A 243,793-nucleotide genomic window follows, 5' to 3' on the forward strand; every position below is an offset into this window, starting at 1 on the left:
ACTGAAATGATAGAACAGCTCAAATGTTTGTCATGATGGGTGATCAGAGGGCCTGTGTTAAAAAGGTTTTCTATGGGGACGTATTAGGCAACCTTAGCTTGATAAAAATCATATTAATCAGACCTCTGATAGACCAGTATCAGCTAAATCCTTTGAGAGGGGCAACCAATCAAATGAGAGTTGGGGTTTAGTTAAAATTGATCCATAAAGCATTTTTTAAACTATGAAACCAATCATAGTCACCCCTAGTCAACATTGCCTTTTTAGAAAGAAAGACTTTTATCTTATATTACTATTATTTAATTAAAGACTCATGAGGTATACATGCTACTCATGTGTACTACGTATCACACTCTCTGTGACTTGTAACATAACACTGTTGCTGCCTCTTTAAACACACTTGTATTATTGTCCCTGTATCACTGTTTATTGTCAAAATTCAAGATGAATTCAAATGCAGTAAACAATCATTTGTAATCACATGTACTTAAGCTACACAATAATGGATAAAGTTAGCTCTTTGGTGTGTATCAATTGACTGGGGATCTCTGGGAGATGTGGCCAAAAGCTTCTGAGAACCAAGTAAGTGGAGATTTTAAAGATTTTTAATCCAGTCTGTGTCCTTTAGTTTGGCATCAAATGATTCTTGAAGGGCTCCCTTAAAGATTTAGCGTGTCACCAATTTGCGTTAATATAAGAAAGAAAACACAAATGATTGAAAATACCCCGAAAGGCACACTTACGATTGTGTGACTGTCGTATATTAGGAGCAAATTTGTCTTCACAAAAGACTCTTTGAGACAGTTTTATCAGCCATTGTTTGCAGGTGCAGCTGTTTGCAGCGATTATGGTCTAATAACAGATTGTACTCCACCTCCCATTTCTAACAGCAGACAGACAAACCCCTGCAACAAGAGAAACTGCAGACAAAACACACAAAAATAAGAAAAGAGGCTGTCTGTTGTCAATTAGCTGAACGTGGCATCCTCCAGTAAACACTGATTGAGGTGGACTCTGACTGACTGAACTTTCTCCTCTCTGTAATATTGCAGGAGGACCTCCGTGGGTGAAATACATGACTGATTTCATTTCAAATCCCAGCCACTTTCTCCGCTGACAGAGCTGGTGAACCAAACATTTCATCTGTACAAACCTGCGACTCTCTCCCAGATACAAACCCTCGGGGAGCACCGTATAGCTTTTTCTCTGTGACTTTACCAAGGCCGCCATTCAATCAAGTGACTCTGGCTGTGAGGGCGGCCTTCTCGCTGCCGTTTGTGCGTGCGCGAGTGTAGCAGACGTAACATCACACACGAGGCGGCAGAGCGGTATGGTCCGTTCGGATTTATTATCAATCTGAATATTACTTCTCACACAAAATATATAGTTCTCATTGAGGCTCTCGGTATACATCTTCAATAGCACTATGTAAGTTTTCATAAAGTCATTCGTGGTCTATACATGGAGGGATTAATCGCTCATGTTGCACAAAATGTCACAATATACCATACCAGTGATGGAGGGACAAAGAAATTTAGCAACAATCCCAATATAAGGTCTTCTTAAATATATTATTACTATCCATACAGCATGACAGTATTTCTAAATAGAAGCAATAACTATCTCAGTTAGTATATTTCACATTTACTGTTAACAGAGATGTTTATGCAACAAACAGTTGGTGGCGTCCGATGTAAAAACAATACAATGAGGAATAAGAGAACAGCTGATGTGTTTCACAACAATCATGACGTGTGGGGGGCTCGGAGTCGGATAACCTGCGGTTTAGAACGACAGTGAGATGTCTCGACCCAAAGTACAACAACGCACACGCTTCAACGTCTGTACACACGATGTAGTAGCTGATTCAGATCACAGAGGAGAAACGTGTGAGGAGCTACATCGATTCATTTAGAGGGTATAATCTGTACAATAATACGGGTTTTACAGGCAGGAAGTTCATTTAGTTTACATAGCACTATAGTTTAGAGCTGCAGTGATTAGTTGGGGGAGAAAGCAAAAAAAAGAAGAAGAAGAAAAGAAATGCCAATAAAACCTTTCTCTGATAAAACAATGGTTTATATCTCAAGATTTCAGACTGTTAGTCATATTAAAAAAATACATTTTCTTTTTTTTATCAACATTTCCTAAACTGAACGATTAACTGGGAAAATAACTGTTAGTTGCAGCCTTACCGTAGCATGTTTTAATTGTGCCGGAGATCATTTTCTAAGCTTTTTGCATCAGTTTTTTTCTTTTTTTTTTGCTCATTTTGGAACAAAAATCTTCACTTGACATCACGTAAACATCTCGTCAGTGGCACTAGGATGGTATGTTCAAAAAAACAACGTCACAGTTAAAGAGGACCGGGGTTCATACTGACAAAAAAAATCTCCCAGCGCAGCCGCTGATCGGACAGCACCGACTGACCGCGGATCAGCGGCCGTACGCTGAGGGAAATTTTGTGTATATGGATCCAGCTGAGATATCTGGCACGACATTCATAAGTATACAGTATATATAGAGGTGAAGAGGAGGCAGAGGGAGAAGAGGGAGAAACAGAGCGAGGAGAAGGCAGGCCAGAGAGAGATGTCAGTCTTGAGTGGGCAGAGGAAACCGGTGCTCAGCGAGCGAGAGGAAAGCATATGTGTGTGTGTGTGTGTGTTGGGTGTGAGGTGGTGGGGGGAGTGGGTTGCGATGCCTTCACTGAGGAAGTGCTTTCAGGATGGCGTTCACCTCTTCTGCCACGGCTGTCAGCGCGAACTCAAACTGCTCCTGAGGAGGAGGAGGGGGAAGGAGGATGAGGAGGAGGGGGAGGAGGAAAGGACGCAGGGAAGGAAAAGGAAGGATAAAAGTTTTACTGTGTGACCAAGTGGAATGGCATTTCAGAATGACTGGCAGCTCCCGACCCTGCCCCTGATGTGCTTGGCCACAGTCTAGAGGTGAAGGTGAGCCTCTCTCCGAGCTTTCAACTTAAAGTGTGTGAGCAGCCGGGACCAGCATCGATCCAGCCAGGTGTGTCTTAAAATGGAGCTTTTGAGTCAAGCTGTCTCTCAGCTTTCTCTGCTTGCCTGTGTGTATGTGCGCGCGCGCGTTTGAGTGTGCATTTGTTTGTGAAACCGACTCATAGTTTTCCCCGAGGAGCGCAAAAGAGGCCGATTGATGTTTGCCCCATGGACCTGGTGTTTTTATATTCCTCTCCTCTCTCCAGGCTGAGGGGCCACGGGGTCCTCTCACAGAGAAAAGGTACGTAGGAGTTTGGAGGGAACAGCCTTTAGATGTGTCAACACACAGGCTGCCATAGTCTGGCCTGAGGATAGGCTAAATCAATACAGAGGAGTCACTGGTGACCGTGCCTCTCGCTTTGCAGTGGAGATTATCTGGAGTGCCGATGTTTTCTATTTTTATGTGTCTTCTGAAGTTGTGATGGGGCCAGAAAATATGTAAGTACATCCATGTTTATCTCCATCGCAGTTACAGGTGCCCACATCTATTCCCAAGTTAGGTTTAAAGTTTTGTGCATTGGAAGAGAAAAAAACTAAGATACTTCTAAATATGAGGGTTTGTGCACGCTGTTCACCTTTACGCCACTGGGGGGAGATCAATCTCTGCTCGACAGATCACAAACGGATGTTAGTGAGGAAGGGGAAAAAAACAAAACGGTCACACATGTTGTAATTACTGCGTGTTGATGTCTGTCAAAAATTAGTAACCAGAGTAAGGGGAGAAATTAATGCCCCTTTTGTGAGCTTTGTCCAAAAATAAAACGGCAGCATCACGAAGAGGAGGGAAAAACAAAAAAGAACACGACTGGTTGCTCAATCGTCGAAACCTAACTGTGAATTTCATACCTCATTACAATGTAATTTCTGTGTAGACCCAGTATGAAGCCACAAAGTGGAATCAACAATAGTCTGATATAATTTCACTTAGACTCTTTTGAAGAAAAGAAAAAGCAGAGAGTGCCCGGAAAGCTTTCCTGCGCTGAGCAGAGCAGGGCCGTAAAAGCAGCATTAATGAACCATCGAGGAACACTCGAGTCTGTTAGCATAGCACCGGAGTCCATAAATATTATCACCCGGCTCTGCGTGGAGGTTCGCCTTTATTATTTTTATTATTATTATTCCTTTCCAATTACAAGAGAGAAACAAAAGACCCTTCCTCCCTATTATTTGCATTAGTGGATAAGAGGAAACGCTTTGTTCACACCCTAAACTGCTCCACATAATAGTGAGAGGTGAACGACCCGCTGTGTTAGGAACTGTTTGGACTAGACAGACAGATGCTGTATGAGACGAAGAGAATCTAAGAGAACATTTTTGATTACTTTGTTGCCATTTTTTTTTGCAATATCAGCTGATTCCTCCTAAAAACTGACTCAATATCTTCTCATGTCTATTTAATTTGGTTGTATATTCTCCATGTTCTGGTTTTGGACTTCGTCACACTTTCTGATGGACATTTCTTTTGACATTTGAGATGTTACATGCTCAAGTCATGAATCTTACGATGCTGCAGTTTGAAAAATATTTCCGTGAGACATCTTGGCCATCCTTTTATTTTTGCAGCTCGTGAAATGTGGACTGTTGTTCTAATCCTGACGCGGTTATCAGTTACCCCATCGTTTCCCCAGAAATGATCCCATGTGCACGTGAAGCAGACAATCCTTGGTGTTGAATGGCTGCAAACCCTCCTCCCGCTCTCCTTTCTCTCTGCCCCCCCTCCCCCACACACACACTTCTCTAACTCAAAGCCGGGGACCTTACCTTTGTCTGGACCATGCCAGCTCTCTGGTCTCTCAAGTGCTCCAGGGTAGCGGCAATATCAATCTCTTTAGCACCTGCAACAGACCGAAAATTGGACTGAGTTCAAAGCAGTGGAGTAATCCAGCTCACATCTGTCAATCTCTCTTTATACTGGGCTCCCTTTGGAAGAGCGCAGCAATTGAAAATTATTACATTCATCCCTCGAAAGACTTGGACAAGAGCCACTGACTGTTTCTCGATAAAATATGCAAGAGGATATTTTTGGGCCCTGGTGCAATAATGCATTCAAACACACCACACACTGGCTTCCATGTGAGAGTCGTGTTCAAAAACCGGTTTAGATGATGTCCATGTAGGCAGTCCACTAATATCCAAGAGTGTGCACGTGCACATATCAGCAAATTAATTACAATGATTTATAGCAGATCTGCAGCAGTCATTCTGATGATTAACCCATGCAACAGTTGCCTGCCTTCAGCAGGGATCAGCTGCTGTTGAGCCTGTTTTGGCTTCACGAGTCTGTGAAGTTAATCTGGAAATCTTATTCCACTTTCAGATTTATGGATTGCGAGCAGCATGCCAGAGCTCATTTGAGGAAACTGACATAGAGAGATGTAGAGAGCAAAACCCGAAGAGAGAAAAAGGGAGAGAGCCCCTGAACTCTCAAGATGGTTTTCAAAGTGAGGCAAAGAAAGGAAGCAAAGGAGATGGAGCAAGAGCGTGAATGTATGTATGCGTGTGGGTGAGCGAGAAAGAGACAGAAAAAGCGGGATTTAATGCGGCTGGACTTAGTACTCAAAGTGCTCCAGTGCTTTGACAAGACTTTCATGTCTTAGATGGGCTGAATTCCAAAGTTAGGCTGGAGAGAGGCTCTCAGAGAAAAAAAAAAGCTTTGGAGAGCGAGATTATGTATATTTTATATATCTGGTTCAAGAGCAGAAAAGAAAGGGTTAAAAGAGACCGAGTGGCACCTTTCATCAGCACGGACAACAGCGAATTCATCACCGAACTACATGAACATAGTGCTGTTTTCCAGAGACGTGAGGGGAAGGTCTGCGTCCGCCTAACCTGCTCTAATGGAGCTGGATTGCAGGGGGAGGGCGAGCAGGCGGCGAGGGCAGAGGTCAAAGGATAAAGGGCAGGCTAACCTACGGGGGGGGGGGCTTAAGGTGCACAACAATAGATGTTTATGTCTCAAAAGAACTCAATAGACAAAGCTAACTGAGCATTTTTTTTATTCATGAACACTCTCTGGTCGACTCTTCTTATGCTGGCGTAAAGATTCAACTAAAAACTAAAGTTTTCTTTGTCACAGCGAGATTAAAAAAACAAATCCATCCTCAGACTCTTCCTGTTTTACATGTAATGACACATCCACACCACAAGGGTCATTTTCCTGTTGTTTTTTTTTTGGCCGTTTTTAATATAAAGTACTAAAATTTGTGATTATATTAGAGACAACAAACACAGCCTGAAGTCCAAATGACTGACACTGATGATGTTCACAGTTTGTGGTTCACATCGGTATCAAGCGGGAACAAATGTCAACAATTCTCAGAGTGAAATTAGAGCGAAAGCCGCAGACCGCTAAGAATAAATCAAATCAAATTCAATAAGCACAATGCTGCCATTAAATATTAAATATTGATTCAAACCACTGGAGCAAATTGCAGATTCTGATTTAAAATGTATTTTGCCTTTAAACATTTTATTTCCATGCATGTGCTATCTAAATTCATGTCGCAGCTGCTGAAGCAGGTCAGCGTGGCGTGGAGGTAGCTTAAATAGATAATTACTAATGTGGGTTCCTTTCTCATTTCCCTTTTCTCTGTTTTCTCTTTGTTCTGCTCTCTCCACTCCTCTCCACGGCTTCGGTCTTCGCTGCCTTTCCAGGCCTCAGAAAAAGTCACCCTCTAATGCATCCCCAAGACCCTCTGTGGAAAATGAGAGGCTTTAGTGTTGCCGGGGCAACACTTCAAGCAGAAAGAGTGAAAGGGAAGCCATTGATCGTTACCTTTAGCCATCCTATTGAGGACCATGTCAATCAGAATGTAAGTCCCACTCCTGCCAGCTCCATCACTGCAGAGAGTCACAGAGAGAGAGAGAGAGATCATTAAGGCGGCAGAGTGAGATGCTTTAATCTCAGAGTGTTTTTCTTATAAGGAAACAAATTGCTCATTTACATCTGCATCTGCGCAAAGACTGTCGAGTATGTTTAAGCACAAATTAGCCCGAGCACACAGACGTGCGTTTCTCCGTTCGCGCGTCACGTGGTGGATAAAAATCTAAAAGGCAAAAATCAATAATCACACTTAACATTCCTGCGAAAATACCTGAGCAGATCTGAATATTTGATGATGCAATGAATGTGATTATGTTAAACCTTTGCACACAAGCGTACATGTGGTCTTGAGAGCTGCATGGCAATTGGAGAGAGGGGATTGGGTTTTCTAAGGCACACTGGGGACAAAGGCTTTTAAATGCATGCACCTCAGGAGCAGAGGAGAGGTTGAGAGGCCAGGGGCGGTTCGAGAACAGCTTTTTGGAGAGCCTTGCTTTTCCATTACTCCAGAGATAGCCCCATGAAAAGGCTTCCTTTGTGCCCACCGGCCATTCAGCGGCTCTGCATGTTAATTGCAAACAAGGCGTGGACATCGCTCTAATAAAGGCAAAGCCAATAAAACAGGAGAGCGGCCCGAGCGCCACAGCTTCATTAATCCACTGCTAGACACTCAGTCCATACAGCTCCTTCAGAGGGAGAGCAGGCTTACTGGCCCCACACATGACTTAACAGGATGTGACTATTAAAAGTGACCAGACAGATACCTGGTGTTTAATACGAACCAATCAAGGCCAGTTAACTAACTCAACCAAATGGGAAATGGGAGTGTATTCGGCTGTGCCATGTTATTTACATAAGAACACAGTGAGCGGAATAAACAGCAGCTCCGGTGGAACCAGACAGAGTGAATGGACTGAGCGGGTTTAAGTAAACAGCCTCTCTCCTCCAACACATAGGCCACGACAAACACTCTCTGTCCCAAAGCAGCAGGGTCAGCCGCTGTCACAGGGTTCAAACGGTTATACTTGCCTGCAGTGGACAATTATCGGGCAAGATCGACCTCTGTAGCACTTGTTAACCTTTCTGAAATAAAAAAAAAGAGAGAAAAGTTATTGTCATTGCAAGCTTGGCATTAAGCTGTCTTAAGTGCACAGGCTGCTACATCGATTCAGGAAACAATTCTTTTATTTATTTCTTTTTCTTGAATAATAACAATAATAATCAAAACAAATGTGACTCGTGAGGGACTTGGGGCGCTGTGGCCTGGACGAAATTAATGACGGCAATAATCAAAGGGCCAAACACAACCACGAAAGACGCTCCCTCATGTCAATCAATCCCGTTAATTTGAGCGCAGAGAGAGAGAAATCTGTGTCGCACCCTCGTAAATAAATTGAGCATCATTTCAGGCGGCGTTATTGTGACATGTGGGTGATGGATGTGGTGGTGCGATGTTGTGATTTGCCGACCGCCGACGCATTAACCCGAGCCAATTACGAATGTTATACACCACAGGCACGGCGAAGGCCAACGAGCCTTTTCACACCCCGCCGTTGCCATGGAAACTGACTACACCGAGAGCTTCCGCGTCTTTCCATTTCCTCTCGTTTCCCACCTTTCGGTGACAAAATGAGAAGTATCTCATGGTATCTATAGCTGATCTAAGCTTGCGTGCACTAATATGTTACATATAGTAAGTATAATGTTTTGCATGAATAGAAATATTGATAGCTTGTGCTATATTTTTGTAGTTTTGCCATCTGAATGCTGTATTTGTGACCAAAATTCTTAATAGCACTTAACATGTTTACCAGTATTGAAAAGCACAGGTGTGTTTGACGTAACATCATTGTGAGCTGTGCTGTTTATCTGTGAAGGTTCCAATTATAGAGGACCAAAGCAGCCAAAATTACAGCCCCCCCCCAAAAAAAAAAAAATAAATAAAATTAAAATAAATAAATAAATATTCATTATTTCTGATGCCCTCTTTGCCAAAACAGTGATTTATGGAAATCTGATGAAGATTATCAACGAGTTAATATCTGAGAATAAGTCTAAATTTATCAAAAAACAAAATATTTAATAAAATACATAAAATAACACAAATATGTGAATAAATATGGATATTAATACAAAGGTAAAAAAAAATGCCCAAGAAAAGTAAAAATCTTATAGGTTTATTTTGGTGCATTTAATGGCATATTTTGTTTGTTTTACCATATTTGGTCCTCCATACTTGGTGACTTAAAGTTTATTAAAATACATGTGCTAAAAAACTGGACATGATAGAACTCTTTGCAATATAATTCGATGCTTATTTGGGAGTAGAAGTGTTTTCTTTTTGATGCTTTTTTTCTTTGCACTTTTATGTGAAATCACATTGCATACTAATGCATACATTTTAATAATCTTGTTTGATATCGGAAGCATGACTAAATCAGAACACGCCTTCAGTGTAACAGCATACAGAGACGGTTGGAGTTCCCATGCAAGCCAGAGGAAGGAACAGTGTGAGGCAGAGTAGGAGGAGGAGGAGGAGGTGGAGGAGGGAGACTTAGAGTGGAGTGAGAGAAAGACAGTTTGTGCACAGGCCTGGCTGAGGAGACACAGTTTCCAATGATCACTTTTGTGACTATGCAACTGGGCTCATATTACTAGCTGCAACATCACAAAAATGACACTGGCAACCGCAAAATACAGAGTTGGCCAAAACCACAAAACCGTGAGTGTTGAGTGCATCGTGCGGATCTGAGACCTCTGAATCGCCAGAGAGCTCTAGATTCCCAATAACCTTCAGCAGCATTATCGGAGTTCACGGCAATTTAAGCGTGAGGGAGATCTCAACAGCAGGGCAAACAGTGTATATGTAATCAAAACACAAGAGAAACCATTACAGTAGTGTCTTAAACGTAGCTGACTGCAAGCAGATTAATTTGGAAGAATGGCAGCAACTCTGTCGAGAGAGGATGACACGATAAAACTACAGCTCCTCTTTTTCTTTCATCTGCATAACAAACCAGAGGGACAGGCTTCCATCTACAAATCAGATGCATCTATTCTTGCGTGGAGGGCTTTTCCTATCCCTCCTGGGTATTCCCAGAGGTGCTACTGCCGCTTTTCTGCCAGAACATATTATATGGAAAACATAGTAAGGTTATTCAGTCACTAGCTTTCCCCCTCTCCCATGTTTTTAGTGAGACAGCTCTCGTTTAATTGGGTGTTTGAATTAGGTGGTGTTTTTTTTTTTCTTTCTTTCTTTCTTTCTTTTCTTCCCAAGCCAAGCCAGGCAGTGCGGGGCTGTTAATTTGCTGCATCACATGTGCTGGAGGGAGGTGAGGGAAATAGGCCCAAGATGAAAGGGATAGTACAGAAACACAGTCCTTATTAGAACAGCCATTCTCTAGGACACCAAAAGGCAGTGGGGCAAAAGGGAGAGGGACCAGAGAGGCGCTGACAGAATACAGAATATAAGGGAGGGTGATTAAGAACAAGCTCGGGACAAAGGCTGCTTAGAAAAAAAAAGGTGGAAATCTGTCTGAAAATCTGCTGAGCTGCAGTGTTTGTTTGAGGACCAACCGGCTGGATCTCCACTCTACCTGCGGAAGTCTAAGAGGGTCCTGGCTGAGCTGGGGATCCCACGGTCCATCCAGGACAGGAAGTGGAACTGAGTGACGGTGCGGGTCTCGTTAGTCTGCAGGTTCTTCAGGTAGAAGCTCCGTACCAGGAAGTCCTCACACCAGATGTGCTCAGACACCAAATTCACCTAAACGCAGACAAACAGAAAATCAGGTTAAGGAAGGAAATGAGGAACATGGACACCTTCTTATAGAAATGTCAGGGTTTGTTTTATGCCAAATATTTCAGTTTTCATTCACTTTTTAAAGAAATTAGAGGTGCACCGGTGTAACTCACAGACATAATAATGACCTCAGCCTGTCAGCAAATGGGATGGTTTTGGTGTCAGTGGGCGATTTGTCATCTATTGCATCACATCGCTTCCACCCAGGCTAAATATTCAAAGATGGTGTAACGATTGATGAAGGCGGGGTTGTGACTGTGAAACATCAGTATTGGTGTCATCCCAGAATTTCCCTAATAGAAAATAATACAGGAATCACAGTTTTGTGTGCTTCCTGCTATTAAATTAAAAACATTTTGTGGTGAAATGAGATGTGACTAAGACACCAAAACACGTGGGAATAATTTGGCCATTTTGATTGAACTGGGGCGTTGTTATTGTCGGTATTATTATGATAAAATAAGAGATTATTATGTTTTATAACCCTTTATGATTTTAAGTCTAAGATCCTGGAGGGACAGGCTCTCATACTGCTACCACAGTTTATAAATGCTACCGCTTAGCATGGAGTTTTAAGAATAATATGAATAGATTTGTCTTATTTTTTAATGCTTCTCTTTACTTTTGGAGATTTACCCCCATAGCTTGCTCTTTTTCGCCCTTTTTTGATTGCTACTCTTCACACAAATTTCAGCACGTAAAATCCAAACCTAACTGCGTGGTTAGACACCAGCTGAAGTGGGAAAACATGTCTTTCGTGACCTTTCTGTTTAACCGCTTTCTCAATCACCTCGTATATGTGGTAGACGTCGGATCCCTCGTCGGGCCAGTAGTGGTGGCACTGCTTCACTCCATTCTCCGACAGCGGGGTCAGCATGACGATGACGACGCAGCCGCTCTCCCACACCATCTACACGCCAGAAAAGAGACACCCATCAGTCACACCCTGAGATGACAAACCCTTTCATATGCAACGTTCCAGTGGTCCTAACCCGCAGCGCCGAGAGCAGCGCCGAGAGCAGCGCGTCGAGCGTTACTGATACACGGCAGCGTTGTATTACAGAGAAATTGATTTCTTAATCTTCATCCAGGAAGTATGAATAAATGTCACCTCTCCGTGTGTGACAAATGATAAATGTTGGGCTCGAGCAGCAGGAGGGCGCGTCATGTGTCGCCCTCTCTCTCACGCTCTCAGTCGTCTGAGCGAGATCACAACATCTACTGCTCTGATGCTCCATTTCATCTTATCACAACCTAATGTGTCCTTGGGAAAAAAAAAAAAAAAAAACAGGCCCACGGCAGCCATTAGGAAAATGAGGAGGAAACGTGGGTTTTATGATTGCTATAAAAACACAATGGCCTTGACTATACACTAATCACAAGCTTCTGTGATCCAGCCCAGTGGACACATTACACGCCAACTGTGCCAACTGTGCCAGGATGTGATGAGATTAGGCAAGGTGATAATGTGTGTGTGTGTGTGTGTGTGTGTGTGTGTGTGTGTGTGTGTGTGTGTGGGGGGGGGGGGGTTATTATCCATTTAGTCTTGTACAATTTAGCAAATATTTGATGGTAGTATTCATATTTTCCACCTCCTATCTTCCTTTTTTTGTTTTTGTAATGGGATTAGCAATTTACAGGCTCCAAAAAAGACATACACCAGCTACACTTGATTTGCATAGACAAAAAACAAACTGAAAATGACCTGAGTTGTGCCTCTGTGAACTCATGCATGGCTTCTTTTTTTTTTTTTTGCATTCTGAGAAGGAGGGGAGGAAGGCCCAGCAGAGCTAAGGTAATAGCCAGGGAGGTGGAGATAGATGGAGGGGCAACGGATGAAGGGATGGAGGAATGAGGAGTGGAGGATTAGAGCAGAGCTGCCTTTCAGAGCACTGCCTGGGGCCGGTGTGGATTAGATAGGACACAGCAAAAGATTTGCACTCCTGCACGGTCCATTTGCATGAGAGTTGCCAGTGTTACCCCTGTTTGTTTACTTTTAATGGGGTAAAGAGTGTGTTTTTCCCTCATGCCACAATCCAAGGTTAACCATACTGAATAATGAATGGCTGCTAAGCATTCCCAGACACAGAGCTGATGTTCAGCGTGTCAACGTGTGGCTAATTTTCTATTATTTTTGCTTAATTGGGAAAGATTTAAAGATGAGTTAATGGCTAAGTAGCATTAGATAATGGAAATGGATTTATTCACCTGTACGGGAAAAAAAACAAGCAAACAAACAAACTAGCAGGCATATGAGAAAAAAAACGAAATTATAATTAACGCCTTATTCATTTGAGGCACATTTTATTCCTATTTCAGCTGATGTGGCAATTAATGTACAATTTTCAGATAAAAGCCTTTGAGTTTTTCCTTTTTAATTAGTTTAAACACCACATGAGGGCAAAGCGTGTATGCGTCTACGTTTTGTGGGGAGGTTTAAGAAGTCATTTTACAACAAGTAAATATTCTCTGTTTGGTGTACAGCACCAGACCATGCTAAGCTTGGCTTCTCCACCCACCGCACAAATCGCGAGCAGCCTCCAACGTCTGTGCAAACACAAAGTCAGCACTATCATAATGATTCAAAATGAGTATCCGCTCAGTACAAGATGCAGAGTGCAGAGTGCAGGGCCAGCTGGTCTGTCAGGATTTATGCGCCACACTTTTACATCCTGGTCACGGCTAGCTGGAGTTACTTCACCATATGGAGGTGATGGGCCCACTAATTACAACAGTGCTGTCCTATTAACACATAAGACTGCCATTTGGCAACCATGCATCATTTAAGGCACACTTCCGCACAAGTTGACACGTTTTACAATAGCCTAGATCTGCTGATTGATTACAGGTCCCGCTGACATTTATGGACATGGAAAAGAATGCAAAATAGGCTTGAGGGGGAAAAGCCCCACTAATATGAGCAAATATCAGGATTATTTTAAATAACATTAGGTCTCCTGAGGCGTGTACAACTAGATCCTTATATAAAACTAAAAAGCTTCAGGTCTTGTGTACATATTCAGCTGCTGACACTTTTTGATTGATGAGTAGGAGCAGCAGCAGCACCATTACTTCTCTACCAAGTTTGTGCCTCTCATGAAATAACATTACATTTGAATGTAAGCATGCATTTTTCCTAAAAATATACAATTACCCTTCATCTTACCTCTGTTTGAGGGATGATTATGCTGTGCTGGAGCCACGGCTCCTATCACTCTTTCCAGTGTGTAAAGTTTGTTTCCGCAGACTGAGTGGGGTGAGAAGTGACTATGGGCTACAATTTCAAGAGTTTTCTCACCTTTGCTTGCTTACATTTGGGGCAAAGTGACACCATTAAAAAGACATCAAATTAGGGATCACACTTGGATCACTTGGATACAGATAGAAATCTGGCAAATCCAAGGAAAAACGGGAATACAACGACCTCTTTTGCACCAACGTGGTGCCAATTCTGCACACATTTCTGCAGGTCTGAGACCCGTGGTTTACAGAATCTGCGAGCTGAATATGCCAATTATTGTTGGATTTCTTGTGGCAGACCCTCACGTAGCCAGCTTTTTGGCACCAGCACTGGTCTTTTAATAGTAAAAATGAGTGGGACCAGTTCTAGATTGAGCTCTGGCATTGTGCCAGTGGAAAGAGCAAAGGAGCATCTTTTATGATTTCTAAATAAACTTAAGGATTCTGAATTATTAACAGAAACTGAGTACCTCTGCTGTGGTTCTTCCCTCACAGCTGTAGACACAAACAAATAAAAAGATGAAGGATGGACAGTTAATAGAGTTTTACCTGCCAGAAGTCTGCCACGGTGGAAGCTAGGGGACCCTGCGACGCGATGTAAGTAGGGTTGCGAGGGTCATGGTCCATCTGGGAGAGAGGGAACAGAGTGTGACGTAGTGTGTGGTTGGTGACTGGTGGATGAAAACATATTGTCTGGTTAAGACTTCCATGAAATCGTCCATCTGGATGCAGAAACGAAATGAGATCAGCATCTATTGATGTAAACACTTGGCTTTCATTCCTCCTGCAAACCCTGTTGTATTCAGGATGCGAGTATTTTTACGGGGGTGATTAGAGGAAACTGGGACATGGAAGTAACTGCATGCTGTTCGCTGGAAAAATGTGGATGTTAACACAAGCTGAACACATATTTGAAGGATAGGTTTGTAACTAAAAAATGCTTTTAAAAAAATCACTCTTTTAAATAGATTTGGACCTTGAACTTTCCTCTTTATCTGCTAGGCAACAGGCACCTCTAATGTTGAACACAACCCATATTCAACGATTTTCTATGCGAGCAAATAACTGAACCTCTCTTTTTAAAAGCTATATATGTTATGAAGAAAGATTCTGTAGCTTCTCAAGGGGATTAGTAAAAAAATCTTATTTCCAACTAACCTGAAATTTGCAAAATAACTTCAATTCACTGTCGTTATTTTTCACTCTTACAATATCTTTGTGCCCTCAAAGACTTGATGAACTGCTTTCAGAGCTCTTTCTTTTTCATGCTTAGCTGTGTTTCTACATGAAACACGACACTGCCGTGGACTTTAACGCCTGGAGTCTCCTAACACGAGGGCGCTGAATGCCCAGGTGGGGTGATGGACACAGTTTGAGGGATGTGATTGAGATTTGAATGAAAATAAAATCAGCAATCAGATTTTACTGAATTAAGTTTCTATGGTTAACCTCTCGTGTCAGGCATACTAGTGGGGAACATGGTGACTTATTTTGAAGGGAAAGATTCACAACAATGCATTCTTAATGTATGTTTGACATCATAACGATAGATGACTCAAACAGTGCTGTATTTTTTGCACATGCAGAATAATATCAAATGTTGCAGACTTTCTAAAGAGTGCAGGAGTTTTTCAAAATTGACGCTGGTGCTCAGCACTGCCTCCCTTAAGTAAGAAAGTTTTGGGTTCGAACCTCTTCTTGGTTAGCTGGCTGAAGGTTTAAATGTGAGCATGAATGGCCTATTTCTCTCTGTTAGCCCAGACTGGTGACCAATTTAGGGTGTATCCCATCAAGCTACCCTGCTGGGATCGTCTCCTGCCCCCCTGAATTGGATAGGCGGGCGAATGGATGGTATAATTGAGTCATTGCTTAATTAATCTTCCACTGACTGACATCCACCAATGGAACTGAGTGCTTTTTTTTGCAGCACCGCCCTTAAATCTAACTGGGAGAGAGGGAGACACCTTCAAGCTGAACATCACGGTGACAGCAAGCGACAGGGTCGACTTTAATGGCGTTTTGATTTTTTTATGAAATCCCTTTTTTATGCTGAAGAACAAATTGTCAAGGACACTTGACATGGCCTTAAATGTTAAAGATCTAGTTTTCTCATTTCACATCTTTGCAAATTTCTTAAGCTCATTTGTCTCGCTCATGGACCTTGACACACACCCTTAAAAGGAAAAATAATTATGGAGGATTTCGCCATGGCTCTAATACTACCATGACACTTCTCTCATGCTTAATATCCTGAACGACAGGATTAATTCCTAATGCTTTGAAAAGCTGATAAAAAAAACAAGCACGCAAGTTTAGTTGAATTGTTAAGAAAAATCAACTTCTTTGTTATTAAGAGTTTGGAATCTATTTTTTGTACTTTTTGTACTTAAATTGTTTTGTTTATTTAAATCTACTCCCAGGCAGTGACGTAAATGTAACTCAACCTCAACAGAAGCAGCATTGTCAGACGCCAGCTGTTGAAAATCATTCGTTGTGTAAATGATTATTTTGGAGATTTTGGTTTTTTGGAGTAGTGAAATGCTTAACGCAGCAGATTCTCCCGGGATTCACAGTCGATGTTTATTTATGATTTATAGTTTTTATCTGTATAAGATGTCAGGCAAGGTGTCAGTTTTCATTGTATATGTAAGAAAACAACCACTGGGGAGCAGAAACGAAGCTCGGAGCGGAACATGCTCGCCAACGCACGCACACGGACCGGCTGAAATTGAAAAATGTTGATAAAAAGGACTCATCGGTGAAAGAAAAACTGCATTCATTACCTGCTGTTACACGTCAATTAGCCATGTCCGCTTTCTTTTTGTCTCTTTTTTAAATTCCTCACATGGTTTGGTTGAAACAAAACAAAGTAAAAAACAAATCTCACCCGCAGAAATAAAAGGGTGATGTCAAAAGCTATTTCCTGCACTCCGTTTAGCCAATCTCAAGGACACAGACATGCTGTAGCTGTGTGCTGACATCCCTGCATGAATACTAAAGCGCTAACATGAAAGAAAAGTCCTGCATTTCAGCTGTAGTCTCCCTGCCATTGTGGCAAGAAGATAGACTACAGTAAGAAAAAAAAAGAACCAACGAAAGAAAGCAAAAAATGCAAAGAAGTGCTCTTTGGTTTGAAGTAAAATAGTTTGTTCGAAAATAGCTCGCACAAATATGTGCTCACCGTGAAGCTTCAGCTTTCAACACCTCGCTGTAGTGTCTTGATCCCTTTTTTAAAAAATATAAGATTGAGAGCTCAGAAGCTAACTGCCAGCTCGAGCTCATCTGAGTTTGAAAACAAAAGCGAGAACAGGCGGGAAATCGGGAAAAGCCAGAAAAGGCCAGACGAGACAAAGACGAGCGGCCTTTGACCACTTCTTGCCGCTGCGCATTCCTTCAAACCATTCCTCGCGCTAATGATGATGTACATCTGGGAGCGCTGGCACCGTTTGTGGTCAACCATTAACCATTAGCCGAGCTTTTCACCGAGTTTGCGTGTCACCCGGTGCTTCGCAGGGAGCTCAGATCGCCCCCTTCCCTTTGCCTCTCTGACCCCGGATTCCCAGAAAGAAGCGACAGATTATTTACTCGTAGGCCGCTGCCCCTGAAGCTAATGAGGAGGAAGAAGCCGCATTGACAGACATAATTATCACAGTTTTGCTGGGCTCAGCCAGGGGTCCCTTTTGTGGTGTAATTACTGTCCTTTCATCCACACACCACTGCATCTGCCATTACTGTATTTCACCCATCTTCAACATCCGCCTGCATTTCTGCTTTAAGCCGCACCAAAACAGTCTTGCAGAACTTTTTTTAATCGAAAATCTTTCCCTACCTTCTTCCTCTGATTGATCGACGTTATTGCGACATTATTCTATAAGACGCTGCACTTCAGTGCTGTTTAAATAAGCTAAAAACCTCTATGAATATGCCATTAGTGAATATGGAGAAATAAATAGACCACCTAAAAGTCTCCATTGTTTGTTTCTGAAGAGTAATAGGCTTTTAGCGCAGCTGCGTGCACCCCGCCCCTCCCTCATCTATCTCCTCGGAAATTTTGGCACTGTATTTGAAATGCATAGTTTCCTGTTTCCCTTTGATGGAATCCCTTTTCAGCAGCCTCGGGGGAAATCATGACTGGCAATGTTTTGGGGGAGAGATATTTAAAAAAAACATATAACCATAGCCCTCTCCAGTAGTCAGATCTTTCTGGATTTGTATGGGATACCTTTGCTTAGTCAAAAAAAATGCATAATTCTTTTTAGTGTGAATGAAAAAAAAGAAAAAGAAAGATGGGTATCTCCAGGGAGCAGCCATTTTGAAAGCAGTAAAAGTAGCAAGGCAATTCAGCAAGACACAAGAAACCCACTGAGGTTCTCAGCATGGAGAACAAAGTTAAAAAAAAGATCAATGGGCTTGGATCAATCACTACTTTTCTCTCAGAGTAAAATCCAACCACAACAGGTGCTCTTGATACTAAAAAAGGGGTGGGGGGGCTTCAGAGAAAACATATTAGCCAAACTCTAGAACCATAATGAATAAAGAATACTCACAATTGGACTGGCATTGATGTAATCAGAGTTGCTGTGGTTGTTCTCCGCTTTCAAGGTGATCCTGGAATGATCGTCTGTAATGGAGATGCATAATTCATCGGTAAATATTTCCCCCCGCTTTTACTCCCTGCACAATAACAACAGAGTTTTGAGCAGCAACACAGGAATATGAAGCTGAAATGGCTGCGGGGACTGCAATTTCACCAGACTTTCATCATGCGCACGCACGCTGTTCTAAAGTCCTGGATTGCTTCACCTTAACCGAGGAATGTTCCAAGTGAAATAATAATAAACTGTTTCATCTTAAGAAGTGTGCGAGTTCTGAACTTTCAAATCCTGTTCGTTCTTTTTTCTTTTCTTTTTTTCCTAAACAAGTGAAGCTGTTGCAAGAGTCATATAATGTATATGTAATGGCCCGGAACCCACTTTGATTTGCTTGGAATTAAAGTTCATGATTTAAAATATTTTCATATATTTATGAACAAAAAGGCGAAATCAAGGAAAATAAAACATCTTTATGTGTTATTTAAAAAGAGTTTAACACTTTAGGCTCGTGAGACCTGCCCAGGTGAGGTCAAATTTGACAGTAACCAAGCAACACGCCGCCTGTCATCAGATTGCAGTTCAAATGTAGCTAAATCCTGATTGGCGCATGACACCGTGTGGTACATAGCTACTGTTGCTATGCCCTGAGCCCTCTACAGAGTGGGTTTCCTTCCTATTTATCCCACTGCACTGAAATTGGCAGAAAGTCACCTGGAGGGTGTTTGTGAGAGATTCCCAGATATATATATATATATATATATATTTATTTAAAAAAGGCACTTGGAGAATCTTGAATGGAAATTTATGGGACAGTTGTGCAACAAGTAAGACGGTGTCAGAAATAAAGCTTTCTCACACCCAGAACCTTATTTTGGGTCAAAGTCAGGAAGATTTTTCAGTGTTTAGCATCACATTTGAATGGTGGGTGTGTACATGCAGGTTTTATGTTCTGGTGATTATTAGAATATATATGACTCATAATAGATTAACTTTAACTAACTGGGAAATCCCAGCAAAGCGAGCTGTGACACAACTTTCACTGCTCTGATTTCACTCTTCAAATAAGGAGGCGTCACTGATGCTACTTATTCACATGTTAACCTCCTGTTTTGACTGAGATTCCCAGTGTTCGTAGTAGTTGTCGTTTCTCTGGCTCTCTTTCACAGTGTGTCTGTTTTTTCCCAGTCTCACTCCCCTCACTCCTACCCTACCACCAAATGGCCGAGCCTGGTTCTTCCAAAGGTTTCTTCCTATTAAAAGCGAGTTTTTCCTTACCACCGTCGCCAAGTGCTTGCTCCGGTTTGCTCTGTATTATTGTAGGGTCTTTAACTTAAAATATAAAGTGCCATGAGGTGAATGTTGTTGTGAGTTGGCACTATATAAGTAAAATAGAATTGAATTTCAAAACTGTGCTGTCAAGGACGGACATCGAGCTGTAAATCCTTAACTGCCATAATTGCCATACATCAGCACACTGCTCACAACTTATGGGCCAACTCAGCTCCCACGTAAGATAAACAAACAGACATAAGTATAATGTAATTTCAGTTTGTCTAGAAGGAGGCGTAAACAGTTAATTTTGCTGTTTGGCTCCATTCACCTTTATCTCAGGAGCTTCATTTGGGTGAATTACAGCAAATTTTGGTGCAGGTCTGCTTGTGTTCATTTATTTTGGTGGTCACATTTTAAAGCATGATTTACATTTACTTCAATAAAATTATAGGCTTTTGTACAACTGTTACAAATACTATAAAGGGCCAAAGTTTCAAAAAATGACATCGCTTTACGTGCATGTGACCCCTCTAATCCAGAAGCCCAGACTTCAGACTGCTCTGAGCATTTTTTTTCTAGTCTTGGAGCCTATGTTTTCAAAGAGAGAGGATATCCCTAATATGGTCATCTAAGGCACACACAGCTGTGAACAGAGGTTATTTGTGAGGTGCAGCCAATCAGAAGAAAGCTGGCTTAAAGCGAAAGGAGCTAAAATGACTTGTTGCAGACTGAGATGCTGCATCAAAGCACCGCATAAGATAATACTTAATATTCATTTTGAACTGTGAATCATCCAAAAAATCTAGAGTTTAAAAAGTAAGCAGAGCAGCTCGGCTTTAAAGAAAGACTTATTCACCCTCCAGTGTTACGTTTTTGGGTCCCAGTTCATTCTGAACTAACTGAAAATCACAGTTCAGTGAGTGGAATTTCTCCACTAATGAGAAATTCTCAGCTCTGCCTAACAAACCTTTTGTCGTGTTATTGCGTCTCTCTCTTCTTTAAAATGTGTGAACTAATGCTAAAATGCAGTGGTGGGCTGAAATAAAGCAAAACATTCTCATGAAATAATGTTTTTGTCCTTCATGGTAACGCTAGCTAGTAATAATACTTTAATTACAAGGGATCAATGTTCATTTCAACCTTTGGATGGTTTTGATGCGTCCTTTGGATACACTTGCAAGAATTAGCCAAGAAAGCAGTTATAGTCACATTCAAACTGCTTTAAAATCATAAAAACATCACTTCATCCAAATTTTTTGGAGATGCCCAGTCCCAGTACAACTTTTAACTTTGATATTCGGTGACTCTCAAACAGGTATGCATTTGTCCCCATTGAAAATCCTCTTTGGCTTTAATCGAGAGGATGCGAGAGATGCAGCAGGGAGTCTCCTCTCACTACACTGACAGACACTTATGGGGTTTCTGGAAAAAACAGTTTAAATATCGCTCTTTGGCTAGATTACTAATTACTAATTATTTGTTCATGTTTGAAGCATATTTTCCACAGTGTTGTTTTGGCATGTTTACCCAAATGGTTTTATGTTCCTCTTTGGAGCATCTGTTCACAAATACATCAACAACATTTATGAAGCTACATGACCCTGCCTGGACTGTTCCAGACTTGAGGATCGTACTAACATTCCTGCAGAAAAAAACACTAAAGCAGACAAAAAACAAACAAACCAAACAACCTGAATGGACTCACATGCGACCACGGCGTCAGAGCGGTTCCTCTTGGAGTTCTGCTCGCCTTGGCCCACGCTGCAGGCGCTGGGCTCTGCCTGGTAGGAGCACAGCGCCTCCCACTCACGCTCCAGACGGTTCTTGTTCTTCAAGTGGTCCTCCATGTATGACTAGAGGAAAACAGACACCACCTCAGCCACCACTTCAAACGACAAGCCAGAACCGTGCAAGAGTTCAGCTCGAGATATGGCTGCAACAAAGAAATCTGATTTGTTTTTGCACTGAATTTGGTTTAATTAAGTAAAAATAACAAAAAAAAAAAACCCACTTCACCTTTACCTCACTGGAGGTTTCTGGTTAATGCTCGATGTTAATGCTTCATTGTATTTTCTAACCCATAAATAAACTAGAGCAAAAACACTAAACCTTAAACAACAGCATCCTCCTTCAAGCATTGATCAGCTGTCATGTCGCATTATTATTCTAAGCTGCTGTACAGCACGGCAGCTAAATGAAGAGGAGGCTGCTGAAGATCTAGGTGGGGAAGGTGTGCTAATGCTGGCATCTTTGTGTGTTTGTGTGTTTGACCGAGAAGAAACAAAAAACACACACAATTAAGACTCCCTGAAAGGTTCGTCTGCATTGGAAATACTTCAGGGGTGTTTCAATCACGTCCCTCATTGCTTGCACAGCCGCTGATAAGATTGTCTGCATTTAAGCTGTCGCTTGGAGAAGACAAAATTGAATTCGCTAGAGAGACAAAGATGGAAAAAGAGAAGGGGGAGGGGTATAGGCCTCTGTATGTGCGTGTGTGTGTATGTATTCACCCAAACCAGGGCAAGTCTTAGGGAGCTTAGAGGCTGTAGCTGGCAAGAAGAGTCTTTTTTAGCATAGCACAGTGTTGCACTTTCTCTCCTGTATCATGGCTCCCCTCTCGGCGGGGTTAAATGGTTTAGTCCGCTATTGTGTGAGACAGAAGATTACAGACTCATAAACTGATGTCAGGGATCAGCTGGCTAATACAATGAAAGTGATACCCAGATGTGCCGGGTTTTCATCCCGTATTAAAAGCAGTATAGGTAGGCCGAGCAGAGAGGCGACGCTCCATTGTCACAAATCCGACTTATTCACTTCTGCCTGTCATCGAGAATCCAAGTCTTTGCAGCATAGTATACATTAATATATATATATTCATAGATGATAATCACAAATAAGCTTGTCCAAAAACACAATAGCCAATTATTCTGGTGATGAATTCAGAAGTCCTCTGCATGCCTGAGAAGGATATTAGCGCTTAAAAGAAAATTACAAATCCTGCACACAATGGAAATCAGAGTTTATTGTTGGCCACAGAAGCAAAAGGTGTTACACACGACCAGGCTGAGAACAATAAAAAAAAGCAGCTTTTGTGGTTAATGCAGCTGCATAATGAGAGAAAACGGTGGCACAGTATGCCCTATCTGAACCCATTAATGACAAGAAGTGATCGTCCTAAAATACTGCAGTAAATTTCTACTCTTCTACTTCCCAGTCTGAATCTGCTGTTTTATGCATGCAAAAAAATTCAATTATTAAAAAAAGTCAGTTCTAACACATGTATATTTGCATGTGCTGAGATGTGCATCGCCTAGAACACACACACACACATATACAGCACTGTCTTCCCAGGAAAATGACAGCATGCCATTATGGCCACTTGACAGAGCCTGTCACCACTATGCTCTTGTCACCCTGTACAAGTACTCTCTGCTTGCCAGCCTGACAGCATTCCACCTCCCCTACCAATATTACATCTCCATGTACTTGATATATCCACTCTGAATTGCATCCCATTCTATTCAAACGATGCCCTGAATCGATTGCATTCCAAATTCATATTTTCGCAACTTAATGCAATACAGCCAGCAGGCCCTTATCGAGGCCTCCTGCTTCTAGGAGGAGGCAGTGGACCACGGCGTATTCCAGAGACAGGGTAACGAAGGTTTAGTGAATGGGGGGATTATGTCTGCCAATCAGAGGGCTGGGATGGGAGGCCTGGGTGTCAGGGAAACAATGTCTAATCCTTCCTAAGCAGTCTCCTCAGCAGCAGAGGGTGCTGGGTGAAATCAGGATGAAGGGACAACCAGGGGAGCCAGACACAACAGGTAACACATTACTGTCAGGCTCTGCTGTCAAATTAAAACAAACAATGGTGGGAACAGTTTGTGCAGGGACCTTTATGATATGTCGAACAGCTGCGAGACGTGAAAAAGAGCATTAACGTGTACTGTGATTTGTGTGACTAATATTAGCTACATGAAAAGAACTCATTGTGTTGCTTTAAATGAGGCAGCAAATTGCCCCCCCCCCCCCCCCCAACTAAATATAAAATTGCAAAGAAAAAAACCCCACAAAAACGCTGAGGGCAGAACATGTTGCACAAGTCAGTGGCTATTTTTCCTTTGCCTGAGTCTATTATCCTGTTGAGCAAATAATTTATCATTTAAAAAAAATGAACAATAACAACTCAACACAATAATGAAAAAGGGCCTCCAGCTACTTAATTATTGATTTCTTTCCCCTCTTTTTTCTTTTTTCAGTTTTTTTTTAAGAGAGAGGTGATTAAGCCAAGGGAAAACTACAACAACAGCAACGGCATCAACATTTTGACCCTGTTCCTGCACAGCAGGAGAACCTGCTGAGGGGTGTTTTGCTTTGCAAGGCCGGAAAACAAGTTTGGTGCCTGTGAACCCCTGTCCGTGGTGCTGAAAAGCTGCAGAATCACAGAGTGGCACATGCTTCCTTTTTACACATCTCTTAATTATTTTACATACATAAAATGTAGAGGTTATGGCATCACAGTGTAGCTGAAACAGAAGAAAAAAAACAAGTGTAAGACACCAGAGGTGTGCCAAAGCTCTGGAAAGCACAGCAGATGACTCAGCACACAGAGGCATCCAATTTTGGTTTTGAAGTTGGAAGTCGTTATGCAAGTCTTAAGGTGGGCCACACAGTGGGACACAACATCGTAGTTCATTTATCCTGACGGCACTCTCGCAGAAGTGGTGTGTGTGCGCGTGTGTGTGTTTGTGTGTGTGTGTGTGTGTGTGAGAGGTGTTTGGGGCTCAAGAAGGAAAAAAAAAGAACCCCCAGCATGTGTGCTTTGGAAAGCTGGGTATTCATCATCCTTCTCCACACGGTGTGAGCTCCAAAGAGCGGGAGCGGCGAGATGAGAGGAGAGCAGAGATCGGAAAATATAGGTCTGAGATCAGTGATAACAAGGCAATCTCACACATGGTTTCATGTGAGATGGTGGAGGAATTTTAAAGAAGAGGCCCCTATAGGACATCTCCATGTCAATCACGGCCATGAAAGAGAAGTAAAGGCCCCAGAGTGTTTTACCTTTCCACAGCGAAGAGCTTGCGTTGCTGCTGCGAAGAAACTAGGGCTAATAATAACAGCTCCTAGAAATGATTCACAGTGGCTCTTTTGTTATTTGCAAGGCTAAATGCTTTTCTATTGTCAATGTTTTCAAAAGAGGCTTCACAAACAAGCCTTGACGAGTGCAACAAAACCCATCTATTACCAGCAATACAAGGCATTACTCAGATTCACTCTCATTCATTATAGCCTCCCAATATAAAAGCTAGACATGCAGTGTGATGAATGCTCTCTCCATTAATGGAAACACTGCAAGGCATCTATCCATCTCTTTTATCAAGCTTGTTTCAAATGAATGAAGCAAAAGTTGTGCAAAATCAAACCATGCATTGTGTGTTTGTGGAAGTATTGGCAACCAAGAGCTTTTTCAATCAAACAAAAAAAAAAAAAAAGAACAATATTTCTAAAACATCCAAATGACAATCAGATGGGTAATGATATTTCACTTTTGTGCCGCTCTCATCACGCGAAACATTGTCTACCTTATTTTGCTGCGGCGGTAAGAGAAAACGGAGGCGGTAAGAGATGAAAATGACAGAGAGGAGAGAGAACCAGGACGGAATGATGAAGAGGGAAAATGAGACAGAAGTAGGAAGAAAAAGTTGGAGGAGGAGGAGAAAAAAAAATATAAAGACGCCAGAGCCGAGATAAAAGCAGGAGGGAGAAAACAGCAGGAAGAGTAATGAAAAAAACAAAAAACAAAGATAACAGGGTTCTGAAGGGAATGAGGTGAGAGAGGGATGAAAAACACCATCCAGACAGATAAACAGAGAGAAATAAAGCTGTTGGTATTCATACAGGACGTCTTAAAATCAGACACTAGCATACAAATTCATCAAACAAATAAAAGGAAGTGACAGCAAACATTTTTCTATACTGGATTGGCTCCAGTATGCCAGAATATTCCAAATTAGGTGTAGTACAAAATACATTACACTGGCAATCTTCATTTAACCATGCAGGCACTCTAAGCGGCGTGACGTATAACAGACATTACCTCATGGCTCCTCAAGGTGGAGCTAAAAAGCGAATGAGTGCAAGGGTCTTAACTGGCTTGCAGCAATAAATGCATAGCTGAGAAGCAGCAGGCAGCCAGAGAAAGCAAATCAGGGTGCTAACCGATTGAAGCAACACACAATGCCAACACTTGTATATTAATCCCACAATGCAGTGAGTAAATTCTCTCTTCTGTGCGAATATCGCGATGTATCGTAAATGACTTTATGGCCATTTATCGAGTATCGCAGAATCACATACATATGACATCATAAGGTACTTGAGTCAGTGTTCATTTTTTAACATTAAAATTAGATTTTTAAACCTATTAATTATATAAAAGTAGATATTTCAGTCACTGATCACTCATTTTTGTTGTTCTTTCAAAGAATTTTAAACAATTTCTTTAGTGTCAACGTATTTATTTACTTGAAAATATCATCGGACTTCTTCCCACCACTATTAGCTGTCGATTTGTCTATTTAATGACCCGTAACAGTATTTTCCCAAGCATTCATTAGGTACCACTAACCCTAACCCACTGGCTCTCAAACTGTGGTGAGGGACAGAAACAGGTGGATAGAGTTTGCTGATGCTATTGCACTTTCAGCTTGGATCCTTTTTATTTTTTATGACTGTTAAAAACTGTGGGGTGTGTGTGTGTGCGTGTGAACGTCCTTCTGAAGTGGGGTATGCCAGGAAAAACTTGAGAACTGCAGCCTGAAACCATCACTCTCAGCTAACAATTTTCACCTCTCAAGTTCTCTTGCTAGTTTTCACAACAGTCTGCGTTCTGCATTTGATCACAGTTATTTCATTAGACAGACATTACTAAACGATCACTCAGATCTCATTAAAGACATCCCCCGTGCACTGTTGGAGCAGGTATTTGTGGATGCCATCTTTTTCGTGCTTTATGGATATCCTGATTTGTACTTTTATGATTAATGTAGCAACTCAACACTCACCATCCTCTGGTGAAGTGCAATACCAAAGGCTGGGAATGTCTGATGTAGACTTGTGACTGTCTACTGAAAGCTGACCCTACTTACATAGCTTAGGAGTCTCACACACTCGACTAAACCCACCCTGGCAGGTTAAGTGCATATTTATGAGACATGAAGGGATGTTTGTGCTTGTTCAGTTGAAACAGTCAGACGCTAAGAACCACAAATGCTCTCTGAGGGCTGGACAACAAGCCATGTTACCAGCCAACCTCCATTTAATAACTCATCTCCTTCTTTACCCCCTTTTTCCACCTCATGAATCATTACTTAAATTATTTCTGGAGTCAAGGCAAAGCTTCTTACCAGTATCATGTGACCAGTGGAGATGTCCATGTTGGATGGGACTGGCTCTTCACACCAGGAGGAGGTGCTGCTGCGGGTCGACGGGCTGGCTGCGGGGCCATCGCTGAACTGAGATGACACGCTGTTGAGCCGAGAGTGGCGCAACGTCTCCGGCCGCTCGACGCGCTCCGATGTTCGTATCGCCATCCGCTGACGACACAACTCCTGGGGATTACAGGAGACGACGATGGTGAAGAAGTGGATAATGAAGAGCGCAGTTCTTCCTCTTTGCAAGCTCTTGTGCATTTATCTTCTTTTCATGCACGTAACAATAGCTTTATGTGCTTATCCTTGCTGTGAGGGGCTGGTTTCTGTAAATGCACCTTGTGAAATCCTGCATCTCGGCTGAGTTGATCTGTCCTCACTTAACTGTAGATTAATGGCTTATCCTCGTGGATTATGGAGCTTATACTAATTATGTCAAAAATACATGGTTGAGGAACCCTTACAGAATAAATTCAGTATGTCACACCTTGCTGCCACACAAACAACTCCCTTCAATGCTAAAGAATGGATCTTTCACAGCATAATCACCCCACATCCACACGGTGAACTCAAACTGCACAGCAAAAAGTGCTCTACTTAAAAAAGAAGAATCTTTTTTTAAAGGATTTTTTTTTTTTGCAGAGAAGCAAAGGAGATACAAAATGAAGTTCCACTATTGCAAAATAAATGAATAAACATTTCCTGTCGCTTACGAAGCCACTTCTATTAAGACCACACATCTTTGTAGTCTTAATGAGTCAGTTTTTCTCCCATCATGCCTCAGTGCAGAGACAGAGGATTAACCCTCTGAGATCTAATTTGTCATCCTAGCCCCCAACACTTAGCCTAACTGTACCCTGATGTTATAGTGACAAAATTCAATTAAATGAGTTTTAATGCATGTCAGTTAGAATAATTATTATAATAATAACAATTATTCGTGTTATTTCCCTTATTTTGTTTTCTAAAATGACATATTCTGATGGTTAGGACCATCACTATTGGTTACTTAGACCTCAGGGGGTTAAACAGTTCAAGACTGAGCATTAACTACTAAAATGACCAGCACAGGGTTGTATACCTCGGCCAACAAGTTACATTGGAGTTTATATTCATGCCTGTTTAGACCCATGGAAGACTTTTAAAGGTGGATGCCAAAGATCAATTCTGCATCAGTAAATTCCAGAAATACAGTCACAGTCTCTTCCTCCTTTTCCCGAGTTATGGCTGGAAAACCTGGCTGGTTATAAAATGTTGCTGCATTATGTATTTGTTAGACATTTGTGTGAAATTCTGTCCCTAAAAGTCTCTTGTGATGTAACCTTGATCTTTGACATACGACCGTCAAACTCTCACAACTTCACCCTCTACCGCACGTTTGCGCCACATGTAATGAAACTCCACCCCGTGACGACGCTCTATCTCACTCAAAACACTCCGATGATAGTTTATCAAATTTGAAGAAATTCGCCAAGAGCGTTCCTGAGCTATTGTGTTCACCCAAAAAAAGATGTATGAATAAATGGGCAACGAGAAATGATAACGCCTCTGGCCATGCATGTTGACAGCGCTGAAGCATAATAAAAAAATATATAAATATATATATTAGAAAGAAAATCTGCTGAATTTATGCAAGCTTACATATTACATCTGCTTCCCCACAATAAGGTGTGGCTTCACTGGATATTTCCACGTTAAATTTATAATCTGTAAGCCCCACCGTGTTTAAATTTGGGAGGCAAAGCAGTCAGCTCCACAGAATTCATTTCCATACTCAATTAATAACAGTCAGGGCAGGCGGGCCAGTGAAAATGCCTCGTGAAAGCACATGCTATCTCATGATGAATCATAGCGATATTTCCCTCTGGAGCACAGGCCTCTCTAAGCTCTGGTCTTGGATCAGCTTTTCTGCCATCGGACTTTAATGATTAGAGGCATGAAGCAGTGCCCTGGGCCTTGGCCCCAGGGCACAGTCCAGGTCCACCTCATAATTCATCCTACTTCTCAACATCTCTGCAAAGCCCTGTGCTGTACCAGCGCTGAGAAATGGTCCCATAAGAAGGGAGTGGGATGCAGTTAGTGCCAGAGGAGAGAGACACACGGAGCCCAGGGAGAAGCACAGGTCGTGAGATTACACTCTCCCCGTTACCCCCTTCTTTCAGACAACTAATCAGAATGAAAACAGGGCCAAGGGGAAACAAAATCTACAGTCCGTGCTGCCATTTTACAATAACACCCTCCCACTGCAGACAGCTCTCCCCAAACAACTCTGTATGTCAAGCATAGAGTACACACCCACAAGACAGCAGAGTGGCTAGCAGAGGACGAACAGGTACCGGATTTCACCTTAAATTTGCACCGATTTTCATTAATTTATGATAATCAAAGAGTGGAATTTCAGAAAGAATATTTTTGCATCTATTCTTAATTTGAATATTTTTTTATTTGATATCTTTTTTAATGGTCATCACCATAACACCTCAGCCTTTGGAAATCAGCCTCGTGAAAACCTGATAAAATATTGAAAATGTTAACGTGACATGCAGATAAATGTGTTCTGAGTGCCACGCTGGGCACAGCTGAGCCCCAACTCTGAAAATCAATACAGCCCAGGCTGCCTGTTGCCCTGGAGGAACTGAGGGAATAGGTCACAGTGGCGGTCTGCTCCCTTTCTCCTACGCAGACACACACAATTCACATGAAAGGGTAAGCATATCTATTGGAAAAATGCTACTGGCAAAGAAAAAGGAAAGATTTAAATACACATGACAATATTTTCCTGTTAAACTACTAAAACATTTAATAGCACATAAAATAAAACAAAACAACAAAATCGCTGCATCAAAAAATGGTCCCGAAAAGCAGGTGGAACAAGAGTCACTCAAACATGAGCAGACAAACTCTCACAAACCAATTGGATGATCGGCCGTATTTGAACAGAGGGTGCTTCCCTCCAATAGCAAAGCACAGGATAAGAATCCCGGCCTCTGACTGGCTCATAGCAAGGAGGCTGGTCTTACCTGATAGGTTGCAGTGGCATCAGTACTGGTGTCAGTCCCCAGACTGGCTAGCTTCTCCTTCATGTGTAGGTGCGAGCGCTGGCGCACGCAGAAGAAAGTGGCCGACACTGCCACGGCCACCAGGATGAAGAGCATGCAGAGGACGGAGAGCAGCAGGAACTGGCCCGACTCCACCCTGGTCTCCTTCACCACGGGGATCTGGGTCAGGCTGCCCCTCTGGAGGACACGCACACAAACAGAGAGAGAAAAATGCTGTCAAGAGCGGTAAATGATGCCAGTCTGTCTTTTTCCCAGACTGATGCAGTCGCTTTTGATTTACAGCAACCTCCATATCAAGTCTGCAGTGCATCAATTTTCACCTGAAGGCTTGTGTTGGGGAAAAAATGTGGATGCAGAAGTGATGCAAGTGCCTTGTCACCTTACCTCCACTTCCTCTCCCACTCTTTCCTTCCACCCACTGCCACTGTCTGACTGGCCATTCTCATTAGAGAGCTCTAACTCTGGCTTGATAATATGCATTCAGACTCAGTCAACCCCTATTACAAGCCCCTGTCCAGTCCTGTCTCCTCACTGTGCCCCACTATAGATATTTACAACCCCATTTAGTGCTGGCATGGCACGGGCTGGCACTGTGCAGCTTCAGGAGGCCTGGATACTAAAAGCTGTTGCTTAATTAGCTCCTCTGGTCCTGAGTTTGGCTGGATTAGGCCCTGGCCCAAGCTGCACAGCTAATGGCTACCAGGACTGGGGAGACACAGGCGGCGCAGACTGGACCCTCACACATACACTACTATCACCAGTTCAGTAAAAAACAAGAAAAAAAAAAAGCTTTTCAAAGATTCACACCAACGCTGCATGTTAATTTAGACAGTAGTTTCTACAGCAGACCAGGTTTAATGTGGTGTAACATCATCTAAGAGATTTTTATCAGTGTAGGTTAAAGAATAGGCCCTATGTGTTGATAATTGGTCCACTTGTGGCCATTTACTATAACAATAAATCCCCTGTAGGCCTCGCTGATACATATTTTGAGAGCATAACAGTGATAATTAGGAGCAATAATGCAGACGGATAATTAAAGATACCTAAAATGTAGCTGCTAATAAGACTGCCTGTGCTGATTGCATAGGCATCCTGTCAATTTGTCTTTGCTTTGAGCTCTGCAAAACAGAGGGGTGCAATTTGGCCCAGCACAATTTGCCTCACATAAATCATCCTCACTGTCCTCTGAGATTGACGTAAAAACATGGCGTTTCTGTAAAAGCCAGATCTCTGCAGATTTTGATCAAATTTTACCAGCTGCACACATGCCAATAGCTATGCATCTGCAAAAGGGCAATATCAATAACAGTGCACGAATACATCAGCAGGCTCCTAATTGTCTGCATGCAATATTGAAAGATTGATGGGTGGAATGAATCAAATCCACCCCCCCCAAAAAAAAAAAAGAAATAAAAAAAGCAGCCAGTCGTGCTCTGACATTTAGCCTGAGGGGTCTAATGGGCTGGCTGAAGGATGACTACATCTTGTTATACCATTTTCAAAACAAGACACTTCACCTCACACCAGTAACAATGCGGTTTGACCTTGTGGCTCGTAATTGCCAGTGTTTTAGCTGTTGTGCCGATGCCCGGGTCTTTTCGATTACTGTGTTGGGCCTGACGACAGTTGCTGTTGATTGCAATTGCGGTGACTCGAGCATGTAGTTTCAATCAAGCATTAAGAGGTTGGACAACAACCGAAAGGTTTGAAGAGGCTCATATACGGTTAGAGAGGGGAGAAATGGCCTCCATCCAGTGAATTGTCTCTCGTTTTTAGTGATTGAAATGAATACACGGACAGCAGCAATGTTTTAGAAATGAAAACTATTTTCATTTGCTAGATGCATTCTAACATAAACACGCACACAAAAAATAAAAATATCGAAGCTTAAAAAGCCTCCTTCCACTTTGCATCCAGCATATCTGGCACCATAGGATGCTACACTGATTCAAGCCTCTGAAATCAAAGTGCCTACTGATTCAGATCTGCCTCAACCGATTTCCAGCAGTAGCACAATAATACAACTCTATCTTTTATTTCGAAAAAAAATAAATTAACATTTATTATAAAGTTCATCACGGACGTGGCCCTTCGTAATACGTGGCTTATTCTCGAAAACGATTTACCTGGTCAGCTTGAAATGAATAAAAATGTTTGGGAGCGAACAGACTTGAAATGCAGTGTGATCTTAAAAGAGTGTTTGAAGATGGCAATCGAACTGGAAGGAAACTAGAAGAGAGACAGAAAAGGGGGGGAAAAGGAGGAAAAAAGGGGAGGAGATGTGCCGCGAAGAATTACCTTTTGAGTTTTGTTCCTCAGCTTTTTTTCAGCTTTTTATAAATTACATTTTGTATTAATTTTTCACCCCATGATTGGAGTCTGGTTCAACTAAAAATTGCATCAAGATTTCCCTCATAACTAAATGAATATTTTTAACCGAGATTATTCTTTTAAAAAAAATCACAAGCTATCACATTTAGAATTTTACCCCCTTTTGTTTTATGTGCATTTAATAAAAAATATCACCTGGTTGAAGCATCACAGAATAAATCATCAGCTTAGTTTTTTTTTATATCTTTTTGGAAATGTATTTGTTAAATCTCTTGAACACACACACACACACACACACACAAATGATTTTAACACCATTCCTATCTCTGGTTATAACTCTGCCTCTAACAGGCTCTCTCCCTCTGCTCTCCTCTCTGCTCACATCGCCCCTGTCTGGTGTGGTGAATTAGCCAATCTGAGAGGAGACAAGGGGCAGATGGATTTCGGTGCTCTGGATTATTCACATAATAAGAGGGAAGGTCAGGCAGAGTGGTGCTGTCGGGGCAAATGGCCATCCATTCACTCACGCCACAATACCTTTAAGAAGTACGAGAGGAAAATCCTTCCAAACACCACAACGCCAGACCTTAAATCAAAGTCTTTTCTTTTTGAAGTTGCAGCTACTATTGCAGATTTGAATGGTATGAAATCAGCTCCATGTAAGCTGTATTCATGAGAGAACCTGTGATTAATAAAAGAAAAAAAATCTCCCAAAATAAAAGTGTCTAATGTTGTTTAAATTTGGCAACATTGAAAATAATTTTTAGACTTACTTTTATTCATTCATTTATATATACAATATATGTGATTTTTTTTAAGTCAGCCAGTCCTAAACTAGACTTAAACGATGAAAATAAATCTAGGAATTAAATAGATATTTATGTCACAAAACACATGATTAAAAATGAATATTTGAGCAGTCAAAGTGGGGAATTACCAGTTCTAATTCTCAACATTTAAGAGTTGGAGCTGTCGGCACCAAAGAAGATGAGCCTGCTTCGAAACTTTGTCCGCTGCAGCCAGATGTGCTCCCATCAAAGCAGCAGACTCAACACACCGCTTCCTAGGATTTTTTTAAATCTTTTTTTTTTCTTTCTGTAAGATTAGATTTATTTTTCATACACTGGAAGCCAAATGCTATCGATTCTCGATCACATTTATGCCATCAGCTTTTCGTGATTCGGTCTTCAGCAAACTATCGCGCAGAAGGAGCGAAATTAAATGTGCTCAGACTGAAACCAGAGCTCCTAAATTATTCTGCATCTCGATGAAAAAACATTTTCGCTCACGGGCTTTCACCGTGATTGTTCGCAAGTTTTTTTTTCCTTTTGTTATTTTTTTTCCCAAAGCCAATCCTTCTCTCTCTCTTTAACCGTTAAAACTTGCACACTGATTACAGCACAAAACAGACACACGCGTTTTCAAGCCAGGAGATAATTACCCAAATCCATGTCGCCGGGCAGAGCGCACATTTCGCAGTAAACGGAAGCTGATGCTGCGTCTTGTATTCCAGAGAGCACGGATAACCACTGACGCTCGCCGCAGCTCCAAGAAGCGTTTGCGCGTCCCGGCCGCCCACTCAGTCCGCTTCTCCAAAAGTTCCCCTGCGATGGTCCCATGCGTGCCCCCTCCCCAGCGCCAACAAAAGACGTAGATGAAGAAAAAAAAGAGAAGGGGGCAAAAAAGGGAGAGTCGAAGAGAATAAGAAAAGGGAGAAGAATGTGGGATATGCCCGCCTGATTTTCCGAGCCTCGGAAGAATGTGCAGAAGCCCCACTAGTGAGTCCTTTCAGCGCCTCTGTGCCAATGAAAAGAGATGGGGAGGTGGTGGGGTTGGGTTTTTTTTTTTTTTTTTGCGATCATTTAGTTAAGGCTGAGCCCCTCCTTATATTCAGCCGCTCAGGAGTCCCCGTCCATTGCACATGTCATATCCACTGGTTGCTATAGCGATGCCTCCACATGTTGTCGACAGTGAATGTTCAAGGAGCGATGCCTGGCTAATAGGCTTGCGGGCCGAGGGGCGATATGAATGGACATAGGGCTAGTCACTCATTTGTTGAGCTACTAGGGGTCTCTGTGTTTGGTGTGTGAATTGCTGTTTTCTCAGGCTCTGCTTTTCCTCTGCTCCCTCTCCCAGGGATTCAGTTATGTGAGCAGAATAAGGGAGATGGGGTAGTCTATTCTTCAAAGTAGGCTTTTGCATTTAAAGCTGAAGTGAGCGCTATTATTGGAGGCTACCACACCGTACAGTAGTTGTAAACTATATGAATGCTGCATCGGAGATAGATTGGGTGCATTCTGGAAAAAAAAAACCCAAACCTCAACCTAAAGTAAAATTGCTTATAATTGGCTGAGTCTTTTCTCCGCTTCCTTCCCAGTGCTGCCAAAATGAAGTGAAAAGGAGGAGGAAATTGCAAGTTTAACAAGTTTTAAGGATAAAACTCAATAAAATGCTATCCTAATTAGCAATCAGTCTGAAAAAAAAAAATCCAATGGAGAGTAACAGCTGCACTTAGCAGGGAGAGAGAGAGCGAGAGAGAAAGGGGGATTATGGAGAGCACAAGCAGAGAAAAGGAGAAAGCAAAAGAAAAGGGGCGGTGAAGAGAGGAGAACGGGGGTCCTGTCAAATGCAGATGACGAGTCGTGGGGAGGGGGGCTGTGTGACGGGGCGCTCTCCAGTTTATTTTTTCCATTCAGAGAGCACCCCCTCCTCTCCTCTATTGTCCCTCAGTGTGACAGCTGGAGTTGGCAATGTGAAGGGGAGAACAAAAACGAGCTTGCTGTCCAGCCTGGGTCTGTGGCCACATCGGACGCCACCACATCTCCCCCCCCCCCCCCCAAAAAAAGCAGGGCCAACCAGACGGGCCCCGCGGGGATGAAACCTGAAGCAGAACACACTCCGATTGACTCGACAATTTTACAGCATCCCCCAAAAACTCTTAAATGCGTAATTGTACCAAGCAGGATTAGCTGCAAAACTAAAACTGTGAGTGCATTTGGCTTTCCCCTTTTCTCATGGCCACAATACGCTTGACACTTCTCACGTCGTGCTCTCTGCACACTTGCATCTGCAAATATCAGAAAATTATTCAGAACCCAGACGCTGTTTTCTCTCCTCCCTGCGAGAGGGCATGCAAATGCTCATGGCCCGCGAGGTAAATTTTTCTAACTTGCAGGATTCTGATTCAGTTTTGAGCAGATTAACTCATTCTTTCTGCAGTGGCTTGCTGTTGCAGCAATGCACGACAGATGCAGAAGTAATGCAAGGTGGGAGACTTTTATTACGACTGCCGGTGTGTGGGTTTTATTACTGGTAAGAAATGAATAGTGGCTCCTGAAGTTAATCCCCAGAAAATCAGTCCCTACATTAAGTCGGCAATCATATCTGTCTTGGTCTCTGGTGGATTGGAAGAGAGACCTGTTCATGCTTTTTCATACAAGACACCCTGGTTACACACCTGTCAGCCCTATCTAAACCCATACTCACCCAAACAAGAGTATTCCCCTGACGCTCAGAGGATGAAACCTTTACCTTTTCTTTGAAGGAAAGCCTGACTTTGGCACATGCCGTTTTCCTTTACTTGAACTCTGCGTAAATGGACACATTTTCACACATGCCGTCTGCTACGTGCCGCACAGTGCCATTTGACAACTCGTGTCACATCCCCCCAGTGAGGCCAGCGCTAATGGTTATCTCACCAGGGAGGTCTGACGTGCATCGAGTCATTCTCTCTCTCTGTCACACACACACACAAAACCCTACAAGCAGTCAAATTCAGGATCGTACTGAAGTAAGTCGCTCTCGTGGTCACTGGTGATAATCGTAGATGCTGTCTCGCCTGCGTGTCCCTCCTGTAAGTACTTCCTCGGGGTAACACATGTTCCAACAGCCGCCTTGAGTCCTGCATGGCTTATCTGTCCTCCTCTACTCTCGCTGCTAGGCTGTTTGCCTCTGTGACACATTTCACATTTCTAATAAAGAAAAAAGACGGAAAAGCAATGAGTGTGTTTAAACAGTGGCAGACAGAGGTATGCGGCACTTCACCATGTCACCAGGAGAGAGGTGGGGATGAGAAATGTTAAACAAATGCCAGGATCAAGTGCGCTACCTGCGATGGCAGAGCAGAGACATCCACTGATGCCTCTGTGTGAGTTCAGAAACGGGTTGAGGAGACAATAACTTGCTCAGGTATTATCTTTGCACCTACAGGCTGCAGACATCTGGGCATATTGACATGTCTGTTGGAAATGTGCAGGTATGCTTCAACAGTCCATCTAACGGTGTAGGAAGACCTTCATCTGGACACACAGACGTCTAAGCTTTTAATATTTCTATTTTAGCAAACAGAATAGAAAGCCACCTTGCAGAGGACAGGGAGGCAGCACATTGGTGGTGCACACATATACCAATCACACTATAATGCTATCAGTGAGAGCCTAATGTCATTTACAGTGCTGCACAAGAAACCAACAGCTGCAATGTGTACCTGCAGACTTAACTAATGTGAGAAAGTGCTACACCAGAAATAGTTAGGGGGATGTTCTGCAAGGCTTTTTGAAACAGGGTGCAATAAATTATTCATAATAATATGTGAGAGAAGTGGTTTCTACTGCTCAATTTGGGAAGGTGTTGGAGGATTAGCTTCAAACTGTAGCGCGGAGAGAAATGTATGCAGTACAAAATACATTTGGGTTTTGTCTTCCTTTTTTTCCCACCCCTCTCCCAGATCCACCAGCTGTTATCGTTATTGCCGAAGTGATATTACACGATACGTGCGAGAGGGAAATCTCGAGGCTCATCTGGGTTTTTAACTCTTCTGTTTTTAAGCGTTTGATTTACACATTTACCCTTATGCTGTTTGTCATGAAACAAAGCTCTCATAAAGGCAGGGGCAGAGATGCGAGGACGAAAAGTTTGGTTTGAAAGTCTGTCTGCTTGTATTCACAGTACACCGATGTCATTCTGGGATATTGTTAGTCGCTACACTGCACTTTGATTTTGCCCCCCAGACATAAAATTATACGTACACAGAGGTAGACTATAAAAGGTGACACTTTGCGCTCTTGTCTAAGCCTCTTTTAAAACATCACTTAAGGTGCAAAAAGTTGACAGCGAGGTGAACGTCTTTAAATGCATTGTGTCTGTGTGTGTGTGCGAGAGAGAGAGAGTGCGCGAGAGAGAGACCATGTGTTCCAATGGAAGATGTTCAAAGACCCAAAAAGGTCCCATTTCTGGGTTTTACTTGAAACATTTGAATTGCTGTGTCTCATGCTCATCACTTGCTCAGAGAGGAACCATTCAAAACCCGTGTGTGTGTCAGCCATGTCATTCTGGTATTTTCCCCAGATGAGCTTGTTCAAATAGGCCTCTTTCTTATGTGAATCCCAGCCCAGGCTTTACCAATGCCAAGTAGTTCAAAGCAGTAAACATCAAGGTAAATGCTATGCCTGTCATCCTGACTATATTCAAAGCACAGAGGCAAACCCACACACATGCACGTCAGCGCGCACTTAAAAATGAAATAGTGTTGTGGCGTCACAGCCTGGAGTATGAAATCACAGCACATCTGTGAAATTATAGAAAGTGTTGTAATCTATTATGATATAAGCAGAGTGATACATATTATGTCTTGATTTAAATGGTTTATAAATACTGATCATGTACACATACACTACTGTATGGATTCCAATCGCTACAGGTGAGGGAGAATAAAAAAATCCTGTAACTGTTTTAGTCGAAATAATATAACACAGAACCGTTTCTCGTCAGTCCCCCTGCACTCAGCTTTTTAAGGTACTTGGCAGGTAGGTTATTCTAGACTACTGGACAAGTTGAGACAATATGTGTGGATTTTGGCTGCCTCCCTGTGTCTTTCTAGACATCCCAGACTGACTCCAGGCTCTGAGATCAGGGCTTTGTGTGGGTCGTATGAAGGTTGCAAGACTCCTTGTTCTCCTCACAGATGAAGATGGTCACACCATGGACAGGAGGACACTCTGTAGCTTGTGTTGGCATTGCCATGAGTGGCTACGTATCCTCCTACTGTCTGAAAATTCTTTGGTGGTCTCGCTGCTTTGGCTCCATAAAGTACACTAAAAAAACTTCAAAACAAAACAAAAAAAATCTACCAAAATAAAATAAAAAATAAAATAATGTCACATTATTAAGGTATTAGTAAGGTGTTAGCGAGTTCTTAATTCATCATTTATACAGGATTACTCCTCCTTAGTATGCCACTTATAAATACAGGCATAATATTATGACTATGATAATGATTATTACTAGCAGTGATAACATTCTTCTTGAGTCTCTCTATGCTGTCTGTTATGTCTCATAATGGATGGCTGCCTCTTTCTGAGTTTGTTCTGTTGTGAAGGACTTCCTGTTAACTGGGAGTTCTTCCTTCCCATTGTTGCCAATTGTTGCCAAGTTATTGCTTATAAAGGATAATCTAATTGTTGGGGGTTTCCATTCTGTAGTGTAGGATCTTTACTTCACAAATTAACCTCCTAGGACCTGGCGTCCACATATGTGGACATCACATTTTGGGTTATTTAGACCAAAATATTCAATTTTGCTCTACAAGGGCCTGATATCCACTTACGAGGAGATTATACTGCTACTGTTCTATTGAAATTTTAAACGAATATCCTCATATGTGGCTCTCATTTTTCTTAGAAACAAAAATCAGGTTAAAAAAACCCAAATCTGGTAATTCTTTGCTTTTACGGGTTGCAATCAGCCCAAATATAAAAGAGAAATTAAAAATGCATGCCGTGGAAGAGTTCGGGTCTTAGGAGGTTAAAGAACAATGAGGCTACTTTTTTTTGAATAAATGAAATTAAAATGAACTGCACATAATTGGAAATGGTAACTATTAAGGTAACTAGTGTACTCATTTATTAGTGTATAGAAAAGCATGATTTCAGATGCAGTCTGAAGCTCTGTGTTTTGGCTTGTTCGCTTGCACTGTTTGTTCAATCAGCATTTAAATCTAATATTCATTAAACCTTTTGTATGTCGAGCGAAAGGCAAGTCAACATTGTGGATAATCACGATCTGATGGCACTAACTGTTTATCATACAAGTCAGATGGCAGATTACCTAAAATTGTCAGTAATCTTTGAGAAAATTGTCATTGATTTTAGAAAATGGTAAACAGAAGCAGCTTCTCCTTTCAAGGCTGCAGTCATTGATTTGTCTGCTGCAAGGACATGTGTTAATATCAGAGTTTGATTGCTGTAGTAAGCTAATTCAACTTACTATATTTTAATTATTGTATCACTAACACTGCTCTTTACAGTGTTCATATGAAAATGAAGACTCTGCAAGAGTTGCAAGTAACTGTTTTCTTTATATTTTTGTTCCAAGGAGCCAGACTCTTGTAATTAAAAAAGAGAGTAATAGTTCTTCAGGCTTTCAGGGGTCTGTCAAAGCTTTTCTTTCCTTCCTCTGACCATTTTCAGAGGATTTTGTTGTTGTTGTTTTTTGTTAAACTACTTAACACTGACCTATGGATCATTCAAGCATAAAATAAGCACCTACCCCAAGAGCTGAACCAGTGTTGTATTTACACATCACATACAACATACAACTGGATATACTACTTAAAGAAATTACAAGAAAGCGTGCCTAAGAGAGTTCAGGCTGAGTTGAATACTAAACGTGTTCATACCAAATATTGAGTTACAGAATTGCTAAAACTTGTTTTTGTGTTTATGTACTGCATTTGTACATGTCTCAGTTTAAATCACTGCACATATTTCCCATTTTCCTAGCAAAATATAAACGAATAAAGGGTGGGCCAAGACTACACAGTAATGTGTATTGTATTCTTAAAAATCTGTGCTAAAGCTGCATATCATAGTTAGCATTCTAATTATTTAATGGCACTGAAGTAATAATACAGCTTGGTTCTTGTATGATGTTAGCTTCAAAGCTAGTTAGCCTTAGAGCTACATGCTAATGATTACAGCTTACATTAAAGCACATACCACTATCAAATACTTTTGTTTAACTTTTGACCTTGTTTTTAGGTTTTTAAAAAAGGCTCCTCTCTAAGCTCTAAAGTTACAATATTTTTGTTTGTACACCAGTTTATTTGAATAGCTAGTTACTGCTAAGCTATGACTAGCTAAATCTGTCTGAATGGTCTCTTAAACTGAAGTGCAGCTTTACATTTAAGCTCTGATCTTCTTTTAAAAAGCTGGCTTGTTAATTCCAGACAAGACAAAGCTGTCAAGTGTCTGAGAAAGTTGAGCTGATTTATTTTAACTTTCTATTTTTTTTTTTATTTGGTCAAGGTGCAGCTTTAATTCCCAACTGGTTGTAGCTGACAATAATGATCCTTTCTCCCTGCAGCTGTGATGACAATAGCAATATGTCTGACAAGGATGATTGTGTTTGCTAAAATGCCAGCCAGAATTAATTAAACAAGGTCACCAAATGGTGCTCGTTGCTAAAACTTACAAAAGTCTGCTTGGTATCAGTAAAGATGTTTGCACTGTGGCCCGAGACAAAGTAAATTATGCTCAGATTTGCATTAATCACAACGACAAGAATTATTTTCAAGATGTAATGAGCTTCTGACAGGGGATATTATAATACAGTAGGTGAAAAGTCATTAGACACCAAATAAAATGGCCATGCCCAGAGTGTGATCTGAGTTTGCTAAAACAGAAGCCAATCAGGAAAAGTAATTGAAGGTAATACTTCATTCTCTTGTGGCAAAAGATAAAAGAAGAGCCACCACTAAAAATCATCCGCAGTCAAAAAACAGTGAGGAAAAAACACTGTGGTTTTAATTGTTTTGTTTGAATAGAATCCACACTACTTTTAGACTATTGTGTTCTCAGCAGGCTTTTTTTTTTTATCTTGGAGGGAGATAAAACTGCAATTAATTTTGAAAGGGGCGAAAACAGTGAGACAATACATCAAGTCACACATGAGTGGTGGCAGGCAGGGATATGTGGGCTGCAGCGGAATAACAGAGGTAGTCAAAGGTAGCATTCATAATTGAAACCCCTGTCACAAGAGACTTAGTGGGCTGGGAACCTCTGATACTGAGACTGACAGTAAAGGGACAAAGGGAAGTGTTCAGAGGAGAGCACTGAGTGACTTCATAGGTTCAACAGGATGGGTTTCCTCCACACCTGAGTCCACCTACTATCTTAAAGCCCCTGAAACATTTTACTGCTCTATAGCTGCTGCACCATTGCACAGTGGTGCTCAGTTTCATAGTCCAAAGAGTTAAAATTCACCCACAATCTAAAAATAAGTTGAATTGTACTTTTCAGTAGATCACCCTTGAGCCAAAACCTGCACAACTAAACTTGCTTTTCAGCTGAAATGTGTTTTCTCCCGGTAAGGTAGCATTATCGTGACTTTTGCAGTATGATGCAGTTTAAAAAGAAAGCTTACATTTGAAACACGAGGGAAATGCTGGATTTTCACAAAGTTCACTGGGGGTCAAGTCCTGTGTGGGATAGTTACTTTAAGAATGTTGTTTGGGCCAGAGGTCTTGAACATTTATCTGTTTTCAGGCTTGAGGAGACCTTGACAAAAAAAGAAAAAGAAAAAACAGATGAACAGGTTTTTAAATGATCTATCCTTGGAGTAAGCAATTCTTTGGATTCTTTAGAGGTGCCTGGTGCCTTTATCCTCTTAATTTCGCTGCAGGTGGTTAGCACGGATTTATACCGGTTAGTGCCGAGTAGTATAGATTTAAAATCCCAAAAAGAAGGAACGTTGTGGAGAAAAACGAAGAATTTAACAGTGTGTGAAAATTACTGATATGCCTGTTCCAAAACCAGCCTATTTCTTTTACTCTTTTTAAAGTTATTAGGGTGCTCAATACTTTTAAAAAATTTCTTATCAAAGAGAGCTACTTTCACTTTGATTCATTTGCACAAACACCCTTAGGACTCAAAGTGGTCTTCGAAGCTTTAAAGTTACTGTTTCCTAATAGTGCCCAAGGTACAAAGTAACAATATGCTCAGCTCCAAATCTTTGAAGGCGTACAGGGTGCCTGGTTTTAAAGAAACAAAGAAGGGAGAGAAAGTACCACTACTCTCTGATGAATGTATCTCACTATATTTGTTAAAGGCCAAGCTTAATAGTTTCCTAAAAGACCTAAACATGCTAATAGATATTTTAGATTTTAGATAGATGTGTTTTGCAGCTTTTTTAAGGTCAAATATTACTCATAATTTGGTGTGACACAAGAAGATGACAGGGATAGGGTGAGATGGAGGCAGTCAATCAGAGATCAACATAAGCTACAACTGTTTTTGCAGTCAACAACAAAGTGTTAGCAAGAACCATCGGAAATATGATGGCATAATTTGACATAATAACCATTTTTAGTTCATTTTCCCTAGTTTCTGTATAAATCTAACTTTACTTGAGGCTGACATGCACAAAGTGGTACCATAAACTATCAGAAACTACATTTATATATACATTTATACTGAAGAGTATTTGACTGTGTAAATGACCGCACTATACCCATAGTTAAACAAATGTTCACACTGTGGCCATCAGTGCACTTCAAACGAATCAAATCTGGCATGGTCTCAAACGCTACTGGGCCGCTCTTGAATATGGCGTCCCGAGCAAATGCCAGCACACTCAATGAAACCCTGGGCCTGTTTGTTTAATGGCATCCACGCCTGATAGAGCACAGACAGAGCAAACAAAGCAAGAAATAAACCAGGACAAGCATCCCAAAGTGAATAACCAGCCTTGACACTATTGGTCAGTTGAAGTGCAGGGCGTACTGGCAGGTGGTGAGAACGAGATCGGCCACCCACCCGGCCTGTGCACGTTGTGGCAATCGGCGCTTTTTTATGGTCACATTTCTGCCGTTTTGCCTGTCTGAAAGCAACAAAATAAATATTGTTTATAGTAAGCAGCCTCCCTAATACAATTAGATTTTAAATTGGCCCTTTGAGAATGCCTCTCAAGACTTTAGTAGACAATTATTCCTCTAGTTTAAATCGAATGAAAACAACGCACATTTCTGATCACGTTTGATTACGTTTATTGGACAACCAAAGCCTCGTGTTGCCGCCTGAGCTGGTGCTGGTGGACCCGCAGCATATTGAGGCCGCCTGCCTGAGCATACGCCCCGATGATCAGCTACAACTTGTATAAGTGAAGATATAGATGTAGAACCACAGGAGGCAGCGCGTGATGGGCTAAGGGTCATATCCCTGTAAATGCACAGAGCCACAGCCTCATAAATTCTCATCAGTGTCTTCATTAAACATTTTCCCCTGTTATCACCATGACAACAGCGGGCCAGCGTGTGCCCGCAGGGAGAGGCGTGTGTGTCTGTGTAACCCTGGGGGTGACTTTGGGGGGTAACTTGGCACAGACACCAACAGCCCATACCTCTCCTCTGGACTCGCTCTTAGTATAGGGACCGGGGGGGGGGGGGAGATTGTGGAGTGGCAGACAGCCAGGAAGGCTAGAGCTGTTCCACAGCGATCACACTTGACAGGCACTGGCTGTGTCTGGACTGGAGGCAAGCGCTCTGATTTCTCTCTTTAATTACTGCTAATCGGAGGAGCCACAGCCCATGCTAATGAAGCCACACCAATCAGCTGGGGGAAGAGTCATGGGCCTGGCGCTGCAAAACAATCCTCTGCACGGAGAGAGCTGACACTGCCTGCCCAGCACCGCAGCGTCCCTGTGTGTCTCGCTGTCTGTCTGTCTCGCAGCTCCGGCAGCTTTATACGAGGTGTCTGCCCTCGAGCCAAACCAAGCAGCACCGCTCGGCAAAAGAAACCTCTGTGAATCCCTAATGAGAGCACTGCCACAGCTGTAGTACGGTATCAGCCGCCTGTTTTCAGCTCACGTCTCCCACAGCTTCACACCAAAACTTCTGACAACAATGCGAAGTATGGCTGATAAGAAATTCTGAAGGCAAAATTAATTATGATTTATGCCAAGATTTTGATGGTTCTGTAACGTAATAATACAATTGACGGCTCATTATTATAAATGCATATAATCAATCTAGCCAATTTTCACCCACAAACATAATTACACTCTATGGCTTTTTTAGCGAGCCAGTGAGGACGTCTTTTTTCTCTTTCTTCAAAAGGAATAAAGTAATGAATAGTGACAGACATGTGATTGCATGTCTTTGCGGACCTGACTTGCAGAGATACTTCTGTCTTTTGTTATTTCCAGCATTAAAATGTAATTCCTTCTATTTGTCCTTCATATTGTTTAAGCTGTGAAAAATTACTTTGTCCTATATTGTTTTTTTTTTAAATTTGTTGTCCAAATGTCAGATAAAATACACAGAAATATACAGATATTAGATTAAACTCTAAGTATCTGTTATGAAAATCAAACTAGTATATCGTAATTATTATTAACTGCACATTACTGTTTGACATACTATATATTTTTCAGTTGTGAGCATGTAACTATTTTCATGTGTTACATGAATTATTTTGATATTTGGTATCAAACATACAGCCCGTAGACTAGAACAAGTCCCAAAGGATAGCTCGGAAAAAACAACAATAAAAGAAAATGTACTGCTCTTTCTGGTGTGATGCTGCCAGTACAAAACAGGAATGAAAATGTATAGAAAGTTTAAAGTAGATCTACTACTACTTAAAGTAGTTTCGCTCGAGAGCAGTAAGATAACATTGTTACCTCTATTATTACCTCAGTTTACAGGCTCAGTCTTTGTGCCTTAGCACAGTTAGGTCTTTAGGTTTTTGGACACTGATTTCATGTTTGTACACCATCACAGTGGCTTTTTTTAATCAAACAATCAATTATCTTGTTTTGTAAATAGATGGCTGATTGCACAGGGGCATACTTATAATATATTTTTAGTTATTAACACAAAAACTAGAAAGAAGAATATATATTGTATAGTTGTGGTCAGAAGTTTACATACGCTCATCGAGGGCAGGGATGTCATGGTAATTTAAGGATTTCTTTGAGCTGTTTTTTTTTTTTTTGCAAGGTGGAATGATTGCACAGCACACATTTTAATGGCTTTAGCAAAACAAGAATTGGGTGCAGAAGTTTATTTTGGATTTTCTCTTACAGCTGCACTAAAACCTGGTTAAGTTAAATGTCAACCAGTTGCCTTTGGACATCTGCAAGCTTCTGTAATAACTCTGGCTAGATATTTGATCACTCTACTTGGCATAATTGGCAGAGTTCATTTAAACTGGTTTGTTTCCTGTCACAGAAATGGGATTTTGAGCACACTGCACAAATTTCCGATAGGATCTGAGGTCAGGGTTTGGGAATGACCATTTCAGAAGCTTAAGGGAGCGCTTCTAAACAACTGCAGATTTCACGATCAGTTCAAAGACTTGAACACAGATATTCTGATGTTATTCTGATATGCCACTACTTTGCCAAGGTCTGGAAGAAGACCACAAGTGTTATGCTAAGAGGAAATTGATTAGGATTTTCAGGAACTACCAAGGGTCAAGCTCGCCGTGAACTGGAAACTGTCGGAACACTGGCAAAGTCCACAGTGAAGCAAGTTTTCAGCATGGCCGTGAACTGAGAGGGTGCCGACCAAAAAAGAAGCCCCTGCTCCAAAATCAGCACCTTCAAGCTTGACTGAAATTTTCACCTGCCCACATGGACAAGCCAAATGCCTTCCAAAGAAAATATTTTTGGACAGATGAGACAAAGATTGAGATATTTGGCCACAACAAGATAAGAGGTATGTTTTGGAGTAAAGGTAAGGTTCTCAAACCTAAGAACACTGTACCTGGTGTCGAGCACGGTGGTAGTAGCATCATGCTCTGGAAATGTTTTGGTGCCAGTAGTACTGGTACACTGCAAAGAAGATGAAATAATGAAGGAGGACTAACTGCAAATTCTTTAACTTCAACTCAAATCAACAGTTAGATGGTTGAACCTTGGCCACGATTGGGTATTCAAACAGGAGAATAATCCCAAACACATATCAACATTGTTTTTGTAAAGCAGGCTAACATTAAGCTTCAGCAATGACCTTCCCAAAGTCCCAACCTCAACCCTTTTTGTGGACAATGCTTAAAAGCCAGTGCGTGCCAGGAAACCAACCAGTTAAATCAATTCGACCAATTCTGTCAACAACAGTGGTCAAATATTCAACCAGAAATGTTCCAGAAACTTGTTGATGACTACCAAAAGCAGGTACAACTTGCTAAGGGACATTTAACCGAATATTAGTGGGGGCAAGTCATAGCATAGATTACACAGACACGGAAGGAGACGGAGGTTTTAACAGAAAGCGACCCCTTTATTGAGCCAGTAACTGAAGGCTGACCTAAACACACATGACGTAAATGAAACCATGAAACCAAGAAACACAGAATATTCAAACACTATAAAGTCCAGAAATCTCGAAACACTGGGTCAGTGATCCAGAACAACGACTGGGTGCATGTATGCATTTGAGCCTGTGTCGATTAGAGAAAATCCAAAATAAATTAAAACTTGTTCACGCAATTCTTGCTTTTGCCCAAATTACCTTGATATTCGTGCCCATGATGAATGTTTGTAAACTTCTTACAGCAACTGTTGGCCACTGTGGTCTGGTCGAGTTTAGTTCGACTATAAATGGCCCAGTTTAATTCTTCCGTTGTTGCCCATATGACAAAGGCTTTATAGATGAAATACTTGCTGCAGGTATCTACCACAACCTGCTGTGTATTTTCCTCCAGCACCTGACAGGACAAGCCTGCACGTAAATGTAAACAGGCATCTTGGCAGCCATATACAGACGAACATGGCTGCCAACAAGCCAACTGTGATATGTAAAGCAAAAATCCCATCACAGCAGGACTCTTCTTGAGTTCACAGACGACTCTCAGCATCTGATCTTTGCCGCTGCCTTTTACCTACACGTGTCTGCTGTGCAATGATTGCATCACATATTTGGATGAAAGATAACATATATTACTCCAAACACATTAAAGAAAGGCCTTCAGTTTGTGGCTAAAGGGCCTAATTAGACTCAGATATTGAATGCTATCAGATTAATATTTATTCATGAAAATTAAATAGCTGGCAGAGATCAAGCAAGAAAAAAAAATGCATGCATTCCTCTGCCCAAGAAAACCACGCCTCAGAATTATTTAGAATTTTCATTAAAAACAACAAAAACAATAAAAACAATGTAAGGATTAAGGAGAATATTTATTATCTCAACTTAAAACCTATACACCTCTCTAAACATTGCTTTAAACAAGGCTTTGTATTATTATGATTATTGTACATTACTTTAAATTCAGAATTTCAGACATGTCCAAACATAGAATATTCATAATTTAAACATTTATCATTATGTCTGAACACTGCAAGGTCAATGCAGCATACTCTTTTTGAGCAGTGAGCAGAACTGGTAGATGTTGTGAAGCCACTCTGCACCAGACTGGTCTAGTTTCATTTCATGGTTTATCACCACAGATGGAAGATATTCATACATCCTCCCAAGTCAAGGTCATCATATAAAAGACCATAACAGCTCATCAAGCAATTTAGTTGACCTTGCCATGCAGAAAGCAACTAGCAGTTACAGCAGGATTCACAATTACACTCAATTAAAGTCAATAAAAGATGATATGACAGTTGATTGCATTTAATTTACTGAGAGCAATGCGGTTTTCGTGTTTTGCGCCCACTGAGCAATAATTATTCGACCGCACAGCTATCATAAATTGTGGTGTTTGCTAAAAACATGCCACATTAATGTTTTAAGATGAAACTATATTCATGAAACTATATGCACATATTTATATCTTTAAGATATTATATTTTAATGTTACTTACAGTCCTGTAACTGGAACTTTTATCTTCCTTTTTGGACAACTAGAGACTGTAAGACCAAAAAAACTCCAATACTGTGAAACAAATACTGCAGCCCTAATTTTGCTGTAATGTTAAAGAGATTACCACGGGCCACTGGTTAGCCTGCAGCAAGGGCCTTTCCTGCTGCTGTCAGTGCTAAGGTGCCAGATGCGTTAGGCAAGTAACCACATGATAAATGGCAGAAGGTGAGAGCTCTGTGGCCGGGACCTGGAGCACCCTCTCCCTGCATCCTGCTGCCAGTCCCTTGGCATGCGGCTTGTCAGGCCAAATGGCAGCCACATCCTCCTTTCAATGTTGACATTTAAAACCTCTGCCATGCTATCCAGCTGTGGACACCGCAGGCCTAACCCCCCATGTCTCCTCAGCCTCTCCCAGACACCCAGCCCTCAACCCAACAGTTGCCGCTCCCAGACAGCAGTCAACTAATTTCCATAAACGGTCAAAGCGTTGGTTCAAATAACTGTGGAATTTTTAAAAAATTAAAGGGAAGAATGTTCTCATAGTGAAAGATGCAGATTATTTTCCTTGTGCTTTAAAACGTGCAGAATATTATTTTGGTTCTCAGGTATGCTGCAGGAGTCCTTTTTAATGTCACCTGTGTGTTGTTTGTGAAACATTGTTAAGCTTCTAATTATGCTGTGTAGTACAACTAACTTGGTTTGAGCTTCATAACATAGAGAACGAAACATATAAAACATCTTCAAGATGGAAATATAGTGAAGATGGTATGGCTTTGCCTTGGGCATGCAGGTAGCACGCTAACATTAGCATCTTTAAAACAACCCCATCTGACATATTAAAAAGTCTTCCAGTCACATTTTTAAAACCAAAGTTGGCTGCAAGAGGAATAAAAGTACTCACAGAAGCAGCCTTTAGAAATTAATTCACAAGCACCAGGCCTCTCCTTTAGTAAGATCTAGGAGGGTAGTTGAGCGTAATCACCACCATATTGGGAATAAACTGTAGTGAAGCGGCAGGGCGTACAGTGATTATTGCTTCTTAAAATCTGCATCTGCGTGGATACCAATGTAAGAGTTGTAGGGGCATCTATCAGCTGAGGTCTCGATATAATTTTCAACTTTTTAGGTGGAAACAGTCAAAAGATACCAACAACAGTTTTAGAGTCTTTTGGTGGAGATTATTAATTCTGGTTCTTATTTAAAGGAGAAGAAACACAACTCTGTGGTGGTTAAATTTTATTATTAATAATGTGCCCTATTCCTCCTGTGCTTCTAGTCTGTAGGAAACTGTCCAGGAGTAGGTACTGTCCATGCTCCTAAAGGTACGCTTTAGGAGCATGTATACCTTTGAGGTAACCGAATGCACTCCAGTGATCAGATTCAGATAGATTTGCATTAGGGCATAATAAAAGAAATCAGGTTGTAAAATAAGTAAAAATGAACTCAGATGAAGAATAAAACATACCATAATAAATTTTGATTAAATATATTTAGGAAAAAAATAAGTCAAAAATACAGTACCAGTGTGTGAAAAACTAAGTATAGTGGAACCCCCGACTTATGAAATTAATTCGTTCGCGAGGGTCTTTCGTAAGTCGAAAATTTTCATAAGTCGAAGCACCTATTGCACGTTTTGAATGAGGCAAGGCTGAATGATAGGCTATAGGCCAATTGCTAACTAGAACAACAATACATCGTTCAAGTGAAACAGCGAAGCGCAAGTACGGAAGCCAAGGGGTTGTCACATGATTCAGAAGGCATTGTGGGCATTGTAGGCTCAGTCAAACAGAGCCGGCAGATTTCATTACTTGGGCATTTTGCTGTAACACGGACAGAAATATTGCCGTTCAGCGCCTTCGTAACTTGAATTTTTCATGAAACGGGGTATTCGTAAGTCGGTGTTCCACTGTACACCCCATTATTTGATAGCTTTTACCTTCTGGATGACTATATTAGTCTCTTACATCATTTGGCCTCTTGCTTCTGTTCATTTGTTTATTCAAAGCATCCTTGTGGTCTCATCACATCATTTTTATTAGGTTGAGGTCTGGACTTCAACACACTGAAGTCATTGCAACAGCTTGATTCTTTATTTTTCAGTCGTTCTATTCTAGATTTGCTGCTGTTTGGACCAAGCATTAGCTGTTGGATAGATTTCCACACATTTGACTCAGAGGAGTTTATGTTGGACTCAATGACTCCAAGGTGTCAAGGTCCTGTAGCAGCAAACAAGTCAAAATCATAACCCCTCTACCACCGTGCTTTACAGTTTGTAAAGGTGTTTGTGGTGATATAAACACTAAACATGGGACTGTGCATTATGGCTGAACATCTTCATTTTGTTCTGATCTAGCAGCAAACTAACACAAATTTCAGATTTTATAGGGATGCTCACACTTGCTGATGATAAATTAATCAAGCGAATTTAATTAGCAGCACCAGTAATTCCTGTGAATGCAGTACTTTAAATTATTTTTCACACACTGCTTCTGCATTTGACTTGATTATTGTTAAATAAATAATGGCATGCCATAATATATAATGTGTCATTGTTCATCATCTAGGTAGTTTTTTACTTGTTTTATTACATGGTAAGGACACGACACATAAAACCTTAGAAATGAAAGAGGGCGTACTTTCTTTTTCTCTCAACTGCATGGGTTTTACGAGTATGATTATACGTTTTTCTTATGTTCAGTGTATCCTCATATATGTAAACAGGTTTTTGTGTTTATTCAGGGCTGGCAAAAGTAGCAGACGTCACTGCACGGTGGTGAAAACGATGGCAGTATGATCTGTGAAAACGTAAGAAAATCAGTAAAATTTGTGAAATAAGGTGAATCACTCACACTCAAAGTACAAGTGCTGTAAAATTAATTAGTAGCACTCCATGAAAGAAACTGGAACTGAAACAGTGCCAGGGCTAATGGTTGTGAAGCAGCAGTGTTACTGAGTGAACAATTCCTAACAGTGTAAGGTTTTTCACGAGTGCATTTTTTCCCTTTAATTTTATCTAAACCCTCATAATACCTCCAAGGCCACCCCGACCTTGTTATTTCTCTTCCAAGAAGAGATGAGTACACCAGAAAAAAAATCTCTTATTTAATACCTTACCTAAGGTGAAAGAATTGCCCTTCAACAAGCAGAGTAAAAATACCACTGTCAACTACACACAGTAACCGTGCCTCTCTTTAACAAAGGCAGCAGAACATAAAAGAAGTGAAAGGTAGGAGAGTAAATACTTTACATTCTGATACTCATTAAAAACAGACAAGTCTACCCTTACCCGAGGGAGAGCACACGTCATGATATAGAGAGAGGCAAATACCAAACTGCATGGCTTGGTATCAAAGGCATTTCTGCAGTCCAAAGGTCAGGTGATGGTAAAAGGTTGCCGGGAAACGGGGCTGCTGGACGGGCTTTCATCAGTGGGAGGCAGCTGGAGTCTCCAAAGAGGCAGTGCTACACGGGGCTGCAGGCTCAGTGGGGCTGCTCCGATATGACATTTCACATCCAGATCTGCCACAGTAATGGCATTTTAGCCACTTTTAAAACAGCCAGATTGGCCTTCCTGCACTGTTGAAATTTTTATAGGCAGCAATTTTTGATTGTTTGGGTTTATTACAGTCTCTAAAGAAGATAGGATAGGTTGTCAATGTAGAAAAAGGCAATTGAAGGCCAATGTGGAATTGATTGGCTGATGGAAAGACATACTTACAGGCCACACAATATGCACACTATACAAGACGTGCATAGGCACAGCATGTACTCCAAAGTGCAACTTAGCCACTCTCATTTCCCTGGAGGAGCTACAGTCATGCTTAAATAAGAATAAAAGATCCCAAAATTAACATAAAAATGTATTTTCCCCATCTTGTGATTTTTACAGCTCGAAAAACCAACGTGGGAAAATATGTTTTGAAGTAAAGCATATTCCCATGCCGTTACAAGATCAATTTGTAGAGCTCTTGTCACAGTTATTTATTTATTTCAGCCAGGGTATCTCTTCTCTCTGGTAGGAAATGGTCAGTGTAGTTTTCCTTTGAAGTCTCAGCTGAAATTATTTGTCCCATTCCCTCTGAGAAATTGCAGTCACTGCTGGTTGCACATGGTATTTGTTGTTAAGTGGAATGTGCTACAATATTCAAGCTTTGTTAGATTAAAGGAAAGCAAAATGCACTGATTTTCCTTCATATCAAAAAACATGGGAATAAATATTCATGTGGAAAGAGAGTTCCGCCAAAACAAAATGCAAATTTACAGTGATTATCTCTGAGCTAAGAAGTTATTGGAGCCAGTTGAGTGCATTAAGATGTAGTGTTTGCTGCTCAAGTTTCAGCTGTCTTGTATCTGGATGTAACAGTGATGCATTAAATCAAACGTCATTTATAAGACATGAAGATTAACACAAGACTTAAGTTACCCTGTAAATGTGTAGATGCTAACTGCTGACCTGAACATGCTAACATGCTCATGTTATCCAGGCTACTTCTGTACTTGCAATCAATTTTAAATAAAAAAAATGTCTTATGCATTACCATGTTACCTTTTGATAACCTAAAAAGTTTAAGTATTTACTCTGTATATTTTTCTGTATAACGCAGGGACCATCACCGAACTATTAACTAAGTGGTTAAGTATACATTGTCAGCACATGATGCTAATGCTAGCAAGCTAGCCAAGAGCTGGTAATTTTTTACGCACTAATGTTAAATTTCCTGTTCTGTTGTCTTGCTGCCTTTACTAAAGTTCAGATTATTAGGCTAGTATGAGTGTTCAGAGTATATGTAAGCTAATAAAATAATATTTATTTATAGACTTGTGACTAGATAGTGGTAGGTCTAGTCTTAGACCCAGATAAATCGTAGGAAAGACTTGGAAATCTGTCAAAAACCTTTTTTTTTTTAACAAAAAAAAAGACAAACAATATTGTTATTTTTAGGTAAATAAAAAACTTTTGTTTATACCCAAATTTGGGTATAACACTAGGCTTCTCTGATAAGCAAGAAATTAATCAAGCATAACATTCACTAAAACTAATTTTTCTGTTTAGGTATGCAAGCAAATAACTGTCATTTAATCTTAATTAAAAATTATAATTTTATTATTATTATTATTGTAGCTTTTTTGTGAAATAGCAATTTGGAAAATAAATCATGCAAAATAACAATAATCATATTTTTGGAAGTAAAACTTTAATTATTTAAGATATTTAAAGCTTTTAAAGAGCTTGCATATACTAGTGGTTATGACAGAAACAAAAAATAATAATTTTTGTTAAATAAAATATTTTTGTTAGAACCACTACAGTTAATTTAGGTCAGCTGTGGCACAAACCTTACATTTTGGGGTTGGCAAGCCAGTGCAAAAGTTGCAAAAGTTAGTTTAGTGTCATAAAATGTATTGATAAGAACAAATGACCTTCAAGACTGACAAGGTTGTGAAAGGTTTTGCAGGTTTGTGGTGCGATTTTCTGGTGGTTACACAGAGAAAGCTGCAAACATGCCGCCATGTCTGAATTATGATAAAGATAAGCTAAGTAGCCAATAAAAAAATGCCACTGTAAGCTATTTTGCCATTGTTAAGCTGAATTTCAGCACAAATTATGTTGCGTGATCAGTTGCAGTTCTTTTATTTTCCATTTCCTCAACTCCAAATGGATTGTTGTCTTTTAACACTAAATGTTTGAACACTATAACAATAATTTAAAGTTCCAGTCTATTGCTTAACTTGTATGATTAACTTGTAAGACTGTTTAATAGGGTTGCACGACTAGGTCCATATCTGACTAATGGTACTATTCAACCACACATTCAAAGAGATGTCGAAAATTTAAAAGAAAAAGACTGAAACTGAAACAACAACACAAACATGAATAATTTAAAATATTCAGCCGTGGCACAATAATCTATTTGTTAAGGAAAATTATAAATTAATTTAATAATAAAACTATCAAACCCATTCAAACTGATCAAAGAAGTTACATCGATGCTGCTGACTGGCCAAACTTGAACTCGAAATTACACATTCAGCTGTTAATGGTGACTATCCAAAGTATCATATAGTATTTTTCCTTTTTCTTTTCTTTTTCTTTTTTTTTTTTTTACAGGAAGTCTGTCAGAAAATTCTCATGTAGCATTAATTATGGTTCAGGATATTGGAAGGAAAGCCTTCAAATCCATTGTGAGGGGTCATCATTACACATGACCTTTCTATGCAATGAGTTTTGCCTCTGTGCCTTAGCACTTATTCATTTCATTAGAAATATATCGTGGTCTCTCAGACATCATACGATGATAGCATTCTCCCGCTGGGCGTCTAGACTGACACGAGAGGATATAACCTCTTAATATCTACTTATTAAATAAAAACAAAATGGAAAAACATGTAAAAACACAGGTGCAAATAAAGAGTCAGACATCTGAAGAGTATGCAGAAAAAAAGTGCAGAATTGAGCCCTAAACAGTGGTGAGAGGTTGTGTAAGGCCACTTCATTAATACACCCCTTTACTGTAAAAAACACATAAACAACACACACATCCTCGGCGCAGAGACTCCCTGTCTGCCATATGTGATTTACATTTAGTGGTTGAATAATCAGTTGACACGTAGCTCAGGGAATTCTCTGCTTAATGAGCACCTCTTCACATAAGCAGTTTGCCAGAGTTATTTGGAACATGAGACCGCTGTCAAAATGTCAATGAATCTCAATTTAACTACCAACTTAATCACATGGGGATCATCTAATGCAGGCAGGATGAATGTGGAGCTACGTCCTTGGTGCGTTTTCTTATAAACACTGGCACAAGTAGAACAGAAAACTGGGAAAACATGATTAGAACGTTTCACATGTCATTAGGCATTAATTGCGAATGATTGTTTTGAGAAATTTCTAATTAAGCAGGTATACTGGGGATATTTAACTTTATTTAAGAAAATGTTGATATGGAGCCCTGTGCTGCATTTTTTCTCAGCTCCTCTTTGGATGGGTGTTAATTATGTCAGCTGTCAGAACTGTTATTTCCTCGCAATTTTTAAAAAAATATTATTTTTTTCTTGATGAAAGCTTCTGCATACTCGTATCATATGATGCGAACTCTTTAATTGCGATTTACGTTTTTGATCAGATCCTAATTGACTGAGAAATACTTCTTACAGGGAACCCTTAAAAAATTAACTAATGCCTGACAAGCAGTAAGATTTAGTCATCGTTCGCTCAATTTTTCAAAAGACTGGAAGTTACTATTTTCAAGCCTTAGATTTGTATTTTGACCTTACATCTGGCAAGCAATCGCTTCTAAAAAACATTCTCAGCCTCCCTTTTATTCCCCTGCCTCTCCCTACTGGTACCAGTCATGCTGTGTCTACGGCTGTCAGCAAAAGCAACCCCTTTTCATGGTGTCTGGTCGCTGCCAGCTTTGGGTGTGACTCACCTCCTGCGCAGAGGAAGAAGATACGAGGAGGCGGGTGGTGATGGGGGGATGGATGGTCACACAGCTCTGTGTGCCTTCTAGGAACGATGATGTTAGCGGAGCCAGTACGTGGTACGATCTGTCGGGGTTTATTTTCTACACTTAGAGTAGTAAGAGTCTGAAAATAACGTGGATGTGTTCGCTCTGTATGGTTTCAGCGTGGCATGAATATAGACGGCGGAGTCGGTACGAGCTCGACCACGTCAACCGTGAATTTTTTTCCACTTTGCTTCTTTTCTTCCTTTCAGTTTTTCACACATTTACAGGCTCATAAATTGCTGTGAGGAAACCTCTATTTGCCTGTTGGGTTTTCACGAGCGTGCATCTCCCACTCGGGAAACAGCTGTTAATAAGAAAGATACTCAGAAAAGAATACACTTGCATACACTGTGTAAGAAAACCAAGGTAATCATTTCCTGCCCCCCCCGCCTTCTTTGGTAAGCCAACTTCTATGCGATCTATAATGCAGTAGATATTGCTCGGCCTATTGATTGATGTCTCCTTCCTCCACTTTGACATTTGCTTATCCTCGTCCGCATCTACTGCTATTGACGTTCGCGCTATCTGGACATCTTCCTAAGCTGTTTTGTCATTTGTCACCTCTTAAATAAAAACGGAGGCGGGTGGGAGTTGTCAGTGATAAGACTTAATGATACCAACCGCTGTGATGGGTTTATACAAGCTGAAGGAAAGAATATCGTGGAGACGAGTGGTACCGCTTAATTTTCAGCTCTATACCTCTTATGGTTTCACGGAGCAATTTTACCCAGCCTGTTTCTATTTCTGTCACTAATAAGCAGACTAAAGACGACCCTCTTTGCAACCTCTAGCACACATTCACTCATAACTGTGGTCAATTTAGTGCAAATTTACTGAAAGCGGGCTTTCGGTTTAACACCTTTTCAACTAATGTATTTGAAGGGCCCACTCCACAGGCTCTCCTGTCAAAAGCTACTATTTTCCCCAACTTACCCTCAACTCTCCACTTCCAGGATGCAAACTGGTGAGATCAACACATCCACATTAGAGCATCACTGATAAAAAAAACCCCCCAAAAACACCCTCTGAGTGAGTTTTCAGGATTTATACTTTGCCAAATCACGATTTGTATTAAATGCTGTGCTTCCTTTACCTGAATTTCAAACAGTCTTGCGCTGATTTTCTCCCCATGAGGTGGAAGACAGATCCTTCCTTTCCTCCCTCCCTCTTTCCATCCTTCCCTCCCTCACCCTGGCTCCTGCGGAGAGGCTATTATTGCAGCTAATTATCTACAAATAGGCCCAATATGACAAACACAGCCCTGTACCAGTGCTAGCCGAGTGCAGGAATCAGTCTAAGTGAGAATAAGAATAAAAAGGAGGCGAGGAGAGGCGGACAATGAATAGGTCAAAAGTTACGGAGAAGAAAAAAAAATAGCAAAAATAATAATAAAAAATGAATCAGACATAATTGAGATGAACATGATGAAGACACAATGTGGAATGAGATGAGAGAAATTGTGGTCCTAAAAAAGATATAAGTGGGAGGCAGATGGGCGAAGAAAGGCAGTGACACCAAAAGAGAGACAGCGCAGAGAGAGACTAACGCAGGAAAATGATCTTGTCTATACAGTGTGTTGTTGCCATTGGCAACTGTCCTGCTATGCACAGACCACATCCAGTTAACTCCCAGCATGCCTTATGATCAGGGCAGCTCAGGGGTCTGAGGCTGTCGGTCTCATTTTCATAGAGAAACTCATTTACCAGGCAAACATGGAGGGCTATGACACATCAATAGGTGCTTGATTAGATCCTCACCTTTGATACATATGAATATTTATCACTGTTGAGTAAATACACATTTGCTCTCCTTTCATCTGGATCATCCAGAGAGTCCTCCTGCTCTCCTCTTAATTTCTTCCAATGAATATGTCACAGGAGCTTCAGTGCTCCCTACAAAGTGACAGCACTCAAGATAATCTGGTTATTGTTGCTCAGAGACGTGATCAACACTCACTTTAAGTTTCATAAAATGCACTGGGGCTTTTGTCTTGGTTTTTTTTTTCCATGGTGACAACAGCTCTTAGAGACCTAAAGGAAATGAGTAAGGGGGCAATAATCACTGGAGCGGGCTCAAAAAGATGTGTTTGGAATTCGTTGCTGCAAAAGATTAGTGTTTGGCTGCACGACTGAAGCTGCAGGTGTGATACGGATGCCAAGACAAGTTGAAATCAGAGTTATTCCTGTTTGATGAGCCCCAGCACAGAGAAGGCACACAATCACTTAAGCACACCCACTCTCTCACTCTCTTTTTAAACACACATAGCTGGATAGCAGATATTTTTAGTGAGTTTTACTTACATCACTAACTCCAGCCTCCACTATCTTCAGGCCTGTCTCCTTCTCCAGCTGCTGCTTCTGTTGGACTGCATGGGGAGACAAAAGCAGAGGAGGTGTTGAATATGAGCAGTGGATGACAAAGTAGCAGATTTTTCAGTTCCTGCAGCAGAACAAGTGGACAGTGAAAGTGAGAATGATGCAATGGATATATCAGGCTGAGTCAGATGTCAAACTGGTCATAGAAAATGTACAGCCCACACATAGAGCCAGACAATCTTCATCGAGAGCGAAGGGAAAACAATCTCTGGGGTAAGACAGCAGTAGCCAGCAGTCTATTGTGGTACTTTGGCAGGAATGAATTATTAGTAGGCCTTTAACAGGTAACAACAGGTTAGGGTTAGGTAAAAGGTACATTTCCACACCTGAACTTTGGGATACTTTCCACGGTCTTTGGATTTCACATGTAGCACAGAGCACCATAAAGTGCATTGCAAACTATTGCATTGATGAAATACTTGATGTGGTTTAACATTGAATACAGCATGCAGGATGCACAACACCTAGTTTCTAGTGCTAAATGTACTGGAGTATTGGCTGTATTGTTATACAGTAAATTTACATTTATTTATATAGTGTCAAGTCACAACAAGTCGCCGCAAGACACCTTTTACAGCAAGGTAAAAACACCCTGAGGAAAAAAAAAAACCAGCAATCAAGTGACCCTCTTACAATTGAGCACTTTGCGACAGTGGGAAGGAAAAACTCCCTTTTAACAGGAAGAAACCTCTGGCAGAACTAGGGTCAAGGAGGGACGGCCATCTGCTTGGGGGTGAAGGGAAAAGAAAAAGTAGACCATAAGAAGAAAGGACAAAACACAGAGTTAGGGCCTGGTCATTGCTCTAAATATAGCTTAAAGGTTTTACAGTTTTACTACTGATTCAATCACTGCTGCCATCTTGGATTGCTAACTTGGAGTTGGTGGGTCTGCTGTGTCTCACGGAGTAGGAAATCCGAGTTGAGGGAGCATGAGACTGGACTTGGACACAGTAATTGTATAAGCTAATACTAATAGTTCCAGCATGCTAACAGTGATGTGCAATGATATTTAAGATTAATACAAAATGTGAACAGACATCCTGTTTATAATGATAGCACTCACCATGCAATGCCTCATTTGATTACTTGGTCTGTAGAGCTGTTATCTGCTGTGAGTCTATGATTTTTGGGAGGATATGGCAGCATAATGTAGCTGAAAGGCTTATGCATATTGCATGCACTGCATAAAATGAAGCTGTGGCATGCATAATGTTCAATATCCTATTTTGGTGTGTATGTTAACCATAGATTGCATATAAAAGGCGGCACTTCTGGTTGTGCAAATCTGCATTGTTTTTAATGGCCACCAGGGGGCGACTCTTTAGATCAGAAAATTTGTTTGCATAGAAATCTGTGAGAAACTTTTTACTTGACATGTGATCTGTATAAATATTTTGGTCTTAATTGCTGGTTTCAGGTTTTCTTGCATGTTTACAAGAAAAATGTTGCGTGTGCATGTTTGAGGGCTACACTGTGTGAGAGCGAATGTGTCGTCAGGGTCAAAATACTCAAGACAGGAAAACACAAACTGACAGGTGATGTCACTGAGGCAGTCTGTTATTTACAGTCAGTGATGCTAACATTTGCTAATTGACGCACCTGTCGCACCATTTTTACACCACTGGGAAAACTCAGTGATGATGATGTAACATGGTAGACTAATGTGCCTGTGTTAATTCAGCTCCATATTATTGTGTGAAGTTGCACTGGGTTGGGAGTGGTTTTGTGTGTGTGTGTCACATTTTTGGTGAGCCAATGGCTGGAATGGGGTTGGACTAATTAGAGGCAGGTGTACTTGATTGCACTGATACACTGGTCTACTTATAGCCCACACTACAAACACTGCTGTGTCGTTTTGTCTCTCTGTGCAGGCCAGGGCCTATTATATGCCACAGCCTAAAGGCAGCAGAGTTGCAGAGGCTGGAGTGACCACTGGCTATATGCTTGCAGGGTGGTGGGTCTCCAAGGACAACTTCTAACCCTGTTAAAGGCAACACGTGGAGTGCAACTGGCCGTGTGGCACAGCGGGCTCTGGCCTTGGGACTGTGTGTTTTTATATGATTCATAAATGGGACACTGGACTGTTTTATCTTTTATCTCTTGATATTTTTTTGTCAATAAATTATCTTTTAGAATTTTATTGACTGTCATCTTTTTGCCCACGACTGAGACGGTTGGTCAGACCTAGAATCTTTCTTTGGGTGTGTTACAATGACGCCAGACGTTTTTATGTATGTTACGTTTTTATTAAGTTTTCAATGCATCCATAGTCACACTAGAGCTGAAGTCAACTCTGTAATTTTTGAGAAACCCCAAATATAAAAGTAAAAATATCAAGGCTATCAGTTTTATAATGGGGAAAAGTGATGAACAGCTAGCAAGGCTAAAACGATTGTACCGCTATCCTCAAACATATCATGCCAGACCTACTGAAGATTATCAGACAGCACATGAAGTGCTTGTGGATTCGCAGCACACAATAACTTGAGCTCCTGCCTTTGTTCTTCCAGTAATTAATACACCACCCGAGTTTGATCCTCAGATCTACTGATCTAATCAAATATGGCATGCTATTTCCAAAGCTTTGTTCGCCAAGGATATTCTCATGCAAATCAAACTAAAGTGAGGCAATCTTAAATATCCATCATCCAAGATCACACGTTCTGCCGACTTTTTCCGCCTCCCTGTGCTTAACACCCCTTCCTCACTTTGATAGAAACATTTATATTGGAAAACAAAATCAAAGGGGACCTTAATAGATTATGCCAAATTATAGAGTGAAAGGGAAAATAGAGCATAATATTAATTGAGTTGGTTAGCATGTGAATGTGATTGGTAATGGGAGGGGGAAAGGAAAAAGAGTGCAGTTAAAGGGAGAAAGAGAGCAGGTCCTTTAAATCCCATTTCCCCAGATGAAGGCTATGCAAATGACCCTGAAGAGCTGAACCCCACCTCACACTCCAAATTTGGCAAGGGCCTGTTTAATTAGTATTTTAATCTATCCCAGTGATTCCACTCAGTCCACAATGTATGCAGAATTCTATCTAATTAAGGATGCTACTTTTAGGATAATCATCCATCTCCCTGGCTCTTCCTCTGTCGCCTTTTCACCGTCTGGTTATTAAGGATCCTGCAAACATTGATCATCCTATCATCTCATCAACATGGCAGCGAAGGGGGCATCTTATATTTTAGTTGTCAGCCGGGGTTTTCTGAAAGATGGCTAAAAAGGAGCATAAAGAAGGCTGAGAGAGAGCCGGAAAGGTCAAATATACATTCAAAGTCTCTGAAGAAGAGTGCCACATAAAAGAAGACAAAAAGGAGGGGAAGAAAATCTCCTGCCATTAGTGAGAGGAGAAAAGTCTTCAGCTGGCATGTCTCCAAGATGGAACTCATTTTCATTTCATGCTGCCACCCCTGTATTTAGTCACAGACATATTGGCTCTCCATAGATAGCGACAGTACCTGCTCAGTCCCGGTGCTGTTTAGAAGGGGGGTAATGAGCAAGGTAATTGGGCCCAGCTGGGTGAGGGCGTAGGTGGCGGAGGGAGGTGAAGCTGCTTAAAGGTCATGCAGCGTTTTGGTCCTAATGAGGACCCCTCTGAGGGTCACAACACATCATGAGTCAAACTACGAAAGATTATCCAGGAATCAACACGTGTCACAGAGTCTGCAGCTCAAGGTTTGACTGACAAGCTGACATTAAGCGTCTTCCAATGAAACCAAAGAAGCCTGAAGGTCAGTATACTTGTGAATCAAAGCTAAAACCTCTCCAATCAACCTGAGGGGAAGGACAGTCCAACAACAGCCACTTTAAATATAAATACAATGTACTTGCCAAGCTAATTAGCTGGCACCTGGATGGATTTGGGCTGCAGAGAGAATGCAGCCAAGAGGTAGCTTGTTCTCTCGCCGACTGCACCGATAACAGCCAACCGGATCTCTTTCTGGTCACCCCTTATATTAACCTCCCACTGGAGCTCACTCTCTTTTTCTTTTTCTCAAAGATACACACACACACGCTGATTTTGTAGACTTCAAATTAGCCACCAAATAGTCCTGACAGACTGTGGAAAAGAGATGTCAGGTCTCATTTCAGAGAGCCTCCTCCAGCCATTTTAATAGACATTGTCTGAGTCTATTTAGTCAGATCTCTAATACTGAGATCTGATCCCTGCTGTGCATTTGATCTTTTTGGTTTCCAAGTCATATTAGCCAAATCATCTCATGTTCTGCAGTTTTCATATGTGTTTGAATGTGTTCCATTTTCAAGTGGCTTTGAGAGAAATTATGTACAAGGACAATAATTTCAAGAGAAAATATTAAAAAGACTAGAAATACTGAAAAAAGACTGAAATACTGGCTGCAAACCTTGTTTTCTGCCTTTTTCTTCAAACTCTGGTCACCAAATGGAGTAGCGTAGGATTTTCAGTACTATTCATTAGTATTGCAATATACAACTCAACAAAAAATGAAAAATGAATTGCAAATTAGTGTACCAGTACTTCGTATGCACTCAGTTATCCTAAAAAAAATCCTATCAAAGGGAGCCCAAGTCTTGTCATGCAGTCACTTGATGGTGGGAATTATGAAAGCAAGACACATCAAGATCAAGGCCCTGACTGACAGCAGAGATTAATGAGAAAGAAAATCAATCACCTTTTTGTGAACAAACCACAACCAACCACCAATGCAGAAAACCCACCAGCTAAAGAAAAGAGAAAGACAAGCAAACAAACTTTTGCCTTTTGCTGAAAATGGGGGGGGTTAATAGCCTTCACCATGAAGGCATCCTGTGCTGGGAGAAGCTAGCTAATGCTAACAAGACTGAGCAAGGGAAGGAAACCAACTTGCTGCAAAAAAAATGCTGTATCTGAGTCAGAGGCGTCAAGGCTGTGTGAAAATCTCAAAGAAGACAAAGAAAGAAAGCAAAACTGTATTACACTATAGTATTATAGTAAGTCCAGATGCTGCAAATGACCCGTGTTACAACTTCTGTTGTATTTAATTTAAGATCTGCATAGTGTGGGTAAGGTGGGTATGTGGTTGGTGCAGCCAGTGCACAGCTTACAGCTGATTGGCTTCATCCTGAGGTCTATCCGGTCTTTAAGTGATGACGTGTTGAATCCTGCTCCCGACCCAAATTACTCTGCGCTTAATAAGGTTCTTGTGTTTTTAACATGTTTTAATGCTTTGTATCTTGTTCTATTTAATCTCAACAAGCCCCTAAAAACAGTCTGTGATCACTGTCGGTCTCTCTCCATTTTCATTGCCGCTATTCGTTTTAAAGCTCATTTTTAAAGCCTTAGGATGTAACTATCCGGTTGTTCAGTCTGACGTCACTAGTCGTGTCTGGACCTAAACTCAGCTGCAGGTCCATTTATCAAACGATCACTATGGCATTACTGAGAGTTGAAAAACTGTCTAAAGTCTTTCATCTTTAATAAAATGATCAGCGTTCTGCTCTACCAGGTGTAACAATTGAGTTTAACATCCAGGCATCCATGAAAATGGAATTTATGACATTTAACGGAGTTAGAAGTTAGCAGGAAGTTAGCTCGCTAGCTTCTATCTAAATACAATATAGCATGTCCTGACTGCAGGGTTTTGGAAACAAATTAAAACGTACAGCTCTGTTATCACTTCCAGCATAAATGAAGACAGAAAACTAAACAGCAGTGACGTTTGTAGGGTTACTGAAGTTGGGCTAGCTGGTATATAATGATGTGCTACGTGACCGCTAGCGACACAGCTATGTTAGCATAATATAAACAATCTAACTTTTTCTCCACTCAATAAAAGTTAACGTGAGTGTTCTCCGTGGTCAGGAACAAATGTAATCGCCTGGCAGGATGCTGTAAAAGGACCAAACTTCAGCCAGGAGAACAACTGAGATAATCCATCCACAATATGAGGTTAGTCATTCATATACTGCTGCATGGGCTGGGCTGTAGTTACATCCTAAGGTTTTAAAAACTGAGCTTAAATAAATGATTAGTGGTAATAAAAGCCCAGGGAGGTCAACAGTGATCACTGACTGTTTTAGGAGCTTTTTGAGATTAAATAGAAGAAAATACATAACATTAAACATGTTAACAACACAAAAGCCATATTAAACGCAGACTACTTTAGGCCCGGAAGTAGGATTCGTCACATCATCACTTAACAATCGGATAGCCCAGCCTTGCAGCAGTATATTAATGACTAACCTCGTAGATGGATTATCTCAGTTGTTCTCCCGAATGAAGTTTGGTCCGTTTACAGCATCCCGACATGGGATTGCATTTGTCCCGAACCACTGAGTGGAAAAAAGTTAGCATTCATTCTCCAGCTTCACTGTTTATATTATGCCAATAAAGCTGTGTAGCTAGCGATCATGTAGCACATCATTGTATACCAGCTAGTCCAACTTCAGTAACCCTACAGAAGTCACTGCTGTTTACTTTCCTGTCTTCATTTATGTTGGAAGTGATAGCAGAGCTGTACGTTTTAATTTTTTCCAGAAATCTCTCAGTCAGAACATGGTATGTCATGTTTAGGTGAACCTAGCGAGCTAACTTCCTGCTAACTCTGTTAAATTTAATAAATTCTGTTTTAATGGATGCCTGGATGTTAAACTTAACTGTTACACCTGATAGAGGAGCTGATCATTTTATTACAGATGAAAGAATTTAGACAGTTTTTAACTCTCAGTAATGCTGCAGTGATCGTTTGACTTTGGGACCTGCAGCGGAGTTTGGGCCCAGACACGGCTAATGACGTCAGACTTAACGACCGAATAAGAAGCTAAACCAAAATGACTGCCACCTGCAGCAAAAGAGCATTCACTTCCCCATCTCTCAACCAGCCACACTGATGCTGATTTGTAACCTGCCACTGAAGGATTAAGTAGACCTGAACTGCCCTTCCTTTATTTTTGGAACAGTTTTCTCTTGTTTATGTTCACTTTTGTATTTTGGTTTGTTTCTATTAGTTAAGTTAGCTTAATTCATGTAGTGCTAATTTATATTTGTGCATCTCTAAGACTGCTGATGAATAAATACAGCTTTTATTGTATGTTAATAAGTTGCTTTTGTGGCTGCTTGGGGCTTGGGTAAATGGATGCTTTTCATGTTTTTGTCACGGCCCCCCTTGACAGGATGTAAGAGGCTGTCAAAAGTGCCTTCATCTGACAATACAACCCACAGAAGGACTGACGACATGTCAGATGACACTGTCTTGAAATTTTGTCTTGCCCTTTGATGTCCCTTTTTGCATAAAATGCCTGAAAATCACCGATCTGTGTAGCAGCCTTAGCTACTACTCTACAACTGTAATGTGGGTACGGGAAAGCAAAGGAAATTTTTAATTTTTGCGAGGGAGTAAAAGAAGGAGGATAAAGGAAGCTTTCCCTGTAAGGTAATAATTTTTCAGTGCCCCACTGCTGAGTGGAAAACTCCACACGCCATATGGAACATGAAATCCGATCACAGCTGCAGTTAATAACAACTGCAGGTTAGTTTGGCCGTTCTGTAAACTGAGACACCAGTTTTTTTGACATATTTGCTGTTCAAGAAGTGCTTTAAAAAAATACATGAAGTGTATTTGAAATTGTTTTAGTCTCCACATGAGAAGGAACATTTTCTATTTTCAGCATTGTCCTTGTCCCTGTAAGTATAATAAATAAGAGAGAAGGCCGCAGTTAAAATACACAAAGGTCAAAACTGAAGATGTTTCACTAGAAAACTTGACACAACACAATGGATTTCATATAACGTGTCAAATTTGCTGGATTGTGTGGAAAATCCATTGAAAATTAGAGTTGGTTGTAAAAGTACTCTAGGACACGTGCTTTGATTTAAACCCTCGTGTTAAAAATCGCACAGTTCAGCTAAGTAAATAGAAAGAGTGAAGAAATGCTCAAATTAAAGTTGCCAAGGACTTGTTAAAGAAAAGGAAAAGGCCAACTCAATCAAAAGAATTGGTTCATTTTCTCGAAAAGCACGCCGAAAGAAAGATATATATTAAGAAAAAAAAAGAGGCAAGCAAACATTTACGCTTGATTTTATGTGACCTTTAAATCTTTAAATTGCTCCGTAGCACATGTGCTCGACAAAAATTATCCAGTGGCGAGATTTAATTTGATTAAAACGTTGCTTTTCTACACCATATGCTGAAAACTGGAGCAATTGTGCTTCCTCATCATAGATTCTAATAGCGATTCAGAAATGATTATCATGAAGTCATCAGAGCTTAAAGTCATGAATATACATATATATATTCATTTTCCTGATTTACGACAGGGTTGTTATTGTTAGAAGCAATATAAATTCAGCATCAGGAGACAAATCACCCACTGGAGGCTGTAAGTATTTTGTATTTCAACACAGCACAGCAGCCGGCACTGTCACATGATCGTTATGTTGCCTCTTTGGCCAAATGGGGGTATACAGTTGACAAAATGCATATTTCACTAGCCCCTGATTGATCTGTTAATATTGAATAACATCCACAGCCGTTCCATCTATCTATCCGCCCCTCCTCCCTCCTCTGTTCCTCAGGTCGTCCATATTCACCACTTCCATCACTCCATCCGTCACTCCAACCAAACAAAATGAAAGTGTTTATTGCAGGGGAGGGCTGACGCTCACGCCTCTCCACAGCCGTTAGCCTTATCAGCAGGCAATCGCTCCGATATTAAAGCTGCCATTCCGCCCATCACTTTCCCCCCGCACATATGATGACTGTCTCTACCTATCAGAGGTAGAGACTGAAGAAAGGAGGAGAGGGGTGGGAGGGAGAGGGAGGGGAGATGCACCTGATCCCCCTGACAGATAAGATGCATGGCAACCCATTTTTCAGTCAAAAACCTGGGCGGAGAAACAAAAACAATAATATTCCTTCATAGCTCGGTGTACGACGAGCCGTGGCGCTGATTTCCGTGCGGCAGCATATTCATTACACGTATCATATGTAACATGCATGTGACCCCTTTACATCGGTACGCAGATGCTTATCAAAATGTAAATCAGCTCACGGATATTGCTGTTGCGTTTAGAAAGCTTATTTGTTCATCCTGTCTCTCGCGCTCTCTATTTTTCTTCTTTTTTTTTAACCTTCTGTGAAATTTATCAAAGGGAATATTGCGCAGGAGACACAAACATCCTGTAAATAACTGAATAAATACGAGTATTTGAGCGCAGGCACAATTTCTCTTTAGAGAAACCCACAGAGAAACTCTGCTCTGCCTTTCCTCGTTCGTGAGTGCCGATTGTTATTCTTCTCCTCGGCTTATAAAAAATCAAGACGCCAAATCAAAGCACCTGCACCTCTGAGGAAAGCTACAAATGAAAGAGAGGAACAAGGCAGGAGAAGAAAAGAGTGCGTCGATAAAAACAAGACACTTTAATGCCACCGCTGAGTGACATTACGAGCTAACAGATTAACTCACGAGCGTTACATCAAAACTAAAACACAGAAAATCAAAGCAAGTGTGCTGAAGATCGCACGGTCAAAAAACTGTAACGTAACACAGTAATCCCAGAGTAATTAAGTAAACGAAGTAGTTGACTTTTGCATTACTAAAAGCTGAATTAACATTACCAACTTCTAACTTTGCTCCACTTAAAAGTACGTCCAGAGTACATTTATTTTGTTGTGTGCATCCACTCTAGTCCGCACTTGTTTATTAACACTGTTGTAATTTTAACGTATTTTAATATAATTAAGTATAATTACTGACCTGCATCTGCCTAAAACTTGGGTCAGCAGCCTTCACTAACAAAAGAGCCATTTCTGACCTAAAGAATCTGAATGAAACCATCACTTCACATAGAAACAGAGTCTATTAAACATAAGTTAGCTGATCAACATTACTAATAGATGCAAAGAATAAAGATTTTAGTACATTGTTTGGAGCTTTAACTTTGCAATTTCATTACAATAATATGATTTTTTTGTGGAATTTAGAAAATCGTGGAACATAAATGTCTAAAACATTTTACTTTCCATTGCCTCAAAGCAACAAGCTCAAAGCTCGAACCCACTGGCCCACTTGGGCCCAAGTGTGACGTTAGATTGAATGAGTGGAAGAAAATGAATGAATGGATAGCATACAGTGGTCCCTCGTTTACTGAGGGAGTTACGTTCCAAAAATAACCCGCGATAGGTGAAATCCGCAAAAGTAGCCAGCTGTATTTTTTTTTTTTAATTATTTTAGATGTTTTAAGGCTGTAAAACTCCTCACTCTTCTTTAAACTCTCAAAGTTCAAACCTTCGTAGAAAAATAAGTCCAGTATTGTATAATGAAACCCGCGGTTGCCTTAGACCACAGGTGTCGAACTCCAGGCCTCGAGGGCCGGTGTCCTGCAGGTTTTAGATGTGTCCTTGAGCCAACACAGCTGATTTAAATGGCTAAATGACCTCCTCAAAATGTCTTGAAGTTCTCCAGAGGCCTGGTAATGAACTGATCACTTGATTCAGGTGTGTTGACCCAGGGTGATATCTAAAACCTGCAGGACACTGGCCCTCGAGGCCTGGAGTTCGACACCCCTGCCTTAAACGGTGCAAAACATTTCATTGACACTGTTGTGTTTGTTGGGGAGAAAACTTACAAACATACAGTGCAGCACTTCAGCGTGACGCTGCTACCGATCCAAGATTTATGTCAATTTGACAAGCGGAACGCATTCTGTACTGTACAGGAGACACGGCACGAGATTGATTGATTGACAGTGGTCTACAGGCAATCAGGATGCAGAACACAATGTGCTGAAAAAAAATAAAGAAAAAAAAATGGAAAATTGCACCAAAGAAAATCAGCGAAACAGCGAGGCCGCGAAAGGTGAACTGCGTTATAGCGAGGGACCACTGTACCTTCAAAATTTGTACTGCCAGGAGAAAATATCTAAGAGCAAGTATAGTCTTACTTCGAAGCAGAGTAGCCATGAAGCTACGAAGGACACTTTGAGTCCTGCCTTTGTCTGGCTGAATCAAATTAAAAGGACCCCAATAGAAACATAACCAAAACATATAGCAACTGAGTAATGCCAGAGTTGAACTGATGTCCTTGATTTGCTGTCTGGTTGTGCTCTCTTTCATCCCCAGATGGATACTTTTTAGCAAATGGAGCATGAATCTAAATGTAGATTTACAGTGAATATGAACCGATATATACCATACACATTGTTATAGTTGGAAATAAAACAATGAACATGTAAATATTAAAAAACGAACTATTTTTCATCTTCAGATTTATATTTATTCTTTTTTTTATTTGGTTAAAGCCACGAGCAGCTAACTTTTATCTTTGCCGTAAAATGTTGTAATTCCTTCTTTTGTATAATCAAAAAAATAAACAATCAACTAAGTCTTGTAAAACTGTTTACAATGTGTTAAGAAGCAGCTTGTAATCAGAATATTACAATTGACTTTTAAGTTCATCAACTTTTAGGACTGTTTATCAATTCAGACAACTTTTGGACGTTTACAGTGTACCTTTTTTCCCCCAGTTTTAATCAAAGACTTGATTAATTGTTCAGTTTATTAAAAACATTGAAATCAGACTTTCCAAGAACCAAGATGTCTTCAAACTGCTTGTTTAGTCAGACAATCAGAAAAACATGAAATGATTAATCCCATTATTCTGGCGATCAGCAGGAAAGCAAAAATCTTTGTCGGATGCTTTTCAAATGTGAATATCTGTTGATTTTTTAATTTCATCATTTTATGAACCAAACACATAAGAGAGATTCGGAATCATCGAAAACATGTGAAAGGAGAATTTTTATTTAATGTAAGACATTTATTTATTTATTAAAAGTATTATTAAATTTTCAAACAGACTCACTCTATCCACTCACTCTAACACTATGATCCAAATAATGATCATATAGACTACTAACACTAAATAATATAGCAGATAATCCCTCAGACGTAAATATGGAGTTACACAGAGCTGAAAAGAAAAATCTTCCTTCCAAGCAAACCCAACATGGCGATACCTATGACATCATTAAACTCTAATGTCCAATAAGGAGTGCCAATCATATACCACCATGCCTGTCACATGGTAGGACCATACTGTTACTAGCAGGGGTCCTGGCTCGCTCGCTGTTTATTCACCCCGATCGATCGCTTCCTGCGGATAAGCCAACAGTGCTCCTAAACAAACCAACTGCTGTTATTCAGCCTAAACCAACACACCGGGAACCTTTGATATCTAGCTGAATTCAGCTCATGAACTCTGCCGCAAAATATTGCAAATCACGGAAAACCAAAGCCGAAGTCAAACCCTGTTTTCCGGTTAACACATTGCAGGTGATGTTAATAAAGGAAATGTAGTTTGCTGCCTGTTTTCAGTCGTGCAATCAGCAGGCACTTTGTGTCTGCTACGGGCCCTGCTGCGGCCTTTGCTATCAAATACTCTACAGGCCCTTTCCTTTTTACAAACTGAGCACATGACACCTTTATAATTGCATCCACTCTTATTAGAGACCCTTTTCAAAGATGGTTGAATAATACACCGAGATGAGTGCAGATGTATGAGCGCCCACAGACACGCTTAAACACAAATACACACTATCTGTTTCTTTGCCGGCTGGTTGATTAATAGATTGTGGCTGCTCTGACACTCTGTGTAGAATAGGCATTTTGCCTTTGATAGGTGCTGACATCAATTCTTCACGGACTGCAGGAGACCAGCGAACAGAAGCAGTACTGGCAAATGACTTGGATGGCAGACACCTCCAGATGTGGGAGAAACCCCACGGATGTCACTCCGCATTCTCCTTGGGTACACGTTTAGATCGTTTACGCCGCCTTTCAGAAATGACAATCTGCAGATGTGTGACATATGCGATGCAAATCACATCTGACAATCACTCAAAAACAGCCGATAGGTTTGTGGATCACAGTGAGCGATGTGGTAAACAATGCGCATCTGAAGCAATCATGGTCATCAGAAGTCCAGCCTGCTTCAGAGCCACGCTGCTGAATCTTTGGGTGACCTTTTCCAAAAGCACAAGCTGGCAACCCTTCTGCATAAAAACCATTTACTGCGATCTTTAGGGAAACCTCAACAACTGAATAGTGTTTACACATCTAGCGCCAGACTGCTCCCGATATAGAGCACTGCATATACTCATGCAATATGTGACATACAGCTAAAAGCTGGAGGATTACTAGGAGCTCTTTTCTGGGGTTAAAAATATCCAAATGATTAAATGATGCTTGATGTATTTCCTCGGATGTTTATGTGATACAAGATGAAAACATCTGGAAGGCTGCCACTGTCTGAAGGGAGCCTACTGGGGAAATGCTTATTGGAGGAAAGAATGGTGAAGCTGACACACACGCACGCACAGACTGACGAACTCGCTCCTTCCCCAGCTTCCCCACTGAGGGAACTCTGACAGAGGCAGCCCTACCTGTCACTGTGGCAGCAATTATCCTGCAGGCTCTCTCCACGGACTGTCTCCTGCAGGTCTCCACATTACTAACCACATCACTGAGCACACACACTTATTGAGTATGCACACTGACGCACAGGAGGGCACACTGCACACCCACGAGTACACATGCTGTACATATTCACACACACGCACATATGGCTGTATGTGCGGTTGTGCTTTTCATCCACAATTCGCTCTGCACAGGCTAATGGCTCGAACGAATTGTAATGATGTGTTGGTGCAGACATCCTGCTCAAGCCAGGAGAAACACACAACATTGTGTGGATGTGAGTGCTCATGCAAGCATGTGCACATATCTCTTATGGGTTCTGCTAAAGATAAATATGTTATCAAAGGTGAGACGGGTAAGAAGTCTGCAAATACACACATACATGAGAAAAACTAACAAAATAAGTAAATACGCTCAAGCCATCATAAGGTTTAAAAATGAGAGGTGGAATTAATATCAGACCAGGATATAAGCTCTAGTGAGTCAAGAAATAATTCGTGGATATTGGAAGGGGGGTAAACAGACATGCTCAAGAGAGCAGGGTGTCCATTTTGGCTGCAGGGAGGTCTTCTGGAGGAAGCTTGTTTCACGCCGGTTCACTGGAGCTCAAATGCAGAGCTCAGTCTGAGTTTGAGAAACAGGTTGACTGTACAGAGCTGTGAAGGGTGATTTCAGCGAAAGGGAAGGGAAAAAAAGGAACCTAATGTGACCTCATTACTGTAGATTTGTTCCGACTGTCATTAGGAATCACAAACGCCATCACTCAAGTCAGCAATATGAAGGAGAGGATGATGGAGGGGGTGGAGTGAGCAGGGGTGGGCGGATGGGTTGATAGTAATCAAGTGGATTCAATCTTAAAACAAGATCTATCATCAAACAATCTATAGATGACAGTGAACATCAACACATGTGGTACGATCGCCCAGGCGAACGCATGTGGCCCAAGGAAGCAGATGCGTGAGCAATAAAGGACAATTAACACCACGACCATGACACATTAAACCGCATTATTACGCTTGAGCCACTAGAAGATGATGCCCAGCTGCTCAGGCGCAAGAAACCTGGGTTATTTACAAATGAAGGAAATATTACAGTGATGTGCACTCTATTTAATGTTAAACTGTCCTCATAAAAAGGACAGTAGCTCAATTATCCACTGGCAACAAGAAACAACGTTATTATAGAGGAGCAAAGTCCACTAGGTGAGGGGGCAAGGTGTGTTATAGATTCGTTTGTGCTAATCTATAGATACACAACTGTTTCCTGCACATAACCAAGTGGCTATTGTAACTTGATTAACTGTAACTGAAACCATGAGCTCCAAGCAGCTTCCTTTTTATGCTTTAAGATAAATAAACACGTACTCACTGTTGTTACTCGCGGTGGTTCTAGCTCCTTTGGAGTGACACTGAAGCATACAGGGTTAATGGATAAAGAGCTATATTTTGAGCTAAACCCAGCTCTTTTCCTAAAGCTAACCGATCAGCTCGTGTCAAAGAAAAGGCAAAAAGCATGCGAAGAGGAAACTAATCAGTGAGTGAAAAACACAAATATCCCAACCACAAAACACCAGAATCTCCAGGCTGAGAAAAAAGATTTATCGCCACCCGGCCTGCCCTCCTTATATGGACTTCAGTGCTCTTTAAATCAGGGCCATTAACTCTCAGAGTCCAATGCTGCCCCGGCAACTCCATGAGAACATAGAAAAACAAAAGAGAAGCTACAGGACCACTTAAAATGAGCAACTTTGGATTTCTAAGCTGTGTCCAAAATTACTCTCTTTAATTAATTTACTTCTTTTTAAGGCTAAAGTCACACTAGGAAATTTGCTGGATGATCAAAATGATTACAACAGTGTTCAATCAACTCGTGATCTCTGATCCCTTTGAAATTCATGCTTCTAAGACGAGAACTAGGTGCCATCTTCAAACCAACTTTGATCCATTAAGACAGTTAAATAAACTCTGCTATCAGTTTTTGATTGGATAGAGTGAGGTTTGCAATAACATGCAATCTGTTTGTGATAATAATGCAGTTAATTGTGATAAATGTCAAATATGTTGCTATTTACACCTGAAGTGTAACGCTGTACCAGAGATAGAGCAGACAGCCACCGGTGGACTGTGAAGAATCCACACATCAGGCTCAACCGTCTCTCAGCCACACACTTACAAACTATAAATTTATAAACAACAGAGATAGCTAGACTAGTTGTAATCATCACAGCTATGACTGATTGCAACATATTGGCAGTCTGTCTGCATTTATAGATTAAATTAGATCGCAGTTAATTGCAGACCTCCGTCAGCCTGTCTGAGAGTGACTGCCTGCAGTCTAAGTCAGACCAATAGAGGTTGTGTCCCATCAGGCAAACTGTGAAATCGCCTTGTAACGAAAAGTGGTCGCTCATAGATTGAGCGTGCAGCACTCTCATCATCTGGGCCACCAGTTGACAACTACTTGCAACTAACCAGATAGCAATAAAATGAAATTAAATAAAATCATTTAAAAATTCAGTGCAATCACTCATTAACTACCAGCTTTTCCTGGTTGCATGGAGGTTGCTATCTTATTTTTATTCTAGTGTAATCGAGGTCTACCACACCCCTATTTTGAGGTGAGCATTAAAGTGAGATTTCAGACTGTTTCATGCTGTTATCATCGCTTAGTTACTTCCTATCTGTGCAGATTTTTAACAACCAGCGCTTTCTTGTTTTCTGGTAAGGCTACAGAGAGAAAAATAAAGGCACATGCTGAACTGTTGTGCTTTTTCACTCCACTCCACTCTTAAAATGCCACTAAGAAGTTAGCACGGCTTTGCACTATAGGGTCACCTTAAAATGACACATTGGTCTCTAATGACTGGTTAGGGAAAACTGAACACCCTCCCACGTGGAGGTTGGTCAGAGTACAGAGCAGAGCTACTGTTAGGCTGAAGATGGAACGAGTGTAATGACTTCACAATTATGTCTGATATCAGGCTACGGGCTGAAAATTTTAGACTCAGTTCAGACACAAACACACTAGACACTTTATTAGGTACGCCACGCTCAGACATGGTCCATATTGACACGACAGGATCGGCAACAGCTGCTATAGATTTGTCAGCAACACATTCATGACGTGTGTCTCTCGTTCCACCACGTCCCAAAGATGCTGTTTGAGTACACTGAACGTGTTGTCATGTTCAAGAAACCAGTTTGAGATGATCTGAGGTTAGTGACATTATCCTGTTAGTGAAGCTACACTGTGGTCATCAAAGGATGGACATGGTCAGAAGCAATAATCAGGTAGGCTGTGGCATTTATGATCCTTAATTAGTACTAATTAATATTTGGCACTACTACTGAAGTGTGTCAATATCCTAAATTCATTACACCCCCAGCACCACCTTAACTGTTGATACATTGCAGGATGGATCCATGTTTTCATGTTGTTTATGTCAAATTTGTAGCTTCAGTTTCCTGTTCTTAGCTGACAGGAGGGGCACAAGGTATGGGCTTCTGCTGCTGGAGCTCATCTGCTTCAACGTTCAACATGTTTTTTTTGTGATGCTCTTCTGCATACCTTGGTTGTTAACAGTGGCTATTTGAGTTACTGCGGCCTTCCAATCAGCTTGTAACAGTCTGGCTATTTTCCTCAGACCTCTGGCATCAACAAGGCATTTTTACCCAGAGAACGGCTGCTCACTGGATAGTTTCTCTTTTTCAGACCATTTTCTAGAAACCATCCTACATTCAAAGTCACTTAAATCACCTTTCGTCTTCATGATGCTCGGGTTGAACTTCAGAAGATGAAGCGGGCACGAAGAGCTCATTACACGTGTATTATCATGCTTGTCAATCCTGTGTATACGTATATGCTGAAATCCCATCACTGATGTGTTGATTGATAGCTGATTATGGTTGCAGCTAATGAGTATCTCTATCATTAATTACTCTGATGGTTACATTGTTAGATAATCACTTAATCATTTAATTTATAAGATGCCAAAAATAAGAGGTAAATGTCCATCTCAGTTCTCAGGGTGAACTTTTAAAAAAAGATGAGCTCTATCGTTTCTTAAATTAAAAACAAAATAAAAACTCAAAACGAGTCCAAACAAAGCAAAGAGAAGCAGGGAAATCTCACAATTTATGTGAAAGTAAGAAAAAGACAAAACCAAAAAAACAGCGGCGAAGGAACAAAAGAGCAATAGTTTAAAATGATTTTTTCTGCCTGAAGGTTTTCTTGTAAGGCCCGCACTCTCACTGAATACATGTGCCAGTATGAGACTGTTAAAAGTTGCCACCATCTTCCAAAAAGGATGCTAAATCAGGATGAAATATATGTTGAGCTGCTAATGTTGGTCTTACAGTAAGTCCAGATTCATCAAATGAACAATATAAGAATACAGAGCTTCTGTTTACTCTAGCTCCCCCCATTTCCATCTAATGCACTGTCTGAGCACCTAGATTAGATTTGCGAGGCTTCTTTTATTATTTGAGAGAGTCGAGATGCTTTCAGCTCGGGGAGGTTAATGTCAAAGCGAAAACATTTGCTGCCAGCGGCCTTTAAGCAAATCCCTCCAACCACCGGTACAGATGTTAGCGGACATCTCTCCTCAGAGAGTGGATAAAGCGGCCGAGCGCCGCGTACGTCCGCCCGCCCGCCCGCCTCTCTTCGTCCACGTGATGCACCCTGGCTGCTCGTCAGATCGCCCCGTTAATCTCGCCGCGCTGCCTTCCCGCGTACAGCTGGGAGTGGGGGGTGCAAAATGAAAGTGTAACACAACGGCCTCATGCCAGGTGTCAAAATGAGAAATATGACATTTCCCTTTTGAGATTTTATTAGTTGTGATATCATTTTGCATTCAGCCTGCCTGACGTGTCACCGAGCCCTCGCTCTCTCTTTTTTAAAAAAAATTTTTATTATTATTTTGCTTCGGGATAAAATGTGATAATCATTATTATATGTCTAAAGCAGAGCAGCTGTGGCTGCAAAGAGGAAAAGAAAAACGCAAAATGCATTCAGGATGGGGCACAATTGGAAAATCAAAATACACAGTTTGACTAGTGTGTTTGCTCTCGCATAATTCTCCCCACTCTGAATCAATCATCTTACTGCAGAGTTTCTCAAACAATTGCTTTTAAAAGTGAGGCAGCACAGCATGATGATTAAATCTATACACCACAGCAGCGCCGGCATGCAGTTGTTTTTTGTTTTTTTTTTCAGGATTAATTTCATAAATAACTGCACAAATCTCTCTATATGTTTCAAGCTCTCCTGTGACTGAACTTTCAAGTAGTTGGAGAGGGAAAGACAAGGCTGTGTAAGCACACCTCGCTGCCTTTTTAAGGACACCTGTTGGGCTGCATGGCTCATCTCCTCCTCATTTAGCCGTCTGTCTGGGCTCCGTGGGGCTGATTACCAGGAAGAGCTGATTCCAGTTGCAGTGCTTATCAGTCTAATTAGAGCCCCTGGCAGGTGACTTGAAGGAAGTTGTATGTCTCACGGATGTTCAGGCGGAGCAATTTGTACAGGGATGGGGGCTGGCACATGACAAAAATGCAATATCAAAATCATAAGACGGAAGGGTATGAAATTGTGTTTTGAGAATTGCGGTGACAGATCAGTCTTGGTAAAGGTGATTCAGTGCGGGGGATATATTTTCAGGGCTTTTTCTGGGGAGCAGAGGGGCGCCTGGAGGAAGTTAAATAGAGTCTTTTGCATCACTTTTATCATGCAAAATTTCAAGCGGTGACAACAAGTCAAGAGAAAGAGGTGACATCTTGAGTAACATCTTCTGGTGAAAGTATCAACTGTCAAAAAAAGAAACAACACAGAGAGACAAACTCAGACAGGCTGTGTTTCCACAGAAGAGAAAATGGGAGATGGAAAAAAAAGATTTAGAAAAGAATATAAAACACCAGAGAAAGAAAGACACACGAAAAAGGGCAAACAAAGTGAAAGACAGGGGCGGAAAGACAGTGAGAAAAGTTGAGGACAGCGTGCAGGAGGAGAAGAGTTATCCAGGTAGTGTATCAGTCACCGGTAAAAGGTCAGTAGTCTGCTGTTCGCACATCCAGGTGCTAATGCAACACCTCTCACACCTTCCGCAGCTGCTGGTGTCTGTCTGCCTGCAGGTTGGTGGGTAGAAAGACTGTTTGTGCTAGAATAATATGCTGTAATCCCCCATCTCAGATGTGGCCTTAACACAGGTAATTGGACTTGGAGTGTGAGGAAGCCTGTGGCTAGACACACACACAAACACACACACACACCGCTGTGTAGTCTGATTTGAAATATGAACAGAATTGCTCATTTTCTCAAGAGAGATAAGCCCTCTTTTATTTTGTTTGTTTGTGAAGCAGAGCTGCTTTAGTTGTGATGTTACACTGTCCTGTTGAGCTCTGAATGTGTTTTGAGAATGTTGTATACAGTAAGACTAAGACTAGAAGATCATGGCTTCTTTATTATCCTATTTCTTAAACCAAAAACCAGAAGAGCAAAAACTAAAGGAATGTTTTTAATCTGTTTTTTTGTTTGTTTTTAAGCTTTAATGTAAGCTGCAGATATTAGCATTTCCAGCTAATTTAGAGCTAATACAGTCCGAGTCATAATTTGTCATACTTTGGTAGTTTTGCCTGTTTTATAGCCTGTTTTCTACATAGTCCCTTATTTTCAGAAGCTCAAAATGAAGACATAACATCTGAAGTTGATTCAAAATGTTAAATTTGCATTCTAATCAAGTCAAGGATACTCTGAAGGAGATAAGCGTATCATTGTCAAGGTCTACAATCAAGCGGTGCCTTCATAAAAACAGATACAGGGGGTTTACAGCAAAATGCAAACTGTTTACACTCGAGAACAAGAAGGCCAGATTAGAATTTGAAAGAAAGTGTCTAAAAGACTCTGCACGCTTCTGGAGAAAAACTCTTTGGACAGATGAAAGCAAGATTAACTTGGACCAGAACGATGGGATGAGAAAGGTATGGAGAAGGAGAGAAAGAGCTCGTGATCTGAAGCACACCCCATTATCTATCAAACATGGCGGGGGCGATGTTATGGCATGGGCTTGTGTGTTACAGGGCTATACTCTCTGCTCAGATTCAGCCAAACGCTGCAAAACTGATCAGACAGTGCTTCACAGTGCAGATAATGTTTCTGAAGGCAAAGCAATGTGATGGTCTTAGAGCAGCTTTTCATTTAAGGATTACAAAACTAAGGCTCACATTGCAGGCGAAAGCGCATCAAATCTGACTTTTTTTGACCCTATGCGACCCATATCCGATCATGGTATGACAGTGTGAACGGCACAAATCCGATATTTTCAAATCCGACCTCACTTTCTTATGTGGTACTGAATCCGATACATATCTGATGTTTTAGAAAGCGACTGCTGTTTGAACGGTCATGTCGCATTAAATCCATCTTTTACGTCACTGACACAAGATAGACGCCAATCATCAGCGCCCGAGAAGACATCGCGAACGCTTCCTGGCCATCCAGTGAAGATGTTAGTGAAACTGTTGGGAAGACAACGTTGGAGAAATGTGAACATTTTATTTGTACTGTGTAATCTGTAGATTCTGACAGAAATCTGCAACTATCCTTTGAAGCACCGCTCCTCTCTAAAACAGCAATAAGGATAATTATTAGGCCATATGTAAATAACAAAATAACTTTATAACTTAAAGCAAAATTGGGAAACGTAAAGTCCGAAACAAGTCTTTATATTAAGGGCCATCAGTCAAACAGTACTGTTTGGTCTGGGTCTAAACAGAGCACGTTGCGTGTGACGTCTTCTTTTGCGCATGCAGGTCGCTTTGAGGGTTCACACTAGAGCACGTTTGCTGTTGCATTTTATTTGTAGTGTGAACAAGCAGACAAAAAAAATCAGATTTGATCAAAAAATCGGAATTGAGCATTAAGACCTGCAGTGTGAACGTAGTCTAAACGCTGAGATACCCACAAACAAGCAGCAACTGATGGTGGCTGCAGTAGACCTAGCAGAGCATCTCAAAGAAGAAACAGATCATTCGGTGATGTCATGACTTCTGGCCTTTCTGAATTTACCATTATTAAACTTAAAAAAAAACAAAAAAACATTTCATTAGGCTTGAGTTTGTTAGTTTAGCCTGACCATAGTTGGACTTTGAAGTTATTATATACTGTTAGATTGCTTGATCAGAAGGTGTAATTATAGCAGAGGTGGGACCAAGTCATTGTTTTGCAAGTCTCAAGTAAGTCTCAAGTCTTTATCCTCAAGTCTCAAGTCAAGTCTCAAGTAATGTCAGGCAAGTCAGAGTCGAGTCTCAAGTCACTGGTGTAAAAGTCCGAGTCAAGTCACAAGTCTGAAACTTTGAATTTCAAGTCCTTTCGAGTCTTTAAAAAAAAAAAAACGAAAAAATAATGTTGCAGTTATGCTAAATGTAAATATTAGACCATGTAATTTTTAAATCTGTGTTTTTCTCAACACATGACAAAATAGTGAACTTAGAAAATATACACAAATTGTGAAATTGCACCTCTTTAAAATGCAGCTCAATTAAACCTAGCTCCAAGAATAATTTTCACCGACAGTTCTGAGATAAGCTGCATGTTATTCTTGGATGCGGTTGTAGGACCAGCTTTAAAATCGCATGACAAAAATATCATACACATTAAAAAAACTGTATCACCAACGTAGCCTGGACAACATTTGCTAGTTAGATGAAGTCAGCTATCTCATCTTAGCATATTTATATGCATATTTATAATCATACGGTTCTTGGAGTGAGTGCATACACTCATGAAGTTTAGTAACTTCAGGTCACTGCAACAAGCCCAGGTACAGTTTACCGACGGATGGGTGCAGGACCTTGAAATGCACCGTGTAGAACGAAAGACCATCGTACGTATCATAAGTTTACCAGTCTCACAAATTGTCGTCATAAATACACATTCCTTAACCGTTTATTAATAGGACCTTTGAGCTCAACGGTAATTAATTAGCAGTGGAAATAATTTCTGGTAGCGTTACAGAAATGTAGCAGTGACAACAATATTGTATGCTGTAATCGTATTGGACAATTGGTGATACAAAAAACCTGTTTTATCCTGTGAATAAAAGTATATGTTTTTGTCAATGTACCACAATAACAGAAGCGAAACGCAATATTGTGTCAGGACAATTCACTATTTATGCACAATAAATAAAGGAGCATAGCGCCACAATTTCTGTTCAGCGCCAGACTTGCTTGTAACCTATATCACTAATTATGTTATGAAAATGACGTATTAACTACTAAAAAACACTGACCTTCGTGTAAATGCTTGGAGCAGACTAACCTGTGAGCTGGAGTGTTCTGGGACGTTATATTTGATCTTTGAATGGCTGCAATCCAGGCCATCCGTCGCATCTTTGTTACTTCGGAAACATGGCTTGAACAATTTCTCTTCAACGACGTAATCCGATAACAACCGATCTCTTTACCCGTCGGCTTCCCGTGGCTGTCATGCGACCGGCTATTGCAGTTAATAATACAACGGCTTCTTGACATTTTTGTGTTTCTTTTTATCGCTGTATAACTGATTTTAATTGAAAGCCTGCGTGCGTTAGTACCGCTTGCCACGAGTTCCCAGAATCCTTTGCGGTTCTACCCGTGAATGACGTCACATTTTCAATCTCTATATAATATGCATGTTAAATTTTATATTTGGGGTAAAATATCAAGTCTTTTCAAGTAAACCGGTTCAAGTCCAATTCAAGTACCAAGTCATTGGTGTAAAAGTCCAAGTCAAGTCACAAGTCTTAGAACATTTTTTAAGGTCAGGTCTAAAGTCATAAAATTAATGACTCGAGTCTGACTCGAGTCCAAGTCATGTGACTCGAGTCCACACCTCTGAATTATAGTAGTAATATTAAATGGTTACTAAGACTGATTAGCAAAAAAGGTGTTTTAAAACAAAACATACAAAGCAGAGAATTCCTCTAAATATGCCAAACTTTGCAGAATTAATTCTGGATTAACGAATGACTGAGTCATCCCTATTTAAAAATCTGCTAATATGAGGGTAAAACTGAGGAGCAATACTAGATTTTTGAACCGGTAACCCTCTTTATTTCTGGTGTGAAACAGGACACGTTAACATGGGAATCCATGCAGACTGGCGTAGAGGTCGCTGTTTCAGTGAATGATGTATTAAACACAGATTTTTCAATGGTCAATCAACAACTAACATCTCCGCTGTAAAACTGGTGAAACTTGTCATATCAGAGGTTTTACCTTTAGCAATCATAATTATTGTTGTGATGTCAAACTAGCATTAAGCAAAAACAAACTGCCTAGAAGATACAAAAAAGTAACATCTGTCATGTATGTAAGCTAAGCGGCACAACATTTTTAATACTCATTTTCAAACAAGTCACACATGAGGCTAGCATTAGCTTAACTAGCAGAGTTTTGCGAAATTTGCTAGCAAGCTGTTTTAACTGACAAAAATCAGCAACTGGCTACTAAAACACTACATCTTTATGATATTAAACTTCAAAGAAAGGATTTCAATTGAAATAAACCTTTTATAGAAGCTGGAACATTAAACATTTTACATTATCTTTTTTGGTAAGATGTTATTACAAATTGCAAAGATACCGTATAGCTGCAGGTATTTAGGCATGCTCAATTTCTTCTAGAAGAAATGCTGATCACACATCTATATATTCCTTTCCTTTGTGTCATCCCAAGTCAATCTGAGGAGGATATTGGAGTTCAATTGAAAGCGGGTGTGCCTTAAAGAGAGGTTTGAGATAGGAACGAGTTATCACCTCCAAAGAGAGCTCTGGGAGACACTGTGCTCCTCTGTAGCAGTCCAGCCTGATGCGTACAGGCCACTGACCCATGACAGTGAGCCCGTATCGATTTAAGAGGAGGCAGAGGACACGGAGGAAAAGAGAAAGATGGCTGGGGGAGGAAAAAATGAAAAACAGTGAGGAGGCCAGGGAGCAATATCCCTCTTAAAACTTATCCATAATTCATTGTCTATTCCTTCTTTTTTGCTTTCTTCTATATTGCGTATATATTCTGTCTTTTTCAAATGGGTGCACGCTAGAGGAATGCTTATTTTCACAGGGGATTAGCGACAACCTATTTTGAAATACATTCCCAACCCAGACACACACAGAAACAGCCATGGCTACACAGCCAGACAGCTAGAAGAGATGTACACAGAAGATACAGTAAAGAAGCTAATTTTTAATACTCATAATGTAAAAGAAATATTAATAATTTTATGTATTTGATATATTAACACCAACAACATCTATTTTATTCACAGTGGGTCGTTCCATTTTTCATTTAAATTGTAATGTGAGAGGAGACGGTATCTATCTTCTGAATCCAAACTGGGGTCTGGGTCTGGGGTCACAGGAGAAAGGTCTGAAGCTGCTGAAGCCTCTGCCTCCCATGCTACTGTTAGAACCACAAGCCCGCAGTTTGAGAGCAAAGTCCTTTTAGGAAAATATGGTACTATGAGACCTTTCAGATGTGACGGTTCCTGATTATTCAAGACTTTTTAAGTGAGGAAAAGAATTTCAAATTTAAGTCTGGATTTAACGAGGAGCCAATAAAGAGACTAACATAGGAGAAATATGGTCTCTCTTCCTTGTCCCTGAGAGTAGTCTCGCTGCATCATTTTGGGTTAAATGAAGGGAACTTTCAGAACAACCTGATATTAATGAATTACAAGAGTCAGACGCAGTGTTGGTCAAGTTACTTGAAAATAGTGATTAGTAACTAATTACTGATTACGTCTCCAAGGAAGTAATCTCATTAATTTATTGATTACTTACTTAAAGAAGTAGTTAGTTACTTTATTACTTAGTTACTTTTTAAAAACATGATACACAACCAGAATACGTGATAAAGAAATAGACCTCTCAGCCCAATTCTATTTTTTCTGCATAACCCATCATATAAAGTTGAATCAAATGGAAAAGTCTCTTTTTAAAAATAATAATAATAATAATAATGGATTGGATTTTATATAGCGCTTTTCAAGGCACCCAAAGCGCTTTACAATGCCACTATTCATTCACTCTCACATTCATACACTGGTGGAGGCAGCTACAGTTGTAGCCACAGCTGCCCTGGGGCAGACTGACAGAAGCGAGGCTGCCATATCGCGCCATCGGCCCCTCTGGCCAACACCAGTAGGCAAGTAGGGTAAAGTGTCTTGCCCAGGGACACAACGACCAGGACAGAGAGCCCAGGGATCGAACCGGCGACCTTCCGGTTACAGATGCGATTCCCAACCCCCTGAGCCACGGTAAATAGTTTTAATCTTTTAACTTTATGCACATTGCATCAAGCAAAAACTAAATTATAAGCAATAGTCTTTGACTGGAAGAAATTTGTTTAACATTTAAACCTATTTTCTGCATATTCCAGCATATAAAATAAAATAATACACTTACTCTTTCAAATAGATGCAAGTAAAACACAGTAAGAAGAAACAAGTTCTGTTGCTCTTAAATCTATTTTCACCTGTTTAGCAGGAGTGGGGCCTGTGGAGGTTTGCCCAGTGCCGTAGAGGTCATGTCAGTGGGGGGATCTGGGGGTTCTCTGTGAATTTCACAATCCTGTGGCAGTTGCTAGGTGCTTGCTCAGATTTGAAGTTTAATTTTTTGGTACAGTGGATGATGTTTTTGTCACTTTTTATGGATTCATACTCAAAGTAATGTCAGTATTTCCCAGCTTTAAACACTGCATGGTCGTACTCTCTCCTGCGCTCCATATTATCCATTGTTGATGTACACATGTCTGCACTAGAGATGGCACGATACCACTTTTTTATGTCCGATACCGATACCGATATCATAAATTTGGATATCTGCCGATACCGATATGAATCCGATATAGTGTTTTTTAATCAACAAAACTGTTTTTTAAAATATCTTGCTGCATTTTGCAAGTCTGCAAGTTCATACTCAAGTTTAAAACAACAACTACACTAAAGCTATTCTGTTATACCTGTATACAAAAAAAATATTTCATAGTTCAGCAATACTGATCAATCTAATAAACTTAGACCTACACCATCCTCCCTATTCTGGTATTTTAAAGAGTACTTAGCGTAAATATTAAGCAACCTAACTAATAGGGTTCCAACTCCCAGCAACAACAAAAATAAATAAATAAAAAATAGGGAACCACCCCTCACGCTCCACCTCATGATGCTTAATCGACGTAATCAACCTTAATTTGATGCAGTGTGAAAAAAAAATGCACAGAAATCAATTCTTTTTCAAGAAATATTAAATAGATTCAACATCTTTCTTCAACAAAATTGCAGACTGCACAGATGGTACCTTCCCAAAGTAAAAAGTACTATAGCTTACTAGGGTATATATATTAGACTTAATAGTCACTATATACAGTAATTGACTTCTATTCATTTTACATCAAATTAAAACTTTGGGTGTCAGATAATTATTTATTAAAAGCTCGACATTTTAAATGAGAATAAGAAAGAAAAGTATGTCTTTGTGCCCCCTTTTCCCAGTTAATGCCCTATCGGCCCCCCTGGCTAAACTTTGCTAGATCCGCCCCTGCACAGTTACCAGCCGTCAGCTACGTAGAAAAAGATCCTGGAGTAGAAAGTAATATTAAATAAATTGTAACAACAGCTGATCAAGCTTAAACGTGCTGCTGTTGTTCAGCCGCTGGTTTCCTCTGTCTGGTGCAAAGTGGACCAAAAACAAACAAGAGAGACGGACTCGCGACAGAAAAGCCGATCAGCTGATCATTTAAGCAGTTTCACGATTGAAGTAGCAGCCGGAGAGCGAGAGGCAGTCGCTCGTTAAGCTTAACGTGGGAATGCTTTACAAACATTCAGAGATGGACTTACACACGTGCTTTACTTCTCTCCGGATAACTTTGTCGGAGATGAAATGCCAGGTTGCTAGCGAAGCTCCAAATGCTATCCAGACCACCGACAGGTCCTGTGTGGTATTCTGTAACTAGCAGCAGCTATTACTACCTCCCACCTGTAGGTGGAGCTGTAACGGTCTTATGTTCTGAGCTTATGGAGTAAAAGAGTCGGACCTCTACTACAGCCTCGTCTCAGTTCTCTGTGCTTGGTCTAAAGTTATTAGTGACTACAACCCACGCTACATGAGCAGTTGAAGCAACACTGCATAAAGTTACAACATGGTGTCAGAAGTCGGCAAGACCGTGTGAAAGGGACCGCGACGTGAGTAAGCTAGCCGTAGATTAGCTAACAGTAGCCGTTGCTAACGGCATGGAGCAATTCAAGCCACCATCACCGCTACTGCTCACAGGCAATTTATCTGAGACCTGGCGCAGATGGGAACAAAGATTCGGACTGTATATGACTGCTACGGGTGCGCAGGAGAAAGACGAAAAGGTTAAAATAGCCATTCTTCTCCACACTATCGGCGAAGAAGCGCTTGAAGTGTATAACACACTCACTATAACCCCAGCCGGAGACGCGCTAGCTATGGAGGACATTCTGAGAGCGTTTAAAGAATACTGTACTCCACAAAAGAACGTTGTTTTTGAACGTCATAGATTCTGGTTATACCCGATGTCAGCAGGTGTAACAGTGGACCGATATGTCACAGAACTCCGTCAGAAAAGTAAAAGTTGTGAGTTCGGGGTCAATGAGGATGACATGATCAGGGACAAACTAGTGTTCAGCATAAATGACACGAGACTGAAAGAGAGGCTACTTCGTGATAACGACCTCACACTGCGCAAGGCAATAGAAATATGCAGATCAGCAGAAGTTGCCAAGTCACAAATTCAGGCTATGCAGACAACAACTGCAACCCAAGACACGTCAGTGGACGCATTAAAGAAAGCACCAGGATACATTAAATCCGGACACAGTAAAAACAAACCGAGCAACGATAAGCAAACGGCTTGCTATAAATGCGGCAACAAACATGTGCTCCGACAGTGTCCAGCCTACGGTGCAACATGCCACAGGTGTGGGAAAAATAACCACTTTTCAAAAGTATGCAGAGCGGGCGCAGAGAAAAGTAGAAACGACAAGAAAACAAAAGCTATTAATAACATTGAGACTGATGAGAACTCACTGTACATTGGCATGGTGCACAGTGACAAGCACAAAACTGGAAGTTGGCATGAGAGTGTAACAATCGGAGACGCATCAGTCACCTTCAAGCTAGACACAGGCGCCGACGCAAATGTGCTCCCCAGATCAGTTTACAACGAGTTACCAGGGATGCCTCGGTTACAGCCCACAAAGACTGTACTCATAGCTTTTGGTGGAGCCCGCATACATGCAGATGGTGTGGTGTCTCTTGAGTGTAAAGCACGGAAGCACAAGGCTGTGTTTGACTTTCTTGTATCAGAACATGCAGATAAACCGATCCTAGGTGGACAAGCTTGCGAGGAGCTGCATCTGGTGAGACGAATTGAAACCCTTGCCATACCATCCACTGCAACGAAACTAGCCAAACCACTTTCTACCAAGGAAGAGCTTGTGGAAATGTATGCTGATGTGTTCACAGGCTTAGGTGAGTTTCCTGGAGTCCACCACATACACACTGATCCAAACGCAACTCCTGTGATTCATGCATGCAGGAATGTACCCCTTTCCATAATGGAACCGCTGAAGAAGACGCTACAGGACTTACAAGACAGAGATGTCATAACACCTGTCAATGAGCCTACAGATTGGGTCAACAGTCTTGTCGCCACACAGAAGAAGAACGGAACATTAAGGGTGTGTTTGGACCCTTGTGATCTGAACCAAGCAGTTAAACGCCAGCACTACTCCATTCCCACACATGAGGACGTTCGCAGCAAACTAGCAGGGAAATCCATCTTCACCATACTGGACGAAAAAGATGGATACTGGCAGATCAAGCTGGACGAGCCGTCATCAAAGCTTTGTACCTTCAATACACCTTGGGGCCGATATCGCTTCCTCCGACTACCATTCGGGATCAAATCAGCCAGCGAGGTCTTTCAACAAAAGAACTGTGAGACTTTTGGCAACATTCCCGGTGTCTTTATCATTGCAGATGATATGATAATTGCAGCTACATCAGAGCACGAACACGATGAAATCCTGCAGAAGGTCATGGAGAAGGCAAGAGCAGCTAACGTGAAGTTTAACAAGGACAAAATTCAGTTCAAAGTTGACACAGTGAAATACATGGGCCATATCATCACAGCAGCAGGGCAGAAAGCAGATGTTTCTAAGATCAATGCTATTGTCGACATGCCCACTCCAGAAGACAAACAAAGCCTTCAGCGTTTACTGGGCATGACGAAGTTTCTGGCACAGTACATTCAAAATGAAGCATCACTCACAGCACCTTTAAGACAGCTACTCAAAAAGGACACAGTGTGGCAGTGGCAGCCACACCACACAGCAGCGTTACAGAAGCTCAAAGCGACGCTCACACAAGCACCAGTGTTGAGATTTTATGACCACAAGAAACCACTAACACTGCAGGCCGATTCTTCAAAAGATGGACTGGGCGCATGCCTATTACAAGAAGGGCAACCTGTGTGTTACGCGTCACGAGCACTCACAGACACGGAAAAAAGGTATGCACAAATAGAAAAAGAGTTGCTAGCCATTGTGTTTGCCGCTAAACGATTCCACCAGTATGTCTATGGAAGACCAGTGACAGTGCAATCTGATCATAAACCCCTGGAGGCGATAGTGCGCAAACCGCTATGCAAGGCACCAGCGAGGCTACAAGGAATGCTGCTGCAACTACAGAGATATGATCTCACCGTCACGTACACCCCCGGCAGAGACATGTTCATAGCCGATGCACTCTCACGTGCCACAACTACCAGTGACGACAGAAACGTGAGTGAAAACGCAAATGATGAAAGAGTTGTGTATGCTCTGGAGGCCACAGCAGCATTGAGCGAGAAAACACTGTGTGACCTGAAAAAAGCAGTGGCAGCAGACAGCGTACTACAAGCCGTGCGCGAAAGACACTTCAACGGATGGCCGCCCAGAAGGAAGAGTTTAGACAAAACACTCCACAGCTACTGGCCTATGAGACACGATATCAGTTTCCACGATGACATTATTATGATCGGGGACAAGATCGTAATACCCCAAAGCTTCAGGCGTGTGATCCTGGAGAAGCTGCACCTTGCCCACCAAGGCGTGCAGCGCACAAAAGCCAAAGCAAGAAGAGTGCTGTACTGGCCTGGCATGTCACGCGACATAGAGACCATGCTTGAAAAGTGTGAACAATGCCAGCAAATGCAGCCAAAGAACCAGGCTGAACCGCTTATTCCACACCAGATTCCAGAGCTGCCATGGATGAAAATCGGAGCAGACATCTTCGAACTGAACGATCATCCATATCTTTTGTTAGTGGATTATTTATCAAAATATCCAGAAGTTCTTAACTTACCTGACAAAACGGCACACTCTGTGATTCAGAAGATGAAATCAGTCTTCGCAAGACACGGAATTCCCAAAGAGATAGTGAGCGATCATGTTCCATTCGCCAGCCACGAGATGAGATCGTTTGCAGCATCCTGGGAGATAAAGCTAACTTTCTCCAGTCCCGGCTTTCCTTCTTCGAATGGCATGGCGGAGCGAGCCATAAAGACTGTCAAACATGCACTTAAGAAAGCCGCACGGACTGGAACAGACCCACATCTAGTGCTGTTGTCTTTGAGGAACACTCCAGTCACAGGACTTAGTGTGTCACCTGCACAAATGTTGATGGGACGGGTTCTCCGCAGCACCCTGCCATGCACCAGTGCTGTGTTGAGGCAGTCAGCCCCACAGAACATTCACGACAAAGTGCGCGGATTGCAATCAAAACGGAAACGCCATTATGATCAACACACAAGACCATTGCCTGTTCTAACCCCAGGAGAGACTGTGCACATGCAAACAAGGCGCGGTTGGGAGCCAGCTGTTGTAGCTCATCAGCGAGAGGAACCACGCTCTTACACTGTGCAAACACCAGATGGTAAAGTGCTCAGGAGGAACAGGAGACATCTGAGGAAAATACACCCAAGTCTGTTCAAGGACACACCCATGGACCCAGATGAACTATCCGTTCACACCCAAGAGCCCGGGGAGCCACCAGCAAGTGACACCCCACAAAACTCTAGTCCTGCAAGTATGGACAACACTCCCACATATTACACACGCAGTGGCCGAGCAGTAATACGCCCTGCCAGGTACAGAAACTGAGTGATCACGGAACCTAATGACACTCTTCCCTGTATCTGAATTGTTCTAGATGAGTTAGATAGATTTCGTGCTGGAAAAGAACAAATGTTTCATATGTTCATTTTGACATGTCTTATCTAATCTATCATGTGTTCTTCTGTTTCGAAACACTACACTAATGTTTATTTACATTGCTCAAGTGACAAGCAATTCGAGATGTACTTTATTTAATGTTACAAGAACATAATGTTGCTAATGTTCCTACGATTTAAAAGGTATGTTCATGTTACAGCATAGCTGAGTCAGGAAGTGTTATCTTTATCTCGGAAAAGAGGGATGTGGTATTCTGTAACTAGCAGCAGCTATTACTACCTCCCACCTGTAGGTGGAGCTGTAACGGTCTTATGTTCTGAGCTTATGGAGTAAAAGAGTCGGACCTCTACTACAGCCTCGTCTCAGTTCTCTGTGCTTGGTCTAAAGTTATTAGTGACTACAACCCACGCTACATGAGCAGTTGAAGCAACACTGCATAGAGCCACAACATCCTGCATGCCACAGCCGCTCTATCACGTGACGCATACTGCTCCGACTGCTAACGTTCTGAGGTGAGTTACGGCGTGTTGCAAGTTTTGTGAGGTGCTTTCGTGATATTTAATGGATCGGATTACATTTTTTATTTTTCTCCGATATCCGATCCAGTAATTTAGGTCAGTATCGGACCGATACCGATACGTAATATCGGATCGGTCCATCTCTAGTCTGCACCACCATGTTTCTAAGATTTTTAGGACCAAATATAATAGCTTCAGTTTTTGCCTGATTAAAGCTGGGTATCATCTGCATAAAAATCAAAATTTTGCCAGTGATTTTATAGTAATATTGCCCAAGGGAAGTATGTATAATGTAACTAATGTTGGTCCCAGCACAGAACCCTGTGGAACTCCACGACTAACTTTCATGTGTGAAGAAGAGAAAGACATTTGCATGGATGAATTTGGAGTGCAACACCTTTTATACCAACAGTGTATTTTAATCTCTGTAATAAAATATTGTGATCAACTGTAATGACTGCTGGACTGAGGTCTAACAGGACAAACACAGAGATGAGTCCACAGCCAGGCAATAAGAAGATCATTTGTCACCTTCACTGGTGCTGTTTCTGTGGTATGATGAACTCTGTATACTGACTGAAACTCCTCAAGTAGACCATTCCTCTGCAAATAGACAGTTAGGTGTTTGACAACTAACCTTTCGAGAATTTTTGCAATAAGAGGAAGGCTGGATATTTGTGTGTCTAAACTAAGATAACTCAAGTGAAAACTTTTAAAGCTGTGATTAAATCACAGCCACCTTGAAAGCCTGTGGTAAGTTTCCTGTTGGCAGAGATTCTAGTAAAGCTTATGATAGTATGAAAACATAGGTTGTTAACACTACAACCTCTGCTAATGGTTTCCCTGTCAGTTAGCCTTGACATGTTAACATCTCCTCTGCAACACCTCCTTATTTATTCATAGAAATCCAGTGTAAGTGCTGTTAGAATAATGCAGAAAACCCTCCACAAAAAATCTTCTTAACCTCTTATCCAGTTCAGACTAGCAGGGGGGCACATTGAGAATCTCTAACACAATAATTTTCCACCTGATATTGATAAAATAATTCCTTCTTTGCCTTTTATTTCACCCTACAGACTTCGAGGCCAGTGCGTCCTTCATTAAAGCCCAGCCTGAAGTGCTTCAGCTGCCTCGTCTTAACTACAGCTTACCTATGACATATCATGCGTAAAATATAATCACTGAATGTAATTAGAAGAATGTGCGATACACTCTGAAGTGCTGGCATTACTGAATACTTTTTTTTTTTTACCTTACTAGTTTTGGATTTAACGGCATATGAGCAACTAATTATTAGTTAATAAAGTCTGATGCAGTTCAACATTATGTAAATAATTCTCACATACATCCATGACACTAAAACCAGCTGCCACATATTGGGGTCTGGTGATATTAAATTGGCCGCAGTTGTGAATGGTTGTTTTGTCTTGTTCTGTGTTAGCTCTGGGATAGACTGACAACCCGTCCAGAGCACTAATCTTGCACTAAGGTCTTGTATGCACAATAATCAGGCGCGTTAGCATCAAGTAGCATCAATTGCGCTCAGCTTTTAGAATTGGAACCAAAGTAAATGATTTTCTATCATCACCGTGCATTATGTCATTATCTTAGCCCAAGTCCAGAATCTTTCCAGCCGCAAAATCTTCACTACACAGTACTTGTCATTTTGCAATATAGATATCCACCTGCAGAGTTCAGTCGCTCCCACAACTCTGCTGTCAGTGGGGGGCTCATGTGTTTTGTATGACAAGCTGTACAGAAGCTGCATGTAAATACAGCTGTGCTGTGGGCAGGTCTTGGCATTCATGCTTCTCACGCGTCTCATGATGACTGCAGGACTGAAATATCTGGCTCTTTGCAACCAACATCCCCAGAAAACACTAGAATGCTTCATTATGGTTCATTATTTGCAGATTTCTTTTTTTTTTCCTGGGTAAAGCTTTCTGTATTGTTTCCTATTTAAAATGCTGCACTCAACAGCAACTACAAACACTTCACTCTGACCATATGCAAACCGAAACACGCACATCAACACGAAGCTGCACCCGATGGTTAGTCATGCCCGTGACTAGCTTTAATTACTGCTGCTGCTGAACTGCAGGGACCTCGCAATCTGCATTACAGGTAAAAGGGGGCAAAAGTGGCCCGTGGACACACAAACACATATAAAGAGATGCACAAAGGAAGTGAAAATTGAACATCTGTCTTTTTTTTCCCTTTCAAGCCCCCTGCCAAAGAAAGCTGGTGCTGCACCTGGACATGAATTATAGAGAGGCACTTGGATGAGGTGGGTGGAAGAAAGAGAGAAGAGAAAGAGAGGTGAATGAAAATGAGGGGACAGGGTGGATTTCATGTCTCCCCCATCTGGAGACACTCACCAAGGGAGCTCAATGGGTCAATGATCAATTCACTGCCAATAGCTGCCAATAAGGACTGACACAGTGATATAGTATATGCTGCATAAAAAGTTGCTTTAAATTATGCATAATAGCAAATAATAGTGGCACAGACACATTTAAAAAAAATAATAATACAAAAACAGACAGCTCATTGTGCACCCTCTATTGAAAATGTTATGAAATGGCCCTCAAATACTACTCTATGTTTTCAGACAGCTGTAATCCTTTAGAAAAAAAAAATTATACTCAAAGAGGAACTACAAAAGCAAATAGTGCTTTGAAGATGGAAAGCCCGAAATGTCACCCACCCGCTTTGAAGCTCCCTGGCTCTCTTTGTTTCTCTACACTTGTAGCTCACAAAACCACAGGCAGAGCACACTGCATTCAGGGGCCAATTTAGAGCGGATGTACCATTAAGGGAGAAAACACACACACACACACACACACACACACACACACACACACACACACACACACACACACACACACATACAAACACATGCTCATGAGCTCAGACAGTGATATACTGTATAGGCCGAAAGAGACAAGCGCGCACAAACACAGGTGAACACACACCTGGAAAGGCGACATTGTACAGCATACGTATGGCCATCTCCCTTTGTTTTGTACCGTCTCTTTGTAGTTTCGAGCACTTTAAGTGTCATTTGCCGCCTCTTTGATACACACGTACCTTCTGGTTAGTCCATTAACAGCCACATCCAACAGTGACGATTTATGTTGCTTCAGTATACTCAAATTCAACATTTTTGCAACTCACCCTTGACGCAGTTTTGAATCTTGTAGAGCTTATTTAGGGGACACGGAGTGAGGGTGAAAAGCAAGCACGGTGAAATCAGTCAAAATGAATGACAGTAAAAATGTAAATGATCTTTTTCCCATTATTTTCTAAACAAAGCATTGCTTATTTGGAGATGAGTAGCACAAAATAATCAATACCAATTACCTCTTTAGTAGATTTTGATTTGTGCCTGTTCGTCTCTTTAGTCAGCTTAGTCATGTTTACCTTTTTTAAGGCTCGCCATCTTTAGACAGAGCAGAAGCAGGAAGGAAACAAGTAAAGAAAGGAAGAAGGTAACGTTCTTATTGCGATATACATAGTCTATTGATAGAAATTATTAGTCTATTAGCAGCATGACATGTAAAGCCGCTGAATGAACCAATTTTTGTTATTTTAATTTTTGGATATTACAAATAAGTCTGATGATGATGAGAAGTTTTTTAAAGCACGGGATGGCAGCATACATCAAACACTTCTGGAAATTTCCTGAAGAAGCAGAAACCACTTAACAGTTACAAAGAGTAAAAACATCATTTGTAAAATATTCTTTAGCTTCTTTATTTTGTTGATATAGAAGAAAAGGTTGCTTTTTAAATTTGCTGAACGACCGAGTTTAAATCCAGTTTACTTAAACCAGACTGATTGTTCATATTTTTTACTTGTTTTGCTTAATTTGCAGATTATTTATTTTATGCTGGACCTTATTGCCGGGCCTCAGTTTATTCACTGTCTGAAACAAGCTGTTTGAATTCTTCTCCTTTAATTGTTCAGTCACACTAGGGGACGAATAAGGTGACCTTCTCTCTGTAAGTAGGAAAAATGGGTGGTTGGCCAGCAATTGCATTGAATTTTATTTGTTGTCAGACACCGACTGAAAGCAGGAGCGATGACCAGAGGTTGAGAGTGTTTGAAGGACCACCTTCAAACACAAGGCGATTACATCTGTTCACCTGTTGAGAGGCAACTTACCACCTCACAATTTGCGGTCTGACTCATACTGACTGAAATCACTCTCAGACAGATTGCTTAAGGTTTGCAAATAATTGCCATCTAATTTACAAATGCAGACAGACTGCCAAGACATTGCAATCAACCTGAGTCAGTCTGCACTGATGAGCACAATTTGTCTGTGAAACATCTCTTTGCAATAAGAGACTCAACTTAAATAGTTGCCAACTGGTTGTATTCTGGTTACACGCCTATATAAAAGCAAGGTCGACCCCTGCCTATTTCATGTAGCATTTAAATCTGAATTTGAATTTTAGTTCTAGCGGGATTTTGAAGTAAATATTTAATTGAATTTCTGTGTATGCAGACAACAACAGAGTTGCAGTTTTTGCTGCTTTATCACAGTTAATCGCTGTATTATCTCAAACGGATTGAATGTAATTGCCAACTTGACCCCATTCATCAGAATCAGAATAAGAATACTTTATTAATCCCTAAGGAAAATTTTCAACCACAAACTATGTCTTATTGCTGTTTTATCACCGTCTTGATGCACTAAAGTTGCTATGAAGATGGCAACTGACTGAAAGTGGTTGCAAGCGTCCTCATCTTCAAAGGTCACAAGTTCATCGCACATGGTTGCACCAATTGGGCTGTGTCACAGACTCCAGCCACTGTTTTCCCTGTGTGACTGTAGCATAAGCTAACTTTCCTTTGATTGGCTGCCTCTCACAAACACAAGCTCTGAACTGCAGGTGGTGAGATTTGCCCTTGTGCCTTAAAAGGAATCCCCCCACCCCCACAAATAAATAAAATAAAAACATAATGTAAATGCTACAACTAAACTTTTCTCTCAGTAAAACATTCACAACTGCATGATGGGAGTGATTAAAAAACTAAAATACTTTGATTTAATTATGGTTCATAGCAGGAGCTGGAAAGAAGCTCATTTCCGTAGCTGTTTGTGTCTGCTGCTTCATAAAGTGGCATCCATCGAGTATACCGACTGCTGTGCGTACAACAAACACAATACACGAGTACCCGCTGATCTTGACATTAGGGCCGTCGGCACACGGACTCTCTCGTGGAGTAGCATTTACTGCGGGCAGACATGGAAGATGAAGGGATGAGGGAATATAGAGATGGGGGTGGAGAGGTCGAGATGAACCAAAGGGAGAATAAAAGTGTTGCTGATGGCAGGACTGAAGAGGAGGCTGGATTTTCTGCTCAACATGGTGCTTAAACCCACAGCACCAAACATGTACCCACCATCTATATGGCCAGACTGCCTGTGTATATAGAGTAGTGGGAAAACTCTACATCTCTGCTGGGTTTAGTTGGTATTTTTCTGGCGTTTGTGAACAACACTGATGGAAAAGATACTGCACTGACAATTACGTCCCTTTCACTTTGGCACAATCTGTTTAGACAGAAGACTGCGACGACTAATCGTCTTTACGACTTTGTGGCAAAACAAGCCATTTTGTCAGTTCATAAAACATGAAGCTAGTGAGCCATTCTGTTATTATGCTCACCACCATGTGTGAGAAAATGTGCTGTTGCCAGCCGTCCTGTGTGGCTCAGCTGGAAATTAGATCACGGAAAAGTACTTGGTTAAATAAAAAAATTGCATCATCAACTCTGGCTGAAATCCAAATGAGATCAATTATAAAATTTGGTGTCACTTAATAGCAACAACCTGCAAACTGGAACAAGCTAATACACAAATAAAACGCCATATTCATTAGTCGTGTCTGCACACCTGATGTGACTGCAAATCTCCAGAGAAACAAAGTGGCGGATTATTATCTCCAGAATCATATTTGGCATTAATAATATATTTTGCAACACGGTAAGCTTCCTATTAATCAAGATGAGACGGTTTGATATCGGCAAATCCGTTTAAATGAACATGAAGCTGGAGCAAAACACAGATGTGGCAGAAGTTCTGCAAGGCTGACTATGTTCACTGTCCTTAAAGGGACATTCAGTCTTACTTTGGAAAGTTGCCCCACCCCCAGCTTCGCACACACCGTTAATCATGTTGGATTTTGAGGCTGCTTCCAACCATTCCTGTAACTTTCCCCAAAAAACGACAACCTGACATTTACACCCACGTTATGCTGTGATTGTCCTGAAAGAGCAGTGGGTTTTAACTATTTTTTCATGTGAAGAATCAGGAACGCTTTTCTGACTAATTAAGGTCTGCCTCATATTTCATATTTCCTTATGTTGACCACTGTTCTCTGCAATGATGACAAAAGAAGGTACTAGAAGTGGAAAGATGCAGAGCAATAAAGTCAATGCTATATCCTGCTTAGAAAACTGGCTGAAAATCCTGGTTATATAAAGTTATACACTCGTTACACATCTAGATTACCCTTAAGTCTATGTATTTCATGCCTCTTGTTCAAGTCCAGGTCTCACGGGAAGCAGTGCAAGCTGAGAAGCCCTGATGTCCCTCTTTCCAGGGTCTCCTCCCAGATGGTATTGTATGAACCAGCTCAAGTAGCTCCTTTCGGTTAGTTACTCTCCAGCTCTCCATCCATCTTCCAGTGGCACCTCATCCAATTTGGCGGGTGTGTGTCGATGCTTTGTGCACACCACATCAGATGTTTTGGGAACCAGTGCAACCATGTTCACTTTTTTCACTACCAAAGAGACTAAAGCAACCAATTTCTCTTCTTTCGTCACATATGAAGCAGCTTATATTGCTGCATCAGAGCATTTAAAAGACTAAAAAGCAGGAAGACAAAATCTGTTTTTGTCTGGTTTAAATAGATTTATGTGGACGGATATTTTTTCTCCAAATACAAATTAAAGGGTTTAGATCCATGAGATTGTTATCCATTTATACTATACGTTAAGACAGAAGATACGTCGATTCAGTCTAAAAATGCTAAAAGCTGATGATTTGCAGAGAGGCGGCACCTTAATGCCTCAGCGTCATGCCCTGACACACTTCACATTCAAACGTATCGCTGTACATCCTTCTTGATCCATGTCCGTTTCCCGATTCAAAGCTTTGCTTCCCACCACCGAAACAATGCATATTCAATTTTTGTTTACGAACTCAGGGTCTCTGCGGGTGTCTGAGAAAGGTTGCTCCGTCGTTCCAATTTGCGTTGCGTTTCACCCCCTACTCATTAATCTCCCTCCATTCGCTGATAGCTTCGTTTGGTCCACTAGAAATCGCTTTCAATTATTCATGCCTATTTACCACAAATACCTTGGAGATGGAATTAGCAAACAAACAATGCCAGGCGACACTAATCCTCGTCTACAGCAAAGATCCTTTAATGCACTGGAGATCAGGCCGGCTGTTGACAGGCACCTGTTACTGTCTTCAGCTGCTTCGCAACAGCAATGTTGACACAGTAAATGTGTTTACGGGAGCAGCGCAGCCCTGACCTTACGCTAAAGGTGCAGGGATAATGCAAAGGAGAGAAGAATAAGTAAGAGGAGGAGAGCATGGAGAAAGAACAGGCGAACGACTGGCAAGGATATACAGGATAAAGACAAGTGTAAGACTCAGCCCGATTCGTGGGCTGGAACACTCTCGGCTCTTCAACGCAGTAGCAAATGTTGTACCTGACACCTTTTTTTGTATGAGATGAACACAAAAGTCAGCGATGATGAAAGCTCGCTCTTTGGGCCAGGGACGTGGATAAAAACTAGATGTTTCAAACCGATTTATAGACACCAAAATGCTCTGATAAAGCATTTGTAATAGCTGTCTTTGACAATTTGAGTGCTTTTTTTTTTTTTTTTTTTTTTTACTGGAGGCAGTTGAGGCGGCAGGAAAAGAAAAAAAAAAGAGGAAGAGGCGTCATGACCTTGGAATTAAAAAGACATATAATACCCTCGTAGAGAAAGAAAGTTTCCACTAAAATAAAGCGAAAATATTTAGCAGCTTACAGTGAGTAACACAACTCTGGTTATCTAGTGCCCTGCAGCTAGCAGGCACACAGGCGCGCGCGCGCACACGAGCGCTGTGTGGAGTGAATAAATTTCGGTTTACCTAGTGTAACAGACAGCGGCCGTTTCTGAGATCAACAATGCATAAACGTTAAGACAGAAAAGTGAGATATGTCATATCGAATGAGCATCACTGTGGATTTATGTTTGTACAGGCGCATGTGTGTGTGTGTGTGCCCTCTAGCAGACAGGGAGATGATGCAAGGGAGCCTGGAAAGGTACTACTGAGACTGAAAGCAGATAGTGAGAGTGACGGTTTAGATGACTGAGTGCTGGGCTCGTAGCTGAATGACACACACATTTTCTCACACACGCATGCACAGAGCCAGGGGCAATGCAGGAGAAGAGACTGAGGAAGACTTTGATCACCGAACTGAGCACATTCAAGCACTCAACCAGAGAGGGCAGCCAGTGATGAGGAGGAGAGAAGAGAGCGCCCAGGGAGGGAGGGAAGGAAGGAGGGAGGGAAAGAGGGAAGAAGGGGTAGGGTGGGTGGGGGAAGAGAGGGATCGGGTTGTTTTCTGACCTCTACGCTCATTGATACAGATGTTAAGGCATGAACACACAGACAATCAGGCATCCGACATGGATTCTACCAAGCAAAAAAAAAAAAAAGACAGCTTTTCTTGACGTGTTTCTTGATAGTGGAAACCCATGCTGACAAAACTAATTTCATTCCAGCTGTATGTGCCTGGACATGAGCACACCAAAGTGGAGGAAACGTTCGGAAAATTAAATTCACACTTATTTCTTTAGCCTCTGGCGGCTTGCTGACTTCTGAATGGTAAATATTACAATATCAAGCAGAAACCAGATACACAAACGTGTCGCTCTGGAATCCCTGCGGCTTATGTTACCTTTGCTGGCGGCGTGTGACCGAAAAAAAACACCAAAAAAAACCAGGCGGCTGTAGCACTACGGAGCCGTCCTGCACGCCTGAGATGCAGGTGGATAAACCATTGTGCTGTTTGCGAAGAGAGCAGGTAATTATCGCTGGCATTTTGACAAGTGTTTGCCAGAGTGAAGGTCAACTCTGTCTGCGTGGGAGATCTATGCTAATCTGCTCAGCTGGAAAAGACTACCACTCACCACTCGAACGGTAGCTAGCACTATTATGCAGCCACAGCTACTATGTTTTCACTTCAGAGTTGTCTGCAAGGGTGTGTGTGTGCAGAAGAGTGTGTGTTTGTGTGTGTGTGCCTGCAAGCAGAGCGGAGAGAAGAAAAAAAGGAAAGAGAAAAGACAGACAGAATCAGACAGGAAGACAGACAAGTGGAGTGAGATGGAAAAGGAACCCGGTTAAATTTAGGCTGGCTCTCTTATGGTTTTAGAAAAAACACCAGTCAGTGTGGTTCATTTCATATCGTGTAAAAATCTCTTTCTTTTAAGGTAAATGGCTCAGATTTCCATCCAAATGAAGACAGAAAAGTGAAAAATAAGAATCCAAACTAGTGTACGTCGCTGCTCTTTAGCCTTTTTTTGGTGAAAAATAGAGTTGGGTGCATACAGGATAAACAGCTGGGCGCCTTTTTTCCAATAGGATGTCATTAAAGTCTTGCAGAAGAAGGAAGCGCAGTGAGATGGCATAACTGAAAACACATCAGGCGAATCTCAAACAGTGGAAAACAGTGATGAAATTATGCCACATTCTATTTGTTTCACGTATTAATCTGAATGTTTTCTGCTCCACACAGAAAACATCTGATGCCTTTTTTTTTTTTTACGAATAACCATTTATGAAAATATAGAAGGGGCCGCTCATAAAGTCGCCTACGGGGGAATTATGAGCTGAATCTGCAGCTCTTCCTGGTTTTTTATGGCTCTTCACAGTGAGATTGCACTCTTTCTTTAGCTGTTGGGCTCCTAGAGAATCGTTTTCATCTGCAGAAGGCAGCTGTATTCAGTAAAAAATAGCAACTTAAAACAACTGTATACTATCTGCTCGCCCCTGGCAGTTTTTTGCTTGTGAACAAAGTTGAGAATTAGGCCCCTGAAGAGTTCTGATGTTTTCCTCAGGAGATGGTAGAGACCAAAAACAGAGACCGCTGGCCTTTCATTGGGAAGACTGATCATAATGTTGGCGGTTTAATGGTTTATCATACCAGCATACATGACAATAGTCTGCTTAGAACCTGTCTTCATATTAAAAAAGCAAGTCTACTTACTGTTTTTCAACTTTTCTGCCCCATCAAGGGGCAAGCACTTTATTTTGGGAAGGATTTTTAGGTGCATAGCAATTCAGTTTTCCTCCTGGTAAAATCCTCAGGAGTTTTCTCACCATCATCTTCCCTTTGACTCAGCAATCTCCATTCTGCTGTCACTTACATGTGAGTGAAAGAGTGTGTGTGTCAGATAGACAGAAGCGGAGGCAGAAACACGGGGGCAGACTTTGTCTATGTCCACATCTCTGCGTGTCTGCCTCGGGTGACAGCCGTGTGTCAGGGTCTCTGCTCTCTGCTCCAGATGGCCCAGCAAGTTGCTCCCGGGGTCCCCAGACTCTCAGTGCTCATTGACCAAGGCTGGGGTTCTCACGGCCTGGGGGCCTGTGGACTCATTGCTTCGGCCTGGCCTCTGGGGCCTTTGAGGCCTCCGAGGGGCTCCGGGGTCGCCCAACCGTGACAGCCAAGACAATAGGAGTGTCCTCACCCTGCTCCCCACCCACCACCTACAGCCCCTCTCAACACACAGTCACACACCCCGGTGTTTGGCCTGGACATCCTCGATCCCCGCAGGCAGACAGTTGCCGTGTCATCCAGCATTAGTTTTCCTCCCAGCTAATCAATAAAATACTTTAACATGTAGGTATGATAACTGTGTTGCAAAAATGCATCGTATCTCATCTTTATCAATTTAAAAAAATATATAAAATAAGTCATAATTATAGAAGCTTTATAAAACACCCTTCCTACACATAAATCCACCTCCTCACCGTGAAGAGCGCAAACATGTAAGTGGATCAAATCCATCACCAGCTACAAAACGTCGCTTTTCGGTGAGCAGAAGCAGTTCTGACAGATCTATTTCCCACTGACTGAAGGTGATTTACATGTTTAGAAATCACTGAGAGGAAACAAGAAGGCAAAAAAGAGAAAGAAAGTGGAGTTCTAAACAACACATCTCAACACTGGTTTTAACAGCTTGGCTGCCACTTCATCAAATATTGAATAAATCATTTTCTTGGCACAGTATGAACACAGCTGCAAAAAAAAGAGAGAGAGAGAAAAAAAGAACAAAATCACACACACCAACACGCACACGTCCACACGCACATGCTAACACGGACACACAGAATGCCTTGTAGTTTTGATAAAGCAGCAGCTTTCTCTTTTGTTTTGCAGCCGAGCAGGGATTAGGCAGTGCGGGCCTTTGTCCTGCGGTTTTCCAGTTGAGCAGAACACAAGAGCCTCTACCTCCACTAATACAGTCAGACCTCCCAGCAGGCCTTTCACCACACAGCCGCTAAGAACCTGCTGCCTAAAAGATGCTTTTCAATGAGTTATCAAATCTCCTCTATACTGTCCATGCCTTTCAACCGAGTCTCTTTGTCTATTCTTTTCAATGGAGCATTGAACACATCAAATAGAACTGATGGGCAGATAGATGGACAGCAGAATGTAGCAGAGCCATATTAACCTCTTTCAGACACTGCCGAGTACAGTAAAGGTACTCGGTTTAACGTATAACAAACCTGACTGAGAACTTGCTAAATTGGAGTCGTTTTACCATTTTTATTTAGCCACACAGGACAGTGAACAATTTACTTGTTAATCTAAAATAATAAGGAAAAGATTTATTGACAGTGAAAATGATAACTTGTTGCAGCTCCGACAGTAAGCAAACATTTTTCTGAACAGCATTAAAACAATATTTTAGTCCACAGGAAGATTAATCGCAAGTCATTTTCAAAGCAAACACTCTCAACGCTTATTCAAGCGCCTGAAATATGAGTATTTGCATCTTTTTCAGTTTGTTTCATTACTCTAATTTCTTTATTGCTCTCCACTCTCGGAGCATGTGAGTCACATTTTAACTTCTTCCTTTTGGGACCAAACTCTATACCGAATAATCAATAATGGAAATATAGTAATTGTTAGTGGAAGCCCTCAAAACCAGTCTACAACACAAGTAGTGCTAAAACCGTCAGATGTTAGTCGACGGGAAAATTAGATGGCAACAGCTTCTCTTCATGCAAAATATCAAAAGCAGTGCATGAAAGCCGTCATTTAGTCAACAGTGAAATTGAATAAAAACGATTCTGATTGCCACTGAAGTCATTTACCGAGAGCGATCCTGAACATTTATGTTTATTCGCTCCTCAGTTGTAAAGATTTGCTTCTTTTTCTATCATTTTAAAGTGAAAATCTTCTTGTTACTGGTGCATTTGAAAGAGTCTCCTGCAATCATCGCTTGCAGCAAATTTATTGAGGAAAATTGACTTGTCTTTACGGGCATCTCTGTTTTCTCTCATGTTGGTGGCAAATGACTAATTAGACCTGTTTAATGGTTATTGATCTGCTTCAAAGAAAGATGATTTTGTTACATTCTCACCATCGTTCTTGGGTTTTGTAGTTTCACGACTGCCATCAGGCTGGATGTGGAGGCTCTCAGCGGCAGGTTGGGCACAGAGTACAGCAGGTGTTTCGATGAGTTCATTAGGAGGCCACGTCATTTATGCACAGTCACACATAAGGCAAAGGTCAGCCAGGATTACCCAGGTGGCCACTGCATGTGGGTGTCAGTTTGATTTTTAGACTGCACTTTAACCATGCTGTTGCTCCACAACCTGGTAACCGCTTTGAAATCACCACGCCTTTGCTGCACTGCATTGAATTCGGTGTCACGCATGCTCATTTGGAGCTGGGAAACAGCTACAAAGCGACAGTTTGTGCATGCACTTCAGATTGCTTTTAATATCGGGAGGCGAGTGGGAAGTCCACTCCACTTCACACTGTGGTGGAAACAGAGGGTGGGCAACAAGGTAGGAGGGGGCGCAGGGAATAAAGCTCTGGTAGGATTTAATCTAAGGTCACCGGGGGGACACACGGAGAGAGGATCCAACCAGTCAGCTATCTCTAAGTGCTATTTCTATACTTTTTATACATTTCCGAGCTGAAACTCTTCGGTCTACTGGGATAAAAGAACAATGCATCCAAGGGGAAGTAGCTTGATAAGCTCCGTCTGTTCACTTTTACAAATTGCTATTCAGGTGGGCTGTATTCATAATTCATCAACATGGGTCAGGCTCATGATCATGTTGACTTAACATTTGGTCTGACATTTCAGCCCTGCTCATGCCTGTCATTAGCTCTCGCCACACGCTACCTCATCAAAGTCAGTCACACAAGCGAGGAGGGGAGGGAGGAGATGAAGAAGAAAAACAAAACGTTAACACAGAATAAAAAAAACCCAAAACGATACAGTTTAAAAATAATACCTCGTGCATACAACGCCCGCGATATTTGTTCAGTTGATTGTTTTGTTAAACAAACACTGCAAAAGTGGGATGACGGCGCGGGATAAAGATAGACACACACCGTAATCCGGCAAACACACGCGCGTGCGAAAACGCACCCTTAAACCCGCTGAACCGAAGCTCAGCCCCCAGCTCAGGCTTTCTTGCGGTAAGTCTGTATCATCAGCCATCATCCAGCGCTTCCCTAATGGGAAACGAGTTGGTGCCAAAAAAATGTCGCCGCGCAGAAAAACTGGAGCAGCAACACATTTCTGCCAATAACAACACCACCATGTTGATTCCAGTGGGGTGATATTGGATGATATTGACTGTTGGGAGTATTGCTGTGCTTCTCAAAGTCATTTCCGACCAAAGCAAGGACATCGACACACATCCAACACATAGGCGCACTTGCTGCACGCACTAACACCAACGCCGGGCTAATCGGAGTGCAGACATCGAACAGGAGAGTGGAGGCAGCGCATACTGACAACCTCCTTTCTGTGGGTGACAGCTCTCCATCAGTCTACATCAAACAAGTGCATACATGCAGGCACACTCACACACAAGTGTACACTCCGTCTGATTGGCCGTTGCAAACCTGTTTCAACCTGCCACCAAATAAACTGTGCTGTGTACTATATATGTGTGTGTGTGTGTGTGTGTGTGTTTGCAGAAATAGCAGGTGTGCACGCTGAGCTCATCATCTCTGTAACTGATGGTCATCTGTCATCGCCCGGTGTTGATAATCTTCTTAGGGACGGGGGTTTGTCCGAACAAGATGAACACCAGCCTATCTACTGTATCGGGAGAAACTAATCTGTGCTCTCATTTACTGGAGCCCAGACTGTCACAGAGTGGTCCGGCTGGTAAAAATTAGATGAATCGCAGTGAAGGTTGTCAATGGGACGATTGCGTGAGGGCGACATGTGAGGAAATACGGACCGCTGCTCTTACCTGCAACTTGAACTAGATCTGCAGTGGTGACGTTCTTGGGGTTCGGACCGACTCTGAACGTCAAGGCAGGGCCAAGGACGCTGCAGATAAACAGCAAAGGAGAAACAGAATGAGCAGGTTTTTGGAAAAATGTGAAGACGCTCAACAGCTCAGGTCCATGATCTGTGAAGATCGAACTACGGGTGAGCTTAGCATAAAGACTGGAAGCAAGTAGAATCAGCCATTCGAGCTCGATGTTTACAAAATCTCTAACAACTACTGATTACTGTAATATTACACAAATAAGAAATGTCATATGAAACGCCTGTACAGCTGCTGGCAGGTTAGATTTTTACACTTCTAAATGATATTTTGATAGTTACCTTAATAAGGAAGTAGGAATAGAAAGTAACAACTTCTCAAAAAATATAGAAACATGCAACTGTAAAACCAAACTATAAAATGCACAGAATAAAACGTTGAAATTACTTCCACCCTGTGACATGTAAACCACTCTTCTATGGGGCCACCTGTTCAAGTGAGAGTCACAATATGAAGCCCCCTAGTGGACGGTGAAGTCACACACATTTTCATAAAGTAATCAGATTAAATTTTTCGCTGTAGAAAGAAGTTTTCGTCCCACGCAGAGTGTACAGTGGACGCTAATGTTTATGTCACTTTTGAAACTTAAAGTAATGTAAGTACTTCCACGCATTAAATGCTGTATGGTCATACTTTCCCCCACGCCACGCTCCATATTATCCGTTGTTGATCTACACACGTCTGTTGAGATCTACAATGGATAATATGGAGCGTGGTTGTACGTCATTGTCATGGGACACTCTCACAAACAAAATCACGGTTTAGTAACGCAGTATTGCAGTAACGCAGCGTGCTTACGGGAAAGGAATAGTAATCTAATTACTTTTTGCAACAGTAATCCCTTACTTTACTTGTTACTTGAAAAAAGTATTCCGATTACAGGAACGCATTCTCTGGTCTGATCAAAACATGTGAATCCATCCACATGAGTAATAAAGGAACAGCCAAAATTACCAAGTGTTAAAAGCAATGTTGTATGTAGGAATATGTTTAAAAATATGTATGTTAAACAGAGATGTGATTAAGTGTTTGGGAAAGCAGAACATTTTGGGGGAAATGACTCCTATAAGCAGCACAGCAAAGGATCATAAAGATGCTAAATATTGACTCAGAAGCCCTCAGGCATATGTTTCACCAACAGATCAGAAATATTAAGAAGAGAAACTGTAAATTACCCAAAAAACAAACAAAACCTCCCCCAGAAAATATGTGGAGTGATCATGATTTCTGTTTTCCTTTCAAGCCTGAAATTGGCCAAAGAGCAAAGTACAGTCATGAGCGGTGCGCCTTGTTTTCCCTTCACCTGCGGTAACCTGCCTGTACTCTCTGCACCCATTTTCCTCTGTGTGGTCAGGAGTCAGCAACAGACTTCTCCCCCTGGAGGAGAATAAATGTTGAAGGTCCCCGAGGTTAGCCATAAAATAAAATCTAACAACCCTAGCAGACTCGGCGAGACCGCCCAGCAATGGTCAAGGGAAAAGAAAACCTGTGAAGCAATGTGTAAAGAAAAAAATCCTACTCATGTTTAGTGTAACCTCTTAAGATCCCAAATGAAATGATTTTTTCTAGAAGCAAGGAGACCATTTTTAACAACTAAGAGAGCAAACACACATCGACTGCACAGCAGTGAGTGTGGCTCGCTTTTAAACACGGACCAGCAAAGCAAAAGTGGGAAAAGGTAACCAATGTAGCAATGAGGTCATTTTCCTCAAGACTCAACATTAATATTAAAGCAGTGACGACTGAGACGCCGACAATGAACAAACAAACGATCATCACTTCCCAAATTTAGTAAAAACATGAAAAGGCCAGAATGAGCAATCAGCTTATTATCAAGTACTTTTATTATTTCATTCAGTCACAAATGGCTCTTTTTTTTAAGCAAGTGAAAATTTAACCACCGAGGTGCAAAAATTTGCACCTGTCTCTAATACAAATCTGCTTATTTGAACAATTTGTACAATAAAGACCAATTTTCTTTGCTTCTAGCGTAGTGCTAGGCTTTATTCTGTCTTCTTTAAGATATTATTACCGTCACATAAAATTGTTCTATTTCTTCTTTCTTTATGAGTACATTTTGTCACTTGTTTAAAGGAAACAAGACTTCTGGAATAATGAAGTAATTTAACACTGGTACACAGAGGAACCTGTTACAGATTATTTCTGTGTTAGAAGTTTGTCCATGCAGTGCAGATTTGTCCATGATGTGAATCTCCTTTTCCACCACATGCCAAAGCTGCTGCACTGAGATCTGCTTACTGTGGAGGGCATGTTCAAGAAACCAGTTTGAGATGTTTGAACTTTGTGACACGGCACTGATGGAAGCAGCCAACAGAAGACCTGTACGCTGTGGTGATAATGGGATGGACAACAATTCTCAGGTAGGCTGTGGTGTTTAAACAATGCTCAGTTAGTAATAAGGTGCTGAAAGTGTGCCAAGAAAATATCCCCTACACCATTACACCACCACCAGAAACTTGAATGTTTGGTACAAGGCAGGGTGGAAGCACGCTTTCATGTTGTTTATCCCATATTGTGATCATACCCTATCCGAATGTCATGGCAAAAATTAAGACTCATCAGATTAGGCAACGTTTCTCCAGTCTCCTGTTGTCCAATATTGGTGATCCTCTGTTGACTGTGCCCTCAGTTTCCTGTTTTTAGCTAACAAGAGGGACACCAGGGGTGGTCTTCTGCATACCTTGATTGTAATGAGTTTTAATTTGCGTTGGTGTTGCCTCCTATCAGCTAAAAGCCATTCCTCTCTGAGCTCTGACATCAACAACGTAGTGGTTGGTGTGCCTCATTTTAGGACTATTCTCCGAAACCTCTAGAGATGGTTCTGTTGGGAAATCTCAGCAGTTTCTGAAATACTCAGACCATGACACATTCAACTCACCTAAATCACCCGTCTTCCCCATTCTGATGCTTAGTTCAGACTTCCGTATGTTGTCTTGGCCACGTATACATGTTTACATCCGTTGAGTTGCTGCCATGAGATTGGCTGTTTAGCTATCTGTGCTAAAGAACAGTTGAATGTTGAACTTAATGGAGGTATTAAGTTCTTAATAAAGTGATTGCTGAGTGTATAGTAAAAGTGATAAAACCATAGACTTATTTAGTTGCATTCAGACTGTATGAGCTGTATGTGGCTGTACTTTTCTTCTCCCCAGTTTTTATGCTAAGCGGAGTTAAGCTAACCAGTTGGCAATGCTTATCTTACTCTCTAAGTAAGTGAAGAGAGTGGAGACAGCTTTAAAGAAGTCCAATGAGTCTGAAAGAGCTAAAATTAAGGAGATAAAATGTGTTTAGTGTATATGACTTATATAACAGCACATGTATAGATGTTTTGTCCATAATTTACTGACAGACGACAATAAGTAACACTGAAAAGAGAGCGTGTGGGGGTCCCATTTTTGGCATTTCAGTACATCATCATGTCGGAATTGTTATGTCCAGGAAAGTGCACGTACATTTCTAGTGTACTTCCTGCCAGACTGTACAACAGAGAGCGAGATTCATCAGACTGCCAGAGTGCTGTGACCCAGACCCACTCACCATCAGTCAGCCTGGTACAGAGGCAGCAACGCTCACTCGGCCAGGAGCAATAACACGGGCAAATACCGCCAGACAGACGGACCCAGCCGTGCACTGATGCATTTGTGATCAGGCACACACACACACACACACACACACACACACACACACACACACACACACACACACACACACACACAGAGGTCTGAAGGAAATATGTCCTTCTCTAACGCCTTCACCTGGCCTCTGTTTGCTCTCGTAAATGTCAATGTTTCCACAATCTTTACCCCTGCCTTCGTCCTCCTTGGCCGAGGCTGTTCTGCCTGAGATCTCAATGCATCTCAAATTGAACTGACGTGATTTCTTTTTCCCTTTTTTTTTCAAACCGCACAAACCCTATTTAAATATGCTGGGAGGCGGGGGGAGACTGCCACAGTTGGGAGATGAAGTTAAGATAGATAAGTTATCTAGAGGACTTCGCACTGCCTCCTGTGTTATCGGATGTGTGAGCTTGGACTTCATATTAGCTCTGCTGGTGGGACACGAGGAGTATGTACGTGCAGAGCGCTTGGCGGGATATTGGCAGGATGTGTTTGTGTGTGTGTGTTCTTGCACAGACTGTGTGTGAGGATGGACCAGTGAGTGTGTGTCCCACTCCCCCTAGTGTTTCTAGAGAGTAAAACCCTTACGTCATCTGAAAAAGGAACATTTCATCCCCTGCCCATCATCATCCAGCTATTTCAAGTCTCTTTCAAAAGGGGAATATTTTATGCTGATTATCGTAGGAACAAGCTCAAACATAATTGTGTTCGGCATCTCAAAATCTTAACGGCGCCCAGGCCTCCTCTTCTCATACTCTCTGTCTGAAAGTCTTTTCTGCCTGCCTGTTGTCGTATTTGAGTATCTCTCCTCCTCCTCTCTTACCATCAGAGCTCATCAGAACGAGTGTGAAAGAGAGACCCCCCGAAGCAGGGCGGCGTGCTCCGACCCAGCTCTTGTACTCCAGCCGACTCATATTCAGACAGAGGCTTTCAAACACTCACCTGTCGAGGCCGCACAGCACAAGGCACAATAAGCTTGCATCATGTCCTTCGCCTCGGCTATTTCTACATGAATGCGCTTTCATTACTTTGTAAAAAGGAAAAAAAAGGACGCAGATAAACAAGTCAGACAAAGAGGAAATTTGCTGTATTCTTTCTTCCATATCAGAATGACGTGATGTGTTTCGGAAAGCTTTATTTCAAGCAACTGTGTGATTTTCACACTGGCTAAATGACTATAATGAGCAGGCACCATTGATACTGTACACTCACAGAAATGCTGAACCATATAACATTTAATTCTCTTTTATGAATATTATGAATTAGTTATTAGTTGCAATGAACTCACGTACATGCAGAGAAATACTGCTGGGTAAGTTTTATAGTGTAAAAAACAATGATGATGGTTTTTCAAGCATCTGTGGCAACATTCGTGGGGATATTGATTTTCAAAGGACACTGGGGACAAAGGTATGTGTGGTTTATTCCCACTGATTCTAAAAACACGTGTATTATTTCTCTGTGTTATCATTATGACTCCAAAGAAGAGGACACATCGTCATTTGTACATCTTTGTATGAACCCCCCACCCCCACTTCACTATTGTGACGTAAGAAAAAATTCACTGCTTGTTCAAATACAGTGGGGCAAAAAAGTATTTAGTCAGCCACCGATTGTGCAAGTTCCCCCACCTAAAATGATGACAGAGGTCAGTAATTTGCACCAGAGGTACACTTCAACTGTGAGAGACAGAATGTGAAAAAAAAAATCCATGAATCCACATGGTAGGATTTGTAAAGAATTTATTCGTAAATCAGGGTGGAAAATAAGTATTTGGTCAATAACAAAAATACAACTCAATACTTGGTAACATAACCTTTGTTGGCAATAACAGAGGTCAAACGTTTACTATAGGTCTTTACCAGGTTTGCACACACAGTAGCTGGTATTTTGGCCCATTCCTCCATGCAGATCTTCTCGAGAGCAGTGATGTTTTGGGGCTGTCGCCGAGCAACACGGACTTTCAACTCCCGCCACAGATTTTCTATGGGGTTGAGGTCTGGAGACTGGCTAGGCCACTCCAGGACTTTCAAATGCTTCTTACGGAGCCACTCCTTTGTTGCCCGGGCGGTGTGTTTTGGATCATTGTCATGTTGGAAGACCCAGCCTCGTTTCATCTTCAAAGTTCTCACTGATGGAAGGAGGTTTTGGCTCAAAATCTCACGATACATGGCCCCATTCGTTCTGTCCTTAACACGGATCAGTCGTCCTGTCCCCTTGGCAGAAAAACAGCCCCATAGCATGATGTTTCCACCCCCATGCTTCACAGTAGGTATGGTGTTCTTGGGATGCAACTCAGTATTCTTCTTCCTCCAAACACGACGAGTTGAGTTTATACCAAGAAGTTCTACTTTGGTTTCATCTGACCACATGACATTCTCCCAATCCTCTGCTGTATCATCCATGTGCTCTCTGGCAAACTTCAGACGGGCCTGGACATGCACTGGCTTCAGCAGCGGAACACGTCTGGCACTGCGGGATTTGATTCCCTGCCGTTGTAGTGTGTTACTGATGGTGACCTTTGTTACTTTGGTCCCAGCTCTCTGCAGGTCATTCACCAGGTCCCCCCGTGTGGTTCTGGGATCTTTGCTCACCGTTCTCATGATCATTTTGACCCCACGGGATGAGATCTTGCGTGGAGCCCCAGATCGAGGGAGATTATCAGTGGTCTTGTATGTCTTCCATTTTCTGATGATTGCTCCCACAGTTGATTTTTTCACACCAAGCTGCTTGCCTATTGTAGATTCACTCTTCCCAGTCTGGTGCAGGTCTACAATACTTTTCCTGGTGTCCTTCGAAAGCTCTTTGGTCTTGGCCATGGCGGAGTTTGGAGTCTGACTGTTTGAGGCTGTGGACAGGTGTCTTTTATACAGATGATAGTGAAAACTTGAGTTTTATGAACTCATGTCTATGCCTGTTGTTACGTTACGTTTAAATCAAACCACAGCAACCAATCTGATAGTTTGTCTTCAAATTAATCAAAGAAGGTTTTTATTCCCTTTGTAAGTTGAACTTTTGTAAACATTATATATTGTAAATATTGTATACTTCTTTAAATTCTGTAAACAGATTAAACTCAGTGTAATCCTAATTCATACTACATTTTGTGGTGCTCATATTCAATTCCATATTTCTATTCCTGGACTCTACTAGAGTAGCTGTGCATGAATCACAGTTTATAATCATGTGTATTCATTTTTATACTGAGCCTTAATTGGTGCAGTCAGCTTAGTGAGTGTTTGAAACAAACTGTTTTGGCTCCTCTCACTTCTTCTTATTGGCTGCCCCTCACAAACCAAAGATCTGACCAGCAGGTACGTCTGCGCTCACTGCCAGAGATAACCATATTAAGCATTATTAATCATCTCTGTGACAAGATGAAGGTAGAACTGTGTAAAATTGGGTGTTTAGACCAGCCTGAAAGCATGTGGCTACATGTAATGTGATTACTTCCTATTGTAATGGTATAGATATGACAGGAAATAAAGAAAAGCATAATAATTGCACCTTAAGTAGCACTTTAAATGCAGGTACCTGTGCTGTACTATCCTGTAGTCAACTTTCACTCAGGTCTTTCACCCCTTTCTAAACGAATAATAGCCCACAGCAATAATACCCTCTAATTGGGTTTGAGTGTCAGGAGTTGATTCTGAGTGATATGAAATGACAGGTATAATAACAAAATGAACGAAATCAGCGCCGGCACTATGCTACGTCCTCCTCGTCCTCCTAAACCCAAAGGTTGGATTTAAAGATCGAGATCAGAACGCCTCCTTGGCTACATTTATTTTAAGGCCCCTGTGCGCATTTTCGATGCTTAACAGTAGATACAGAACGCTCTGATAGTTTCACCCTCTCAGGAACTATTATCTGAGCCCGAATACTCTGTATCTACAGTTTCAGTGCAGCCTCACGCTGCACTGCACCGGCTTTGGTGTTCATATGCTGCGAGTGTTACTGAACCACCCAGATTTTACTCCTCCTGCAGGAGTGTCTTGAAAGGCTTGTCAGATCTTCGGCGAACATGTCTCCTCTGCCTCCTACATGGTCTGACACCAAGTGTACAGCAGAACCATGGTACAAGCACAAAACAGCCTGGGTTCAAGGACAGTTCGCCTGCTCATTAATATATTAACCGCCTCCTGCTGACTACTTTCTCGTTTTCCAGCTCTCTATTCACTGCTTGCTTCCCTTTCGTTCGCTTCCTCTCTTTGCTTCTAACGAAAAATCGTTTGATGGCTTGACTGCTCTCTTTTTTTGACAAGGCGCACAGTGACAATAGCGGCTAGGCAGTGTTTTGAATACAATGGAGACATCAGTATGTGTCTGGAGGTAATTAGGCCTGATTTCACTCCCCGCGAGAAGTCAAACACTCCGAAAGGTCAAAAAAACAACAAACGCCTACAGTTTGTGGCAGTGTAGCAGAGCATTTTCACAATGCTCAGAGCAACTGGACAACCTTCATTCGGCTTCCTCATCCTCAAAGGCACAAAACAAAACATTTCAAATGAGGCCAATTATCCTCTGTTCGATGTATGGTTTGTAAACGGCACGGTAAATCATTATTTGCAACAATGTGGGATGTTTTTTGTGTCTGTACATACGAGAGCTGGGTGAGGTCTGCAACATGGAGGCTCAATCTCTGGGTCAGATGCTCCATCAGGTCCGTGCCCTGGTCAGTGGTGAGGGAGCTGGGGGTAAACACACACACACATACACGGAGAGGCGTCAAATTTTTAGGTTCACACCCATACAACATACAACCGTTTAGCCATTAAAATGTAATTTTTTTTAGGGAGATACTGTCACAATTCATACCCACAATTGGGTCATTGCACACAAGCGAATGCTACGGTCGTCTGAATGGATGTGCTGCACGCATTTGCAGACACATACAAACACAAACAAACACACAGAGCACTGTGCCGAGGGAAAAGGGATCAGCTGCCTCTTCAGGCTTGGTAAATCACCTGCTTTTTTCCAGCAATGAGACAAACAATAAGGTGCAAATGGAACCTGCATGAGGTGTAATGGCTGTATCATATGGACGCTCCTTTCTCTCCCTTTCCTTCTCTCATCTTTCTTCTTCTTCTTCGCCTACATTGGCGTTCTCTCACCGACGCGCACGCACACTCAAAAGTAAAACACGATAACACAGAGAACACAAACAGCCGGGCACGCACGCGCCCTCACGGTGAGATGAGAATAATAAGGTGCAAATGGAATGGAGGTGAAGTGTAATGGTGGTCTGATAAAGCCATGCCTCATCTCAGCTCAGTCCACGGCTGCTCTCTCACTGGGAGAGTAAATCGGCAAGGAAATAGACCAAACAAAGGCAATCTGCTGGCCAGCGCGTCGTATGAAGAAATGAGGAGGGCATCCACACAGACCCACTCAGAAAGCCACTTTATTGTTGACAGCTTAACCTGGAATCACCGAGACTGCCGAGTAACTGCAAGGTGACATGCAGGACCAAAAAAAAAAAAGTCATGGATCATAATGAGACATCGTTCAAATTTTGTTACCACCTCATTGCGGAGAAATGTGAAATAAACTGGGAAACAATTTCATGCTGCACTGGATATTGAGTGCAATATCACTTATGTGTTTTTTTGTGTTTTTTTTAAGATACTCGGCATCATCTTGAAGTTTAAAAAAAATGTTTTTTTTTCCTTTGGACATACTCTAGTCAGAATTATGCTGACATATTTTGTTTAGCCTGCATTTGACACCACATTACAGAAGCTTTTCTTCAGCAGAACAGTGTGCCGTGCATGAGCGGCTGATTCACTCCACCTTTGAGAGAGTGGGAGGTTCTTTCTTTTTTTTTTCCCTACACTTTTCGAGGGGTTTTGAAAGTTAAAGATTCAACCAAGCAATTCCAGACACGTCTGCATCCCTCTGTGGTAATTCTAGCAACAGGAGTGACTTGGTTGTTGATGCTAGCACTTTTCCCCTTGGGTTTCTCTCTGTCTCCTTCTCTTCTATCCATACCTTTCCATTTCCCCCTCCACATTCACCATCCCATCCTCTTGCTATTCCCCAAACCCCCCCACTACCACCGCCACAATGTCAGGAGCTGTCAGATAAGCAGGTTTGCGTAGCGTCACTGCAGGGTGCAAAGAAGCCGGGGATAACAACTGTGCAATCATGAGGTCTGCAGCAAAAGCACAGACACCTGTACAGGCCAACTATAGGCATGCACTAGGTGGGCTGAGGATAGACAAGAAGGAGGAGGGGCAGACATTTCACTCAGAAGGTGACCTGTTTCTTTCCCCTGGCACACACTCGCCTACTAAATTGTGTGTTGACGTCTTAATCTGCTACTCCTATTTGTGTGGCAATAAGGTGACAAAGACTGTACCCAGTGGACCTTTATGAGAGTACGTGTGTTGAACAGGTGAAGGACAACCCTCTGACACTGGACTTGATAACGCTATAAAGGGATTTGAGAAAGGGCCAGGGGCGAAGACAGAGTCGATAGGAACTTATCTTTGCTGAGCTTGAGAGGTAAGAGAGAAGGAGAGAGAACTTGGCTGCCTTTGCTGACAAAGTATCATCATTAAAGCTGTAATACAACACAGTAATACCTACACACTGAGGGATCTATCAGCCCTGCTTTTCTAATCAGGTACAACACACAAAAAGGATTTCTAACTACAGTATCCTGTAGCATAGAGAAGTGGTTTTGATAGAGGATGCATGCAGTTTAAGGTAAGCTAACAAAGAAGACATTTGCTGAGTATCAAGCTCTGTTAAACAAGTCTGTCTTGAAAGAAGTGCGTCACTGTATCACCAGTAAATGGAGGCAGCTGTAAAGTTATAATTATAAGAGCCCAATGAGGAATAAGAGAGGGACTCGTGCTGTTGCTGATGTTAAACACAAATGTTATTGATGATGGCTGTACTGACATACAAAGTATTTCTGAAATTTATGGGTCTGCATTGCACTGCATTGTCAGGGACAATCATGTCATCCCTTTACATACTACAGCTCAATGTTTTCAATCCTATACTGCAATTTATTTTTGTGGAGATGCAAACTGCAACATCCAGTGTCTCATCCCATGACATTTGTCTCCAGGTTGGTATAAAAACACCACAAAATACAAAACACATCATGCATTAGAATTTAATTTAAATTCTAATAAAGGCTTCTAGTTTTTTTATGGCTAGTCAGATTATATATATAGTAATGTGGAGTAGCATGAGGCACTGGTGCTTACCCTAACATTAGAAAGAAAAGAATTAAAACTGAACAATTAATAAAGACTGAACAAGTATAGCCTGTTTGGAAGGGATACCAAGAGAAATCATCTAAAAAGAACATGGCAGCATGGCTTAAGTTTGAAAAGTTGCATCTTCTGGAACAATGTCCTCTGGACAGACCCACAGTGGAAATGTTTGACTGTAATACACAGCACCATGTTTGACGAAACCAAACACAGCATATCAGATGTCAACCGGTGGCTGAAGGGTATTGATTTGGGCTTGTTTTGCAGCCACAGCAGCTGGGCACCTCTGAGTGAGTGAGTTGACCATGAACTTTGTATAACAAAATATTCTTGAGTCAAATGTGAGGCCATCTGATCCACAATTAAACCTCAGCCCAAGCACAGCAGCAAATCTACAACAGAATGGCTAAAAAAGAGAAGAATGAAGGTGTTACAATGGTCCAAACTGCAACCCTCAGCCTGATTGAATTGCTGTGCTGGGTTATTAAGAAAGCTCTGTAAAGAAGAGTGGCGAAAATTCCTCCACGGTGAAAGCGAGCACTGCTAAAGGTGGTACTAAAAACTATTGAATTTCATATTACTGTAAAGTAAAAGTTATCCGTGCACTCAAATTTCATCAGTCACATCCAGCCTACAAGTTTTCTAGATAAGAATCCTTCATTTTCTATACAATCTTAATTGTTATTATTTATATCATTATTTATGTTTAGAAGCATCAAATGGACTTTTCCACATGTGTGGGTTTCACAACCATGATCAGTGTGTGTGAATGATGATCATTTATCTAAAACAGGAATCCCACTGGGCTTTGTTCTTGGCCCACTTCTCTTTAGTTTATGCTTAAATGACTTACGCAGAAAAGATTTTCTCAGCATTTGCAGTCCATCACAGCAGGATTTAAAAAGCTCCTGTCTTACACTTAACATCCCATTCAAGAAAACAGCACTAGTTTGGTTCTCTTTGTTTTAGAGATGTCAACTATTCCAACCTAAAATTTAGAAAGATATTAAAATTGTTCCAAAAAGTGGGAGAAACTTTTTGGGATTTCCTTACCTGGATGATTGAGCATGCATCAAGACATTAAAAATGTGCACTTTGTTGCAAAAGCAGATTCAGTTATTAGTCATTAGGGTGATATCTGGCTCCCAAGCAGCATCTCTGTATCAAGCAAGCTTAATTTAGTGATATGTAATTGAGCAACTAATAATATGAATAGGAAGTTGATAAGATAAGGCTGCAGTCATGTTGTTAAGGAAATTACATTTGCTTTAACAATATAAACTCAACTATCTGTCTAAATAATCACATCTAAGGTGTTCAGTGACCTGGTGGCTCTTATCAGGGCATCTGGCTCAGTAAAACATGGAGCCCCTCATCCATAAATCCTAATTTAGACAAACAGGTTTTTCTGGTCAACAGCATTACTGTGATCTTCAGAAGGCTTAGGGTTTAGTTTGGATTTCATTTCACCAAAAAACTTTTGTCAAGTTTAGGAAAATATGAGAGGGAGTAATTTCTTATATATGTATAAACATCATATGTTTGAATCATACTTACTCTGTGCCGGTGATGATGTAGCCAAAGTGTCTGTCCTTCCCTCTGCTGGAAAACTCCTTCACTCCCACGTGGACCAGCTGGGTTTTGACTTTCATGTCCTTCTTCTGTGGCTCCTCCAGCTGCTTCCTTCCTTCTGGGCCTTGAATCCTCTGCATCCACTTGTCAATGTCAGAATCGACCTGAACGTCAGGGTCCTCTGCCCCACCGATCAGCCGCAAAGTGGACCCTTCCTTCGCAGGTGCTGTCATGGTCTTCTCCTCCCAGCGGTGGGGGACGGGAACTTGGTCTTGCGTTGTGCGGCTATGCACGTTCTCCAGTCCTACCATTTTCTGGAGCGGGGCTGGTTGCCCACTGTTGACCTCTGGAGCGTTACCAAAGGGCTCCATGTTGAGGTAGTCCAGCAGCTTGGAGAAGAAGGCGGTATGCTGTTGTGAATCAAGAATGAATTCTCTTTAGAATAGTGGAGACATTTCCCTTTTAGGTCTACCTACACATTACTTTTGTCTCCTTACAAAAGAGAATTAATCAAGAGAAAGTCTGTTATCAGCAACTGAAAAGATATGAATTTGTTCTGCATTCACCAGCGTTTCTCAGTGTAACTGCCAGTCCAAGGTCTAATAACATCTTTTTATTTTACCAATTTTAAAGGCTGCTTAGTAGATTTACTCATTTACCATTGTTAAACAAGAGTTTTGTGACATTGTGCAAAATAATTCTGATTTCAAAACGTTCCATCCAGCGAAAACGCTGGGGTCAGACAACAATCAAGGAATTTTCTACGTTTCTGCAGCTGCAAATTTGCTTTCAAGTTCTAATAATGCCAAAGTAAATGGTAGTCTGCACAACTTTCAAATCATCCCCGTTTTAAAAGTGTTCAAAAGAAAATAAAATGCAAGTTTGGACATGTCTCACTCCCTGAGAAACCAATTTGTTGGTTGGGCAGATTAATTTTACATTCACCTTGTCAACGGGCTCTTTGTCTGCGCCGTCTATTTTCTGGCCTGGAAACAAACACAATATATGTGAGCAGATTGTGTGAAAACTGAAGTACTCTTTTGTATTTAGCAAGGAAAAACAGTTATGACTCAAAATGAAAGACTCAAAAATACCTCTGGCAGCACTTTGAACAGAAATTACATAAACAAAGCCTTACTAAAGCATCTTCAGCTTACAATGTCTTATTCTGTCTTATATTTATATGCTCATCACTACCATGAATGCTGCAAGCTTTTATTCTCTCTTTCACCAGTAGACATACGGACCTTGCTGTTTCATTCTCAGTGTGTTTTTCTGGTTTAGATCCTGCTCTTTATCTGATTTCAGGTCCTGGTCCTGATTCAAATGTATTGCTGCCTGGGGCTCCCTGTTACCCTCCATGTTCCCCCTGGAGTCAGTGGCTCCTGGTCCTGGCTGAGCTTCAAGCGCAGGGCGCTCCACATCCACCTCCCGCAGAGCTCCTGTGATGACTTCAGCCAGCTGGTCCAAATCTTTGCCCATCAAAGCATCCATGTTGATGCTGTGCCTCCCCAGTTGGTTTACCAGATTCTGGATGAATCGCTCTGGACAGGAAAAGAAGGGTTGCTAGAGCATTTATAAATGCATTAAAAAAAGCACCAAAATGCTAAATTTTCCTGAAAATGTAGAGGAGAAAAAAGCAACTATAATTGATCGTACCATCCATGGCCCTAAGAGGCTGTTTTGCGGTGAGTCGGTTCGAGTCAGCCTTGAATAGCAGTTGGTCTAGATTAGGCTTTTGGGCTTTGGAGCCAAAAGCAACCCGAGTCTGTGGCTCTGTGTGGTCGTTTAAAGCTGGTCGCACGTAGCTGAGGTAGTGGAGCTTTCCTTTGGGCCACATCGCCTCGCCACCTGGACTGCCCTGCTGAGTGCCTGGTGCCCCGGAAAGAAGCCGTTCCATATGGCTGGAAAGCAGCGTGCTCTTTCCTGGGTTCTGGTTGGAGTAAGCTTTACTGAGCTTGGGATGCCTGCCCTCTCCACTCTGTGTAACGACTTTGGTGATTGGAGGCTGGCCGGCTCCTTTCTGAAGACTATAGATTGTGGTCTCCTTCCAGCCCTGCTTGGGCTTTGGCTGGCTGGGCTCTGAACGGTCATCGGATTTGATGTCTTCTTTCTACACACAACACAATATACTCAGTATACCACATTTAGACAATTGTCAATATGTCACACATTTTCACCAAGCTAGCCTATAATGGATCGGCCTGTTAGTAAGTTGTAACTATGACAGAGTGAAGAAAACTAACCTCTAAGTAATATCATCCACCAGATCCACCCTGGTCCATCTAAGAGTAGGCTTAGGCTTAGGAGTAGGGTTTGGGTGCTATTAACATTGCACCCAAACCCTACATGCAAGCAACAATGAATGGATATGTACTATTGGGTCTATAATTGGTTAGGCAAAGACACTATTTTTGTAGTTTTGCCTCTGTTCCTCGCTGTGAAACTGCTTCCCAAATGTCGGCTGTAGGGTTATATATTTCTCGAAGTTAAGCTAAAGCTAAGACCATGTAGCTTTTTAAGGTTAAAGATGGATAACAACAAGCTTTAAGCAATATTTCTGTAGGGCTGTATGTAATTAGAAAAGTGTCTTTTTAATGCTAGTTATGTGTTAGCTTAACTAGCATTATCTTCGTACTAGCTAACCTACACACTGGGAGTTAAAATAGTGCTTAGACATAAAGAATTATAAATCTTTTCATCTTGCTAAAAGTATTATTAGCTTTAGCCCTTAATGTATGGAGTATGATGATTTGAAGCCATGTCACTATGCTATCACTGTTAGCATGCTTAAATACAAGCTTGTGAAACTGCTAGCATGGCTGTAGAGTTTGTTGCGACATATCAGTCATATGATAAGTATAACCTAGTATTTTTTTCTTTGTGACAACATTGAAATGGGTTGTACTGGGTCAGCATTGTTGTGACAGGCTTCAGTATAAAAAGAGAAGCAACCTTAGCTCGACGAGACGGAACAGGATATGAATGTGGAATCCAGATCAAAGACAACTGCTCTTGGAAATTGCATTATGGAAATCATAGATGAGATAGTGTCACTCAAAGAGTAATTTCATGCATTTCCACAGCACACAACAAACTTTAAAAAATATAACCCCTCTATCTGAGAGGTAGCAGCAATGCCTTATCTAAAGAGAGAGAGAAAACTGAGTCATCTGATTTAAAAGTTCGTCATATGAGTATATATTTGACACATGATGAATAATGTATTTACATTAAAATGATACAAAGATGTTTAGAGGCATTTTAACCATTTGGTATTGTAGCTGTTATTAATATTGGCACCAAAATGTGTGATTGTGCTCTAAGAGAGGAAGAAAAATAATTCCTCTCGTGTGAATCATAAGAGCCCACACTTCAATTCAGCATACAGTATATCCATTCCACTGAACAGCATCATTATCCATGTTGCTTTTGCACTAATACTAGCTATCTCCCTTGCCATTTTCCGTCCTTCAAATGTATATAGAGAAAATGTCAGTCTTTCCAACCCCGCCGTACTGAGAGGTTATAATGGCATTAGCACAGCAAGATGGGGGCTGCTCTGCCATTCATGCTAACCATGTTTGCCTTTTTCCATCACACCACACAACAAAGGAGCTCATTTCATCAATAAGGAAGGTCCTGAACTCTTCAACTTTGCATTATGGCTGCACTGACACAGCAGCAGGAAGCAGCTCGGCTATGAAGGATGCGGAGCACATTTCACACAAAGCCCGGGTTCCACCCGAAATATAAGGACTGAATAATGTAAAGAGGTGATGGAAGATCTTTGTATAAAAAGGCTCCCAGCTCAGTGGGAGAGGAAGCGAAGACAGAAAGCAAGAAACAAAGGCAAAGTAAAGACAAGAGGGCGACCCCAGCAGAAGGAGAATACTGACACTTTGTCAAAAGAAGTGGGAAGAGGCCCTTCTATAATTTAGCCAAGAATATGTGACGCTTTATGTTTACTTGGACGATATGGATTCCTAAATCCTAACCTTAATGTTGCACCTACTTTTACATGAGCCATTAAAGCATATTTCAGTTTAGTATGTCCCTGCCATAAAGTTGAAGGACTAGATTGAAACACATTAAATGGCAGACAACCTGACCTTTAGTCCTGACACTACTTCCTTCTTCATCATTTTTCAATCATTTAGATCCAGTTGCTTCTTAAATGCCTTTCCCACCATACGTTATCAACCTGTCATGTAAGGTTCTGCAAAATGTTACAATTAACTTTAACATTATCCTACCACAAGCCTTTTTTCAGCCCTTCTGCTTTTTTGGGTCATTTTTATGTGTTTGTTACTGTTCATTTCACTTAGATGCCCAGCGGCTCCTACACATTTACTCAGTGCTGGATTCTCACTTGAATATTGGCCACCTCATGTTGGACTCCAGGTTGTCCATCTATTTCAGCCCGAGGCAGGAAGCCCAGTCCCGTCAGGTACTTATGAAGGTTTCTAGTCAACTCATCTTGTCCAGGCCTCAGTTTCCTGTCTCTGGAGCTGCTGTAGGTGGTCAGGAGGCTTGGAGGGGTGGCTTGATGGTGGAGGGGGATGTTTTTCAATTTGGAGAGCTCTCTGGAGATGACCTGCTGAGTGATGTCATCCTGCCATGTCAAACCTGTAGAAAAAAAAAGAAAAACAAAAAAGAAGTAATATTAAAATATGATAGTTTTATTATATTGTTGCTTACACTGTTCTGCTGTTCAGCACGGAGAACTATTCAACTGTACAAGACTTCAGAGAAAGTGTTATACTGTAGTTCTCTCAGCATTGCAGAGTAAACATTATGGTACAAAACAGCAAGGATAAAGGATGAAAGAACAGAGGAAGTCCAAAATTATGACAAGCTAAACTGAAGACATGACTACACGTGCACACATGTAGGGACACATGTCTGCACATACATGTACGGACACGCACACACACATATGCGCGCACAGCACAGCCCATCAACAAGCACGGGGAGAATGTCACACAGTGGCCTGACGCCGTGCCAACATCCTTGCTAATTGCCAACACATAGTTGGGATGCAGAACTCCTGGGCAGGGGCAAAGCACAGTGGTGCCAAGACCAGATGGAGCTACCCAAGCAAAAAAGATACCCAAAACATGGCCCCATTCCCAATGAGCCAAGAGACACAGGATTCCACTGGCGGAGAGCGATGAAACACCAACCATATTATATTTTAAAAACAAGAACACACAGACGACATGGCGATTGCAGAGTAAGAGTGTTTTACAATGAGAATCAATTAATTGCTGCCACACAGCTAACTTTTTTTTTTTACCAGACTCTAAAGAGGTTTCTACCTAAAGAATCCAATGCTGCTCTTGGGTTTAATAAGGAAACAGACTGTGAAGTAGAAATCTGTGAAGGAATGAGCGTTTCAACACTGCAGAATGTCTTCATTAGCCGGGTTTCTCACCCATACACGCTGGATATTCTCATAGATATTCATAAGCACCAGATGAGGATCTGAGCAATGCAGAGTAGCTACAGATGCCTCTAGTCATTCTTGGCAGCAGTGAATGGAGCACAAAGCAGCGTATGTTGTCACTGTTCTGGAACGCAGCTCAGCCATCCATCCGTACAACAATGACAGTTAACTACCCGTGGCTTACGCAGTGTGGTGTATACTTGCTATATATTACAGTGGTGATCATCATTTATGCCATCATCAGCGGGCAATGGGAGGATCGGGCCTGGCTTCAGCCCTAAAGGATCCATATGGCACCTGCAGTTTACTGTAGCCGGTTAAATAGGTTCAAGTGGTAAATGCACAATGGCGCCGCAACGGGATGAGGCCGGCTTCATCGACTGTGACACCTCTATCCCCTCTGTCTCCTGGGGAATGCGTTCATTTCCATACATACCAATGTTTTGTCTGCGTGCGATGGGCCCCACTTGAGGAAAAAAGTATGCCGGCACAAATTACAGAATCAAAATGAGCCATTTTATAAAAGAAAAAAAGTCAGGGAGAAAAGTGGTGGGGCCTTTACGGTTGGGCTCCTCTCAATCAACCTCTCCGCTGATTATCCTGGCACTGAGGAGCTAAATGTCATGCAAATTCATCTGTAAGTCCAGAGAAAGAGCAGGTTCCATCATCAAGTGCTGCCGCTTTTCGCCTGTTAAGGATAGCATCCCGTCTCAGGCAAATGCCTCAGTTAATTAACGCCTTGCCATTAGTGCAACAGCTTTCAAACAAGCAAGATATTTCTGTTGGCCTCCTGTCTGTTTTCTGTGTGACAGAGGGAGAGGGAGTGTGTGGGGGGCTCCTAAATATTCAAAGCCTATTAGATGGGATCCTGTCTACATGACTTGTTGTTTCATGTGGTGTTTTTTCTTTTTTTGAAATGCAGATTTTTCCCTTTCCTTCACTTCTTTGCACTAACTGATTTAAAGGCATTCATGGAAAAGAGCTTGAATTACTTAGCAGCAAGTTCTGTTTAATTAGTCGAAATGTGAAATGTGTCAATCTGAATTTGACAAGTGCATTAAATCAATGTAGGCTCTGTTATATGAATGCACATGCTGTATGAGTGCCATTTGTAACATACTGCTGCATTTGCTGTGGGGTTCATGTTAGTACTCAGAACTCAGTACTCTCACACCTCAATAAATAAAATTTAATGAAAGCGTAAAAGCTCCAGCCCCACCTAGATTTAGCTATTCTCGTCCCAGTTAAATGCTAATATATGTTTATATGGTGCATAGAACATCTACAGTACAAGAGTGCAAAGACGTGTAGTTAAACTGGAGCAAATAATTTGCTCTGAGTCAAAGCCTGCAGCAGAAAGTAGCCAGAGTCACACTGAATGATTGAGTAGATCCCCCGTGTTTTCCTTATAACAACTCCAGTTTTCATGCAGCACATTAGCCTGTAAGTGTATCTTTTCTCCCCGCTGCTATCTAGCTAGGCTGTGAAGGAACAGACAGAGTGGAACATGGTGAACAACAACAGCAGTTTTAGTTGCTTGTTTGTCAAGGAAAGCAGGTTTGCGCAGGATCCGAAGCAGGACCACGAGTAACCTGTTGTTTCCGTACCGCTGGAGGGACACGATGTCAGTTTATGGTCACTGAGTCTCCCTGACCGATGATTCCTGTCAATAGAACTAATGCAACTGTCACAGTGCATCATCTTATTTGACTTGTCTGTATGAGACTATGTGCTGCTCTACAGAGGGTCACGAAATCAATCAACTTTAGGTTACTGCAGTTTGATATGCTCCATCAACTTTATGTTACCAGTCTTGCATTCTGACATAATTCTTTCTGATGTTTAACTTGTGGCGCTCGAAAGCATAAAAACTGATCTGGACCTAGTATGAACTGTACTCACCTTCTAGGAGCACAACTGCTTGCTAAGTCCCTCCTCCTCCATAGCTACGGTTGCTATGTCTGTAAATGAATGAGGTAAACGTAGAGCTACACTCGCTCTAGCCAGGGCTAGTAGCTCGCTATCGACACTGAGCTTCTAGCATCTTCAGGAATTTCGGTAGACTCAGGCAGAGATTGTTTAAAAGACCCAGGTATGAGTTGCAGTCAAAATTTTTGTAACAGCACCTTTAATAACAAAGCAAAACCTTCTCCGCCCTTCAAGGTCCTGTGCTCCTTGGAGAACTCCTCCTTTGTTCTTTAGCTAGCTCCTTGGTCCAGTTTTGGCCTCACTTGCACATGTGCGCGTATTCATAATACCATGGCCTACAAACTTGTATCAACTTTTATGTTAAACTAACCCATGTTTTATGCCACGGATTATCGTAGGTGATGATAGCTGGGCCTTGGGACAGAAAGCAAACAGAAGTCATGAAGAATGAGCATCAGGTAAGGAGCACAACCAGGAGATTGCTTGTTGTTTTTCCCAGATTAAATGGATTCCCCCACCATTACACTGGCAATGTGGACATCTCAAAACATCTGAGTACAAACGACCTGAACTTCGACGCATTTGTGCGCCCGCTCACAGCATAGTTAAAAGGCATGAGTTTTTCTGGCCACAGCAACACAGTCATCACCCACCATCTGCTCTACTGCCCAGATTTGGCTCTCTACAACGTCTTCCTCCTTTCCAAAATATAACTGAAATTTCAGCATTGGAGGAGATGTGGATTACAAAAGCAGTATATGTGGCGAGGGCAGAAGCACTGCGAGCAGTGTAGCGGTTAATGGGGAAATTATGGTCCAGTGATGGTAGCGCGTGGGCAGATAGATGGGCAGTTTTGGACTGCCTATCTGTCTGCAGTGGTTGAAAACTCCTCTCTGTAGACTCTCCGCAGACAAATACCTTTGTAAACGACAGGACACATCTGCAGTGGCATAAATCAGGCATCAAAAGCAGACGACCACAAAAGAGATAGTGGTCAAGTTTATGGGTTGAGTTCTAGAAGTTGTCCGATGCACCTAATTTTGCTAATTTATTTCTCTTAACTTCTCCTGGGAGAACTCTCTCTGTGACCTTACCTTCAGTTCATCTGCTTTGTTAGCCACTCCCATCACCCGGTGAAACAGAGACCAGAGGAGAGGACAGAATATAACATGACACAAAAAACACAGGAGAACCCACTGCCCTCCACAAAGTAGGGAAAGCACTGCTGTGATTGGAAAATTGCTGTTCCAGTGAGGGCTTTAGAGAACGGTCAATTAAATACTTCATCATTTGAATATATTGAACATCAAATTCAAATCGCTGCAGTAACTGAATTAGCTCCTGTGTGTATAGTCACACAATCCAAGGCTACAGCAGCACACATATTTAGCAGAGCCGTAATGATCCCAAAGCTGTTTGACAGCAGTCTAGCTATATGAAATGTGTAGGAAGACTGCAGCTGTGCACGGTGAATACTAACTAAGCTTTAGATGACGTGTAATATAAAAGTAATTTGCAGCTGGATGACAGCGTCTTGCATTCAAGAGGTATTGTGGTGAAAATTTAATACCAGACAATGTGCTCTGCCAATGGGGGCACATCCAGACAACCCAAGCCCTTTTGTACAAGGGTCAGTTTCTATTGATCTGAATGACATTGGTGTTGTGCATTGAGCAGAGATTGTGTGATTTCTACCTGCAAGATAAAGAGGATTGTAAATCGATTCCATTGATGTTTTTTTTCCTCCCCTTCATCTCTTCAATTTGGGTTACAGTACAATGGTCTCTATAACCCCGTCTAGCCTCAAAAAGGGTCCCCGATGTCTCAAAGATGACACTTCAATAGCTGTTGAGCTGATAAGAATAACGTGCCACCGAGCATTAACAGTGCATTGTGGACTCATCCGAAGATAATGCTTCGTGTCTGTGGATGTAATTCTACGAGACAGAATGGGCGAGCATGTTTCAAAGTGATGATGTCATGTTTGTGGTGTCGGGAGTCTTAAAATACAAGGTCACCGAAGAAGTCTCATAATGAAAACCATCTGAAGAGTTAAACACCTCTTAAAACAGAGCAGAAAAAAAAAAACATTTACACACCGGATCTCTTCTCATCTACCTCGCTCTCATTTGTTTATTTCTAAGCAGTAATTAGAATAAATGTGTGGTCTCGCCTAGCTTAATATTCATCACTCCATTTTCTCCCTCTTTTTTTTCTTTCTTTTTTTTGATTTTCTCTGGCCGGCTGCTTACTCTTAATGATTTTCAACACTGGTTTACGCCTGTTAAAAGATATTAAGCTCAGAGTGGCCTGCAAAGCCAATTACGCTTGGAGGGCTGAGCGGCCGGTCACGGTCTGTGTTAAAGGTGTCTACTGCCCCCTGGTGGGTCATAGCTGCAGTTACAAACATGTATTTTCTTGGTACCTATTCATTTTAACGAGTTTATAATGAACGTTCCCGTCTATGCTGAATTGTAGACATGTTTCCTCTTTTTGCATGTTCATCTGACCTGCTGTGCACACGCTCAGGCATTTAATTGGATGTAATTAATTAGGAACGTACTGCCTGAACATGTTGTGTCTACATTTATACTTATAATGAGTACCAAATTACATATTTGCTTCCAGGAAACATGCTATTAAATTATTAAATCACAGGCCCATGAAATGAAATACTATCGTTTGCTTCATATTTTCCATTGTACACAGAATTTAAGCTATTTTTTCCCCTCTGATTCATGCTTCCTAATTAGCGCTGGCGTTCACACTGTATCAGCAAGAGAGAATATCAATTTTCCCACATTAGATGCACTGATTATACAAAATCCAAAGGAATGGTGGCATGTCTCCATGTTAGGAAACAAGAAACAGATATTTGCAATTCCTACTGATTTCCATCTAAATTAGATGCACATATAGTTAGTTCTTATGTAATATATCTCTGAAGATGTATAGCCATGAAAAAAAAATATATATAAAAAAAATCACTGCCAGCTGCCAGTGAGTGAGCAGTACACACTGTCTGAAGTGATTACACTGCACACCTCACAGCCTTTCATCCACAAAATTAGCTTTAAATGTCTGAGCGGCATACGTGCTGGTCTGATTGGCTGCCAGAGTTAGGCGATGGGGGCACAACAATAGCCTGATATGAGTCAAATGACCTGTTCTAGCTCTCTGGTGGTACGCTGCGCCTAGCCAAAGAGACAGCTTGGCTTATTTGGCTTGCGTTGCACCATGGCAGTTGACAGGCATTTGCTGCGACTGATGCCGAAGAGACAAAAAGAAAGTTGGACAAAGATGGACAGGCTGTTTGTACCTCTGTGAGCCAGTTTCTGGAGGAGGATCCTGAGACGTTGCAGAGCAGACGAAGAAATATCATACGTGTGCAGGTCTGCACCAGCCAGTTCTTGGCACCTTCCAAACACTCCATCTACAGAGGAAAATGGTGAAAACAGGTTCATGAGTGTTTTTTCTTTTTACAGCTTAAAGTGAGAAACAAACGCACACACACAATTTTACAGCCCCTTTTTTGTGGCTTTGATGATGTAAAGGTGAAATGTTATATTTATGTGAGGCACCTGCCGTGCCTCATACCTCTGATTTCCTGTTTTTGGGGAGCTAATAGCTGACATTTTTTCCTCCGACAGCACCACGATAAGCCGGCGTTCATGGCAGGAAGGACTTTATCGGGAACCCCAGTAATCTCCCTATCAGCAGGCCTCCTGCCTCACTCAATACAAGTTGCTAGGCAACCCACGCTACAGAGCCCCTATCAGCCCCATAATTCAATGGATGGTGTAGACCTCTGAAAGATGCCGAGGCTCCGGGGGTCAGGAGGGAGTGTGTAGATGCAAGGCCTAGAATATAAATGACCCGTGTTGTCACCTTCTCTCAGCTTGGAAGATAAATCCATGCGTCTTGTTTGCTAAACTCACTAAATGAAAGTCTAAGAAGATCTCTGGAGATGAATCCTGCAGTTTCAATCTGAGCTACTTCCTCCACGAGCGTGCACTCATATGTGTGCAATCATCTATGCTGCCACGTGAGAGTATGTGTAAGGGATGCCGCTGTGATTAGCTGTGATTTAATGATGTGAATCAGCACTTGGCCATGCACCACAGCTTCCCATTAATTAGCCCCAAGATGTCGGACAATGACAGCAAACATCAATGCTATGAGTGATATTTAATGACACATCGGGAAACAAAGAATACGCAAAAACTGATGTCCACTACATACTGCAACTTTCTGCCTAGGGTTCTGAAAACAGACAAGTGCAAATCAAACGATTTATGATATATTTTTCAATCACAGACGGTAGTCAGAAGTTTCCTTAGCTTTTTCTTTTTCCAGGGTGGAATAATTGTACATTTAATGACTTTAGAAACAAGAACTGGGTGCACAAATTTGAATTTATTTTGGATTTCCTGTAACCTACACTGGGACACATATGGTCAGACGAGACAAAGATTGAGCTACTGTACGCAGGAAACAGAAGAAATCACAAGAAATCATTAAAAGCCGAAATGACCATGATCAGTGGATGTCTCTCTGCATTAAGAGTGAAACATCTCTTTTGGAGATCAAGCTTAATGTTAATTCAGGTAAATAAGTTATGCTCAGGGGCAATCATTTGATACCGTTCTACACGTCCAATTAGCAATCCAGTCTTATATGAGGCTCAATATTTTGAGCTGTATGGGCCTGTCTGAAGTTACTGCATAACTGCAAGCCACTTTACAACCCACCTCCAGTCTATAACCTCCTTTTCACTTCTTTTCATGCCTTCTCTGGCTTAATCAGATGTTTAGTATTCTGTGTCGGTTCTCCCGACTCCGTCTTTCTCCATATACAAGTGGATAGTGATTGGGTGTGTCCTACAGCACAGCCATACCACCAAATATAAATGGCTGCAAATGGAAACAGCAGTTTTCTTTTGGCTACAGTGATTCTGCGTGAAAGATAATAATGTGATGTCTAACGATGCTCTAAATTGAATTCTTAGTTTTAACGAGATGCGGGTGTGTCCCTCTCCAGCTTCCCCCCCCTCTTCCCTGTGAATCATTAAATGACAGCTCTGTACAGGAATAAGCCTGTGGGAGGAGGTGAATTAGCATAGACAGCACGGTGCAACGCTCCGGAGTTATTTCGAGAACTCCAACGGCGCAGAGGAAAACTTCCCACCTACAGACTCAGATCATCACAGACGTGTGTGCATCACAGAACGTCAACTGTCTCCTTCCTCTTTGCCAACATTCCCTCTTCTTTTTTTTTTCCGGGTGTCGCAGTAGATATGATCCCAAAATAAGAGTGTTTTGTGATATATTTTTATAAGTTATTACACTATCAGTGACTATTATGTAAGAAATAAAGGGAGGCTGGTGACATAACAAGTGACGGAAAACTGTTCAATGTTTGATGCTCTGCATCCTTCACTGGTTTCCATAGTGATGGCACATGTTACTTCCTTCTCTGTTGTCAGGGACATTCCCGATGGCAACCAGATATGAAAACACACACACACACACTGTGATTTAGTGCATTAAATATAGAAGTCAGGTGTTTAACAACAAAGAAATCCTTGTTTGGCAAATATAACAGTTGACTGGTCTATCGAGGTGGTGCCGAGCCATTCAGAGCCACATGCACAATGAATCACAAAGCATTATCCTGTCACTTTAGTGAGTATATTTACAATATTGAGGAGATCAAAACAAGCAGGAATGGTTATTGTAGCTGACAGCTTGGAGGAAAACACATTTTTCTTTCCTTCTATTTTTTTGACAGATAAAAACAACATTTTAATTCCAGGCCTGGAGGTTCCCAGCATGTGTTTGGTATGCAGAGGGTTGACACGTGGGAATCAGTCAAACGGCAAAATAATTTTCCTAAAATATGTCACTATGAGTGGAACAGATCTATGAATGTCCGAACCGTCCAGCTGAAGTCTATTTGCAGTGATTTTCTGATCATCTCCTGCGAGGCTTAAGGGAGCATTAAGCTGACGATACATCAGTATGTGCTGTCTTGCAGTGGCAAGACTGCAGCGCAATTAAAGCTCAATCAAGTCCAATCCATAATACATAAAGTAGGTCACAGAATCAATCAACTGATCAGCCCTCAAATGCACCATCCCATAAATCAGTGATGTTCAAGAGAAGCTGTGACTGGATAAGCAGCACGTTGGCAGGAATAAAGAAGATTTTCAGCTGAAAAAGGTAAAGCGCTCTAAATCCAGGCACGTCTCTCCTCTCGCTGTGACAGACAGAGAGACGCCCGGCTGCTGCTAAAGCTATTTAAACTGTGAAAGCTAATGCTCTTGGATAACATGAGGAAACACTAAAGCTGACAGTCAGCAAAGCATTTCCAAAAGACTGTACATTCAGAAGATGAGGCAGATGGACCCAGGAGACAAATTAAGATTTATTGGAACAGGTGTATTAGCGCCGCAACTCATGTTATGAAAATAAATAGACTCAGATCAACGCACCGAGTCCGGCCAGATGTAGTCTGCAAATAAGGAACAATGTATGGGAACAAAAGCTAAAGTGATCAGGATATGATTAATGAAGTGTTTACAGGTTATTCTGGGCTTCCTGTGTGGCAGTTGTGGCTTTGAAATGATAATTATATTTATGCATGCTCTGTAATGCACATGGAAATACAGAAATGAATAAAGATAAATCAGACTTTCAGATCAAAACATACCGCCTGTTGAATATGGCTGTGGGGCATAAATCATCTCTATTATTACATTTTTCCTTCCCCTGAAGAGCTCGCGTCTTTTGTTAAACCTGCTGTAGCATCTTTTGATACTTACAGTTACTTTACTCGGCACTTCATACATGATTATTCCTGGATTTGCCTCCTGAGCTCTGGCGCTCTTTCTCTGTCCTTGCAGATTTTTTTTTGTATTGTTTTGATATGATGGATTTTGTAGTGGTTACTTAAGGTGTTTATGCTGCAGTTGCACTTGTTGCTGATCAATAGAAGCATCACCTAAATAGCTTAAATCTGAAATAAAGTCTGGATGTTTCAGACAATATTGGCCCGAGTGGAGGAAAGATAACCGCCAATCGATACCACACTGTTGGTTAAGTGTTTAATAGTGTGCCCCAAGGGAAACATGTAGCACTTATCCGCTGTACTTTAGCCTAGCTTGTGATAGCAGTAAGCCACAGACTTTGGAGAGCTGCATCAAATTAAAATGCATTTCCCGGGTAATCACATATGCTTTTAGAACAACGTCTAGAAAAGCATTCCCTGAAGACGAGGGTAAAGATTTGAAGCATTGCATTAAAAATGAGACATGACGGCAGGAAGTCAGATGGTATGTGTAAGGATATTAAATGATCTACCTAATCTACAGTTCATGAAGCATCTTTATTCAAAATCAAAATCAAAAAAGACGGGAAGATTAGCTAGTGAGCATGCTGATACCTGTCGCAGTCTTTTATTATATCATATTTTTACAAACAATTAAAAAAAAATTAAAGTCTCATCACATATTAGCTCATTCTCGCTAGCTACAGTTAATAAAATCTGCAAGGAAGCAGTTAATTGTGATTTTAGCTGACAAATTAATGTTAAATTATAAAATATTGTCATGCTAAAGCTCAGTGTGATCAAAGAAAGCGTAGCCGAAACGTTTAGACAATCATTTGCACCAGTGGTTTAGGTTTGGCTTAAAAGGGGGTGAATATGTTGCTATGGATGCGGTAAATTTTGGGTCTTATGTTCGTGATGAATAGAGATTGATTAGTAAAGAGCTGTTTTCATGCTTTTGAGTGCAAAAATAAGAATGTGTTTTCATAAGCACTGAAAACGATAGTCAGTCACATATAAAATGATGCAACCCTTCCCTGCCCTCAGCCACCCTGCATGGCAACAAGCCGGGTGAAGAACGGTTGGCCCAGCCCAGAATAAACCAGGTTACTCCTTCGGGGACCTGAGGAAGAGTTGATGTGGCAGACCTAGTTACTCCCACACATCATGTGTCTGTGCAGTAGATGCTGCTCATCAGGAGTCCAATGGAGAATGACAGAGCAAGACTGAGTGTGCCGATGAGGCAACTAAATAATGTTTCATTACTTGCATATTAGGTACAACATTAATCTAACATTAGTCTTTTTTGCCTGTATATATTTTCCTACAGTGAACAAGCACAGCGCAGTAATTGCATTTCGGTTGGAGACGGATTCTGTGAGCACGGCAAAATAAATAAATAAAAGCTAAAATGAAAATACGACTAGAGGCCAATCTTGCATGGGGATCACACCGGCTACATGCTGACGCTCTAGCCTGTGAGTACCCAGTTTATTACTAAACTGTTACGTGATAAGATGAGTACTCGGTACCCGTGGGCTGAATTTGGTCTTCATTTTGAACTCACACGCCTGGTAAATTTTGCGTATCCGGTCACAAATCTGTCCACTTCCATACAAACAAACACACGAACACCTGCCAAAGTACTCAAAAACATATTTAGATGTTCCTGCCTCGAGGTGCCTCGAGGATCATATTCTGCCATGATGACGCTCTCACACACAGACTCACAAGCTGTGCTGCGGCTGATGCAAACAGACAAATCTCCAAAGAAATGATCATCCACATTACATTCTTCATGAGTCTTCATGTTCTTATGTATCCACACTAAGACACTCTTGTCTACCTCGGGGTATTTTATTGCGAAGGTGTCAGCAGTTTTTTTTTCTATTTTTCTTCCTTTTAGCAAAGCAGGTAATTAAAGTTTTTTTTTTTAATATATTATTTTCTGTACTCTCTGCTTTTTCCCCATTTCCTCTGAAACTGGGTTAATATGGAAATCAAGGAGGAGGTCTCCCAATTTGTGCTAACTTCCAAAGTCTACCCACTCCCTCTCAATAGAAGATGATCCCAATCCTTTAAAAAAAAACCCACACACACACACACACATCTCAGAACAGTGTTTCAGCATTTCTAGAAATAACTTTATCTAGTTTTTTTTTTTTCACTTCAGTGCAGAGTCAACACAATCAGCCAACTAGTATTTCCAACCCTTTAAAGATTTCGGGTATTCATGGCCTCGAAGATTGAAGCAGTAGTAGCCATCAGTTTAACATTGTATTAAATAAAGTCATGTTTTGTTTTGTTTTTTATGGAAGCCATGTTAGCGTAGATGGGACTGATGACGAGAGCAGGAAGTCAAAAACAGGAGCACCCTAGAGAAACTGGTGGTGGATTTTCAAAATAAAAGATCTTTTGCAGATTCTGCTTTTAAGCAGTGCGGAGTTCTGCGAGGGTCATTGCCGGAGGCATGAGATCACAGACACCCACCCAATTATGTGGCATTTTAGGTGTAGTTTTGTGCTAAAGTAAGCTAACTATAGATGCTAGTTGTTGCTTGATATTTATAGTGCAGGCATTAGTGGCATCAATGGTCTCATCTTTGTAAAATGTTGAACAAATCTTTAATGATACGTCTCTGTTCTCCAGGTATGTGGTTACTGCAGCCACAATTATTAATTTTGAACCCTTGTAGTGTTGCCACAGAGTGCAAAAACCAGTTGATTAATTGATTAGTTAGCTGACAGAAAAGTAAAGCAAAAACAATTAGGATGCATTTTATCTGTTACTTGGATAAAACCAGCCACTGGATGACTCACTGGGCTGGAAAATGTCTCAGTAATCAATAATGACAACAGCAATTAGTCGCAGGCCCAATAAAGTGTCCTGACCTGTGTATCAAAGCATTAAAAGTCATTCTTTACTTAAACAAGAGGTGTTATGTCACAGCATGATGTCCATTTTTGAGGGCCAGCTGTGGATATGGAGGTAGGGTGTTCTAGCTCCTCGAGCCAGCATGTCAAAGTATTCTTGGGCCAGACATTGAAACCGGTATTGTCCCTGATGCATAGTCAAAGTTAGATTAAAAGCACTTAATACTAGAAAAAAGAGCTTGCATGAATGTATGTGTGAATTGGTGAATTAGACTTGTAGTAAGAAAGCAGTTTGAGTACTCAAACAGAGTAGAAAAAACTACCAGTCCATTTATTACCGCGATAAAAGACCACATATTGTGACTTTACAGTACTAGTGGTTTATTGTCATTAATCAGATTGTTTACTGTCAATATGCAATAGTTCCCATGTACAGTATCACTCTTATAGGACGTTGTTCACAGGCAAAAAAAATCAGCTTCGTTACAAGTAAACTGTAAATTCAGTTGTTTTCCATGCTAAATTATTTGGTATCATTTTGTTCTTGGTAGCTTCAAGTGTGAAGGAGTTTTGGCATCAGTTTCAAATCAGTGTTCCTTCAACAGTATGCAAAACTATGCAGGAAGGTTTTTTCAAAATGTAATCAGATCATGCACGAGTTATCTATGATGCACGCTGGCTTCGTAATCATGTTTACAAAAATCTGAGGACATACACAAAGTTCAAAATCGAATGTTAACTCGGGTCATTCTCATCCTCTTCCTCTTATTAGCATATTAATAGTCAGTTTGATACTTTGTGTTCTGTTAGCTGTAGTTCATGTTTTGCATATAATTCTGCTGCCTGAGAAAGTGCTCGTCTTTCTCTCGTTGCCTTCATCTTGTTTGTGATACAGATTTCAGGATGAGTCTGCAGAAAGTAATTGAAAGGTGCAGACAAACAAACAGGCTCAAAGCACAGGCATTTAATCATTATGCCTGCAAGGACAAAAACAAACACGTGGACATGAAACCGCTCCATACACGTTTGACCCTTCCCTGACTTCCTGCTGCTGCTGTGTTGAATACATTAACCTTTCCCGACGACTTTCCGCGGAGACGATCCTCAATATCGACACGCTATCAATCCCCTTTAAAATTACAGCCCGCTGCGTGAGCCGCCTGAATGCCTCACAGTGAAAAGCTATGACATTTCCCCTCTGTTCATCCGGTGATGCATTGTCATGGCAACCACTGAGACAGATAGGTCCGTGCTCCATGGCGAGAAGGTTTGCAGATGAGGTCGAGATCATGTGTGGTTTGGAGAAACCTCAGAATCGAAAGGGGGGAAAGCAAGACGCCGGCATCAATCATTAGATGAATGAGATCAGAGAGCTTCTGTGTGTTTATATTGTGTGGTATTATTGTTGCAGCCTGACTCACATTCAATTTTGAAGCTTTTCTTAAGTATGACTCATGCTGTATGTCTAAACTAAGAAGAATGCTGTGAGCGGGACCTTCAGTCTCCATCTATCTATATATAAATCTGTGAGCGATTAAAAATAGCTTAAGGTTCGGAGATGTTGAGACTTTAACTCCACTTTGGTGAACCTCACATTTACAAAATTTAAAACACAAGCACTTACAGCAATGACTCCAAAATTTCACTTGGTGCACAACTCCAGTTTCATGATCAGCACCAACATTAAAACAGCTGACAGGTGGACCCAATAGCATTTTGTTCCCATGCGACGTTTCGCTTGAATATCTTGGATGTGGACATTCACGTCAATGTTATGCTGACAGATACCAGTAACTTAAACATTGCATTGCAAGCAGATAAATTGACATTTTACCACAGTAAAGAGTGTAAGGCATTGACCCGGCATCCCAATGCGATCGCCATACGAGGATTTGCTGGCACAAGTTTGACTCATGGAGGCTCCACTCCATCAGGATTTTCATGACCCAAGGGATTCACGGCCAGTGTCAGTGTGTCCAACACCCCGGGCCACCCCCAAGAGAGCAAGCGTCCATGTCTACAGGCCAATTCTGTTTTGGTTTATGAAGGAAACTACAGTGTTGGATTTTATTGTTGCAGCTAATTGGTGTAGATACAGCACCGTCGTACTGAGAGCTTTATAGTTAGCAGACTGCATTTCCTATAATATTGTGTACCACAGACAACCAGCTAATATTATAAGAAACCAGGGGTCTGAATTCCTTCCTCCTCCTCTGAAACAGAGTCCAATTTGCAACACAGACACGCACAATACTGTACTAGCTTCATATGGAGCATGCTTGCCTAGAGAAAGCTGCTTTTAATAAGGAAAGCCGAAACACATCAGAATACCAGAGTATTATTTTTGTTCGTGATTCAGTTATGATCAAGTGACCAGACCTTTGTTTTCTGGTACTCATTCCCTGTAAAGAAAAAATTAGGCGTAAAGAGAAATCATGGAGGAAAAGCTGTGATATAAAAGTCAAAATAATTTCTCACACACAGTTTAAAACAAAGTTTAGTGAGCTATGACTATTTGTTGACCTTTTGTATATCGAATCTCCCACAACCAACCTAAAGTGACATTACCAAAAACCAATAAAAAGATAAATATCCAGCCGATTATTGAGGTGTCTGTTCTGTCTGCAACCACGCCTCCCTCCCACAATTTGTTTGATTAGATGTGAGAAACCCAAATGAGCATTTTTTTAAAGACCTTTTTTAATGATTGGTTTCAGAGCTTTATGGTCATTTTTAATGATAATTACAGTCTCAGTCATATAGGCCTATAGACTGGTTGGCAACCCTCTGGCAACCTCCAGTCATTAGGGATGAAATGTCTATTTCCTCACTGAATGCCGGGTTAAATTGGTCGCAAAGTGGATGCTGCATCAAAACCCTCTTTGTGATTGCGTTCCACACTTTGCATGGAAGATGCCAACTTGTCTGCAAACATTTGCCAACTGCTCACTAAGAGAGCATTTGCCTTTAAAGTAAAGTTACCCGTATTGCTTTTTTGCTTGAACCAACATGTTTCAAAAGGTGCAACCTTTACTTTGACGGCCTCTGATTCCAGTTTGTATTGCTTTCTTCACAGTTTTACTAACCAGTTTGCAAGCACTCTTGACAAGTGAGCATCTTCCATGCAAACTGCATGTCACCACAGCAAGTCTCCACCAACCACTTCCCAACATGTTGGGTAATACACAACTTTCCTTAGCAGTTGGTAGTCTCCAGCGAGTCTTTATGCCTGTGTGACTGGACTAAGGACTTCATTTTGGATAAACTTGATAAAACTTTTCAAGTGTCCTGTATATGATAAAAAGAGGTATGTGTACATGAAGGTGGACTTACCGTTGACGCAGAACTCATAGGGTGTACAGAGCTCATCTTCAAACAGGCAACCTGGAGGTCAGAGAAGGTGAAACAAAGAGGAGACAAGAAATGAAAGCAGCTCAAGTCGTTAAAGTGTTTGTCTTTGCTGCGGAGAAAATGCAATGCCAAATTAGCTACATTTTCTAAATATGTGGCAGAGCTATAAAAGTGCAGCTTAGGACTACATTAACTCTAGCCCTAGGCTTTGCCGCTAATGGCAGAGCCATCAATCATCAATTAGTGTGACTTCCCCTATCCTGTCTCTGACACTGACACCCCAAATCCATGGGCAGCGCTTCCATTTATGAATGTTGCATGAATATTAATGAGCTTTAATGCTTGGACTAAGAATGGGTGTTCCAGACTAATAAATGAACAGATGGCAGAAGCATTATGAGTAGCTGTTCCCTGTGTTCATATCTCTCTCATGTGGGAGTTGCGGCGAACAGAGGACTGATTGTTCTGCTCGCCGATCTGCACAGGTGATCCTCTACATTTACACATTTCCAGGAAAAGGCTGAGGCGTGAAAAAAAACAAAAAAAAAACAAAATAAAAAAAAGTGTAATTTTCTGTCTTGTACGGAGGAGGTGTTCGCACATTCAGGATCAAAATTAACTACACCGAGCACAAGATTTAGGCTAGTTCATTGAGCTCATGATACACCACTTCATGGCGTTTGCAGTGCTGGTAACACACGGAGAGTCTGCAAACAACTAGGCTGAGCCTCAGTCCTGTTTCTCCAACTCTTTTATCTTTGTTTTTCCCCTCCCTCCGCTCATCATGCAGAGTGACGGAATTGGATGCACCCTCTTGGCCCGGTGGCCTCGATGGACAGCAACGAGCAGCTTGTGACCGTGAATGAAGAACAGGCTGAGTAGGAGGAGAGGTGTCTGTCAGACTTCTTTAATAACGAGAAGAGATAGTTGCGGGATGTCGGATAATCAATTGGCACAGAAAGGGCAGATAATAAGGACAGGTGTGGAAGAGAGAGGAACTTTTCAGGCTTTACTTATCCAAAGTTTGTTCAAGTTTCTTCTCTCCCAGTTGGACGTGCAGGTCATTATTCTGTTGCATTATTAAAGGCTAATCTGCGTGGGAACTGGAACTTACAGGCACAGTGCGCAGCCATTTTGTTTAGGAGTCGAGGGCACATTTTATGAAATTACTCTTTTGCAAGGTAATGGCTTCAATGTGTCAGCAAAATTGCTATTTAACGATGTAGAGTGGGGCATCAACACAGAGCTGTAAGGTCGCTCAGCTCTCTGGAACAAAACTAAAAGGCAGAATGTCCCAAACTGAAGAAAAGGAACTTACTGCTCTAAAACCAAGACCATGAATTGCTTTTCCAACTCATTGTACCTGAATATTATTCTGCATCATAACGAGTATATACCTCATTTTAATGGACACATTATAGGCTAAAGGATGCCTGTATATGCACCAATATATTTTTGGAAGAGTCATTTTCAGTTATATTTGCAATTTACAAATAACTAAAACCACAACTCTAATGCTCATGGTTTAAAACCTGGGTTTCTGTCTTATATCAGAAGGTTTGCGGCAGAAAATAAACAGATGATAAACTTTCTGTGTGCTCCCTGACGGATCTGACGGATAAAAAGCCAAATATTTCCACATTTGGTGGAGTTGGTGGAGACCAAAAACAGAGTGACAAGTAGAGTGAATCATCCAGACTAGAGGCCTGAAACAAAAATCCATATGAATGTTAATGGTAAACTTCATACAGTTTTATCAATTTTAATATGGCAGGGTTGTACTTGTACTTGTACAGAAATGCAAGTGAACACTGGGTCTAATCATATCCAGGCTAATACTTTCCAATCATTGCTTACTATCAACACAGATACATTTAAAGAGGCTAACAAAAATCTAAAAAAGCCCCAAACAGTTACACTTTTGCTCAAGTTACTCTTTATCGTGCAGGCGGTCAATACTCATCGGATTACAAATGTTGTCCTTTGCAAACATATTCTTCACATTCATGCTTTATTATATATGAAACGTTTATGGAGATTTGGTTATCATGTACAAAGAAAAACTCAACAAATGCCCGTCGAGCAGAATTAGGCAGATACTTGCTCAAAATTAACATTCAAAGGAGCTCCATCCCCCCAAGACACCCTCAATCCCTCAAGAGCCACTTATGCCAGCTGGTGTTGAGACTGTGTCCACACAAACACGCCCCAACAAGTCTCACAACAGCACTGCTTACCAAACACAAGTCAGAGTGAACCAAATCATCACACAATTCTGTTGATATCTTTTGATATATTTCAAAACTTTATGTATACTGTGAGTGAATGAATATTGAATGTTGTCATGTTCCTTTTCTTAACGGTGCTATCACTTGGTTTAGCTACATCTGTCGCTATGGCTGTCTTCCCACTGCTATGTCCACTGTGTTAGCCATCAACAGTTTGTCCAGCTCTATCCTCTATGGAAGTGCCACAGCATCTGGGCTCGGTCATTCTCAACCAACCAATGGGGCGTGGCCTATTTTGACCTTGGGATCTCCAGGCCATACCCAGCACGGATGTTCAATTTCCAGTACCATGTATGCCCTCCCTGCTAGCGTGTTGCACCCTGCTAATATGTGCTGGATCGTGTCAGTAGCCTGCACCTGTTGTATCACCATATTAACCTCTAGCTCTCTTCCACAGGGTGTCTTTTATGTTGTTATTCTCCCCTCACCCCCATCCAGTCTGGGCAGATGACTGAGCCAGGCTCTGCTGGTGGTTTCTTCCTTAAAAGCTTAAAATTTAGTTTTTCTTTCCCACTGTCGCCGAGTGCTTGCTGGAGAAGCATGGGCCATTACCACTCTCGACTGAGTCATTTGACTTTCTGATGATGAACATTAATTAGAGTTCAATTAATTTCTTGGTTAATCAATCAACAGAAAAAATCAACTAAAACATTTTGGATAGTTGATTAACGATTACAGTTAAAGCTTCTAAACTGAGAGGATTTTTGCTTTTTCTAATTAGGCATCACTTCCTGTCAGTTTGTTGTTTCCACAAATGAAACAATTTTAAGACGTCACCTTGGGCTTGAGAAAAAATGAAGTTCTGACATTTTATAGACCGTGCAAACAATATTCACCTGCCAGCCCTAATTTTCGCACGACTTTGTTTAACTTACCAAGACTTTCCCATTTAGCTTGAAGGTAAGTGAAAGAAGAATTTACACCAAACTTATAAAGCAGTCACTTAGAGCTGGAAGAGTCAATCCCTCTTGACCATGCACATCTCAGCACTCCGCAATTAGTGTCAGTCCATTCAACTTTACTTCCTCATCACTTCCCTGTTTAATTCATGGGGTTCTCTGGGAAGCCTTGTCAGCTCTCAATATTAATTACAACTTTCCACTAATAACGCGTCCAGTCGAGCATAGTTAGTCAGACAGTATGTGTGTGTGTGTCTGCGTGTGAGATAGGCAGGGACATAGAATTGATAACAGCACAGCCCCTTTCTCCAACACCGTGCGAGATGATTAAAATGGCGCCTTTTAATTAAAATGCAATCACAGTGGATGCTGCTGATTACCCCAGGCAGAAAAAAGGACTTGTCGATGCTGAGGGAGAAAAAAAAAAGGAGTCCTTGCTATATCTTGATGACGCATCCTGACAAAGAACAGCCGCGCTCTTTTATTCAACCCAAGGCCTACAAGATAATTTCACAAACACAATGACCTTTATGAAAAAGTGTTACGTTTGGTATTAAGTACTGAGGCCGTGTCAGCCTCGTCACAGATCAATCATGGCTTATCTGTAGCCGTTCTTCAAGTCAAGTAAGTGCAGTTACAGACGGATTTAAAGGGAAATGATTTGTGCTTTTTAGACGATTTTTAACTTAAGCATGTGACTTTTTTCCTTCGACCCATGTGAGCAATGCAGTAAAAACATGTCATATATGCTCACCTTTCACACTGTTATCACTTATCTTAGTTATGCCGGTTATAACAATGATCTAAAACATACCAGCAATTGTGTTTTCAATCAAAATTAAGGTTTTGGAGCGCCCCAGTCGAAGTCCAGACTCATATCTGATTGAGATGCTTTGGAGCCCGTTCATACCCAAAACCCTCCAATGTGGGGGAATTTTAAACAATCCCCCCAACAGTGATATAAAAGACTCACAGCCACAAACGTTTGATTAGCTTTAGGTTTTACACAGGATCAGGTGCATTTTGTATTACTCAGGTTATCTTTGTTGATGATTTATAAGATTTAGTGTGACAAATATGCAAAAAACCAAGAAATCAGGACTCTTTAGAAACTAATATTAATATTTAAAGATAATGAAAGTAATTGTTAGTAGCTGCACTAGATGAGAGCCGACTACAACTGCTGTAAATATGCAGAAGTTTCTGCTCCCAAAATAGATGCTTTGTGACCTAATTTATAAATGCTGTATGAAGGGAGACTCCAGAAGGTCACAGGAGTTACTTCACAGTTTTTTAACAAGATGCAGCGGTAGTTAGAGGTCTGTATTCTCAAGAGACGGTAAAATAGGAGGTGTATCAGACAGAAGTGCATAACTACATGTGCTACAGTCACTGTTTGTCTCTGTCTGCCTTTCAAAATGACATTAAAACATGCTGTGCAGACTTTGCATAAATAACACCTTCAGAAAAGCATGCAACAGTGGGAACTTGGACGGGATCTATTACCCTTTCTGAGACCTCTACATGCAGCACAGAAACACTTTACGAGGATGTGTCCTGTCTACTTTGTTACAAGTAACTGCTATTTAGGGCAGCAAGTGCACCAACCGTGTAAGTAAACAAGGAGCAGCACAGGCACATGCAAAAAAACTATTCACCTATAACTAAAACCACCTGCGTGTTGGGACACAGCAGCGTGCGTATCTCCCCTTGGGAGTGTGAAATCAGAGAGGAGTGAAAGGCTTGTTTGAGGAAAAGCAATTACATACGTTTCTCATTAGAAAACAATATAACCACATTATCCGACAGTCAATCTCCACCTGAGCATTATAATGCTATTAAGTACACATCCCAGTGCACATTTAGGTCTCTAAACGTTTGGCTGTGATTGGCTGACCTTGCCCGGAACATTAACTATGTCCCTATGAGGCAAAACCCTAAGCTCAACAAGAAGTCAGAGGCCTGATCATCCACTTTCCCTCACAGGTGGTTGGCCGGTGCTCGGGTACCATCTGCGATGTCTGAGGGGCCAAGGAGAACGCTGGGAGCCTGGCAGCGAGAACAGCCAATCCCGAGGCCTGCTGCAGTTAAGGGCATATTTCATTCACTCTCTGGGGCCACCAAAGTATCTTTTATTATAGATATAAGGTGCAACCAAGGACGCCTGGCTCATTTTTTGTAAATCACAGACAACTGTACCGTCAGCCAAAAAAGCCATTTTAGAACAGCGCGGCGGGTGACAACTGCAATAAAAGTGCAAGTGAATTGAAAAGGGAGCGTGGCTGGAGCGGGGACAGCAGAGAAGAACATCACCTGCAAGCAAATTAGCATCAGCTTGACACCATGTCCGCAGATTTAAACAGCTTGTGTCATTAAGGCGCTCTCCTGCTAAAATTAAAGATGGCTCCAAGCTTTTCTCTGCTCCAGAAGGTCTGTTCTTGTCAAAAGCTGCATGCTATGTGTCAGCAACTGAGCTCTGGTTTCCTTATCACGATCCTCGATGTTTTTTATACATCCCCCCCACACGTTTTCATCTGAACATGGCAGGACGCTGCTATAACAGTTGTTTAAATAAGACAGTGACATTTTGTTCACCCATATTTCATCAGGAAACTATTTTCTCTGGGGTGAAGGACAAAATGAATAATTCACTTTAACACCACAAGAAAATACAGTAATTCTACCATTGAGGCTTCACTTCTATCACTGCATTAGAGGAAAAAAAAACCTTTTTATGTTTAAAGGAACAGTTTTCTTCTCAAGGCTAAGGTGAGAGCTTTCTTGTGTGCCCAATGTTTGTGAAGCAGCCAGTTAGCTTAGCGTAGCTTAGCTTAGCATGTTTAGTTAACACAGAGCTAGCTGTTTGCCCTTGTTTACAGATTTTGTGCGAAGCTAATTAGCTTTTAGCCGTAGCTTTTTTAACCTGTAGCGTAATTATCTTTTTTTATTGTGTTTTGGTAAAATATTTCCTTTTAGCAAGATGGCACATATAGATATTGTGGGACTTTTTCTTTAGTTCAAAGCATTTAACAGAAACTAAATCTAAAAGTTTTTAACCTGAATTAGGAGCTTGGGGGTCAAAGTGAGGGGACTCTGGGGTCACTTTGACTGAAGAGAGATCCTGATGTGAAACCACCTGGCATCCAGAGGAGTGTAACCAGACACAATTCCCTCAGAATTCCCAGGCAGGCAGGTCACTCTCAGTCACTCAGCTGCCAGCTCCAGGCGACAGCCCAGACAACGGCTATGAATTAAAGATGGCAGCATCACTGCGGCAACAGAGGACCCAGAAATAGGCCGGGTTGACCTTTTTCCCGACCTGCACTGAGTGATTCAGACATTTGATTTTCTCCCTTCTCTTGAGGTGTGATTGAGTGTTGAAAAGCAGAAGTGGAGCGAGTGAAACAGCTAAGCCTCTTCTTTCTTATGTTCCAAAGAGCTCGAAGTGAACCAGCACAAACTGCCCTGAGGGGAATATCTAATCCTGCAGGTGAGGACAAAGGTTTAACTCTTGAGTGCCAGCTGAACCTCGACTAAAGTGCAGGTCAGTACCACGCCTCGGTGTTTGGACTTTCCTGTCCTGCAGATGTGACATCGATGACATGCAAATAGGAGTGAAATGACATCTTTGTTGGCCTCAAGTCATTTATGTGCCTGAGTGGTAATTTCACAGCTTAAAATGAAACTACTCAGCTGTACCACCTGTGGAATTAAACGCCTTAAGATGCAGATGAGATGAGAGGAAATTGATATGAAACTGTCTCCATGCCGCTCCCTGGTCAGAACACCTCTCATCACTGAGGGATTGGATTTTTATGGCTGCAGTTGGTGCAGACACCCAAAGGCATCACATTTCTGACTCAGTGAAAACACTGTGGCAGTGGGGTGTGGTTTTCTGGCTCAGCTGTGAAGAGAGGAGGGAAAGTGATTCGTTTGAGGAGGGTGGCACACCTGGTGTGCATCTGCTGATTAACCTCTCCTCTTATATATAGTAGGGCGTGAGCACAGCAGGCGCTGAGAGAACCTTTGAAAAGAATGACGACATAAAGCGGAGCGGGCATTGATGTGTATGAGTGCGTAACAAAGGGCAAAATAAACAGGGTGTGTGTATAAATTGGGACTGGCCAGGCCTCTTTACACTGAGGAGAGCCCTTAGTGGCAAGGCTACAAACACACATAATCACACATACAAAAACACATAAAGCCCTTCTCTTAGCTGACTTTAAGTTTGGAAAAACCAAGTAAATATAACGCAACATAAACTGAACAAATAGCATTCCTCCTCTAATATTTTACCTTACGTGCTTCTGCATAATCACCCCCATTGCAAGATGAATATCAATATTAGGCTATTGAGAAGGAAAGGCAGTCTATATTCAGGTGGATTTTAAATGCTGAGGTATTCAGCGGTATCCAAGTCCCATTATTTAAATTTGTGGCCCCCAGGGTGACCGCAAAGGGGGTTAAAACACATTCATTTTAAACTATTTATGCTACCAACTAGTGCCATAAACAGAAATACGGATGTTTATGTCCTGTTAGAAAAAAAGTTTTTCTCTCGATGGATGGTTGTGGTTTAAAGGAGCCAGTTGAGGTGGTTTATGTATCTGACTGGGATGTCTCCTTGATGGGTTTCAGGGAAGGTGACTGGGAGGAGGCTACGGGGCATACTCCAGACTCAGTCGAGAGATTGTATCTTTCAGCAGGTTTGGGAAAGCCTCGGTGTTTCCCCTGATGAGCTGGAGGTAGTAGCCTGGAGAGGGAGGCCTTGACGTCTCTGCTGAGTGTTAACATCGTAACCTGATCCCAGAGAAGTGGCAGAAGATGGAGGGATGCACGTACGAACAGTCGTTTTTTCTCATTAGTCCCCTATTTAAACTGTATTAAGCTTTAAAGTCATGATATACTGAGCTAGCTTATGATAGCTGTTAACTTAGCACTACAGCTTCTTATCAAAACACGACCACTTCTGACACCAACAAAACACCAAGGTGGTGACCAAAATGCCAAATTCTTGGCCCTAAACAGAAAGTAGTCCATCAGCCAGGAGGCAACTTGGCTGATCATTAGCATTCATTAGGATTTGTGTTTCTGGTGACCTGATGAAAGGAAGCACTCTAATCCTGGGCCTTCTTTAAACCTCAGTTTTCTGTTAAATGCTCCACCTGCTTGCTGCTAATTGTACGTGCCATGTTGTTCTTTGTCTTTGCCTCAAAAGACGCTAAAAACCTGCCGATGAAAGAGCTTAGCAGGATGCTACCCAAACTTCCTAAGAGATGGTAGAACTAGCTACTGAATTTAGACCTCATCCACAAAAAGTAGGTGAAGTTGTGCACCTTCTTTGTTGTAGACATCATCTTGGGGGTTTTACAAATAATGCTCAAGGATCCTTTTTCAAGAGCTGAAGGAGATATATCAGAATCAGAATCAGAATACTTTATTGATCCCAGGTGGAAATTATTTTTTGTTACAGTGCTCCATTTTAAACCAACATTAAGACAAGACAGACAATACACTAACTAAGAATAGTACAATATATACATATATATACATACATACATACATAAGTCACTCATAAATAAATAGTTGGAAAAGAAACATGTGTAGTTGTAGCAGTAACCAGTGTGTTAAGTGGATGCGTTGTACAGGGAGATGGCCACAGGCAGGAATGATTTCCTGTGTCGTTCAGTGGTGCTTTTCGGTAATCTCAGTCTCTCACTGAACGAGCTCCTGTGACTGACCAGCATGTCATGGAGTGGGTGGGAGGTGTTATCCAACATTGTCTTTATCTTGGACAGCATCCGCCTCTCCGACACCACCTTGAGGGAGTCCAGCTCCATCCCCACAACATTGCTGGCCTTACGGATTAGTTTATTAAGTCTGTTGGCATCTGCGACCCTCAGCCTGCTCCCCCAGCATGCAACAGCATAGAGGATCGCACTGGCCACAACAGACTCATAGAAAATCCTCAGCATTTTCTGGCAGATGTTGAAGGACCTCAGTCGCCTCAAAAAATAGAGACGACTCTGGCCCTTCCTGTAAAGTGCTGTGGTGTTTTTAGCCCAGTCCAGTTTATTGTCAATGTGTACTCCAAGGTATTTATAGTCCTCCACAATGTCAACACTGACCCCCTGAATTGAAACAGGGGTCAAGTGTTTCCTGGTCTTCCTGAAGTCCACGATCAGTTCCTTGGTCTTTGCCACGTTGAGCTGCAGATGATTCTGCTCACACCACGTGACAAAGGAGTCGACCACAGCCCGGTACTCTGTCTCATCATCCCTGCTGATGCATCCAACCACCGCAGAGTCATCAGAAAACTTCTGAAGATGGCAGGTCTCTGTGCAGTGGCTGAAGTCTGTGGTGTAGAGGGTGAAGAGGAAGGGGGAGAGGACAGTCCCCTGTGGTGCCCCTGTGTTGCTGATCACCTTGTCAGACACACACTGTGGGAGACGTACATATTGTGGTCTTCCTGTCAGGTAATCAACAATCCAGGACACCAGAGAAGCATCCACCTGCATCGCTGCTAACTTATCACCCAGGAGGGTCGGCCTGATGGTGTTGAAAGCACTGGAAAAGTCAAAAAACATGACCCTCACAGTGCTCGCCGGCTGGTCCAGATGGGTGTAGACACGATTGAGCAGGTAGATGATGGCGTCCTCAGTTCCGAGACGAGGCTGATAAGCGAACTGAAGGGGATCCAGGTGTGGTCTTACTATGGGTCGCAGCTGGTCCAGGATGAGCCTTTCCAGGGTCTTCATGATGTGGGAGGTCAATGCCACGGGCCTGTAATCCTGGGGGCCACTGGGACGTGGCGTCTTTGGTACAGGGACGAGGCATGATGTCTTCCACATCACCGGGACCCTCTGCAGACTCAGACTCAGCATAAACAGTTTATGAAAGACTCCACACAGCTGGGGGGCACAGGCCTTGAGGACAAGGGGACTCACTCCGTCTGGTCCAGCAGACTTGCCTGAGTGAAGTCTCCTCATTTGCATCTCAACCTGGTATTGAGTGAAGGTGATGGGTGGGGGAGGGGTGTCAGGAATCTCACAGGAGGCAACATGTGAAGAGAGAGGCTGGCACAGTGGTGTGGCTCTGGATTCCAGGCTGACTGCAGGTGAGGTTGTGGGGGTGGGAGCAGACACTGTGGTGTCGAATCTATTGAAAAACAGATTCAACTCATTGGCTCTATTCTCACCTCCCTCAGTTCCCCTGCTGTTGGTTGGCCTGAATCCAGTGATGGTCTTCATGCCCCTCCACACCTCTCTCATGCTGTTCTGCTGGAGTTTCCACTCCAGCTTCCTCCTGTAATTGTCCTTAGCCTCTCTGATCTTGTCCTTTAGTAACACCTGGATCTTCCTCACCTCCTCTTTGTTGCCCCCTCTGAAAGCCCTCTTCTTGTTGTTGAGGAGGGCTTTGATGTCCTTAGTCACCCACGGCTTGTTATTTGGGTAACAATGAACAGTCTGAGCTGGAACAATGGAGTCGGTGCAGAAAGTTATGTAGTCTGTGATACACTCAGTAAGCCCATTGATGTCCTCGGCGTGAGGCTCACAGAGTGTTTCCCAGTCGGTCACCTCGAAACAGCCCTGTAGTTCTGCTAAGGCCTCCTCTGACCACCTCCTGACAGTCCTGGTGGTCACAGGTTCCCTCCTCACAATTGGCACATAGCGGGGGGGGAGGTGAATCAGGTTATGATCTGACCTACCAAGTGGGGGGAGGGAGGAGGAGCTGTATGCATCCTTGACAGTAAGTCTAAAGTTTTCTCTCCCCTGGTGGGACAGTCCACATATTGTTTGAATGTTGGTAGTGTATTGTCCAGTGATACATGGTTGAAGTCACCCGAGATCACAATAAAGGCACTCGGGTGCTGAGTCTGTAGCCGAGCTATGGCAGAGTGGATAGTGTCACATGCAGCTGTGGGGTTAGCAGAGGGGGGTACATAAACAGCCACCAAGATGACGTGAGAGAATTCCCTGGGTAAATAATACGGCCTGAGTCCAACAGCACACAGTTCAGTGTCCGGGCAACAAATCCTTTCTTTGATTGTTATGTTGGCAGGGTTACACCACCGGTTGTTAACTAAAACAGCAAGCCCACCTCCTTTACGCTTACCGCTAGCGATGCTGTCCCTGTCCGCCCGAACAGTGTGGAAGCCTTCCACGGAAGCATTCTCATCGGGAATGTCCTGGTGCATCCATGATTCGGTGAAACACATCAGGCTACACTCTCGATATTCCCTCTGACTCCGTACCAGTGCTGAGAGCTCGTCGATTTTAATTGCCAACGATCGCACATTACCCATCACGATAGACGGCAGACACGGTTTAAACCTCCTCCTCGCTTCGAGCCTCCGCTGTCTCACCGTCACCTTTTTTCTTCTCTTCATATATGTTACTAATGTACTTCAAATGAGACAGTTGGTCACAAATATAGGAAAACACCCATCTTTCTGTTGCTTTTTTCCCTTCAAACAGTCATTTTCCTTTCCTGCTGCACTGAGAAATGGCCCAGAGTATTAATCAGCATCCCCCAAAGGCGAAACCGGAACGTTACTGCTTTAATCACAGCTGAGATAGTATAGATTAATTCCTGTGCTCAGCTCACAGCTTTCAGAATCCTCATTACTGTGTTATTGTCCTCATTATAAATCTTAGCTCCGCCACACAGAGGTGACCTTCACTCTGACCCCTTTACCAACACCAGTTAATTTGAACCTTGAGAAACGCCGTCCACTCCTCCTTGTAAAAACCGATGACGTTTTTAACACTCGCCGTGTCAGGTGTGTGCAGAGGAGAGAGAGTGCAAAAAAGGAGCACGTTCTTTGCACTGTTGTTGGCACGCAAGCGGGAAAACACCTTCTTTGTTTGTGTTTTTAATCAACGTAAAGGTCCAAATGCGTCATGTTCTTACACCTGACAAGTCTCAGAGGAAGAAAGAGCCTCTACTGAACTATAAACTAATTTTAGCGTCTAAAAGAAAAGCAGACTTCCCCTGGAACATGTCGCCTTCCTCGCTTCTCTGGCGGCACTCCTCCTCCTTGACCCAGAATATCTTCAAGGTTCACCTTGAACTGAAGAGAGCCTAACGAGATGTATCGTCTCGACACGTCTATCTTGACACAATTCTGACTTCATTCCTCTCATAAGCTGCCGACATTTGTCTGGAAAGACACAGGAACAGCCAGCCGCCGTGCTCCCAACACACTCCTCTGAGCATCTGTTGAATCACAAAGAAAATCCACCCTCCGCCTGTTATCACACCAGCCGTGGAAGCAACCCAAGCCATGGATACACAGCCTGCTTTGTTTTACGTTTTTTTCCTTGCACTTTCAAGGGTACAATTGTGAAATCAACTAAAAACTCAAAAATACCAGTTTCCCAGACTATCTGAAAAACAGCGTCGCTCGAATAGCTTATCAGTCTGCGATTCATGTCATCCTGAAAACAAGACTTCCAGCAGCTGTGTGGCTGAGAAGAGGTCCTTTACAACACCGTATGCGCTTTATTAGCGAGAATCAATAGATATATATTATATTCAGGAACAGATGATGGCAGAACTGTTAATGTCAGATCAGTTACACTCGTACTGAATGCTGCAGCTGTTGAGTTTATTAATTTGGAAAAACAGGCTTTGCAAATAGCACACCAAATGCTTATTTAACCATCATGTGCTGCCATGTGCACGAAGAGGGGGATGTACTGCACAATGAAAACTCATCCAATAAATGGTTTGCCATTTATTAGATGAGTCAAAGCCCTTAGTGAATTGTAGAAGGGCTCCTCATACGAAGTGTCAATAAAGGCTGAGCTGAAGGCCGGCGCTTCGGCCTGACCCTCCACCAGACCAGTCAAGATGACTCAGACATCCTGAGAGAAACGAAAAATGCACTGTGACCTTTACTGAGAGTAGGAGAGCCATCAAAGCCGGGTTTTTATTAGTCTGGCAGTCATATTAGTTCTCGTCCTTATATGAGTTTTAACTTAATTAGCAATTTTGGTGGCAGAGGAGTTTTCATTACTAGAAAACTCATATACATACATGCATGAGGTGTTTGACTATACCTTCTTCTGCTTTGGCCCAGAGTAAAATATCTTACAGTGAAAATCTGTTGCAGATATGTTTGTGCAGAAGAAGGTCTTTGATCACTTGTTTGCTCCCTTAATGTGTTATCTAGTAGCTTAACACCTGTAAACATAACTGCCCACACTGGCACTATGAACTTGTTGTGGTTTAATTCAAAGCACCAAAGAGAACCTCCCAACTCCTCTTCTTCATACTTTTTTGTCAGCAGCAGATATTTCTGCATCAAATTTACATTTTCTTCGTCCATGTATTTATGGAAGTATTGCCTACTTGGCATATCCAAAAGGAGTAAAAGGTTGTAACAGAACAATTTTAGGGTCAAGATGAATGAATGAACTTTATCCACATTAATTTTCAAAAATGCGCACGTCAATTTCAGGGGCATTCCCACTTTATCTGACGGGTGGCTGCTGTGTGCGAGCTAATTCGAACTACTGACAAGGACCTCTGGGGTGGGTGTCGGAAGTTGTACTGGTGTTTTTCAAGGAATTATCCAATAAATAATATGACTTTCTGTGTAGTTAATTGTACTGACAGCTAGGGGTGGAGGCTGTAGCCCCAAAATTATATCACAAAATTTCAAGGAAATTTGCAATGATGATAATTATGGTGAATGCAGTTTGCAGGCAGCAGCATTTATTAGTGCAAATAAAATAAAGGGCGTTTTCCATCCTTCATTTCCAATGAGCTGCTGTCAGTGATGACAGACTACCTCATCTGAACTCGCATCTATTGCCACAAGCAGCAGCAGTATTATAGTGCAATAGTAGTGACACACCATTATTTATAGTGATAAAGGATACGTCAAAAGCAGAAATGTAGCCCAGGTAGTGTTTTCTCTGGAAATTTGTAAGTATAAAACAACAGCTTAACACTTTAGTGTAGAGTAATTAAAGTCACTGAACTTTGCAACTCTTATATTGTCACATAATGCTGCTTTTCCATCATTTAACTGCATCAGTAATTCCCATCCATCGTTTGGTCTTTCTGTCATATTGAGTGCAGTGAGTGAGCGCTCCGGTGACACTCTGCTGAGTCATTTGTTTACTTTTGGGTCGCACATCACCGTCTGCTAGCACCTCCTCGTGTGTCTTCATAGCTTAGTGGTACTCCTGGTGTTTTTTGTTTTTTTCAAGTGGTGAAACGAGTTTGTTGTTTCCACCTTTATCAGGAACAGGTTGTTTTTTTTTTAATAGTGTACAAAGTGTAGCCTACTTTGTTGGAGGTTGATGAAGCAGTACCGCTCAAGACTGGCACCCGCTCTCGCTCTCAGATGTTCTCGGGCTTGTGTCATTGTGTGGGCTATGAAACAAACTTGTGGTCTTGATAAACCACTGATATCATAATATTACACTTTTTTTGACCATGTAAAAATGTATTTATACCAGTATGTCTGGGGACAATATGGTACGGCACAGGACGCTCTAGTTTTTAAGTGAAATTTCTGTAAATTCTAAATAAAATTGTCCCCAAAAATTAAATGAAAGCAGCCAAATTATTAAAATTGAGGCTTAAAAACGTCCAAAGCGTTTCTACTGTGTGATGACTGGGTTGATCTTTCATATACAGTCTATGGCAGGGGTGGGGGAACTCCAGGCGTCGAGGGCCGGTGTCCTGCAGGTTTTATATGTGTCCTTGATCCAACACAGCTGATTTAAATGGCTAAATTACCTCCTCAACATGTCTTGAAGTTCTTCAGAGGCCTGGTTATGAACTAATCGTTTGATTCAGATCTGCTGACCCAGGGTGATATCTAAAACCTGCAGGACACCGGCACTTGAGGCCTGGAGTTCCCCACCCCTGGTTTATGGTAACGGCTTCAAATACATTGCACCTGCTTCTATAGAGGTTTTGCATACTGCACTGGTGGACAAGTTAATGTGGCATTAACTTCATGGCAGTCACTGCTGAAGTCCCAGTCACGCAGACCTACAGACTTGTCAGTGATCACCCCCTGGCAACCACCTGTTGCTATGGAATGATGTGTTTTCCCCAACTGGTGGCAAAAACATCCTTGTGTTTGCTTTGGTCGCTAGCACGTTGCTGACGTCATAGTTTGAATGGAAGTGACTTGTCTACTAACCCTGTCCAGCTACTCTCCGAACTATAGCAAAACAGTGAAAAGTGAGAGTGGAAATGGCGAGTCAAAGTTGTGCCGACCTGTTTCAAAATTCATTTGACACTTTTTTGAGTTTTTAGTTAGCAAGTATTTGCAGAGAAACTAAGAGAGAACTACAGACAACCACAGCATTCTGCAACCAAAGCAATGTCAAGAGGTTTTTGCTGATTTGCATTGTTTGCCACCCAGTTCACCCAGTGACACCGAGCAGCCTCCAGAAACCACTGCCAACAGGTTGGGGGAATGCACATTTTGTGCCCTAGTGCCACAAAAAAGAAGACATCCTAAACCACGCAGCATAAAGGATGAAAAAAGACAACTTCCACTGAAGCAAGATGTCCTGCTTGTGGATGCAGACTTCACCATGTTCATAATCTGTGCTGTAGTAAAATATCAATCCTAATACTGCTGCACATTTCGATCGCCTCTGTTGATTTATTACCACTATGAGATGCTTGATTACCACTCAGTCCTGATATCTATTGGATGACAGAGGGCTGTGGCAAAATACATACAGCTCAGCAGCCAGTTAATCAAATCCCACTTGTCTGGGTATGTTAGGCGGTGGCTGCTGAGAGCCAGCTGTAAAGAAAAAAACAACAGACAGACAGTGCAGCCTTAAAGCACATCTCCAATGTACACATTGGAGAAAGGTCACATATCAATCAATATATCCTCTAACACTCCTTAATTTGTGTGTAAAAAGTGTGTTGAAGGGGGGAGTGGAACAGATTTGCTCAGAGGCTGTCACAAGCCCCGCGTGTCCATGTTAAACTCTGCTCAGTCTGATCTCAGTGTTCCTGCTAGATTTGTGTGTGCATTATTAGAATCGCAACAACACCTCGATAGCAGCTAGACTGCTCTGCTTTCCCTTTATTAAATCCTCGGAGCTGCTCATAACCTTTAAAGGATTAATATTTCTTTCTTTTATTATTTACATATAGCAAATGTTGCTGAAAGTACATTTTTTTTCTCATAAACAGCACCTGCAAGCTGGAGAAAAGCTACCTGCGTAGCTAACAAACACTGGGATTTTTTCAGTAGTTGTATTGGGATTCTTGTCACTGCCAAACCTCTGCAAACAAAGCAGAGATGCTGAACAGAATTTTAACAACAATCCTGATGGAAATACTGATCGCAAGGCACTAGAGTGTTTCTGCTAATTTTCTATTGGCTACAATCTGTGCTGGAGTCAATAAATTCATTATTTAAATTATGTTTTTTCTAACTTTGTGTAAACAAGGCATTAACTTTTCAGCATTCTTCAAATAAAGATGAATAGTTGCCAATCCTTTGATAAAAATCTTTCTGCCTCTTTCATCAATTACAAGCACAGCAGGCCTTCGCGTACACTGAGGCAAAATTAAAGTGTAAGAGTGCTGTTAAGCTTTTTAAATGCCGCTGCCTTTTGGTTAATTTACAAGTGCTGTGCTTTTGAATTACATCTCACTTTCAAGGCGGCAGACTCAAGGCTGGTTAGTGAGTCACCTTGGTGGGAACAAGTTGGAAACGCGTTAACCAGTCCATGACCTCTCCCAGTCTTTGGAAGACCAGAGCGTCCTCCCAGAAGAAGCCGCTCAGACGTCAGCAGCTGGGTCAAGGCAACAAAATGGCACGCCATGTGAGCGAATCTAAACCAATCGAAAATTTTAGTGCACCACAGAGACGACGAACAGCAAATACAGGAGGAATAAAGGGTTTAAAGTTTCAATAGTGATGGGTAATGGTGGCATGTTTTAGGCTATTTTAGGCATTGTAGCTGCCAGGAGAAAACAACATTTAACTTTGGGGAAGTTTACTTTTATCTTCTTTAGGATTCAAGTTTTGCAGCCAAAATAGTTCAGGTTAGAAAACAGAATTGCTGTAATTTAGTTTAGCGTTCTGCCTTTAAGCTGATTAATTTAGTAAATTACTACAACACGAACCCACAAAACATCAGTTAAAATGCTTCCTAGAGTTGGCTTTATACTTTCTTTAAAGTATTTGGGGAAAAGTCCATCTACCAACAAAGCTGTTAGATGGATTAACTAAATTTTTCTTATTTACATTTCATTTACATTTGTAGTCATTCAATTTTTATGCTAGATGCATTTCTGACTCCACAGTTATGTTGCAACCAATTCGTTAAGGCTTAATAATTATGATTGTAAACCCTCCACAAGTTAAAATGCGATTTAAAACCACTAATATTTACTAGATATTGCTTCTCTTCCTATCTGTAGACAGTATAAAACATGGATGTAGCTCCTCAGTTCAGAACAGCCACAAACCTGCTGATGGCAATAGCTGTGGTTGTAAAAACACTTCTAGTCTGTTGGAAAACAGCTTTCAATCTTGACATCTAAAACACTTTTCTGCTAAGTTCATGGGCCCAGTAACTCGTTTCAGGACATAATGAAAAGAAAAATTGTCTTTGTTAGAAATCTTGGCCATAGTATGTTGCAAAACGGATGATTACCTGTGCATCGAGCGAAGCAGCAAAGAATGAGTTTATTCTAATCTTGTGTTTCTGTTTTGCTGTTGTTATATTATTACCAGTGGTGGGAATCCAGAATCAGTTTAAGTAGGTTCAGAGGTGTCCAACCATCAAAATCCTCTGCTTCCAAGCTTATCAGGCCCTTATTACAATGCTGGCATGTTTTTCTGCCAGTTGCATTGATTCATTGATTAAGCCACAGAGTGTACAAAAAAGGTGCTTTCAGCCAATAATGACGCGACCTATATGGACAAACATACTGGGGCACCTGCACATTTCACCTGCTGGAGCTGCTCCGTCATTGAAACCCATGTAATGAAGTTCCCAACACACAGTTTTGGTGCTGATGTTAAAGATTATATTATTGTCTCTATTTTCTGTTTGAACTCTAGAATCTGGTTAGATTTTAGTTCTTGCTACTTTTCTAATCCATTGCCCTGTAAATCTTTTTCTAGATTACTTTATATTTGATTCCCTGCATTTTAGTTCAAATTAGCCTTCCTGGTGTCATCGCATACATCGCTGTCAAGTGTTTGTCTCTGTTATGCAGTTACTCTGTTTTACTGGTCCTCTTGAGTCATTACTTTCATTTCCTTCAATATTGCCAGAATCACTTTCAGCTGTGTCTTGTTACCCCGATGTTTCCAGTCTCCCCGATTACCTCCAATATTTAATTAAAGCCCCCGTTTTCCTCAGAATCTAGAATCGTAAGGCGTTCTTGTCCATCCATCTTTGTGCGTGGGAAATGAAATAACATAAATTCTGTGGTACTTTTATTTATTTATTTTTTTCTACTTTGTTTTGTTTTTTGTTTATGAAGTCTGCATTCGGGTCTACAACCTGCAAACCTTGACAACGTGATCTGCCACTTTGTGGCTCAGTTGTTGTGCTTCCTAAACACTCCTACTTTGCAAGAATATCTCTTACAGCTGATTGTGAAACATCAAATCTCTAGAGATGCAACGTTGGCCTCCTACCACAGCACCATACTCAAATTCAGTGGGCTCTCTACAAAAACACATTCTTTCACAATGTTTGTAGAGGCAGACTTCATGGCTTGGTACTTGATTTTATACACCTGTGATAACAGGACTGAAAACACCTGAATTCAAAGATTAGGTGATGTTAGCCAGATACTTTCCCCCCCACATAATGCAGCTTAAACCTGCATTCTTTCTAATAGCTAGCAGTGGGGGACTTGTACAGCTTTACTTGATCTATGACCTCAGTAACACTCCCCCGATAAGTCAATGGTCTCGTCACCAGTTTTAAGTCTTCTTCTTTGATGTATTAAACATTTTTGTCCTATTTATTGAAAAACAACCAAACAGGCTGTGCCTACCTAGTGATGTCATAGTGCCATATCAGTCTTTTATATACAGTCTTTGGCGTGCGTCTTCTTTTCATTCTACAAAGAACATTTATCAGGAATCAGTAGTTGAGTTGACCTGTATGCAGAATCGATGAAAACACTAATGATCACTAATGCTCATCTCTTTATTCCCACACAGCAAATAATAGGTTTGGATAACTGCTGAAGTGTCTCAGGGGTGGAGTCTTTGAGCCAATGTGGAAAATGTTGTGCGTATGGACATAAATTCACACCACTACTTAAATATCACAGCCATTAACTGCATTTTCAGAGCTTGTAGCTGCAGACTTATTTTCTCCGTCTGGCTTTCATGTGCTCTCAGACATGCAGGATGTATACACCCACACACAGCGTGCTCTCACCGTCTCTCCCACACAAACACAACGATGTGGTTATTTTTAGATCAAGACACACATATATTTATATATATATATATATACACACATATGGAGAGAGCTTTACATATGCTATATAAATAGAGTCACATCATGAGTGCACTTTGATCCAAATCTTCCCTGTGACATGGCATAATCCGCAGTGGGGCTCATTAAAAACAATAACCATCCCCAACTCTCAGCCACACTCTGACAATGGAGACCTCATTCACACACACAGAAAAACACTCTGAGAATTCAATGAGAGAAATGCACTCGGGGAATATGAGCACTGACTCATTCACAAGAATTTGAAGAATAAATTAGCCAACTTGCAGAGAGAAAAACCCAGTGAACAAAAGGGTAAGTTCTGGGCTTTCCATATTATTGTATTTGTTAATCTGATCACTTAGAATATATGTGTTTATATGAGAAAATAAGACAACAGGTTACCAAAGGGCTTCCTCCTGTTCTAAATATACAGAATATGATGCAGCTCAGTGTCTGTATGAATCATCAGAGCAGAAGAGGCGACCAGAGACCTATATTCGCCTCTAGCTCATGATAAAGTTTATGAAAATATGTGCTCCGCCTCCTGATGCTGGATCAGTACATCTGATTTTTTTTTCAGTGTAAATGAGCTCACACACTACTGAAGCAGGAAAATGAATCATTTAATCTCTCATATGTCTCATTAAACGGACACAATTATCACTGCGGCTGCTCCAATACATCACTCTTTGGACATCTGCCACTCTTTTCTTTCAAATCACAGAGCAGTGTCTGAGGCAGGGCTGGAAGAACAAATCAAGGGTAATGAAAATTTACCTCAGCCAAGTCTGAATATGAAACATAGCAATATGAAATATGCCCTCTTTTCCCGGGGAGCATATAGGATGTCATCAAATATTTAACTGAGTTTAAAATTGCATGCTCCTTAAGGGAACGTGTGAGTAATTTTTATGTGCTGGGAAACTGTTAAAGGAATATGAAATGGGATGCATTGCTAGAGATGAAGGAGGTAAAAGGTGGTCACACATACAAAAAGTGTGCAGGAAAGATTGTGTCCATGAGGCCTGAGAGGTTATGTAACTTTTCCCTGTTCAGGTTTCATCCAGTCTTGCCCACGGCACAGGTAAGTTTGCACCAAGACGGTGATACACTGTTTGCAAATACCGACATTATGAGTCTCAGCATGCATTAGGAACTTTTCTGCAAAGAGAGCAACTGTTTATATTAGAGATCGAGCCAAAAGAGGGCAACTCGGGAGGATTTAGCACCACGGACAGAGCCTGTGAGCGTACATACAAAAGAAAAACAACTAAAAACCTAAAACACATGATATGTTACAAAAAAAAAAAGCAATAACAGAAAGTGGAGCACAGCTGCTTACCAAATTTTCTGTCGGCGAGGGCAGGTGAGGAGCAAAGGCTGACAGCCAATGCCGCGAAGAGGACGGGACACCAGACTGAATCCATACCGCTCCTGCCTATACTCCAATCCATCGCTCACCTCCGCTAAAACAGCATGTTGTTTAACCCCAAACTCAAAGTGTCGGCCGCTCGGAGGAGACTCACAGAGAGAGCATGTCGGAGGGCTCAGATAATAATAATAACAATACGGAAAAAACGGGTAGAAACTGGAGCCGAAGTGGCTAAACGGCAACACAATACAGGCGTTGTTTCAGCACCACAAACAGCAACCAGCCTCACGGAGGAGCCCCTCCTAAGTTTCTGACGTCAAACACACATGGTGAGGAGGGATGATGCGTGCAGCATGCAACCGAGCCGGGAGGGGTGCATGGATGGAAAGGAGAGATGTGAATGATCACTGCCCGAAAGGCTTGCAGCCAACATACAGAAACCGGGGTGGGGGGTGAAAACCCCCACATGTTCAGATTGATTGATAGGACTGATTTAGATGACTGGGGGAAACAAATGACGCGCACTGCAGGGGAGTTACAGAAATACTGCACATGAATATCAATGAATGAGCTGCTACTACATTTCTAGAGTACAGGTGCATTAAAATAATACAATATAAATTTATTATTTATATGATATTTATAATAAAATAAATACAGGGCTAATATTAACAAAATATATATACATATATTTCATTTTATTTAATTTACTTAAATTTTTTAGCTTTAAACTTTTATATAGTACATTTTTTAATGTCTCCATTTGTGTTCATCATAGCTGTATTCGTTTTCTTTATCCACATCAGATTCTCTAAAACAACCCGGTAGAAACTAAATTTAGTAAAACTTAAAGTGAATTATGTATTACAATCTGCTACGTTCGTTTTAACCCTGGAATTTAGATGAACTGGTGACATCAACAAAATATTGCAAAAGCATATAGTTTGTTCCTTTGTGTTGGACAAAAGATGAAGCGGTGAATCTAACCACTTCATCAGGTGATGTTACCTCGTGCCACTTTTTGAGACTAGAAGCTTTGCTGTCTGCAGTGTTAACAAATATTTAAGAACCGTATGTAAAGTCTGAAAATGCAAGCGGTTCCCTCTTTGAGAATGAAAGGAAGTGAGAGGATGATTTACGGCTTGTTTTCTCTGTTATTACTCTGCAAAGCGCCGCACGGGCAAGAAAACATCTGAGGAGGAAATAAACATCAAATTTAGGCTGATTGATACTGTTTGTTTTATTCTGATTAGCAGCAAACTGCAAGCTGACAGAGCAGCAGACACATAAACAGACACACGATGAAGATATGCATTTCAAATTGTTTTCAAAAAATATATGGCGAGTGAAAGCTTAAAAGAAAAGTCCCACCATATCTCTTAAGTCAAGTTCTCAATCTGTATTTGTTAACATAAATATAGAAAGTTTGAGACATGAACTGAGTATTGTATGCCATCAAGAAATAAATACAATGCAGGAGTTTAGCGAGCCTTGGAAAACTTTGTATTCCTGGTATTAATCCAAACCCTTAAAACAAAGGTGGCTGGGGAAAATCGACCTTCAGGAAAGCAGACCAAACAAAACAAAACAAAGCAGAAAATACATCACATCGAAACTTTTGTCTTTTAAAGTTGGAACTCATAAATGCAGAATCTCATTCAAAGTCGTCACAGAAGATTCATAAATAACCCTGTTGGGGGAAAAAAAAAAAAGATGATTAGCCAAATTTAGTTATTATTATTCACAAGTCATCAAAACAAAATCATCAGATTTCCTCCTCGCTTACCTCTGGACGTCTGTGCTGTCTGCAAAGGTGACTGCATGTTTGTAAAGCTGCTGCTGGACGGACACAGCTGCGCTCTTCAAGCCCGCTTTAGACTGTCCGGCTAACAGGCGGCAAGTGAAATGTGTCGTTAGGACCAGAAGGAAAAATGTTCAGTTTTAAAGTTTTCCGTTTTTTGGAAGTGGAAGCTCACCGTGTTTGATGACCGCCAAGACGTGCAGGACGGCTGCGAGTTCAACGAGATTGCCGATGGCCTCGGAATCCACAGATGTGCAGACCTCTGCCAGAAATGCCCTAAAAGAAGCAACAGCAAACCATTAGACTCTGGAATACTCATTCATGGAAGTTAATGAAAAGAAACTTTCAATACTGACCTGGTAACAGGCTGTGACTTGAGGAGGACAGACAGCAAGATCCTGGACAAAGGAGGCATGTCGTCCACTGACTCTGGGATGATCACCGCCTCAGGATGCTCAATCTTTAAAAAAAACACAAACGTTAATATTTCCAAAAAGTCCCACATCAGTCTCAGAAAATGCAGGATAACTGTTTATAATCTGAGTGCGTCCATTGTGCTGCTACCCTCCTCTGTCAGCTCACACCTTCTGAAGCAAATGTCTCTTCTCCACAACGATAACCGCAAATAAAGTAGAGAAGACCCCGCTGAGAGGTGCTCGGTCCCAGAGTTGGGCCACCTGAAGGAAGTCCGACAGACCGGGAACAGCTGACTGACAGAGCTGCATCAGAGCAGGAAGAGAACATTTTATGGAGGTTAAAGCTCAGTTACCGGAACAGCCAGGTCCATCAGAGACTTTAATAAATAAAAATTTTGAAAAACCTGCTTTCCTTCCTCTGGATCCTTCCTAAGGCGACGGGCCAAGAGCTCTATAATCTTCTGGAAAATGTTAGACACCACACCTAAAATAACAGTGGTTGGATCCTCCTGATTCTCTTCAGGCTCCTTGCTGTCCTCAGGTGCATAGCTGTTTGCCACCTCCTTCAAAATTGGCAACACTGCAGGGATGCACAGGTAGCCCGCTTCTGAAAACACAAAGCAGCGTTATCTTCAAATTTCATCAGTTTTTCTCAACAACCTTTTTTTCTTCTGACAAAAAAGATTGATAACTAAAAAAAGGAATGCACTATTAAGTTGTGTAGAACTGCTCCGGGGAAAACAGTGCAACGCTTTACGTCCCACTCTCCTCGTTTTCCATGAAAACGCGATGGGAGGAAGAGAAGAGTAGACATGTGGATACATTTTGCATTTGATCTCATTAAAAATAAGATGCTTTGTAAACCATGTGGAGCAACTCTCTACTTTGGGTGAAGTAGGCTATTTTCAGAAAAACAAAAGTCCTGGCATTTCTCGGCGTAAATACAGACATGCAGACCATCTGAAACGCTCACCTGAGAGGAGGATGAGCGAGCACAGGTGTAGGATTTGACCCTTGAATGTCTCATCGCCCAAACCCACGAGCAAAACGTCACGGCATACTGTCAGGAAGCTCTGTGAAGAAAACAAAACAAAAACAACAAATAGGGATTACACCCACTCTACATGTTAGCATAACGCTCATTTTTATGTCCAACACAAGCAGGTTTATTTTCAACACTCAAAGTGACAGGCTAATAAAAAAAAAAATGGAAACAAACAGATAATGCTAAAATGAGATAATAAAGCTATTTCACCACGGCAGTATTAACCGGAGGAGGCATGTACAGAGTGTGTGTGGACTGAGGCAGAACAATCAATGAAGAGTCTAAATTTACCAAGCAGAACAGAAAGTCCTGGGAGCAGGAGGAAAAAAGGCTCCACAAAAACCTAATGTTCTGGATAACAACATAACTCAGCCTCGGCGCTGTGTGCCCGGGTGAAAATGAGTGAGTTAACAATCGAAAGTGGCAATTTATGCACGAGGAGATGTGATTTAATTCGCCTGTGAGAGAAATCTTTTGCTTGGATTGACTTTACTGGTCAGATAAACCAGAACCATTCGTCACAAACCGACCTCGCATCTGAATTTATCTTTGCTCTTCTTTGAAATAGCTAATCGGTATTTCTTTAAACAGACAGGCTGATGACCCATCATGTGAGCCTAAATCACACATTTGTGCTGAATTGGAAACCAGAGCCTCGTCTCCTTTTAATGGAAACCGCACACATTTTCCTTGTTTGACCAAATTAAATGTCTCAATATTTTCAAACCCCTGCTTAAAAAAAGAAAAAAAAAGTAGCTCTTGATACAAACACATGTTCACAAAATGAACTGTGGAGCTCACCTCGGTTATCTCTGCAGCCAGCGGCTGTGGCTGAGATTTCTCAGAGTCCTCGCTGTCATCATCGCTACGTTTCGCTAGAAAGGGCAGCACCCTGTCGGCTACCCACGCAGCCACATGCTCCAGAGAGAGCAGGTAGTCACGGCCATCTGACAGCTGAAAGAGAGAGAAAAGCTTTCATTTTCTTTTTTTAATTCTTTTTTCACAATTAACAAGAGGGGGGGGTAGGGGAATTAAAAAAAACCCAAATCAACCCATGGCCACATTTAGCTCACAAATCTAATGGTGTTTTCACACCTGCGCCTTTGAAATCAAACTCTGGCTCCTTTTCCCCTTTGGCGTAGGTCATTCCTGCGGATGCGAACATGGTAATTACACTCAGGTGTAGAACAAAACACCTGAGCTGAGACCGTTTGAAGGAGTCCAGCTCCTAACAAACTCCAGAGCAGTTTGTGAGAACTTGATCCAACATAACAACAAAATATCTGCTGCTAATCTGAGCTAAAAGCCTTCCCGTGAAGCTTTGCATTCTGGGATACAACGGCAAACTACAGATGTGTTACTACAGTCCAGTGTTGCCTGAAATATTAACTATTAAGGTGGAGAGTCTAATGACAGAAAGTGCTATAAGCCTCACGTTATGTTGCAGATGTGCGCCGAGGCGGCCGTGGTGCTTGAAGGCGTTCAGTGCCGTCTCCACGCTGGCATGTTTGGGGTCTTCTGTGGTGGAGCTGAGATGACTGTAGAGCACCAACTATGGAGACACAAATGACAGAAAACACACTTCTAATGGAGGAACCGTTCACACTTTTCTGTCATTCGGTTCAAATATCGTACTGAATGACATGCATAATACCTTCCAGTTCCCCAGAACTGTATGCAGCTGCTTCAGTGGTTTCGCACCGAGAGCCAGGACCTTCTCACGTGTTGAAGTGTGGCTGAAAATGTGCTCCAGGTAAGCCAGCGCCAGGTCGGGTTTGGTCTCCACCGTCTCCATGATGCATACCTTTCGACCACTGGTCGCCTTGTCCTTAAGATGACCACAAAAAAAGAGAAATTTTTTTTTAAAAGAATAGAAAATCTAACTTTTTTTTTTTCATGAAAAGTGCCAATTTCTACAATAGTACAGAGAGAACCCAACAATGCTGTGAGCAAAGATTTGGTGACAGTGGTGAGGAAGAACACTCTTGACAGAAAGTTAAATCGTCATCTGTCATGAAAGGAAAGAAAAGACGAAAGAAGAGGAGCACAGAGAGACCACAAACAAACGAGACATAACACAAACTTTGTGAGAAAGTGGTCAAAAGTTAGAGGCAGTCGTTGTAGATAATGCCAGAGGAGTGAAAGAGCAGTATATCTAAGGGCCACCTGATCCAGCTGTAATCATAAGCTTTATTAAAAAGTTTAAGGCTAATCTTAAACTTTTGTGTTCTGGAGACAGACAAAGAAGACTGCAAAGATGTCAGGCATTGCATAAAGCGAGTACCTTTTTGGGTAGGGACTCTGTGAGCCAGTCAGTGATGAGCTCCAGGATGTCAGCAGCCTGGCCCCAGCTACAGAGGCAGTCGAGCAGCTGGCTGTACTGTGCTGGAGCAGCTCCCGAGTCCATCCTCCTTAGTCTAGACATGACTCCACAGCTAGGAGTAAGAAAGCAGGATGAAGGAGAGGATTATCCAGGATGTTTTTGGTAAAAGAAAAAGCAACAAAAACATAAAAATCTGAGTCAGGAAAAAAAAAAAAAAAAAAGCTGCTCACCTGAACATCGGCACTGCAGTCGGGGGCATAAACGAGGCCAGCTGTATGAGAGGAACAGTAGCTCGCTCATCCTGGAAAACAAATCATGACTGCTTACATTTATTCAGGGGACAAAAATAAATATATAAAAAATACAACAGCACCACACTGCAGTGGACGTACCTCAAAGGCCTGGAAATACTTGGACATGACAGAGCCAAACTTGGCACACGTATACTTCTGGGCCTCTTCATTTTGTTTCAGGGCTTTCGAGACACTTCTCCACAGGATGACCACGACCTCCAGCAAACTGGACACGATGGTCATGTCTTTCCCCAACAAGGCAGGTGCCGCCTGCTGAGATGAACAGACACACAGAGGACACAGCCTGAGCTCGTGTTTCAGCACATTTTCTTCTTATCTCTGCAGTTCCACTAGTGGCCACACGAGGCTGGATTTAACCCTTTACAGCAGAAATAAACATGTTTACACCCTGGAACCAAAAGAATTCACCTCTGTGAAATCCTGATAACTGCATCGGTGGTTATTTTTACACATCTCCGGCGGCTGTAGGCACTACCTGTTTGCTAGGCTTCCTCCACTAATTTAAGTCAATGATGTGAACTTAGAGACACGTTTGTGCCATTTGTGGCTTTCGAAGTGTTTTCATGTAATTATGTGACTAATAATAATGCTTCCTGTGGAGTTAATGGCACAGCTGGCCCAAGAAGTTTCTGCTCAGGTTTTTTTTGTTTTGTTTTTGAGTAAATCTTTACTATTTTTTAAAATATATTAATACTCATGTGAAGGTGTCTGTGTGAGGCACTCATTCAGTTTGTGGATGCAGCTTTTTTTTTTTTTAAGCAGTACACTTTCTATTCTAATTATGGACACTTTACACTCTGAAAAACAAAAACAGCAAGAGCCAATTTGCTGAAACAGGAAACAAACAGTGGGTGGCAACGAGGTAGGATATTATTTTTTTATATACATACTTCCATGGTGTACTGTTTCAATCAATCAAAAAGTCATCTAAATAAATTCAGATTTGACTTAATGCGCGCACATTAAGTCAGTCTGTGTGTTTCCGTCTTACTGCGCTGTTCTCTTTGTTGCTGTCATTGATGTCAGTCATGTCACAGTCAACCTGGATGCAGCTGTTCAGGACACGACGAATGGCCAACATCAGCTTTACTGGAGGAGAAGATAAAACGGTACAAGCATATTTAAAATATCCAAAACACAGCATGCAAAAATAAATCAGGTTTTGTTGCTGTGCATTTACTTAAGTTAGTGGGTGCTGTGTGTCTATAAGCAAACTGGTAGAATTTCCTGGCAGCCATGGGGTTCATCTGGATGAGGGTGATGCAGCGGTTACACCACTCCTTCTCCGACTCGTTGACCGGGAAGAACGACTTGAACAGCAAGTCGACGATACGCTTGGAAACTGAGTGTGAGTCAATGGCAAGGCGGGCCAGCAGGTGGTCCATGTTGCACACGTCCCAGAACTGGAGATTGGTAGATAGAGGAGATAAATGACAAGTAAAATTTGTGTTAACAGGCGTCTTTGGATTCCTCTGTTTCAATGAGGGACAGCGACAGCCTGTTAAAGCTTTTAAAAAAAACCTACACATACATTACCTTTGCAGCACGCACTGCTTTGACCTTCATAAGCATGTCGAGGAAAGCTATCCGGACTTTCTCTGAGTTATCATGAAGGCTGTATTTGAGGGTAGGTAAGAGTTTCTCCAGAAGTGGATGGCTGAGAGCGTTGTCCAGGACAATAGTCAGACACTGGAGAAGGAGGGTAATTACACAAACCACAAGTCATTAAATAAATTATCCATGACTCATGCAAATCCAACGATAGTTATTCCGCATAATTAACTGGCAAAATGTCAGGACAGCGATTTCTTTCTCTTCTTTCAGGAAGGGAAAGAAGCCACATTTTCCACCTTGAACACTGAGCAGCGGACATCAGGGGAGCTACTGTCAGCCGCCAGCTCCGCCACCAGCTTCTTCACGAAGTCTGTGATGATTGTAGGTGGGAGGAGCTCCCAGCATTTAGCCAGGATCTTGCAGACACCCAGGGTGGCGTTGGAGCGCACTGTCGGGTGAGGATCATCAAGGAGGTTCTGGGATGACAACAGGTGACATTTACGATTCTGTCTGCGCTCAGACAACGCTAGTTTAGAAATGCTTTGTGCTACTGAGATACACCGAATATTCCCTTAATGCCTGGCGGGGGTTTGAAAGGTTCTCACCATTGCTGTGTCCAGTTGCTTTTGAATGTTTTCGTCTATCTTCTCGTTGCTTTCACTCGGGTCGTAAAATGGGAAAGCCTCGGTGAAAAGCAAAGTGGAATTTGCACGCACCTCAAAGTTAGGAGCCTGAATAAATCAAACAGAAACACATTAGATTAGAATTAAATGTCAAAAATTCAGGGTTCAGCTGGCTCACGATGGGCCTTTTGAGGGTTGACTGTGCACATAATCTCAACTGGTCTGTATATACTTAAATGTGTGGATCGTCCTCTCATTAATTAATAATATTCTACTTGGTTTTTTTTGCTTGAAAGCGAGGCTAAAACTTGTATGAAATACGCGTACACTGAGAGCTTTCCAAAGTATGGGCCTGTAGAGATTATAGAGCATCTTGTCCACGTTGCGGCAGTCCTTCCTCATGTGGAAATAGCTCACAATCTGAATATGAGACAAAGAGAGCAGAGAATGACACTCCATACGATGAATATGAGGACTAAAAACATCTTTAAAACATGCACATTTTTTATTTTACAGTCTACCTGTCGGACTTTGGAATGCACAGGAGAAGCTCTATGAAGGAAGATCGCATTCTGCATGAAATCCTGAATGCATAAGCTCTCGATCTTCTCCAAGAACTCCCCACTAGCCTTCTTCCATGCTCTGAAGTAGATCTCTGCAATATGAGCAGTGATGGGCCTGAATGGAAGAGTTTAGTTGTTATTAACATGAAAAGAAAAGTGAGCGTGTCGGCGAGAAAAGACTGGGGTTCTTACTTGCTGTAAAACTCCAGCTGGTTTTTGATTGTGCCGTGAATAACCCAGATGAAGTTGACGTTCCAGCTGAAAAGAAACACCAGGAATCGCTTTCCCTGTGACAATATACACATCATCAGACTGACAGCTCGAGAGGGAAGCCACGACGATAAAAATAAATAAAGCAGGGAGTGAATCGTGAAAACAAGCACGCAGCGGCTGAGCATAACTCACATCATCGTTTCTAATGTGAGCAGGGCGGTGAAAGCACTGAAGCAACAAGTCGATTATCTGCTTGTTTTCTTCTGATGTGTAGTCAAGACTCAAAAGCACGTCATGGAGCCTCCACACTCTCTGGATCTCAGCTCCCTGACAAGAGATCACAAAGGTTACCAGTTATCAGCAGACTGCTGTGAGACGCACTGGATACTGATGGAAAACATTTCTTTCAGAGTGAAAACCTGCTGAAAGAGCTGAGGAGCTGACATGTGACTGAGGGGTTACACTCACTGGTTTCTTGAGAATGAAGCTCTTCTGAAGAGACACAAAGAAAGCAGTGCGCCCAAACCGTTCTTTCTCCTGCAGCCCTTTCTTCCACCAGGCCTCACACAGCGCGTGGATGTGGTTCTGCAGAGGTGCCTCTGAGACAGGAAGCGACACCAGTACATCTGAAGGACACCGACACACACAGATGCTCATTATTATTTAAGCTTTCTGAAAACGTCCACGATTCATCTCATAAACTGAGCAATTATGATGGTTTCTCAGGTTGTTTTTTCATAGCTGGTAAAAGAATTGGTACTTATAACAGCTGGTTTCTACTCTTACAGGATAATCAAAGCTCTATAATGTATATATTTATAAGTTAGGTATAAATATCTATCCATCTATCTATCTGAATGGGAAGAGCATCATATGCAACTCATTTGCTGTAAAAATGTGCAAAAAACACAAACACTCACCGTGAAGACGTCGGGTAACTTCCAGAAGGGGGCTATAGGGGTCGTCTTGTAAAACCTGCAGAGACACTGTAGAGACGAGCGTCACGCCGTCCACAACAGCCACAGCGTGTTTCTGGGAAAAAAGTTAATGAACCAGATGTTAAAAAATACAATTAAGCAAAATGTGAAAAAGCTTAAAAGCAATGTGATATTACAAAAATCAACATAGGAGTGCTTTGCATACATCTAGTCCTTAATATTCGAATAATATCACTGACAAAGACTAAGCATGGGGTCAGTGAGCTGATCCTTTTACTCACAGAGTCTGCAGTGGGCTCCTCCTGCATGCCCTCCTCCTCCCTCCTGCCCTCCCAGCGCTCTGTGGGAAACTCCAGCAGGACGTCCTGAAGCAGAGATGCCAGTCTTCTCCACAGGGCCTCCCTCTGCTCTCTGGGCATCTCCTGCAACACCTCCTCCACATCGAAGGGCTCGGCTTTGTCCTTCTGCTCAGATTTATAGACAGACAGGCGCAGCTTTGACTGGACAGCCATGTGTTATGCACATTTAATAAAAATATAATAACTGAAGAAATGATTTTTGTCTGTAATTCCAATGTCAATTGTGACCGCCACATTAAAAAAAAGATATTTGAGAGAAAAGGATGATCATGCATTTTTTTCTCACTTCACCTTTCAGCACATCCATTTTTTCTCCATAAAAATCCACAATTTACTTCTCACCAGGCTGAGTCAGACTTAGTTTAGGTCACATTTATTTATTTTTATTTGAAATATAATTAAAAGTTCAAGTCTGCCTTAATGACAAACCACACAAAGGACAAATTTCTTCCTTTTTTACCCCACCGGATGCTAAAACTACCCTGATATTAATATTCTGAATTTGTCACAGCTAACTCTTACATACTGTTCAGGTCAAACCTAATTTAACATTTCTTTTATTTTCATTTCTTTCTTTTTTTTAATGGGGCATGGGTGACAGAGTTGTAGGGGGACCTGTCTATGTTCCCACCATGCTCGGGTTCCTGCAGACACCTGCTGGTCTATGAACGGTCATGGGGGGAATCTCCATACATGAGGGTTAAACAGGCTTATCATCAATAAATTATGCTGGGTGGTTTTGCCTTGTCTCTCTGTAACACTTGTGGACTTATGTGCTGTGATTGCTTAATATCCATCTGTGACATAACTCTGAGAAAAGCCTCAGCTCGGGCTGCAGTGTGAGTACTGACAGGAAGTAGAAAGAAAGGTCATGTTTCTCTCATTTTGGCTTCTCTCCATTGACTCCCTGTTAAACCAAAGGCAGAATTTAAAATTGTCCTCCTCACATTCAAAACCCTTTAATCACTGAGCTCCATCACATTTTAAAGACCTCACAGTGTAAAACTGAGCACTTTTATTTCAGAGTACAGGCCTCCTACGGCTATAAAAGAGTACATTTGCAGAGCATTCAGCTGGATTCAGGAAGGGCAGAGCCTCTCTGCTTTAAAGTTGGGCTTAAATTATATTTATACACAACTTTGTATCCTGCAGTTTGGGAGTTTTCCTCCCTGTACCTTTTTCCAGGCTCGTCTCCATCTGCTCAGTCTAAGATTTTGGAGGGTGAAGCAACCAATTACATGACAGCAACTCAGTGCATTTAGACATGTAGACACACAACTGAAGTTCAAATGTAGCATGAGCATGTAGAATAAAGGTGATTTAAAATACTTTGAATCTGGCGTTGTTGTCTGTGCCACACGGGCTGGTCTGAGTATTTCAGAAACTGCTGATCTGCTGAGATTTTACCACACAGCCATCTCTAGGCTTTACAGTGAGCTGCATTTCTCTGGGTGAAAATGCCTTGGTCACGGGAGAATGGCCAGACTGCTTTAAGCTGATAGGAAGGCAACAGTAAGTAAAATAGCCACTCATTACAACCAAGGTATGCAGATAAGCATCTCTGAATGCACCACACGTCATACCGTAAGCAGATGGGCTACAGCAGGAAAAGACCACACCAGCTGCCAGGCCTTTCAGCCGAAAACAAGAAACTGAGGCTACAATCTGCACAAGCTCACCAAAATTGGACAGTAAAAGATCAGAAAAACCTTGCCTGGTCTGATGAGTCCCGATTTCTGCTGTGACATTCAGATGGCAGGGTCAGAATTTAGCATAAAAAACATGAAAGCATTGATCCATCCTGCCTTGCATCGATGGTTCAGGCTGCTGTGATGTAATGGCCTGGAGGATATATTCTTGGCACACTTTGGACCCATCAGCTTCAGTTGAGTATGGTTTAAATGTCACAGCTACTGGAGTCGTGTTGATGACCACCTCCATCCAATTATGAAAACAGCGTCCCCATCTTCTGATGGCTGCTTGCAATGCCACAAAGCTCAAATCATCTCACACTGCTTTCTTGAACATGGCAGTGAGTTCACTGCACTCAAATGTCCCAAACCGTCACCAGATCGAGATCATGGATGTGCTGCTGACAAATCTAAAGCAACTGTGCATTGCTGTCATGTCAATATGGAGCAAAATCTCTGAGGAATATTTCCATCATCTTCTTAAATCTCTGCCACAAATAATTAAAGCATTTCTGAAGGCAAAAGCAAGGTGTACCTAATAATAACAGGACTTAACACGATGAGCCTGTCTTAGCTTATTGAACAGGAGTGCATGCATTTTCTTGATATTTCTGATTTATTTTATGCTTGAGTAAATCAAAGCCTATTAAAAAAATAGTCTGAAAGATTTTTATTATCGTCTTGGTGACTTTTCCTTTGGTTATAGGCCAAAACCTCTTTGGTGAGTATTAAAAAAACATGTAGGAGGGAAAAATGTTTACTTTACAACAGACAGTAAAAGTTTGTCAAAGTTGGGATCGAAACCAGCATTGTCAAATAGTTAGTTGAGTTAGCTACTTACGTGAAGCTGAATAAAGCGAAGAAAGTCCTCCACATTTTCTTTACAGACTGCTTCTAAAAATGCCTCTCGCTTGGACATGGTTCCTGCTTCCACAGTGATCCGAGGTAACCGTAAGTTTTCCTGTAATGCTGCTATGAAGCCACTATAGCGTTAGCTTGTCTCGCTGTAACAACTCCACAACAACAAATATGGCAGTCCGTTTGTTGTTACCGTCAAAAGTGCTAATTGCAGACTCAGGGTTGGCTGGTATTAAGGCTCACAATGATGCGCATCTGAATTAAGCAGCATTTCCTTCGTCTGTTACCTTTTTATTAAGGATTTTGTGAAAGGAAACAGTGAAATGACAGCGAGCCATAACAACAGTAAACCCGCGCAAATTTGGATAAAGTCGGTTCCACACGTCATCACGTTTGTTTCGACGCCGACGTACAGTTGCAATTCCCGCTTTTGCCACTGGATGGCGGCAAACCACTACAGATGTTCTGTGTCTCAAAAAGCGTAAACGAGTAACATTATCGCGTTTTCGTATTACTTTTTCTGTGGATGATTCATATTATGGATTACACCCCAGTCAAGAGACATTTATTTGCAAGGCGCACACCAAGCCTCACATAATATATCGTAATTCAAAGTGTTTATTATTCAGTCTTTGCTAGATTTACTATGCATTCAAGTGATTTCAGAATAATCGGAAAAAGGACAACTCGAAAAAAATCACGTCAATGCCAACCGAAGATTAAAAAAAACAATTAGGAAATTCCCTTAATTGCTTTTTAGGTACGCAGAAAACGACAGGTCACTGGTCCTTGTTAACCTTCCCATATGACCTGCTCGACCTCCTGAGCTTCAGCCAACCTGAAACTTAGCAAATATATCTTGTTGTTCAAACGAGACCAAAATACAAGACATCATCCGTTTGATTTTCATATTCCAAATTTAAGCACAACTTTAAGCACAACAAAGTTGCAAAATTTGGGGAACATCACAGAAGCACATGATAATGGGGTATTAAAAAAAGCACACCAACGTTCACAAGATAAAACATGTATTCATCAAAAGCCATCCAAAATAATAACAATAAGAAGGCAAGTAAATTATATTTCTGTGAGTTTTTTAAGGCACAGGATAGATAACCAGAAATGTATTTAACAGCTCCCATGAAACTCATAACTGCAAGGCAAAAACATACACAAGCATGACTAGGATGCATCATCTTGACACAGACTCTGGCAGCCCTGCTCATAAAATGCAAAAACTGTTGTCCCTGTTCATGTTTTTCAGTTTTTTCAACTTACATTTAGTTTGAAAACAGTCAAACCCTTATTCAAGTATCCTTTGCATAATGCACAGAGCTTGCTCATAGCCCTAAAATGTCCCCAAGTCTCATTCAGAATCAACCACCATTGCACAAATCTCCTAAAATATACACAGCACAGCAGTCGTTTTATTCTTTGCATATCGGCATTCCATGTTTGTAATCAAGCATTAATAACGAGAGGTAAGCGATCAATCAACACTGCGTGCCAAAGGAAAATCAAAATCTCAAATCAGGACTGCTACTTAAGCATATATTTGTGTGCATCAGTTCCTTTGGTTAGTTTTCTCAGACAACAAATGAAAATTCTTCACATTTTAACAAACCGGATACAAAGTCATAAGAATCGTGACAGATTTCAACACGAATCCTCCAAGGTAAGTATAATGCCATGAAAACCCCTGCAAATTCTTTTAACTATATATATTTACATTAAAACACTGAAAACAGAGACAAGGCAGTAAGTGTGTTTGAACAAATTAAAATATGTTACAACATCTTCCAATCAGGCTCATAAAAGATTAACAGGAAATTTTGACAAAAATAAAACTAAACATGATGAAATTATTCCTGTTAACTAAATGGAAATTATATATGAATACAACAGAAGGATGTGCCCTTAGGTTAACAAGATAACTATGTTACAGAAGAGAGGTGGTGCCACTACGTGACGACGGGGTCTTGAATACTTTTTGTGGCTTGAGACGACAAACCGTCTTCACTTAGATAATACCTGCAACAGAAAATGATGAAATTAGATATTTAAGGACAGAAATTTGCTTCTTTTTTTTTTTTTTTACCCCCAAGAATCAACTCAATGTTGTACAGGAAACACATAAAATGCTAGTTTACCACTGTGTGATTCCTTTTGCTATGTCATCTCCACTTAAATCCACCAGAACCTGTAATGTTAGGCAAAAAACAAAGAAAAAGAACAAGAAATGTTTAGAATCAGCACCTGCATTGATGGCTCGAAAAGCGATAAAAACGTCAGTGCGTAAGCCACTACAGGGAAAACCTGCAGGAGATACCTTTCCCAGAAGCCCTTTGTGTTTGGACAGGATGCTCCCTCCATTCTTCACAGCAACATCCAGAGTTCTCCTGTAGAGCTCCACAATAGATACACTAAACTCAAACCTGCAAACACACACACACGCACACAAACATAAGCATACACTTTTTATGTTTAGCATAAAATCCAGATTGTCTTTGTCTGGGCCTTCTCTACGTATCCCTTTTGTCCCTCTGCATTTTCTTGCAGGGTCCTGGTGGGTGAAGTGAATCAGTGTAAATGGGACCACCCGGCCGGTCTGCCTGGATGCATTTAAGAGCTGCTTGTCTCAGGCTTTGCTCTACCTTGTTCTCCATCCACTTAGCACCATGCAATTTCTACGGCTGCCTAAAGATTCAGACAGTGCTGACTAAAAAGAGTGGGGACTAACAGCGATGTGATGAACAGAAACAAAGACATTTAGGAACTTTGTAGCTGGCAGCGCAAAGTGGACGGGCCCCAAGTTAAACTTTTTCTCAAATTTGGGGCAAGCCATTAAAGTAACCACCAATGAGAGGATACTATCGACTGATATAAGACAAGGTGGTGAATACAGTACAGGGATGCCAAGGAAACTGGAGCCGGGGATGTCCACTAGTGACCAACTGTCAACAAACAAACTGATGTGTGACAAATGAATTGTTTTACATGTGGACAGGACTTAACTCAGTCACGTATGGTCACAAGCTTTTCTGTAATGACTGAAAGAAAGAGATCACAGATACAAGCTTTCTCCGGTGTCTGGCTCAGCCTTTGGCTCATTTGAGGTAAGGGGGTAGAGTAAAGCTGCCACTCCTCCACACAAAAAGAAGGTAGATGAGATAGTTCAACTATCGGACTGGGATGCATCATGGATGAGGTGTACTGTCCTACTGGGTGGAGGCAATGGGGCAGGTCCAGGACATGCTGCAGAGATCTGGAAGAGCTGGAGAGGGAGGCTTGGTTATCACTGCTTTGACTAACAGAGTAGCAGAAAACGGATGGATGGATAAACAGGCGATTGAGTGCGTTGAAACTGGGTCTTTGTCATGGCTTAGTGGCCAGACTATGACAAATATGGGGATTGTTCTGGTCCTTTAAACAAAAGCTAAGGCAAAGAAATTTGCCTTAGCTTTTGCAAACTGTAGAAAATTATTTGACTTTGAATTCACAACAAAGCAGCATACACTAGTGTAAACTTGAGGCCTTGCATGGTTTGTTTGGCTTGCTAACCACATTGTGGAGAGACAGATAAGTTGGTTTAAGTTGGTATTTGTGATTTGTGATTTCAACATGGTGCCAGTGGGGTTTAAGTAAGTGCCAGCAGGTGCTTAAGTGTTTGTGTGAGTCCATAATCTCTTTCTCTTTGACCTCAAGTCTTCTGTTCTAGCCCCTCCACAGCTATTGTTAACAATTTCATCAGCCTCCCCTGCTAATAGTTAAACTGCAAACCAGCATCAAGTGTTTCTGACATGGGCATATTGCCTCTCTAAGTTTGCACTAAGTCATCAAAACTTCGAAAACCCCTGCAGGCTCAAGATGGCTGATAATCAATACAACTGCATCAATAGCCAGCGGGACTAGGAAAGCACCGACGTGCTAACTCCAGCCTACACGAAGGAGCTGAATGATGCGATCGGCTTTCATCCCTGAGGCTAAAAGATTTAGTCTGAGCACTGAAGCTCAACTGCAAACAAAAGTGTCCAAAACAAACAGAAACTCGAGGTGATGGATCCACAGCGGCCACATGTGATACGAATCTCAGCTCAGCAGGGTCATATTGTCTGTGCAAGCTCTTTTCTTCAGTAATAAAAAAGCTCTGTTGCTAGAAAAAATTAAATATTCCACAACTGCACCCTTGCTGTCGGTCTGAATTCAAGAAGGACCCTGAAAATATAACTGAACATTAAAACTGGAAATAAAAGGAAAGCTTTGAAGGACTCTCAAAACACAGCCAGTTATCCAATTAGTACAGCGGCACAACTGCAGCTAAAGGCAGAAATATTCTCAGAGCTTATAACAATCAGACACAGGTGAAGCAAAACAAAAGATCCTCAATAGTCACATTACGTTACAAATCTGCAAGGAATCTCAGCAAGTACTGATGCAAACCCACGTCTGATCGTAAACAGGATTAAGAGTCCTCTTCATTGTGCTTGTCTTCCTCTTCCCCGTCCGGCTCTTGTCAGGCAGCAAATAGAGGCGTATGAAGGGGTCCGAGCCATCTTTGGTGAAGGCTATCAAGTTGCTGAGGACACACAGGACAAAGGTGTTTTCACTCACATGTTGCCAGGCACGTGTTGCTTGTTAAATCTTTACAGTTAGCAGCTCCACAGGAAAGAAAGTGATTTGAATACCACAAACTCAAGTTAATGGCAGAAAGAGCCCAAAAACAAAAAGTCCTTCGAACCACTTTGTGTAAATTCAGTGTATTGTAGTCGTTTGGAGCTCACCGGCAGGCGTGCACCACCACAATGAGTTTATTCCTCTGGGAGCTGTGTCGAACAGTCAGCTGGATCTCACCCAGGGGGTACTGGCTGGGGGCCGAGCCGCTATAAACACACCAAAGTCAGTCAGTGTCACGTCCAGGTGCTGCGGTTGAATTTACAAAGTGCATGCATACAGGGACTGATTAATTGTTTGACAGGTAGGCTGATAAAATATTTATAAAGATGAATATTCAAAAATCACGATGACATTTAGATGGAGGCCAGAATTTAAATGAAGTTGATGGAAAAACAATAAGAAACCCTGAGATGAGCCAAGCTGGAAAAGCTGGAAAATAAACAATAATAAAAGTAATATATCATATCTGCCATTTACTTCTGCAGCTGACGAAGCCTTTGCTGAAGCTCCACAGTGGCAATAGGCAGGGAGATATCCGATGCCAGGCTGGCTGTGGACTTGTTGTGCGGCAGGTGTTTCTGGGAGCTTGACATGGCGGTGGTCAGGTTGGTGGTACTGTAGCGATGGCTGGCTCCGTACGGCTCGCCGTCCCTGTCCTTGAGGTTGAGAGTGGAAGCTTCTATAGGATGCGAATGCGTGGGCGGAGGCAGCGGCGAATCTGAGGCTGATGGTCTCAGGGACGAGGCTGGGGGTGCCTGTGGCACGCCGGACTTGTTGACCTGGACTGAAGAAGGCTGGTCTGGGGACACTTGCTTCTCCAAGGACAGGATCTAGACAAAGACATGAAGATGTTTAGTTGATTGAGAATAGAAAATAAGAAGTTAAAGTTAATGTAAGTGCTGTCATTTCACGTGAAAAGTCTCTAAATTTAGCAGACCTTTCTAAACCGTGTTTTTCTTCAATTTTATTATGTTTTTTTTAAGAGTCTGCAAAGTAATTTCTCTTCTAAATGTATGTTGGTTGTGCTTCAATATGGAGAAACTGTTTTAGAGCAGGTCAATATTTTAATGTAGCTGCATTCCTTTTTTTAATTGGATCACAGTCATTCAGTATAATACGCTTCATTTTGGTCTCAAGAAGGGCAATGCAGTTTGTTTGTTATAGCTTCCTGTGTTTCCAGGTGGGAACAGGAGAAAATATCCTCATTAGCAGTAAGTAATGGCTTTAGTTAAGGCTGAACTACGCTATGGATGGCAATTAGGCAAACCACCAAAGACTACCTGTCAAATCACTGGATTTAGTGCCTCAGGCAAAGAGATATAATTTTAGTGGTGCATCTCGAAAACGTCTACAGCACAAACAGCAATCAAATCAGAATCTGACTTTAATTTTCACCGCCGAGATGCCGTGACAGCAGAGATGACGCTACGCCTGTTCCAATTTTCATTAAGCCACTAAGCCTCACAGTTTCAGAGTGAAAAATGCTGTTAACTAAATAAAAGAGAAATAAATCAATGTCAGAGTCTCAGATTTTACAGAAGACTCACAAATGAATCCTGGAAATATTCCTCCAGAGTGTCAAACACGCTGACATCACAGTCCCCTATAAATGTGAATCCTGCAGCTTCTTATTTAACGTCCTAGGACCTGGAGTCCATGTATGTGGGCATCACATTTTGGGTTATTTAGACCAAAATACTCAATTTTGCTCTCATTCATTGGGTCCCAGGAGGTTAAACTTGTTGAGCTGCACTTAAACACCAGGGCTGTCTCTGCGTCATCCTGGATCTGCCCCATTCTGAAGGAATGTTACGCACGCGACTTGTTGGCTTTGCAACTGATGGGCTGATAAAGACACACCTGTGTGAAAAGATCAAGCCCAACCTGACTGTCTTTTACTGCATCATTCATAAGATAGAACCTGCAGACATGTGGAACATGTTACAGAGCCGAGTCATTTTCCTATATGTATCGACTCTCAAACTTCAAAGTCTGCTGCTGAACTGAGTTAATGAGCCGGGTTACTTTGTTCCCTGTAGGGAGAGTTGCAAACTACTAACTAGTAACTGCCACACTGACAGTAGTAATCAATAGCAAATATCCTAACAGGCTTCAGAGTATGCAGGACCGCTCTCTTTCCTGAATTATTATGATAATCATTATCACAGAAAAAAAAATATAATCAGAATATTCCCAAAATTCACACTATATAAGATATATTGTAATGTACTGCAAACAGATTAAACAGTTTATCTTCTCAAACATGACATGCTATAAGCAAATCCATTTACAGTTTTATTTATTTACAGTTGAAGCTAGCCAGGGGCACATTGTTAACTAGATTAACTAACTACAGTCGGTTTCCAGGTTGCCACTTCAGTAAAAATCAATTTGCAAGAACAGCCACTGTTTTGTGTTTCCACACTTTGTGAAAGTCGGGCTTTCAGGGCAGTGAGGCGGCTCTTTTCTGCTCTTAACTGGGAGTTAAGTACACTCCAGCAACTGCAGTAAAGACAGTGTTGCTGAAAGATATTAGTCTTCGTCCCAAAAAGCCCGGCATTACAATATACTGCGTTAAATATAAATACTCAGAGGAGCCGCAGAGGTTAGGTTAGGGTCTGATTTTTTCTCTTTTTATTTTTTTAAAATCTGATGATTATTAACCAAACCTTTGCCGCTAATGTTTCTCTGCTTAGTCTAAAATGTGTCAGATAAAACGTTTTCAACCAACCTCATGACATGGCTGGATTAATTGGCTAACTAACCAGCTCCAACTGATTAAATCTGCCAGGGAAGGTGAGGATTACTCCATGAAAAATCAGTGAGCACCACTTAAAAATAACTTTATATTAACACTATAAAAATTGCTGGGCCTTTAAAGTGTCCAGTATTTGGATTCAGCTGGGAGCTTTTCTCAGATTTGACTGACTTCCTATGGAATGAACCAAGCCGTTACTTCACCTGGTTGTGGACTAGAAATGAAATGTTTATAGAGGTAAATCTATCACTATTGTAAGCTTTTTCAATTTATTACATACTCAGTGTGCTGTATCTTTAATTTAGACATACTGTATCAGTCAGTTCTATTTGAATTAACAGATTGTGAACATCTGTTCTGGTCTCCTAAGCCTGAAATGAATAACCCATCCATCCTCAACGCAGCTGCAGAGAAGAGATGCAGCCTGTTTTTACCCTCAGAGCCATCTTAAGTTTGATGGTGGAGCTGGGCCCAGAATTCTTGAGGGGAAAACGCTGATTCAGCGTCATGTCCTTCTCCACCAGCAGGCTACTCAAAGGCACCGTCAAGTTACCCAGAGTGCATTTGTTCTTGTCGTCTTTTACCTGTGCAAAAAGCAAAGATCTCCTTTTAGAAATGTCAGTTACTTAATCTGCGTCAGCGTACGATCTTATAAAGAAAACAGATGTTGTCCGTGACATTTTGAAGAGTTACCTCCACCTCGAGCTCCTGCCTCCTCGGGTTATGGACCAGGAATGAAAAACAGTCTTCCCACAGGGGCTCCTTAGTCTTGTACCGGATCTTTATGGGCAGATAAGTAGCCATTTGCTGGTTGTTAATACAATGACAAATCTGATCTTATATCTCATATAACATTTATCCTCTGCTTGGTCTTCTACTCTCCACTCCAGCAGTTCTGCATCTTCTTTTAAACCCCTAACAGTACTTGATTTACACCTTGAGGTTTCTAAAAAGCCTGATTATTCAGCTTTACATGCATTTAACCCCAGACAACCAAACTCCTCACACTAAGTGAGGAGAGATTATTTTTATGGCTAAACCACCAACTTTACCACTTTACTGTATCAGTCATGTGACATAAGCTGAAGATGTAAGATGATCTGATAAAGAGATCTAAAAGTGCAAATCCATCAAACACTTCTTTGGCTTGGACTGGAAGTTTGTGAATCTAAAAATGTGGCTGAGTTTCTTTATGAATCATGTGTCAACAATCATGCAATCACAGAGTTAAAATTAAGATTACACAGTGCCACGGGGTTCGTTTTACACAAAAGCAATAACTCGGGTGTCCCGCTTTCATCCCAAATGTAATGACAAACTTTTGAATTTGATTTAATTTTTCTCACCTCTGTCTAAATTAGGGTCTAATGAGTAATTTAACAGCTCTCATCCAATTACTTCCTCTCAAAAAGTGAAACAGCAGTCATTCCAGCAGCCTCATACTGAAGCTGAGGATGGGCTCATGGTTTCATTGCTTCATTTTAAATCCAAAGTCCTGGAGCACAGAGCCAGTTTGAATATGAACGCAGGACTGTGTTCATACTCAAACACTTTCATAAGTGCAAACAGGCTCCATCGCAGTAAACCTCCAACAGCTCACGCCTGCAATAAAATCAGCCCAGCAGATCTTCCTCGTTTACATTTCCCTTCTGAATGCTAGGATAGAAATTTCCCGTGAGAAACAGCCAATCATCGTGTCAGACTGAAAGCTCTTAAGCTGTGCAGTTAACTGGGTGTTGGTGGTAGCAATTCCTCATTTAACGTTCTTTATTTTACAACAACAATTTCATTTCATCTCTTTTTTAATGCTACAGTCAGAAGGAAGTATATCGCTAAAAGAACGCCACAAATAGTTATATGTAATTACATATAACAGCTTGATTGCCCAGAAGTCTTTTTTATGACTTACTAAGTGACACATTATTCTACGAATAAAATGCACAATTGCAAAAAAAAAAAATAATCGACACAACATTCCAGGAATACAGAGCTACGATACAATGACACAGCATAATAACTTTAATGGATACTTCCACGACTCACCTTACTTTCAAGAGTTTTATGTCCAACTCTGAAATGAACATAAGGGCTGGGGTCGCTGGTATTCTTCTTAGCAGACTAATAGAGAATCAGACAGAAGAGTGTTAGCGCCATGTACCCCACTGTGGCACAAAAATCAACTGAGGGACAACATAATTGCACTCAAACATTCAAACAGCAGCTCAAGTGGAGACTCAATCAAGCACACAACGGTGAGAGAGCCTGTAGTTCAAACAGGAAGGAGCATTACCGTACATTCTGACAAGCAGGGCTGCAGGCAGAGCGGCAACCAAGGAGACAGCCGAGCTTTGTCTCCTCTGCGGGCTAAATTTAGCATGCTGGGCTTTGACAGCTACGTATTATTCAGTATTCCTCTCAGAATAATAATACCCTACATATCTACAGGCCAAGGTCTGTGACAACAGAGGAAAAGCCTTCATTTTCTCATCATCTAATCCATTCTCTTGAGGATGTCGCTTGAGTTTGACAAATGTTTCTCACCAGCATTACAATTAAGCCTCCCATTGAACATGCAGGCTGATAATAAAGACACTTTAACGCACCACGTATTGAACAGAAATACACAGAAATACTTTCACAAGTTTTTACATAATTCATACAATATCTGTTTTTAACTTGTTTAAACTACATGTCCAAAAGAATTGGGACACGCCTCCTAATCTTTGTATTCAGGTGTTTTTAGTCCCCAGAGCCACAGGTGATTAAAATCAAGCATGCAGTCTATCTTTACAAGCGTTTGTGAAAGAACGAGTCGTTCTACAGAGCTCGCTTAGTTCAAGGGTGGTGCTGTAACAACATGCCACCACTGCAACAATTTTCCTTCCTCAGATCAACTCTGTAGGAGTATTGTGCAAAGTGGAAGTTTTTAGGAATCACAGCAAGTCAGCCAGTCATAAAATGAGCATGTAAAGTTACAGAGCAGGGTCTCTGACTGCTGAGGAGGATCGTTGCAAATGCTCTGCTGGCTCTATAAGAGTCCAAATCCTCCTCTGGCATTAATATCAGCATATAAACTGTATGCCGGGAGCTTCATTTCATGGGTTTCTATGATCAAGCAGCTCCTCTAGGTGTAAAGTGTAGGCACCCTAGTACTTTTATCTGTATAGTAGAGATTCTGTGTTCTATGTATAAAGTGAACTGTGAACAAAATAAATTCTTTCTGTGAAGGTAGAATCTCTGCTGTTCATCTATATCCATTTTCATTTGTTTTTCCTTCATCACGCATGAGTTTAAATGTGTGATTAGAGAAAATCTCTTCTCCTCTGCTGGATTACAGTTTGCATCTTTTCAGTTATAACTGACTGATTCTGTTTCCTTTTTTGACGTTATCGGAGGAGGAAACAGTTTCCTGTGACTGATGCGGTATCAGACAGTGGAAGATGCAGCAATGCCTGACATGCATTGTTTGATTTTGTATGAAGTATTTTTGTTTTGCTGTTTATTATTGCTCTGTTATTAATAAATGAGAATCAGAATTTTGTGTGTATCATTTTCAGACTGTGACACGATGCTCATAGTGATTCTATTATGCACTAACAGAACCAGTAAGAGATTTTACATTCTGTCTATTATAAAAACTTTTACAGCCTACAATGATACATATTAACTTATAACCAAATCATATATATGTTTCTACATTTTTTTTTTCAAATTAAATAATAACTAAGAATAAAATAAAATCTTTTTTTTTAAATAATATGAAACATATGAGCCAATCAGCACGGGGTTTGTGCATTAGGGAGTCCCATTACACTCATGCTATACTTGATGCACACATGAGGACATAAAGGTCTTCATCTCATAGATTTTATAATCACAGTGTGCAGATAAAACTATACCCACTATTTTTTTAGGACCCGTCCGCACAGACTCTACACTGCAAGGGCACCAACTGTGCATATGTTCTCTGAGCAGTCAAGAAAGTAGTATAATAAAAACAGCTAAGTATCCCTGGTGTCCTCAGCTGTCCACGATCACAAGGGAGCATAACCCGGGGCCTCAGACTCTCACTGAAGTGCAAATGTAAATAAGTCAGGTATGAAATGTGCCCTAGAACAGTTGCCCCTTTTCTTGTTTGTCTTAAACACACATGTGAAAATAGTGCAGACATTTTTGGCACTTGCTGCTCTTTCCTCCTGTTTTCTGCATGCATTACAAACATGTGAAGACGTGCCCATTAAGATTTAACACATGACCTACTACACAGAGGCAGCATGGTGTATTAGCTCTATTTTTCAGCAACCTTGCTGTCCGGACTGGCTGGTGAAGCTATGTGTGTATGGCAGTTTACAAAAAAAAATCCCACAGCTTCCAATGCTTTAAGCTCTAAGTCACTATATGGGTAACGCACCCACAAAAACAATTTCACTTGAATAGATTTTTATCTCAGCATGGACAGGCTGAAGGAAACAACACGTATAATGGTGTCAGACTCACAGTGGTTTGAAATTCATTAGTAAGAAAATAAGATGCAGCAGCTCAGTCTACCATCCAGCTAGCAGCCGGCCCTGCTGCCACGGTGACACAGACTGAACGACTGAGTGCAACAACAAAACATTTGTACTCCTGCTGCCCTCCAGCACAATGCTTCAGTGAGTTTCACTGGCTCATATCAAACAAAGGGAGTGTCACAGTCAGTGCGATACAATAGGAGGCTTTAAACTTCCTAGAAGTAGGAAGGTAAATAAAAGGAAACGACTCGTGCTAACTAGAATTATGCAACACTGATTTTTGGAATGGTGCAACCTGAAACGTATCTTTTGTAACACACTAGATCATCTGTTCTGATCACTGGTAAACAAGATAATGAAAGCCGGTTTCTACTTCTACCAGTCTCCTCACAGCTGCATTCACATAACATTTACTTAGACTAATCTGTGTCACTACCTAGTGTCTACTTTATCTGTGTATTTGTCTGGCAAATATGAGCTACAGAAGAAGAAATGTGGAAATGCTGGCCCAACAAGCATCAAGTCCTTATCCTGAATTCCTGAGCTTTAACATGATCGGGTTCTTCAACACAAAGGCACAAAAGGTGTTCTCAAAACTGTATTGTTCTATAGATGTGCCATTGTTAACTGCCTTTTTAAAGCAATCAAGTGACCCATCATTTCACTTTAGAAAAACCTGAAACCAATATTGTACTTCTGCATGCAAAAGTAGGGAAAATATGACAACAATTCAGGACGGCACAACAAAGGCTCAGACAGTCAGTGCGATCATCCATCTTCATGCACATTTTTTCAAAAACCACAGTTCACTTTGCACGTTTGATAGCCATCACGATCACATGACTGGATGGTGCACTTGAGGACCGGCACAGGTGAGACACAGGGTGTACGTTCTGTACATGCAGTCCATTTTTCCCACATTACCTTCAGCGCCTTAAAGACTGAGACTTGCTTCAACCCGTCATAGGTGAAATCTGACAGGTTGCTCTTTAAGCCACAAGGAGATTTGGGGGAGAAAATCACACCCACAGTTAGTAGGACGGGAATGACTCGGCATGGGTAAGAGACATGAGGGGGGGGGGGGGAAGGCCCACAAAAAACGTGTTGAAATTTGTGCTGAAATATGAATAGCATGGATAACTGTTAGATAAATCAGACGCAGCAGATATTGGGCTGATATTGGAGCAGGGCATACAGCTAACAATGAAAACATATGTCAAAATAATGAGGATGTTCCCTATAGGGGAGACTTAAAGGTGCTGGATCTTTTTTAACAAGCTACAGACTTTCTGTATCTGTACAGCTATACACTAATGTGAAACATCATTATGAGCTCTGCCAGCGAGCTCTTTCTACGCCTGACATTTTATACTTGGGCCTTGAACTGAGCAACTGATTAAGAAGAATATGCTGCAGGCTAACTAGCAGGCACAGTATAGCTGAGTCCTTGAAGTGAAGTGTCTGCCTCATGTTACTGGTTATTTTTCAGTAAACATTCCTTCACAACCATGCAGCTAACGCATGCTTTAAGATTCATGTTTGCACGGGCTCAACCCAACCCAACATTGCATACCGCTACTGCTAGCACTATAAAGATGGAAAAGTACCGGGGAACTCACACATATTGTTTTATACTCTGAAGTATTGCTCTCACAAAAGACTAGGCCAGAAGCTCTCCTCTCACTTAAGTTTCCACAGCCTAAGCTGCCTGAGAAGACGCTCTTGGGTGAAGAGGAAAGAAAATTAAGAGGAAACGGGGAAGTTATGAGAACTGAAAGAGCTAAAGTATTTATATAATAAAGGTAAAAAAACAAACAAACAAACAAACAAATATCAGACAAGAGGTCAATTTGACCAATTTGGGTATTATAAAACATTTTCTAATCTCATTACATAAACGTCAAAAATGCATTTAGTCAGCAATTTGAAGGTTCAAGTTTATCCTCTAACAAAAGCAAAACAATATTGCCCAATATAGCCCTAACACAGAATCCTTGAGCTTTACCGACACTTTATTAGGTATACCTTGTGAGTACCAAGTTAGACCTCATTTTGGCTTCAGGAAAGCGTTAATTGATGGAAACAGTCCTCTGATTTTTGGTAAATACTGACATGATATTATCACACAGTCGCTGAAGACCGGCTGACTGAACACCGATCATGGAAATCTTCTGTTCCACTACACAAAAAAAGCTGCTCTATTGGACTGATATCTGGTGACTGTGGAGACCATTTGAGTATAGTTAACTCATTGTCATTTTCAAGGAACCAGTTTGAGATGATCTGAGCTTTGTGACATGGTGTGTTATCATCTAGGAAGCAGCCATCTGAAGATGGGTACGCTATGGTCATAAAGAGATGGACATAGTCAGCAACAATACTCAGGTAGGCTGTGGAGTTTAAATGATGCTCACTTGGTACTAAGGAACCCAAAGTGTGTCAAGAAAATCTTGGTTTCCTTTTTTTTAGGTCACAGGAGTGGCACTCAGTGCATTCAGAGATGCTGTTCTGAACACCTTGGTTGTAACAAGTGGTTATTTGAGTTATTATTACCTTCCTACCAGTTTTAAGCAGTCTGGTCATTCTCATCTGACCTTTGGCATCAACTAGGGATTTTCACCCAGAGAACTGCAGCTCACTGGATATTTTCTCTTTTTCAGACCATTCTCTGCAAACCCAGGAGACGGCTGTGTGGGAAAATCCCAGTAAATCAGCACATTCTGAAATACTCAGACAACCCTGCCTAGCATCTTTCTTCCCCATTCTGATGCTCAGTTTGAATTTGACAAGGTCAACTTGACCATGTGCACTTGCCTATATACACTGACCTGCTGCCATGTGATTGGCTGATATAAATGAGTTAAACAAGTGTACCCAATAAAGTGTCTGGTAAGTATATAATGTCCTGGAAAAAATATGAAAATGCTTTTTGTAGTAGACTAATGCAATCACTTCAGTCACAAATAAAAAAAAACTATAGTAAAAGTATGTGAATCTTTACTACACAGACCACTAATCTTTGCTGTTTTGGGTAAAGAACAAGAAGCCTGTGTAAGCCTAAAGCTATATTTTTGCACAAGCTACAGCGTCAAACTAAAGTGAGCATTGCATCATCTTACTGGCAGGTTCTTTGCCGAGTCCAGATAGACCACCAGCAGCGCAGATGACAGTCCGTCGTTGGCAAGGCTTCTGTCTGCACGCACGCTTTGCAGAACCTAAACATGAAGGACAAGTTAGACATGTTTTACAGCTGCAAATGCAGAGAACACGTCCTTGTGTTAAAGCGATGAAGCCTTATTGTTACATGCAGTACCTGGTCCAATTTCTCAGAAGTGGAGAGCAGCGATAGCCACTCCAGTTTCAGGTGGAGTTTCCCAGTAGTTGCTTCTTCAAGATCAAACCACTGCAACAATGTGGCCAAACAAGTACGTCAATATTTCCATTCAGTCGATGACAGGAACAAACCAGGCTTAAAAATCATTTGTAAAGCTTTTAGGAGCTGTGCTAAAACAGAACAATTTGGTGGTTTAGTTTACTGCGAAGATTTAGATGATCAGATCAGTGCCTATCTCAAATCTGCATGGACTCTCAAACACCTTAAATCCAAAGGTAACAAACTCATAATTACCTAATCATTTCTATCATTACTATATATCAGTCAACATATCCAGTGTTATTATAGTTAGCTAAACATAAACTAAAAAGTAAAACTAGAAGTGAAAATAAAACATTTAAGTACTACAATAAAAATAGAAACAGACTCTTGGTAAAAAAGTAACTGAAACACTTTTGTGAACTTTGAAAAGCAACTAATGGAAGTTAAAAAAAAATATAGTGGAAGTTTTAATATTTGTTACTTTAGTAAAACTTTATCAGAAATTGCCTGATTAGGCTTTGATGGACGTTTTTACTCATCAGACTCCAGATGTCTACAAGGCTGTGAGTCAACTGCTTTCAAAAGGTTCTGCCTCTGACATATGGCTACCATACCATAGTGATTAAAAAACTAAAAACTAAAACTCAACTTAATAAAAGCTGAAGTAAAACTAACAAAATAAACTCAAACAAGCAAAGTTGCTGTGCTCACCAACTGAAACTAAGCCGGCGTACTCTCCAATAATCCCAGTTTTTACAGGGATTATGTGTCACCAAAGTAACTTCGTTTAAGGCTGGCAGAGGTGAGTCGACATATAAAGTGTTAACGAGTGAACTTTAGAGTTGCTGGTGGGTGTCATTCATGGCTAAAGTCTGGTTAGCTGTTTACCTGTCACATCTTACTCCTTACAAGAAAGCAATATGACTGAGCCTGACGGTTACTTTAAGATGTATAATTTATACGCTTTAAAGTAATTAAACTGATAATATTATTGTGAACAAAGCAGCTTACCATATCAACTTTCTGTTCTTTGTGCAGCTCTGTCATATCAATCATGAGGCTGTAAATAAGGACAAATAATTATGGAAATTGGGACAGCAAACAGTAAAATCGCACCAATTAATCTAAACACAGGGGGTCCAGATATCGATTGACTGCTTTGTGTTAATAGCACTGGGTGTAGCATTACAGCCTTGGGGTAAAAATCAATGAATTTTGCCCTTGGGCCGGTAACTGGGGATAACACTTCTACACTTCCATTATGAGTAAACATAGCTGTATTTATCTTAATTTTGTTGACTATATGTCCCGCAATACATCAAAGATTGCTCTTACCAGTTATCAGCGCTGGTACACCAGAGCTTTGTTTTAAATGAAATAAGTGCAATAACATCTCAGCGGGTTAGGAAATGACAAAGACACTCACCTCCCCAGGAAGTCATCTTGGTCTGGATCCTCATCAAATAGCTCAATCTCAAGATGCTGACCTGAGTGCTCATACACCAGTGCCTGATGAACACAAGAACAAACTGAAGCTCATTCAAACTGGCACAGGAGGTCAATAAATAGATTACCTGTCATGCAAACCAGCAGGAGGTATAAATAAGACAAGTGGAAAACAATGGCACATAACAATGGGAAACAGACTAGCTTTTTCGGTGGCAACAAACGACCGTAAAAGCTCTTCCTGCTCTAAAAGACATCCCCAACTCTCACCTCGTACACTTCGTTCCACTTGGGATTAAGGCTTTCCTTAATTGTCTTGCTCTGAAACAGCTGGTTGCCGATCTGCAGGATACCATAGGGGTCAGACTTGCCTTTGATCAACCCTCCCAGAAATGTATCCTTCCCTTCTAGATCTTGAGCCTCCAGGAAGTGAATCCTTAGGACTCCCTGTGGAGCCATGCAGACACATGTGTTAAAGTCTGAAAAAGCTTATAGAGTTTATAAGACGTGAAGATTTCTGTAATGGGAGGACATTAGTAGTATAAGAGGAAACATGACTCATTACCACAATAAAGTAATAACAAAAATACTAATTCATTTCACAATTCATAATTTAGCAGACTTTATTTAAATGTGTAGTTTGTAAAAAACGCACCACAATAAAACATAACAGCTACTTTAATATTTAAGAAAAAGAAATGCAAATTTATGTAAATTTAATAAGCTAACCTTTTCTTACATACACATACATATACCTAGAATGTATTAGCATATATGTATGTGTATATATATATATATATCCCATGATTACCTGGATAAATAGAGGACTAATCTAGACTTTCTACTGCAGAATAGGGCTTTTATTTTGTTTAATTTTTCCATTGTCAAATGTTTTTCCTTTCTTTAATATTTAATAAAAACATTTGCCTGAAAGAAAGCAGTAAGAATTGCCACTGATATATAAAATCAGACCTGCGTTTATTTTCTTATTTTCTTGCCTAAGTATTGTGCGGCACATTATCTACTTTTAATTTTTCTACTGAGTTTTTAATGGATTAACATATTAAATGTCTTTATTTTAAAATACAAGGCCTTATTAACCTAAAAGTGATGGTGGATATAACAAGGCTACATTGTTATCATGGAAATCATTCCATCACATATGCTTCCTTGCCAGATGAAAGTCTAGTAAATAAAGATGACCATTAAAGTCAAGGAGGTAGGACCTGTTGCTCAAGGCTCCTTGGAAGTAAAATATAAAGAAATGAGGGGTGACTCAGAGTTTATCAAAGTACTGTATATGTGACGCATAGTACTGTATGTTGGCAAAACATCCTGCCGTCTGATATCAGAAAGACAAGTTCTTTGTTATCTTTTCAATGTCTCCTTTTTTTCCAAAGGCTGTAATGAATATATGATGTGTGGTAAGATTTTAGTTGTTTCTTTTTTATTCCTGTTTTGAACCCTTGAAACCTTTTTAAATATAATAAGGATGTGGCCTGCAGTGAAACTTTTTTCATTTTGTTGCCATGGATACAAGTTCCAGGAATACAACCTTTGCTGCATTTTTTATTGTTATGGTTCTTTAGTTTTATTCTGCGTTAGCACTGAGAATTAACTACAAAACCCTGGGAGATATTTTTTACTACTGACGAGCTTTAACGTACTAACCATGAGCTCCTCGTGTGAAACTGTCTGCTTACGAACTATTAAAACACTTAGAAGAGCAGCTCATCCTTATTGGATGTATTGTAACAAGTGCATTTGTACCTTTGGCATTGGAAAGCGCAGCTTGGCCAGCTCCACCGTTCCGACCAGTGGGATAGTGATTCGGTTGGGCAATACCAAATAACTGCAGATAATGTCTTGAATCAGACTGTCAGAGAAGCCACTGTAAATACAAGGGAGGAGGTGGGGATGATGAGAGAGGGGAGAAAAAAAAGAAAATAAACAGAATGAAGCGATAAATTATTTAAAAGACAATAAGGGTGCCCTTGGGTTATAAATGTTCTCTTTTAATCTAAGCATAGTTTAGCATGTTTCTGTTTAACATGCGCGACGACAGCAGGAAAATTGGAGTGAGTTCAAGCATGCTGCTGCTGTTAGCCAACAAACGTCTGAATGTCTGTCTGATCCACTAATGATTCAATGGTGAATGACAACAATGACAGTGAGGTCACAGGATGACATTTCCATCAGACGTTTCCTTTATTCATTTACTTACTGTGGCACAGCTGGAAAATTGCAATCATGGCTAGCAAAAAAAATCAAATTACAATAAAACTTATCGTGCTGGGTTATTGCTCAGCATGTCCCTCGAAGAATGGTTATTATTATTATGGGCCAGATGTCCATATATATTATAATGTGACCATTGTAATCAGGGGCATTTGTAAATTGTCTAAGACATCACCTGGAAGTGGATGTTTTCTGAGGACACCTATAAACACAATCTTTAAAATAGTCTGCAAAGAAAGAAAAGTACAAAAATGTAAGCTGATGAAAAGTGGGTGAATTTTTTTTAAACTAGACATTTGCTAACACACACCTGATGTACTTGTGCTCTGTGCTTTCTAGGTGCCCACCAGTGAATACGTACAGCAGCTGAGTAACAGCCTCTATGTAATTGGTCTTATAAATTTAGGAAACTTGCATCATTGGTGTCTTACTGAATTAGGCCCAAGATATTTTCAGGTCTTCAATGAAATGTTATTGTGTGATAAAATTTCAGTTTTAACAGTAAAACTCTACTTGCTACAGTGATCACTGCATGGAGAAACTACAGTAAACTCCATATTTAGTCAAAGTTTAACCTTTGGTTTTGTCATATAGAAATAACAACACAGAAATGTGTAATCTTTAACAATTAACAGTGTGTGTAATTTTAGACAAACAGAAACATAAAGTCCAAAAACTGCAGTGACAAGCTATCAAACTATAGCTAGTTTGCCACAGCATTATCCGTTTCCTGTTTATTGTAACTTAATATTTAGGTGTACTGCACTAATTAAATTTTATTTAAAGTAAGTTCTACCACTTAAACAAAGTCAATCTTGAAACAATCAAGAAAATAATGTAAAGTTATCACTGGGGATAAATGATAAATTCTAGCTGGTGAAAGCTAGGCTAAGGCTAGCTAAGGCTAAGGCTTAGCTAAGGCTAATTCACCTACTTTTCTCTTGTGTAATTAAAAACTTTAACCTATTGCTCAAACAGCCAAGGTGGTCATACCACATAAATAAGGCATTAGTTAAATGAATTTATAATTAACATAAAGTTATAAAATAAAATAAAAATGGTTTTCTTAACGTACTGAAAAACCACATTTGTATTTAATGCATTTTTAGGCTCTTCATTTTGCTTCTTCTAAAGGCTTTGATGATTATTAATTGCTCTATATTAGCTAGGTTAACTCCTTTCCTTGCTTTTCAAAGGTGCCACACAATTTAATTTCCATGATTATTAGACTCACAACCCCTCTATAACACTCTAACTCCTAACTCCTGTGACAGCACACCTAACCCTAACAAGCATCACCAAACACAGGCTAAAGGCCAAATGATCCATCAACTGAAAACATCGGTCAGCACAAAGCCCAAAATCCATAGCAAACGCTGGGCTCAATTACTTTTTTGTATCAGCCATAGGCTGCACATTGATTAAGCAAAAGATTCAAATACCAAGAAGTAAATTAAACTACTTTCTAAATATCGCACAACTCAGGTTTCAGAAAATTATACATCGTCACGAGCTATTTGCCATTTGAGTAAAAAGAGCACCCAAGTTTGCTGGATTGTCATGTAATTAACAATGCGAAGGTTATGAACAGATTACATTAGAGGACAGTTAAAGCTCATTTATAAATATCTGTAATTCATTATAATCTTGCAGGAATACATGTAATGTGTCAGGAATCTCAGGCTGTCCTGCAAAACCAATAAAAACCTTCAAAGGAAAAAAAAACTCTGGTGTGATACTAAAGCTGCACAGACACCAGATGAAAAAACAAAACATAATTTTAGCTTTCATTCATTTGATCAATCCTCAGCTTCTCTTTAGGTGAAAAACACGCATTGACTTTAGGATTCAGTGGCAGGGTGCTGATCAGAGCTGGAGCTTTTCTCCATCTAAGAGCTGAGGGTGTAAAGGGATTCCTGCCACATCAGCACTATTTCTGCTGCTCCCTCAGCGCAAACACTGGAACACCCCCCTGTCCCTGCCTTTGTGTTTATCTATTCACTTTAGCACTCTCAACACTCAAGACTGCACACTCAACACTTATAATGCTCACATAATGCACACTGGTAATGTGTTTTATCTTCCACTGACTCACATCGACAGCAAATATCCATCACTGCGATGTACAGCAATGCTTCAGCCATGTTAACTTTGTTCTGGCTGATTGCAGAAGCAAATGACCATTAAACAGATTGCCATTAAATTCTACACAAGCATTTGTGATCCCTAAGAAATGAATCCTAACAACTGTAGTGATTCCCTGCCTTTTTCTCTTGCTCAATAAGCTGGCAAAGGATTTCACTGATCCAGTAAATTATTACCACATCTTCTAAAGAGATTAGCACTTTAGACTCTACAAATATTCATGGTCCCCAGAGTAAGACTTTAATGACTTTAATGATCAGTGACTTTCCCTCCACAATGAGGTTGAAATTTGGAGTAATGTGCCAGCAGCTACTGGATAGATCGACACAGTAATTGTCACAGACGTTAACTGCAAATCACTTCACCAGAAGTTTATACTACTCTATACTGTGACAGCAAAACAACTGACTGTGTATTAATGATGGATGGATACTGTGTTTGATTACAACCCACAGTGAAGTCTCAAACTGTCTCGAGTTGTCTTGGTGTTTTGAAAATGGACGATCTGACCGAGAAACCTTTAATTACAACGTTGGCATCGCGAGAGCACCAAATTGAATATTTCCTTTCAAATACAAGTTGAGATATGAGATGAGTTCAGGATCAAAAAATAAGGTCAGAAAACAAAAATAAACAAAGACAATATTACCCACCTTTGAAAAATGAAGCCCTCGTGGAAATGCCTTAGACCTCCATTTTATCTGAACACCACCAGATGCAATACTTGTGGTTACAAAAAGACTTCCAGTCTTATAGAAATCTATGGGTATCACTTTGGGAATCACTGCACTAGCAACCTGTAAACTCTCAGTTATGCCTGCTGTTAATGATATCCCAGGTTATCCTTTTTTCCCCCTCTAACTGGGAGCATAATTTATGAGGCTAGCACTGCGTTGTATTAAATTATACTTGAGGGTACAGATGAAGGGAGCAAAGCTAATCACATTTCCATTAGCCTCAGCTTTGTTTTGTGCTAATACAAAACATTAAGAAGTTGATTATGGTTAATACTGACTCCACTAAACAACAACATGTTATCACAGCTACTAATTAATGACAGTCTTAATATTATTAACAAGGTTTAAAAGAGGCCCACTGGGCAAGTCTTCAAGTGGACGGCTGACGCTGCGTGCGCTGTAGCTGTGATTTGGACCACGAAGACCCAGCTAACCCCTCACCCACATCAACACCCAGACTAACACGCCCACGTCTAGGCACACAAGCTCTGTGGATCCATTTCACCCCCACAGAGAACTCAACAGAAGAGAGTCCACTGAGCTCTGCCTGTGTCAACATGTCTGTCAGCGTCAGGGGGGCGTTCAACAGGCAGCTGTAATCCCAGAAAACTACATTCAATATTCATGCATCTGTCAGCTTCTTTTTCAGCTGTAAAAAAAAAAAAGTACCACTCAAGATGGCAGCGTGTAATTGCGTCGGGCTGTTAGCAGCTCTTAATCAGCTCTCATTTATTTTCTGCTCAGCCCACACAACAACTCGAGGGAAAAAGACACTTAATACAAACAAAACAAAACGGGTGAGGATAAGGAAAACGGCGGCGACAAACACCACTGAGCCGGCCTGTTTTATCCCAGTACGAGCATTAAACTGTTGTGTTAATCCTGTTTTTCGTGATGTGTGTGCAAACAGACATGCTGGATCGTTTCACTTGATCTCATTGTTTGCTTCCAAATGTTTGAAAGAGATATGTTAATCTAAATCAGCTCAGTCTAGCAAAACTCTGCGATAAACTACAGCAGTAACGAGGACAGGAACACCCGAGGCTTCGTGCACGTAAGGAAACCTCATTAGTGGAAAATACTTTCTCTACAGCTGGTGAGATTTAGCTTTCCAGAAACTGAACAATAAGACAATATTGTCTTTAAATATAACACTGGAGACAGATACTACTGTATGCATAATACTTTTGGTTTCATCAATGCTGAAGATATTAATAAATTAAATGCGAATGAAACTCTGAAAATTAAGCTTTTTTTTTTTAACATAAAATGTGTTTAAATGAGAAAAACAAAACCCTGAAATTATACAGCAAACATCTAGGCACGTGTTAACTTCACTTAAACTAGAAGTCCTCAAATCCTTTAAAATCTAAGCTTTGTTTCTTGAGGGAAAAGAAAAGTTGAAGTTTGAATTGACTTACTTGAGCCCAGGAATATCCAGTATATTGGAGAGGCCGGTCCAGTTTATGTCCACAAGCTGAAAAGGAAGTAAAAATGAGAGCGTGGCCATGGGTTAGACGGTAAGAATAGAAAGTGTGAATGACTTTAAATGGAGTCAGAACACTTGATGTTATTGTTTCCTGCTCCTCTATTATGCTGCAACACTGCACTGGTTATTTAGGATGGCGTCACACTGCTACTTAAAGTATAAAACAAACATTTCCTGTCATATATTAAAGCTAATTGTTTTTACCTTTTAGTTTTCAATTTGGGGTCCACTGACCTGTAAGTGTTTAAATGCATGCACGGTGTGCACAATTAGTTTATGAGTCACAACAGAAGCACAGAAAGCAGTGATCCTTGAATGGGAATGAATACAAAAGCACCTGCTTCCTGAAAGATTTATTAAAGCAGCAGCATCTGTCTGGGGTCTTGTTAGTTTACAGAATAATGAGGCTGGAAACACTGCACCTTCTAGTTTTGTGCACTGTGAAAATCTAGCAGCAGGTCAAATCTTGATGAGGTGCCGCGGTCAAAGTAAATCAAAGAGACCTGAGACGGAGGCATATCCTGCTCCGCTCAGTGGGCTTTGATCAGCTCTTTCCTCCAAGCTCAGGGACTTTTTTTTCTAATGAGCCTTTCCCACCCTACTTTTTTGTCCAACCTGCTCACACTGCAGCAGATGCACGGAGCTCTGCAGGGACGAGGAAAGCACTGCAGGGCTGTAAATGATGTAGGGGATGGTGTGGAAGGACACACCTATCCCTGCATATTGTGTTCAAAGAGTCATCAAGAGACTGTTGATGTATATATGAATAACAAAACTGTTGATAAGGGCACTGTCTTTAATCTAAGTGAAACGATTAAATGATAAAATAATATCTGCTTTGAAAAGCTTCTCAAGTGGGAGTATTTCCTGTTTTCCTCCCCTTCGTACATTATCATTTTAATGCCTTTGGGGTGTAAGACTATTGAAAAGTGAGAAAACTGCACAGAATAAGCCAGTTTTCTTGAGCTGCTCTTACACTCGCAGTGCAACCCTGAACTCTTCTAACACTACCCAGCAGAGCAGTATGCGAAAACGAAAACACAGTAAATAGAAGCATTGTGGATTGGACAAAAAAAAAGATTTTAACCATGTGAGACAATGTAAGACAAGAGCAGGTAACCTCATGTGTCATGTGTTCTGCATGCTCATGCATCATCCAGCTATGGAAGAGGATTAGGGCCACCGAAAAAAAAAGTGGGTACGTCTTTTTTTTCTTCTTTTCCAGAATTCTGAGATTAATCTCCCAATTCTGAGATTAGGTCAGGTCTGAGAAAAAAGTCAGAATTCTGAGGAAAAAGTCATAAATCTTAGGAAAAAGTCAGGATTTTGACTTTAATCTCAGAATTCTGAGAAAAAAAGTCAGAATTCTGCTTAAAAAAAAAAGTCAGAATTCTGAGAAAAAATAATTTTGAGAAAAAAAAATTAGAATTCTGACTTTAATCCCAGAATTCTGAGAAAAAATAATTCTGGAAAAAAAAGACTGAATTCTGACTTGAATTTCAGAATATTGAGAAAAAAGTCAGAATTCTGTAAAGGAAGAAAAAAAAAAGACATGCCCATTTTTTTCCCAGTGGCCCTAATCCTCTTCCATATCCAACTGGACCTCCTTGCTGAAACCAAATATATATTTTGCAAAGTAAATCTAAAGCAAACCCTCTCCTTATATATGCTACATGTGATAAAAGAGCAACTGCAGACAATGTCAGGACTCGATTTTACAGCTTTTTAAAAAATTTTTTTTATCAGGGTTCGATGGATGGGCTGGGTTTGGTTGCCCGCCCCCTTTTCTCTATTTACAGGTGAAGCTGCTGCTCTGCTCGGGTTTGGCATCACTGCTCGACCCTGAAGACGAGTTGTTCTGATGCAGCTATTCTTCACACACCTCTGGGATTAAGCAGACAGACAATGAGTATATCTGGGTGGATTGGTGGACTGGTGCCACAGTTCCTCACCTGTTCGCCACTGCCTCTATCCTTGCCTAGAATCTCCCTTGGAAACCTGTCTATTCGAACCGTTACTCCTCTCTGGGCTGGGACGTCACCAGCAACGCTCTGTTGCATTTATGTGCTGAGCCCTGCACAGGAAGGACTCTGGCGCTTTGCCTGTGCCACCTCGCAACCTCTGGAAAATCCCCTAAATCTGCTCAGTAAGTCCAATTTAAGTTTAATCATGACACTTTCAAGCTTTCAAAAGTGCTCAATAATAACAGTGTTTGCGATTCAGTCAGGTCCTTCACTGCTTCATCGTTCATTCATTACATAAAAGTATAAAACTGTCATCTGAGTTGGAGTAGATGAATATCTTCTGCCTCACTGCAGAATGTGGTGCATCTTTTTATTTAGGCTGTGCTGAGTTGCATCAGTGCAATCACACCGTCCAGACATGGCCAAGACCTCTTATGGTCTGGAAATGTGTCTGTTATGTTTGGCACCCAGCCTCAGATCTTGTATAACACAAAGGGGAAAAAGAACATGACTTACTTGAAGTCCAGAGAACACAATGTTAATATGTCAATGTCAATAATTTGCTTTATTAATTCTTTTTCTTTTTCCTCCAGGAACCCAATGTGATGTTGCTGGTGTAGGAGCTGAAAGAAGACTAAAGCACCTAAATGCATGTGCGGATATCTTTGCATGTGGGGAATTTACTGCTTCTTCCTTCAGTCTCCAACAGTAATGTCTCCACCTTGAGCTTTAGTTCAGTGCCTGGGGTAAAAAAAAAAAAATGCCAAAGTAGGTCTGGCTTGATCTGCAGCTATTTAAAGCACCGCTACAGCTCCACTGGGCCCTCGCATTTGATATAAATCGGTCAAACATTTTTAAGCTGTGCAGCAGTGGCTCTGTCTAGGGGTTGAACCAGGAGAATAATGGAGCCTCAACTGGAAAATAATCGATGCGTAAGCAACTGGAAATGTAAATGCAAATCATGTGAACACTGCTTGCACCGCAAGAGCACAAACAATGTCCGACGGTAAGCACAGTGAAGTAAAAGAGACTGAAATTACGCTGGAAATTAATGCTGCAAATAATAAGAAACACGTCCTACTGTGATCCAGTCGTGACTTTGACTCAAATGACCCTTTTTAGCTTTAATTTATGTCCATTGTATCTGCATTAAAAGGCAAGGGAATAAGTAAAGCACAAAAACAAGATGCTTTATGAGGTGAAATGTTAGGCATAGTAAGAACGGTGAAATACTCAGAGGAGCATTTTAAATATTCAGGACAGCAGGATAATCATGCCAACCTTGGCCAGTGTAGTATTATTATATGTAATAACACAAAGTTGTCATTCTTTCTGAATGTCAATTGAGAGTATAACCCTGAATTAGTAATGTGCTGAACTGTGATGCCATCTTGGCTTTGTGGTTAAACAGCCTCCACTCTATTCATGCTGCATTTCATCAAACTGCAGTGTCATTATAACCTCAGCTGCTCCTCTGTTAAGTTAGTCTGACTGATAAAGTTACTCAGTTCAACATTATTAGCTTATGCACTTACTGGCTTCTTCAAGAAGAACAAAGACAGAGCTCCGACGAGAGGTATATCACCCAGCAACGGCTCCATCACCACTCTCAACACACCGTGGATCTATGGAAACATAAGAGGAACAACACGTTGATATCCACAAACACAAACAGAAAGCTACAGGGAACTCACACCCTGCTGACCCCTGACATTCGTCAGCAGCAGTGCCGCTGGAGCTCTAGCGCATGACAGGTTGGAAACTCTATCGCTGCCTGACTTCACACCTGCCCTGTGTGATCCTCCACCTTCTTCAAAACATATTATGACAATTATGAGGATTATGGTTTAGTGCTTTAGATGTATCATGTGGAACACCACACAGCTGCTCTAATCCTGCAGAATGGGAACAAAGGAGGTTTGAATTCTAGCACCAGTATATTTGTTGTGGAGTTATATTCCTTTTTTGGAGGAATGACAGTCAGAAAATGTTGTCCGAATGGAAAGTGAATTACGCCAGTAAATCCGATACTAATGACTAAAGCCCCTGTGAAACTAAAAACCAATAGTACTCTTGTTTTTGTGTTTGCAGGCAGTTCTTTAGACTTAAATGTATTTCTCTATTTCCTCTCTCGCTCTGTTAACTGTGAGATTGAATCAGCTCCTTAGAACATAAAACTTACACAAAGCCAGAACGGTAAAATCAAGTCCTGGAACGTCAAAGAGAACAGGTAGAAAAAGTTAAGCTTCATTTAGGTGCAATAACTTGTGCAAAGATCACACCAAAAGTAAGTGGTGGTGTATTTCACACAGAGCCGTGGCAGTTTCTTGCTGGACTCTGGAGTATTTATAGCAATATTGACAAAACTGTCCAAAGGAATAATAATGGCTTAAAGGCATGGTGACCTAGGCTGCCAGGAGACTGGCAGGGGAAACAACAAAATATGAACATTTAAAATAATGGACCTGCTAAAAAATACTGCAATTTAATACAACACGTGATTTATTTGCAGGTTTAATGGGCTATTAGTGTAAAGCAGCAGTGGTTAAAAAGTTTAATCCAACCCATCTAAGCTTAATATGAAGCCAAACCCACCTTTGTAATTTTTGTAATATAATCCAGCTCAAATGTTGACTAATGTATTAGTGGATGATTATAGTCTACAGAGATACAGTATGCCTGGGTTTCATAACAGGGCCAGGGACAGACCTGACGGCACTGGGTCTCCAAGGAGGAGCACAGATTGCCTTTTTTCTGCCTGCTGCTACTCGACAGCAATACACAAAGGGGAGAAAGGAGCAGCAAGAATAACAACAACACACAGACACAAAATACTTCAGAGTAATTGGGCTGTGTAGTCAAAGGCAATCTTCCAAAGCAACATAATTAAGGTTTAGCTGTTTTAGTTTGTTTAAAACTTTGTTTAAGAGACACTTTTTAAAAATAAAGGTCCTCGTGACCAAATCAGAACAAACAGTAAAGCTTTTGAAAACACTATTTGTCTGTTCAAAGTCTGAGAATGTCTCCTTTGAATTATGATCTGTGTTTCTCTTGTTGGGATTTGTGATAGCTTCATTTTTTCCCACTGATCTTTCCTTGAGTTTGTTAGTATCTTCTCCACATATGTCTGGTATGCTGATTGTTTCTTATTATGTCTTGTCTTTGTGGTAGCGCCTGCAGTTTTCTGGATTGCTTTATTTACGTTGTTTTGTTACTGGACTTTGATAAGAAACAATCGGCTTCCATTATAAGTCATTTTCCTTTTTTCCAGCACAACACTAGTAGTTCTCAACATCAGCAACCCCTGATAGGTGTTGATATATATATATATAAGAAAAGCAGGATTATTAATCCTGTAATAATAAAAACAAGAGCATGGACATTTACTTGACAGCTGAATGACTGGAAACTGGGGAGAAACTGTGGTAATGGTGGTGACACACAGTAAATTCACCAGCTTTTTTCTTTTGGGAGATATACCTGTCATGGTTCTAGGTTTCTGTATGTTATTTGTATGAGTTTTAGTTTCTATTTCACTTTTATTATTTCTTTGTTGTGCATCTAGTGTCCCCAGTGTTTCCCTTTGTCCTCTCTGCCTTGTCTCTTTGGTTGGGTTATCTGTGTTAATCACAGAGACATGAAAACTTCCTGTTTTGATTTGATAGTATTCTGATTTCCCCTGTTTTCCTTCCTCCTGTCTTACCTGCTGTTTTTCTGATTGTCTTCACCTTCACCAGTCTAGTGAAACTGAACACTTAGACCTGACAAGATCACCTCTTACTTGAGTTAACAGCCTTTTTGTGCATTGCTTCCTGCTGTGTTTCTGTTTCCAGTGTGCAGTCCTTATTTCTTACCAAGGGAAAGTACCTCTATGAGGATATGAAACAACAAAAAAAAAGGGATTTCCTCACCTGGATGCTCTTGATGCCAGCTTTGCAGTAGTAGCGTTTGATGTCTACTTCGATCTCAGTGTTGCCAACAAAGCTGGGTGATAAAAAGCAAAAGTATGTCTCGTAAAAACCCTCTATCAGGGTTCCATCACTTTTTAAGACTTTGATTCAGGCCTTTGAAGTTCCAATCCTTTCCAGGAAATGTGAATTTAATGCTGTTTGCTGTGTATGCTATTCCTACAATGGATTCTCGTGTGCACAAAGCAGAAGATATTAAGTTGCACAGACCTAAGTGGAAAGAGGCTATTTACATACTGACCTCTGCATGAAAGCAATGTGAGTTTCTTTAGCTGCATTGAAAACAGATACTCCAGTTGTTCTCGTGTTGTATTTTTAACAAAAGAGCCAAGCAAGTAGTGTCTATAACTATAATGGCAGGAGAGAACGCTAGACGATAAACATTTTTAGACAGGTTGGCTCACCTGATCTGCAGATCCATAATGATCTGTCGCTTATCCACGTTTTCCGTGTAAACCTTGACCCCGTTGATCCTCAGCGGCTGCAACATAACATAAGGAAGCATTACGGCCACTCCGTCACCCCTCCCAACCCCCACGTGGTTAGCACAAGGTCGACCCCTCTGCAGACCCCCGCACGGAAACTATTTGTGCAACGAGAGCATATGTCAGCGACATGCATGCACGTTCGTGTTCTAGCCACGGCGCACCCTCATCAGCTGACCCACGGCACCTGCTGCTAGCAGCTTGTTTTATCACATCGAGATGCTCACTTTGTCTCCCATGTCGAACTTGGTGAAGGAGAAGGTGCTGAGGTGGGCGTTGGACTCCTTCACCGCCGGCTCGATCACGTCGTGGAACAGTTTTTCCACAAACTGACAGATGTAGGGCCACATCTGTTTCACAGTCTAAGGGGATACAGAAAGAGAGAAATCAAAGAGTTTTGGAACAAATCAAAGAAAAATATTCATTATATGATTATTCTAAAAGGATATAAAAATGTATTTGCTCCAGGACTTTAAACATTGAGGGGTACATCCTTTACAGTAAAATATTCAAAGTGTAGTTCTATTTAAGTCTAGTTCTATTTGTCAAACCCATGCACATCAAGCAAAAAGACTAACACATGAATGTTTTAAATCTCCAGCTTGCTCAGTTTAATGTATACTCAGGAGTGACTCCAAATTTACATCCTGGTTGCTATCATGGGATTCGCAAGGGTTAATGCATTTCACAGCGTTGCAGGAACGGGCCTGCATGTTAAGTCAGATGTGCTGCAGTGTGGCAACAGACAGCAAGAAGAGGAGAGTTAGCAGATGGCAACAGACATCCCATTTCCCACAGTTTTTACAAGGCATGAAAAACGAGGAGGGCTTCACTCAAGCAGGCAAATTCAAGAGGCAGCTGCTCGATTCGTTACCTTGTTCAGCCACTCCACCCGCTCTACATCTGGAAAGTGGACCTGCAATGGAGAAAACAGAACAGATCATCTCCTGGTTGGTTTCAGAAAGCCTTTTAAAGAAAAGACGGAACATGCTGTTTGTTAATAGAGCATAGGCGCATAGACAGATAGCAGGGTTGCCTAAAACTGTCATCCATCCATCCAACTTTTACCCATGTATGCAGTTTCAGGGTTGCTGTGGACCTTGAGCCAAACCCAGCAATCACAGGGCGAGAGGAACCTTCTTGCTTTGAGACGAAAGCGCATCCAAGTGCATAAAATGACCATAATCATAACTAACATGATGACTGCCCACAGGCCTAATGACTGGCAGCTGAAGCTGTTTCCAGTTGTTGTCTGTTGATGTGTTTTTACAGTTTTTGTTTTTTTTCTTTTTCCTATATTTAGTTTTTGGATTTAGGAAGTAAAAACCACGCTCAGTGTGTGATCTGTCATTTCTAAACCTATCTCATGTTAAAGATGAGAGTCTTCACCCCATGTGCATTATATAACAGCAGCACGTAATTAAAACTAATCAGCCAAACACTTTCGATTACGATTTGTTAACATTTTTGTGAACCCAAGTAGATGTCAGACTTCCTGACGTTAACCATCTTTAGAGCCATGCTGCTATTTCAGCACAGCTAAATTTACCAGTGTAAAAGATTATGGTCTAGATACTTATTTATTATTAATGTTTGCACTGAAGCTAAGAGTAAAGAGCACCCATCTCCTCCAGTAAAAGCTGTTCAAAATATTTGTATCTAATGGCAATTTAGTGGCTGTGGCTAATGTCATATTTAATTTTAAGACCTTTTAGGCTGTAATATCACATCAAACGAGAAGCAATAGCTTGACTATCAGAAATTTAAAATGTTGTTTTTGTGTTTTCAGGCAGTTTAATTGTTTATAACCTCACTACTAAAAGTTTCCAAAGGAGGAGGAGGAGGATGGAGTAACGTGTTCCTATTCTGATGCATGAGATTTACTATGGTTCGATTTTTGCTTTGCAGTCACTGCTGTAGGTGAAGAAAAAAGATGAAGATGCTCTTCAAAGATCAATTGTTTTGCAATCCATGTTTTCTTCTCTACCTAAAGAATGTTTCCATCATATGCCCTTCCATTTATCATCATGCAGCCATGCTACATTTCTAAACACACATTTCTAACTAAACTTACACTCACGGATACGCAGCTGAGGATTGAAATAAATCAAACATGACTGATAGTATTTCCATCCTTCTCTAGTCATACATTTTACATAATTTGTGGTCTGAGTCTGCTCTGCAGTTTAACTAATCTTACTGAATGACAAACGTAAATCACTGACTTAACAGGAGCTAAAGCAGAAACAAAGTCAATACGATGCATAATGGTGTTCAGCACTGCAGACACCAGCATAATAGAAAACAAATGAACCACGTCCTCTTCATCATTTTAATTTAAGGTGTTTATACCCTAACTTCAACAGAAGCCCTAATTAAGGCTCTTGTGGTGATACATACTGATGGCCACTTCATTAGGTTTACCTTTGAAACTGTTTCTTAATGTAAATATTGAATCTAATCTAATCACATTGCAGCGATTTAATGCATTTAGGCATCCAGACATGGTCATGGTGACCGGCTGTCTGGGTAAAAATGCCTTGTTGATGTCACAGCTCAGAGGAGAATGGCCAGACTGCTTAGAGCAGATGGGAAGGGGCCGCTTGTTACAACCAACGTATGCAGATGAGCATCTCTGAATGCACAAGATACCGAACCTTGGAAGTAGGGCTGCCACGATTAGTCGACTAGTCACGATTACGTCGACTATCAAAATCGTCGATGACCGATTTAATAGTCGACGCGTCGTTTGAAGCTTTGTAAGATCCCAAAAGACGCAGGAATAAATAGTAGGATTTAAGAGTGTAATAACGGACTGAAACAGAAGATGGCAGCACTGCATGTACAAGGATGCCAGCTGCCGTTAAACCCCGAAGAAGAAGAAGCAGCTGTGTCCCAGAAGCGGCAGCTTATTATTCTTTCTGGGTCACAAAATAAACGTTTAGCATATTTTCAGGCGAGAATGTAGCTGTGTAAACCTCAAATATCTGCTCAGTTTACCAAGACACCACATATTTTCAAATAACAGACGTTTTCGGAGACATCTGTTACCCACTAGCTCGATAGCTAGCCGGGGGCAAGGCTCACTAGAGCCGTGAGAACACCGGACTCCCGGCAAATCGTTTTCAAACCCACGGCTGTCTTTTGCTACTCAGGTCAAACATATATAAGTCACTTAGATCAGTAGTCCGCAACCCCTGGGTCTCGGACCGGTACCGGTCCGTGAGTCGTTTGGTACCGGGCCGCGAGAGTTGAGGCTCAGGTGTGAAATGTATGGTTTTCAGGGTTTTTATCGGTTTTCAGCGTTATTTTGTTATCGTTTTTATCGTTTACTCGGTTTTCCTTGGTCTTTTCACGTGTGTTATGAATAAATTTTCTTTTTGTCGGTACCGGTACTAGTTTTATTTTGTTGTACTTATCTGCGACACCTTAAAGGCCGGTCCATGAAAATATTGTCGGGCATAAACCGGTCCGTGGCGCAAAAAAGGTTGGAGACCGCTGACTTACATAACTTAAAAATGTTATTGTTTGGCTTTTTTTTTGTATTTTATTTGTTCCTGAGTAAATCGGTTTGGCTGAGATTAAAGTTATAGTTTTTACACAGCTGAATAAAAGTCAAGCAGACAGCTGATTATCAGAAGTGTGAGATGCTGGAGAATATACTCCAGTGTCCTGTTATATCTTAGATAGCAAGGAGTTTATTAAACCGAAACAATCTGCAAATTTCATTAAAATTTAATAAACTTTATTAACTTTTAAATTTTAGTTAGCAAATACCTTAAACACTTAAAGCTGTAAGCTAATGATAGTCATATAAGAGCAGATGCATGCTGGTGCAATAAGCTGTACGTCCAATGGATGCATGATCTGATTAGTCGACTAATCGCAAAAATAATCGGTGACTAGTCGACTATCAAAATAATCGGTTGTGGCAGCCCTACTTGGAAGCAGCATAGGTGGAACGGCAGATTGACATTATGGATGTGCAGCAGCAGCTCAGTCAGTTTTCAAAGAGGGGTCAGTCATGCTTTCATGAATATTTCCCTACTTCCTGTTTCCCTGGTGCTTCATTAAACTGCAGTTTGTGCCTCGTGTTGGGCTGTCTCTCTATATTTTGCTGTGTTTCGAGTTTTGTGCTTCTTAACATTTATAGTATCGATTGTGTTTCTTATTGCCTTTTATGTTTCAAAATCCCATCTAGGAAAGTACACTACAAACTAGCTCAAGGTATAAATGCTGTGATGCATGGCATGGTTCATATTACATATTTGCACTATAAAGATGTAAAAAATAAAATAAAGATGAAGTGAGGCAACTGGCTGGACCTATGGTGAGACACGATGTGTGAAGAGACAGCACCATTTCTCATGGATTCAGCAAAAGTGCTTATCCGGCGTTTATGTCAGAGTGTGAGAAAAGCAGTGACATGAGCAGGGCGACAGAGAAGAAAATGTCACAGCTATCATAAAAGATTCCAGAAATAATATAATCCTGTGGAGGAGATGCTGGAAAAAACCTCATTAATACCCCTGACACAGTGACCTCATTCACAAATGTAGGTGAGGTAATGATGAGTCACTTCGCAGCAAATGTTTCCTTTTAAGCGCTGAGCAAGAATCAGGGAAACATATCTTAATTATTTCGTGTTATGCCGAAGAGTCGCTGAGCCCTGCCTCTTAAAGACATAATTAACAATTTGCCTGGGTTTTGAATAAAAGATGGTTATTCTCACTGTCTTCAGACTGCTTATCATGGCTCGCTGAGTCCACGTCCTGCAGCTAATAACACAGGAAAATATTAAAGTCTAAACACAATGTCAGCAGCAGAAGCAGCAGAAATGGGGTTTAATTCAGCTGATATTGTATCAGGATTTCAGCCAAGTAATGCCGTCCTCTGGCAGAAGGTGCATGTTAACCCTTTAAAGCCGATCCGATCAGCTGTTCGTAACACTTCCTACCTCCATCAGCGCGAACTATCGCATGTCCGCCATGACCTGCGTGAAACCGGAAGTGACGTCATTTTGCGGAAATGTAGTTTTTTACCTTCAGGGCCTTATGAGCCTATACTGGTGTTTTTAATAGTTATGTTTGACTTTAAGACTTTCTGTATCATTTCTGGGATGCTTAGAACTCAAAGTGCACTGCTGGAAATAGTTTATATTTTTTTTTGCAAATTTGCATCATAATATTTATTTTCGTTTTTCCTGCAGTATATAAAAATTGGTGTATTTCAAAAACAAAACTATAAAGACACTCAAAATAAATTTCCTGTGATGGAAAACTATTTTGTGCAACTTTTTTGTATTTGCAGTTTTGAGGGATAAGCTTCTTAAATTTCTCTAACTAATCAGAATCAGAATCAGAATCAGAATACTTTATTGATCCCTGGGGGAAATTATTTAACTAGAAATATATGTTAAAAAAAACAAAACGATTTTCAATTTTTTTGTAGTTTATTGCACTTTTTTGCAATTTATGTAATTACTATGCACTTAATGCATACATATTATTAAAATTTGGGCTATAATGGTTGTATTGATGTATAGCAACCTGAAATGCTCCCAAAAATGGCACTACAGCATGTAAAAATATAATATAAGCTCTGGCGGACTTGGTTCTATGGTAGGTCTTAAAGGGTTAAGGTCTCATATAATGCAGACAATCTGAGCCCTCTGAACGACACCTCCACACACCTAAGGTCCATCTCAGTTTGTACAGCACATATTGCTCTTTCACTGCTGCTATGTAAGATCAGAGAAAACAAACTGTACAAATAAACTGTGACCACAGGGTTCAAGGAAAACACGACTATATCTACTGCAGCTGTAGTACAGTTCTGTGCCTGTAATATTCACTGGCCAACTTCAACAATGCAATAAATATGTTTGCATTTTCTAATTTACAGCTTATATTCCCTTCATATAAACTGTACGGGTGATAACTTTTCTTTAATAACTCCCTCATTTGTTGAAAACACACACTAATTATTTCAACTTGTGGGTCTTAATATAGTTTAAATGCGCTCTGCTACTAAACAACATCATGAAAAACACATGATATACTGGAATTGTTATAAAAAACCCTCAATTTTAAAAGGATAATTTGATTTAAAAAGGCATAAGCAATGCATTCAAGGTCAGTGATGTAAACCGGTGGCAGTTCAGAGCTACGTTACTTTCTCTAACAAGCTAAAGTATTCTAAGCATGAAATAAATGCCACAGCGTGCTGCTTTTGTTGTTTTCCACTGCAAGAGAAACAAGGCAGGCGATAATAGTCTTCACGGTATTCCTGCTGACAAAAAGAGGTGCAGAACATGCTTGTGGAAATCAACAACTTTCAAAATCCCGAGATCTGTGTTCTTTGCACTCCTGATGCATTAAGTCCATTTAAAAGAACAAACCAAAGCACCGTGTCACCCATTTTCTCCCATAAGTAGCCTGATAGCAAGTCAAAATTGCTTTGAGAAATCCAGCTGGGCAGCAAGCCATCTTCTCCGACACTGAACCAAGGTGACTATCTGCCAGTTCAATCAGCTCAGCAGTGCACACGTGTTCAGTGTTTTCAAATTAAATCTGATTCCGTGGCTCAGACAGATAGAGACACATCGCATGTCAGCAGGTGCGCGCAAGCTAGGAATAATGGCCATTGTTTACAACAATGAGAATGAAACTACCTTGGAGAAAAAAGCAAGGACTATATAATGGCAGTTGATGCTAATCTCTATAAAGAAGTAGAAGAAGACAGGGCGATCTATTTGTTGACCTCTAACAGCTGATGCTCTTGCTTTTTTATCTTCATCTTGATATAAAGTTTTGATTCATGTCTGGTATGTTTTCCTCATTATGCTCTATTACAAAATGAAATAGCTGAACAGATACATCAACGCAATGACATCACCACCCTGAATGGCGGTCTACGTGTGAAAAGATTTTTTCATTATTCCTAAAAACTAAGACAGAGCATTCAATGTTGTTTATATCAGATATTAATGACTAATGCCAATAATAATGAGCTCTACATGAAGGCTAAAATATTCAGCTCCAGGTGCCATAACGGTCCATCTTTTATGTACAGTCCTCTGGCCTCACCAAATATGAATCCATTTACCTTTCATTTTATAACCATTTTCTTCATCTAGCAAAATGCTTTTTAAACAAGAAGAGCCATTTTCACCTGAATGCTCAAGGTTTTTCATTCGAAGTCTGTGCCGCTCAGACTGTAAAATTTAGCCAAGAGCTATGTGCAAAACTGTTGTGACGCTTCCACGGACACTTTTAGTGTCAGTAGCTGCCACACCAGCTGACTACTGAGTCACTCTGGACAAATGCAGGTCAGGACATAAACTAAACTGGAGAAACTGGAACTGGCAGAAGTGCATTTTAGCAATTGTTTTGGGGTGTGGACGCACAAAAAACCCAACAGTGTGAAAGAAATGTCATCTTTATATGTGTAGTGGGGAGAAATCTGCAGCAGCCAAGATTTAAGAGCTATAACTGGAAACAGTGAAATGTGCTCAGCTTGTCAGGCTGGAGGTTGTCAATCATTGTGAAGCCCCAGAAGATCCATGTTGATTTCCCATGAGGACACAATCCTGCTGCTGGTATGATCACAGTTTCATAAAGAACAGACTTAAAACAGGGGGGGGGGGGGGGGGGGGGGTGTGCTGAAGCCAATTAATAATTTCTCTTTCCTTTAAGTGGGATGCTTTCCCTCGATCCCATCTAATTCCTCCGCCCCCCTTTAATGGCATCAATGCATCCTCAGCCGTGTGTCAGCAGAATAGGCTTTTAACTTTTAGCGAGGCTGTGCCGCAAACTTCCTCTGAGTCGGATACAGAAAGTCTCCGTTTTGAAGACCTACAAGTTATTCAGTCATTTCATTTAAAGTTTATTTGAGTTTCATTTTTTTGCTGAGAGAATACGGCTCAAATTCACTCAAAACTAATTACATGAATGGTCTGGACCACCCAGACTCTCTGGGGTCCTATAGGAGGGTTCAGTAAAGCAAATTTCTCTTCCCCTTTTGAGTTTTATGGAAGATACAAAGTTTACTCACATATATGATCTTTTACAGTCACATTATTTCTCTCAAGTGACCCTAACCTTTAATGTTGAGACTTTCTAACCCTAAAAGCACTAGTCGTGAGAAAATCCATGTGTGAAAAAAATTAGCCCTCTTCCAAAGCCTGGAATTAACCTGTGAATTTTTTTTCTAAATATAAATTATAACTGTGGAATTATCCACTTTTCATTTGAATTTAGACTGATTAAGTGGGACCCAAAGTATAGCTTCTTACTGGTTTATAAACTGGTTTGCCAAATTAAACCCTAAATTGTTAAACCCAAGGATGGACCTCTGCTCTGTCTTAACATTTTGCCAAGATAACGTGCTGCAGAAATAGACTGACTTACTACAAGTGACATAGCCAGTCTGAATCCCAAAATAACAGAGACCCCGTGGGCATGTTTCCTTCCCAGCGTGGTGTCTCGTTTACCATTGTACCCTGCTGTATTTAGACTGGGGCTCTGGTCTAATGTCACTGCTGCGGAGACAGCTGCCCCATCACAGCTTTACAGCTCAACTCTGCTCTGCTGATCCTGTCAGCTGATTGTGTTTTCTTGGAAGCTCAAAAATATTGTTCACAACAATACTACACGCCCTATTCAGAGAAGTGGCTCAGTTGGGATAAACAGCTCCGTCCTGCTCTGATTCAAATTGTGCCTTACCCATGGTGGTAAATCAGAGGTGGTGAGAGCACATTTGGCACTTTGCTCCTCTTGCTCAAAGAAAGCTATTGCTCGGCTCAGTCGGCTTTGCTTTCCTCCTGTGTTCCTCCTCCACCAGAAAAAGATCACAAGTCCAATAAGCAGCCAGCTGAAACTGAACTCAAAATAACCAAGTGCGTAAATGGGGAAAATGAGCACAAATGTCTTAGCAAAGTGGACCCAGGTCTGGGTCAGCTCGCTGGTGGATGACGCTGGGGTATCGTCGGGTATGGTCGTCTCTGAGGGATGGGGAAAGTTGGGTTGAGGTGGACTCGGCGCAGTGTGCCCGTTCTCTTTGGGTAGAGCTGGGCTAGCATTTTGTGAATGGCTTCCTCGTACATCTGTCATGCTGTCTCTTGACATGTCTCTGTGGCCTCCTCAGGAGAGTGTCCTTAAAATCTGAAAATGCGGAGTGTCACAGCTCCCATGTGCCAGCGGACCAAAGCAGTCTTCATACGGGGATCCTGCTCTCACGTTGGTTCACCTGCACACCAGCCCATCGCCCCGGGAGGAACCGCTGTCGTTCACCGTCTTAGTTTCCACTCTGAAGAGCAGCTCGCGAAGACATTCCGCTGATTAAATCGGTCTGCTTGAGATAGTCCAGTCCACAGCTCTACTTACTCTGCCCACACAGGGTGGGTATGACCATTTCCAAAAACGCACAGGCATCCAGTTGTGTGCGATCCCAGCGGCGTCTCTAGCGCTATGTATAAAACTAAGACATCGCCATCTGGTGTTTACTAGAGGCAACTACATTGTTATCACTTAGAAAGCGTCAAAGTCCAGTGAAACAGATATTCTTAAAAGTAAATGTTTAAATAGCATCCTGCATTGGCTATATTTGAAAAAGAAATATTGCATTTAATAGTGCCTCGCTAGCTTGTTAGTACAGTATTACCCTTAAACCCGAAATGATGAGCACTGATAAATCACTACTCAGTCTTTATTGATAGAAATATGAACTCACATACAACTAGACATAACAGGGCGAAACAACTAACTGTTATAATCGTTTAAAGCCCAAAACTTAAGATATTTCGCTAAAACAAAAATGTATGGACAGTATCTTCAGCCGCTGCCATGGCAACTGGCTGTTGATTTCAGCGATTTCTCTGCTGCGGATTGATACGGCTGTTGTCAAGCCGAGGTGACGCGTTCTCCTTGGATTCGGCAAACTGCGCCTGCGCGCTGGGTCTTAACCATCATGGCGGTGTCTCTACAAAAATAAGAGCTAATATTCGGTGATTGAAGACAACCAAGAAAAAAAACAAGCGCCGATGAGAACATGTACACAGATAAGGTACGTGCTTCAGCTCTGACTTTACCGTGTGTGAGCCAAAACTGAGAAGCGTTTATTTTTAGTAGAAAAAGTCGTGTTCGCTATGAATGTTGTCAAACGTTATCTCAAAGAGTGAATGTTATCCCGCTGACTTACATGGGTCTGGTTCGATATCATACAAGTTATATAAAATGGTGTCTTTCAATTAAAATGTCATCAAATGAACCTTAAGAAACGTGTTTGTTTAGAAAATAACAAAGGAAGACACATGGAGACCTGCAGACCTGAGGAGACACATCAGGGTAAGTTGCAGAATTTTCTGATTCAAGCTCGATTTGTAGCAATTAAATGCAACGGTAGATGATTTAATCGTATTTTTATTGGTTGTATTTATTTATTCTAGGAGGAAGAACGCGGTGGTGACGATGCCAGGAGGCGCGATGGCTATGATAGAAGGTACCGTGGTGGGGAATCCGCTGAGAGACGCCATAGGGACCAAGAAAAGGAGTCTAGACGCGAAAAGGAGAGGCTCAGGGAAAGAGAGAGCACAGGGAGAGAGAGAAGAGATGAAGGGAGAAGAGACAGAAGGAAAGAGGGCTCACAAGATAGGAGAGCTGAGAGAGGAAATGAAAGGGAGAAGACAAGGGAAAGGGAGAGATTTGTAGATGTAAGGAAGTATGGTGATGACTACAGAGAAAATAAGGAGACGAGAAGAGACTTAGAGGAAAAACAGGACAGGGAGAGGGATAAGGAAAGACACAGAGATAAGGAGAAAGAGAGGTTAAGGGACAGAGATAGACACAGGGAGGAAGACCGTAGTAAAAGAAGGGATGACGTAAATAAGGAAAGAAAAAGAGAGGAGCAGGACAGAGAGCTTAGGAATGATGGGGAGAGAAGAAGACACAAGGAAAGCAGGGAAGGAAGAGGAGCGCAGATAGAACAGCACCACAGGGAGGAGAAAGATCAGCATCGGGAGAGACACCAAAATGAATATGAAGATACAAGGAATGCCAAGGAAGAGAGACAAAGAGACATGAAGCATTTGGAACAGAAAGAGGACAGAGGTAAACATACAGGAGTGTGCCTATTTAGAGTAGCATGTCCATGAGATGTTTAATGTTTGAATGTCTTTGATTTCAGAGTATAAAGAAGAACATAGAAAACGTAAAGAGGAGAGAGAACGGAGGCACAGAGAGAGAGGACATCATGTAAGCTTCCACAGTAATATTAATGTTCACGTATTTGAATTTTTAAGGAATGGCTTTGATTACATACATTCTTGCTGGGATTTTCCTGCTATTTAGGAGGAGAAACAGAAGCACGATAGTGAATACAGAGAGCATCGAGGGGAAGAGATCAGACATCATCGTGCTGACAGAGAGTTGGCTGAGAGGGACAAACCCAAAGACAGAAGGTACAAAGAGGGAGAAGACCCAGAAAACAAACACAGGGAGAGAAGGCACAAACATGAAGCTGACGTGGAAAGGAAACACAAAGAGAGAAAGCACAGGGAGGAAGACGATCACAGAGACAAGAGATCATCATCTGGCAAGAGTCATGAGAGGAATGTGGTTAGTTTGCGTGTAAATTTCCCTCATAGCTCTCACAACGCTGATCCAATACTATGGATTATCTGATTGTAAACCCTTTCCTTGCATTATATCCTTTCACAATATAGGAAGTTGACTTGGTTTCTGAGCAGTGGATACCTGCTGTGAAACATGAAGCAGACACAGAGGAGCCTGTAAGATGCTCAGTTTGGTTATAGCCTTCAAAGGCAACAAATGCACTCTTGCATGTCTTTAAACTTCTTTTTTTTTTAGCATGGGGGTGTGTTTCTACTTATTCCATTTATTTCATAAGTCACTGAGCCTAAGGAATATTGTGTCTTGGCACCCTTTGTGGAGGGCCTTTCTGTGCTTGCATGAGAACAAACCAGGTTTAAGCTCAGTCTGCAGCTGGTTTGTCTGTAATGCTCACAGTGAGCATTAGAGAGAAGCAGACACAGGGACCTGTTTCCCACTATGTTGCATCATTTCTCCTAATAAGCATAAAATATACTAAGCAGAATTTCCCATTTGTAGCTATGTAACACAGACACATAGATATCACTCTATTTTTTCTTCATACATGTGTTTTCATTTCTGTTGTTAAATTGTTGACCTGTATTGTATGCCCACACACAGGGTAGCTATTTGGACTCCTGAAACACTTTCTGTGATGCTGGTTTTATATCCAGTACTGACCTTTTGCCAGACAACGTGATCAGTTGTGAAATGTGTCACTATCCCTCTTATCACATGTTTCCCGCTCCCAGCCTTTTTCAAACATGTTGCTGACATCAAATTCAAAATGAATCTGCATTTTTTTTGATTGGGCTTAACTTTGAATGTTTTCTAACCGAACTACCTTTAATTACATTAACAATTTGGAAATTATTAGTATTGCATTCAAGTGTTTGGGGAATTGGAGTTAAAGCAACACGAGTCTGTGCACAAATAATCAAAGTTTCTTAAACGATTTTCCCACTTTATGCTTTCTGATCACTTCAGCAAGTTGACAATGATGAAGATTTGGCTGATCAGGATTATGAAGATGATTTTGAGGTAATTACAGAGGCTGCTCTTACAAAATATGCCAGTTTTGATTTTAATTTCAGTGTTGTTTACACATTTCTTTTTGTGTTACTTTGGCATGCTCTAATCGATTTACATTGTAAGAAAATGGTGAGTGGTCGCTTCACGTTTCTTCTTTTAGGATCTAGTTTTTGTTCATCGTGGTTATTTTTCTTGTTTCAAATAAAAACGCGTTGCATGTGCTCAGTGATGAATGGGAATGCTCTATTTAAAGGACTATGAAGAGGATTTTGAGGAACTGAATGAGAGCACTAATGAAGATGAGGACGAGAAGGAGCCATTGCATCCACAGTCGGGTGAAGCAAAGGAGGAGCTTTCAGCACAGCGGAGAAAGGAGATTGAAGCTATTCGGAGAGCCATGGATGAAGAGAATGAGAGAATTGGAACAACAAAGTCCAGACAAAGTACAAGCAAAGAAGAGGAGGAGAGGCCTAAATGGTCCAGAGGTATATTCTTACCAACAATAAATGTTTTAAGCGTGCTTCTTTCTTTGTGTATAACTGAAAGGCACACTCCTGTTAAATCCAGGGTGTTTTGTGCAGGATTATCCTGGATTTAAAGCATCATTACTGCCCTGTTTACAGACACTGAAAAGATCCAGAGCAGAGCCTCCCAACACGGAAAGTTTATCGACTTTGTAGCTGCAAAGCAACGCGAAGTCAGCAAGAAAGTTGCCAGTAAGCAAAAGTACGTTTATTTGCAGAAAACATATTATATTAAATGGACACTTGTGGTCACTTAAGTAATACTTTTCACATAAGCATAAAGCAACCTCAGGCAACCTGACAGTGTGTTTATTATTTAATTAAACCTTGAATGTATATTTGTTGCTGACAACAGGAAGAGAAGTACAGAGCTGCTTCGTTTAATCGATCTGGATTTTTCCATGACTTTCTCCCTTTTGGATCTGCCGCCGGTCAATGAGTATGACATGTACATCAGAAACTTTGGAAATGCAAACACTAAACAGGTTAGCGATTATTTCTGTTGTCTACTTCTTAATCCAAATTATAAAGAGAAACTGCATATGTATTTATAACACGTGAGATCGTCTTCTCTTCTAGGCTTACGTTCAGTGTAATGAGGATAACACAGATCGAGACATCCAGACAGAGGAAATAGAGATGTCTGAGAAGTGGACGCAGCATCCTCCGGAGCGCAGTGGAGCATGTGGGGGTAATAAAACAATAAGCTTCTGATAAGTTAAGTGTGTAGGCTATATGGTGAGTTTATTAATAGAATTTCCCTGCACTGACAGATCCAAACCTCTCTAAGGAAGCACGAGACAAACAAAGAAGTGAAATGAACTATGATTCACAGCGTCTGGCATCATTTCTTCGCTCAGCCTCACAGGTCTTTAAACTATTTCTTAGAAGTGTATGCATGAAGAACTTTTTGTCTTGTTGTTAGTTCTCACTGCTGTCATTCCAAATCAAGGTCATGATTGTCCTGCTGGAAGAGGATCAAGCTGAGAGAAAATCCCTGGAGAAACTGAGCACTCAGTCAGACACGTTGTCTTTCAGCGATGGAAGTTTACAGCTCATCACTGAGTTGCCTTTTCTTTATGGTACAAAGTCCAACCAGAGAAACTCATTTTGTTTGTTTTTTTGACTTGTATCTTGCTCTATTCTCATTGCTAGTTTGTTAGTTGTTACTTGTCCTCTGTGGCAGCAGTAGCAGCCTCTCAAAAACTCAGACAGTTCTTCCTATTAGATGTTCATGTTTTGTCTTGTCAATTGCAGATCGCCAGATTAGCATGCTGCACTTTTCTCAGGTCCAAAAGCATACCATGCTGTCAGTTCACATGCCCACGACTAAACCCAACGCCAAGCATCTTGACAGCTGTACCATCATCTGCATCTGGAACATCTGGGAGCCATCCAGGCCTCAGAAGATCCTTGTTTATGAGTCTGAGGTGACATTTACAACTTCTAGTATTCAGTTTTATACAATTTCTAGAGTTTGGTATCAGCCGATTATTAGCCAATTGCAAAGTGGATATTTAAAAAGTAATATCAGACATGAGAGAAACACCATTCAGCCATGTAAGGAGTTTTGATATTGTTTGTACACTAAAGGGCACTCTTCAACTTCCCTGTTGGCTGCACATTTGTCACAAACAATAACCACCAGTCAGGCAGAGCACGAATGAGTAGCAAAATAAATACACATGACAAATATCAGTGAAACTTACGGAAGCTTGTTTCTGCCAATGAATAAAAAATTTTTGCCAGCCGAAAGAAAAAATTTGGGGGTTTTCATCTCAAGATTTCCCCTTATTAACTCAAACCTCTGAAAAAAATAATGTACAATTGAGAAAATAACCTGAAATTTTAAATGAAAAAAAAAATTCAGTGGCAGAAAAACAATGGTTCATGTTTTATGTCTCTGAAAGAAAGGAAAAAATATCATATTATATATGGGAATATCAGATTTGGAATCAACAAATCGGTATCAGTCTTAAAAATCCTGTGTCAGTCAGGCTCTATTTATTTACTCTCCAGAGCATTATTGTTTATCATGAATAAAAATTAAGCTGTGTTAAACTGTAGCTTTTTTCTGCATCACTTAATCAGAGGAGCCTAATCAGTCTTGAAATTCAGTGAGAAGCATCAGTGCTTTGTTTGCCCTCCAGAAATCAGCAATCAAATCAGGCTTGTCTTACATGTTGGTCACATCAGAAGGGTAATTGCTTGTTGTAATTGTTCCTCCTTCTTGGGTGACCCACATACGGACAGCAGTCCCGTTACCTTCGTCCCACTACGTTCAAAAGTTAACACTGCATGACCTTTACTTTTCTAATAGATGTGAGGAAACCTAACCTATAACTCTCTTTTGTCTGCACGTTGTCCCACAAAAACATCTGTCTCACATTAACTTCAAATTTGGTTAAACTTCCTCAGCATGTACAATCTTGTTGTAAATGATCAAAGACAAACCCCATAGTTGTTTAACATGATACTTTTTCATTAGAAAAATCTGTAAAGCCTCCATCAAACATTATTTGCAATATTATGAAAAGACCGTAAGGATGGAAAATAAACATTTGATTTGTCCTTACGTGTCTAAATGGCGATATTTACTTCAGCTCTAATGAGGAATGTGAATCTGTCCTTCTAAGTGCAGCTGATGTTATTTGTGGACTTGGCATATCGCTTCTTAGTGAAACCAAAGCCACTGAACCTCTAACATCTACACTAATCCCCTGTCGTTTTCTTTGTTCCAGATCCAGTGTTGCTGTTTCAGCCCTGGAAAGGTCACGCTGGTGTTTGCAGGCACATCAGTCGGCTCTGTGGTGCTGTGGGACCTTAGGGAGCAGTCTAGTAACCACTATAGCTTAAAGATGGGGGAGGAAGAGTGGACATTCAGGCAGCCTACCTTCTCCACTGGTATGTCAGCAGGGAATTAAATTCCAGCTGTGCCAAATAGGGCTGCCACAAGCATTATTTTGATAGTCGACTAATCAGATCATGTATCCATTAGATGTACAACGTACAGCTTATTGCACCAGCAGCATCTGCTCTTATATAACTATCATTAGCTTACAGCTTTTAGTGTTTAAGGTAGGTGCTAACTAAAAATAAAGACAAAATGATAGTTTATTAAATTTAAATGAAATTTGCAGATTGTTTCGGTGAAGTTTAATAAACTCCTTGCTATCTAAAATATAACAGGACACCGGAGTATTTTCTCCAGCATCTCACACTTCTGATAATCAGCTGTCTGCTTGATGTTTATTCAGCTGTGTAAAAACTATAACTTTAATCTCAGCCAAACCGATTTACTCAGGAACAAATAAATACTGAAAAAAGACAAACAATAAAATTTTTAAGTTATCTAAGTGACTTATATATGTTTAACCTGAGTAGTGAAAGACGGCGGTGGGTTTGAAAACGATTTGCTGGGAGTCCGGTGTTCTCACGGGCTCCAGTGAGCCTTGCCCCCGGCTAGCTATCGAGCTAGTGGGTAACAGACGTCTCCGAAAACGTCGGAGCGCTTTTGAAAATATGTGGTGTCTTGATAAACTGAGCAGATATTTGAGGTTTACACAGCTACATTCTCGCTTGAAAATATGTTAAACGTTTATTTTGTGACCCAGAAAGAATAATAAGAGTAATATTAAAACTAACTAGCTGCCGCCATTGTTGGAAACTGAGCTGGGCTGCGCTATAAATTCTGGGACAGAGCTACTTCTTCTTCGGGGTTTAATCCTACTACTTATTCCTGTGTCTTTTGGGATCTTACAAAGCTTCAAACAACGCGTCGACTATTAAATTAGTCGTCGACGAATTTGATAGTCGACGTAATCGTGGCAGCCCTAGTGCCAAATATATAAAAAAAGCATTTTTATTTCTTTCCTCTTACACCTAACATTTGTTTCCAGACTGTTATTCATCTTTTTATTTTAAGAATATAAATCCCTTTGAACTTACACAGTGACACAAATTTCACTCTTTGCACCCGACCTAAGGAAAAATGAATGTCAGCACTCCCCTGCCCTCTCTCACATAAACTTGAGAGGCTGATTGTTTTTTGCTTTGGTTTTTGAACTCGAGTTTTGCAGCTATCTTCTTATTTGTCACCTTTTCAACACAGATGCAGTGTTGGCCGCCTCAGGCCATTTGTCATCTGTGACCTCTGTAGAAGTTGTCCCCTCTGCACTAGCAGGGGAGCTGAGGGCAGACGTTCCACTGTTGGCATCCGAGGAAGGTATGAAATGATTAACCAGAGGTGTGAATGTTGCTATATGTTTTCTGCCATTCATGTTTCTTCATATTTTGCCAGGAAAATGGGAAATAGTTGCAGCGATTAGCACAATTCTAATGAGCTTAAAAGTCAATATTCATATGAATATTCACTCAGAGACAAGGCATACCCCAGCCATGTATCCATGTTTCTCTTCCTTAAGAATGGCTTCTTGATAGCAGCTTTGCTTAGATCATTTCTAATGAAGCTACAGCAATCACCTTATTGATCACTTTGTTGGTGGAAAAATACTATTTTATACCTGTCAAACTGTGTTATCTTTAGAATTTTTCATAGATTCGGCTAGAGAAATGGGGACACTATGTGTTTTTCTGACAGGCAGCTACTAACAAAGTAACTAATTAACAATTAAAAATGGTTCTTTGCTAAGTTGTCTGTTATGTGTAGACACAAGGCCAGTTGATCCATTGAGTTCGGAGCCTTTTTATGCTTCTGTGATTCATAGGTCAGTGCTAAGTGGCTAAGCAAGCAAAAGAAAAATCCTCTGAAAAGGGTCAGTACTGGGACAAGTACTGGACTGAAAATGAGTGAGAAAGCAGCCATTAACCAAAGAAAAGCTGTCCTTCAGAAAAACCTGGAGCTTATTGCACTTTAAAAACATTACAACAAAGTGTGGCTCCTTGGAAGCAAGACATACAGAAATGGAGAGTGTCCTGAGACTTTTGCACAGTACTGTTTATTTAATTAAATGATGTTCTTTTCCAATTGTAGAGTCATCAGGACTGTCATTCCAGCTGGCTTCTTTGGATGAAAGTGGAGTTTTAAATTTTTGGGTAGGTTGAGCAACTAAGTAGATTGTACATATTTTACATGTATGTTTTTTTTTTCTTTACAAGGAGCAGGAGTTGGGAGTGGATTTTATTAGAGAGGTCATGGAGAGAGATACATGAATTGGAAAGTTTGGAAAGCCCAATGAGGATTACTGATGTTATTTTAGATTCATTGTGACTTGCATTCCTCCAGGATATAAAATATCCATAAGTATTCATTGTTCCAACGATTCTACATCTGTTTTATACTCTTAAAAGAGTCACTGCAGGGCAGATGGGTGGTACAATGACCAAAAGAAAACGTGCTAAACTAAGTGTAATTAATGAGATTTTTGTGGGGAAAATAGTTTTTGTTGTTTCTATTGTTTCTTATCTTCAGTTCACTAAAATTCCTATCATTTTAACTCAGTGGTAGGGGGATCGGTTTCTGAAGTTTGGGGACAGCTGCACCGTAAAAATGTGAATTGCCTGTCATGATTTCTCCCATGTGTCCTGTAGGTGGTGGTAGAGCTCCCAAAAGGCAACGAGGCAGGCTCTCCAACAGATCTGGGTAACGCAGTCACAGTATTTCTTTGAGTGGGCTCACCTTTCTCACACATGTGGCATTGCTTTCAGCCCCGCTTCTTTCTTTTTTTTCCCCTCTCCCCTCTTGCAGGCCTCCGGCCTGGCGGCAAAGTGAAGTTGCTTCACAGCTCGTCCGTCCTCGCTGCTGAGAGGTGAGATTGATAAATGGCTCATGACGATCATCTGTCACTGGCAGCCGCAGGGCTTAAAATACACCGCAGAGTCTTGGCCCAGTGGAACACAGCTGTTATGTTGTTGCCACTCAATCCTGTTTGTTACATGCTGCATGCTCTTGATTTTGTCACCTCAACATTTGATGGAAACATACCTGCGCTCTTATACATGTGTTACGCAGAGAGGTGTGGTGAGGAAAACCTCAGACATCACTCTGTCTTAACTGAAGTATTTACTTTATTGTCTCTTTCCAATCTCTTGCACATACAGACAGCAACTTCCCCATATGGCCCACCAATGTGATGCAGTGTTGTCTTCCAGTTTGTTCCGTTGTTGTTTGTTTGGGAGTAATCTAACTTCTGACCTGTTGTTTTATTTTTCCTCCCTCTATGCCTCTTTTCAAAGTCTCAGGGGGTCACCGCGAGATGTAGTTAAAACAGGGCCGCTGCGCACGCTGCTTTTAAAATTCCTTCCAACAGACTCCAATCATTTCTTTATTGGCACCAACATGGTGAGCTTAATTCATGTAATTTCAAATGAATCCTCTCAAATATTAAAAAAAAAATTATACTCCTGTAATTTAGTGAAAGTGTACTAATGTGACTTGTGTGTAGGGGCTGGTCCACCATGGAACGAGTCACGGTTTGAAAGCACCCCCCAAATTTTACAGGTTTCAGGAGGTTGAAGTGCAGCCTGTCGATGTCACCTCAATCCACTTTTCTCCCTTCAGACCACACTTGTTCTTGGTGAGAGTCATGCTTATTTACATCACATCTATTTTGGGAAATATGCAGACCGCTTAGATTAGCTTAGATAAAATGAGTAGGGACAAGAAATGTACCTGCAGCTCTTAAGCTCAAAAATGAACACATCCTGTTATTGTAGTGTCTTTACGTTACAATATAAAGCACCTTGAAGCTACTCTGGTTGTGATTTAGTGCTATATATACTAGGGCTGTTCGATATAACGATATATATGGGATGACGATATAAAAACGTCTATCGTTTCATTTTACACTATCGTTTGTTTCGTGGTGTCACAAAATAAACTGTTTACGGCAATATTTTTTTCATCGTTTTGATGGTCACTGTAGTGGCGATATTAATTTCTTAAAGTTCTCTCTTTCTCTTATATTTTATATAACCACACTACAGACGGACAGGCGCCTGTTTTTATGCGTTGTGGTTAGCAACAACGACGGTAACAGCATCGCGTGTCTGCTTGTTTATGTTCCACATAAACCTTTCACAATAAAGCTCAAGATCCTGTTGAGACTTTTCAAAATAAACTGAATCACGTGAAAGAGCAGATTATTTACGGATGAGAAGTAAAAAAGAGCCGCCAGGTGCTAAAAAAATAAACCTTAGACTCAAACGTTAGAACAGGCTTTTCCCCGCCGCACGCCGTGTAATAAATACTCACGAAGAAAACGGCGGCCGTTACAACTTATGCCTAAAAACGTATAGTTTCATCATGCATCGGTTAAAACACTCGACTCCAGCTACATGACGCAGCAGGAAACACTTCCCGCAAGTCGAGCTGCCTGAGATTCACAGAATTTACAGAAAATGTTACATTTTTGTGATTTATATCGTTATTGGACGATAGAATTCTTATATCGGGATATGAGATTTTGGTCATATTGCACAGCCCTAATATATACATAAAACTGACTAGAACTGTAAATTCAGTTTGTATAAAGAAAAAAAGGTGGGTGAGTAACTGAATATGTTGAGTGACTAGTTTTTATAGAGAAAAGAAAAGTTTGGAGTTTCAAAGGAATGGCATGCAAAGACTCAAGAAACAAAACCATGGAGATTTATACCACTGTAGCCTCGAAAGGGTATATTTCAAATATTCGCTGTCCTTGTTTCAGGTGGGTTGTGGCAATGGCAGCATCAGGCTGCATGCAGTCAGCCATGAGCAGCCTGTGGCACAGTGGAAGAACAGTACAGCTGGCGAACCGGTGGTCTCCCTGCAGTGGGCCCAGACCAGAGCGACGGTCTTCTGCGTACTCGATGCTGCATGTAACCTCCACATATGGGACCTGTTGAAAGATGACACACAGCCTGTGGTCACTGAGAGAATGAGTGCTGACAGGTAATGTCACACACACGCAAGTGATAATTAAGCAAATTAGTTTATATTTGTCTTATATGGTTTTTTTTTTTTTTCTTCATTTTTTCCATTGTCAGGGTGACAGACATGGCTTTGTTTGGACAATCTGGAAAACAAAACACATATTCAGGAGTAGCACTGGCACATGAGTCAGGGAAAATCGAAATGCAGTATTTCAAAAGAAGTTTAACTGTGTCCAGCACTGCAGAAGAGGAGAAGCTGTTGGAGAGAATGACGACTGAAGCCTTTTGAAATGTGCTGTTCGTGAGAGCAAATACATCATTTCATAACCCTGTTTTCTGTTGCAGTTACTTTCTATAATAGAAGTCCTATTTTTTTGTTTTGTTTTATTTGAGCCAATGTCACCACGCACTGAAACAAAATTAACATAGTTGTGAGAAGGATGTAATTAAATACCAAGGATCTTCCACATTCATTACCATAAATATAGTATATAAAACATATGCACATTTGCTGGTGTAAATATTTGTACTTTTTGTTTACATGGAATATTTCTATGATGTTTCGTTTTATATAATAAACTATATATAGCTGTGCTTGTTTTGTTGAATGGTTTGGTGAATTTTTCCCATGGAGAGTGAAGTGCTTAAACTCCTGCAAACACAAACAAAACCAACAAATAATTTCAGTTTGATTGTATTTTATCTTAAAAAAATTAAAATTGGCTAAGAAGCAAAATTTAGAAGAATTAATAATAAAAGTTTCTTTTGCTTTTGAAAGGGTCCCAGAGGAAATGTAAAAAAAAAAATCACAATATTTTGATTTGGTTGTAAATTTTCTGTTGAAAATATTATTTCTAAAATATCAACTTAAAAGTAGTAAAAATGATCATAGCTAAGTCTAAAAACTGCTGCTGCGATCAATAAAATTAGAAGTCACCAAGTCCTGATGGGAGACACCACACAGTGTTTGAGAACAACAGGGTTAAGGTTGTCTGGGACGAACAGCTTCCGGTTAATCAGCATGATATAGTGGCATCATAGACTGAAGGTCAGTTGGATCCGATTTCTAAGGTAAAGTTCAGCGTGGTTGCAGTGGTAATAGAAACATTAGTGGCTGTAACCCCCAAACTGGAAAAGTGACTCCCACAAATTCCAGGCACAACATCAGAGGTCTTTTTCTCGAAGTGTGCAGTCTAGGAACAGCTAAGATACTGCACAGGACCTCTAAAAAAAACACACCACAGAGCACCACACTTTCTACGCTACTTATTTAATTATACGTTAGGATTTTAACAATATTGGCAGCTATGCTCTGCAAATACCAGACTTTTTAATTAGTAAATATCTGTATAAGCAGTATTAGTCTGGCTCTACAAGTGAAAGCAGCGTATGTTTTGACATTTTTTCGGACTGCATGCTTTAGGGGTCGCTATAGTGCATCATCTGCCTCTTTCTCACCCTACCCTCAGCCTCCCCGTCTGTCACACCAGCCCCTCTGCATGTCCTCCTTCACTACATCCACAAATCTTCTCTGCAGTCTTCCTCTTTTCTACAATCCCCTCCATATTCAAGATTCTTTGCCCAGTATGTCTGCTATCCCTAGTCTGCAGATGTCCAAACCATCTCACCCTTGCCTTTCTGACTTTGTCTCCAAACTGCTGGCCTGTTCTAAAGTTGTATGAGTGGAAAACAGTCTTGTGTAGAAGAAGATCGTGATGGAGTGCCCAAGAGCAACAAACACAAGTACTGTGCTCTTTCCCAACCTGAGGCTGCTGTCCCAAAGGTCTGGCACTCTGATGTAAGTAAATAGAGACAACAAACCTTTAAACACCTGTCAACATAATGTAGTCCCTTGCAACAGTAACTCAAATTAAGTCATTTTTATGTATATAGTTCTAACTCATAACAAGATGCTTTACACTGTGAGTTAAAGATCCTACAATGTTAGAAGGGAAAAAATCCAACAACAACAAAACTGAACATTTTGATGTGAGCAAAGATGAAATTTCGTGAACACCTGTGTTATTTTGCAGTAGATTGCTGAGGTGTGCTTAATAAAATAGCCCAAGGAGAGTAAGAGGTAGGAGACTGATATCTTTCAAACTTTCATGATGAATTTGTCCATGTGGCGGGGCGTGGCCTGCGGTGACGTGCAGAAGAGGCGGACCCACCTGCACGGCATCCGCAATCATGCCCCGCCGAATTAAATATTGTACTGGGTCCTGTGGTTGGCGTTGTTGTTGTGATAATGTTGAGCGGGCAGCGGGAGAGCTGCAGCTCTGTGAGCATTATGAACATTGTGAACAGCAACCGTGTGAGTCAATAAAGTATGCTGCAAAGCATGAATTTGCACCCGGGTCTGCCGTGGTCTTTTACAGTCCACTCCCCACCTGATGCGACAGATGACTGCCCCTTCCTGAGGCTGGTTCTGCTAGAGGTTTGTGCCTAGTAAAACAGTTTCTCCTTCCCACCGTAACCAAAGTGCTTGCTTCAAAAGGGGTCATCTGATTGTTGGGGTTTTCTCTGTTTCATTGTAGGATCTTTACCCTACAATATAAATCCCCATGATGCAACTGTTGTTGTGATTTGGTGCTATATAAATTCAACTAAAATGAACGGAATTGAATTTTTGAACATAAATATTGACAAATTATGTTTTACAGTGATGTCACTGCATTCAGCTGGACTGTTTGATGATTGCTCTCCGTGACCTGTCCATCAAGGTATGGATTTTAAACTGGTGGCCACATAGGACCCTTTTAGGCCATAAAGGTATATTATGACTGAACTGCTCCATATATCTACTTCTGCCTGTCTCTGATTGGTTATCACCTTAATTTTCTTACATTTCTTGTCTGTTGTTTTTGTCTTTACATGTGGTAAAGTCCTTGTTTTACCGCTCTGGATTAAGGATGCTAATGTCTTCCTCAGTGGATGGTACCATCTGCCGCTGGGATCTGGATAAGTGTAATGAAACTGACTGCATCCATATAGATCAGATCAGAAAAGCCCTCTATTGTGAATAGCAAGTACTAGAAAAGAAGACACCTTCATCTCTTTTTCAAAGCAGGGGCTGCACTTCTGGACCATCAGAAGACTGTACACCATCCACTCAGAGGTGATGAAGGCTCCCCATTGAGACAAATTAAAGTCCCGTCAGTTGCTGCTCCTTACCCTATGCAAGTCCTTCTGCATCAAGGGGGGACAGAAATATCACTCTGGTGGCTGCAGAAACTGGAGCAGTGTTGACCTCTTTCAAGGCAAGGAACAGGATTTTGTGTGATGACTACTGCCTGCACGAAGAGATTCTGTTGGCCTTGACTGAGGCAGTCACGGTGCTTCAAGCCAACACACTAAGTAATCAAATCACTTGATGGAGGAATGGAAAGGCCAGGGACCCTCGAAGGACATTGAAAGCTTGATAGAAAATGATGATGCAGGTACTCTGACAATCCCTGGCCCAGCTTGGCAATATACAGCTATGTGGTAGACAAATATGTGTAATATATCTATATCACTAAAGCACTTCTGGATGGATGCAAACTGCATTTCGTTGCCCTGTACCCGTGCATGTGCAATGACAATAAAGTTGAATTCTATTCTATTCTAAAGAGAGAGCTTTAGAGCAGTGGAGGTTACAGGAGACGAGGGGTTGCAGTCTCAGAGACGAGGCAGCACTCAATAACCCAAAGAACAAGTGAGCATTGTCAGTACAAAGAAAATACTCGATGGTGCTATAGAAAACTCCGGGATTGCCAGAAATCGAATATATTTCTGTGTCTGAGACAGGTTTTTGATCTTTCTTGGTAAAAGGGGAGGCTGTGTGAATAATGAATAATGGAAAGGTGTTATGCCGGATGCCAGCATACAATGGTCAGAGAGTCACCACCGTGCAGGTGGATGTCGACAACAAGCAGCTACCTCCCCTCACAAGTATTTACAAATGCAATGCCTTTTTGAATAATTATCACTCATTACCTGATGACTGTATCCCAATCGCCAAGGTGAGGACTTGACATTGGTGGTCTGGAGGGTTAATCCCTACATCCAGAAGTGTCTCACTCGACAACTAAGCACTACAGCCAGCCTCTAGCCCACCTGGCAGCACTGAAGTCCCAACTGGCTGCAACCTTTCAAGAGCCCAATGACAGCTCCTACGGCTTAAAGCATGTCAGTCTGTTGACTCAAAGCCAAACAGATTTTAAGCCTGAAGAAGGAGATTCAGACCACTTAACAGGTCACAGTTTTTATTGCAAGTTACATGCAGAGTTATGTTGTTGTTGTTGTTGTTTCTGTATGTCTCTATGTGCATGTTTGCTTGTGTCTTGCAGGACTGTGCTTCCCCATCTGAAGGTGTTTGTTTCCAGCAGTCTGGATAAGAAGAGGCAAATGTGGGATGAAGAGAATCGCCTCCTCAGGTTGGTGATTATTACAGATGTGAGGAGCAGCCTTTCAGTCCGAGCCTTTGTGTGTATTTCAGACAGGTACGTCTATGTTCTTCAACCTCTTTGTGGGTGTTGCTCCTCCAGGACGCTCCAGCTGAATGCGGTGCCTGAACGCTTGGCGTACAGCGTGTTTGGAGGAGATGTGTTCCTGGGCATCAGAGAGGGCCTGTACGTGATGAGCTGTACAAAGTTCCTGCCACCCAACTACCAGCAAACAGTAAGACATTCACCTGGAGAGCTGGCTGTGTGGCTGTGGCTATAATGGAGTGTAATTTGGACTTTTTCATAGCTAACCAATAGTAAGACTCAGATATTTCATATTAAAGATAATGCAAAACAGTGGCCTTATTATCTGTGAGCATTGTTGGTGGAAACAGGACTTCTAGCAGAGATAAAGACGAGGAAGCCATCAGTGATGAACTGAGGGGAGACATGCAGCAAGAGGTGTGTGTAAATGATAGGACTTGAATGTCTAACAGTTGCATTTTATTTCAGATATCTCAGCTGTTTCCTTTTCACCTTTGTTTTAGTACATATTGGTGACTTTAAATAACAGCCTGGAAGCACTTCTGCAAGATGCAGTAAAGAGCAAAAAAGGGAAACTTCCAAGTACAGCGCAAACCAGGAAGGAAGCATTTCAGCGCTACATGAAACTAATATATGGCCTGCTACTGAATATTAAGGTTCTTTCCTCACTTATCTAGTACTGTAAAGCAAATGCAAAAGCTTACATTTACAGTCAGCAAACTTCAAGCTTTCCACTAGACCAAGATAGTTGCTCTAGTGGAGCAACCCAAACCTAGATCGACTCCATTTCGTGGTCAATTCAGGACCCCATAACCACCTCCACCACGGGAAACCTCACCTGAACTGCCAACGTTCCTTAAAGAGTTCGTAGAGATGGAATAGTTTTGTGATTTGTACCCTGACAAAAAGGTAGTGCAACAAAAATGGACTGCCATGCACAGTAATAACATTTTTATACTGAGGTGTGCATGTGTGTGTCTGAGAGAATCCCAAACACGCTGTTTCCAGAGAACTCCTTAGATCTGCTCAAATATCTGCAAATCTGCAGCATCTCATTCAAGATATTGATCCTCGCATCAACAAAGGCCCTGCACAGCCGGGACTCTTACAGAACAGACGAGCTATACCAAGGCCTCACTGACTGCGTGCACACATTTGTGAAGCCTCATATGGCACAGCAAGAACCAGACTTTGCAGTTTACAAGTAGAGGATTATTAGGTTGTGATTAATTTTATGTGTGTTTGAGTCAGCTGTGGAGCTGTGCTTACTGAGATCTTAAATCTGTTGATGCATCTGAAACCTGCAGGCTGTGAGCTGATAAATTCTTTTAACTCTTCTAGCCTATAAAGAACTAGGGGTTGGGTGAGTTTTCACTGCTAAAACAAGTAGTTTTTGTTTGTATAGCTAAAATCTTTTTTTTCTGATTTTAACATAGGAAGACAGTAATGCGCGTGCTGACAGAACTGAACGTGGAGGTCTAGCAGTGGCTGTGGCCCAAGGTGGACACTTGGGACTCGGAGCTGGAGGAACAGTGTGACACCTGGAAGAGTCTCCACAGTAAAGCAGAATGATGGCTGGACTTGTGGTTCTCAACATACAAAGTAATTTATTGATTTGAAATGTTTCTGTCTTTGGTTAGAGCTGACATATTTTCAGTATTTCAGTGTGACAAAAGATCAGATCAGTTCTGAGGTCATTTACTGTGACCTCAATTGCTTTAATGTTTTTGACTGCTAGTGTAAGCGGTTAACTACATTCCCACTTTCATTTCCAAACCACCAGGAGCATAGCAGGTATCTCTACCTGAGCAGTAACACCAAGTGGACACCCCCGGCATGCAGTGTGGTTGAAGTGATCAATTATTTCTGCTGTGTGCAAAAGGACGAGCACAACAAACCCAGAAATGCCACACCTCCTGGTCACAAAAACACAGTGCTTTTGCCTATTTATCACAGGTATGTGAAATTAGTGCACATATTAGTTTCACTTCTTCACTGTAAGCTAAAACATTTCATTTCTGATATTTTATTTTAGTAGATTTCAACCAATTCTTCGCCTAGAAACATTCAGCATGTTCAGAATACAGAGAATGCCAGCGGAGTTGTTACTGAACTGTAACAAAAAATTCTCATTAAATGGGGTGATTTACATTCAGAAAATAACCGTCTAATGTTGATCGTCATTCAGGTTGAATTCTGCCTCCCGTGCGACACCGTCCCTTCCTCATGCAGTTCCCCAATTTCATCACTTTGCCGTTAGAAGAAGACTGGTGGAAGGTCTTGACTCAGTCCTATTTTATTCAAGAGCAGTCTTGGGTAGAGTACTACAGATGATGCCTTTCAATCTGTAACAGACTGTAACAACCCCATTAGGCTCAGTAACCCACCTTTGTTGTAAATCAATTTCCAACAGCCGAATAATATCCTTGACTTCATAAGTGATTTATTCTGTGACTTTCAATGTATAAGTGCATCTGTGATGCACATAAAGCTGATTTGGCGCACTTATTTCTTAATGCTGGTGACTGAAAAGATTTGATTATAAATATTTTTAAACAAACATTCAAGGAACACAGTAATGCGGCTTCGAACAGCAGAGACGCAAGACAGCATGACTTAGTGACTACAAAAGGTACAAACATGATGATATAACAGGATAGTAAGCAGTAACTATCCTGTAGTTTTGGTTGCACATACATCTGCTGATCAGACACTATGTGAATGAATTGTATACAAAAGTATTTTGCTGCATCCCAGCTGTAACCTGATTATTAAAACGCCAGTGATCACCAGTACGAATCCTGCACTGACTTATGCTGTACTAACACTTATAAAGTCAACAAGCAAATCAATTAAATTAGTGCAGCATGTTCTGACTGAATGACAGATTAGTGTCTGTCACTTTTCAGCAGAGATTATCACCTCATCCTGTACATTTATTTAGAACAACCAAAAGTCAAGAGGAGCGAAATTCATCTGAAGACCTGCACTTGTTGATCTGGTGGCTGAGAAATCTGGAAAACCATCAGCTAACCTGCTGACTTGAGCAGCAACATCCAATTTTCTGATGTAACCAGAAGATATGTGAGGAAAGACTTCCATTTCAGTCTGCTGGTCATCGTTTATGATTGTAGCTAAATGTTGGTTTTTTTTTAATTAACAAAAAGTGTGCCGTTTGTTTGACAACAAATGGATTTCAAAAATACAGTCCCTCTTCTGCTGTCTACATGGACTCTTTACCTGCACTGAATCAAAGACTCGTCAAATGCCACTGATCAGAAAGCTACTAAAAATTTTGACCCTTGCCACAGAGTCAGCATTTTTATGTCCATATCTGTTTAGAGAAAGTGGCTGAGTGGCAACAATGCGATCCCTTCTCTCAAACCCAGACACTTAACAAAGATTACTGGGCCTTGGTGGATATCTGTATTTTACTGAGTAATGTCTTGCTACCTTCATTTGCCTGTTTTGGACTGTAAAAGCTTAGATGCATTACATTTACCATAAGACTAAGTGACAAGGAAAAGGCTATTTAAATTTTTTTTTAAAAAAGAATACCCAACCATTTCTCAGGTGACAGTTTGATTGTAAGGCTTCAGTACATTGCTATCGTTTGTCGATGAATGAGCTTAAGAAGCATCTCTGCTTTATGCCACCATGTCTTTATCATAATTCAGCAAGTCACAGGTCAGAAAGATGTCAGAGCGTCCATTGTCGATCAGAACCCTGTTGAGCTTGTTGCTGGTCAGGTTGATGTCTGAGGTTTCATCTAGAGGCCAGTCTAAGAGCTGAGCACTGGAGGGCAGGTCGGGAAGGCCTGGCTGGTAGTCCTCCAGGGGGTTGGGGTACAGTAGCTGTCGTAGGGAGGGCATTCTTACAGCCATCTTCACCAAGTCCATGAGACCAGCCATGGAGAGCGGGTTCAATGCCAGAGCCAAGCTCTTGAGGGCCCGGCAACCTCCTAGTGAGGGCAACAAGAGCCCCAGCAGGCCATCAGTCAGACCACAACCGCTTAAAGACAGGTGCTGCAGGCTGCCCGAAGCCTGGGAGAGGAGGCGGCGAATGGAAGGCAGAGTGTTTTCATCCAGACGGTTTTCGCTTAGATCCAGCTGCTGTAGCGTGGAAGTGTGATGACTGCAGGACAGATAGGCAAAGTCAGCTGGACTCAGGGACAAATAGGGGAGCTCCAAGATCTCCAGAGGCTGAGGCAGAGAGCTGTATCAACAGACAATAGAAGACAACATTTAAATAATGTCACCTCATCAAACACTTTAGGTTTCATTGTTTGTGTTCTAGCTTTAACAGCATTATTTTAAAGATGTCTGCTCATTTTCTTTGAAATAGTGACTTATTACATAGGCAAAATGCTGATCTTGAACTGGTCAACTTAGTTAATCTGTTATAAGTTTAGTTTTTAAACTGTAACGAAATTTAGAAAAGAGCCAATGGCATTTTGAAAAATCCCTGACTTTGTGTTTGTCAGTGGGTTAAATGCAAAATAATGTAATGAGGTAAACAGGCCATACCTGAGCAACACACGGAGCTGACCAGGCAGGCGCAGTGCAGTGAGGCTGAGGTGTCGCAGTTCCTGCAGGCGTGCCAGACCCTGCGACAGCTCCCCCAGTGCCTCTGACTGGCTGGGATGGACTCTGCGAAAATCCAGGTTACAGTAGTGCAGGCGAAGGGATTTTAGTGCAGGAAATGTGGAGAGCAGAGGCAGCAGTTCAGCCAAGCCAGCCACCCCAAGGCTGCTGTAGCGTATGTCGACGCCCAGAAGTCCTCTGCGGGGGAGCAGATCTAGCAGAATACTGATACTTGGCACTGAAATCTCTTCCACACGCAGGTATCTGCACTGAAGCTTTAGAGGTCCAGATGTGCTCAGAGCTGAGTGAACACGCTCCCAAGAGCGGCCATTAACAAAAAGATCAGCTCTCACATGCACCACCACATCACGATCCATCTCTTTTTCTTCAGAGTCCCTCTCACTGCTCCCTAATACTGTCCTCTCTCTTTTCCTCTCAATCTCCATCCTCCTCCTGACTCCTTTACTTAGGTCTTCTTCACTCACAGACCCTGAAGATTCAGTCCTCTCACCAACATTGGTTGACTCATTACTGTTTAGTTCCCCATCTCTTTTCTTCTGTCCCCTCTCTCTTTTTAAATCCCTCTCCCTTTCCAGAGCTGAGATCCGTTTTCTCTCCTGGTCTCTTTCTTTCTTCTGTTCCCTTCGTGTCCTTTGTGGCCTTCTTGTCCTAACTCTGGCCTTAAGGACCATGGTGCAAAGAGCTACTGTCAGAGACCAGCCTCCCATCGGGTCCCCCATTCCTCCTTCATCTCCTTGCACTCCACAGAGGTCCAAGACTTCCAGTGCACACCTAGATGACAGTTGATATGTTACTCCCAGAAACAATGCTGATATTAGACATCGTGATTCAAACTACTACTACTCACCTGTGGTCTGTCAGTCCTCTAACCACACCAAGCAACATAGACTGAATACAGAGTCGATTTGGCGCAGTTTGTCCCGGTTTCCTCCGACCTCCGACCCGCAGTGTGAGCTCAGGCCACCGCTGCACCAGCTCTCCCACAGCCAGCGGTCTGCAGGTGGAGAAGGCGGCCTCCAGCAGTGCTCTGTACAGATCTTTGGGCATCCACCTCAGCCAGGAATGCGACGAGCTGTGGTCACGAACCACCTCCTTGGCACAAAGGCTCAACAAGGAAAGCACCATTTCAGCACAAAGCACCTTTAGGCTTCAAAGAAGTAAGAGATAACTGGTGCGAAGCAGACTTGCATCTTAGAGTCAACTAGCTTATTTAGCTCCAACGCTAGGATTAGCTTTATGACAGGAACTTGACGCCGTCTAATAAAGCCTCAAAAAAAGATTTTACAACATCACTTGACAGCTACCGTTACCCTTACTGATAGTAAAAACTTGCCGGGACGACTGAAAGCTCCCCGCAGCTGACAAACTGAACGCTGGGATGTAAGGTTAGCTAAAACTGCTGCTAACTGTTTACAATTACAGTTGAGCCTGACGCAGGCTTGTGACGTGGCACGCACAGGAGAAACGTCAGTGCTGTAGAGTTTTAAGTGATGACTGTAGACAGACCTTTATCAGCAGACTTATTACAGTGGCAAACTGCAAATAATATTGAATAAAAATAAGAGAACAGGCGAGGAGGTTAAAATTCATTTAAAAACAAAAAAGGTTACAACTCGATTAAAGTTCTAATTTTCTTGGGCAAAAATCTAAAAAAAATACCTATTATTTTTTAAAAGGTCCCTGATCTTAAAGTCATGAACTAAGTAGTAACAGGGAAGAAATGCACAAAACAGTCATAAAAGTCGCAGGTACACGTGTATGTGAATTTAAAAAACAACAACAACAAACCCAAAGACATAGGAACAATACAACACATAACATAGTTCAGATTTGTTACATAACATGATTGTGTTTGATGCACATAAATGCCATCCAGCGTTTAACAGGTTGTTTTCTTCTACAAGGCCAGTTTCATGACCCTTTTCCTTTAAAGTTTGGATGACAATATGGCAATTTAGGTTTATATACCACAAGTATTTATTTATTGCTAAATTTAAGTCTAATTATCCATCCATCCTCTTCCACTTAGAAACCCAGACCTCCATCCTCCGAGCCACCTTCTCTAGCTTATCCAAGAGAACACTTCCCAGGCCAGCCAAGAGACATAATCCCACCAGTGCCCTGGGCCTACCCCAGGGCTTCATCCTGGTAGGACATACCCAGAACACCTCACCCCAACATGCATCCTAGTCAGAACCATCGTAAACTCAATTTAAAAGCAGAATAATGCACTGTAGATGTGAGTGTGAATGGTTGTTGTCTCAGTCCAGGATGTACCATGCCTCTCATCCCATGACAGCCAGGATAGATTCCCGCCTAAGAGGAAAAAACCTGATGGATGTTTGGAACGGTCCTTTTCACCAGTAATTCTGAGCATCAGTTCTACGAGATATACCATAGAGTCAACAGGAAAACACTAATATAACAGAAATGCGCCATGGTATGGTGGATGTTTTATGTATTTTCTGATAATTTCTGGCAATCGGAATCCATTAGACTGATGAAAAAAATTAATGGTAAAGTATAATATTTCATTCTAGAATTAAAGGAGGATGATGTACAAAGTAGTATAATACAGAATAATACTGGAATATCGAACTTATTCTTTTCTTGTTTTTTCTGTCATTTGCACATAACGATTCCCAGATTATTCTGTCTTTCACCAAATAGAGTCATAAATCAATTTTCTTTGATTTATTGTTCAGACTTGTAGATGTTATTTATCTTGTTTTGAGTGCACTCGGCCTTCTAACAGAGGTGTCCAAAAATGTGTACAAACCTGATAGGTTTGTAGCTTGTACCTATCCGCTGGAACGTTAAAGACAATACAATTACACTGCAAAGCAAGACACAAGTAGGCAAAGTTCTTCATGTTACTCGTGCACGGGAGAGAACCGGACAAACGCCGTTCCTTCGTCTGACCCTAGTTGCTCTCGTCCGTCCTCCCGTACCACTGTCCTTTTATTGAGGTTACATGAATATGCATAGGTTCGTTAACATATGACGTCTACATACACACAAAGAGTACCTTGCCTGTGTACGTGTGTGTGTGTGTGTGTGTGTGTGTGTGTGTGTTGCTGATCAAAGGGTCAAACATCCTTGGTCAGGAAGAGGGTAGACTAGACCCCCCCCCCCCCCGGTGAGGAAGTCCAGCAGTTCATCTAAACAGAAAAGCACTTAGACTAGAACAGACGTAGCTACGTTAATCCTACCATAAAACAATTAAGACAAGATGCAACCTCTTCCCATGCTCCCAGGATGTAGGTGTGCATTCTATTTATGGAATACACACCAAGCCTCTGTAGCCTGTTAAAGATCACACAACTTATCACTACACAATTGATTATACACCTCTAAGCATCTATGGTTAAATATTTCTAAGCATAAATGACAATCAACAATACAAACTCTAACAAAACCGAAAAATAGTTTTCAGGCCAGTGATGAAAGAGGCCTGGAATGAGTCACCATACAGTGCTGGTGCTCAGGCTGATAGTGATACATCACAGAGTCTGTGCTTCAGTGACTTCTAGTACAGTCCACACTGTACCTCAACAGATTCAGTAGAATAAGTCAATAAGAGACCAACTAGTTAAAACGAGTACAAACAGAAGCTGAATGGATCTTGAGCATGGATTTATGGACCAGGATTAACAAAAAAATTTTTAAATGTAAAGGGTTCTGGGTATTGGAGCTTAAAAGCTTAAGCAGTTCTTCAGTAGACATTTTGAGGGACTTTCAGTAAACCATTGGCTCAAGCTTGCTATGGTCCAGACTTGCAAACAAATGGTGTACATTGGAAGTTTTTAAATGGCAACCTTATAGAAAAAATAACTAATACCTCTCAGATCTTTCAGGCTGTAAAATCGTCATCTGTATTATGCCCGAAGGAAGATCGATAAACAACATTCAGGGGCTTCAGAGTGAGAACAGGGGACCACCAAAAAAATCACATTACTAATATCCAAAAAGGAGAGAAAAACATCATCAACTTCAATTCATCAAACTCTCTTTGTGTGGATTTAAATGCATAATGCACATTTGCGCAAAGTACTCCTCTTTCTCAGTGTATAATCCCATCTTACTTTGAAGCAGCCTGCTTTGTATCCAATACAGGAAATCACATACAGTGCACTATAGTGTGAATAATCACAGGTTTTAACATGCATCACAGATCTTTGCGAAGCAACACCTGCCAGTGTCCTATTCTAGAGTCACATCATATCTGCATCATCTTTCCCTGACTAAAACTGAAATGCCAGATGAGAAAGAAAATAATTTAAGCTCTTTGCATTTTACCAATTAAATAAATATCAATTTGGCACAGATTAAGAAGTGATACTGTACAGCTGTCTATGAAGGAGACAGCTTACAGGTATTCAAGTAAAAAACATTCACTTCCACTCTTACTTTGCGCAAAATGTGTACAAAGTATCTACAGCCCCTTGAAATGCTGTAAATATTAAATCCAAAAACACAGCTCATATTTAATTTGTGCTCATGGAGCTGAAACGAGAGGATAAGCCAGTAGATGGCGCTAAATGATCATGGACGAGGAGCGCTCTTGATTTCAACAGGAGATAAACATCCTTATCTGTACAGTCCTCATACATAAAAATATAATATAAAACAAGACACGTTTTTGAGTTTAACACAGCAATCAACTGCTTTCAATTAGTCTTTCACATGTGCTCTTTTTTTATCTTAGTTATCACTGCGTGACTTTTCCTCACTCAACCATTATTACATCACTGTGACTGTACTGCTCTGTGGAGCTGATGCCACATCTGTAGAGCTGTTTCTGCTGTTAATTAAATTCACTTTAAAGCTGCTGGTGGTTCAGGTGAAAGTGTAAACCTCAGTAGTGCTTCTGTTCGGTACTGATTAGGATGAAGATGAAGATGAATGTTGTGTTAGTCATTTTATGGTGCATGCAAAGAGCTCAGATTTTGCTCTGCTCACTCGGGCTTTAAATGCATTTCTCTGCTGTAATTGATGCTTTGTTTGTGAAAGTAATCACTCTGCTTTGTTTAGAAAGGGCACGAGTATGCACAGCTATTAATATGCTCGAAAATCACACAAACACACACACACACACACACAAAAAGCTTAAATCCTTTCAGATGACAGCGAGGATCTTTTTTCCCCGTCTTGTTACTCCTCCTCCCTTTGATATAAAACAGCTCCTTCATCAAGTTTAAAAAACGTGATGAAATAAGAGTGATTTGGATGATGCCTCCTCCCATGCAAGACTGCTCATCTCCTCAGCTAATGTCTTCAGCTAATGACTTGAACTAAACACAATTGCAAAAAGTGTCATTGTGTTCAAAAGTATCGGACAATAGTTTTAATGGCACACCACAGTAAAAGCCAATTTTACAAATGAGCGTTAGATCAAAGGCACTGTCAAAGTAACAACAGCTGTAATAGAGGATTAGAAAACAGAGAAGTAGAACCATTAAGTCCTCACAGTATCCAGCTTTAATTACTATTATCATTCATAGTTTGTCAAAATGTCTTCAGTGAAAAATGTCTACCATTACTCACATTCGCTTTGACACCATCATACATATCCACCGATTCTTTGGTTTTCTTCCCTTTATTTGAAATGTGTTGTGCTCAATACATCCAGTCCCTCTTTTTTCACACGTGCTGACTGTTAAATGTTACACAATGTGTGTGTGTGTTTTTTTTTAAAATTGTTTTTCTCCCTTCGTAAAGGGCGGATCTGTCAACAGAAAGTATTAAAAATGGTGAAATAAACACAATATGCTCGACAGACTGCCAGCAGGGAAGCCAAAATGAAACAAACACATTCCTTTGTTCTTCTTTTGCATTAGAAAAAACCCACCGCTCTGCTTATTAATCTAATAGTGCCCCAAAGAAATCATGACACAAGACTGTAGGAAAAAACTCCTGAAAAAACTCTTATATGCAACATGATGCGAGCAATGTGCAACCTGGATTTATCAGTAACTACGCAGCTGTATGCTCTGCGGTCAGGGATATTCTGCTTGCTGTGGCTTCTCCTCTCAGTATTTTAATTCCCTCCTGGATTTCTCTGGTGCTGATTGAAGACATTTTGATTCTTGCCGCCTTTGTTGTTAATCTCATGTAATTTAATTTGACACAAAACCCCTCCTGCAGTTTTTAAACCCTCAAACAGCCACACTTATCTCCCTGACTCCTCCCATCACTCAGTCAGAAACACAGTTATGCATTTCTGTTAATACTACCAGCTTCTGCTCTGAAACAATTAAACTGCCCTGACTGCCTATCCATATTACCAGCAGAAGATGCGTTAGACATATTGAATAATTATTTAACAATACAAGATGATAAGATCTCTACCTTAAGTCTCACAGGACAATGAAATTTAAAAATAAATATAAAGCATTTGTAGATGTACACAGTCGTGGTCAGACGTTTACATCCACTTGTCATGAACATGAACGTCGTGGTATTTTGGGGCTTTTAAATGTTTCTTTGGAATCTTTATTTCTCAGGATGGAATAATTGTACAGCATACATGTTTAATGAAGTGAAGCTCTCAGTGAACTCAGTGAAGATCTAAGAAGGTTTCTTGAAGCCATTTCTAAACAACTGCAAATTGCAAGATCACCAGTTCAAACAACTGTATGTCAGTAAGTTATTCAGATGCCTCACCACTTTGCCAAGGTAGGGAAGAAGATGCAAACTGTCACCCTCAAGTGAGAGGAAATTGATTAGGATGTTCAGGAATGACCCAGGAACCACCAAGGCTTAAGCCCGCCGTGAACTGGAAGCTGCTGGAGCAATATCTACATTGTTGACAGTGAAGCATGTTTTAAATCACCATTAACTGAGAGTGTCCCAACCAGGACAGAAGCCACTGCTCCAGAATCGACACAGTCAAGCTTCAGTGAAGTTGTAGCTGCCCACAAGTATAAGCCAAATAAGGAAGAGAAAAATTGACCAATTTCAATTACAAGAGGTATGTTTGAAGGATTAAAGGGGAGGGTTTCAACTCTAAGAACATTATACGAACTGTCATGCATGGTAGTGGTAGCATCATGCTCTGGGGCTGTTTTGGTGTCACTGGTACTGGTGCATACAAGGGGATGAAATAATGAAGGATGGCAACCTCCAAATTTTTCAAATTCACCTCAAATCAGCTACAGACACAATTGGTCATTCCAACAAGACAATGATCCCAAACATATTAAAGAAAATAGTATTGGAGTAGATAAAGCAGGCTAACATTAAGCTTCTGGATTGGCCTTACTGAACTCAAACCTCAACTGTTCCAAGAAGAGTGGCCAAATATCCAGCCAGAGTTATGCCAGAAGCTTGTTGATGGATACCAAAAGTCTCTGGTTGAAGTAAAACTTGCTAAGGGACATTTTAAACCTTAGTATAATTTTGACCTTGTGTGGAGAAAATCCAAAATAACTTCATTCAATATCCAGTTCAAGTCATTATAGATGTATCATGTACTATCATTCCACCTTGGGAAAAGAACAGTTCAAAGAAATCTTTAAAAGCCCAAACTGGTATTTGACATTGACATTTATGCCCATACTGAGTGGATGTAAACTGACTGTAGCTGTACATAGGTAGCTTAGATATTTCATTCTTCAGCAAAAGCCCATTATTCCTTGAATTTACTTCTTGCTGTTACAGCCAACATCCTCATCCATTTGCCTTTTGTTTTCAGCATTTACTTGTGTACATCACTTTACAGGCAGTCAATTAAAAAAAAAAGGGACAAATTATTGATGGCAATGAAAAGCAAGTTTTTCTTCTCAGTTATTCACGGATAAATTGGTTGTTAGGCTTTCGCATATTATATATTCCTATAATTAATAACTGAAAACAGTCAATAGATGTCATGTTATATTTCCTTGCTGCTATGAAATTGTCAAATTACACACTGTACAGAAAATGTCACTTTAAAAAAAATCTGGTTGTTGGAAGGAACGAAAATGAAAAAAAGATTCTCTGTCTTTATCTCAAAAAAAAAAAAAAAAAATCTAGTGTAAAGCAAAAGTAAAGCATTTTTCAAATTCTCCAAAGCTTCATGCACCCATTTAAACTATTCAAAACTGAACCCTTCCAACAAAGAAGTGACACATTTTAGAGGTCACTCATTTACTCTTAGAGGTAGAACGAAAATAGGAGATCTTTTGTTGCCACAGCATATTTAACAGCAATTGTTTTGGGAAATTTCTCTAAAGAGTATTTGATTGCCTCACCAATGGTAGAAAGTTTGAAACATAGAACAACAAATGTCTGATAACACTGATAACTGGATAAGCTGAAAGGAGAGCATACTTTACTGTAGCTGCTTTGACCTGTACCTGATTCAAGACCCTGTGTGAGCATTGTTGGATTAACTCATTAGTTTACTGCTTTGCTGTCTGTCCCACTTTGAACACCCGTTTTTGATAAAAATATCTACATAAGTCTTTTTACACGCAGATAATATCCCTATGTTGAAATGATAATTTGATTAAGGAGTATTATGTAGGTATATATATACACACTGAGTAACATGTTGACACTTAACACTTAATGTAATCTCAGTTGATACTGATTAAATAACCCAATCCAAATGGCATGCGTTGGGTGTTTTTACCACCACAGCTGACATGAGTATATGTAGACTGTGCAGTGCAGTTAATTTCTTTTCTTCAGAATATTTCAAAGTTTAAAGAATGTGGAAATTGATTTTTCCATAGAGATGGTGGTTTTCAGTTCTTCTTGATACAGGCTGACTAAATCTTGATGAACTCAAATCTTCTACCCGACACTGAAATTCCAAACTAAAATTGTGTAAAACTGAGAGTTTTGCATTATACCTAAATGGTATGATGCTAAATTGATAATCCTTCAACCTTTCTACCTCATGTCAAATATGCCCGTTAATTTTATATTGGTGAACAGTGCCCTTGCAATGGGCCTTTAACAAAAGTGATATATTGAGTCTGACAAGTTAAAAGCAGCTTCCTCCTGTCAGTTACGGTAAGAATGTCCTGGACAAGAAGTGTATACCAGAACCTGCACAAAGCTCCTTGAACTTGTTCTGTGAACTTCATGCACAACAGACAACTTCCTGCCAAATGTCCTGAACCTTTTAAACTCATTATCCACGTCAGACTTTCCAGTGTATCCTCCACTGAATCATCAAACCAGTGGAGCAAAAACACATCTAATGATGCAGAGACAATTTGATGTGTTTTGTCCAAACTGTGTTCTGCATGAAGAGCAATGTGTTTCCACACTTCGCCTGAGATTTCAGTGGGTGAAAAATTTATTATACATCTAAAATACTCTAAGTAGATTTCATGCATAGGAATCATTAATGACAGTGTAACCCTAGGATGTTATGACCTGGCTCAAAAGCCTCAGCGCAAAGTGAAGACTGAAACTAGAGTTTGCAAAGATATTACTTACTAAGCTCAGCTACAAATGACAGCCAAGAGACCATAACAAGCTTTGGCAAGAAGTGGTGTCTCCCCTCTAAGCTGACCTTAGGGATGCATTTATCCACACCTCATAAGCTATAGACAATCAGCCATGAATGCCCAGACATCCAAAGACTTTTGGACTGCAAATGCAAGAAGAGTAGGGGTTGCAGAGGGCATAGCTACTGAGTCCTTTTAAACTCTCTTTGTTACATATTTTATGGCACAAGTGAGAAGGAGCAAAACAAAATAAGTTCTGAGTAGTGCAACTAACTCAACCCCCCCCCCCCCCAAAAAAAAACCCCAGAATGGTTCCCATTGGTGCTATTTTATTATTGCACTGACCATCAATGATATTATCATTATTAATGGCAAGCCTAATGAAGTTAATTTATAAAGATGAATCTCATTTGAAAACTGCATATATTTTAGTATGTACAATAGCTAATGACAACTGACAGATGAATGTAGATTAACAGGGCAGTCAAGTTTCACACTACCTATGAAGCACTGGTTGCTTTTGGAGGCTGGAGTTAGGTTTAGCAAGGCTAAAATGGTTGGCCGTCCACCCAATACAAGGTGAAAAAGGATCAAAGAGCGATCCTTGTTCCTGAACTGTAAACTGTAATTTTCCAACAAAGACAAATTCGGTGTAACATCTCACACTGATCTTTTCATACCTCTCATGGACCAAATGAACTTGGTGAGGTCTCTGCTATGTAGGAGAAGTAGAATTTATGCTAGAGCTGTTTTCTGTCCTCTGTGTGAGATCCCACTCTGGCTCATAAATTATATGATGTTTTTCTAACATTTGCATCTCCTTTCATAAATTTTATGTGTTATTTTGTTAGTCACCCTTGTTCCATGTTTCCGGTTCACCTTTTCCCTGCCCTCCTGCGTGATTGCTTCCTCCGCCCTAATGGATCGCACCTGTGTCTAATTGTCTCCCTTGTGTATTTGAGGAGCATGTTTTCCCTCCCTGCTCTGCCAGATTGCCTAATATGTACTTAGTGATGCAGCAATTTCCTAGATTTTCTATGTTTTTGACTCCGTCTGTTCATCTTGGCTAGGCTGTTTAGATTTCCTTGTGCCAAATCCATTTTTAGTTCAGTAAACTGTTTTGCCCTTACACAGTATTCATATTTCATTCCTTTATAGTATGGTCTGGGTTGACCTCTATGTTAATCTCAGTTAGCTCTCTGTTATTTCAGAATAAATTGAGTTTAATTTTCCTAATTTTAGATTTCCAGATATCACATGTGCTTGTACTTGCAAGTGCATCTCTCGTGACTGTTATATGTCCCTGTTTGTTATGCCTACCATATGCAGTTAATTCCATAAATATTTGGAGGCAACTTTTTCTAATTTTGGTTCTGTGCATTACCACAAGGGATTTTAAATGAAACAACTGTGATGCAGTTGAAGTGCAGACTTTTAGGTTTAATGCCGTGGTTTGAACAAAAACATTGCATAAAAATGTGGGGGAACTAAAGCAATTTAAACACAATCCCTTATTTCAGGAGCTCAAATGTAATTGGACAAATTAAATAACTGAAAATAAAATTTTAATTTCTAATTCTTGAAGTCTTGAACTCATGGACATCACCACATGCTGGGTTTTCTTTTTAATGCTCTGCCAGGCCTTTACTGCAGCAGCTTTTATTGCTGTTTGTTTGTGGCCCTTTCTGTCTGAAGTTTAGTCTTCAACAGGTGAAATGCTCAATTGGGCTAAGATCAGGTGACTGACTTGGCCATTCAAGAATATTACACTTCTTTGCTTTAATAAACTCCTGGGTTGCTTTGACTGTATGTTTTGGGTCATTGTCCATCTGTATTATGAAACACTACCCAATCAAATTGACTGCATTTAGCTGGACTTGAGCAAACAGTATGTCTCTGAACACCTCAAAATTCATTCAGCTGCTTCTGTCTTGTGTCACATCATCAGTTAACAATAGTGTCCCAGTACGACTGGCAGCCATGCACGCCCAAGCTATCACACTGCCTCTGCTGTGTTTTACAGATGATGTGGTATGCTTTGTTTGGATCATGAGCTGTTTTTGCCATCACTCTGGTAGAGGTTGATCTTGGTTTCATCCGTCCAAAGAAAGTTTTTTCTAGAACTGTGCTGGGTTTTTAGATGTTTTTTCAGTACAATTGAGCATTTCTATTCTTGAGGCTTATAAATGACTTGCACCTTGCAGTGAACCCTCTATATTTACTTTCATGCAGTCTTCTCTTTATGGTAGACTTGGATATCAATGAGCCTATCTCCTGGACAGTGTTGTTCACTTGGTTGGCTGTTGTGAAGGGTTTTCTCTTCACCATGGAAAAGATTCTGCGATCATCCACCACTTTTGTATTGCGTGGGGATCCAGATCACCAGTGCTTTCTTTCTTTCTCAGTATGTACCAAATGGTAGATTTTGCCACTCCTAATATTGTAGCAATTTCTTGGATGGTTTTTTTCTGTCCATGGTGAGAATACAGACATTTTTCATGATAGTGTCAAGTTCCCTGTTCAACTCTGTCACCGCTGCCTGATTTAAAAAGAAAAGAAATCACAAATACATTAGAATATTATACATTTTCAAGAGGTCCTAAATCCCCCACTTTCCTTGTTTAGTTCCACACTGGGAAATCCATCTGAGTACATTTGGGTCAAATTTGTCCTACAACAGCCTCAATGCACATAAAATTTTGTCACACGTTATGCACATTAAAATTTTAGACCACTTTA

At 41.2% G+C, this 243,793-nt stretch overlaps 5 protein-coding genes and 1 long non-coding RNA gene across 15 annotated transcripts; 2 read left to right on the plus strand and 4 right to left on the minus strand.

The window, feature by feature from the left end:
• Positions 1-1,323: 1,323 nt before the first annotated feature.
• Positions 1,324-159,325, minus strand: ptprn2 (protein tyrosine phosphatase receptor type N2). Of its 2 annotated transcripts, none has more exons than XM_026179795.1 (22): positions 158,977-159,325; positions 137,952-138,002; positions 128,237-128,350; positions 121,927-122,168; positions 119,199-119,652; positions 118,787-119,083; positions 118,485-118,525; positions 117,525-117,949; positions 113,337-113,423; positions 105,014-105,093; positions 58,178-58,242; positions 30,185-30,400; positions 27,141-27,344; positions 21,437-21,584; positions 18,415-18,488; positions 14,417-14,494; positions 11,418-11,537; positions 10,425-10,591; positions 7,858-7,911; positions 6,781-6,845; positions 4,767-4,840; positions 1,324-2,775 (listed from the first exon to the last, which is right to left on the minus strand). In XM_026179795.1, exons 1-22 carry the CDS (start codon positions 159,086-159,088, stop codon positions 2,704-2,706), a joined length of 3,240 nt encoding a protein of 1,079 aa, XP_026035580.1. In that variant the 5' UTR covers positions 159,089-159,325; the 3' UTR covers positions 1,324-2,703. The 2 variants fall into 2 exon arrangements, with proteins under 2 accessions (XP_026035580.1, XP_026035579.1); XM_026179794.1 differs by having other exon boundaries at positions 121,912-122,168.
• A 903-nt stretch (positions 159,326-160,228) lies between these two features.
• Positions 160,229-172,259, minus strand: ncapg2 (non-SMC condensin II complex, subunit G2). Of its 2 annotated transcripts, none has more exons than XM_026179797.1 (26): positions 171,688-172,259; positions 169,078-169,260; positions 168,779-168,890; positions 168,327-168,484; positions 168,051-168,185; positions 167,838-167,932; positions 167,604-167,760; positions 167,410-167,502; positions 167,065-167,190; positions 166,756-166,935; positions 166,442-166,594; positions 166,086-166,308; positions 165,897-165,994; positions 164,984-165,154; positions 164,822-164,892; positions 164,553-164,703; positions 163,923-164,096; positions 163,704-163,820; positions 163,070-163,222; positions 162,197-162,296; positions 161,628-161,830; positions 161,392-161,526; positions 161,164-161,267; positions 160,983-161,083; positions 160,793-160,892; positions 160,229-160,696 (listed from the first exon to the last, which is right to left on the minus strand). In XM_026179797.1, exons 1-26 carry the CDS (start codon positions 171,763-171,765, stop codon positions 160,645-160,647), a joined length of 3,423 nt encoding a protein of 1,140 aa, XP_026035582.1. In that variant the 5' UTR covers positions 171,766-172,259; the 3' UTR covers positions 160,229-160,644. The 2 variants fall into 2 exon arrangements, with proteins under 2 accessions (XP_026035582.1, XP_026035581.1); XM_026179796.1 differs by having other exon boundaries at positions 164,984-165,157.
• Positions 172,260-172,304: 45 nt separating this feature from the next.
• esyt2b (extended synaptotagmin-like protein 2b) lies at positions 172,305-210,948 on the minus strand. 3 transcript variants are annotated; one of them, XM_026179802.1, is made up of 23 exons: positions 210,222-210,948; positions 202,370-202,411; positions 201,723-201,857; positions 201,415-201,491; positions 200,954-201,026; positions 198,578-198,667; positions 195,011-195,066; positions 190,240-190,360; positions 188,740-188,916; positions 188,450-188,532; positions 188,035-188,083; positions 186,961-187,050; positions 186,767-186,862; positions 184,572-184,634; positions 181,180-181,254; positions 179,830-179,916; positions 179,571-179,720; positions 176,856-177,208; positions 176,486-176,584; positions 176,149-176,280; positions 174,034-174,139; positions 173,855-173,904; positions 172,305-173,735 (listed from the first exon to the last, which is right to left on the minus strand). In XM_026179802.1, exons 1-23 carry the CDS (start codon positions 210,621-210,623, stop codon positions 173,666-173,668), a joined length of 2,676 nt encoding a protein of 891 aa, XP_026035587.1. In that variant the 5' UTR covers positions 210,624-210,948; the 3' UTR covers positions 172,305-173,665. The 3 variants fall into 3 exon arrangements, with proteins under 3 accessions (XP_026035587.1, XP_026035586.1, XP_026035588.1); XM_026179801.1 differs by lacking the exon at positions 184,572-184,634 and adding an exon at positions 185,267-185,368; XM_026179803.1 differs by lacking the exon at positions 184,572-184,634 and having other exon boundaries at positions 210,222-210,946.
• Positions 210,949-211,423: 475 nt separating this feature from the next.
• On the plus strand, positions 211,424-223,126 carry dync2i1 (dynein 2 intermediate chain 1). Of its 3 annotated transcripts, XM_026179798.1 has the most exons (24): positions 211,424-211,560; positions 211,788-211,841; positions 211,943-212,603; positions 212,680-212,747; positions 212,844-213,110; positions 213,218-213,283; positions 214,092-214,145; positions 214,260-214,265; positions 214,390-214,621; positions 214,760-214,862; positions 215,016-215,145; positions 215,240-215,351; positions 215,434-215,528; positions 215,613-215,742; positions 215,918-216,090; positions 217,402-217,564; positions 218,772-218,885; positions 219,654-219,715; positions 220,211-220,262; positions 220,368-220,428; positions 220,856-220,961; positions 221,065-221,196; positions 222,328-222,551; positions 222,647-223,126. In XM_026179798.1, the coding sequence occupies exons 1-24, from the start codon at positions 211,546-211,548 to the stop codon at positions 222,819-222,821; spliced, it is 3,255 nt and encodes a 1,084-aa protein (XP_026035583.1). In that variant the 5' UTR covers positions 211,424-211,545; the 3' UTR covers positions 222,822-223,126. The 3 variants fall into 3 exon arrangements, with proteins under 3 accessions (XP_026035583.1, XP_026035584.1, XP_026035585.1); XM_026179799.1 differs by lacking the exon at positions 214,260-214,265 and having other exon boundaries at positions 211,425-211,560; XM_026179800.1 differs by lacking the exon at positions 213,218-213,283 and having other exon boundaries at positions 211,425-211,560.
• A 1,477-nt stretch (positions 223,127-224,603) lies between these two features.
• On the plus strand, positions 224,604-230,206 carry LOC113029439 (uncharacterized). Of its 3 annotated transcripts, none has more exons than XR_003273419.1 (10): positions 224,604-224,969; positions 225,196-225,304; positions 225,418-225,499; positions 225,603-225,972; positions 226,537-226,769; positions 226,864-226,950; positions 227,062-227,194; positions 228,441-228,606; positions 228,788-228,960; positions 229,040-230,206. It is a non-coding gene; the product is annotated as an uncharacterized LOC113029439 (long non-coding RNA). The 3 variants fall into 3 exon arrangements; XR_003273417.1 differs by having other exon boundaries at positions 224,605-224,969; positions 229,193-230,206; XR_003273418.1 differs by having other exon boundaries at positions 224,606-224,969; positions 225,196-225,255; positions 229,193-230,206.
• Positions 229,428-233,159, minus strand: LOC113029438 (leucine-rich repeat-containing protein 14). 2 transcript variants are annotated; one of them, XM_026180293.1, is made up of 4 exons: positions 232,925-233,159; positions 232,456-232,713; positions 231,531-232,379; positions 229,428-231,219 (listed from the first exon to the last, which is right to left on the minus strand). In XM_026180293.1, the coding sequence occupies exons 2-4, from the start codon at positions 232,653-232,655 to the stop codon at positions 230,652-230,654; spliced, it is 1,617 nt and encodes a 538-aa protein (XP_026036078.1). In that variant the 5' UTR covers positions 232,656-232,713; positions 232,925-233,159; the 3' UTR covers positions 229,428-230,651. The 2 variants fall into 2 exon arrangements, with proteins under 2 accessions (XP_026036078.1, XP_026036077.1); XM_026180292.1 differs by having other exon boundaries at positions 232,456-233,159.
• Positions 233,160-243,793: the final 10,634 nt, after the last annotated feature.

Source organism: Astatotilapia calliptera, chromosome 9 (genome assembly GCF_900246225.1).
Source record: "Astatotilapia calliptera chromosome 9, fAstCal1.2, whole genome shotgun sequence".
NCBI lineage: Eukaryota > Metazoa > Chordata > Actinopteri > Cichliformes > Cichlidae > Astatotilapia > Astatotilapia calliptera.

Coding starts and splice junctions, on each gene's coding strand:
- ptprn2 (XM_026179794.1), bottom strand. CDS start 159,088: ATGGATTGGAGTATAGGCAGGAGCGGTATGGATTCAGTCTGGTGTCCC. Junction 128,351..137,951: donor CTATGAGTTCTGCGTCAACG/GTAAGTCCACCT, acceptor TTTCCTCTGTAG/ATGGAGTGTTTGGAAGGTGC. Junction 58,243..105,013: donor AGATCTAGTTCAAGTTGCAG/GTAAGAGCAGCG, acceptor CTCCCCATGCAG/TCCAACAGAAGCAGCAGCTG.
- ncapg2 (XM_026179796.1), bottom strand. CDS start 171,765: ATGTCCAAGCGAGAGGCATTTTTAGAAGCAGTCTGTAAAGAAAATGTG. Junction 166,309..166,441: donor AAGCAGTGCGTGCTGCAAAG/GTAATGTATGTG, acceptor ACCAATCTCCAG/TTCTGGGACGTGTGCAACAT. Junction 164,704..164,821: donor ACTGCAGTGCCGATGTTCAG/GTGAGCAGCTTT, acceptor TCTTACTCCTAG/CTGTGGAGTCATGTCTAGAC.
- esyt2b (XM_026179801.1), bottom strand. CDS start 210,623: ATGTCAAGAGACAGCATGACAGATGTACGAGGAAGCCATTCACAAAAT. Junction 188,533..188,739: donor AGTGGAACGAAGTGTACGAG/GTGAGAGTTGGG, acceptor TGTGTTCATCAG/GCACTGGTGTATGAGCACTC. Junction 176,585..176,855: donor AGGCTTCGTCAGCTGCAGAA/GTAAATGGCAGA, acceptor GTGTGTTTATAG/CGGCTCGGCCCCCAGCCAGT.
- dync2i1 (XM_026179798.1), top strand. Junction 213,111..213,217: donor AGAGTCATGAGAGGAATGTG/GTTAGTTTGCGT, acceptor TTCACAATATAG/GAAGTTGACTTGGTTTCTGA. Junction 215,529..215,612: donor TTCTTCGCTCAGCCTCACAG/GTCTTTAAACTA, acceptor TTCCAAATCAAG/GTCATGATTGTCCTGCTGGA.
- LOC113029438 (XM_026180292.1), bottom strand. CDS start 232,733: ATGGTGCTTTCCTTGTTGAGCCTTTGTGCCAAGGAGGTGGTTCGTGAC. Junction 232,380..232,455: donor AGAGGACTGACAGACCACAG/GTGAGTAGTAGT, acceptor ACTGTCATCTAG/GTGTGCACTGGAAGTCTTGG. Junction 231,220..231,530: donor CAGCTCCGTGTGTTGCTCAG/GTATGGCCTGTT, acceptor CTGTTGATACAG/CTCTCTGCCTCAGCCTCTGG.